Below are 288,358 nucleotides of genomic sequence, written 5' to 3'. Positions count from 1 at the left end.
CCAGACCTCATTACAGCCTTGGTCCAAACATGGACAAAAGAGCTGAATTCCAGAGGTGAGGTGAGAGTGACTGCCCTTGACATCAAGGCAGCATTTGACCGAGTGTGGCACCACGGAGCCCTAGTAAAATTGGAATCGGGGAAAACTCTCCAGTGGCTGGAGTCATACCTAGTACAAAGGAAGATGGTAGTGGTTGTTGGAGGCCAATCATCTCAGCCCCAGAACATTGCTGCAGGAGTTCCTCAAGGCAGTGTCCTAGGCCCAACCATCTTCAACTGCTTCATTAATGACCTTCCCTCCATCATAACGTCAGAAATGGGGATGTTCGCTGATGATTGCACAGTGTTCAGTTCCATTCGCAACCCCTCAGATAATGAAGCAGTCCGAGCCCGCATGCAGCAAGACCTGGACAACATCCAGGCTTGGGCTGATAAGTGGCAAGTAACATTCATGCCAGACAAGTGCCAGGCAATGACCATCTCCAACAAGAGAGAGTCTAACCACCTCCCCTTGACATTCAACGGCATTACCATTGCCGAATCCCCCACCATCAACATCCTGGGGGTCACCATTGACCACAAACTTAACTGGACCAGCCATATAAATACTGTGGCTACAAGAGCAGGTCAGAGGCTGGGTATTCTGCGGCGGGTGACTCACCTCCTGACTCCCCAAAGCCTTTCCACCATCTACAAGGCACAAGTTAGGAGTGTGATGGAATACTCTCCACTTGCCTGGATGAGTGCAGCTCCAACAACACTCAAGAACCTCGACACCATCCAGGACAAAGCAGCCCGCTTGATTGGCACCCCATCCATCACCCTAAACATTCACTCCCTTCACCACCGGCGCACAGTGGCTGCACTGTGTACCATCCACAGGATGCACTGCAGCAACTCACCAAGGCTTCTTCGACAGCACCTCCCAAACCCGCGACCTCTACCACCTAGAAGGACAAGAGCAGCAGGTACATGGGAACAACACCACCTGCACGTTCCCCTCCAAGTCACACACCATCCTGACTTGGAAATATATCGCCGTTGCTCCATCGTCGCTGGGTCAAAATCCTGGAACTCCCTTCCTAACAGCACTGTGGGAGAACCTTCACCACACGGACTGCAGCGGTTCAAGAAGACGGCTCACCACCACTTTCTCTAGGGCAATTAGGGATGGGCAAGAAATGCCGGCCTCGCCAGCGATGCCCACATCCCATTTAGCACGGTGGTAGTGCCACACAACACGTTGGATGGTGTCCTCCGTGCGAAGACGGGACTTCGTCTCGACGAGGACTGTGCGGTGCTCACTCCTACCAATACTGTCATGGTAGTGGTGCTACCAAGCCACTCTTGGTGATGGACATTGAAGTCCCCCACCCAGAGTACATTCTGTGCCCTTGCTACCCTCAGTGCTTCCTCCAAGTGGTGTTCAACATGGAGGAGGACTGATTCATCAGCTGAGGGAGGGCGATAGGGGGTAATCAGCAGGAGGGTTCCTTGCCCATGTTTGACCTGATGCCATGAGATTTCATGGGGTCCAGAGTCAATGTTGAGGACTCCCAGGGCCACTCCCTCCTGACTGTGTATATCACTGTACCGCCACCTCTGATGGGTCTGTCCTGCCGGTGGGACAGGACGTACCCAGGGATGGTGATGGAAGAGTCTGGGACGTTGGCTGAAAGGTATGATTCTGTAAGTATGGCTATGTCAGGCTGTTGCTTGACTAGTCTGTGGGACAGCTTTCCCAATTATGGCACAAGTCCCCAGGTGTTAGCGAGGAGGACTTTGCAGGGTCGACTGGACTTGGTTTGCCTTTGTCGTGTCCGGTGCCTAGTGGTCCGATGCCGGGTGGTCCGTCCGGTTTTATTCTTATAATTTTTTTTAGCGAGATTTTACAACTGAGTGGCTTGCTCGGCCATTTCAGGGGGCAATTAAGAATCAACCACATTGCTGTGGGTCTGGAGTCACATATAGGCCAGATCGGGTAAGGACGGCAGGTTTCCTCCCCTAAAGGACATTAGTGAACCAGATGGGTTTTTATGACAATCTGGTAATTTCATGGCCACCATTACTGATACTAGTATTTTAATTCCAGATTTTATTTAATTAATTGAATTTAAATACGCCAGCTGCTGTGGCGGGATTTGAACTCATGACTCCGGATTATTAGTCCAGGCCTCTGGATTACTGGTCCAGTAACATAACCACTATGGGGCGTTAAATTGGAAAACCCCTGAAAACTGGCGTGGGTATTGCGGTCCGCAATTAACTCGTGCCCATTCATTGTGATGTAGGCAGCACGTTAAATTCATTCTGCTGCTGTTTTAAATGATTGCTGAGTGCACTACCTGCACTGTTCATCGGCTGCACGCATCAGCAGGAGGCCCGATAACGCAAGTGGCAAGCGTTACATAAAGGCAGCCTGCACCTCTTAAAGGGGAGGTGCACTGTGGCTGATGGAATTGGTGTCAGGAAGTGGATTGCTTTGGAAGACATTTTGTGAAGATGTCTCAACCTGTGAGACAGCTACCAAGGTTCTCTGATAATGCACTGGAGGCCTTTTTGCAAGAGGTGGTACGAAGGAGGGACATCCTATATCTGCAGAGGGGCAGGAAGCCCTCCAGACATATGCTCAGGACGCAGTTTAATGAGTGGATTTGAATTTGCATTTGGTGGTGGTCTTTATTTCTGCAGTGACTGAGGAAGGAACCAATATGTAATCATAAAGATGTGATAGTCAGTGAGAGAGGAAAGTTAAGGAGTGTGGGACTGTTGGTGAATGGGGAGGTGTCGTTGAGGTTACTGGTATCGCTCATTAATAATCTGATCATGTAGAGCCCTGACAGAAAGAGCCTGTCTGCGTTGTAGCCTCCCTGTCTCTTCCCTTTCATCCACTTCCTCTTGCATGTCCTCCTCCTCCTCCTTGCTCATGCCCTTCAGGTTCTCACCTGATTGGTGGTGGCAAGGGCTCTCCCCTCATAGTGGCCAGGTTATGCAATATGCAGCAAACTACCACAAATCTCGATACCCGCTCAGCTGAGTACTGCAGGGCTCCACCAGAGCTGTCCAGGCAGCAGAAGCGTTGCTTGAGGATGTCTATGGTGTGCTGCTTGATGTTCCTTGTGGCAGCAAGGCTCTTAATGTAGGCCTGCTGTCATGTGTGCATGGGTTCCTGACCGGAGTCATGAGCCATGTCATGAGAGGATCACCCTTATCGCCCAGTAGCCAGCCTTTGACTTGCCATGCTGGTTCAAATACAGGTGGAACAGGTGATAGGACTGTCACAGAAAGAAAGAAACATGACTGCTGCCAGGATAGTCGGCATTGACCTGCATGATGCGCTGCCTGTGATCACACACCAGCTGCACATTGAGGGAGTGGAATCCCTTTCTGTTGATGAATATGGCTGAGTTCAGATGAGGAGCACGCAAGGCAATGTGCGTGCAGTCAATGCACTAGTCTTCACTGGAGTTGAGCTGAAGACCCTCCACGGATAAGGCCTCTGCTGATTATCCTGCTCCTCCTCCTCCCTCTACTAGCAGCTTGTCCTGTTCTGTGTGACCTCTCTTCATTCTCTCAATCATGTTCAATTTCCAGAGGAAGTTCTACCAGGCCACCCATGTCTGGAAGCATCTTTTTTCAGCGCTGTATTTTAAATGCCACTAATAGTGCTGCAAAACCAGCAAGGCCACCCTCTATAGAATATTGAAACTTTATCTAGGTAGAGGAAACCTCTAAAAATGTGTACAATTGCACCAGTAGTCAGAATAAATAATCCAGTTATTAACCTATGAATAACGCTGGTGGGCGGTCCTTCATGCAGTTTAACGTCATGTTCAGCTGGGTGAGGTTAAGACAGTGCGTTGGGTGGAGTGTGCAGTTGAAAAAATGAAAGTGGTGGCTTCAAATCAGCGTTGTGCACTGATTCGTGTCATATTCTTCCTACTCTGCATGCTGCCACCGGTCATTAGGTGTGCCTGCAAACCCCTTTACCAAGATGGCGTCCTGCGCACTTCCGGTCAGAACGGGCACTACACAACCCAATTTAATCTTCACTGTGTCCCCTCCGATCAGCCCAGCCTTTAATAAGAACAACGTAAGAAATAGGAGCACGAGTAGGCCATACGGCCCCTTGAGCCTGCTCTGCCATTCAATAAGATCGTGGCTGATCTTCAACCTCAACTCCACTTTCCTGCCCGATCCCCATTTCCCTTGATTCCCTTAGTGTTGAAAAATCTATTGATCTCAGTCTTGAATATACTTAACGACTGAGCATCCACAGCCCTCTGGGGTAGAGAAGTCCAAAGATTCACAGCCCTCTGAGTGAAGAAATTTTTCCTCATCTCTGTCCAAAATGGCTGACCCCTTATCTTGAGACTATGACCCCTAGTTCTAGACTCTCCAGCCTGGGGAAAGAGCCTCTCAGCATCTACCCTGTCAAGCCCTCTAAGAATCTTATGTTTCAATGAGATCACCTCTCATTCTTCTAAACTCCAGAGAGGATAGGCCCATTTTACTCATTCTCTCCTCATAGGACAACACTCTCATCCCAGGAATCAATCTAGTGAAAATTCACTGCACCCCCTCTAAGGTAAGTATATCCTTCCTTAGGTAAGGAACTGTAACAAAACTGTACACAGTACTCCAGTGTGCTCTCACCAGAGCCCTATATAATTGCAGCACGACCTCCTTACTCTTGTACTCCAACCCCCTTCCAATAAAGGCTAACATACCATTTGCCTTCCTAATTGCTTACTTTACCTGCATGTTAACTTTCTGTGATTCGTGTACAAGGACACCCAAATCCCTCTGACTACCAACATTTCTTAGGCAGAATATTTTTTAAAAGGTGAGGGACTTTCTATTCTTTCTACCAAAGTGCATAATTTCACATTTCCCCACAATATACTCCATCTGCCACCTTCTCGACCACTCACTTAACCTGTCGATGTCCCTTTGCAGCCTGTTTGCATCCTCCTCACAGCTTACTTTCCCACCTACCTTTTGTATCGTCAGCAAACTTTAGATACATTACCCTTGGTCCCCTCATCCAAGTCATTGATATGGATTGTAAACAGCTGAGGCCCAAGCACTGATCCTTGCGGCACCCCACTAGTTACAACCTGTCAACCCGAAAATGACCCATTTATTCCTACTCTGATTTCTGTCTGTTAACTAATCCTCAATCCATGTTAAATATATTACCCCAATCCCATGAGCCCTAATCTTGTGTAGCAACCTTTAGTGTGGCACCTTATCGAATGCCTTTTGAAAATCCAAATATACTACATCCACTGGTTGCCCTTTATCCACCCTGCTAGTTACACCCTCAAAAAACTCTAATAGATTTGTCAAACATGACTTCCCTTTCATAAAACAGTGTTAATGCATTGCTGCCGGCTCTGCTGTGCAGGTGGACACCAGATTTCCCGCCCCTTCAAGACGGCAAGCTGTCTGTCTTTGCTTGGATTGTGTTTGCAGCTTGTAACTGTAATACAAATGAAACCTGACCATCAAAATGCTTCCGGATTCTCGCTGGCGACATTGGGCCGACGTTCCGATCGCACAGTCCTGTGCCAGCTCAATGTATATTACACATCAAAATCAACCCCTAAAGTTTCCCAAAATCGTAGAAAAACAAAGCTATGTAAGATCCAAAAACATTATTGTGTGAGTTCAGTCAACTGCGAAAGAAGTAGGATATCTAGAAATTCTACAAAAAAAACTCTTTGTTCACTTCATAACTTACTTTAAAAGGCCGTGCACATTAAGGAAAATGTCACTCCTGATCCAGTCGAAAGATTATAAAGCCCATGGGTACAGTAAACATGAACAATGCTAATGAAATGTAATCACAGGTAGAGCATACCAAAACAATGAGCTATAAAATAGAACTGAATCATCCGATATGAAAAGTAATTGATGAATTGAATGGCATAAATCAGACATGGATGCAATTTTACCGAAATATAGAAACCCAGACTGATGATCGTTTTTCTTGCCACATGATAAAGATTTGTCGCAAAAAAACTGAATAATCTGAATTCAATATTCGGTCCTGTCAGCAAAATTGAAGCCCGTGGAATAAAAGGGGCAGTGTGCAGCATAGATACGAAATAGGCTAAGTGATGGGAAACAGTGTATGGTAGCATAGTGGTTATGTTACTGGACTAGTAATCCGGAGCTATGACTTCAAATCCTGCCATAGCAGCTGGGGAATTTAAATTCAGTTAACTAAAAATAAAATCTGGAAAAGAAAAGCTAGTATCAGTAATGGGGACCATGAAACTACTGTGATTGTTGTAAAAACCCATCTTGTTCACTAATGCCCTTTAGGGAAGGAAACCTGCTGTCCTTATCTGGTCTGGCCTATATGTGACTCCAGACTCACAGTAATGTGGTTGATTCTTAACTGCCCTCTGAAATGGCCTAACAAGCCACTCAGCTGTACAATCTCGCTACAAAAAAACACAAGAATAAAACCAGATGGACCACTCGGCACTGGACACGACAAAGGCAAACCAAGTCCAGTCGACCCTGCAAAGTCCTCCTCACTAACATCTGGGGAATTGTGCCAAAATTGGGAGAGCTGTCCCACAGACTCGGCAAGCAACAGCCTGAGAGAGCTATTCTCACAGAATCATATCTTTCAGCCAACGTCCTAGACTCCTCCATCACCATCCCGCCCAGAGATGGCGGCACCGTGGTATAGTCAGCAGGGAGTAGTCCTGGGAGTCCTCAACATTGTCTCCAGACACCATAAAGTCTCATGGCTTCAGGTCAAACATGGGCAAGGAAACCTCCATGCTGATTACCACCCTCCCTCTAGCTGATAAATCAGTACTCCTCCACGTTGAGCACCACTTCGAGGAGGTACAGAGGGTAGCAATAGCACAGAATGTACTCTGGGTGGGGGACTTCAATGTCCATCACCAAGAGTGGCTTGGTATCACAACTGCTGGCCGAGTGCTGAAGGACATAGCTGCCAGACTGGGCCTGCGGCAGGTGATGAGCGAACCAACACGAGGGAGAAACCTACTTGACCTCATCTTCACCAAACTACCTGTCGCAGATGCATCTGTCCATGACAGTATTGGTAGGCGTGACCATCGAACAGTCCTTGTAGAGACGAAGTCCCGTCCTCACACTGAGGACACCATCCAACGTGTTGTGTGGCACTATCACCGTGCTAAATGGGATAGATTCAGAACAGATCTAGCAGCTCAAAGGTGGGCATCCATGAGGTGCTGTGGGCCATCAGCAGCAGCAGAATTGTATTCCAGCACAATCTGTAACCTCATAGCCCGGCATATTCCTCACTCTGCCATTACTATCAAGCCAGGGGATCAACCCTGATTCAATAAGGAGTGTAAAAGAACATGCCAGGAGGAGCACCAGGTATACCTAATAATAAGGTGCCAACCTTGTGAAGCTGCAACACAGGACTACATGCATGCTAAACAGCGGAAGCAACATGCTATAGACAGAGCTAAGCGATCCCACGACCAAAGGTTCAGATAAAAGCTCTGCAGTCCTGCCATATCCAGTTGTGAATGGTGGTAGACAATTAAACAACTAACAGGAGGAGGAGGCTCTGTGAACATCCCCATCCTCAATGATGGCAGAGCCCAGCACATGAGTGCAAAAGACAAGCCTGAAGCGTTTGCATCCATCTTCAGCCAGAAGTGCCGAGTGGATGATCCATCTCGGCCGCCTCCCGATATCCCCACCATCACTGAAGCTAGTCTTCAGCCAATTTGATTCCCTCCATGTGATATCAAGAAACAGCTGAATGCACTCGATACCGCAAAGGCAATGGGCCCCGACACAATCCCAGCTATTGTGTTATAGTGCTCCAGAACTAGCTGTAACTCTAGTCAAGCTGTTCCAGTACAGCTACAACGTTAGCGTCTACCCGACAAAGTGGAAAATTGTCCAAGTATCTCCTGTCTACAAATAGCAGGACAAATCCAATCCGGCCAGTTACCACCCCATCAGACTACTCTCCATCGTCAGCAAAGTGATGGAAGGTCGACAGTGCTATCAAGTGGCACTTACTCACCAATAACCTGAACTCCCTACCTAACAGCACTGTGGGAGAACCTTCACCACACGGACTGCAGCGGTTCAAGAAGGCGGCTCACCACCACCTTCTCCAGGGCAATTAGGGATGGGCAATAAATGCTGGCCTTGCCAGTGACCCCCACATCCCATGAATGAATACAAAAAAAAACCTGTTCACCGATGCTCAGTTTGGGTTCTGCCAGGACCACTCTGCTCCAGACCTCATTACAGCCTTGGTCCAAACATGGACAAAAGAGCTGAATTCCAGAGATGAGGTAACAGTGAGTGACACCAAGGAGCCCTAGTAAAATTAAAGTCAATGGGAATCGGGGGAAAACTCTCCAGTGGCTGGAGTCATACCTAGCACAAAGGAAGATGGTAATGATTGTTGGAGGCCAATCATCTCAGTCCCAGGACATCACTGCAGAAGTTCCTCAGGGCAGTGTCCTAGGCCCAACCATCTTCAGCTGCTTCATCAATGACCTTCCCTCCATCATAAGGTCAGAAGTGGGGATATTCGCTGAAGATTGCACAGTGTTCAGTTCCAATTGCAACCTCGCAGATAATGAAGCAGTCCGTACCTGCATGCAGCAAGACCTGGACAACATCCAGGCTTGAGCTGATAAGTGTCAAATAACATTCACACCAGACAAGTGCCAAACAATGACCATCTCCAACAAGAGAGAGTTTAACCACCTCCCATTGACATTTAATGGCATTACCATCGCCAAATCCCCCACCATTAACATCCTGGGGATCACATTGACTACAAAAGCAGGTCAGAGGCTGGGTATTCTGTGGCGAGTGACTCACCTCCTGACTCCCCAAAGCCTTTCTACCATCTACAAGGCACAAGTCAGGAGTGTGATGGAATACTCTCCCCTTGCCTGGATGAGTGCAGCTCCAACAACAATCAAGAATCTCAACACCACCTAGGACAAAGCAGCCCGCTTGATTGGCACCCCATCCACCACCCTAAACATTTATTTCGATCACAACTAGTGCACTATGGCTGTAGTGTGTACTATCTACAAGATGCACTGCAGCAACTCACCAAGGCTTCTTCGACAGCACCTCCCAAACCTGCGACCTCTACCACCTAGAAGGACAAGGGCAGCAGGCGCAAGGGAACACCACCACCTGCACGTTCCCCTCCAACTCGCACACTTTCCTGACTTGCAAATTTATCACCGTTACTTCATCGTCGCTGGGTCAAAATCCTGGAACTCCCTACCTAACAGCACTGTGGGAGAACCTTCACTACACAGACTGCAGTGGTTCAAGAAGGCGGCTCACCACCACCTTGTCAAGGGCAATTAGGGATGGGCAATAAATGGCCTTGTCAGCGGCACCCACATCCCATGAATGAATTAAAAAAGAGTAGTTGCGAACGGTTGTTTTTCAGACTGGAGGAAGATGTACAGTAGTGTTCCCCAGGGGTCGGTACTAGGACCGCTGCTTTTTTTTAATATATATTAATGACTTGGGCGTACAGGACACAATTTCAAAATTTGCAGATGACACAAAACTTAGAAGTGTAGTAAACAGTGAGGAGGATAGTAATAGGCTTCAAGAAGATATAGACAGGCTGGTGGAATGGGCGGACACATGGCAGATGAAATTTAATGCAGGGAAGTACGAATGATACATTTTGGCAAAAAGAAAAAGAGGAGAGGCAATATAAACTAAATGGTACAATTCTAAAGGGGGTGCAGGAACAGAGACCTGAGGGTATATGTGCACAAATCTTTGAAGGTTGCAGGACAGGTTGAGAAAGCGGTTTTAAAAAAAAGCATATGGGATCCTGGGCTTTATAAATAGAGGCATAGAGTACAAAAGCAAGGAGGTTATGTTGAACCTTTATAAAACACTGGTTCGGCCACAACTGGAGTATTGTGTCCAATTCTGGGCACCAATTCTTAGAAAGGATGTGAACGCCTTAGAGAGGGTGCAGAAAAGATTTACTAGAATGATTCTAGGGATGAGGGACTACAGTTATGTGGATAGACTGCAGAAGCTGGGGTTGTTCACCTTTAGAGCAGAGAAGGTTGAGAGGAGATTTGATTGAAGTGTTCAAAATCATGACTGGTTTAGATAAAGTAAATAAAGAGAAACTGTGCCCATTGGCGGAAGGGTCAAGAACCAGAGGACACAGGTTTAAGGTGATTGGCAAAAGAACCAAAGGCGACGTGAGGAAAAACTTTTTTACGCAGTGAGTAGTTATGATCTGTAATGTGCTGTCTGAAAGGGTGTTGGAGGCACATTCAATCATGGCTTTCAAAAAGGAATTGGATAAATATTTGAAGAGAAAAAATTTGCAGGGCTACAGGGAAAGAGCGGGGGAAGGGGACTAACTGGATTGCTGTTACAAAGAGCTGGCTCAGGCTCGATGGGCCGAATGGCCTCCTTCTGTGCTGTAACGATTCTATGATTCTGATATGTAATCGAAAAGAAATGACATCTAAACAAAACAGGATCAGATATTTAAGTTTGGAGACAGGCTAGCATTTCTTGTCTGTAAAGTTATCAGAAGATGTGAAAGTACCAACTGCAGACTTTTTCTAAATTGGCTGATTCAAATTCAAACATAATGTTGTTTACGGTACCACAAAACTCTAGATGATGCAGCCGGGCCCTCACAAAGGAGCTAATGTCAGCAGCCTTTGCAGCTTTGGTGGAATCTCTTAGCCAAGTAATGGTGTGTGTTTACTTTAGCATTGATTTGGAAAAGCTCAGGTCCAATTTCTATCTCTGTCAGCACAAAAGCAAAACTATCTGTGACTGAGGAACACATGTGCAACAATTGTATTTTCATACTATATACAGTATTCACTATTAATAACATTGCCTGGAATTTCAGCGAGGATTCTCCCGATCTCCCTCTGTAACGTCCGCCGAATGCCCAGGAGAATCAACATACACAGCTAAAAACAGCCATTTACGCCGTTTTCCCCAGGATTTCCACCAATCTTTCACCGAAGTTACTGCGGGAGATTGGGAGAACCCCATGGAAAGTCTCCCCTATTCATCTGATGTAAACAACTGCTGTGTGTTCTGTTGCTTTTTGTGCCTATCTTCACTGTCTGCCTAAGAATGGAAGGATGAAGAGCACCCCCTTCAGGTAAACATCCTGTGCTTTCATTTAGTTGTGTGTTTTATTTCAGGCAGTTCGGTAGCTGTATTGTGCCACATATTGGTCGCAAGCCTGTTTTCCTCTATGTTTCTAGTTTTGTAGACAAATTTTAAATGTGTGTAAAAAAAAAACATGCTTATGGTTTTGCTACAAATGCCAAACAGAGGTAATCTTCCCCCATAATAAGTTGCTGATTTTAGGCAAATGGTCAAAGGTCAGGACCAAGCATAGATTAGGCACATCTCTAAAGGTAGGAAGTTAAAATCAGAAGTTTAGCCAATCAACAACAACTGCATTTATATAGTGCCTTTAACGTAGAAGAGCATCCCAAGGCGCTTCACAGATGCAAATTCAGACATAAATGGACGCTAAGCCTAAGGAGATATTAGGAGAGACCTAAACTTGGTCAAAGAAGTCGGTTTTAAGGAAGGTCTTAAAGGAGGAGATGCGGTGGGTTTAGGGAGGGAATTTTAGGGCCTGGACAGAGACTTGGGAGTATTTACTTGATCATCCGTTTAATCCAGGAATATTGTGTGGTGTGGAGAGACCTTAAGAGGAGGGGCAATAATACAAAGTGGAATAAAAATATATCAGTTAAAACATTTATATCTGACGATGGACTGAAGTCCATTTTTTACTATTTAAACAGATATATTCTTAAATGGCCATATTAAGATTCATCAAGATATGACCTGGTTAAAGGATCAAGGTTGGAGTTGGGTTTTGTTTAAATCCATCCATGGGATTTCCCCTTCCTATTTCTATAACAACCTCCAGTGCTACAACCCTCTCTGTTCCTCTAACTCCAGCCTCTTGTTCTTTTTTTTTACTCGTTCGTGGGATGTGGGCGTCGCTGGTAAGGCCAGCATTTATTGCCCATCCTTAATTGCCCTTGAGAAGGTGGTGGTGAACAGCCTTCTTGAACCACTGCAGTCCGTGTGGTGAAGGTTCTCCCACAGTGCTGTTAGGTAGGGAGTTCCAGGATTTTGACCCAGCGACGATGAAGGAACGGCGATATATTTCCAAGTCGGGATGGTATGTGACTTGAAGGGGAACATGCAGGTGGTGTTGTTCCTATATGCCTGCTGCCCTTGTCCTCCTAGGTGGTCGAGGTTGCGGGTTTGGGAGGTGCTGTCGAAGAAGCCTTGGCGAGTTGCTGCAGTGCATCCTGTGGATGGTACACACTGCAGCCACAGTGCACTGGTGGTGAAGGGAGTGAATGTTTAGGGTGGTGGATGGGGTACCAATCAAGCGGGCTGCTTTGTCCTGGATGGTGTCGAGCTTCTTGAGTGTTGTTGGAGCTGCACTCATCCAGGCAAGTGGAGAGTATTCCATCACACTCCTGACTTGTGCCTTGTAGATGGTGGAAAGGCTTTGGGGAGTCAGGAGGTGAGTCACTCTCCACAGAATACCCACCTCTGACCTGCTCTTGTAGCCACAGTATTTAAGTGGCTGGTCCATGGTGACCCCCCAGGATGTTGATGGTGGGGTATTCAGTGATGGTAATGCTGTCGAATGTCAAGGGAAAGTGGTTAGACTCTTGTTGGAGATGGTCGTTGCCTGGCACTTGTGTGGCACGAATGTTACTTGCCACTTATCAGCCCAAGCCTGGATGTCGTCCAGGTCTTGCTGCATGTGGACTCTTCATTATCTGAGGGGTTGTGAATGGAACTGAACACTGTGCAATCATCAGCAAACATCCCCATTTCTGACCTTATGATGGAGGGAAGGTCATTGATGAAGCAGCTGAAGATGGTTGGGCCTAGGACACTGCCCTGAGGAACTCCTGCAGCAATGTCCTGGGGCTGAGATGATCGGCCTCCAACAACCACTCCCATCTTCCTTTGTGCTAGGTATGACTCCAGCCACTGGAGAGTTTTCCCCCGATTCCCATTGACTTCAATTTTACTAGGGCTCCTTGGTGCCACACTCGGTAAAATGCTGCATTGATGTCAAGGGCAGACACTCACCTCACCTCTGGAATTCAGCTCTTTTGTCCATGTTTGGACCAAGACAGTAATGAGGTCTGGAGCTGAGTGGTCCTGGTGGAACCCAAACTGAGTATTGGTGAGTAAGTGCCTCTTGATAGCACTGTCGACGACACCTTCCATCACTTTGCTGATGATTGAGAGTAGACTGATGGAGCGATAATTGGCCGGATTGGATTTGTCCTGCTTTTTGTGGACAGGACATACCTGGATAATTTTCCACATTGTTGGGTAGATGCCGGTGTTGTAGCTGTACTGGAACAGTTTGGCTAGCACAGGTCTTCAGCACTACAGCCGGGATGTTGTCAGGGCCCATAGCCTTTGCTATATCAGGTCATATCTTGTTCATTCCAGCTCCCTGTGCCCTACCATTGGTGGCTGTTTCTTCAGCCATCTCTGCCTCTCCATCTCCCTCTTGTCCTTTAGGACCTTTCTTGAAACCCATCTCTCTGACCAAGCTTTAGTTCACCCCTCCTAATATCTCCTTCTTTGGCTCAGCGTCCATTTTTTTCAATCTGCCTCTGAAGCACCCTGGGACATTCTTCTATATTAAAATAAATGCAAGTTGTTGTTATTTTATGTCTTTTAATACCTTCATTACAGTTTTTACTTGAGCTTTCAGCTTCTCCCAAACGATTTGGTGTGAACTTGATATTTTTGCCTGGAGCTATGACTCTGTGAGCTGAATTTAGATTGTGTAATCTGAGCATGAGCCAGTACTAATTCGCCTGGATTGATTAATACTGTTCAGTCAGCTGTGCTTATGGAATATTTCTCCTTTTAGCTTCTAGCATTTTCTGAAAAACAAGAGGTCACATTTAAAAAGCTGTATCGAGGTAGACACACACACCTACAACAACAAAAACAAACAACAATACCACCAACAAGCATGTATATAGCACCTTTTAATATAGAAAAATGTTCCAAGGTACTTTCCAGAAGAGTAGTCTGACAATCAGGGCATTACTTAGTATGTAAATGTGCAATAGCGTTTAGAGTTTCAGAAGAGTGTTAAATGTGCACAGCCCAATTCGACCAGCCATGAATGCTTGAATAATATCATGACATACATTTGTTTCTGGTATGCTGTGCCGGTCCAGGTGGTACTTTAGATCCGACATAGTGCAGACTTAGTCCTGAGTTATCTACTTGGGCACCTCAATGGAGGTGGAGCAGTGAAATTGAAGTGCAATTTGACTGCTGCATACTATAGTTTTTTTTCTGAATTTACACTATGGGTACAAATTATCATATAACACAAGTATTAAGTTGTGTTTTGCAATTTTCATGCCGCCAAGTACCAGTGTGGAAAACAATCATTAATGATACAAATCTTGTCATGCCAATGAAAACCTTTTATTAAAAATAATGAATTCCTAATATTGTCATTAATTAGTTTGTCCACTGAAATCTGACAATAAGCATGAAGTGAATCCACTGTGGAAATAATCCTTTCACCACCAAGCACTGAGTATGTCACCAAATCTATTGAATGATCATTCAAAAAATAGCAAGAAAAAGACTCTTGCCCAAGTGTAGACAGGAGGCGTGTGGCATGGACGTATTCTGCAGTTGCAAAGAATTATCAATGGTTTTAAGTATCTGGATTGCAGTGTTTTGATCATGTAAGGTAGAAGCAATGGGAAAGATATCCGGTTTCAACCTGGAGGAATCCGTTTGAATGCAAACCAGTACAGGGTATGACATTTTAAAAATGTTGAAAGTGCACAGCAGGTTAGTCAGCATCTGTAAAGAGAATAGACTAGTTAATGTTTTGGGTGAGAACCTTCATCAGAACTGAAAATTGAAGGATAGGGAAGCCCCATTATTGGGTTGAAAAAGGATTGGGAGGGAAAACACCAAATACTCCAATCAAAAAAGGAAATTAATGGGTTAAATGATCTTCAACCTGCCTAATAAAAAGCAGGAAGCTAATAGATGCTATAAAATATTTCAGAGAGGCAATGAAAAGACAGTATAAGAACAATACATCATACAAATAGCTAAGACAGTGAAAAGGCATGAGGAAACAACAAGATGGCTCATAACATGAGGTCGTAAATACTTTGGCACTGTTTGAATGATGGACTGAGAATCAAGTCAAAAGGTTAGAACATAGTGTACTTTAAAAAATGAGTTAAATCCCTAATCATGGATCATTACCGAGAAATTAGTTACGTGCCAGAAGCTGGCGCGAATTGGGTGTGGCAACTGGAACACACGCCCGAAGACGTCAGCCCAAGGCTCACTGCAAACTTGGCCTCGGGCCTTATCTGGCGAGCTGCGGACACTAATCGAGTGTCCTGATGCAGCTCGACGGTTAAGGCCCTGACCATCCTTGGGGGGCGGGGGGGGTGGGGGCAAATGAGAGGGGGGTAAACACGGGTCGATAGTGGCCCACAGCATTTCTGCTCCTCTTGGCTCCACATTAAGTTAAATAAAAAACATTTTACTTACCCCATTCATCAGCGGCCTCCAGCAGTCCCTTTAAGGATGCTCTGCTCAGTTTCTGCCAAATTTGGGAGCAAAGTCCTAAAACAGGTGTTTAGTCCCGTAAGTTTTTTTTTTATTCGTTCACGGGATGTGGGCGTCGCTGGCAAGGCCGGCATTTATTGCCCATCCCTAATTGCCCTCGAGAAGGTGGTGGTGAGCCGCCTTCTTGAACCGCTGCAGTCCGTGTGGTGACGGTTCTCCCACAGTGCTGTTAGGAAGGGAGTTCCAGGATTTTGACCCAGCGACAATGAAGGAACGGCGATATATTTCCAAGTCGGGATGGTGTGTGACTTGGAGGGGAACGTGCAGGTGGTGTTGTTCCCATGCGCCTGCTGCCCTTGTCCTTCTAGGTGGTAGAGGTCGCGGGTTTGGGAGGTGCTGTCGAAGAAGCCTTGGCGAGTTGCTGCAGTGCATCCTGTGGATGGTGCACACTGCAGCCACAGTGCGCCGGTGGTGAAGGGAGTGAATGTTTAGGGTGGTGGATGGGGTGCCAATCAAGCGGGCTGCTTTATCTTGGATGGTGTCGAGCTTCTTGAGTGTTGTTGGAGCTGCACTCATCCAGGCAAGTGGAGAGTATTCCATCACACTCCTGACTTGTGCCTTGTAGATGGTGGAAAGGCTTTGGGGAGTCAGGAGGTGAGTCACTCCACGCAGAATACCCAGCCTCTGACCTGCTCTCGTAGCCACAGTATTTATATGGCTGGTCCAGTTAAGTTTCTGGTCAATGGTGACCCCCAGGATGTTGATGGTGGGGGATTCGGCGATGGTAATGCCGTTGAATGTCAAGGGGAGGTGGTTAGACTCTCTCTTGTTGGAGATGGTCATTGCCTGGCACTTATCTGGCGCGAATGTTACTTGCCACTTATGAGCCCAAGCCTGGATGTTGTCCAGGTTTCGCTGCATGCAGGCTCGGACTGCTTCATTATCTGAGGGGTTGCGAATGGAACTGAACACTGCAGTCATCAGCGAACATCCCCATTTCTGACCTTATGATGGAGGGAAGGTCATTGATGAAGCAGCTGAAGATGGTTGGGCCTAGGACACTGCCCTGAGGAACTCCTGCAGCAATGCCCTGGTGCTGAGATGATTGGCCTCCAACAACCACTACCATCTTCCTTTGTGCTAGGTATGACTCCAGCCACTGGAGAGTTTTCCCCCTGATTCCCATTGACTTCAATTTTACTAGGGCTCCTTGGTGCCACACTCGGTCAAATGCTGCCTTGATGTCAAGGGCAGTCACTCTCACCTCACCTCTGGAATTCAGCTCTTTTGTCCATGTTTGGACCAAGGCTGTAATGAGGTCTGGAGCCGAGTGGTCATGGCGGAACCCAAACTGAGCATCGGTGAGCAGGTTATTGGTGAGTAAGTGTCGCTTGATAGCACTGTCGACGACACCTTCCATCACTTTGCTGATGATTGAGAGTAGACTGATGGGGCGGTAATTGGCCGGATTGGATTTGTCCTGCTTTTTGTGGACAGGACATACCTGGGCAATTTTCCACATTGTCGGGTGGATGCCAGTGTTGTAGCTGTACTGGAACAGCTTGGCTAAAGGCGCAGCTAGTTCTGGAGCACAAGTCTTCAGCACTACAGCTGGGATGTTGTCGGGGCCCATAGCCTTTGCTGTATCCAGTGCACTCAGCCGTTTCTTGATATCACGTGGAGTGAATCGAATTGGCCGAAGACTGGCTTCCGTGATGGTGGGGATATCGGGAGGAGGCTGAGATGGATTATCCACTCGGCACTTCTGGCTGAAGATGGTTGCAAACGCTTCAGCCTTGTCTTTTGCACTCACGTGCTGGACTCCGCCATCATTGAGAATGGGGATGTTTGCAGAGCCTCCTCCTCCCGTTAGTTGTTTAATTGTCCACCACCATTCACGACTGGATGTGGCAGGACTGCAGAGCTTTGATCTGATCCGTTGGTTGTGGAATCGCTTAGCTCTGTCTATAGCATGTTGCTTCCGCTGTTTAGCATGCATGTAGTCCTGAGTTGTAGCTTCACCAGGTTGGCACCTCATTTTTAGGTACGCCTGGTGCTGCTCCTGGCATGCTCTTCTACACTCCTCATTGAACCAGGGTTGATCCCCTGGCTTGTTGGTAATGGTAGAGTGAGGAATATGCCGGGCCATGAGGTTACAGATTGTGCTGGAATACAATTCTGCTGCTGCTGATGGCCCACAGCGCCTCATGGATGCCCAGTTTTGAGCTGCTAGATCTGTTCTGAATCTATCCCATTTAGCACGGTGGTAGTGCCACACAACACGTTGGATGGTGTCCTCAGTGCGAAGACGGGATTTCATCTCCACGAGGACTGTGCAGTGGTCACTCCTACCAATACTGTCATGGACAGATGCATTTGCGACAGGTAGATTGGTGAGGACGAGGTCAAGTAAGTTTTTCCCTCGTGTTGGTTCGCTCACCACCTGCCGCAGGCCCAGTCTAGCAGCTATGTCCTTCAGGACTCGGCTAGCTCGGTCAGTAGTGGTGCTACCGAGCCACTCTTGGTGATGGACATTGAAGTCCCCCACCCAGAGTACATTTTGTGCCCTTGCTACCCTCAGTGCTTCCTCCAAGTGGTGTTCAACATGGAGGAGGACTGATTCATCAGCTGAGGGAGGACGGTAGGTGGTAATCAGCAGGAGGTTTCCTTGCCCATGTTTGACCTGATGCCATGAGATTTCACGGGGTGCAATGTCAATGTTGAGGACTCCCAGGGCCACTCCCTCCTGACTGTATATCACTGTACTGCCACCTCTGGTGGGTCTGTCCTGCCGGTGGGACAGGACATACCCAGGGATGGTGATGGAAGAGTCTGGGACATTGGCTGAAAGATATGATTCTGTGAGTATGGCTATGTCAGGCTGTTGCTTGACTAGTCTGTGGGACAGCTCTCCCAATTTTGGCACAAGTCCCCAGATGTTAGTAAGGAGGACCTTGCAGGGTCGACTGGGCTTGGTGTTTTGCCGTTGTCGTGTCCGGTGGCTAGTGGTCCGATGCCGGGTGGTCCGTCTGGTTTTATTCTTATTCTGACTTTTCGTAGCGAGATTGTACAACTGAGTGGCTTGCTAGGCCATTTCAGAGGGCAATTAAGAATCAACCACATTGCTGGTATATTCAAGTTGCCAAATGCCTGTTTCAGGTGGGTGCTCTGGATGCTCGGAAGTTGCTGGACTCCAATTTGGCAGGCAGCGCATTTCCGGGGGGATCGGACACAGGATATTGCTGCTTGAAATTTGTCTCCCGAACACTCATTTCGTGCCCTGTAATTATGTGAGTTTTGTGCCAATTTCTCCCGCCATTTGTGAACGTAATTTTCTGTATGCTTATGTTGCAGATAATAAAACAGAACTAGATTACAGCACTGCCACATTCCCTCTTCTGACACCTGCACCTTGATAAGTACAAAAATTTGCTCCAAAAAGCTAAATTTTATAAAAGATTTAGAAAAATGTAGAGAAGTGGAGTGTTTTTTTCTGCGAATACTTGAAAATATTGAATTTCTAATTATATTTCAATTTGATGCAACATATTATTGCAGATGTGAAGACATTTTTTAAAGTGCTCCCTTGAAAGATCCATGAAGGATTCAGATAATGAAGGGTAAATTTTACAAGCCCCATTCCAGCACTGTGATCTCAAATGTAGCCAGTGCGTATTGGAAAATTGTGGGCATTGCACCTGCAATTTTCCAATATGTGCTGGCTCTGTACAAGGGGCTCACAATATCTACGCTTAGAAGTATCTATAAAATCACCTTGACAAGCCTGTATCGCTTTAAAAGTACCAGGTGGGAGTCAAAATTATTTCTATATATAAAAAAAAATTTTTGTAACTCCCTCCATTGCTCACATATGGAAAATTCTCACTTGGTTGAGGTACTGAAGGTATCAGCATCCATGAAACTTTACCCGAGCGTGAAGAGAGAAGAAAAGACAATGAAATATTTTATAACATCTATTCGCTTCCTGCTTTTTATTAGGCAGATTGAAGGTCATTTAATCTATTAATTTGGGAGAGCAGGGGGGGTTTTCTCACTGTTTATTCTAAAGCTGGACAGCTGTTTGCTTTGCTGCTTCATTCATCAGGAAAGTGGCAATTTTTTCACACACGGAGAGACAGTAACAGTGGTGGAGAGGCAAGGATGGAAAATAACATATCTGCCCCAATTTTTGTTAATGCAGGTTCCATTTCCTTCTCATCTTCTTCTCTCTCACTCACTGCCTGTTTCCTTCTCTCTCTCTCGCTCTCTCACTTTCTCATTCTTTCCTACTCGCTATATTTGTGTTCCTCCTTCCATCAGCATTATCCTTGTCTCTATCCCATACTTTTACTCTTTCCACCTCTTTTCGTTTCTCTGCTACTGTGTCTTTCCTACTCTTTTAAAAAAAAATGTGCTGTTTACTGACGTATGAAACAGCTGAGCAAACAGATGTCCAGGTTTAGAATAAACAGTGACGAAAGCCACCTCCATCAGCTGCTAGGTGTTAGTATTAGCATTTTAGTATTTCATCTATTTGTGCTAACGTTATCATTATATCTATATCTGTTTGCAGAGTTTGAGATTTCTAATGCAAATTGATACATTTAGAGTTTGTAAGAAGAAATAAACCTTAATTTAGGGCCATCCTCAAACAATACTCAGCTATAAGACAAATCAGGAAAGTCAGTCATTTGGAGTTGGACTACTTGTGCCTCTTGTGCATGCTGGTTAGATTATCTTTTCAGTTCTTTTCAAAAGTAGCTACTAAAAATTCTTCATATTATATTTCTACAGAAGCCTAATGCCACGTAGTTTTCTAAACGTGTGATCTCTCCCCCTCCCCCCTCCCCCTCCCCCCACCACCAAACTGTCAGATGTTGCATATGTTATGAAGCTGTTTTTCACTTTGTATTACAGTTAACTCTATATGCTCTATATTTCCACACACTTTCATCAAGAAAATATAGAACAGCTCAGCGAATTAGAAGATTTAGGAGACACAAAAATTCCAAGACCTTTTTAGTAAAGAGAAGGGTGAGATTTTCCACAGGGCAGCAGTTACATATAGTTATTTGTAAATAAATGTAGTCTAATATCTGCCAACCTAAAGAACGCTTGTGCTACACTATCATAAAACTACATTTACTGGATTAAATCGATTATTGCATGTAAAGTAATTATTAACCCCTCAGGTCATGCAACTGTGCAAGGGCAGGTTACAAAAAGTATATAGTTTCTCCATCATAGGGACAAGGTCTACTTATAGGGACGCCTGTGAAAATGTTGAGAAAGAAAAATGGTTCTATTTAAAAACCTGAAACCAAATCACCTAATTATACTATGGCCCTGAATTTAACCCAACCCAGGGCAGGTGAGTGGTTAAAATTGTGAAAATCGACATACCTTATCAGGGGAAGGCAGCAGCAGCCAACTTCCTGGCACCAGGGGTAGCTCTGCTGCACAGGCTGGGAGGAAAAAGAGTGGAAGAGCTATAGTGGTAGGGGATTCTATCGTAAGGGGAACAGACAGGCGTTTCTGTGGCCGTAAACATGACTCCAGGATGGTTTGTTGCCTCCCTGGTGCCAGGGTCATGGATGTCACTGAGCGGCTACAGGGCATTCTCAAGGGGGAGGGTGAGCAGGCAGAGGTCGTGGTCCACATTGGGACCAACGACATAGGTAGGAAGGGAGATGAGGTCCTGCATCAAGAATTTAGGGAGCTAGGTAGCAGATTAAAGAGCAGGACCTCAAAGGTTGTAATCTCTGGATTACTCCCAGTGCCACGGGCTAGTGAGTATAGAAATAGGAGGATAGAACAGATGAATGCATGGCTAAAGAGTTGGTGCAGGAGGGAGGGTTTCAGTTTCCTGGATCACTGGGCCTGCTTCTGGGGAAGGTGGGACTTGTACAAGTCGGACGGGTTGCACCTGAACCAGAGCGGGACAAATATCCTTGCGGGGAGGTTTGCTAGCACTGTTGGGGGGGGGGGTTTAAACTAACTTGGCAGGGGGATGGGATACAGAGTGGAGCTACAATAGGGGGTGAGGTGCAGCCAAATATGGAGAAAAAAACAAGTCAGCTTGGAAGACAGGGCAAATATGTAAGGGCAAGGCTAGATGGCATCTATTTTAATGCAAGGAGTCTTGCGAATAAGGTGGATGAACTGAAGGTGTTGATAAACACATGGGAGTATGATATTGTTGCTGTCACAGAGACATGGTTGAGGGAGGGGCAAGACTGGCAGCTCAATATTCCGGGGTACAGAATCTTCAGGCGAGACAGAGGGGGAGGTATAAGAGGAGGGGGGGTCGCAATATTAATTAAAGAATCAATTACTGCCATAAGGAGGGATGATATATTAGCAGGTTCCTCAAATGAGGCCATATGGGTGGAGCTTAAAAACAAAAAGGGGGCAAGCACTTTGATGGGAGTGTACTATAGGCCCCCAAACAGTCAGGGGGAGATAGAGGAACAGATATGTAGGCAAATCTCAGAAAATTGTGCAAATAATAGGGTAATAATAGTGGGGGATTTCAACTTCCCCAATATTAACTGGGATACTCAGAGTGTAAAAGACTTAGAGGGTACAAAATTCTTAACGTGCATCCAGGAGAGCTTTTTGAGCCAGCATGTAGAAAGTCCTACAAGAGAGGGGGCGGTACTGGACCTAATTCTAGGGAATGTGGCCGGCCAAGTGGAAGAAGTGCTAGTAGGTGAGCACTTTGGTGACAGTGACCATAATTCGGTGAGATTTAAGGTGGTCATGGAAAAGGACAGGGAGGGGCCGGAAATAAAGGTTCTAAATTGGGGGAAGGCCGATTTTAATAGGATAAGGCAGGATCTGGCCAAAATGGACTGGGATCAGCTGCTTGTAGGAAAATCCGCATCGGAGCAATGGGAGTCTTTCAGAAGGGAGATTGAGACCATACAATGGCAACATGTTCCCGTAAAGGTCAAGGGTGGTTCCAAGAACTCCAGGGAACCTTGGATGTCAGGGGATATACGAGAATGGATTAGGAAAAAAAGGAGGGCTTTTGGCAGATACAAAAGGCTAAAGACGGAGGAAGCCCTAGAGGAGTACAAAAAGTGCAGGGGGATACTTAAAAAAGAAATTAGGAGATCAAGGAGGGGCCATGAAATAACACTGGCGAGCAAAATAAAGGAAAATCCTAAGATGTTTTATAAGTATATTAAGGGTAAGAAGATGACTAGGGAAAAAATAGGGCCCATTAGGGACAAAAATGGCAATCTGTGTGTGGAGCTGGCAGATGTAGGAGGGGTTCTAAATGAATTTTTTGCAACTGTTTTCACTACGGAGAAGGACGATGTAGACATAGAAATACGGCAGGGAGACTGTGATATACTCGAACATATTAACATCGAGCAGGAGGAGGTATTGGCGGTTTTAGCAGGCCTAAAAATGGATAAATCCCCAGGCCCGGACGAAATGTATCCCAGGCTACTGTGTGAGGCAAAGGAGGAGATTGCGGGGGCTCTAACACATATATTCAGAACCTCTCTGGCCACAGGGGATGTGCCAGAGGACTGGAGAACCGCTAATGTAGTACCATTATTCAAGAAGGGGAGTAGGGAAAAACCGGGGAACTACAGGCCAGTGAGCCTAACATCAGTGGTAGGAAAATTATTGGAAAAAATTCTGAAGGACAAAATTAGTCTCCACTTGGAGAAGCAAGGATTAATCAGTCAACATGGCTTTGTCAAGGGAAGGTCATGTCTGACTAATTTGATTGAATTTTTTGAGGGGGTGACTAGGCGTGTGGATGAGGGTAACGCAGTGGATGTGGTATACATGGATTTCAGTAAGGCCTTCGATAGAGTCCCGCACAGGAGACTGATCAAGAAGGTACGAGCCCATGGAATCCAGGGTGCCTTGGCACTTTGGATACAAAACTGGCTTAGTGGCAGAAGGCAGAGGGTGATGGTCGAAGGTTGTTTTTGTGACTGGAAGCCTGTGGCCAGTGGGGTACCACAGGGATCGGTGCTGGGTCCCTTGCTGTTTGTGGTCTACATTAATGACTTGGATATGAATGTAAAAGGTATGATCAGTAAGTTCGCTGATGATACAAAAATTGGTAGGGTGGTAAATAGCGAGGAGGATAGCCTCAGTCTGCAGGACGATATAGATGGGTTGGTCAGATGGGCGGAACAGTGGCAAATGGAATTTAACCCGGAAAAGTGCGAGGTGATGCACTTTGGAGGGACTAACAAGGCAAGGGAATACACAATGAATGGGAGGACCCTAGGCAAGACAGAGGGTCAGAGGGATCTTGGTGTGCAAGTTCACAGATCCCTGAAGGCGGCGGAACAGGTAGATAAGGTGGTAAAGAAGGCATATGGGATACTTGCCTTTATTAGCCGAGGCATAGAATATAAGAGCAAGGAGGTTATGATGGAGCTGTATAAAACACTGGTTAGGCCAAAGCTGGAGTACTGTGTGCAGTTCTGGTCGCCACACTACAGGAAGGATGTGATCGCTTTGGAGAAGGTGCAGAGGACATTCACCAGGATGTTACCAGGGCTGGAGCGCTTCAGCTATGAAGAGAGACTGGGAAGATTGGGTTTGTTTTCCTTGGAGCAGACGAGGCTGAGGGGGGACATGATTGAGGTGTACAAAATTATGAGGGGCACAGATAGGATGGATAGTAAGGAGCTTTTTCCCTTTGTTGAGGGTTCTATAACAAGGGGACATAGATTCAAGGTAAAAGGCGGGAGGTTTAGAGGGGATTTGAGAAATAACTTTTTCACCCAGAGGGTGGTTGGAGTCTGGAACTCACTGCCTGAAAGGGTTGTGGAGGCAGGAACCCTCACAACATTCAAGAAGCATTTGGATGAGCACTTGAAATGCCATAGCATACAAGGCTATGGACCAAATGCTGGAATATGGGATTAGATTAGACAGGGCTTGATGGCCGGCGCAGACACGATGGGCCGAAGGGCCTCTATCCGTGCTGTATAACTCTATGACTCTATGACCACCCTGTTCCTGCCAGAAACCTGCCGACCGCCATTTTAACTCTGGAGCTGACTTGATTCAAAGAAATGGAAAAGAAAGAAAGACTTGCATTTATATATTGCCTTTTGTGATCTCAGGACATCCCAAGGTGCTTTACAGCCAATTATATACTTTTTGAAGTGTAATCACTGTTGTAGTGGAGGAAATGTGTCAGCCAATTTGCGTACAGCAAGTTCCTGCAAACAGCAATGTGATAATAACCAGATTATCTGTTTTTTCAGTGATGTTGGTTGAGGGATAAATATTGGCCAGGACACTGGGGGAAATCCACTGCTCTTCTTGGAATAGTGTCATGGGATCTTTTACGTCCACCTGAGAGGGCATGGGGGGGCCTCGATTTAATGTCTCATCCGAAAGATGGCACCTCTGATAGTGCAGCACTCCCTCAGTACTGCACCACTGAAGTGTGTCAGCCTAGATTTTGTGTTCAAGTTCCTGGAGTGGGACTTGAAACCACAACCTTCTGACTCGAGAGTGCTACCAACTGAACCACAGATGACACCTTTAGAAATTCAGAAGTGCATCCATCAGAGGCAGGTGGGTGCCTCATGAATATATTCAAATAAAGGTCCAATGACATCATTTGAACCCCAACGCGATTTTAACTGAGTGGCTCAGAGCTGCTTGTACATTACAGTACCTCAGTTTATGATTAAAGAGAGCATTACAGTACTCAATATGTCAATGAGGAGCGTGTTTTGGTATTGATAGCGACTTTCAGAAGTGACATAAAATTACTGAGGTAGGCAGTTAAAAAGCAGCAAATGTAGTGCTGCTAAAACAGCAACAGGTATAATTTGTTGCAAATTAATAAAAAGGCATAAATTGTTGCCAAGGTAATTCCTACTACAAGCAACTAGATGCCAAATAACTGTTAGGCTATTGCCTAGGGAACTCAAATTATAGGCAACAACGTATCCTTTTAAATCCTTTATCTTTGACATTTTACCTTTTTTATCCCTGCCTTTTCCAAATAATTCTGTGACCGGCGGTGTATAACCCGTTTTCGATGCCTTTCTTGAACAATACTCCCCACGGAGAAACCTTTAGGAAATATGTGCAGAAAGAGTACAAGTCCCAGCAGGCACTGTTGCTCATGTAAAACAAAGCTGTCACGCAGGAGGAGTGAGAGACAAGCCAATTTATTTTTGAATGCCCGTGGACAATGTTTTCCTCTGGGGAGTTTTTCTGTAAGCTTTGTTTCCTTCGGGACCACTATCACAACATGGTGACACCTTGCCTTTAGACCCGATAGCGGGATCTGTCATTATTGGCCTTTGTTTTCTACACAAAGGTCAAACTAATTATTCAGTAGATAGCTCTGTGACTTAACTGAGCATTGCAGTAACACTTCCTTACTGAATGAAAAGTATAAAAAATTCTAATATTTATGCTTATTTCCAAGAAGTCTTAAGAATTAGGAAATATTTCTATAAATCAGTTTTATAAAATATAGCATTTTTAATTTATAGATCATTATTTTGAGGCGATTCTATTGAAAAAAGTATTATTTGAAAAGCTGGAGAGGTGTTTCAATACTCAAATTGTCAGTCCAGGCAAGAAGAGAGTTGTGTTCTGACTCATGTCTTATTGCAGTTATTAGTTTCCCCCCAAAAGCAAAAATGCCTTTCAATTTGCAGAGAAACTGGAAAACAGAAACTATTTTCTATTTATACTCATTTTACTTGTGCACGAAGATGTCCTTTCTGGACTAACGGTAGAGTACGAGTCTGCAATTCAGGGGAAAATATGAGTCTTGTGCCTTTCAGAACATTTTCATTAGTTTGTATAACAGTGAACTCATCATTGAAAGTGACACAGAAAGTATTGAAAAATTATTTCAGAGCATTGATACCAAGGCCTGTGTTGGTTGGACTTTGCCCGGTAATGTCAGCCAATTTAGTTGTTCTGATTACCTGGATCAGACTTTGCAAGGTAGGATCATTTTGAAGGATGATTCTGTGATTCGGCTTGCAGGGAGCACAATTCTGGAAATCACGTGCAATTTAATTAAACCAGACAGAGTAGGGTGCACATGATTTTCCAAGATGCACTCTCTGTGGGTGTCCTCTCCCTTAGGAATACCAGATAGCAGAATCTCCCCTTTAGTCTCTTGCTAGAACTTCCTGCAGTGTCATCGCTTTAGGGACTGCATTGAGCATCATGAAATTGTTCTGCGATTTTTGTAGAACTTGTAGTCTTCTGGAAAACTGTATGGTTGAAGACACATTTTCATCTTTCTACACTGGCTGCTTGGTTTGATTTTAGATTGTTAAAAATAAACTATGGTGATTATTTTACACTGAGGTCTTTAGAGATAGGAGCTGATTATTGTCTGGGGCTGGAGGTCATACAGGGAGTGGGAGAGGGGAAACAAACAAACAGCAAGCAGAAGTGCACCAAGTAAAAGGGTTGCAGATTGTTGGATCCAATATCTTGCCACATAAGCACTGTTTCAAAGGATGTCTTACTGCCAGCATTCTAACATAGGTTCCTTTTTTTGATTCTATAAGTGCCCATGAGGAGATATTAGTGGCCAATGTCTGCCCTCTGCCCTGCCCCAAGTACTTCATGGCACCTTATGTGGAGACAGTGGCCACTCCAAACAAGCCCCCCCCAACCGCCCCCCCCCCCCCTGCCTCCCAAGTGATAGAGGTCCTAAGCCCAAAGGTAGTTTCTATAATGAATGCTACAACTGTTTTTTTTTATTTTGACTTTGGCTTCAATATACCCCAGTCTTTCAGTAGGCATGTTTTCTAGCTCTGTCTCAGAGACCTGCTCTGCTAATGGTTGTGCTTGGACCGCTTTTTTTTTTCACCTGCTCTGTTATAATGCCTCTTTGGATGACAAAATTGTGCAATAGGTGACAAATTACAATGATTTTTGAGATCTTGGCAGGGCTACACCGTAACATCTCCCCCTCCCACATCTGTCCAAGAGTCTGAACCTTTGTTTCTTTTGTTCTGTTCAAATAGTATCCTGGTAGGTGCATTTGCCTTATTGTATTGCTCCTCAGCTCTTGTTTGGGGCTATCTCAAGAAGGTTATGAACCAGGACTATAGAGGATAATCTTGTTGCCCAAGGATCCATCTGTCTAGTTTTCCTGTCCCTTCAAATAATGTTGGCATCATATGTTGCCATAAAAAGGATTCATACTGCTACCAGGATAGCAGGCATATTCACAAGCACAACTTTGTGCCTATGGTCACAGACCAACTGCACATCAATGGAGTGAAATCCATTTCTGTTCATGAAGGCTATGAGATTGGGGGTTGGAACCTGTAAGCCACATGCTTGTCATCAACAATACCCTGCACACTGGGAAACCTACCATGTGAAAAAATGCAGTGTTGTCTTGTACTTCAGCCTGCTTTCCATAGGGAAATGGATGAAGGGGTCAGCCCTGGAAACATGGTATCTGTCACCATCTTGATGCATCAGTACATCATTGGTTGCAAAATTTGCCACACATCCCTTGCTATTAATTGAAAGGATGCAGTACCATAGATGTTCAAGATCCTGTCATAAAACTGTCAACCCTGTCGTAAAACTTGTCTGAAGGCCTTTCTCAAGGAGATAGCATAATCTCACGACTGCCTTCCGAATGAAGTATGAGAGGTGAAGTCAGATCTCCTCCCAATGTTTAGGCAGATGCGCCTTGCTCTGTAGACATATGTGGCTGGGTAAGGATTGGTGCTGCCCCACAGCTTCAGGTGTAAATTCACCTCCTCATCATACTTCCTCCTCTTCCTCCTCCAGAACCAGCAAATAGAATAAATATTCCCAGCAGGTAACCCATCTGAGAATTGTGATTGAGGCAACTTAAATTGCTGCTGCTGACAAGCAACAGGTGGAAATAGGGAGTCACAGAGAAATCCCAAAAACACAAAGTAGGCCACAACTAAAACCTGTGACAAATGCAACAGAAACAATACAAAAATTGAATGAACACTACAAAACAAACTTTTGTAGCTAATAATGATACTCCCTATTACAAATGCTATATCCAAAATAGCTGAAGGGTCTTACACCATTCTCATTTTAAATGTGAGCTGAATAAACTCAATGTATTTCCAGTGCTGAACAGTAAAATGATGACAAGTACATTAATAACCATAAATTTAAAATGTTTGATCACATGAAAAGTGCCATCACCCTTTGCTCTTAAATGGTGCTCTGGTTGAAGAATGGTGTGTGCACCTTGGGCAAGAACCAGGCCTAAGGCCTGCTTGCCTGATAATATAACTCCTTGCTTGCCCAATCACATAATTGACTCTACAGATGAAAATGATTGCAGGCCCATTTAAAAAAAATAATTCTTCAGAATGTGGGTGTCGTTGGCAAGGTCGGCATTTATTGCCCATCCCTATTTGTTCTTGGAAAGGTGGTGATGGACCATCTTCTGTGTGGCGAAGGTGCTCCCACAATGCTGAATGGAGTTCCAGGATTTTGACTTAGCGACAGTGAAAGAATGGCGATATACTCCCAAATCAGAATGTTGTGTGACTAGAGGGGAACTTGGAGGTGATGGTGTTCCCAAGCATCTGCTACCCTTGATGTATCTGTTTGCACATTATCAGTAGGTGCATATAGCTAGCTGGTATATGTAGATTCTGCTTTTGTGTACATTGAATTTGGGTATGAAATGCAAAACATGAGCCATGGCAAAAAAACAGCCAACAACACTGAATAAATCTAAACAGAAAAAATATTGAATTGAGCCCTAATGTTTGACTAGACTTCCCCTACCAAATTCACTTTGGCTATTTCAAATTGATGCTGCTTTTTCATTTCCTCTTAGATTTGTGGCCCTCTAGAGCCTTGAAATACAGTTTTTCTTCCTCCCTTTCATTTTGTTTCTGCTCGTTTTTCACTGTCTTTGTTTCTGACCTTGGTATTTTTATATTAAATCTGGCTTTTCTACTAATTTTTCATTCCATTCACTAATTTTCCTTCAGTCCAAGTAAAATCTTCTCTATGGCTTGCCATCAAAGTGTTAGTTATTTTTTTCATACAGCTTTATCTTGCTTTTCATAAATATGTAATTTGCTCATGTATCTAAAACTTATTTGCATCAGGTGAATTATTTGTGTAATTTTCAATGTTTCTCAGCTGATTATTTGATTACTTCTCATATCTCGCCATTTGTTTCAAATCAAATTATAATAATTACAGGTTCTATTTTTTCACACTTGTATTTTGTTCAGTTTCATCAGTTGTACTGTATATTAATTTGTTACACTGTCTTATCTATAATATCTTTCATTAGTCATATTGTATATTAATAATTTCTCATCAAACATCTTGCTTACTGTTTCTTTCATGGGTCATATTGTACAATTGTTTCAGTCACATTTACATCAGTTTTTTTGGTGCAGCAGTTATTTTGTATGTTTTTAATTTGGCCATTTCAGTATGAGATCTTTCAGCATTCATTTTTGCATTTTTGCATCATTTTTATAAGTCATCTTGTTTTGCATTCTAATATTTCTTTCATCAGTTATATTGTATAGTAGTTTTCTTTTTCCATTCATCATCTTTCCTCATCAGCTGTTTCATTACTCTTCATCAATCCTTTCATATGTCATTACTCACTTTGTATTCCGTTAGCCATTTCATGCAGTATTGTATGAATATCATTTCAGTAGCCATTCAATATGGCATATTTGTCATGTATTACATCAGTAATGCGGTGTTTCAAACAATCCCGGCCCTCTTTTTAGTACAGGTAGTTTTGTTTTGATATTCTTGTTGCCAGTTAATTCTCCAGTCACATTAATCCAGTGAAACTTTAGCTGAAAATAGTTGAACCGAAAATTACAGAATAGCAATTTAGCAATGAGGCCTTACAATTACTGGTAACTTCTGTAGTGGAGTGATGTAAGTACACTTTTTTTGTGGGGGAGGAAATAGCTTCCAAGCAAGCAAAGAAGGCACCATATGTGGCAATATATCACTACAGAGTGAACACTGTGTCAACGGATCAAAAGGACCTGGCTAGAGGTCTGGGAAAAGTTAGGCAATTTAAGGAGAACACAATTGTATGACATCAAGGTACTGTAAGGTAAGATATAAATGAAAGTAGTAAAATACATTTAAAAAACATTCTGCTGACACATTGAAATGTTAGCAAGGATGTAGCAAGTAAGACATTAGGTAAAAATTACAATATTATGCAAATTATATTACACATGCCATGATGTTAAATAAATGATACTGCAGGAAGATATTCACTATATGTGAATCCCTGCTGCTATTGTATTTAAAGTCAAAACTAACACATAAGTGGTGTGCATACTGTGGAACAGGTGTTCCATTAATGATGTATTCTGTGATATACATGATCTATTATATCAACATGTCCATACTGATTGTGCAGAAACATATATTAGTGTATGTAATGATAAAGCAGTAATCAAATGGATTAGTATACTAATGTGTTCATTGCATGCTGGGAACTTTCTTGATGGGAGGAACGGGCAAGCAGGCACCAGGTAGGGTGACAAGATAATGGAGGCAATGGGGCAGGAGATCTGAATTTAAAAAAAATTGTTATGGCAGCCTCCCCTTCAGTGCCATTTCAGTTGCATTATGAAGAGGGAGTCTAATGAGCCTAATGCACATACCTCATGCAGAGGGGTACGTTGAGCACTTCGAGCATGTCATAGGTCTCATTGGCTCTTCATAAAGCAAGAGAACGTAGTGGATCATCAGCAACACCCAAAGAGTACCACACATCCAAGCAACAAATGTTACCACCCCCTTCTGAGGTAGGCACCAACACATGCATACATGATGTTGTTGAGGTAGCACAGGGTGAGATACTGAGCACTCATTACTAAAGGGTAGCAGTTTGGGTGGTTGATGAGGGATCAGCTAGTGCGGAGTAGCGGTGCAGTATGGTGAGTACTCCTACTGAGTTTTAAAAAATTAATTCATGGGATGTGGGTGTCGCTGGCAAGGCCAGCAATTATTGCCCGTCCCTAATTGCCTTTGAGAAGGTGGTGGTGAGCCGCCTTCTTGAACCACTGCAGTCCATGTGGTGAACGTTCTCCCACAGTGCCGTTAGGTAGGGAGTTGCAGGATTTTGACCCAGCGATGATGAACGAACGTCGATATATTTCCATGTCAGGATGGTGTGTGACTTGGAGGGGAACGTGTAGGTGGTGTTGTTCCCATGTACCTGCTGCTCTTGTCCTTCTAGTGGAAAAGGATGTGGGTTTGGGAGGTGCTGTTGAAGAAGCCTTGGCAAGTTGCTGCAGTGCATCTTGTGGATGGTACACACTGCAGCCACGGTCCACCAGTGGTGGTGGATGGGGTGCCAATCAAATGGGCTGCTTTGTCCTGGATGGTGTCGAGCTTGTTGAGTGTTGTTGGAGCTGCACTAATCCAGGCAAGTGGAGGGTATTCCATCACACTCCTGACTTGTGCCTTGTAGATGTTGGAAAGGCTTTGGGGTGTCAGGAGGTGAGTCACTCGCTGCAGAATACCCAGCCTCTGACCTGCTCTTGTAGCCACAGTATTTATGTGGCTGGTCCATGGTGACCCCCAGGATGTTGATGGTGGGGGATTCGGTGATGGTAATGCCGTTGAATGTCAAGGGGAGGTGGTTAGACTGTCTTGTTGGAGATGGTCATTGCCTGACACTTGTGTGGCGCGAATGTTACTTGCCACTTATCAGCCCAAGCCTTGATGTTGTCCAGTCTTGCTGCATGCAGGCATGGACTGCTTCATTATCTGAGGGGTTATGAATGGAACTGAACCCTGTGCGATCATCAGCAAACATCCCCACTTCTGACCTTGTGATGGAGGGTAGGTCATTGATGAAGCAGCTGAAGATGGTTGGGCCTAGGACACTGCCCTGAGGAAGTCCTGCAGCAATGTCCTAGGGCTGAGATGATTGGCCTCCAACAACCACTACCATCTTTGTGCTAGGTATGACTCCAGCCATTGAAGAGTTTTCCCCCTGATTCCCATTAGAATCACAGAAGTTTACAACATGGAAACATGTCCATGTCGCCCAGTTTATACCACTAAGCTAGTCCCAATTGCCTGCACTTGGCCCATATCCCTCTATACCCATCTTACCCATGTAACTGTCCAAATGCTTTTTAAAAGACAAAATTGTACCCGCCTCTTCTACTGCCTCTGGCAGCTCGTTCCAGACACTCACCACCCTTTGAGTAAAAAAATTGCCCCTCTGGACCCTTTTGTATCTCTCGTTATAGACTCCCCTACCTTTGGGAAAAGATTTTGACTATCTACCTTATCTATGCCCCTCATTATTTTATAGACTTCTATAAGATCACCCCTAAACCTCCTACTCTCCAGGGAAAAAAGTCTCAGTCTATCCAACCTCTCCCTATAAGTCAAACCATCAAGTCCCGGTAGCATCCGAGTAAATCTTTTCTAGTTTAATAATATCCTTTCTATAATAGGGTGACCAGAACTGTACACAGTATTCCAAGTGTGGCCTAACTAATGTCTTGTACAACTTCAACAAGACATCCCAACTCCTGTATTCAATGTTCTGACCAATGAAACCAAGCATGCCGAATGCCTTCTTCACCACCCTATCCACCTGTGACTCCACTTTCAAGGAGCTATGAACCTGTACTCCTAGATCTCTTTGTTCTATAACTCTCCCCAACGCCCTACCATTAACGGAGTAGGTCCTGGCCCGATTCGATCTACCAAAATGCATCACCTCACATTTATCTAAATTAAACTCCATCTGCCATTCATCGGCCCACTGGCCCAATTTATCAAGATCCCGTTGCAATCCTAGATAACCTTCTTCACTGTCCACAATGCCACCAATCTTGGTGTCATCTGCAAACTTACTGCAAACCTAAATTCTATCCAAATCATTAATATAAATAACAAATAACAGCGGACCCAGCACCGATCCCTGAGGCACACCGCTGGTCACAGGCCTCCAGTTTGAAAAACAACCCTCTACAACCACCTTCTTGTCTTCTGTCGTCAATCCAATTTTGTATCCAATTGGCTACCTCACCTTGGATCCTGTGAGATTTAACCTTGTGTAACAACCCACCATGCGGTACCTTGTCAAAGGCTTTGCTAAAGTCCATGTAGACCATGTCTACTGCACAGCCCTCATCTATCTTCTTGGTTACCCCTTCAAAAAACTCAATCAAATTTGTGAGACATGATTTTCCTCTCACAAAACCATGCTGACTGTTCCTAATCAGTCCCTGCCTCTCCAAATGCCTGTAGATCCTGTCTCTCAGAATGCCCTCTAACAACTTACCCACTACAGATGTCAGGCTCACCGGTCTGTAGTTCCCAGGCTTTTCCCTGCCGCCCTTCTTAAACAAAGGCACAATATTTGCTACCCTCCAATCTTCAGGCACCTCACCTGTAGCGGTGGATGATTCAAATATCTCTGCTAGGGGACCCGCAATTTCCTCCCTAACCTCCCATAACGTCCTGGGATACATTTCATCAGGTCCCGGAGATTTATCTACCTTGATGCGTGTTAAGACTTCCAGCACCTCCCTCTCTGTAATATGTACACTCCTCAAGACATCACTATTTATTTCCCCAAGTTCCCTAACATCCATGCCTTTCTCAACCGTAAATACCGATGTGAAATATTCATTCAGGATCTCACCCATCTCTTGTGGTTCCGCGCATAGATGACCTTGTTGATCCTTCTGTTTTACTAGGATTCCTTGTTGCCACAATCAGTCAAATGTTGCCTTGATGTCAAGGGCAGTCACTCTCACTTCACCTCTGGAATTCAGCTCATTTGTCCATGTTGTGTAGGGATTCAGACCTTAGTGGATTTGTTTTCAAACAGAGGCTGTTGCAGCAGTACCTCCATAATGTGAAGTCATTTGACTAATAGCATGGCATTGAAAGTTGGTATGGGTATTACTGGCAAGTCTAAAATCCAGATATGCACTGCCATCTCGCACATGAGGGATGGCACAACAGTGTCTGCACTGCAGTCTGCCATTAAGCACATGACAACACCAGTGGCATCTGTAGTGGAGACCTCCTAGACAATAAGGTCAAACAGTGGTCATGAGATGGGGACTCCATATGCTAGAAGTTCCTGCTTCCCTGGATCAACAGGACACTGTATCTCACTCAGTGTGCCAGCCTTCAGTAATACAGAGTAATGGCCTCCAGATGGGTGGAGGTGAGCCCCTGGACCCTTTAGAGAAGGGGAGCCTATGGAGTCTTCTGGGGGGATTATCCTCCCCGATGACACATAAGCACCAGGATTTCCAGCTGATGAAACAGGTGGGCACCGGAAATGTATCTATAGTGACATGGGCACACGGAAGCCCTATGTAAGTTAGGTGCCTTCCCACTGTCCCCGCAAAAGCCGTGTGGTAAGTACTGGACGACACCAGTGGGCATGATCTTTGCAGCCACCAGATCTTCAGGGCTGTTGGCTTACTTACCTTACTTGCTGCCCCTTAGCGATATCATCTGCAGATATGGGGTTTGCTTCCATACATATGCTGATGACACCCAGCTCTACCTCTCCACCAGCTCACTCAACTTCTCTACTGCTTCTGTGTTGTCAGACTGTCCGATATCCAGTCGTGGATGAATCACAATTTCCTCCAGTTAAACATTGGGAAGACTAAAGCCATTGTCTTCGGCCCTTGCCACAAACTCTGTACCCTCACCATTGATTCCATGTCCCTCTCCTACAATCGCCTCAGCTGGAATCAGACTGTTTGCAGTCTGTGTCCTTTTCAACTCCTAAGCTTGATCAAGATTGAAGCCCATGGAATAAAGGGGGCAGTAGCAGCATGGATACAAAATTGTCTAAGTAACAGGAAGCAGAGAGCAGTGGTGAACAGTTGTTTTTCGGATTGGAGGGAGGTGTACAGTGGTGTTCCCCAAGGGTCGGTACTAGGACCACAGCTTTTCTTGGGTGTACAGGGCAATTTCCAAAATTGCAGATGACACAAAACTTGGTAGCGTAGTGAACAGTGAGAAGGATAGTAATAGATTTCAAGAGGATATAGACAAGCTGGTGAAATGGGCGGACACCTGGCAGATGAAATTTAACCCAGAAAAATGCAAAGTGATACATTTCGGTAGGAAGAACGAGGAGAGGCAATATAAACGAGAGGGCACAATTCTAAAAAGGGTACAGAAACAGAGAGATACGTGGGTATATATGCACAAATTGTTGAAAGTGGCAGGGCAGGCTGAGAAAGCAGTTAAAAAAGCATATGGGATCCTGGGCTTTATAAATAGAGGTATAGAGTACAAAAGCAAGGAAGTCATGATGAACCTTTATAAAGCACTGGTTCGACCACAACTAGAGTATTGTGTCCAGTTCTGGGCACCACGCTTTAGGAAAGATGTGAAGGCCTTAGAGGGGGAGCAGAAAAGATTTACTAAAATGATTCCAGGAATGAGGGACATTAATTACGTGGATAGACAGGAGAAGCTGAAGTAGCTCTCCTTGTAACAGAGAATTGTAAACAATTTTACAACACCAAGTTATAGTCCAGCAATTTTATTTTAAATTCACAAGCTTTCGGAGGCTTCCCCCTTCGTCAGGTGAACGATGTGAAATGAAATCCTCGAAATGAAATCGCTTCATTTCGAGGATTTCATTTCACATCGTTCACCTGACGAAGGGGGAAGCCTCCGAAAGCTTGTGAATTTAAAATAAAATTGCTGGACTATAACTTGGTGTTGTAAAATTGTTTACAATTGTCAACCCCAGTCCATCACCGGCATCTCCACATCGTAACAGAGAAGGCTGAGAGGAGATTTGATAGAGGTATTTAAAATCATGAAGGGTCTAGACAGAATAGATAGAGAGAAACTGTTCCCATTGGCAGAAGGGTCAAGAACCAGAGGACATAGATTTAAGGTGATTGGCAAAAGAACCAAAGGTGACATGAGGAAAAACTTTTTTACACAGTGAGTGGTTAGGATCTGGAATGCACTGTCTGAGGAGGTGGTGGAGGCAGATTCAATCATGGCTTTCAAAAGGGAACTGGATAAGTACTTGAAAGGAAAAAAATTGCAGGGCTACAGGGATAGGGCGGGGAAGTGGGACCAGCTGGATTGCTCTTGCATAGAGCCAGCGTGGACTCGATGGGCCTAATGACCTCCTTCTGTGCTGTAACCTTTTCTATGATTCCATGATACTTCCTCCTCTGTAATATTGCCTGCCACACTCCGCCTCAGTTCAGCTGTCCCTGAAACCCTCATCCAAACCTTTGTCACCTCCAAATTTGGCTATTCCAATGCTTTCCTGGCCGGTCTTCCATTCTTCACCTTCCGTAAGCTTCAGCTCATGCAAAACTATGTTGCCCGTGTGCTTTTCCGCACCCTGTCCTGCTCACTCATCACTTCTGTGCTCTCCACCTCTGTCCCCTCCTTTATGGCCCTCCTTAAAATCCACCTCTTTGACCAAACTTTTGGTCACCCCTTCTAATATCTGCTTTTGCCTCCGCGTTCATTTGTGTCTGATTGTGCCTCTGTGAAGCACCTTGGGATGTTTTTCTACATCAAAGGTGCTATATAAATACAACTTATTGTTGTTGTTTTGCTAAAATTAATGGAGAGGAATTTGGATTCTAGGCGCTTAAAGAAGCTGAAGTTAATATTCAATAATCAATATCTCATTTCTTATCTATAATTATTTAACACAAAATCATAATTGAGAATGTGTTTTTCTTTCATGTTTGTGTAAAGCCTAACTTATTTAGCAAAAAAAATGGTCTTTGAGCTGATTGATAGCTTGGAGATAAGTGTATAAGTGTAAAAATTCGCTTGTAATTAATTAGTTTACTTCAAATCCAGTCAACAGATGCTCCTCGTAAGAATTCATAATTTTGAGGCTCTATTTTCCTGAAGTAGTCCCAGGTCAGTTCAGATATAGGCTGGTGCATCAAGTCAATGTGCTGAGAAGGCGGTGTAGTGTACCTGTTACATCTTGGACTATTAACATATAATTACATCTTTATTATATCAGCTCTGCCATAGGAACAGATTCAGATTTTTTGAACAAGCCAAGCTGTTATTGATTTGATTTGTCAATTTATCAACATTTGTCTAAATTCTATGCTATAAATCCAACCTAAATAATTTGTACAGTCCTACATCCATTTAAAGGTTTGCACAGCTTGATTTGGTGCATTCTGTTAATGGTATTAACTTGTATTTTTCCTGACTTAATTTTATAACTTGAGAAAGATGAGAATGAGTCAGTTCCAGTTAAATAATGCCATTTACAATTTGAGGGTGGACTATCTAAATTTCTTTGATATCCCTCTGTTGGTGGATCCTGTGCCAAAACAAATGGAGCATATAGTGGGCGTCCACTTGAGTTGTTTGCTGCTGAGGAAATAGGTCTATGTGATCAGTGCTAAGAGCTTATTATATGAAGCTAAAACTGAATTGATGAACCTAGTGCTATTACGCATCTATGGATAGTTCTGAGCCAATCATTACTGTGCTGTGACAAAGATGCCAGAAATTACCTGTGGAAGAATTTTCTTTGACTAACTCAACTTGATGGTGGATTATCAGCTTATTCAGAAGTTTTTCTATCTGCATACTAAAACTAGCCAAAAGCTCTAATCCCAGTTTGAGAACAGAGTTTGGTCTATAAATGGCACATTCAAAGGAGTCTCTTTATTTGGTTTAGGGATTACTGTGATTACAGCCGTGGCCTTCAGTTTTATCCTTGGAAGGCTTAAAATAGTAATTTTCACGTACTATCAGGAATTTTTTGTAGAATTCAAATGGAATATATCCCCAGTGGCTTAGTAGCTAAACCAAGCAGACTAGAAAGCTCTACGTTCAGCCTTAGGTCTTTGCAGAGTTACCTGATCTCAGCCGGAGCGTTAGTTTGGGTGCTGCAAGTCCCCTGTAGGGAAAATCAGTTACAGTTCCAATTCCTGGTTGCTATCCTGTGACTCCTCCTAGAAAGTATTAGTGAACTTTGAGTAGGAGTAGGATCAGCATCAACTTTAATTTCCTTCAAGGTTGAGTACCCTACTAACAAGCTGGGACAGCTGGAAAAATCATAGAATCATAGAAGTTACAACATGGAAACAGGCCCTTCGGCCCAACATGTCCATGTCGCCCAGTTTATACCACTAAGCTAGTCCCAATTGCCTGCACTTGGCCCATATCCCTCTATACCCATCTTACCCATGTAACTGTCCAAATGCTTTTTAAAAGACAAAATTGTACCCGCCTCTACTACTGCCTCTGGCAGCTCGTTCCAGACACTCACCACCCTTTGAGTGAAAAAATTGCCCCTCTGGACCCTTTTGTATCTCTCCCCTCTCACCTTAAATCTATGACCCCTCGATATAGACTCCCCTACCTTTGGGAAAAGATTTTGACTATCTACCTTATCTATGCTCCTCATTATTTTATAGACTTCTATAAGATCACCCCTTAACCTCCTACTCTCCAGGGAAAAAAGTCTCAGTCTATCCGACCTCTCCCTATAAGTCAAACCATCAAGTCCCGGTAGCATCCTAGTAAATCTTTTCTGCACTCTTTCTAGTTTAATAATATCCTTTCTATAATAGGGTGACCAGAACTGTACACAGTATTCCAAGTATGGCCTTACTAATGTCTTGTACAACTTCAACAAGACATCCCAACTCTGTATTCAATGTTCTGACCAATGAAACCAAGCAAGCTGAATGCCTTCTTCACCACCCTATCCACCTGTGACTCCACTTTCAAGGAGCTATGAACCTGTACTCCTAGATCTCTTTGTTCTATAACTCTCCCCAACGCCCTACCATTAACGGAGTAGGTCCTGGCCCGATTCGATCTACCAAAATGCATCACCTCACATTTATCTAAATTAAACTCCATCTGCCATTCATCGGCCCACTGGCCCAATTTATCAAGATCCCGTTGCAATCCTAGATAACCTTCTTCACTGTCCACAATGCCACCAATCTTGGTGTCATCTGCAAACTTACTAACCATGCCTCCTAAATTCTCATCCAAATCATTAATATAATGATAATGCCAGCTCTCCAGTGTAATGCTACTGGGTGGAGGCATTAAATTGGGCGAGGAGCCACTCTGCCAGCTCCCTGCCACCTGCCATCACTTCTGCGATTTCCCATTAGAAATTTAATTGGATGTTCAGTACATCTGCTGAAATATGGACATATGCATTGAAATGGAGTGCAAATCACAGCAATATGCCATACAATGTATGTGCCATAGCAAAGCTGGACACAAGGAACACTGTAAGTTCCTGGTTTACAGCATTGCTATTACGTACTATCTGGCATATATTCACTCTGCTCCAAATGCAAAAAAGAATCATAAATTTTCTCCAGCTGAAGAATAGCCTCTTGGGTGACTGGAAGGTTGCCAGTTCCAATAGAACCAAACCTCACCAAGACTCCTTCATGAGAGGGAGAAAACTAAAAAAAATATCAGTGGCGGTTAGAATAAGTTCTGTTAATCTGCCTGTTTGTAGCATCAGTAATTGTTCTGTTTGTCAGCTCAGCTCAATTTTACCTCTATATCAAAAGACTGTGTATTTAATTCCCACTGTAGACTTAAGTGTGTAATCTAGTCTGACACTTCAGTGCTGTAGTGAGGGAGTGCTGTATTATTAGGACCACTGTCCTTAAATCATAGCTATCCACCTCTTCAGACTAGGGAATCATTTGTCCTTCAAGCAACAACACCTAAAAACAGATTGTCTGATTATTTACTCAGTTGCTTTATGTTGAACGTTGCTGTGTGCACATTGGCTGATGTTTGCTGACATAATGGGCTCGAATTTCGGACCTCCGAGCTGGCGGGTTCGTGGTGGGGGGGCTCCGAAAATAGGGGATTCCCAGGGCGGGTCAGGAGCCCGGCTCCAACCCGCCCACTTCCGGGTTCTCCAGTGACACGCTTAGATGCGCGCGCAGCCCCCGCATGTGGGACTCCCGCCGGCAATTAAAGCTGGCGGGATCCCACTTAAGGCAGTTAATTACATAATTCAGGTCATTAGCAGACCTGATTTGTAGGATATTTTAGGAGGAGTGGGATTTTCATCTCAACACTGGACAAATTTTGGCCTCCACCACCCTCCTCCTAACAATAAAATTCACCAACTTGGAACCTCAAACCCGATGTGCAGACACATTTACCTACCTTGCGGACCCCCTCAAACGTACATCTTCCGGATGGGGGCCGCCATAGCTGCAGTTATGACCTCATCGGAGGACGAACAGCATCACCAGCCTCGCCGGCCACGCCGTCCACCTCTGACACGTGGAGCCCCACAAGAGTGCTGTGACACATCCACCTGCACAGCAGGAGGGAGGGCAACGGCAGAGAGAGATGCGTCGCAGAAGGCACTACCCTCGCCACAGGGTCTACAGACCGAGGCTCAGCTTCCTGGACCTCTCTGAGCAGCAGTGCATATGGAGGCTGAGTCACTCGACATGTAGTCGTGGACATCTGCAGCCTCCTTCATGCCGAGCTGCTCCCGGCTGGCCTGAGCACCTTCTTCTTACCTGTCGCTGTCAATGTCACCACTGCCCTCCAGGGTGCCACTGGGGACATCGCCGACGTCTCTCAGTCGTCTGCACAAAAGAGCCCTGCAAACACACCTACACCCACTCTGCAGTGACACAATGGGTGGCATCAGTTGTGGGTCTTCATTGTGATCCTCAGGAAAGGGCATTATTGCACAAACCAGACAAGATTTGCAAAGACTTGGCAGTAGTGGTGACAATATAATATGTAATGTGAGTTGATCAGAAATCAAATATAAGTAAAAAAACATGACAAACCCTCAAACACCCTTGTGCATCTCCTTCATGCTCACGACACGTTTGCCTTATGCTTCCTACTGCACATATGTGATGCATGCCCTGTGGTGCAGCACAGGTAGTGGCAGGTTGGGTGAGGCTGACCATGAAAGAGATGCATGAGAGGGTGAATATGAGATAGAGCCATGAGATTGTATGAGGATTGGGTTGAGTGGTAGTGGTGGGATGAGTACTGGCGAGGTGAGTAAGTGCAGGTGAGGTGAGTAAGTGCAGGTAAGATGAGGATGAGCTTTGAGTGGGTGTGAGGAGTGATGTGACAGAGTAGTGTTGGCAGTGCAGAAGGAGATGTGGGGCGGGGGCGGTGATGTGGCAGACGGAGTGTAGGGGAATGAGTAAGTGTACTCACTTCGGCTGACCTACTTAGGTCATTGAAGCGCCTCCTGCACTGTATGCAGGTGCGCGATATGTTGGTGATGCAGGTGACCTCCTTTGCCACCTCGAGCCAGGCCTCCATGGCGGCAGAGGCAGGCCACTTCCTCCCGTCCGCTGGGGAGAAGATCTCTGTCCTCCCCCCTCCTCCTCACTCCATCCAGTAAGACCTGGAGTGAGACATCATTAAACCTGGGAGCAGCCTTTCCCCTGGGCTGCTCCATGCTGTAATTTTGCCTATTTTCTACCTCTTTAAATAGGGCTCCTCCAGCTGACAGCCTATGATGCGGCTGCGCAGTCCGCCCGCTGCACAGCTTTCCAGCGCGAAACCCAGAAGCCAAGGTAAGTCCCTTCAATCAGGCTGCGATCGTGTGCGAAGCACCCCGAATTCACTGGGCTCGATACCCACGCGTCCAGTCGACTCCCCCGCTGCCAACCCGCCTCCCTCCTAAAATTGACCCCAATAACAGTGACTGCACTTCAAAAGTAATCCATTGATTGTAAAGTGCTTTGGGATGTCCTGAATATGTAATAAGCCACCATAAATGCAAGGGGAAGAAATTCTGTGCTGCCATTGTGCTGGAAGCATGTCGAAGTGACACCTCCACTGCCACTTTGGCCTCCTAATGATCCCATCCCAGATCTTAGCGACAAGTGTTAAAATACTCTGGGCCTCGTTTCTGGAGCAGCAGGTGAGTTTCTAAATCACATCACTGCCCACCCACTCAAAGCTTGCTTGAAGTTAAAATCAGGGCCAAGTTTTTATAAAATTTGTGGGTCTATTGAGTGTGTATTGTGTGCATCCCACATTGGTGCACAACTATTAGCTGATCAAACATTATTACCTGTAAATTCCTTAGGCTCCTTCTTATCGTATGCTGTGAATTTCAGGTATTGAGTAAGGGAGATGTTTAATCTCCATCTATATTCAGTTATTTTAAGCCTCTTCTATATTATTCTTGTGCATGAAAGGACCACTGGTGGCCACTCCACAAAAGGGCCCCGTTCCTCTTTTTCTTTTATTTTGTGGGACTAGGAGGAGTTGGACTGTCAAAGCCTGTAAATTGCTTGGTTTGACAATCATGCAGATAATTTATCTCTCTCTTCTATTAAATTCCTCGGGAGTTCCGACGGTTTCCTGCCATAACTCTGGTAAGAGACCATTGGAAAGTAGTCTATTCAAGAATATACAACAGGAATAGCAGGAGTTTATTTTTCATGTGGACAAATACTATCTAGAAAGAAATGTTAGACCTACCTCCCCTCTCACCTGTTCAATGAGTTCAAGGATCTGCATTAGGCTGTCTTCATTATTAAAAATATGTACAGCATATTCCTTCACCTGACAGGATTACTAGGACATCCCTCAATGTGGTAAAGTAAATTATTAAATTGAGTTTGATACAGAATTCTATGTTGTATATGTTTGCAGTTTAAATATTACCGGTAGAAATTTGTTGATGAATATTTCAACTAAGATAATTACCTGTCTCTCTAATGGATCTTATATGGATGTAAAGATTGTAAAGGGAAAATTTTAATTTACAAATATCGCTACCCCCTGTCCCCCTCCCCCCCCCCCCCCTCCTTACTTTGATGCTACTAGATCTTTTACCTAATCTCTTTTTAGGTTCTGGGATTCAAACTCATTAAAAGCACTTTCTTTAATAAGCATAATCATTTGACAATCATTTTTTAAAATTATGCCAGGAATATTTTTCTTTTTTTATTAAGTCATTAGTTCCTAACGTGCATCTATTTATAAAAGTCATTCAGTTACATTTGATCAGGTAGTGATCCTCCCACAGACTTCTTTTTTTCTATCTGGTACACGTGGACAGGGCTTAAGCATTGGATTTATGGTGCTGGACTCAGGGCAACAATCTCCTTCTAGGATTCCCTTTTAGGCACCTCCCTCAATTCACAATAATGATGGATGCTAGGACTAGTTGGGGGGAGCCCATCTCCGATACAAATGGGTGCAAATATTCTATGTAATCACCTGGCATTTCAAGCAGTAGGCTGGTGCTGCAACATTTCCTGATTTGGATAGAGAACATCTCAATTGTCTGTTACCTTAACAAGTGGACGTGATGGAGCTCATTCTAGACACCTTGCACTGACCCATCAGCTGTGGTTTTTGGTGATCTCAGAACACGCAGAGCCAATATTCCTCTAACCTGCAAACATGATTTTCTCTTGCAGAAGGGTGTCATATTTTGCATCCAGGGTGGGAACACTTTGGGCTGACGGCTGACTGTTATTGAACGCTGTCAACTTCTGGATCAAGATCTCCCTTTGTTAATGGTTTAGACACAACTCAGTTCCAGGAAAACTTGCACTATCTGGGTTTATTAAGTCATGTGGCAGAAGTTTAAGGAATAGTGTGTGAATATAGAAGTTACAACATGTCCATGTCGCCCAGTTTATACCACTAAGCTAGTCCCAATTGCCTGCACTTGGCCCATATCCCTCTATACCCATCTTACCCATGTAACTGTCCAAATACTTTTTAAAAGACAAAATTGTACCCGCCTCTACTACTGCCTCTGGCAGCTCGTTCCAGACACTCACCACCCTTTGAGTGAAAAAATTGCCCCTCTGGACCCTTTTGTATCTCTCCCCTCTCACCTTAAATCTATGCCCCCTCGTTATAGACTCCTCTACCTTTGGGAGGGGTAGTGGAATCAGAGGAAGCAATGAATAAATTACATATGTTACATTCCCAGAAATCAGTTAATATTTTAGGAGGCCATTACTGGCTTTGTGATTAATTCTAAGGTAAAATCAGCCCCGCAAGACTATTTGTGACATTTGTGTTCCTTTTAAGAGATAGTTCAGAAAGTATGTTTAAAGTTGTGCACCAGGATAGATAGTGCCAGAGGTAGTACAGTGAGAACCTTCCTATCTCTTTAAATAATGGCCCTAAGCTATGTACAATTTACCAGATTCATGCAGAATCTACTTCTGCCCATCATCTTCTTTATACCTTTTCCCCATGCACCCTCAGGTTAGGCGATCCTACTTTCCAAATAAGTGGAGCCACCTGGCTCTTAAAAATTATGCCTCAAACAAAAAATAAATAAATTAGACCACAATAATTTTTGTTTTAATGCCAGAACTCAAGATGGTAATGGAAATCATGGCATTGAATCAATCTACTCCAACTTTGAATATCTGGTTAAATTTAAAACTAAGTTCTGAGAAAGTATTGTTTTCAGTAACTTGGCTAGACACAAGGGAACTACCAGTAGATTGGAAGCAGGTCATTGTAGTGCCCATATTCAAAAAGGGAAGTTAACAGACACAGCCAACCACAGGTTCATTAGTGTCACCTCCATTCAATGTAAACTAATGGAATCAATCATCAGAAGTAAACCTGAGGAGTATCTGTATAATAATAACCTAGTCAACATGGACTCAGAAGGGGAAAATCTTTCCTAACTAACCTGCTCGACTACTTTGAGGAAATATCATTCTAAGTGGACTGTGGTAAGGCATATGACATGGTGCACCTTGACTTTCAAAAGACTACTGCTTAAACTCAAAGGTAAACCCTGGGAATGGATAAGGAACTGGTTCAAGAGTAGAAAGCAATGAGTATATGTTAGAGGAGTTAGGTCTGGATGGTGGTGAGGAGTACTGAGTAGAGTGCTCCAAGGCTTGATGTTGGTACCATTATTGTTTCTCAGAAACTCAATGCAAAGTGGTCAAATTTGCTGATGATACCAAACTGGGAGGGGTAATGGAATCAGAGGAAGCAATGAATAAATTAGAGTGAGTTGGACAAAATAAGAATGTGGCAAGATAAATGGCAGATGAAATTTAATGCAGACAAGTGCAAAGTACTGCAAATAAGGTCGAAAAATAATCGACACACGTTCTTCATGAATGGTGTCAAAATAGCTAAGGATGAAGTGGAAAGAGACCTAGGAGTCTTAGCAGATTCTATGCTAAACATGTTCAACTAATACAGAGCAGCAATCAAAAGAGCTAATTGAATGTGTAACTGTAAAGCAGTTGAATATAAGTCATAGGAAGTTATGATTAAACTATACAGTGCTATGGTCAGACCACACTGAGCTCTGTGACCAGTTTTGATTGCCGAGGCACAAGGGAGAAATTCAAATACTGGAGGCAGTGCAGAGAAGAGCCGTGAGGCTGATTCCTGGTGTTAGCAATATGAGTTATGAGGAAAGATTAGAGAGACTCTGGTTTTCCAGCCAGGAAAGGAGATGTCTGAGAGGTGATCTGATAGAGGTATATAAGATAATAAATAGTATGGAAAAGATAAATCTGGAATATTACTTTAAATTAAATTGTGGGAGTAAGACTAGGGGACATAGGTTCAAACTAGTAAAAGGTAACTTTAGTACTGATATCGCAAAGTTCTTCTTCACACGGAGAGTGGTCAACACTTGGTATAGTCTTCCAGATAGAATGGTAGAATGGAACCCTGGATGCATTTAAGAAGCAATTTGATACTATAATGGGGGAACTATAGGGTGCTTCTGGATGGGTGAACTAATACAGGCTGAATGGTTTTCTTCATCTATAATTATCTTGTGATCTAGGAATTAAAGATTCTACTTAATGACCGCTGCAAGCAATCTGGGAGAAAAGTTATAGGGGCGTTAAAAAAAAAAAAAATTGTTTTTTTCACTTTCTTGAACACTTTTTCGTTTATTAGTTATAAGTATTGGAGATAGGGGAAAAAAAGGCTGTTTGACTGACAGTCAAGAATCATCCAATCAGGTAATGAAGACTCGATTCACTTTCCAATTGGCTTGGGAAGGCAGTGCGCTGCAAGGATGGACGTGTCAGGCGGCCAATGGTGAGAGCGTGGGGGTAGGGTGGTTGGAGGCGGGAGGTCATGTGATGAAATCTTCAGGAATACATCCAACCAGATTTGGCAACCCAAGCACCATGCCACTAGAGGAGGCTCTGAAGAAACAACTCTTTGGTTCTTATACTCCCAATGGAGAAAACAGCTTCTTATATAGAATCTACTCCATATTCATGGCAGGGAGTAAATCCTTCTTTTTAGAAATAGTACATTGACGTGCACTGAATTTTACACAGAGAATGCACAATATTAAAAGATTTTACTGCAAACTGGTGAATTAATTTTTGTTTATACCTTATGAGTATAAATCTCACAAATAATAAATAGTGACTTTTTTTGTATTCGAAAAAGAATTACACATTGTTTTGAAGAAACTATCCATTTTCTTATAGTAAGTTTAGAACAAAAAAATGTTGCCTTCACACAGTCTAATCAAGAGGTGTGATATTCAAACTCAGATTTTTCCCTCATGACAAAATGCAGAGGAAAAATAAATCCCAACTCAATAAAAACCTTACACCTACTGAGATGGTCATTAGTTTGATTGACAGGTTTGAGCTCCAAGATAAATACATCCTTTTCGGTAAAACCGAGCTGTTTTGAAATAAGATTAGAACTGCACAAATGTATATATTAATGTGTTATTTTTCCCTTCATGATTTGAAAAAGTACAGCATTATAATTTCTGAATCAAGAGGTTATGTTCAAATAGACATTTGGTTGAACTATTCCTTAAACAGTGGCAATATTCTAAAGATTGCCCTACACTCTGTTTTCCTGTATTTCATTCTGTGTACCTACAGCGTGAATACACACAAATACATGGAAATAATTACATTGTTGTGATACTTTGCTAAATGGTAACAAAAAGTGTTCAGTGACATGGGTAAAAAGGGGTTATATGTAGTTTAGAGAACAGTAGGAGTTTCACAGTAGAATTTCATGCATTTGTCTTCTCTACTGAAATGCTAAAGTGGGTCCCAAAATCAGATAACACCTGCTGTTTATCATATCCCATCCCTGAGAGAAACCATACATATACTGTGTGGGACTAACTTATGACTTAATTGAAGCCTGGTGTGGCTTCCCTTGGGAAAAGGGAGATAAGAAGGCTGAGAAAGTGAAAAAAAACAGAAGGTGGAAGGTGAGATCATCTTCACCTATGTCAATTAATAGAAGTATTGTAGATTAACCAGTGGTCACCATTCCACAGTTTAAAGATGTAAGTTAAACATGAAGAAACTGTGTAGCCCACCATATACGGATATTTTGATAAGGAACTTGTAGCTCAGAAAGGCATCAAAGGTGGCGAATCGTACAGGTTTGATGAACCTGAATACCGAGCTCATAACTTTAACTTGTGTTAGAGTCCCCAAACTACAGTGCCCGGTGTGTGGTTGTACCATTTTAAGTGTATTCCAAGTATTATCCCATGTACCAGATACTTAATAAATCTTTGAAGACTTTACTTCAACTTTTCCAGAACCTTATTGATTTTGACAAATAAACATTCCTCAAACAAAGGCACCCGGTTAAGTCAAGCATTCCTCATTAACCCACATGTGTTGCTTCCACACTGGGTCCCTTCCATTGATAACTGTTAGTTTGGTGACTTTCCCATGTAGAATCCACATGTCCTAACTACTTTATTTCATGTAATGTCCTCTTTTTAAAATCCCTGAACTCTATTAATAGGTTATTAATAGAACACCAGACAATAGAATTTCCTCTGTGGGCACCCATTGATCACTTGACAGACACAGAGCACCTTAGGTATGCTGCACTTGAGAGGAAGCAGCTACCCCTGCTTTTCCTGCCCCAGGCCATTTGCTTGGTCCAAGAGAACTCGAAGTAGATGCCTGTACCTTGCCAGGGTCATGCTCCTAAAAAATCAGGAAGAAACTGGAGCACAGATTGAAGCTTTTGAGGCCTAAATTCCTTCAATCTTCCTGGTGGAGAGAGGTGTAAAACCTCTTGCATACTTGCCTAGATTGTCCTCAGCCTGCCCTGGATCCCTTGTAGACTCACTGGTCCGTGGTTGTCTTTGGGCAAATCCTAGTTTCAACAGGCACCCCTGAACAATGCTCTTCTTCGAATAGTGCCAAGGGATCTTTTACATCCGACTAAGAGGGAAGATAGGTCCTCCAAAGATGGCACCTCCAACAGTGCAGCACTCCCTCAGTTCTGAGCCAAGGCTGACACTAAGGTAGAGGAACTTGATATAGGAGGCCAGGAATGTCCCCGTCTGCCTTATTGAAATAGAACTCTTGGTCTCAATTTGGGGTTTGTTTATTCCACAGCCACAGGACAGAGAAAAATCTACCCTTGGGATTCAAACTCTCGTTTGTCTGTAGATTACAAGATTTCCTTGACATCCAGTTTCAGCATACAGGCCCTTCATAAAATATAGAAATTGATGTGGGAAGTGTAAAATGGCCTGTTTCTCTGATTTTGAGGCTACAATTGGGATATGTTAATTCTTCTATTTACATGAGTGAAATTCAGCTAAGTAAAAGCTGAGTTTGAATTTCAGAGAGCTCTGCCTTTATGGCAGTTTAAGAATTACAACAAAAGCTTTGCAACATCAAAAGTATATTATGATATAATTAGCTTACTAACATGCCTCACTTGCAGACCGCTACCAAATTATTTTGGTTGCATCAGAAGGTACCTCTGATTTTCATTATGAATGAACACGCCCCAAATTGAGCTAATCCAAGCAGTGGTAATTCACAGTATGAGCTACTGTAAAGGAAATTACTACCCATTCTCTACAAATTGCTTAACTTCGATAGTCTGAGCTATCTATCTTTTCAATGGGAACCTTTCCAACATTTCACATCAAACTGAAATGCAGTTGCAGGTTATATTTTCACCCACTACATAGATTGTAATAAAAGGCTGAGAGTTATGTTACTGCAATAATTTACCACTTTAAAAATCAATTTATAAATACAGACAAGGTCACTGATTTTGTTTTCATGGAAAAATGGATAGAATCATGTAATTTAATCCCCAAAACACTGGTTAAAATTCATGTACCCCTATGTAATAAAAATTGAATTTCACTTATTCAGTTACCGTAAATCAGTCTCTATCATTATAAAAATATGGATTCGTGGAATGAAGCCCCCAAATCAGTGGTAAAAATCCCATGTAAAAAAAATGGAATTTGCCCTGTTCAGTTACTGTAAATCAGTGGTCCTGATTATAGGTCACACATGTGGTATAAATAAGTCAAATCAGTAGCAGTAAGTTGTAAAATAACAATACCAGCAACGATTCTACATCAGCTCCCATAATTCCTGTTTAAATCATCCTTAATTTCACCATGTAGATCTCATACATTCTGCTGCATCTAGTGTGGTACATTACTATGGAAACAGAAAGAGTGCTTTGAACTGTTAAGTGGAAATCAATATAGGGCAACAATATAGCAGATTTCTGAAGGCATGCATGTGTATCAACATATGACTGGCTAGAAAGTTCATCAGAAACTAATTAGGTCAGTGGATGCAGAGCAGTGAGAGGAATTCTAGCCAGCAGCTTGAACAGTCACAGATACAGGGATTGACTAAGATCAGAAATGCGTCTGTGCAACTGTGTGATGATTTATTTTATTGAAAAGCAACCAGAGACCTTATTTGTAAGTAAGTTTTGTTTCTTAATTAAAGTTTTTTTTCAAAAGAATATGCATTGAAATGTTTACGAAAATCAGAACATGACACTTAGGAGGCAGATTGTGCTGAGATTTGGGAGCTGGATCCAGTTTTGCATAAATTTACAAGAAATAGTAATAAAAATTTCTAGATGTTTGAAACCTCTTTGGCCCCAAAAGAAAGAAAATTTAGAGCAGTTAATATCTGTCACTGGATTAGAGATAGTGTTATAGTCTCAATATTGGCTATAGTGATTAATTGCTCTCAGAACACCTCTGTGGGAAGTGTCTCCAACTGAGATTACTTAAGTGCAAGATTGCAGAACTAGGTGCGGAGTTGGAGAAAATGTAACACATGAGGGAGAGAGGTTTCTGGAGCAAGAGTTTCAGAGATTAGACACCCCGCTGAGAAATTAAGAGCTGGGAGTGGTAGAGAAAGAAGTGATGACTATCCATACATCAGGGAAAGTGAGGAGGGACTGTTAGAGTAGGAACATCCAGAGCAAATTACCCTCTCCCACTAGTTTGAAGCACTGGCTTCCTGAGGGCAGGATGAGGACTCTGGGAAGGATCATCAAATGGATTACAGTGGCACCAAAAAACCATGAGATGGCTCAAGACTCAAGACAAGACTATACATCAACAATGGGATACTTTTAAAAAGAGGATTGCAAAATTGCAGAATAAATATATCCCATTTAAAAAAAGTTTGATTCAAGTGTCAGAATGCCATTGATTTTTAAAAAAGAGGTTTGAAACAAACTAAACATAGGAACAGGAATAGGCCAATCAGCCCTCGAGCCTGTCCTGCCATTCAGTCAGATCATGGTTGATCTGTACCTCAACTCCATTTACCCGCCTTTGTTCCATATCCCTTGATACCCCTACCTAACAAAAATCTATTGATCTCAGTCTTGAAACTTTCAATGGACCCAGCACCCACAGCCTTTTGGGGAGGAGAGTTCCAGATTTCCACTACCCTTTGTGTGAAAAAGTGCTTACTGATTTCACTCCTGAATGCCCTAGCTCTAGTTTTAAGATTGTACCTCAAATCTAGCCTCTTTCATTTCCTCATTTTACTCTTTTTCATAATATAGGGATTGAGGGATATCCATTGAAAAATTAATGTTCCTAATCTGTACTTGAAGAGTTGCAAATGTCGTTACAGAACCTTCAAAGTATTAAGTGGATTGATATGCTGGCAAAGTAACACTAACCTTCAGGAGCAGCAAATAAAATGGTCTCCTTAATGCAGGAACAGCCTCAGGGGTACCCTGATGGTCCTCTTACCACCATTTGTATAGTGACAGTAATAATATGGGTTGGGTTTGTGGTGGAAGTTGGGCAAATGGGTCGGAGGGGTTAGCGACGTCAACTTGACTCCGTTTTAATGCGGTGGGGCAGACTCCTGGCAGCTTTAAAGGGAACCGGTGATTTTTGGGCAGGATAATTCTGGTTCAATGTTAGACTGTCAGTAGACATTATTGCTCTATTTAACTCCATTTACCACCAGAAAACGGCCAGTAATTTGGAGGAAAATTCAGCCCTATGAGCATAGCGCATGCAAACATTCTCAAAGAATGTTATAATAATACAAATTTAATTTTTCTCATTCAATATAATACATTTTATTATTTATGAAATAAAGGTATATTAAAATAAAATTTAGAAAAATAATTTGCAGTCCTCAAAAAGTGTAGTTCCATAATGAATTACACAATATAATGATCCTGGGAGTCTGGGATGTGGGAAGGTGGAGTTATAACTCATCCTCTGAGAAAGGAAATGGAGAAGCTGAGCATATAATGCAAGAAGTGGAAGGTTCTGTGAAGGGAGACAGAGATTAGAAAAAGGTGAGTGCCCTTGAGTTCTGACTTGTACCAAAGGTGCTGTTTAATATTAAGCACGTACGGTTGTGCCTGGTGTTTCTTCAGAAGAAGTAGAATATCCTCTTTTCCCCAATGCCGTTGTTAGGACTTCACAACACCTGGTCATGGCCAGGATTATCCTCCTAGTGGTGCTTTTCCAGTGAGGTGGGACATCTGTCTGTCCCTTTGACACCGCCGGAATCCCGACTCATTTTTCTGGTTCCAGGTTCACCAGCCATATATTCTCACCACCTAGAGGGAGCCTGCCATTGCCCAGTTGCAAAAATCCGACAGGGTTGCAGTAGGACTGCCTCCGCAGCACCAGAATAGGTTGTCAGTCAGTTAAAGGGGCAGCAGCACCCCAAAAACTGGAAGATCAACATCTTGGTAGGCCTCAGCAGAGATTGAGGCCTGCACAAGATGGTAAATGTTGGCCAGAAAGAAGGAAGAATAGGCTGCTACAGGACCCTCTCCCTCCATTGAGGAAACCTGGGATCATTACAGCCACTTTCCGGGGCCTACTGCCACCTTCCCCATGGCTGCTACAGGAAGTGATGGTAAATGGGGTGGACAGGAGGGAAATCCGCTGGGGACCTGGATCCCATCGCCCCACTGCCATTTGCATGTAGTGGGCTGAGAAGAAGAGACCAGCAGTGGGAGTGCAGGCAGAGGCAGAGGGAGGGAAATCCCATTCAAGAAGAGGAGGCAGCACTATGCCTCACATCTCTATCATTCTCCAGGATGATCCTGTCCGATTTCGGACCGAAGCATAATCCTGGTTCACCTCTTTTAAATCGATGAATTATTTAGGGAACACTTCAACATGTTTCCAAAGCAGCTCAATCATAGATCTAGATCACCTTCCTTAAAGAACTCTAATACAAATCAGAACGCCTTTCAAAAGCAGCTCAAGTACAGGTCAATGTTGGTCCAGGCTGTGATTTGAACATAGCATCCTCTGGGAATCTAATACTGTAACTCTAGACGAGACCTTAGTCTCTTACCATTTCTAAAGTTTAGCTTGAATGCTGCAAAACATAGCTGAATGCAACTACCTGCCCAATTCCTTCTCAGTTTTGGTATATTAGTAATATAAGAGCATTGTTGTACTCTGAATGCAGTGTTGTGCTCAAGAGATTTTTTTTCCCTCCATGCATATGACTATGTTTTAATAATTGTGCATTTTTAGATGTTAGACCATGTCAACTCTCCCAGGTTAGAATGTAAAACAATTGAGTGTAGATTTATGTAAAGTTGCAATTGCCATTTACTTCTTCAGGGCTTCTCCCCAAATCTCTAGAAGTGTATTTATATTTCTGGTAAACATAGACTATTCTTCCTATTTTTGATGGCTCTTAGCCACTATTGAATAGGTAACCAAGGAATATGGTATGTCATTCCTAGTTCAATAATCTGCAGAAAGAAAAACTGAATGGAATGGTGGCCACTATCACAACTGTCATCTAATGTTATGATTATGCTCTGGCAAAAAGAGCCCTGTTTTCAATGAGTAACTGGATGCACGATTGATTGTTGTATGAGACTTGCCAAGTACAGTATGTGAGTATCAGCAATGACTTTCATGATTAAAGAGTACAAATTTTCCCAGTTCTTCTTCCCTAAATTCTATATAACCCTAGCACTAAGTCAGTGGATTTGCAATGCCTTACCATGTGATACTAGGACAGGGAATACAGTGAGTTGCTAATCTTAGGTATGATCCTCCACACAGAGGATGCAGAAGTTACCAGCACACACTCTTGCTATCTCTTGATTACAAAGTGAACTTTGCATGGGTTTGAGATGGGGTCATCTATTGAACCTCTCCGTGAGCAGCTAGGGAATTTTGCTGAATGTACTGCCCCTGGTGTCTGTGACTTATTTGAACTGTGTACTGGCTGATTTGACTGAGGTTCCTTGTCTGGAAAAATCCTGAGGTATAAAAAGTTTAAGCTGTAGTGAACTTCACAGTTAGACTCAGAATGACTCTGGAGAAGGTATGGCATTCCCCATAGGAATACCGCTCTGTGCCATCCTTATGGAGGAGGAGGAGGAAGAACAGCAGCACGAGGAGGCGAGGAGAATAAGGCAGCATAGACGGAGACACCCGTTCATCAGGAATTACCCTAAATAGTAGGGGGAATTTTAACTCCCTCCAATTGGCGGAATATTGTCCTTTTATCTCAAAGGGGTTGGAATTCAAAAGTGAGAAAGTGATGCTTCCGTTATACAGATCCCATCTGGAGTACTTCGTTTAGTTTTGGGCATCGCACCACAGGAAAGATATATTGGCCTCAAAAGGGGTACATCGTTGATTCACCAAAATGATACCAGGGCTTAAATGGTTTAATTATGAAGACATGATGCAGATACTTGGTTTGTATTTCCTTGAGTTTAAATGGTTGAGGGGTGATCTAATCAAGTGGTTTAAAATGATAGAGATTTGATCGGATAGATCCAGAGAAACTGTTTCCTCTGGTGGGGGAATTCAGAAGATTTTAGCTGGGCCATTTAGGAGTGAAATCAGGAAGTACTTTTCACACAAAGGGCAGTGGGAATTTGGAATTCTCTCCCCCAGAAGGCTGTGGATGCTGGGTCAATTGAAATTTTCAAGACTGAGATCAATAAACTTTTGTTGGGTAATGATATCAAGGGATACGGAATAAAGGCGGGTAAATGGAATTGAGGTACAGATCAGCCATGATCTAACTGAATGGTGGAACAGGCTCGAGGACTGAATGGCCTACTCCTGTTCCTATATTTCTATAATGCTACGTTTTAGATTGAGACTTCATGAGAACTGTTTATTCCTAGCATTCTTTGCTTTTATTTCAGATTTTAAGTATTTGCAATTTTTATTTTTATCTTTGCTAATAGTGTGACTCATTCTTTAAACCTTTAAAATCTGGTACAGAAGTTGCTCCTAATACTTTTTGCATACAGCTTACAAATAAGTTGAATGATTCATCAGATTTGACAGCAATTGGGCAGTAAACGATGGGTTCCTGTCATACGCCTGATCTGAAAGCCATAGATTGTGGTGTGGACTCCATCCATGCATATTAAAAAGCAACAGTTGAGTGTTCTGATAGCTATAACTATTTTCTTTAAGTTTGAAGATAAAGGTCTTTTTGGGATCAGTAATTACAGACCCAGTGGACATTTAATAGCACATGCTGTGCAGTTTAATCACCATTATTTTCATCATTATTTGTTGGTGATTTGGCAGTAAGGTTGCTCCCATGTCGTTCTGAGTCATTCTGGTTCACTGCCAGTACTTCAGTTTCTTCTGGTGAGATACTTATACTAACAAATTTCTTTACACATTTACATCTTTTCACTGGCACACTTATAATATGAAATACACTGCGGGTAATTTTAACTTTTGGTGGTGGCATAAAACGGACGATATTGGATCGGCCTCCCATTATACACTCCGCCGGATTTCACTTTGCATTGTCTATATTCTGTGTTAGGTTAATCCTGACTAACATATTGCTCAAATAAATGGCAAATTTGTTTGGAAATAGAACAGTCACCTTTCCTAAATTTAAAAAGTCCACTGTTCCTATGAATCTATCATTAACTTGCTGCAATTTCTTCGCAGGGCCCTCATTTTCTTTGCAGGGTGGCTTTGGAACAGTAATACTGCTGCTGAGTTGGAGGGAAATACAGTTCTGATGCAAAAGGCTGCAGCTAGTTCAAGGAGAGCATCACTTTTCTGCAAGAAAGGCTGAAGTAGTAGCAGCCTTGGGTGTGGAAGGGCTCCCAGATTCTCGGATGTGTCCATTGAGGTTCTTTTGGGTTAGAAGAGCAAGATTGTCCCTGAGGGCAAAAAACCCCATAAAAGGGTGATGCAGACTGCATGAAGAGAGGCTGTAGAGGCAATCAGTGCAACCTGCACCACCCCAAGAACTGCCACACAGTGCAAGAAGAGGTTCAATTACCTCACTAGGATATCTAAGGTAAGTCTAGGCAAAGATGCCAATACACATCCTCTATCACTCAGACAGCCTTCACCCGCCTCCTTACCTCAATACTCTTTCTTTCTGAGCATCTGTGTGGCAGGTAAAGTGCATCCTCTGCAAACACTCATGCACCTTTACTTACATAGTTGGGGTAAATATTTGGGACTGAAGTTGGGGGAAATGGATCTGAGGGGCTAGCCAACCGCCCCCCAACCCCGGACTCACTTACATGAGGCTGAGCAGGCTCTGGTGGTCCTTAGAGGGGATTGGCACTTTTTTTGGGATGAGAACTAAGGTGCAGATTTTTTTCTTGGATTTGAGGCAATAGCATTTAAGGAGCCATTTTACATCATTTACCACCCAAAACAGGTGAAAATTTGTGGGGTAATCCAGGGTTTTATTTGTCTTAAATATAACATAGACTTTGAGCACCCTAAAATTAGGAAAGGGGCAGAAAGAGTTAAACTTTTGAAAGATTGCTGTTTTTTAAACAATGGAATATTAAAAAATTCACAATATACTGTGAATAACAATAAACATTAAAAAAGTCAGTTTGGACTGTCAAACTTTCCAGAGACCACATACATGCCAACCTAGAAAACTAGCAAAAAAGTTGTTAGCTCAAAATCAGCACTGAATATACACCTTATGACACAAAAAGTCAAAAAGTTAGTCTGAGACTGCAGTAGGAAATGGGTTTGTCATAGCTTACACTGCATGTATATCCAACAGTCCATCATTTTTATTGCAGTAGATGGATAGAAAGAAATTATTTTCTCTAATGGGAGAATCTGGAACAAAAAAGTGTAATCTTAAAAATAGAGCTATACCATTTAGGAGTGAAATCAGGAAATACTTTTTCACACAGAGTGTAGTGGAAATTTGGAACTCACTTTCCCCAAAAGGCTGTGGATGCTGGGTTAATTGGAGCTTTCAAGACTGAGATCAATAGATTTTTGTTGGGTAAGGATGTCAAGGGATGTGGAAAAAAGGAGGATAAATGGAGTTGAAGTTCAGATCAGCCAAGATCTAAATGAATGGCGGAACAGGTTCAAGGACTGAATGGCTTACTCCTGTTCCTGTGTTCCTAGTACACAAAAGCACAGTTAGCAGCAATGGTAATTTAGAATTATGATGGGGGATTAAGGCATGAGATATATTTTCTAAGTGGTATGCTCCTCTTAAAACACTTTGATTTTTGACACCTGATTTAGTACATTTATTGGTATTTTGGAGCCTACTGTAATTCTAAGTGTAAATTTCAGTGCAATCTTTAAACTTAACTAAAATGTGTCATCATTTCAAATCTACTCACTATTTTATTTCTAAACCCTAGCAATTTCACAGGCGTTTTCAAATAAAAATAGCTAATGCATTCACACCAAGTAACATTCACCTTCTCTAAAAACAGCAGCTGCAAAAGAACTTGAAGAAAATAAATCTTCACATAAAATATCAGCTGGGTATGCCCCAGACAGTTCCTTTGAGGAAAAGTTAAAAAGTTTTAAAAGCATTTTAGGAGCTTATTGGTTACATATAACTTATTTGGAGGTAAACACTAAAGTCTATTACTTTTAGGAGGTGAATTTCTTTGGTGCTTCTCTTGATCCGCTGCTCCATATTTTGAATTTTTCACCTTACGCTTGTAAACAGCAAATAATGAGAGAAAGTAAAGTCTGATTGAAGTTGGAGTTCTGCCCTACAACCAATCTGGTTCTGATAGGCTGCAGTCTTACCTTCCAAATGATCTGAGTGATTGATGCCAACAACTTGCAAACCCAGTGAAAGATCTGATGTTTCAGGCGAAATTCTGATAAGCTGACACATGGGTTAAGAAAACTGACTGTTTGTAATACTGATGGTTGGTATGCATGAGACTATGTAAGTAGTCCTTTTGTGCGCTGTTAACTTAAAGCTAATTGGCTCCGAAATTCCACGGAGCATGATCCCAGCAGTTACGCCCTCTGTGTAAGGGGGCCAATCTTTAAAAAAAAAATGTAGCCCTTCAGGAGTCCAGGTTGCTTTCCTGACCTGGACCTCACCGGCGGAGCTAATTTTCTCTCATTTGGAGGCTGGTGTGCCTTAACTCACTTATCCTCCAGAGATACAGATATCTCTTGGACTGCCACACTTTCCAGGATGCTCTGCATTGCCTGACATACTTCCTGCATGGTGTTGCAGAGTTGGTTGATGGACTCTACCAGCTTGTCCACCATGTCTACCACATGTATGGAAAAACTGCCGGCACATAAGGTTGGTACTCGTGTATCGGTTTTCTCTTGAAAACCTGGCCTGTAAAATCAGGGTCCCTAGTCCCCTCAACCAAGGACAGCCGTTTCCCTGGTGTGGCATGGCTGGGTTCCTCTCTTCCCCTCCCAGTTGCCCTTGCTCACTTGTGCAAAGTGCTTCAGCCAGTGATATTCCCTCTGACTCATGAATTATTTCCTCTGAATGGATGTTTCTGGGCTGGAGCTCAAGTAAGTAAGGTGCCAGTAGCGAGACTGAGACATGAGTGGATGTGCCACGCTATACCTGAGACTAATCACCTTCAGGTTGAGCATCACTTATGAGATTAACAAAGGAAATTGTTTTAGGAGGGTGGATTCTCGCACGTAACTTTGGAAAAGCAACAGAGCAATTATAGGAGACCTTAAATTTAAGGTGAATATCTGGAGACTGTACCAACTGATTACTGTGCATGATCCTTTCCATTACCTACCTGTTCCTGGCAGCTCACCTCCACCTTTCCCATTTCCCACCAGCTCCCCAGTGTGTCTGCTGAGGAGATGAAACACTTCCTCCTCGTGTACTAAATAGTCTAATGGTGGGCATTCCTCTCTCTGGGGCACTTCTTTGCTGCTGATTGTAAGCAACCATTTATTTTGCAAGGAGAATACAGATTGAGAAAGCACTGGACCGACACAACATTTAATTTAATTCAGGTGACTGTAACCATTCTATATTTCGAATGCTTTCAGGGGTAGACTATGTAGTAATCTCTTCTCTTTTGAAACTACCACTACCATCCTTGATCTCAGGCACTGGGATAAGGCAAAGTGGAACAATGCATGCGTGGGCTGTGAATTTCCTTGTGAATAAAGTGTCATATTTATCTCTTCATTTACACTGTGAGGACATGCTAGTTATGGATGCCAGTCAGGCTTCTAGCATTTTCTTAAAAAGCACATGGGGACTCAAGATTTCATTACTTTGCCCACCCTCATGAAGTAATTAAACCATTTCCAGCACTGTGTTGCAGTTTGTGGAGTGTTTGAGGTGGCACTTACTACCTGAGCGGTAATTTTTGATTACCTCTCTATGAAGCACCTTGGGATGTTAAAGGTGCTATAGAAATGCAAGTTGCCATTGTTCCACCTCACTCCATGCTGCCTGCACCGCCCTTTTCTGCGGCTTCTGGCCTTGGATGTCGAAAAGCCAGTTTCTCTTAGGCCTTATATCTGGCAACAGAATCTCGATGAAAGTATCTGAAAACCTGGGAATTTTGGCCACAGCAAACACCTCTGATGCTGCTCCTCCTTCAAGACCTCTGTTGGCTCTCTCTCCGTCTTCCTCAACTACAAGTGGCCTCAGTGCCTTGGGTTAAAGTAGGGAAAATAGGCCATAATTCCTGCTTCTGATTGCCATCCAGTAATCCCTGCTGGAAGTGCACACGTGTGGCTATTTGGTGATGACAGGATTGGGCTTGGCTGTGATGCCCCCAGTGTTGAATGACCTGCTGGACATTTGTTGCGTAGGGTTGCAATACACAATGGTTACTTGGGTGAGGTACCAGAGCAGCTAGCCACAAACGGAATCATATCTTTAGCAAATAGTCAACGCCCTTCAAGGAGAGGAGGGAGGGAGAGGAGGAGTGGGAAGGGGACAAGAGGTGAGAAGAGGGGAGAAAATTGGCAAAATGACCCAGATTGACTACCCTTCACGTATCATGACCCTGCCCCCTCACACACACACTAACTCAAGCAGCACAGTGGTTATCAAGCCCTATGGGGAATTTGATCACCTCAGTCATTACGTATCTCTTAATTTTCAATCCCAAGGGAAATGATTTACAATTCAACTCACCAAATATGTCAAACCCATCACCTTTAGAAAATCAGTGAGTGTAATTTAAAAAAAAATTCAAGGCCACTGTCATTGTTGTATATTTTAAGTGCAGCATTTTAACTGTGGCCTAGGCATTTGGCCACGCAGCACCTGTATTTCGGGTGCTAAGCCTCCAGGCTTATGAGCCGGAAGTGCACCGTCTGCCATACTGATAAAGGTCAAAAAATCGTTGTGCAGCCCTCACGCCTGAAACAGGCATTGGGCCCTTTGCATATGCAAATAAGGGGCCTAGCGCCTGTTTGAGGCCCCCACTGCAAGAATGGTTTGCTCTGAGGCAGCTGGTGCCCGCTGTACTCAGGCTCCATGTGGACCTGGTTTTCCTAACAGGTGGTACTTGAAGGGGCCACTGCAGGCAGCAACCATCAATGTAAGATTTTACCTGAATATGGAGCTGGGAGGAGCAGAAGTGTTTCTCCCAACCCCATATTCAAAGAATGCAGGCCACTGCCAGTCACCACGGCCCCTCCCGCACCCGCCCCCCCCCCCCGCCCCCAATCACCACCACTACCTTCCCCTCCGATTGTTGACACTACCTCTTTCCGCACCCCCCCCAAACTGATCGCCACCACTACCTTCCCTCAACTACCACTTCCTTCATGAACTGATTGCTCCCCTTCCCAGTCTCCCCCTTCATCATTTACCTGAAGGCTGCTGCTGGCACCACAAGGGCCTGATCTTCAATCCTGCTTCACTGGCGAGCTGCCTGTTACTGCCCACAGCTCTCCGGCTCGATGGTAATGAGACACTAGGCCCAATATCGGGTGTGCCTCGGGTCTTACCATTCAGGCGAAGAGATCGTCTCCTGTGCATCCAAAGATGGGCATACCTGAATTTCTAGGCCTATGTGTTTACTCTATTCCATTCTACAGCTGCAATGATTCCTCTGGTGGGTGCATATATATATTTCCTAATAAAAACAATGGTGTGTGACACTGTTTTAATAGCACTTTTCAAGCCTGTATTGTTAAGAATGGTACTTAGTCACTGAAAATTGCAGCTCTAGAGGTTTGCTTTGGCACAGCTATTTTTGATCGATGTGTCATTATATTTCAAAGCTACCCTCACACGTGTCCTGTACACATGACATTCACAAACTACACTTACATGAAAAACCAAATAGGATCTTTTGTATTGTAGTCGAAAAGTCGGTAGCATTCAGTGAATTTAATCCTCCAAAGAATATAGTGATACTTGGGGCATGATTTTAGCTTGGAGCCGGGAACAGAGCGGTGGGGTAGATTATCGCGTGGGAAACCTGGAAGTTAAGTGAGCGCACTGGATTCGGCGATCGCAACTCAATTGAAGGCAATTGATTTCACTTCTGGGTTTCCTGCGCAACAGCCAACCAGATTGACAGGCTGTCTGGCAGTCAGGAGGTAAAACTGGAGTATTGTGTCCAATTCTGGGCACTGCACTTTAGGAACGATGTGAAGGCCTTAGAGAGGGTGCAGAAAAGATTTACTAGAATGATTCCAGGGATGAAGGACTTCAGTTACATGGATAGACTGGAGAAGCTGGGGTTGTTCTCCTTAGAGCAGAGAAGTTTAAGAGGAGCTTTGGTAGAAGCGTTCAAAATCATGAAGGGTTTAGATAAAATAAATAAAGAGAAACTATGGCTGAAGGGTCAAGAACCAGAGGACACAGATTTAAGGTGATTGGCAAAAGAATCAAAGGCGACATGAGGAAAAACATTTTTACGCAGCGAGTGGTTTGATTTGCAATCCGCTGCCTGAAAGGGTGGTGGAAGCAGATTCAATTGTGGCTTTCAAAAAGGAATTGGATAAATACTTGAAGGGAAAAAATTTGCAGGGCTATAAGGAAAGAGAGGGGGAATGGGACTAACTGGATTGCTCTTACAAAGAGCCGGCTTGATGGGCCAAATGGCCTCCTTCTATGCCGTAACCATTCTTTTCTTCTAAGCAGCTGGGGATCGGAGAGGAGGGAGGGAAGGAGAGATCGTGGGTCATGGAGGACTTGGTGGAGGAGAGGCGGCCACCCGGGGAGGGGGAGGGGGGGAGTCTCCACCATGTGGAGGGTCTAGACCATGGGGGGGGGGGTCTCAACTATGAGGGTGGTTCTCAACCATGTGGGAGGTCTCGACCATGGTGGGGGGGGGGTCTTGACCATGGTGGGGGGGGGGGGGTCACAACTATGGGGGTGGTTGTCAGCCATGTGGAGGGTCTACACCATAGGGGGTCTTAACCATGGGGGGGGGTGTTTTGATCATGGGAGGTGTCTCTACCATTGGGGGAGAGGGGGTCTTGCTGTCAATGCTGGTTTAATATCATAACCAGCAATTTCTAAGATGGGGTGGTTGGGGGTGAATGAGAGTTTGTGATCCTATGCCAGAATTTCTGCTCAGTGATGAGGAGGAGAAGGTTTGTTGTCCTAACCTGGAATTTCTCCTATGTGTTTGTGGTCCTATGCTGTGGGGATGCATTTGGCCTGATGGTCATTTTTTGGGGGGTTGTTTCCAGATATATTCTCATTGGCTTGGTTCCCAATCTTTGCTTAGCTGGTGGGTTTTGATTTTTATTTTTTTGCTCAGTTGAATGGGGGCAACATTTATTATTCAACTGGGGGATGTAGAAAGCGATGCAATGGTGGTGCTGCGAGGGAGAGATTTGTTTTCATTGGTTGCAGTTTTTGCTACTTGATCTCCCTTGGGCATTGCACATGGGGAGTCAAAACCAAGGCAACTTTTCACATCAACCAAGGGAGATATTTGAACCAAGACAGGGAGGGGAGGGGTAAGAGAAAGGGAGAGGGTGAGAGCAGTGAAGGCAGACTGAGTGAGGGGGAGAGGAAGGGTAAGGGAGAGGCAACGAGGGGGAGGAATGGGGAGGGGAGAGAGGGCGGATAGAGGATGAGGACAGGGGAGGTGTGGGGTGAAGGAGAAATGAGGGGAGAGGAGGATGGTCAGGGAGAGGAGAGAGGGAAAATGAAGGAGGTGGGGAGGAATAGCGAGGGAAAAGGAGGAGGGGAGAGGGAGAGAAGAAGGTGAGGTGGAGAAGGAGAGAAGCGATTTCATGATCAGTGCAATCTAAGTACATTCATTTTTTGAACTTCTTAACAGCACCAGTACTAGCATTAGCATTAAAAGATGAAAACCATAACGGATGTCCCTAGCAGTTATATTCTGCTGCTTATGGGAAGGGAAGAGATGGACCACACAAAGGCAGATAATGGATGAGAATTCAGAGTTCTATCATTTTTATTAGCAGAACAGCCAAGTTCTTATAAAATATTATGATTCTTTCAAGTAACTTGACTGCAGAATCTTCTAATATTTCAGATGTTGTCATCATTTTTAAAAATATAAGTTTGTGCACACGCCTAATATTGATTCTGGATGTTAACAATTGAGATTATTTTCAGTTTATTTAATTTAATTGAGTGATGGCTGGAAGAGTGAATAGAGATCCAACACAAACAACTCTCAGCCAAACATTTGCTTCAGAGAACTGAGAGACCAGCTGCAATCCCTGAGCTTTTCTTGTGACGTGTCAATCACAGGTTTAAAGGGCCAAATCAACTTCTGCATGAATCTCACCTCTGTTTCAATGGTGAGTTCGAGAAGCCATGGAAATAGTTTTTCTCTGTCAGATCTTTGGTTACCCTTTTCTGTTCTGTTGCTAATCTCTCCTCATAACTAAAATCTGTCAACCCTGGTATTATCTTAGTGGACCTCTTCCGCAAACTTTCAATGGCCTTGACATCCTTTCTAAACTTAAGTGCCCAAAACTGGTCCAAATCAGGCTGGGAACTGAAGAACAAAAAGTTAAGTAAAATAAAGGCAACCAGCCAATTTTTGCAGGTGGAGGTTTTTGTGTTTGGACAGCTTGGCTTTTGTTATCTGAATGCATTGCATGGGTCAACCGTAAAGTAGTAACACTTCTCTAGGAGGCATAATTGGGGCAGTTACCTCATATAGGAAACTGTTGGGTAGCTTTACCTTGACCACTTTCTTGAGTTTTGTCTTCCTCGTCCTCATTGCAGGCAGGTCCCTGTCATTTATCTCCTGCCAGGCATTTTGGAAAATTCTGATATCGGGAGAGTGTTCTTGAGTGCCAAACAAGGCAGCCCTCCTTTACCTCACTCCATGTAGTATCACTTCAGTGGTACCCAGTGTCTGGTACCCTTCATTTCACTGCAGTTGTTCAGTTTCAACCCCCTAAGCTTCTTGATCAGCAGACAATGCTACTGCAGCCCTTTAAATAACTGTAGCAAGACTAGGAAATTCATGTCAGTTGCTCAAGGTCTACCACAGAGAGCCTGTTCCCTGCGTGTGGGGGGGAAGGGGGGGCTTCCATGAATAGAAAAATTGCCAAAATTCAGGTGAGAACGATCGTGTGAGAAAAGTCAACAGGATATCTCACATTGCCCTGTTCCAATCTGAACTGCTTCCCGACTCCTGGCTCATCTCTTAACTGATATTTACACTTGGGGACTTTTCTTTGAGACAGGTTGCCAGTCTGAGTTAGGTCACATAGGGTGTACTGGAGGAAATATTGTCTGGGAAAGGCTCCTTCCTACACTATTCAACACTCTATACTCCTCATGAGATAAGCAAGAAGTAGCATTGCTGGTATCCATACAGGTAACTTTGGGTAAAACAGTCCCACATTCCTTACTGTGCATGTGAAGTGCTAAGGTGGGAGAAAAATAAGAGAAATTGCAACATACAATAATAATGAATGGGCCAAAAATCTGAACTGAAGTGATGCAGTTTATTTTCTGGAGGATAACATTCCAAAGCAAGACATCTAGAGATAGATAATATTTGTCAGGGTTAGTACAAGTGAGAAAAAAATAAGAGAAATTACAACATCATTTCACAAGCTCATGTCATGGAATGGCTTGTAGAATTTTTTTGTTTCTTTTTAAACCAGTTACATAGCAGCTCCAGGTTTAAACCATTTCAAATCAATTAAAAATTTGGTCTCATTTAGACATTTAACTCATGAATAATTACCATAAAGAGTCTTCCAAATTGACATTAAAGTGTTAGACCAAAGGCGCGGATGGAGGGCAAAATAAGTGGCACATGAAAAGGTAAAAATATGGAGGAAATAGTAGATCCCAAAACAGGTGGGCTAAAATGGTGGTCAATAATCTTCCAACTGTATATTTCAGTCACACAAAGCACACTGTTAATTAGTGACTTTTATCTTAATCATGAGAATACTTACATAATGAATTGTATAGCTCTTTTCTTCTAAATAGAAGATACACAAAGGAGAATAGTGAGATATCTAGTTCATACAGCAAATGTGGGATGCTGGACTGCTGGCAGTGAGTTACAGGCAGCAATTCAGTTCAGCTGTTCTAATCTGATAAACCATGAGAGTGGAACTTGGATAATTAATGAACTTCCAAGGTACCCTGAAGCAACATACTACATAATATTAATGCAGAAAATATCTCAATGCTGAGTTTTCCTTTCTGGCAGAATACAAGAAAATATACAGCACATAATGCTTACACTATACTGCTGTTACATCAGAAAAAAAATCTATCAGTCACATGATCAAAAACTTACATTTGATGATATCAAAAGGTATCACATGATTAATAATTTACAACAACAACTTGCATTTATATAGTGCCTTTAACATAGTAAAACGTCCCAAGGCGCTTCACAGGAGCATAATCAGACAGAAACTGATATTGGGCCAAAGACATTAAAGAAGGATGGTGAAAGCAGATTGAGTAATAACTTTCAAAAGGCAATTGGATAAATACTTGAAGGGGAAAATTATTCAGAGCCACGGGGAAAGGGCTAGGGAATGGGACTAATTGGATAGCTCTTCCAAAGAGCCGGCACAGGCATGATGGGCCAGATGGCCTCCTTCTGTGCTGTATCATTCTATGATTCTATGATTAAGACAGGTGACCAAAAGCTTGGTCAGAGACATAGGTTTTAAGGAGCATCTTAAAGGTGGAGAGGCAGAGATTTAGGGAGGGAATTCCAAGCACAGCCGCCAATGTTGGGGTGAGGGAACTGGGGGATGCACAAGAGGCCAGAATTGGAGGAATGCAGAGTTCTCGAAGGGTTTTAGGGCTGAAGGGGGTTACAGAGATAAGGAGGACGAGGCATGGTGAGATTTGAACACAAGGATGAGAATTTTAAAATCGAGGCATTGGTGGACTGGGAGCCAATGTAGGTCACCGAGCACAGGACTGATAGGTGAATGGAACTTGGTGCGAGTTAGGAGGTGTGCAGGAGTGTTTTGGATGAGCTTAAGTTTATGGAGGGTGGAAAATGGGAGGCCGGTCGGAAGAGCATTGGAATAATCGAGTCTGGAGGTTACAAAAACATGGATGAGAGTTTTAGCAGCAAATGGGCTGAGGCAGTGGTTGAGATAGGCAATATTACGGAGGTGGAAGCAGACAGTCTTTGTGATGGAGAAGATATGGGGTCGGATGCTCAGCTTAGGGTCAAAAAGAACGCCAAGCAATCTAAAGAATATTAAAACTAGAGTAGCAGTTTTACTAAAAAGGTGCAGATATTTAATAATTAAAAAAGTATTATTAGTATGTCACCAGAAGACAGTTATTAAATTAGTCTGGTTCACCCTGAGACAGTGGCCAGGGAGGGGGGTTAGAATTGGTGGTTAGGGAACGGAGTTTGTGGCGGAGACCAAAGACAATGGCGTCTGTCTTCCCAATGTTTAATTGGAGGAAACTCCAGCTCATCCAGGACTGGATGTCATACAAGCAGTTTACCTTCATTAACGCAAGTTACATTGACTGCAAAACAATTTGAGAAGAGACACTGTCGTGAAATAAGCTATACTATTTTTATGTTCATGAACAAATGAACCTGTATATGCTGTATGATATATAGATAAGGTTTGAATAATTTAAAATGCTTTAACCACATACTTATGGTTTACATTATCTGACTGTTTTATATTTTACATGCAGTCATTGATCATTTTTTACATTAATGATCTCCCAAAGCATTAGTCATGGACCAAAATTTAAAGTCTTTCTCTTCCTGTAACCGTCTAACTGCTCCCACTCTAATTCTTTCTGATTCCCTCTCCCTGTCTTTGGTTTTGTCTTCCACTTTTTCTGACTCCCTCCGTCTCTCTCTCTCTATGGGGGTGATTTTAAACCCCAAGAATAGGTGGGTTGGGGGCAGGTGGGAGTTGAGAATAGTTGTTTTTTGGGTCCCGACTGCAACCCAGCTTTATTTCCGGGTTTAACGCCAGCGTGTAAAAGTACAGGCTTCCCACTGGGAGTCCGAAAACTTTGCGGTTGTGACCCAAAAAAACAACTATTTTCAACTTCCACCCGCCCCTAACCCACCCGTTCTTGGGGTTTAAAATCACCCCCAATGTCTCAGACACATGTTTACCATCTTTGATCTGACTTTCTCACTGTGTCTCCTTTCTTTCTGTTACTCGCTGGTTCCTATTCCCTCTATCTTCAACTTTCTCTTTAAGCTTCTCACATAATTTCAGTTTCTCTCTGTATGTGTGTTTATACATATATATTTTTCTCTTTCTGCATATCTCCCACTTTGTATGCTTCTCTGTATGTCTCTTTTTCTCTCTCTTTCTGTGAATGTCTGAATCTTTCCTTTCTTCTCACCTTTATGCAGAATTAGGGCTCTGTGACAAGACCAAAGCATTTTGGACAAAAATGAGACATTTTTATCTATGATAGATTGTTTATTGTATTCTTTCTTGCTGGTTGCAGCACACACAGGGTTAAAATGGGCTACACTAGATATTTCTGCAAGCTACAGACAATACACATCCCAGTCTCCGATGCATCAATGTACATCTAAAGGCTGTTCTTGTGGAATGAAAGAATGATTTAATAGGGTAATAGGTCTATTGAGTGTAAAGCCATTAGTATCATTCTGTCCAGCAGTATCCCTGCCAGCTGTCTGGACAAGTGTTAATTTCCTGAAATTGCAGGTAGATCAGTGGGAAGAAGTCAAGCCATTCCATTCAATTGTAAACATTCTAAAGCATTGGTTGTTGTACACACCTCTGGACAAGGCCCTGTTATGCATAGGTTGATTTCTGCTACTGTCCTTGGATGGGGATAGTGCTCACAGATCCATCACAGCTTTTGGAACTGATCATAAGAACGTAAGGACATAAGAAATAGGAGCAGGAGTAGGCCATACAGCCCCTCGAGCCTACTCCGCCATTCAATCAGATCACGGCTGATCTTTGACCTCAACTCCACTTTTCCGCCTGATTCCCATATCTCTTGATTCCCCTAGAGTCCAAAAGTCTATTCATTTCAGCCTTGAATATATTCAACATCTCAGCATCCACAGCCCTCTGGGGTAGAGAATTCCAAAGATTCACAACCCTCTGCATGAAGAAATTCCTCCTCATTTATCAATAGATAAGTGTGAGGTGGTACATTTTGGTAGGAAGAATAAGGAGGCCACATACACCTTGGAAAATAAGGGTCTAAATGGAATAGAGGAACAGAGGGATCTGGGGGTACAGATGAACAAATCACTAAAAGTAGCGACACAGGTTAATAAGGCCTTAAAAAAAAAGCAAACCAAGCACGGGTTCATTTCTGGAGGGATAGAATTGAAAAGCAGAGAAGTCATGTTAAACTTATATAGAACCTTGGTTAGACTTGGAGTACTGTGAACAGTTCTGGTCTCCTTATTATAAAAATGATATAGAGGCACTGGAGAAGGTGCAAAAAAGATTTACTAGGATGATACCAGAACTGAGAGGTTACCCCTATTAGGAAAGATTGAACAGGCTGTGGCTCTTTTCTCTAGAAAAGAGAGGACTGAGGGGGACCTGATAGAGATCTTTAAGATTATGAAAGGGTTTGATAGGGTAGACGTAGAGAAGATGGGGGTTAAATTGGACAAGGTCAATAATCGGGCGCGGGTAGCACAATCTGCAACTAACCCGCACTCTGTGCTTCCTGCGAAGGCAGGACGAGACATTCGTCCGGCCTGAGTACTTACCTGATAGCAGTGTTAAAAACCAGGCCTAACATGAAGATTCAAGGAAATGTGTACTTTCCACCAGCAGGGGGAGCCCAAATCTCTTATAGGGAGGATGTCTCTTAAAATCTCTTAAAAGTAGCCTGTTATTTGCTGAAAATAACAGTCTGCTGTCTGCACAGAGTCTGAACGGAGATCAGACATCGCATACGTAAAACACAGATGCATGTCCCGTCTCTATATTTACAAACTGATGAATTACGCTAAAATATTGAATAAAGGTTCCACACCACTAAGTCCGACACCCTCCAATCTGCATGCCAGACCTCACCAATCTGCTGATCTGTGTTTGTACCAGGCCTACAAGAGTGCGTGCACCAAGGTTCTCTGCTGATGCACTAGAGGCCTTGGTGCAAGAGGTGGACAGAAGGAGGGACATCCGACATCCACAGAGGGGGGCAAAAGGCCCTCCAGACATACGCTCAAAAGGCAGTGGGAGGCAGCGGGGGACACAGTCAATGCCAGGCGCATAGCACCACGAACATGGATGCAGTGCAGGAAGAAGTTCAATGCTTTGACACGAGTGGTCAAGGTAAGTGAGGTCAACTGTCAAGTGCCATCTCCTACTAACTGCACCACTAGCTGCATCCACTGCTCCATGCACTACACTCCCATCACCCACATACCAACAAACTCTTTCCACCAGTAATGAATTCTGCCAATCAGATGCTTCCTCTCACCCTTACACATTACCACTGTTGCAAGCTGCCCACCCACAACTCACAGGCCACACACTGGCAGCTCGTTAACCATGACAGGCACATCACCCAGACACACATCCCACTTTCTTGCAGGAGAAGGTGACGCATAACAGGAGGCAGCAAGTGACAGTGGCTTTTAGCCCCTCGGGCCTGTTCCGCCATTCAATGAGATCATGGTTGAACTGTGACCTAACTCCATATACCTGCCGTAGCTCCATATCCCTTAATACCCTTGGTTCACAAAAATCTATCAATCTCAGATTTAAAATTCACAAATGAGCTAGCACCAACTGCTGTTTGCAGAACAGTGTTCCAAACTTCTACCACCATTTGCATGTAGAAGCGTTTCCTAACTTCATTCCTGCACGTCCTAGCTCTAAATGTTAGGCTATCTCCCCTCGTCATAATATTCAAGTCTAGGAGACCTCCAAAAACAGTTACAAGTGCATCAGCAGCCAGAAGCAATACTCCAGCAACTAACCTGTAAATCCTGCATGGTCCCCTTAAATAGCGCTACCAAAATGGCGTCCAGCGCGCATCACGTTAGAAATGTGCGCAGCCAAGACACCACCATGGCACTTCGAGAGGCCGTGTAGCGCCGAAACAATGGGTGCTAGACGGCCCAATTTCTAGCCCAATGTTTCCACTTGCGAGGGAGACCAAAACGAGGAGCCATAAATATAAGATGGTCACTAATAAATTCAATAGGGAATTCAGGAGAAACCTCTTCACCCAGCGAGCGCTACCACAAGGAATAGTTGAGGCGACTATTGTAGATGCATTTAAGGGGAAGCTAGATATACACATGAGGGAGAAAGGAATAGAAGGATATGCTGATAAGGATAAATGAAATAGGGAGGAGGCTCATGTGGAGCATAAACACTCGCATGGACCTTTCGGGCCAAATGGCCTGTTTCTGTGCTGTACGTTATATGCAATTCTATGTAATTCTATGATCAATGGATCAAGCCAATCCATTCAGTGACAAGCATCCTGTGGAGCTGTTTACAGTACATGTTTGTCAGCTGTATTTGGGCAAACACCATTTTGAACCCTGTGGATGGCTGACCACTTAATGTAGTAATGAGAAATACAATTTTTAATTCCTTTTGTTGTGGGCTATCTTCAAAAAAATTTGGAGCTATATCTTGCCAGACAACTATCAGTCTGAGGCCATGAGGGTAGGAAACGAATCAATGGCCTCCATAGTAGTGGATAGCTACATAAGAAGTAAGTTACCCTGTTTCAAGTGCAAGAGGAGTGCCTTTATTATTTTGGCAATGCAAGGATAATAAAGTTTGTAATTACTGTAAATATACAGGGCACAAAAACCTGTCCAACAGTTATGTTGGGATCACACCTGTCAGTGACCTCTGGTGCTGACCCTGCAGGAGTATGGCAAATGCATACACGGCTAGGGGTGCATATTAGGTTTCTGCCAGGCAAAGAGCAAATAGTGCCAAAAGAATCAAAAATTGCCCAACTGGCCCCCTGTGTAAGGGCGGAAAACGTGGCTTGTACCTTTATCAGTTCTTCGGAGGTGCAGGCAGTGATCCAGGCCTGGATGCCCAAAGTGGATCCCACATATGCTACTTGTAGGCACCCCATACCTCTTATTCCTCACTGAAACAGCTGGCACCACTTCACCAGGCCAACCTGAGGACTGAGGAAACTCCCAGGTTGGTAGTCCCTCCTCCCTGCTACACCCCCTCTGACATGGGGGACTGTATTTGGGGTTGACCCAGGTTCAATCCCAAACAAGGCCTCCCCAGTAACTGAGAGTGCAGGTTGGAACCTGGCAGAGTTATGGGAGGAGTGCACAGATATTAAAGTTCAATAAATTTATCCATTGGTTTATAACCTGAGCCATGGTCTGATAAACTGTATACTCTTTCACTTTCCAAAATTGAGGCGATCATTTGGAGGCATACAATATAGTCTAATAATCTAGAGAGCAGTGACGAGGGTTCTCTGTTCAACCTCTTGGTCCCACTATATTTTCCCAGATATTGGACAGGAAAAGGCACACTCTCCATCAGCATCTGATTTCTCCATAAATTTAAAAATTAGCATCTGGTTGATCCTGCAAGAATGCCTTAACAGTCACATGATTAGCAGGGATCAATCAGATCATGAATTGTTTTTAGTCATAAAGATAAAGTACTAATTTCTGGATGCCCTCGGTACTAACTGTAGCTCTATCTGCTTCGGATGAACAACCTGAAACAATGTATTACTATAATGATAATGATGATGACAATTATTGTTATTATTAATGGTGGAATTAAAACAATTATAGGCACATGTGTGATTTGCCAAACTGAAATGAGCAGAAGGACTGAAGGACAAATCTGAAGGTTGAATCTGTCAATCATTCAAACACCCTCAATTTGGAAGGTCATTATTCAGCAAGTTCATTGTTCCTGTTGCATAATAACATATGAGATTATTACTCTTTTCTCAAATAATTTTTCTATATTTGTGAAACTTGTTCACAGCTCCAACCTGATCAAGTGGATATTGTTGAATCTACTGTTATATTACACATGCAGACATTTGAAGTACTTGGTGATATATTTTGCCACAGAAGTACTGTATTTATAAATATCACACCATCCAGAAATAATTCATAACATTTGCAGTATTTATTTAATCCAGTTATTATCCTTAGTGAATATTCACTGGATTAAATTGAAATTACAGATACCAATCAAGTTTCCAGTATTTGCCTAGGAATTTACCTATTATATTTCACATCTCTGTATTTTTACATTATTACAAACACGGTATACAGTATTGAATAAAAATATAGCACAGTCGGAAATAACAGGTCATCAATGCACGAGGAAACATAGATCACTTCATTTAGTTGAAAGTCATTTTACTAATAACTATACTGCTGATGACGTCAATCTCTCCCCCCATCTGAGCGGCAGTGCTTTGTAGTTGCAGGGAGTGTGACATTAGCATATTAATGCATCATGAAGCCTACAATTAGACTCACGCCAAAAGGATGGTAAGGAATGATTTAAACTGTAGCAATACTGTGGTAAACTCTACACTGCATGTTACAATGAGTAGCTTAATTATCTGAAATGATTTTATTTTGCTAGGGAAAAATAATTAAAATGTGCTGAGAGTCAAGTTGTTCCTTTTGCCATCCTTTTAACTGCAAGAAGACTGCAAACCAAATTTTCTGGCAATTTGTACGAATCACTCCATCAGATCATTGATTTTTTTACACTATTAGCATAGTCCTGAATTCTCTGCAGCTTATTTAGGTCAAAATTAAACCAAGTACATAAGCTATACTATTACTCTACTTAATATTAGTCTGAATTTCTTATTAGATTTATAATGGTCAATAACAATAGCAATAAAAATAATGAATCTATATTTTAAAAAATGGTGGTTAATTGTGGAATATCATCTAACACTATAATAGGAATTGTAAAATTCCATTAAAGAGTTTCTTGAATAACAGCTTATTTTCTTCTTAATATAAATATTGTTCCCTACTACAGACACACACATACACTCCATACAAACACACAGCACTCACACACATTAGGATTGCTAACCCTCCTGGAGTCTCCAGGAATTAAAGATTAATCACTGCTGCAAGCAACATGGGAGAAAAATATTGGAGGTGGGGAAAAAGGCTGTTTGACTGACAATAAATAATCATCCAATCAGGTAACAAAGAGTCTATTCGTTTTCCAATTGGGTGGGAAGATGGTGCACTGTGAGGATGGACGTGTCGGGCGACAAATGGTGGGAACGTTGGAGGTGGGAGGTCTTGTGATGAAACCTCCTGGAATGCATCCAACCAGAGTTGGCAACTCTTACAAGCATGTAATTTTTCTTGCCTCTTCTCCTAAAAGTTCTGACATGCTGAGATATTGTACCCTGGCATTGGCTACCATCGATACCTTGCTAAGGTTGCCATTTTTCTTTAAGCCTAGGCAACATTAACATGCATAGGCATCACAGCCAAGGTCAATCGTGCTCTCACCCAATGTCCGCACATGCACACGTTCTAACCTGAGGACATTAGATAGTGATCAAGTATGGGAACCTGATTTTTGCACATGAGCCTAGAAGTGTTGAAATCAATTTTAGCACACCCACCATGATCTTAGGTGAAATAAGCTAACTCACCATAAACTAGGGATCAAACATAGGATGTTCCTTGTTTGTATGGCTATCAGAACAGATGGTGCATTTACCAAGTAACCCGTTTTGGGGAGCCTTTTAATATTTTACATAATATTTTTGTCACATGTAAAGCAAGTTGCTGCTAGATTGCCCAGTGAGAATAGGATGGAACTCTATTATTCTGTATGGTTGGATCAATTTTTATTCACATTTTTTATTATATAGGTGCACCTAAAAAATAATAACTAAAATGGCAAAACTGATTATTGTAAACTATACTCGGTGTGAAATATTTCTTCACTGTGTTTAAATAAATGAAAACACTCAATCCACATTATCATTTCCTGAAATGCTTCCACAAAGTAAATACATTTTTCGGTACAAAGTATGCTCAGCAACTTGAAGAGCACTGGCCCCACCAGAACCTGGATATACCCACCCTGAGCCCACCGCTCCACATGTAGATGAAGGTGGAGGGTTGTGGTTAAGTGATCCTCAATGTTTTGGTGTCTTTGGGTTCCCACCCTCAAAATCAGAAAATAAGCCAAGAACATTGAGAAGTTAACCAGCAGCCTAAAAGGACAAACCAGCAACTAAATCTGTATGGAGTAGATCAGCCCTTTAAATAGCACTTCTGAAGTGTCCATGCTGCCTGTTAACGCCATAATTTGCTGAGCGAGTTTATCACGTGGCGAATCAGGGGCCAGGGCAGACCAATTTCACAAAAGTTTCCTACAACAAAGATAGAACCTTATTTATATATTATAATGAGGCTTTTAAATGATTCTGGTCTGCGCCCATGATGCCTACAGAGGAGCCTGATCCAATATGGCGGGCGGCGCACTTAAGGCACAGCGAGATAGAATTTTTAGGCCCATATATTTCTGTCACATTTTTTATTGATTTCCTATTGGTTTTACTTACCTCTTGAGTCTTGGAATACTAAGTCTCCAAGGTAGGTGATGTTTTTGCCTACTTACTTTTGAGTACTCCCAGTCTTCGGCCTAGGTGGTGCTGTTCTGGCCTTTCAAGCCTTGGAGGTAATTTCTAAAAATTAAATATCATTCAACTTTGACTTTTTAAAAAAAAAATTCCACCTTTACTGGTTCTGTTGCTGCTGCCGTGGTGGCCCATTCCTGCCAGTATGGCCTCCCTCTGGCTTACTCCCACCGCCATCGACCTTCCCTCACCATTTCTCAACTGCCATTAGCTTTCCTTTGGCCATTCTCAACTGCTATAGGCCTCCCTCTCCCTTTCTTGGCTGCTTCCCAGACCCCTGACTTTAGCTGCCCCATATCCTTTGTGTCTCAGACAGCTGACTCTCAGGCAGTCCGAAGGAACTGTTTAAATAGTTACATTTGACACTTTTGCTGGATTCGGCTCTTCAACTGAGGTAAAGTAAGATTTTCATTTTTAATAATCTAGACATTAAATATAATTCATGCATTACATGTTATGTAGTGATTGAAAGTATATAAATGTAGTGTGGATTGGACACGATCCAATTTTGAATAAATTTGATATGAACAGATACATTTATTAATGCCATAGAGGGTAATGTTAACTAAAATATAGTGACATTTGAATGTCTATTGTATCATGTTGTTTTCATATCTAAAAAGCATTTTGAATGATTTCCAAAACCCACTGCATTAATAATTTTTTCTGTGAGGAATTTTTGTGAGTATTCCTTTGTAGCAATTTATCTGTAATCAAAGTTGCTTTCATCTATGAGCCGCTGCAGTGAAATAAATCATTTTTGTCAGCCTGAGTCAAAACTTGAGAACAAAAATATTTGAGGAAATAATAACAATGCAATACAATTTTCCAGAAAGAATGCATAAAATATGATGTTAGTAACTCTGAGTTACTGGTATTAGTGTCTATCAGAGTTTCATATCCATAAATTCTGGATTTCCTTGCATAGTCTTCCTAATGTTCTATCTGGTTGCCACATTATCAAATTATAGAACAGGGTTGAATTTTGCCCGTAGGATTGTTCTGACTTTAAATTTGTTGTATTTACAAGTCAGGCCTGAAACAAAAAGAAATAACAAAATCCTAGTTTACGCAGTTGAAAAAACTTTAATTTCTTAGGTTATTTTTAAATTTGGAGAAAGTCTATTCATTTTAAAATAGGCATGAGCACAAAGCAGGGAACACTTGCTTTTTATTCATCAATTATTTCCACAACATTTGTAAACAAAGGAAAATGTAGCCCTAGAATTTGATTCCTTTTAGTGCATTTAGACCCTATTTAACCCCCTCCCCCAACACACACATGCACCCGCTCCACAGATAAGTACTATGGTCTGGAATTTCCTGCATTTTTGCTCTCAGAGACATGCGTAATTGGGTCGCAAAGCAAATACATGGCCTAAAAGATCGTGGAAAATTGGGCGTAATAGATTTATGCACATAATCATAAAATGCCCAAATCGCCTCGATCTTTTACGATCGTCTACCAATCCCGCTGCTCGAATGCATCTCCGCTCATAACAATGGCCCCGTCCCCAGTTTACAGAGCTTTATATGCAGGTTTCCTGCAATTGCGCTTGTTCAGAGGCACTCTTCAAATTACGAGCACACTTTCAGGCTTACCTTAACTGTAGAAATGAAGGTCACTGCGGCCCTCAACTTTTACGGATCTGGACCCTTCCAAGCATCCATGGGAGATCTTTGCAGGGTTAGTCAAGGGGCTTTGAGCAAGTAATTAACTCTCTATTCCGTAGAGCTGGGGAATTCATCAGATTTGGCACGTCTGCAGTGGAGCAAAGGAGCCTGTTCAGGCCTGAGGCGTTCCTCCTCTGACGTGTCTTCTTCTGCAGGCACTTGCTACTGAGAAGGCCCGGGAGGAAAGAGAAAAGGAACAAGAGTTAGGAATGCATTGACAAGCTGGACATTGGCAGCTGACAGTCTTCAGAATCCTGCTTAATGTTATTGAGCTGGCTGAATGTGCGATTTGCTGAGGTGAATAAAGGGTGACAAGTAATAGGCAGGCACCCAACTCAGATAAGCCACCACCCTCACCTTCCCCAATGCTCCTGGCTTTATCCAAGCCACTAATCTCCAGAGCTTTCTGCTCAGGACGGCTATGATGTCAAGTGTTCCTCCCCCTCTTTGGCTCCTCTCCCTTGCATTGTGTGCTATTTTGTCCTGCGGAAAGAGAGGGTGAGAGTTAGTGAGTGGCTGTTTAAAAGGAAACTGGAGATGTGTTGGGCTTCTGCATATAGTGCATCTGCTGAGAGCTGGAGAAGAAGCAAGATGGAATCAGGATGGGGAGACGATGAATATAAAGCTAAGTGCCTGGAACGTGAAGTGAGAAAGGAGTTCAGAGAAGAGTTGCTGGTTCTGTAAGTTCTAACATGTGAGAAGGGAATGCTGTTAATGCCTGGTGTGAAGACAGCAAAGGAAGAGCTGAGTGTGTTTGGAATAAAAGACTGGCTCACTGTGCCTTTGTGACTGGATGTTGAAGTAATGTAGGGGAGGGAATTGTTGAGAATGCTGGAGGAGGGGGTATAAGGAGTGCTGGCAGGTTTTATTGAGAGAGATGGAGAGATGAAGAACTGTACTCACCCATGCTGCTCTTGTGAGAAGATTCAATCTCTTTTTACTTTGAACACAGGTCCTACAACTGATGCTGCTGGCACTGACCCTCTCAGTCACCTCTGTGTAGGCCTGCTGGATATTTGTCCTGGGGATCTTCCTGTTAGTGCTGGTAAACAGTATTTCCCTCCTTGCCCTGACCTCCTCCACCAGGACTTCAAAGGAGACACCAGAAAACCGAGGAGTATCCCTTCGACTCATTCTGCTAATGATCCTTCTACCAGTAGTGTAACAAGCAAATCTGGCATCAGGGAATACATATTCACTTTAAAAGGTGCATTCCCACTTAGAACAGGCCTTGCTATCGGGTGGGCAAACTATCAATCATATTCAATTAAGACTCTGAGTTAAAATTGCACAGGCTACACGCTGGCAACGTCAGTGGGGTGGGGGGGTGGGTGGGGGTGTCTGCCAGTTGCCCTGTCCCCTACCCACCTGATTCCTGCTCCAGGTGAAATCAAGGCATAAGCGTTACGCAATAGGACATGCATGTATATGCAGGATTTTCATATATTTACTGGTGACCTTGCTGACAGTTAATCAGAGGAAATAGTGTGTCTATTAGCTATGTTGTTCTAAAAGGCTGAGAGAGTTTACAGTGCCAAATGAAAATAATAAGCTCTTACAGTTAGAGCATTACCCATTGATTTCAATGTACTGGGGGTGTTACAGCATTACTAACTCAAGGATTTTAATATTTATATATAATCTTGTGACATTGCTGAAAGTGAGTCAGAGGACATGCTGTATTATAATAGGGCAAAAGAGGTATTATGCCACGTGATGCACAATGTATTACTGATTGATGGTGATTGACTAAGTCAAATTCTGTTTTAATTACATGGAATTCCAGGATTTTTATTGATGTGTTGGAGAATGAATTCTGCAACTGTTCATCTCCGTCCTCTTCTGCTTCTCTTTCTGTTGTTTTCTTCTTTCCTTCAGCTGGATGGTTGGTGTGGCCTGATGTGGCAGGGAAAGGAGGCTGGTTGGGATTGTGGGGAAAAACATGACCTGCAGTCCTCATCACTTTTGTTTTACCCTACCCCTTAGTCCCATCACATTCCTTACCCCTTCACATTCCCACTACCACCTCCCATTCTTACCAACCCCTACTTCCTTTGCTACCGTTACTAAATCCCATCATTACCCCCACCTTTTCCCCTTTGAACTACTCACTCAAGCGCTGTTTCCTTCCCTCCACCTTGTCTCACTGTCATTCACCTGACCCTTAACCCCCCCCCATATGGGTATATGGCTCCAACTACAAGTGAGTATTCCATTGTAGCAGGTAAGAGGCAGTTGGGGACCAGTCGGGGCCTCCACCTCCATGGCACCTTTAATCTTGCCTTCCTGTCCTTGGCTAATTCAATGACTCAGAACCTCCAGGATTTGGTGGCTGCCATCACTCCAGCCATCCAGCTGATAACTGGGGCCGCAGATCCAGGACAAAGTGGAAGGTCACCAGTCCAAGTGCCTGATGATGCCGTCTCTCAGGACAGCAACACATACCAAGAATCTGGCCTTCTCCCTCAGAGCACCATGCCAATGGAATCTGGCAGGCAAGACCAGGCTGCCCAGGTGCACCCTCCAGAGAGCAGCCAACAGTGGCTCCATGCCAGAAGCCAGTTGCCATGAGTCCCATGTCAGCTACCTCAGTCTCATGACCCTTAAGTCCAGCATCAGGAGCCCACCACTTCTCACCTTCCTGGCCCTCAGGGCACTGTTAGGTGCAGCACTAGAATAGATAATAGGAAGGCACGTTTAAGCACCAAGGGCTTGCACGGCGTTAGGAAAGAATAGGGTGACTGATTGTATCTGGCCATTGATCATATCAAGTTTAAAGTGCACTTACTTTGCTCATAGCTATTCACGGAGGCTGTGATATACATTGCCATAACTGTGTCGTGCGCTTATTCTGTTCTGAGTTATTGATGGAGGCGTATTTGTCTTGGTATTTTCTGTATTAAGGTTCAGTGTGAACTTATTCTGTTCTATGGAGGCTGGTTTGTATTTTTCCATTAATGGTTTGAGGTTCAATTTACATTTATTTTGTGCTTTGTTATTCACGGAGGCTTGTTTGTGTTTTGCCATTTTTTGCATTAAAGTTGAGTGTGCACTTATTCTCTGGTTTGTTAATCATGGAGATCACAGTCATACAGTAAAGGGAGCACCTTCAGAGCCACATGGATGCGGTTGAAAAAATATTAGAACTAAAATCTGACAAGTCCCCAGGTCCTGACGGACTTCATTCTAGGGTCTTAAAAGAAGTGGCTACAGAGATAGTAGATGCATTAGTATTAATTTTCCAAAATTCCCTAGATTCTGGAAGGGTCCCATTAGATTGGAAAATAGCGAATGTAACTCCTCTATTCAAGAAAGGAGGGAGACAGAAAGCAGGAAACTACAGGCCAGTTAGCTTAACATCTGTCATAGGGAAAATGCTAGAATCTATTATTAAGGAGGTTATAGCAGGGCACTTAGAAAATCTCAATGCAATCAGGCAGAGTCAACATGGCTTTGTGAAAGGGAAATCGTGTTTGACTAATTTATTAGAGTTCTTTGAGGAAGTAACAAGCAACGTGGATAAAGGGGATCCTGTGGATGTGGTGTACTTGGATTTCCAGAAGACTTTTGACAAGGTGCCACATCAAAGGCTACTACACAAAGTAAGAGCTCATGGTGCAGGGGGTAATATATTAGCATGGATAAAGGATTGGTTAGCTAACAGGAAACAGAGAGTAGGCATAAATGGGTCATTTTGAGGTTGGCAAGATGTAACGAGTGGAGTGCCACAGGGATTAGTGCTTGGGCCTCAACTATTTACAATCTATATCAATGACTTGGATGAAGGGACTGTTAAATTTGCTGATGACACAAAGGTAGGTAGGAAAGTAAGTTGTGAAGAGGACATAAGGAGTCTGCAAAGGGATATAGATAGGTTAAATGAGTGGGCAAAAATTTGGCAGATGGAGTATAATGTGGGAAAATGTGAACTTGTTCACTTTGGCAGGAAGAATAGAAAAGCAGTATATTATTTAAATGGAGGGAGATTGCAGAACTCTGAGGTACAGAGGCATCTAGGTGTTCCAGTACATGAATCACAAAAAGTTAGTATGCAGGTACAGCAAGTGATTAGGAAGGCAAATGGAATGTTGTCATTTATTGCAAGGGAAATGGAATATAAAAGTAGAGATGTTTTGCTACAGTCATACAGGGCATTGGTGAGACCACATCTAGAATACTGTATGCAGTTTCGGTCTCCTTATTTAAGAAAGGACATCATTGCTTTAGAGGCGGTTCAGAGAAGGTTCACTCGACTGATCCCTGGGATGAGGGGGTTATCTTATGAGGAAAAGTTGGACAAGTTGGGCCGGTATACACTGGAGTTTAGAAGAATGAGAAGTGATCTTATTGAAACATATAAGATCCTAGGGGACTTGAAGGGGTAGATGCTGAGAGGGTGTTTCCCCTTGTGGAAGAAACTAGAACTGGGGGCCACAGTTTAAAAATAATGGGTCTCCCATTTAAGTTGGAGATGAGGAGAAATTTTTTCTCTCAGAGGGTCATGATTCTGTGGAACTCCCTTCCCCGAGAGAGCAGTGGAGGCAGGGTCATTGAATATTTTTAAGGCTGGGTTAGATAGATTCCTGATTAACAAGGGAGTCAAAGGTTATAGTAGGTAGATGGGAAAGTAGGGTTGAGGTTACAATCAGATAGCCATGATCTTATCAAATGGCAGAGCAGGCTCGAGGGGCCGAATGTCCTACTCCTGCTCTTAATTCGTATATTTGCATGTACGTACGATAGCCCACTGCATTCTAGGGAAGTCAGCGAGCCTCTAGAATTGAATAGCTCTGTCTCTCTGCTCTGCATGAGTCCTGCCATAGTTGGTGAAGTCCGATGTCCTTGGGAAAAAGGCATCTGTCACCTGGCAATTGCAGGCCTACACAGATCCTTGATATTAAATAGATTATACTGGAAAGGGTGCACCTTCAAAGCCACGTAGCTGACTAGAAGGATCTGGCCCATAAAAATTCAGGACTGTTGTGACCTCCATCTGTACAAATGACGCTGTGTGGGCAGTTGACTGTGGCTTGAGGTCTTTTTCCAAAATGTCACACAGGTGGCCTGTGGCTTCCTTGGAAAAGCACAATTGCCTTGGTATGATCTGTGAAACCTGTACACTCTGCGGGGGTAGTAATAGCGAGTGGGTCGCTGTCTTCTTCCATGATGCCTCACTCTCATAGCCTCTTGCTGTTAGGATGTATTTTTGTAATAGTATAAACAAAGGCTGCAGTCCCATGGCTATGTGCCAAGAATGAGTTTGAGATGCAGTGTCAAACACTTGCATGTTTACTAAGGGTTAAATGAACATATACTCACAGCCAACACCAAGATTACCTCTTTGCTGTAGAAGAACGCATGTTAGTCAGTTAAGCTCAACCTTCTCTCCTCTAATTCTTCCTTCTTCTGTTCCTTCTTCTTCTAACTTATGGCTACAATCTCACCTCATTTGATCTGTTTTTAGTTGGTTTAATCCAAGTGCATTCTGTATTCCATGAAATTTACATACATACTGTGCCAGCTTGTACCAGTCCTTATCAAGATGCTCCAGGCTATCTAAACATTTATCTCTATCTGACGTCCCGTAGGTAAACAGAAAATACTGGTGCTTAGGTTTAGTAAAGCATAGAATGTATTATTATGGTTAGTTACAGATAACTTAGTCTCTAGGCATCCAGAAACAGTGAATAGAGTTAGGCCTAAATATAAATATGTGTATCCTGACCTAGAAAAGCAGGCTGCTTCTGACCTCTGTACAGATATGCACTGTCAGCTACATTTGCAGGCTTTTAGTTTTAACCTTTTAACAATAAAACTTGAATATAAAATTGATTCTTTTAGTGGCCCTCGATCTTGATGTCTAACATTGCCTCTGCTGATCTTCTTCCTCCTCTATTATGATAGAGTACAGAGGTATACCCATTGGGGAACCCATAGCCGCAGCTCATTCAGTCATTCTGAACACGTGAAAGGGAGTGGTCAGGAGTCTGGTAAACCTCTGGTACAATGAGACTGAGAAATGTAGTAATGTATAGTGCAGATCTCACTGAGAAAAAGTAAAAAAAATTGCTGGGAATGTCGCAAGCAAACTGCAGAAATCGATCAAAAAAAGTTGCAGTTGCAGTAGATCGCCAGGTAAGACAGCCAGGGATCAGTCAGGGCCTCCACCTTCATGTTCTTCGGTGCTCAATCTCCTCAGATGCATCAAAATCAGGTGTTGGGGGCTGTGCTCGTCTCTTCTATCCGCGAGTAAATCGATGCCAATGGGCAGCCCAGTGAGGGCGAGTTGAAATGGAGATTGAAATCACAGAGGATTAGAAGTCGCACAGTGCAGAGGCTGAGGGAGGATATCTTGGGAATAGCAACTCAATAGATTAGAAGACATGTCCTGGTCACAAACAAAGGACAGGGAGGTGACCATGAGAGTCCAAAGTTAAAATTTGAGGTCCTGTGGTGGGATGAAGTTGATTTGTAGAAGGGTGGAGCCAGCTTGGAGCATCGACAAACCAATGTCCAGATTCGGAAATAGATGTGGAGAGGGAGTGAATCCAAGGGCTGTTCGAGAGGCAGAGTATTAGGTGGTACAGTGCTGGAGGTTATCCAGTGGAAAACCAGGGGCTGCAGAGGAGTGGCGAATCGACCGTGAGCCAGCAGAGGTTAATCCAGGATTCCAGTGGAGGTCTGAGAGGAGTGAAACCCAGGTTGCTAGGGGACACTGAAAGGTAAATCCATAGGAATAGTGCAGATGAGGTAGCTGGTCTGAGGAACAGCTGTAGGGAGGTGAGGAGCACACAAGATTGGGAGCAACAGTAAGAGCAGTCCAACCTAGTCTAGTACGGGGTGACAGAGTTCTGAAGGATGAGTGGAGTCAGCAGAAATTAGGTTTTATCCAAAACAAATACTGACACAATTAACATATTGGCAAAGCTTTTATTTTCAAATATAAGCAAATAAAACTGATTGAATAAAAAGCACTATAAGTAAAAGACACTGGTTGTGGTTTTGTTTTTAAAAGAATATTATCTTTAAAGAACACAATTCTAATTCTAATTGTGGATAATTTACCATTTATGTGAAAGCTTATTGTTAAGCTGAACAAAGTACTTCTGTTAGAATTTACTATGGTTTTTGGACATGAGATGAAGTTAGGATGAAATCTCTTTCTCCAGATCTTTATCAAATGATTCCCTTGCTTTATTTCCTGCTTGGAGAACATGTAAGCTAATGTACAAGCATTTCAGAATCTATATATCCTTCACCCCCTCCCCCCAACCTAGTACAGTTGCAAACAATGTTTTTGTATATAGAGGAAGTATATGTTGGAAGAAATCTTCTGGGCTGAGCTCTAAGAGGAAGTCAAGATATTTGAAAGCCTGAGTAATTTTTCACTACTGTTGGATGTACGCAGCTATAATGGTAAATCACAGTTATGCATGTGAGATTAAGGACAACTGAAATTGATTCACCTTCTCTCTCTAATGCTGTATTTGAGAACAATAGGAAAGGCATGTTAAGAGATTGAGAGTGTATGTTCGTGTGTGCGCTGGCTGGGTGGGTGTTATAGAAATAGTACTTTTGCGATTTTTGCAAGGAAGAAGTGAGGAACCTTCCCCCACCATCTCAAAACCAGCAGGTTATATTTTATTCATTTGTGAGTACTGTAATTGGTTACTGTATACTGCATTCAAGAGATTAGGGCCAATTTTTTATTAAGATGAAACCATTTTTGGTTGCATAAGAAAAGTGAAAATATCTTTCAATTGACCTTTCATGACATACTAGTCCAGGACCTGTTATAGTTAACTCATGCAAAATCCACTACTACAGTAGTATTGTAATGAGTAGTAATGTAGTACTATATTACTGCATTACTTGATTTTTGCCACTGGATGCTGCTAGTGAGTTATGTAAATACCCCAGTAGACTCAAATGGAGAAATGCAGTACAACAAACATTTTCCACTGGCGCATCAGACTTTATAAATTTTTGCCTGGTCTGGATTTCTTTTCCTCAAAAATGTATATTGTAGACATCCGACTAGTGAATTGAGCAATCTTTGTAATCTGCAAATCTTTAAAACTGCATTCAATTTTATTAATTATTTTTTCCTCTAGGCATGAAGGACTATTTTCCTGCTTACAGTATGACATTAAAATAGTGCCAATGGACTGCAGTACTCTTTTTCTGGTACTTTTTCACTTGTGAAAGAACTTTAGAAAAATTATCTTGGTTGTGATTTATTCCATGGGTGTCCACAGTGGAAATCTAATCCTGACAAGTCATTTTTGTGCTAAAAATTGAACAATCCAATAATAATGAATTAATTATACATAAATTACACAACTGAGTGGTTATTTAGTTCTAAAGAAATTGAGTCATTAGATGATTAACTTAAGCAATTTTGAATTAAGGGGTGTAGACTGACTATCACCCTCCAGATCTGATATTCAACTGAATGGAAAATGAAAACAAAAACAGCTGTCTGCAATTCAGCACTCGGTAACTGTAAGACACCCGTAGAATAAATACAATACTGCATCACTAGCAGTACAATGCAGTGGATCTTTCATGCATGGGAAGAGCAGCATTATAGTTCATTACACTGGTGTGATCTTTTATACATAAGAAGAGTATTTCCTTGCAATCAACCACCGAGAGTTCCTCAGAAACTTGCAGTAATGGCATCAAAAACCCTTTTATGACCATCATACATCATAAGACACAAAAAGCATTACCAGCTATGGAACATGACCCAATGTTGCATAGAAATTAAACTGTTTCGATGATAAAATCAGACAGACAGCAGGGAGTAAGTTTGAAGGCCGGAGTCTTATTCCCAGGATTCAGATTACATTTTTACTCCAGGATCACTCTCAGTTTAGATGTAACCTGAGCCTTCTCAATTACATTGCAGCATCGTAACCACTCTCAAGTATTGTACAAATAAACAATGTAATAAAAATGCACTTCATATGAGATAATATTCTCTATGATACGCCAACTCCTCTGCTGTTACAAAAGCTTTAACCATTTTCAATATTAATTAAATATTTCTGACTTGGCAAATGCACCTTCTGGTTTTCCACTGTGTATATTGTCATCAGCCTGTAAGTGTTTTGTTCAAACCTCAGAGTAGAATTGTACAGGTGGAAACGTTAAAAGTTACTGGGAGAGTTTATAAGACATTCCTTTCACTTTTTATAGGCTGTAACATATTAATCTGACCCCAGAACCAAACTGCAGGTCACCCATTATCTGTCTGATACTCAAAAAGCGGATTACACAGTAATATGCCGAAAGTGGTTATGGGTTATAATGAGTTATGAAAAGACTTAATGTTACATTGGGCCTGATTTAAGTGAAAGCATGAGGGAACACACACAAATGAGGGTGAGGCTGTACATGCCACTTTCTGCAACAGATAGATTAGAATAACTAAAAGAAAAGCAAAATACTGCGGATGCTGGAAATGTTAACTCTGTTTCTCTCTCCACAGATGTTGTTTGACGTGCTGAGTGTTTCCAGCATTTTCTGTTTAGATTAGAATAGTTGTACGGTATTGAAACCTGACCGTGTTAAGACTATTAAAAACAATTAGCTTCGCATTAATCTTCTGCTGCCTAGATACTAACAACAATAAAACTTTACTGAACCATTTCAATATCTCAGTTGTTTTTCTGCAGATGGAGCTTAAGAAGGCAGATCATATACAAAGACCATGTGCGCAGTCTGTATATTTAAGCTTTGTCTCTGATGCTTATCAGGCCTCACTATGGTTTGGCACTTGTCCAGCTCATTTTAAAACTGCACTGCTCTATAATGATTACATTGAAAATATTTTCATTTCAGATAAAAGCTACTCATTTGGTTTAAATTTACACAAAATCCATTTTCATGTGATCAATTCACAACTGATCCTAATCCTCACCTGTCATCTAGACGTATGGACTTTCAGTAGGGACGACTGAATAGGGATCAGAAGCAGGAATCCTAGCTGATTTTCGCTTGCCTAATCTGCAGCTAATTATGCATCCTTTCTGCTATCCCAGCTAAGATCAACTCACTCAGCACAGACTGGAGATTCAACTAGAACATTTCTGTTCTATATGGCTGAGAGATGGGAAATTTTACTGCTGAACCATAGGGGCAATTGAATTGATCAATTTTAAGAAATATTTTAATGAGTACAATCAGCATTTGGTTTAAACTGCAAATATCAGGATGAATGGAAATATTAGTGAAACAGCTAACTGACTGCTCTTCTATGGTGAACTAGCTCACCCAATTCTTTACAAACAACCCTTGCTCTCAATCATGCTTATTCTAAATGCCAAAACAAATTGTTTTTCTTTAAAAAGAATCACACACATATATTTTGTACCAAGAGACAAATATACTGTGCTGGATGGCCTGGTAGTTCAAGTGAATAAACAAATGATTTCTAACCAGCAGGTTCCGAGCTTGAATCTCATGGCTGCCCATCACTTAAAATTTGCCTATTGTCACAAATGGGCAAGTTTTATCAGTGATCATCCATGATGGAGCGCAAGACAAGAGGGAAATGTTTCCAACTGGCAGAAGCCAGTACACTAAACCAGAAAAACATTTCTTATTGGCTGAACAAGAAGTATAATTGCCTCATTTTACTGTCCTAGCTCAAAGGGGTTTCACGAAACTAAGTATCACCTTGAGGAAAGAAACATACAATTAAAACAAGAATACCTGTGAAATACATCATTTTAAAGTTATAGGGCACAGCAGTTTTTTAGCCTCTTAAAAATAATACTTTTGTCTTGAAATACTTCTAAAATCCAGCCTGTAATTTTGTTGAGAAAGGAATGCTGTCTCTTAACACTTTGGCAGATACAATTAAAATTGTGGAAACACTGACTAATAAAATCACAGGAAATATATAAGAAGTTTAAAAATGTTCATGTGTTGTGGCAACAGATCAGTCGTACATATCCTGGAACATTCTTTGTCCCATGTGAATATATGCTTCCTTCTCTTCAGCTGTCATCTGTGCCACTAGCTCTAGACACTGACTGACTTGGCTATATGAATATGGCTGTCCAGCTACTAACACAGTTGGCTCATCCACCTCTTCAAACTCTTCATCCTCTTCTGCTGCTGCCTCTGGGAATGATGCTGCTGCTGCCTGTGGTCGAGGCGATTCATCCTCTGATTCACTAGTATCACTCTCTGAATCACTGGCATTTGAAGTTGGGATTGCAGCAGCTGCAGCCACAGTTGCAGATGTACTTTTCTTTTCATGGATAAGCAATGTTTGCATGACTTCTTCATTTGCTTCCATTGCGTTTCCCTTTCCCTCACGATCGTGGTATGAGTCAGCATCCATAACACCTATAATGTACACAGCAAGGGGAATTTTTTTTTAAAAAGATCGATTTCCAGAATAAAATACTTCCATTTATTCCTACAGCAACAGATTAAGTACAAGTAGAATGATTAAGGTCACTTATAAGCTTTAAAAATCAGCACGAGGCAAACATGTACCACTGATCAGCTGGTTTAGGCAGTTCTGGATTAGCCCCTCCCTAGGTGGTTCAAAGTGCTGCTCTAATAAGTCAATGAGCCTCTCGAAGATGCACACAGGCTAACCCAATACGCTGCTTCATCAGAGCAACGAGATAATGGAGAAGCGATCTGCCATTTCAGACTCCATGTTAAAAATAAAGTTGACAAAAATCAATGAAATAATAGCATTATCTGAAAGATATCTGACAGTGCAGCACTCCCTCAGTACAGCACTGGAGTATCAGCTTAGATTATATACTCAAGTCCTAGAGTGGGACTTGAACTTGCAACCTTCTGACTCAGAGGCAATAGTGCTACCACTGAGCCATGGCTGACATAAGGATACCAAACAGTGTAATTAATGGTGCACATCATTTTCCAGGTCATTATGCTTTCTTAATCTTTTTAATGACTATAATTATAAACAATGCAGCTGGATCCCTGTTTTTCATCCACTCTTTTGCAACACAGCACTGAAAAATCCTAGCTTCAAATAATTTGCATTCCTTTTTGAAAAGCACCTCTTAAAAATCTGCTCAGAAATTTATAAGAATTGAGTAACAGAGACTATACTCTTTACACAGAACAGCTAAAATGAACAAGCAGAATTCCACACTTCAGTAGAGTCGTTACTTACTTTAATGAACTTACAAATAAATCAGAAGAAACAGACAAAAGGAAGCTGGTATCTCACCTTCCTGGACTTCTTCCAAGTCTGAAAAGGCTCCTCGAACAGTGCTCTCCCTCATCCAGATTGGTCTCTCCTTGGTTGGCTTCCCATCAGATACAACTTTGTGCTGAACATCATGTTCCTCCATATTGATGATGACATTTTGAGTGTAGAGATCTTCATATGTAGGCCCTTTGTTTGCCCATGATTCTTTTTGAAGATTCATATTTCCACTGCCAGCACCAAGTGCCCGCTGACTGTCAAAAAAATCAGTACATATCACCATGTCATAAATATAATACAACATAAAGAACAAAGATCATGGATTTTGTTTAGTATCATAAATTGGGGATGAAAAACTGGGATTGCAAAAAAAATGTTATTGCTGTGTTATAGTTTGTGTCCACATTCATTATTGTGTTATATATGACATTGAAGAAATTGAGCTAAAAATAATAGGGCTCCACATTTTCAGTTTTTACTTATTTCTGCTGAAAAATTCATGACATTCCCAAATAGGTTGTTTTCTGATTTTTACCCATGTTTAACCTTCTTGGTGTTCAATCATGAACTAATAAAAACTTTTTTTATTCAATTTATTTTACCTGGATTTGAACTATAATGCTGCTACTGACTTCCTTGCATTCTCATTAACTTAAGGGACCAGTGTGTACTACAGTTACACTTCACACACATATGAGAATTAATACTGATAACATGCACACAACTTTTTCAACCAATATATCAAAAATTTGATGAAACATTGACAAAAAATTATATTGTCCCAATTTTTAATTTTGGCTGGGATGTTGCCATGGAACATCTGGACTACAACTTGGCAAAAACGTTCCTACGGTGCTTTACAGAGGGGTAAAAATTGTCATTCTAGATTAGATGTTGAAATCTTGGAGTGGGATTTGAATTTTCAACCTTATGATTCAGATTTAAGAATGCTACCAACTGAGCCAAGCTGACACTTGAGAGGCATACAGAAGAGAGACGGTGGGGGACGGTGGTAAGTAACTTACAGAAACAGGGAAACAAGTATGAGATACAAAGTTGATAAAGAGAGAAAGTATGTGAGAAGCATATGGAATGAGGGAGAGAAAGGGGAGACAGACTGGAAGACAAGGGGAAAGACAGAGTGAAGGACATAAGAAAGAATTGGTGATTGGGAGTTGTGCAGAGACAGAGTTTGAGCACTCTGGAAATCTAAAACAGCCATTCTGAAAAGATCTTTGGCACAATTTAGAGGTTGTCTATAATTGAGATTAAATTGGGCTTAACTTTATAATGGAAAACCTGACTCTCACAAAAGCCTATTGCGTCCCAAATTCCATGAAATCCACAGTAGGGGGAGAGCAAAGTGTGAGAAGAAAAACACAGCCATGTTTTTCCATTGATAAGAACATAAGAAATAGGACCTTGCTCATAGCCAGAGAAGCGAGAGAGATGGGGAGAGACAGCTCAAAGACAACTGCTGCCACTTAGTAACTGGGCACTTGAACAAATTGCATTTAATATTGAGAAGTACACGGTCATATATAGACCTGTGCTAAAATTAGAAAATATAGTTACACACTGAAGACATATATCATTCACCAGGAAAATATTTGATTATGCTGGTTGACAAAACAAACAGAATTTTACTATGTATAAGCAGATCCACAGAATGCAAGAATATACAGAATTCCCATAAAGTTTTGGTGAGATCACACTTGGAGAACAAGACCCTCTCTCACGGAGAGATGAAGATGCTGGAAAGGATATAAAGAAAGCGAACAAGATTTTTTCAAAGTCTTAAGTCAAAAACCTATAAAGTGAGGCTATGGGAGCCAATGCATTGATTGGGGAAAATAAACCAATAGAAAGATGATCAAATTTTTAAAAACACGAAGGCAATCAGTGGGCTAAATGTAAATAAGTTCTTTGTGTTCGACCAGGAGAAATAAAATGTGACCGTTAGCAAAAGAAATACCAAGCAAAATAGAACTCAAGGATTAAATATTTCATACTCAGCTGTTAACTTATAAAATGGAGTCATGGTTCAAGCTTCTCCAGATACTTTTTCTCATGTCCAACACAAATACCTACTCTAATAGGCGTATCTGCCTGAACTGAAGTAAAATATTATGTGCAAAGTAATCAGGGACTGTGCACTCTGGGTGAATAGTAGACTTGTGCATTCTCCCTGGAATACATGTAGGATTTCCATTACACATCCAAGCCACTTTAGAAGGCAAGTGATATCAGTCATGATGTGCATTTTTGTTAGACTAAACTACCAGACAGATTTATTTGCAAAGTAACTACAGCAGCAACCAACAAGTTGTTGAAGTCAGCCCAAACACCACAACAGTTTGAAAGGGTTAAACATATAAAGCCTTCAATTCTACCAATGGAGCCGCATCTGGTCTCCACATCTGTTGCAGCTAGGCAAAACTGTAATTAACTGGTACATCAAATCTTTTGAAATGGAGTCTTGCCTTTGGGAAGTCAGTCTGTGGGACAGAAATACTTTATCCAAACAGAGGGCCTTAATCTCCTTAACACATATACAAGTGTGCCACTGGCCATGTGGTGTTTGACAAATGCTGTCGATTTCAGAGCTCTCCTAACTAGACTGTGTTGTCGATTAATAGCCCGGCTATACATGTCATTATTTATATTACTTAGGTGAACAGCATTTCATCTCACTTGCTAATAAAACTTAGATTTCTCACTTAATGCCCATATTTCTTCATTTATAATAGATGACATCAGAGAAGAAAAAGAACTCAAAGACACCCTATTTACATAACTATGCGCCACGGAATGTGTATATATAACATGCCAGCCTTTACTCCATCAGAGAAGTAACCAAATTAAAGTGATCAGACACAGGCTCCCATAAAAAAAATGAAAAATATAAAGATTTCATGAAATGAAAGACAATTTCTACCTAGTACAATGAACTTGACTGAAGCATTCAAATAAGAAATGAATACATTACTTATACAAAAGGGATTACCAAAGCAGGAAGATGATGATAATGGTCTGAGTGAGTCTTGTACATGAAACTAGTTGAGCTGCAATGCTTTTTTTCATTTCTACTTTACAGTTTTCATATGCTGTGCTTTGAGTAGGATTCAGGCTTATACTGTAGATTCTGGTTATAGTAAGTTCCCAAATGGAATGATAAGCTGTCAAAGTACATCCTTCACAAGCAGAGCAAAAAACTGCCTAAAGTATACCTTTCACAAGCTTAGAAGACCAATGACATAACCAAGTTTTGTAGGTCTTTTCTGCTTCGTAGGATAAAAACATAAACAAAAAATTAAGATCGCAAGCTAACCTTGGCCGAAGCGATGGAATTTCTGTTGGTTCTGGCTCCAGGATTTCATAGGCCAGATTAACATCTTCAGTTTCTCGCAATAGAGCATAGATTGGTTCAATCTGTTCATTGAATCTTGCCAACAGTGTTCTGGCATCTTTCTTTGGTAACGCAGATTCATCCTCTTCCACCTCTGTGTGACAGAAGGTACACCGGAATGTTCCTGCAAGGACAAAAAGGAATTTTCAGTTAGCATATCCCCCAGTAGGAATGCCATGTTGTCAATGAATTATCATAGATTTTATCCAAGATTTCTGCACCAGCTGTTTTTTCTCTTGTGATAATTAGGCTAAAGTTTACCAATGGAAAACAGTGGATCTCAGTGGCATTGCTCACAGATCAAAATGTAAAACGCAATTGAGAACATAAATAAAAGGGAAGAGGCATGACCCATGGAATGACCAAAGGCGGCAGCCTGGGGAGGAGTTGAGGGGAGCTGTACGAGAGGTTTTTCTTTTGGAAACCGACATGGTATAGATAGCTCTTTTTTTCCAAAAAAAATTCCTGTGATTTCCTTCTCTCTTTTACTGCTTTTCTTTCTTTCTTTCTTTCCCCTTGCTTCATTTCCTGCTTCTGTTGGTCTGCAGTTCCAAGTTTTTATCTTTTTTCCTTTTCTCCTTTCATAATATTCTGAATAATAATTTCAAAATATCAGGATAGATGGTATCGAGAGAAAAACTGAAGCCCACGCACCTGACAAAGTATAGGCCTCTGTGGACAAACTGGGCAGATTTCCAGTAGGATACGAGCAATTTAATTGGAAAATTTAAAGATTTTTTTGTGAATTATTTCACTTTTATGGTGTTTCTAATAAGATTTTTTTTAATGATTCTATAGTTGGCTGACTCAGGAAATAACAAGGCTGCCAAAAAATTTGGAAAAAACTGTTCAAGCAATTTGATTGGCATGTTTTGTGATATTTGGTTTGTCAATAATTGCTTTGAAAATAACAGGCATTTTGTTGCTCCAGGGATATAAAACCCCACAACGAACCCTTCCTCGTGCTGTTAAATGCCAGGCACCTATGTCCACCATCAAGAGATAAAAATTGAATGCATAGGTAAAGGTACATATAATAACATTCAGAGGATACCAATTTACAGTTTTTAAATGGAAAAATAAAGTGTATGATTTTTACTGGAGCCGGGAAGGGAGCGGGGTGGGGGTGGGGGGGTGCGGGTGGAGATAGTCGGACTCGAAACCCAGAAGTAAAGTTGGCAGGTCGCAATCTGCGATCTAATTGAGGGCAAGAAATTTTACTTCCAGGTTTTGTGCCCGGCAGCCAGCGTGACTGACAGGCTGCCTAGCGGGAATCAGAGAGGAGGAAAGGAGAGATCATTGGCCATGGAGGACACTGGTAGGTTGGGGGCGTGGAGAACATCAGTGGGAGTGGGTGGCATGGAGGACATGGTGGGGGGGTGGGGGGGGAGGTGGGCATCGAGCAGATCGCGGGCCGGAGGTGATCGGGGTGCCAGAAAATCAGAGGTCGGGAGGAGTTTGGGGTCGCCAGTTCAGAGGTAGGATGGGGTCCACCATCGGGGGGGGGCAGACATCGGGGGAGGTCACTATTGGGTGGGGGGGTGGTTGTCGGCTGATCGCAGGGGTCCTGTCGCGCCAGGTGAGCATGTTGGGCCTGGATGAAGCACTCCTGCTCCTCCGGGCCCACAAGCAGTGCACTAAAGGCACTCACCTCATGCATCCTGCCCTTCTCTCCTGCTTTCATCTAACGAGAATCAGAAGTGATGGGAAACCCATGAAGGTAAGGTTAAACTTGTTTTACCTTTTTAATACACAAAAAATTAAGTGCCTCAACTATTGTAATAAGATAGATTGCTCCTTTAACAAGCTGCCCTCCGGCATTAAGTGGGGATGGGACTTCTGGGTTTTGGATGTGCATGTGCGGCTAAGCACGACTGGGTTAAACCCAGAAGTGGGCATGTTGGGCCAGGTTGCAGTCCCACTTCAAAAATCTGTCATTTTTAACTCCCACTCGCCCCAACCCACCTGTTCTTTGGGGTTAAAATTACCCCCAAAATATCACTGAATTCAATCCACAAAATATCAGTAAAAAACCACAGAATATTTTGGTAGGAAGAATAAGGAGGCCAAATGCTGCTTAGATAATAAGCGTCTAAATGGGGTAGAGTCTAAATTGGCAGGAAATTGGACATGAATTTAGATTTGAGGTTAGGATCAGATCAGCCATGATCTTATTAAATGGCGGAGCAGGCTCGAAGGGCCGATTGGCCTACTCCTGCTCCTATTTCTTATGTTCTTATGTTAAATGGATACATAAATCATTAAAAGTAGTGATGCAGGTTAATGCTGCCATAAAAAAGGCACTGGAATTCATTTCTAGAGGGATAGAATTGAAAAGCAGTGAAGTTATGCTAAACTTGTATAGAATCTTGGTTAGACCATATTTGAAGTACCATGCACGTTCAGGTCTCCATATCATAAAAAGGATATGAAGGCATTGGAGAAGGTGCAAAAAAGATTCACAAGGATGACACCAGAATTGACAGGATATACTTATCAAGAAAGGCTGAACAGGCTGGGACTCTTTTCTCTAGAAAAGAGAAGGCTGAGGGGTGTCCTGATGGAAGTCTTTAAGATAATGAATGGGGTTTGATAGGGTAGACGTACAGAAAATAAGTCCAAAACTAGAGGTCATAAATACATAGATATCAGGTGATATGAGGAAAAACTTTTTTACACAGCGAGTGGTTAGAATCTGGAATGCACTGCCAGAGTGGGTGGTGGAGGCAGATTCAATCATGGCTTTCAAAAGGAAACTGGATAAGTACTTGAAAGGAAAAAATTTGCAAGCCTTCAGATATAGGGCGGGGAGTGGAACTAGCTGGATTGCTCTTGCATAGAGCCGGCACGGACTCGATGGGCCAAATGGCTTCCTTCCGTGCTGTAACCTTTCTATGATTCTATACTAATAAATCCAATAGGGAATTCAGGAGAAACTTCTTTACCCAGAGTGGTAAGAATGTGGAACACGCTACCAAAAGGAGTAGTTGAAGTAAATAGCATAGATGCATTTAAAGGGGAGCTAGATAAGCACACGAGGAAGAAAGGAATAGAAGGGTATGCTGATGGGATTAGATGAAGTAGGGAGGGAGGAGGCTTGTGTGGAGCATAAACGCCGGCATAGACCAGTTGGGCTGAACGGCCTGTTTCTGTGCTGTAGTCTCCATGAATAAAAATGCAATTTTACTTAGTCACTAAAATCAATTGAACCTGATAATACAATGCATGACATAATCTGTTATTAAGCAGAATATCCTCTGACTCAGGTGAGCAAAGCCACAGGAGATCCACTCATAACCTACTTAACGTATTAAAATGGTATGTTAACATGAAGACACGTAATACTTTGTTACAGATGTGATTCTGCACCTTTAACCTTCAGGCTGAAACTGACAAGCACATACCAATCTGCAAACTTCTTCTGACCAAACAATTAAACTCTGAATGACTTGAAAAACCCTGTGTATTCACTAACAATTAGACCTTGTAGCCTTAAAATTTCACAGATCCATTGTAGTAGAACAGCACATTGTGCATTTATTGTTATAACACTCTTGTCCTTGTAAAACAGTGTATCATCTGACTTATTGTGTGCAACACCATGGGACACCACGTAATGTCTCCTAAGCAGGTGGCTCTGTTGTGCGGTTCTGCACAGTGCAACCCATCTGAGGCCTACTAACATGAGGGCTGTCATCCAATGGTTCCCCCCATTGCATCTCTGCCCCAATTTGTACCCCAAGTCTTCGAGATGGTCTTTTCTCTCCTTACTGTTACATGCTGCTACTCCCCGACCTGACTCCACCAGCCATTGCTTCCCGCCACCCCACACTGTAAAGACCGTACACCTGAACATGACCAGGAACAAGCTTCAAGTTCTTTATCTGCCTTCTGCACTTTTACTATTGTAAATTCACAGAAAGTGCTCAAGCAATCTTAAAGCCAATTCCTGGTTCGGGCTAATGCGGGATTCTCCAGAGTAGAGGTTCCCAAACTGTTTTTTACTGAGCCCCCTCCTTTGGAGATTCATATCCCAGATGTGCCCTCCTCTTTCTACCTGCCACACTCACCTCAAACCAGCAATTTTGGGCTGTTTGGAACACCTTGGGGGGAGAAATTGGTCCCTGTCGTGCCTGTTTTTGGACACAAAATTCACATTGGGGGGACCAATTTCTTGGTGAGAACTCCCCCGCCTGATGTCCGTTGGAAGTGCAACGGCTGCCAAATGGACATCCGGTGACTTCCGAGTGCCTGATGTGCCCACCTAAAATAGGCGTTAGGCTCGTGATTAGCATATTCAAGGGACCTAACCCCTGTTTTAGTACCCCAATGCCAAATTTGGTAAAATCTGGGCAAAGCATGCATATGCTCCCCTCAGTTTTTCTGGGTCCACTGAGGTCTAACCAGTGATCTTAAAAGAGACCTCTGGAGGCTGCAGAAGAACGGATAGGTTTGTGCTTTTTCACTTACCATAAAGTGAAATAATAGAGGTCCACTGTTGAACCGCTCGCCCTCCTACCATTAGTCCACAAAGGAGGGGGCTGAGTAAAAAAAGTTTGGGAACCTCTACTCTGGAGAATCCCGCATGAGCCCGAACCAGGAATTGGCTTTAAGATTGCTTGAGCACTTTCTGTGAATTTACAATAGTAAAAGTGCAGAAGGCAGATAAAGAACTTGAAGCTTGTTCCTGGTCATGTTCAGGTGTACAGTCTTTCCACAGTTATTGAAAAATATTGCATCTAATGAAACAATATTTTGAGTTGTGTAGTTGTTGTATCCATTGCCTTCAGCCAAACAGTATAAGTTTTTGAGTCAAGTTGATCTGATCAGCATTTGAAGTAAACAATTTTGGCACACAATGTGAATTCACTCGCAAATTACTGGAAAACTTAAAAATATATAAAGTAGAAAACAAAATAGTACAAAACACTAGCTTCTTATACAATAACACAAAGAGCAGTGAAATTACAATGCAGGACAAAAACAATACATACATTCTGAAAGCTGAAAATGGCTGAGTTAAGTGGGAAAAATAGAAAACTTTTCTCAATCAATCTTTCAAAGCTTTTAGGATGCATAACACGATACCTACTTAAGATCCACAGTTAACAGGTCACGTTACTCCATCAGGATGTGAATTATACACTTTGCCATCTGTCTATAGTTTATTTTAGGACAGAGCCAGGATTTGTCAAGCGAAGACACTGCACGTACTGGAGCTCCCCTTGATGTTGCTCTCTGCAGGAATGAAAGCATCAGTCCCTCTCATGTGCATAACAAAGTGAGAGGGACAGAAAACAGATGGTACCAACCCCAAGACATGCAACCCAGACTGCCGAGAATCCTGCATCTTTCCCATCTGGATAAAGCTGTGTTAAGCTGTAGCTTTAACTGTATTTCTGTCCACAATAGGACTCTGTGCAAGACAATAGGTATTTCACAATGAAACACTATTACACACTTATGATTTCTCCAATAATATAGTACAATCAATACAACACTAAAACACATCCAATAATTTTGATTTAGGAATGTATAGGACCTGGATGTCACAAAACCCAATGGCATTTTTAGTGTATTTATTTAGCAAGACTCTAAAAGGGCTTCACCACAGTGCCCTATGTCTATCATCTAACATGCACAAATCAAACTTCATAAAGTGCTCTAGTTCTACAAATATTATATATAAAACAAAACTATTTTCAGAGAACACTGACTGAACTCCAATTTTCCATGTTGATTAGTGTAGGGAAAGTGCCCTAAAAATGCACAACTGTGCCCTTAAAATGGAGTTTCTGGTATTCCCAAACTCTGGGAAAACAGAAAGAGTAATGCTAAGAACCATGAGTACTTCAGGATAGTCCTGTCCACTGTGAGAAAAAGGAGCTCATTAGCTGGTTCCAATTATTGACTGGAATTAAAAATATCCAGCCTAGTCAAGGGTGAATGAATTAGAGTGATCATCCTTTATTTTGTCCTGTCTCTCCTGTTTGATTTATGGCCAAAGTGAAAGGAGTTCACGTATTTCATATGAATAGCCTTGAAGACCTAACTATTATCTAGCTTGTCTGACTACAGATATTTATAGTCCAGCAAAATAAACAGTTCTGCAGCTAATAGGCCGATCTGACCTTTTCCCGATTAAGAATCTGATCATTATAAGTGCTTGACATGTGCCAATTCTGAGTATTATCACCAAATAAGGAAATCGCTGTAACAAGTGTATCACAGAGATTGGTTGAAATGGTATCAAGGGAAAAGAACAGAAGACAATACTTGAGCGGAAGGAAAAGATCAGGAAAGAGAAGTCAGAGGCAGAAGAAATAACAAAGAGGGAGGTAGAGGTTACAGAAGTTCAGAGAAGTTTAAGAACTCAATCAGACAAGAGATATGCAGCTATCCAGTGCATCAAGTGACTGCAAGAATCAACAGGAGTTAGGTTAAATGCAGTGAGAACAAACAGACATTGGAGGAAAGAAGACTATTAATGACAAATTGAGATTAATTGCGCCGACATCCCAGATACAAGCCCGACATCCCAGAGGGAGATAAGCCAACCAACACCACTGTGTCGACTCAGAAGGGCAAGGTCGTATAAGCTCCTGAAATCTTTGCTAAAGCTGCAAGCTTATAAGTAATAAGCTGAACAAACTAAACTTTTGATATATTCAATAGACTAATTTTTCAAGGCTGTTAACTTGTTAGCTAAACAAAAGAGTCTAATCTGTACTAACCTTGTTGACTTTACGTCAATCCTGGATATTGAGTATAATATTAACTTGTAATATGTAGAACCAGCTGGTGCTGAGTTACAATGATATACTTGAACTGTTTTTGTAACCTCAGATATTAATTCATTCAGTTACTAATAACTGGAGTACCTTGCGCACTCTTGTTGTTTAACATTAAGAGACTACTAATCATATTATCCTAAGGGTGTAAATAAAATAAATGTTAGTTCATGATTTCATGGTGTGACTTCTTCTTTGATACCTTGATAAAAAGAGCTTGACTCATTCAATCAGTAGCTTATATATATTACAATAAGGGATTGATTGTGTAACCTGCTAAAATACTAACCTAACCTGAACCAGTTGATGGACAACGACGACACCAACAACACGCATTTACATAGTGTCTCTAACGTAGAAAAATGTTCCAAAGCGCTTCACAGACATGTAAGCAGACAAAAATGGACGTCGAGACAAAGAAAGAGAAATCAAATCCTGAGGCATAGAGGTGTTTCCACTTGTGGGGTGGGGGGGCAAAACTGGGGGCCATGAATATAATTTATTATGGTCACTAATAAATCCACTAAGGAATTCAGGAGAAACTTCTTTACTCAGAGTGGTGAGAATGTGGAATTCGCTACCACATGCAGTGGTTGAACAGCACTGATGCATTTAAGGAGAAGCTAGATAAGTACATGAGGGAGAAAGGAATAGAAAGATATGTTGATAGGGTGAGACAAAGTAAATAGTGTGTGGGAGGAGGCTTGTGTAGAGCATAAATACCGGCATAGATTGGTTGAGCCAAATGGCTTGTTTCTGTGCTATAAATGCTATGTAATTTTATGTAATGTTTCAATGGAGCCCTACAGGATGCTTTCTGTTAACAGAGGAGGTCCATCTCAAGGCTCATCACCCTCTAAAAAGCTGACCCTCAACCCTCCGTCATTTCTCACCACCCCTTCCTCTCCAAGGTCCATGACATATTGTCTCACCCAGCTCCATGCTCACATAGATCGCCCATCTCTTCCTGTCTGAATCCTTTCAGTCTAGTTTCCATCCTGCTCACAGGACTCATCGGCCCTGGGCATCCTTTGCAATTGCAACCATGGCACATTATCCCTTATTATCTCCCTCAACCTCCCTGCGGCCATCAATACTACTAACAACTCTATCCTGCTCTACCACCTTTCCTCCATGGTCCATCATGGCAGTGTCCTTTCATAGTTCCACTACTACCTGTCCCAACATAGCCAGAACATCTCTGGCAATGGTTTCTCCTTCTGTGCCCACATGGCCTGCCCCAAAATGTCATCCTAAGCATACTCATCTAAATGCTGCCCCTCAGCATCATTATCCAGAAGCATAGGGACACCATGCTGATGACACTAAATTTTCCCTTTCCACCACCATTACTGTGTTTTCCAACTGCTTCTCTGACATCAAATCGTGAATGAGCTAGAGCCTTTTTCAGATTAACAATGGCAAGACCATAACTATCCTGCTTGATTCCCACCAGAAACTCTACACTGTCTGTCGACTCTATCCCTTTCCTCAGCTGTTAGCGGCTGAGCCCAATGGTGTCTAACCATGATTTTCTATTTGGTCAAAATTTGAACTTAAAATTTCACATATTATCCACCATCAAAACTTTTATTTCCACCTCCATCCCAACTTTACCTTCATAGATGCTGAAATCTTATACACCTATTACAATTTGCTCCACGGAATCAATCTGCTCTTTCTCTGAAACCACCTCCAGCCCAAAAACTCTTCTCTTCCAACAATGGCTTACTGTGCACTCATACTCCCCCTGCTCTACAACAGGAGGCTTCAGCTATCACACCCCTGAACTCTAGAATTTTCTTCCTAATCTCCTTCACCTTGCTGCATCTCTTCCAAACTTCAAGAACCTCCTCGAAACCAATCTCTACAACCATGCATTCGGTCAGCCCCCAACTCCTGTTTCGTCCCAATTCTTCTCCTGTGAACAGACTTGGAATATTTTGCTACATTATAGGTCCTATATAAGTGGAAGTTATTGTCTGCAGGAAAATTAACCTTTTAAAATTTTTTGCTGATTGTATCATTTTCTTTTATAAAAGGGAACAATAATTTAACTTTCTTTTCTCTTTAAGGAATAGCAAAATTAAAGCTTTTTCTTTTAACCTTCATTTTCCCTCCTCACTGCTCTCCCCAATTAATATAACATGTACATGATCCTCCTCTAATGGAATGGTGAGGCTGTCCAGCTTGTGAACATTGCCAGCCGCTCCCTGGTGCATTCACCAGGAGGTATACTGTCCTGCCTTTCTTCTGCGGTCCAGACTAGCAAGCTAAGTTCGTATGGAATTGTGAATGTCAGCCGCTGAACTCAAACTCAGATGTCTTGCACATCTTGTTTAAAGTATACTGCTAGTCTATTTGATGGAAATTCTCAATTCTAAATTACATTGCCGACACAAAGAAATTGACAGCACCAGAAGTTTAATATTTTTGTATTATTATCATCAGCACCCTAAGATTAAAGTCATATGACCATAAGGGTTATAACTTTTTAATTTTATTTATGCACGAAAGAAAATATGAAAACTCTACAAGGCACTGAAAAGTTGACCATATTCTATTTCCATAAGTGGCACTGACTAAGACTTGTACAATTAGTTGTGGTTGAGTTTGGGTCAGACTTACAATCAGAAATAAACCACAGGGCTTAAGTATACTCATTCAGGACTCTGTTCCTATAATGTTGCTGTATGGGTTTTCTTTTAAAAAGATTTTTTAATGACAATTTCAAGTAAGATTAAAAACATTCATAGCTGTTATTTTGCTCATTGCTAAATGAATCATTCTATATGCATGGCCTAGACAGGTGTGTGTGTCATTAGGGGAACGTTTCTGGTGCCTACTTTTGGCAGGATGCCACAAAATGCGGTGATGGCTGATGAGTCCAGAGGGGGTTGCTTCCCTGGCCTGGACACTCCCAAGATGGTTCCCATATCCACCAGTGAAGTGGCCTGTATACCTGATTTCACTGGGCATAATGGCAGCCAAAGATTTGCTGGGCCTCTGAGAGCCCTGGACATGCAAATTCCTGGCATTGGGAGTCCCTGCCCCTGACCACTGCTACACCAATTACCTTGTTTGGGGTGGGCAGAAGCTCTGCCCCAGCCAATCTGGGTCCTAACCTAATTTCTGGCTCTTCCAGTGGACTCTGGCCAGAGTTATGGCAAGAGTGTGCCAGAAGCACTTAGGATATTTGTCCCCTTCATTTTGTTCGTTTCTAGTGGGAAAATGTTAATACTTTAATGGATATCTAAATGATATTTATTTATATTATGATAGTTTATTGTATCTGTGATTAGAATGAATAAGAAAAAACACAGCTAGTATTAATGTCTTGTTAATTTTATGACCTCATTAATTTATACATTTACATACACACAAACGGTCGTGGAAGTCTGAAACTCACTCCCTCAAAAAGCTGTGGATGCTGAGTCAATTGAAATTTTTTAAATTCCAGATTAGTCTGGATTATCAATCACATCTGTGTAAATTGCTCTCTTTATTTATTATAGCAAAAATTGGAAAAACTGCAAGTTGTTTTAACCTGGTTTTCCTTGAAGTCTAATTAATTAAAAATTCATTACCCTACAATTTGCTGTTGCAATCAACAATATTCAAGAAAGTGAATGGTTCAAGTAAAAATTTCAAATTGTGATTGAAATCGATTTTGTTTGAGAGATGAAATAACCAGTTTGTTGAATTTAATTTAAAGCAAGTGCCTTTCACTTCTCTGCTGCTTACATTCCAACCTTTCACTCGTGAGGTCACAGCACTGCACGTCTACAAAGAATCAGAGCCAATGGAATATAGGTAACACATTTCAGATTTCTCCTGGGATCTCAACCAGGACTAAATGGTTATGTGGGGAAAACTGTTTGTAGATACAGCTTTTTAAATCATTTTGCAACTACCTTTTGAGGTATTTTAGCTGATCTCAAGGCAGTACTCATGGTAAGAGGAAAAGCTGTCTCATAAAGAAACAGCATTGTATCCATAAACACAAAATGCATCATAATGAGGACAGTATTTATGTCTTCATCATCTTTCCTAATAGGTATAAAAGAACTCATTTGAGGAAGGTTTTCTGCTGATAAAGTGGAGCTGTGTTTAATGTGGCCTATCCCTTTAAAGCCATGAATATTATATCTGTTTAACTATTTAAGTGCGCTAAATAAGCACATCCTGAGCAATTGCTCAGGGAGGTTTGACTCTAGCTTGACAGCTGCTTCTAAATCCCAATCTGTTTCTTTAAAGGAAAGGGTAAAGGCGAGAAAGAAATCAGCATGTAATGATTGGCTTTTTCTGTCTCTTTCTTTTAAAAAGATAGTTCAGCTGTAATTTGTTGAACCAGTGGGGAAGGCCATGTTGGCTGAGGGATGAATAATGGCCAGGACACCAGGAGAAACCCCTGCTCCTATTCGAGTAGTGCATGGGATCTTTTTCATCCACCTTAATAACTTTAATATCTCATTTGAAAGATGACACCTCTGACAATTCCCTTAGGACTACACTGAAGTGTCAGCCTAGATTTTGTGCTCAAGTACTGGAGTGAGGTATAATTTTTTATTTGGGTCAATTAATATTTTACATGTATATATACTTTTTCCAGAGTATACTGTATATAGATATATAATTCAAACATTTACAGAATTTTATATTTGTGAGATTGTTTGTGTTGGTTAGCAGTGTGTATGAGGATAAATAAGAGCATAGTATTTAAGTGGATGATTTGTTTTCAAAGAGAATGGGGTTAATATACTGGTGTGAAGCTGGATGTATGATGGGCAGAGAGGGGTTGTGGCGTTTGGATTGAGTGGTGGGGTGATATAAACCCCCCTCCCCCATCAATAGATATATACTGCACGCTCAAAAAACAATAAACCTAAAAATGTCAGTACAGTCCAGCAAACACCCATTTTATATTGGCGTTATGAAGGCAGGTCACATTCTCAACGTGAAATGTGGGATATGTGTGCCTTCACTATAATGAATTTCAATTTAATCACATTTAAACAAAGCTCCTGCCCATTTTAAGCAGGAGAATCCTGTCACTCAAGCCCCACCCAATGGTATTATTGATGTGAACATTGTGGGCGGAGTTCTGCAGGTGTGATCTGCTCCAACTTCTAATTGTGTTATGTTCATGCAACCTGATAGACTCACAAATTCATATGAAGTGTAACCATCAATTCTTTAGAGTAATGCTATGGATTTTCTTAAAAATCCCCAATGTTTTATTTACCTTTGAACTTACTATCATATACTGTTGACACAATTTGGTCCATTATACTTCACTTTTTTTTCTGACTCGCTTTACTTAACGATACAACTATTTTGTAACCATATTTACTATTTAGTACTGAGACCTTTATTAAATGCCACATGATTCATCATTTTGCTTGCTGTGAAAGAATCTCTCACTATTGTCCTTTACTCTGAATATCATACAATTCGATACAACATGTATTATCGGCGAACAAGACATTTCTGCTGTTAACGCCTTCATCCAGATCATTTATAAATAATAACAACTGAACTTCCCTGAACCTAGTAGGTAAAGGTAATTCCCAGTGTCGCTATATGACTAAGCTTTATAGACGAGAGGTTTCAGGTTTGACATCTAATCTGTGCTGAGTTATCTGACCTCAGTCGAGACAGCTGTTGAAATGCTACAAATAGCCTCAGAACACTTGAGCTGAGGAGGAGAAAAATTAGCCAGGATTCTTGCTTGAAAATGTGCAAACAGGGATTGCTGCCATCTATTGTGGAATAGCCCAATACTCTATAAACTTACAGATGAAAAGTGGCCATTCAAACGAGAGCTGCTCGTGTCCATGGATCCCTACCCCAACAACTGAACAATATAATCTGATAATATTGTGAACAGCAAATATCCCAGAAATATCCCTCGGGTACTCCACTGGACACAGTTATCAACAACAACTTGCGATTATATAGCGCCTTTAACATAGTAAAACATCCCAAGTCACTTCACAGGAGCATTATTAGACAAAATTTGACACCGAGCCACTTAAGGAGATATTAGGGCAGATGACCAAAAGCTTGGTCAAAGAGGTAAGTTTTAAGGAGCATCTCAAAGGAGGGCGAAGTAGAGAGGCAGAGCGGTTTAGAGGAGGAATTCCAGTGCTTGGGCCAGGGATAGCTGAAAGCATGGCCGCCAATGGTGGGGCAAAGGAAATCTGGGATGCACAAGAGGTCTGAATTGGAGGAACGCAGAGTTCTCGGTGGCTTGTGTGGTTGGAGGAGGTTACAAAGATAGGGAGGGGCGAGGCTATGGTGGAATTTGAATACAAGGATAAGAATTTTAAATTTGAAGTTTTGCTGGACCGGGGTGATGGGAGAACGGGACTTGGTGTGGGTTAGGATATGGGCTGCAGAGTTTTGGATGAGCTCAAGTCTACGGAGGGTGGAAGATGGGAGCCGGTAAGGAAAGCATTGGAATAGTCGAATCTGGTGGTAAGAAAGGCATGGATGAGGGTTTCAGCAGCAGATGGGCTGAGGCAGGGGTGGAGGCAGGCGATATTATGGAGGTGGATGTTGCCTGTCTTGGTGATGGAGAGGATATAGGTTCGGAAGCTCAGCTCAGGGTCAAATAGGATGCCGAGGTTACGAACAGTCTGATTCAATCAGAAATACTACCACTGATCTCTACCCTTTGTTTTCGATTATGTAGCTGACATATTACTGAATTTACAACACTCTCCATTATCCTTAATGGCTTAATAACTTTCAAGAGCAAATAGTAGAGCTCCACATAGGTAAACCCAATATAGCATCAATATCTAATATGGTCTCTATAATACTTTTAACATTAGATGACGCTCAAGGCAATTGAAACTCTCTAGCGGAATGCGTCTCCTTTGGACAGTTTCCTAGAGTGATCTAAAAAGTGTGCCCATACTTCCTGGAACTTGTTACTATCCAACTGGAGAGAATATATAATCCAGTCCACATGGATATGTTCTACAAGATCCAGTTTCAAGCTACTTTGTTTTTCTAAGTTTTTATTTTAGCAGTAGAAGGTAATGAAGCTACACCTGATGTATAAGGGTTAGGGTTTGTTTGAGCACCACCATGTGAAAAATCAATTAGGTGGGTACTGATATGCCACAAGGATCAGTGCTGGGACCACTGTTGTTCACCATTTACATAAATGGTTTGGAATCGGGAATTGGAAGTACAATTTCAAAATTTGTGGACAACACCAAATTGCGGGGGGGGGTGTACAGTTAACACTGAGGAGGACTGCGACAAAATACAGGGAGACATTAATAATCTTGCAGAATGTAGTGCGTGTAATTGGCAAATGAATTTCAATATAGATAAGTGTGAGGTGGTACATTTTGGTAGGAAGAATAAGGAAGCCACATACACCTTGGAAAATAAGAGTCTAAATGGCATAGAGGAACAGAGAGATCTGGGAGTACAGATACACAAATCACTAAAAGTAGTGACACAGATCAATAAGGTCATTTCCAGAGGGATAGAATTGAAAAGCAGGGAAGTTTTGTTAAACTTGTACAGAACCTTGGTTAGATCACACTTGAAGTACTGTGAACAGTTCTGGTCTCCATATTATAAAAAGGATATAGAGGCACTGGAGAAGGTGCAAAAAAGGATTTACTAGAATGATACCAAAACTGAGAAGTTATATCTATCAGGAAAGATTGAACAGGCTGGAGCTCTTTTCTCTAGAATAGAGAAGACTGAGGGGTGGCAATATGAAAGGGTTTGATAGGGTAGAAGTAGAGAAAATGTTTCCACTTGGGGGGAGGGACCAGAACTAGGGGCCATAAAATAGAAGATAGTCATTAATAAATCCAATAGGGAATTAAGGAGAAACTTCTTTACTCAGAGAGTGGTTAGAATGTGGAAATCGCTACCACAAGAAGTAATTGAGGCGACTAGCATAGATGTGTTTACGCGAAAGCTAGATAAATACATGAGGGAGAAAGGAATAGAAAGATATATTGATGGGGTTAGATGAAGAAGGGTGGGAGGAGGCTCGTGTGGAGCATAAATACCAGCATGGATCTGTTGGGCCGAATGGCCTATTTCGGGAGGATGAATGGCCTGTGGAGGATGAATTCCTGGAGTGTGTATGAGATGGTTTTTTAGACCAGTACATTGAGGAGCCAACGAGGGAACAGGATATCCTAGATTGGGTATTGTGCAATGATAAGGGGTTAATTAATAATCTTGTTGTGCGGGGTCCTTTAGGGAAGAGTGAGCATAATATGATAGAATTCTTCATTAAGATGGAAAGTGAAGTAGTCTAATCCGAAACTAGGGTCCTAGATCTAAACAAAGGAAACTACGAAGGTATAAAGAGTGAGTTGGCTATGATAGATTCAGAAGCTTCATTAAAAGGCATGACGGTGAATAGGCAATGACTAACATTTAAGGAACGAATGCATGAATTGCAATAATTATACATTCCTTTCTGGCGCAAAAACACAAAAGGAAAAGCGGCCCAACCATGGCTAACAAAAGAAATTAAGGATAGTATTAGATCCAAAGAGGAGTCATATAAAGTTGCTAGAAAATGTAGCAAGCCTGAGGATTGGGAGCAGTTTAGAATTCAGCAAAAAAGGACCAAGAGATTGATTAAGAGGGGAAAAATAGAGTATGAGAGTAAACATGCAAGGAACATAAAAGTGGACTGTAAAAGCTTCTACAAGTATGTAAAAAGAAAAAGATTAGTGAAGACAAATGTGAGTCCCTTACAGTCAGAAACGGGAGAATTTATAATGGGGAACAAGGAAATGGCAGAGCAATTAAACAAATACTGTGGTTCTGTCTTCACAAAAGAGGACACAAATAACTTCCCAGAAATGCGAGGGAACCAAGGGACTAGTGAGAAGGAGGAATTAAATGAAATTAGTATTAGTAAAAAATTAGTGCTGGAGAAATTAATGGGACTGAAAGCCGATAAATCCCCAGGGCCTGATAATCTGCATCCCAGACTACGAAAAGAGGTAGCCATGGAAATAGTGGATGCATTAGTTGTCATCTTCCAAAATTCTATAGATTATGGAACAATTCCTGCAGATTGGAGGGTGGCAAATGTAACCCCGCTATTTAAAAAAGGAGAGAGAAAACAGGGAACTACAGACCAGTTAGCCTAACATCACTAGTAGGGAAAATGCTAGAGTCTATTATAAAGGATGTGATAACAGAACACTTAGAAAATATCAGCGGGATTAGACAAAGTCAATATGGATTTATGAAAGGGAAATCATGTTTGACAATCCTACTGGAGTTTTGTGAGGATGTAACTGGCAGGATAAGGGAGAACCAGTGGATGTGGTTTATTTGGATTTTCAGAAGGCCTTTGATAAAGTCCCACATAAGAGGTTAGTGTGCAAAATTAAAGCACATGGGATTAGGGGTAATATACTGGCATGGACTGAAAATTAGTGAACAGGCAGGAAACAGAGAGTAGGAATAAATGGGTCTTTTTCCGGGTGGCAGGCGGCGACTAGTGAGGTACCGCAGGGATCAGTGCTTGGGCCCCAGCTATTCACAATATATATCAATGATTTGGATGAGGGAACCAAATGTAATATTTCCAAGTTTGCTGACGACATAAAACTAGGTGGGATTGTGAGATGTGAGGAGGATGCAAAGAGGCTTCAAGGCAAGTTAGACAAGTTGAGTGAGTGGGCAAATACATGGCAGATGCAGTATAATGTGGATAAATGTGAAGTTATCCACTTTGAAAGGAAAAACAGAAAGGCAGAGTATTATTTAAATGGTGATAGATTGGGAAATGTTGATGTACAAAGGGACCTGGTGTCCTTGTACATCAGTCACCGAAAGCAAACATGCAGGTGCAGCAAGCAGTTAGGAAGGCAATTGGTATGTTGGCCTTCATTGCAAGAGGATTTGAGTACAGGAGCAAGGATGTCTTACTACAGTTATACAGGGCCTTGGTGAGACCACACCTGGAGTATTGTGTGCGGTTTTGGTCTCCTTACCTAAGAAAGGATATACTTACCATAGAGGGAGTGCAGTGAAGGTTCACCAGACTGATTCCTGGGATGGCAGGACTGTTGTATGAGGAGAGATTGGGTCGACTCGGCCTGTATTCACTCGAATTTAGAAGAATGAGAGGGGATCTCATTGAAACATATAAAATTCTGACAGGGCTAGACAGACTGGATGCAGGGAGGATGTTTCCCCTGGCTCGGGGGTCCAGAACGAGGGGTCACAGTCGCAGGATATGGGGTAGGATATTTAAGACTGAGATGAGGAGAAATTTCTTCACTCAGAGGGTGGTGAACCTGTGGAATTCTCTACCACAGAAGGCTGTGGAGGCCAAGTCACTGAATATATTTAAGAAGGAGCTAGATAGATTTCTAGACACAAAGGGCATCAAGGGGTGTGTGGAGAGAGCGGAAATATGGTATTGAGATAGAGGATCAGCCATGATCATATTGAATGTCGGAGCAGGCTCGAAGGGCCTATTCCTGCTCCTAGTTTCTATGTTTCTATACTGTACATTTTATGTAATTTTATGTAAATCAAAAAGCCAGCAAACTAAGCCTGCAATTCCTTGGAGCTGCCAACAGTGTAACAAGTTAAACGTCTTATTTAATGATCCTAGATTCTCTTTTGGATTATTTAAAACAATTTCTCATCAGGAATTTGGCGCTACTAAAATTAAAGCAGGAATCCTATAGATGGCGGAGATTTGCTATTGTCAGGATTGCTTTTGAATGGAATAGTCTATATTCCTCAATTAATAATTCACTTCCTTGTGAGCAATTTGAATGAAACATAAGGCTCAAAAAGATCTATTTAAAAACACACAGTTCTAAAGATTTAAATCCCTACTTTCTTGCTTGAGGTGCACTGCAGCACAGTAAGCTGTAGCTTGATATAGTGCAGCACATGAACCAATTTAGTGATAATTGTGTAAATGATTACAGTGTAAATGTTACAGAAATTGAATTTAGACTAGTTCTATGTAACCTGAATTGAGTTCCATTGTGAGTATAAGGTATAGATAACTGTCATCTTTCTGTGTGGAACATGCACTCGTCGTCTGACAAAGGAGGGAAGAAACAAAACAAAATATTCTGTGCTAGTATGTTATGTTTTAGAAGGACTGCCTTGTTTATTATTAAATAGAGATTTTTAGCATGAGAAATTTGAGGACTGCTCCACAACATTTAATGCATCATAATGGAAAATTTTATTTAATGTAATTAAATAAAACGGTTCAAAAATACTATACGACAAAGGAAAATAACACAATTCCTTCAATAAATTCTAGATCTCAAGCCTATTCACACAGGGGTCTCCATCCTTAAGCATTTCAGCTTAGCTCTGCTGCATTTCCAAAGACTTGTGAATGGCAAGAGACTTTTACTGCAATCAATGACATCAGCTCATGTAGAGAATTAGATTTTACTGGTCTGTTGTTACTGCGGAGCAAGAGCAGACAAATAAGCAATTTTTATATGCAGTATGTCTGTCACATAAGCAACAGGGGAATAATGTTTTATCACTTGCTGAATTTATTTACCTTATAGAGCACACAGAGCAAGTAACAAATTATCTAATATTGGCCTATCATATGTCCCAGAATAGAAAGAGAAATGTGAATTCTTCCAGTGCAGCTTTTAAAAATTTGATTATTTGGCATCCACAGTAAAGCACCTGCCTACCAATTAGATGCAAGGGTTCAAGTCTGAGGGCTGTCATTTGTTTCCATCTGCCACTATAGGGAAAGGTATTTGTCTATTTTCAGCAAGACTAATGGAATAAATTCCATGGTCATTTTACAGTGGCAGGAGTGGGAGAGGAGGCAAACAATTAACTCATTTCTGCACTAAGCACGCCTTTTAGCATATTCCAACTTTTATTTTTTTGGGAGGAGGAGAAGGTCAAGGGGGAAACTGAAAGCTTTAAATGCATCCCCTGACCGCAGCATAGATGGATTGTGATAGGCCTCTTGGCAGAATAAGTTTTTGAGTGGTGACCAGCTTTTACAGAGAGGTTTTGAGAAAGAAAGATATAAACCTACCAGGATTTTTGTCATATTTAACAGTAGGAGAATGAATTCTCTTTTCAAATTTACTGTACACTTTTGCTGCTGCCACCATTAAGTTTCCTTCTCTAGTTCAGAGATCTGGACTACAGACTTCTCATAGTTGAATCCAAGCCAGGGTCAGATGTCAAACAGCAAACTCAAATAGAACAAGACAATATCAACTTTTCCTCTCCAAGTCTTTAGCCCCAATTCTAAAAAACTAATGGTGAATCCAGGTACAGTACACCCTAACAATGCATTTTACCCCCTCAGAGCACCTTTTATCATTGCACCAGGGTGTTTTTTTTCCATTTTCCAAGTCAGCTACCTTAAAGTCCTCCTCTTGAGTCAGACAGGCAATTTGTTTTAATTATGGACTGTTTGGTGTTGTGGGTATACACCCAATGGGAACTGGGTTCAAACTGTGCAATCTCATTTCACATAGGAGTCTTAGCACCATAGAAACTAGTCTTGAGGCAACCCAGATCTCCAAGTCGAAAGAACACTATTCTAATGTACAGCGACACTCCTAAGTTAACAGAAACAACAGTCACAATGTTGGCCAGCATTCAAGTGGCATCCACAATCACAAGTTTAGTTATTTATCAAATGACCATCTAGGTAGACATAACTCCAGGTATTAGACTGCAACCAACACTAGAACATGTGAATAATATAATAAAACCTTGATGGTAATTCTAGAAATTAAATTTGTGACAAATCCACAGGAAAATGGTTTTAATGTACTGTGAAGACAGATTAACTGCCTTATGGGGTTGTCTTCATATTTTTCAAATTACAGCCACCTTTAATACAATGCAGGAACTTCACCTAAGTTGACTTGTTAAATATGCCCAGAAAAGTTTGCATCACGAGATTATATTTGGGGTCAAAACTTGTGACTTTGTACTCCCACTTTGAATAAAGCACTTGTGCATAGGTTTAACAGGACTGTAAAATAACGTTAATGTTTTAGTACCAACAATTAAGACAATACTGGGGACTAAATCCAATTCATTTTAGCCAGGCAGTAGTTCCTGAATCATAAAATGGCTATCTACCTGGATGTTTTAGTCCCGATCAGGCAAGACTTTATTTTAATACCCTTCAGTATGGTGAGAATTGATTTTTAGGATCATGCACAATTGCAGTGACCAAAACAACTCATCCTGCTGTACTGTAGGAGACATCATGGGGTGAATTTTAACTGCGAGCTGGGAAGGGAGCGGGGCTAAGTTTTCCAGGTGCAAAACCTGAAAGGTAAGTGGGTGGTCGCGATCTGCAAACAGTGACCTTAATGAGGCCCATTGACGGCACTTCCGAGTTTTGCACCTGGCTGGCTGTCGGCCAGGAAGGCTTGCTGCAGCAGACTGCAGCCAGAGATCAGAGGGAGGAAGAGAGGAATCATAGGCCAGGGAGAAGATCTTCCTGGGGGGGTGGCGGCATGCCATGGAGAAGATCGGGTGGCTGAAGAAGAGATCAGAGGTCGTCGGAGGTTGGGTGAAGAGCTGGAGGTAGGTGGGGTCCACCATTGGAGGGGTGGGGGGTGGGGGTTGGCCGATCGTGAGGGTCCTGTCGGCCAAGTGAGTTTGTTGGGCCTAGATGAAGCACTCCTGCTCCTTCAGGCCCATAAGCAGTGCAATAAATGTACTCACCTCTTGGATCTGGCCCTTTCCGCCTGCTTTCACCTGACATGAATGGGAAGCGTGGGGAAACCCGAACAGGTACGGTTAAATTAATTTCATTATTCCAATACACAAAATATTAAGTACCTCAAGTATCTCAATGAGATACATTGCTTTTGTAAGTATCGGCCTGCCGGATTTAAGTGGGGGCAAAACTTCCTGGTATCTGTTCTCTACACACAGATAAGCCTGCCTGGGTTAAATCCAGAAGCAGGCGTGTTGGAGCCGGGATGTTGTTCCACTCTGAAAACGGAGTATTTTTACTCCCCACCTGCCCCCAACCCATCCGTTCTTGGGGGTTAAAATTTACCCCCATGTATCAATTTGGAGGATTAGTAAATAAGTATTCATGGGGTTCTAAATATTTTTTTGCATTACAATAGTGTATTACTCAGTACACATTTGTGCAAGATAGATGTGCCAGTACAAAACTGTGTTTTTGCAACTGGCATTAGGCAGGGCACCCTCCACATGGATGATGTAATGTCAGGATCTCCAGGACAAGAATAACAAATTGGACTGAACATCCCAGAAACAGTTACTGTTCCATACAGTGGGGCAAGTAGCCACCAGGCTGAAAGGTTTCCTTCTACACAATCTGGATTTGAAAGACTTGCCTGGAGTAGGCATAGACACAGGCAGAAATGAGAAGAATGAATGCTTGTAGAAAAGTAATACATATGTAACAGTAGTTAATTCCCTTAGAATGAGGTAGATATAGATATAGATATCTACATAATTAGATTTACTTCAATCCAACTTTGCCATAAGTAATTACTGTGCAAAAATATTGTAAAAGATAAACAGTGCTACTCAAACATTAATATCACTGTGTAGAACAGATCAACTTAATGAAAACGTTAACTATGACTTCCTTTATTCTTTTCAGATTTACAAAAGACTGGTTTCTGGGCTTTGGGAGGACCTTCCATCAAAGGGATTGTCACAAGGAAGGGAGGGGAAGAAAAGATTTACAGTCACAGGTGAAGCAGATATTGGCCCCATTCATCTCAGGCTACTGTGAAGGAAGAGCCCAAAGATGTCCTGCCCAACTGCATAATGCTGTGCATGGTCATGTGCGTATGATTACTGTCAAATTGCACGCTACAATAGGTATAATCAATAGTGGCCTGCTTCAGCAGGTGCATAATCTTTTCTGGGAAACTGGAAAGTTGGGCCTGGATGAGATACATGTTTCTAATGGCTGATATATCCAGTTGTCTGTCTTGCAAAATCCCCAGAAAGTTTGAGGCAGACACAATGGAGAATCTGGCAACAGATGGATCCTCCCACTGCTTGGCAGCAGAGTATGCACTCCCCTCCTTTGGTGGACAACTTTTCCATGGCTGTAAATGAGAGCTCCTCCTTGCAAATGGAATTTAGCTCCCAGTGTCCTCCAGTGCCCTCAGAAACAATAATAGTTTTTGTAACAGATAGAGTGCAGGTGGAAGATGACAAAATTGAGTAGGCTAAAAAAGAACACAGTTCTATACAAATGCACTATGGAACTGAAGACAGACAGCTGAAGAGGCATTTTGAAAAAGATTTACAAATGCAAGTGTACTGTAATTATGGATTATTATACACAGACCTATCCGTATATTACATACAAAAATCTTTAAATATAGGTTTTGGCATTCTGCATGTTTTAAATTTATAAACAGTGCTTTTCAATCTACATTTATTGTATAGTGTACTCCTGTTAATTCAAAGTGTTTTTTTATGCTAATAAATTCAAATTATCCGGAATTAAGCAATTAAAATAACAGGACAGGAGACTTCTCTCACTCTTAAAAAAAAATTCAAATTCAAATAATTTTGACTTAAGAGAAACAGACTGGAGGGATTGTAATACGAATTTACCAGACATCTGGGATTGGGAGATATTTCGACCTTGGGTATGGTGTTGAAGATTTTTCTAAGCAATTCTGCAAGTGAAGTTAAACATGTCAATATCCTTTTGTTCTTTCAGCACTGAACTCTAAAAAGTCGTGTTAGGTTACTGCGAGTTCATCAAAGCTTGGACACTAACTTTTTAGGCAACGTAATTCGTTCTCCGTAAACTCCTAAGAGCACACTTTTGCAGAGCTAACAAACATCCACCCCAGCCAATTTTTCTTCATTCTGAAATAATCAAGACTGACACAACTGGGCCATTAATCTGAATGTAATTGTTAGTTGAGATGATGATTAAAATTGAGCCTCAAGTTAATATTTCATTTTCTAGGGCTATAGCTACCAGGCTATTTTGGTCAAAATGTATATTTTTACATATTATATATTTAGTAGTGGATCTCCAGCATACTGCATACAAAGGGTCAAGGCCAAGTGCAGCCTTCAGCAGGGTTTGAGGCTAGAGGATAATTGGACTAAGAACAGGGTGAAGTGGGAAGACTGGCCGAGGGGGGGGTGGGCGAAAGAGGAAGAGGAAGAAAAAGGGGGGAAAGTGGAGGAAAGGAGGAAGATGAGGAGGAAAGGGGATGAGGAAGAGGAAATGTGGAAAGAGAAGGAAAAGGAGAGAGGAAAAGCAGAAGGAGAAGGAGGAAAAGGAGGATGAGGAGGAAAGGGTGGGGAGGGAAAAAGAAAGGGGCTAAAAGGAGATAGCTAATCTCACTTAGGGCACCAGTGGGGAACCTACAGTTGGCCTCAGCACCCTAGAATAAGGAGTGAAAAGAATACAAATCTACCAAGATTCGTGCTTCTGACCTCTGTTGTAAGTGCAAATAAATTGACATTAGGTGAGAGGCCAACAGAGTCACTTTTGATGGGCCTGCAGTCAAATTACCTGGCAACATTCACCATTAAGGCTGATACATGAATAATGGCGATGTCGGTAAGGTACCCTAGGAGTGAATGTTTTCAAGGTAGGGAGAGAAAAAAAAATTGGCAGAGAAAATTTTTGAAAAGGAAGGAAAATTATTGCTTAGCTCTTGAAATCTGAATAAACCAAAGGTCAAGTTGCCAACAAGGTACACATGTTTGAATGGAACCAATCAGACTTAATCCTACTGCTCCTGTCTATGTGCCACCCCATATGGTTTTTCCCAAATCCTGTGGCAGTTGGTACCAGATGGATATGACTTTTAAATTTACCATGCAGGAGTGTAAGCTTGCAGTGTTTTAAGTAAATTCCTGTTTAGTTAAAATGTGCTAAGTGGCAGCTAATTCTATCAAAATGTTAAGATTACCCACTGTGCTTTCATCTTCTTTATTCTTTTAAAATGTAGTTCAACCCAAGATACAAATGATCATCATCCAAATAAGGGGGAAAACTATTAGGCCAATCATTTTAAGAGTTCGGCAGCATACAGGATCTTCTCATCGCTACAATCCCAATCTTGTGCACAAGTCCAGTTCTGGAATTGTCTATCAATTTTCGAAGAAAATCACAGCAGAGGACTAAGTGAAACACAGTAAAAAAAACTTACATTTGTATCTCTCAGAAATGTCTTAAAGCGCTTTACATATAAAAAAAGAGAATTTCTGTAACAGTGCCACTGTCAGCCTGTAATAGACCAGTGCCAAAGTTTCTGCCATCTTTTGCTTTCAGATAAAAATAGAAATACTTTGTCAAAGCATGTATTTGCAAATGCTATTAAGAGAAACCCATGGCACTTTTACCCATGATATAGTCCTGTCACAATTAGAATGAGACCTAGCCTAACAGAGTCAAATACATTGTACAGCCCATTCATCTTGACACTATTTAATAATGATTTCCCAAGATTTTATTACTAAATAAAACTACCTGGCTAGGTAAATGCCAAATGTCCTTCGTTTTAGCTTTGTACAATACAATGGCTCTGTAAAATTAGACTTCCTCTCAAAACAAAAACACATGTCATGGCAGATGAAATTTTGGCATCATATAATTTCTCAACATAAATGAAATGACCATGAAGCTGTCAGATTGTCATTAAAACCCAACTGGTTCACTAATGTCCTTTAGGGAGGGAAACCTGCCATCCTTACCTGATCTTGCCTAAATGTGACTCCAGTCCCACACCAACGTGGTTGGCTCTTAACTGCCATCTAAAGTGGTCTAGCAAGCCATTCAGTTGTATCAAACCACCACAGTGTTTCAAGAAGGCAGCCCACCTCCATCTTCTCAGGGAAATTAGGGATGGGCAATAAAAGAGACAGTTTGGCAACAGTGGGATGTTTTATAATTGGGATGTAATCACATGTTCAAGGGCATGATAGCAATGTGGGAAGGGTGGGGGGAGAGGAATTGCAGGCGCCAGGAGCATTGGAGATAGTAATGGCATTTATTGGCACTGGAGACGTTGAGTCCCATGATGTCATAGCACGGAGGAGGATGCTAGAGTCTGCAGCGCTAGAGAGTCCGAAGCACTAAAGTGGATGTAGGGCTCGTCAGAATTTAGAGATGGGGAGATCATGAGATCCGGTAGGATTGTGGAGATATTAATGGGGTGTAGTCATACTGGCAGGAGCGATGTGGGGTTCTGGCTGCACTCAGGAGGGGCCATCTCATGATCTAGCACCAGTGGGGTATGGGATTGAGAGAAGGGATGTTTCAAGATTTGGAAGCACTGGGAAATGGGATCTCTGGTTTTAGGAGCATTAGGGAGAGGTACTAGGTACATAGTTAGAAATGAAAACATTCTATTCAAAGTTTATTTAACTATCAATAATACATAGGTAATTAAGTGAGAGGTTTTATTTGCTTTCATAATTAAGCTCATTTTTAAAAAAGCAAAACTAGGAAGAGGAAAAATGCTCTCTCAATTAATATATTTTCTGAAGTTTATGGTGTACTTATAATTCCAATACCAACTAAAGCTGCACAGATAAATATTCAGTACAGTCTATCATTTTTTTCTTTTGCTCTTTTCCACACACAGCCTCTGGGTTTTGAAAAAATACTCAATATAGATTTAACCTAATTAAAGCTTTTGAAATTTGTCCTCTAGCTTTTTCTCCTAAATAATGTCAAAAAACAACCAAATAAATTTAAAAATTAACATTTTCTGGCTACCTTAAATGCTACTGAAGCATCCTGAGAAATTGAGCACACCGCAACGCTCAGATGACAGAACCTGCCTTCAGTTAACAGTCACCCTGATGGGCAAAAACACCAAGTCCAAGCCCAAGCTTTTGGGAGAGACTGAATCCGAAGACTTCAAATTTAAAAAGTTTAATGAAGTTATTAAAATATTTTTAAAACATTTCAATTGATTAAATTTAATCAGGTTATTGTGAAATATATATTTTTTTTAAATTATTTTGTTCAAAAACTTATTTTGGACATTAGAAATTTCAGTCAGCAAAAATGGGATTTTTTTTTTAAACAAGTGATTCAATTGGCTCATCAACCAACTTTGTACAAACGATTGTACAATTTGATCCACACAGAGTTTATGCAACCCTGATCCAAAAAAATTATGGAAATTGCTGCTAAGCCTGTTCTTTGTACATGAAGTAATGGCCCATTACAAATGAAAACTGCTTCCAAGTAAAAATCACCCTATCTTGTTCCCTAACTCACTCTTCACAGCTTCTACCTGATGCTGCTGAAATGTGAAAGTCCTGCTCCATGAACTGGGCTACGGATGGAGAGGGAGAAGAGCAGCTGCGTGATTTTCTAGTGTGCATTGAAAAGAGGAGGGGAAAAAGAAGAGTGCCAAGATGAAGTGGGGGAGTAAAAGTGCCAAAGTGAACTGGAGGAGAGGATTGGAAAGAGTGACAACATGGATTGGGAGGAAGGAAAAAAGTGCCAGAGTGAATTGGGGAAGAGAAGGGTGTCAGCATGAACAGAGAGTAAGGAGAAGTGTAGCTCCATGAACTGAGAAAGGAAGGGGATTAAGAAACAACTTAACAATTTAGCAACAGAGAGTAGAAGGATATGCTGATAGGGCGAGAACATAAGAAATAGGAACAGGAGTAGGCCATACAGCCCCTCGAGCCTGCTCCTCCATTCAATAAGATCATGACTGATCTTAGACCTCAACTCCACTTTCCCGCCTGATCCTCATATGAAGTAGATGAAGTAGGGAGGGAGGAGCATAAACACCGGCATGAACCTGTTGGGCTGAATGGCCTGTTTCTGCGCTGTATATTCTATGTACTTCTATTTAATACCAATATATAGCCATAATAGCCCAGTTCCTCCACTAGAAACGAAGAAACATTCCTGTAATTTTAGTCACAATCTTCTATAATTTTTCAGTGGCCCGGTAATTGCATAAGTGTTCTGTGATATACATTTGTGTTTGTCTTATTTATTATATAGAAAATAAACAGGAACTGAACACTGGTGATTACCGCATTACATCATATCATAGGTGATCATGGTCATATGTGTGTATCCTGGAATTACTTTGTCTACCAATGAGCTTAAGCGGAAAATATCGAAATATAAATATTCTGTACAACAACTTGCATTAATATAACATGTTGACAAATGCAAAGCATTTTAGTTTACGATGTATTGCATGATATTGGCTTCTTTATGCCAACACAGCCAGACCCCATGCCCTCTTTTCAGTGCTGCCCCCATGCTGATAAACGAGTGTCCCTGATAATATTACTTGGCTTAACTCCCTGTCCTTATAAAACCTTTGACTCACTGTGAACACCCCCACAGGAGGTCTCTTAGTTCATAGAACCATACAGCATGGAAGGAGGCCATTCCGCCCATCATGTCTGTGCCAGCTCTTTGAAAGAGCTATCCTATTAGTCCCAATCCCCAGCTCTTTGCCCATAACCCTGTAAATGTCTTCTTTTCAAGTATATATTAGTTAAAATACAAAAAGAGATGAGTGATTGAATGAGTTAATGTTGTTTATTTAGCTGAGTAGCTGCATAATACAACGCAGCAGTGCCATCATATTAATGCAAACTCAGACAGTGGATTTCAGATTTCTTTGTAACCAGTGGTGGTGTGTTGCCCTCTATTGACTAATCAATGCAACAATATTTTTGGACTGGTAAAGGACTTCTGTTGAAACAGGAAAGTACTTGGGGGAATGGGAGGAATAGAAGAAAAATTACTCAATGTATAGCAAAAAAAAAGCGTCACACGGGATGACAATAGTGGGCAATATGGTGGTGTTGATATCTGTGAGAGTCAAAGAATGGTGGAAGTTATTCTACACTTGCAACACTCATATTGAGTTCCATTTCTCAGCTGTATCACAGTAGGAAGTTTCCTGTGCAGACCAGAAAAAAACAAAGTGAAAGCCATCGTGATGCCATTCTAATGCACCTCCAAACAGTTAGCTCAGAGCAACATGGCCCAGGAAGACCAGGAAAAGAGGGAAAGACAACTCAAAAGAAAATTAAGCCTTATAAGAAAAATGCACCTACACTGGAGAGTGGCTAAAATTTCTACAAGTTTCAGTCTGTCTTCATTCTCCATTTCATGTTTCCTTTTAAGTTTATTTCTGTCTTATTCTCCGTTCTCATTCTGACCTCCATTTAGTTTCATTTTTCTTTTTGAAGTTTTTTAAAATCAATTTTTTCTCCTTTTTTGCCACTTATTCGCAATCTATTTCCTTCATAAGTGATAACTAGTGACAAGAGTCACAGTAATTGCCTATTTGAGGCAGCTTAGAAGTATGCTGGAATGAGTACAGATTTATGGTTATTGTCCAAAGGATACAAAATATTATGCATCAGTATACATCACTCAATGTAAACTGCAACATTTCAACTATAGTTTGCAGCAAAGATTAGTAGATGACTTGAGAAGTCAATAAATAGGCTTGTGCAATATTGTGGAGTCTCTGCCAGAATTTTAGCTGACTCTGGACCAAGTGCAATGCTTCTGGGCCAACTGTATTTTTGTAAGCTGCCTAACCCAGTAGCAACAGAATTTTGCACATTGTTTTTTATCCCAGTGATGAAATGATATATATAAAATGTAACATTAACAAGTCTATAGGAGGGAACCATACACCGGAATGGTTTTTTTTTGTATTCCTGGATATGGTACAGTTCTTGATATTCTATGTTCTATTTCTTTGACAGCACCTCCCAAACCCGCGACCTCTACCACCTAGAAGGACAAGGGAAGCAGGCACATGGGAACAACACCACCTGCATGTTCCCCTCCAAGTCACACACCATCCTGACTTGGAAATATATCGCCGTTCCTTCATCGTCGCTGGGTCAAAATCCTGGAACTCCCTACCTAACAGCACTGTGGGAGAACCTTCACCACACAGACTGCAGCAGTTCAAGAAGGCGGCTCACCACCACCTTCTCAAGGGCAATTAGGGATGGGCAATAAATGCCGGCCTCGCCAGCGACGTCCGCATCCCATGAACGAATTTTAAAAATTCTATACGTATAACCTCAATGAAAAAGGCTGGAGTTCACTCATACAGCTATTTCTAATATACTGCGTAGAAAAACAATTTTTTAAAGCTTTGTTTCAAAGAACTCTAAGCATTTAAAGAATGGTCACTAATAGCAACTATACTACTCCAATTGCAAAAATCCATGCATAATTAAGAGAAGAGTTTAATTGTACCAATGCACAATATTTGTGATACATCTGATAGTAATTCTCAGCTATCTCCTACAGGTATTAAATGCAAATCATAAGCAATGGTATCCATAATCACAGTATGCACATATTGCATGGATAAAATGTCATTAGTCAGTCTAACTGGTTTAGGAAGATACAAAACCATTGCGATATAAACAAGGCACAAGTCAGGAGTGTGATGGAATACTCTCCACTTGCCTGGATGAGTGCAGCTCCAACAACACTCAAGAAGCTCGACACCATCCAGGACAAAGCAGCCCGCTTGATTGGCACCCCATCCACCACCCTAATCATTCACTCCCTTCACCACCGGCGCACCGTGGCTGCAGTATGTACCATCCACAGGATGCACTGTGGCAACTCACCAAGGCTTCTTCAACAGTACCTCCCAAACCCGCGACCTCTACCACCTAGAAGGACAAGGGCAGCAGGCACATGGGAAAAACACCACCTGCACGTTTCCCTCCAAGTCTCACACCATCCTGACTTGGAAATATATCGCCATTCCTTCATCATCGCTGGGTCAAAATCCTGGAACTCCCTTCCTAACAGAACTGTGGGAGAACCTTCACCACACGGACTGCAGCAGTTCAAGAAGGCGGCTCACCACCACTTTCTCAAGGGCAATTAGGGATGGGCAATAAATGCTGGCCTTGCCAGCGATGCCCACATCCCATCAACGAATAAAAATAAACTAGGTATTGAATAAATACATTGTTACATATTCAGTGCAGTACTGAGGGGGTGCTGCATTGTTGAACATGTTAGACAAAGGAATTAATAAAGTGAGGGAGATTCTAAAAAAGGTATCAAACACCTCTCAACAATAAAAGGAGGATAAATAATTTAACAAAAAATGGGATTTAATGTGAAACATTTTAAGGTGTATCCTTTTGTGTGCATGAGACAGGGCTAGGATACACTATTTTTCATTTTAAGGATTACGCTACACAGGTTTACAGAAACATGAAGGGCAATGGTAGTTATAATGTAGTAATGTAGTTAATCAACTACATTTGCTTGTTCAGGTGGATGTAAAAGATCCCATTGCACCTAACTGAAGAGCAGGGTAGTTTTCGTAGTGTCCTTGCATTATCTGTCCCTCAAACAACACCACCAAAAGCAGATTAACTGGTTAATTATCTCATTGTTTGTGGGACCTTGCTATGCACAAATTGGCTGTCATATTTGCCTACAAAACAGTGGCTACACTTCAAATTAATTCAGTGGCTGTGAAGTGCTTTAGGACATCCTGAGGACATTAAAGATGCTACATAAATGCAAGTTTGTTCTTTCTTTATATTCTGTTTCGCCCAAAGAGACTTCAAATCACTCTCAGTTACGTGGTGTTGTGCAGTGGATATTAATCCTTGGTTACAAGTTGGTAAAATCATTCAATATTGATTACCGAATAACATTGTTATTTCTGTAAAAAGATTTGTGTTTTGCAATGATCCAAAATCAAAATATTTGATCCTAGAAATCAGGATAATGGAACTTTGTTGCACTTTCCATACACCAGAAAGTGTTCATTAACTCTAATGTTTGTAAGTTGAATCAGGCCTGAAATGTGGTGAAATTACAAACTCCATTCACAATTTCAATGCAGAAGTCAGCTGATTTCTCCAACTGGGCTGGAAACCGTTTGCAATAGTAAACATATTTCATTGGAATGTAACCAAAATGAGTGATGGGAAATAGAAAAAAATAATTGAGGCAAAACTGGGGAACTCTTTTAGCATGAAGATACTGTCGGGAAGGGGATGAGGTGAAATATTGAGGCCCGATATTTACGGGGAGGCAGGGAGGTAGCGGAAGGAGTGGAGGAGCAGGCTTGAAGGGCTCAATAGCCTACTCTTGTTCCTAAATGGGCTTATTAAAAGAAAATAGATTCAAGATTGGCAACTGAAAGAATAGAAATATTCATTTGAAATCTGAGTGCAGTATCTAGTTTAATAACTAACTAACTTTTCAAAATTGAAGTCATCAACAGAGTCAATACCCAATATATTTTACTACGATAGACCTCTTTCCTTCCTCCTTTTCCCACCCATTTTCCCCCTTCCCCCTCTTCCAAAGGTTTGGCAGAATTCCATGGGCCCCTTCTAGTATCTTCCGCGTGAACCTGTGATGACATACACTTTGGTTTTAAGGAGTTTCACAGCCAAACCTAATCCTGTCCAAAGATGTACATTTCCTCCAGAGGTTCCTGGAATCCTAGCAGATTTTCCCCTCTCCAACCCAGGGCATTCAGCTAATTCAGTATAAACTGGAAATTAATTTTGGAACCTTCCTTGTCCAAGTGGGTCAGATATTTACCATCTTCAATAGCATAAGAAATAGGAGCAGGAGTAGGCCAATCAGCCCCTCGAGCCTGCTCCGCCATTCAATAAGATCATGGCTGATCTGATCCTAACCTCAAATCTAAATTCATGTCCAATTTCCTGCCCGCTCCCCGTAACCCCTAATTCCCTTTACTTCTAGGAAACTGTCGATTTCTGTTTTAAATTTATTTAATGATGCTTCCTGGGGCAGCAAATTCCACAGACCTACTACCCTCTGAGTGAAGAAGTTTCTCCTCATCTCAGTTTTGAAAGAGCAGCCCCTTATTCTAAGATTATGCCCCCTAGTTCTAGTTTCACCCATCCTTGGGAACATCCTTACCGCATCCACCCGATCAAGCCCCTTCACAATCTTATATGTTTCAATAAGATCGCCTCTCATTCTTCTGAACTCCAATGAGTAGAGTCCCAATCTACTCAACCTCTCCTCATATGTCCACCCCCTCATCCCCGGGATTAACCGAGTGAACCTTCTTTGTACTGCCTCGAGAGCAAGTATGTCTTTTCTTAAGTATGGAGACCAAAACTGTATGCAGTATTCCAGGTGCGGTCTCACCAATACCTTATATAACTGCAGCAATACCTCCCTGTTTTCATATTCTATCCCCCTAGCAATAAAAGCCAACATTCCGTTGGCCTTCTTGATCACCTGCTGCACCTGCAAACTAACTTTTTGATTTTCTTGCACTAGGACCCCCAGATCCCTTTGTACTGCAGTACTTTCCAGTTTCTCGCCATTAAGATAACTTGCTCTCCGATTTTTCCTGCCAAAGTGCATAACCTCACATTTTCCAATATTGTATTGCATCTGCCAAATCTCCGCCCACTCACCCAGCCTGTCTATATCCCCTTGTATGTTTTTTATGTCCTCCTCACTCTCCACTTTCCCTCCCATCTTTGTATCATCTGCAAACTTTGATACGTTACACTCGGTCCCCTCCTCCAAATCGTTAATATAGATTGTAAAGAGTTGGGGACCCAGCACCGACCCCTGCGGAACACCACTGGCTACAGGTTGCCAGTCCGAGAATGTACCATTTATCCCAACTCTCTGCTTCCTGTTAGATAACCAATCCTCCACCCATGCCAGAGATTCTTTATCTTGAGCAATAATCTTTTATGTGGCACCTTGTCGAATGCCTTCTGGAAGTCCAAATACACTACGTCCACTGGTTCCCCTTTATCCACCCTGTACGTTATATCCTCAAAGAACTCAAGCAAATTTGTCAGACATGACTTCCCCTTCGTAAAGCCATGCTGACTTTGTCCTATTAAATTATGTTTATCCAAATGTTCCGCTACTGTCTCCTTAATAATAGACTCCAAAATTTTACCCACCACAGATGTTAGGCTAACTGGTCTATAATTTCCAGCCTTCTGCCTACTACCCTTTTTAAATAAGGGTGTTACATTAGCAGTTTTCCAATCTGCCGGGTCCAGAGAATTTTGGAAAATTATTACCAAAGCATCCACAATCCCTACTGCCACTTCCCTCAAGACCCTAGGATGTAAGCCATCAGGTCCAGGGGATTTATCCGCCTTGAGTCCCATTAATTTACTGAGTACCAATTCCTTAGTGATTTTAATCGTATTTAGCTCCTCCCCCCCAGAGCCCCCTGTTTGTCCAGTGTTGGGATATTCTTAGTGTCCTCTACCGTAAAGCTGAAACAAAATATTTGTTCAGCATTTTTGCCATCTCCATGTTTCCCACCATTAATTAACTATCAGAGAAGTCTGGATCATTTAAACTACTTGGTTAAAATAATAATGATGGAACCCTGACCAATTAAGAACAAAACTCTTTCTGTACCTGTCATTGGGTCAAACAGTTGGTTTGCTTCAAGGTCTGTGAATGTGTTGGAACAGGTGGGACATTTAAAAGAGGCTCTGTTGGTGGAATCTCGTTCATCTGTCTCAATCCTTCGCCTCATGTGGTCAAGTTTGTACTTCACAACATTCACAAGAAGACGGTAGTTTATGAAGTAATAATTGTGTCTTGTAGTTTTACCATCTGGAGCAGTTTCAACTCGCATTCTACTTTTAATAAATTTGTCACTTTTCAGTGTATTCAAGACTGCTCGCAGTTGTTTGCGGTCGAATTTCAGCAACTCCAACATGTCCTCCTCTTTGACACAAGGGTTTCTAATGAGAATATCCAAGGTCAGTGCATGCTCCAGCCCATAAAATCCTCTCACAACATATTTGGCAAGACGTTTCAAAGCCGCAGGCACCTCAGTCACAACATCTGGATCAGTCATCTTTGACCTTTGGGTTTACAAAAAGAAAATTCATTCAAGATTAGGAACTCATACATGGGGAATTACATGTACAAACATAGATCCTGTTATTCTGTCGTAGCCTTGTACAGGGACATTTAAGTCTGACCCAGCTATAATGTCAGTTCATTAACTGCATTGTTAAAGCAATAGAATCGCTCGGTTTGCATTCCTGCTGTCAGAAGTAGTCATCCGCAATGATAATCCAATTTTTAAAAATTCCATTTGGTTTTGTAGACATTAAGCACATTCATAGCTACAAGACTGGGAGTGGTCCCCGTGGTGAAGAGCGGCCCCTTTATTAGCAGAAACAAATAACTATGGAAATGGAAATCCTGTACAAAACTTTGGATGTTACTGTTCGTTTTGAACATTGGCTTGGTCTCTAACTGATGATAGAAATCTTAGAGACATGTCTTGTGAGGACTCAAACATGTTTCAGTTGAGACCATCACAACTGGTAGAAAGAAGGCTTTCATGCCATCATTCAATCCAAATCCCAGAATTGAAGGGTAATGTGTTAACCAATACTCGAGGTTGACAACTTTTCTTCCTCCCTCCCAAACTAGGTTTTTATTTCTCCTCTCCCAAAAGATGGTGGCTTACGCTGGGTACTGTTCAAAGAGTGTCAGCAGCCCTTCTGTGCCTCTCCCAAGTGACCACTGTCATGGAATGTTGAACGGGGTTTGAGCTTTATTTTTTTACTGAGGCCAAGACAAAAGGAGTCATCTAATTTTGAGTAATGGAAAAAAAATCAAAGAATAACAGATAAGGATTACTTCCTGTTCCAATCCATGAAGCACATAGTTTGCTGATTTTGTTTCAGAGATTCTCAAACAGCAGTCTTTATAATCTACATTTACAATTAGTGATTACAACAGGGGAATAAAAAGCACACAGTACAATTACTGTGAATGTTACAAAGTGGAGTAGTTCATACATATAGTATACACATTTTTAATGTGACTGTAATTTTAACCATACAGTAAATTGCTAGCTTCTTTTTAAAAATATGCCATGGGCAGACATGAAATGCATCACATCTGTGCTAGCTAGACTGACGAGATAGGTCACGAGTACCATGGTTCACCAAGTAGTGTTAATAATTTGTTATGTAACATCAGTGCTTTCTTTTTATAGTAGTTCTGGTAATGAATTTAAGTACGGTCCCCACCACTTACACTGTCCATACCTAACATGGGCAGCCACCTATATTGGGCAAAGACGCTAACCATTTGCTATTTCCACTGATGTCAATTACAGAGGCATTGCCTATAACACATTAAGCGTGCCGACTATTTTGGGGAATTCAACAAGCTTTTCGCACCTCGTTGATATATTTGTATTTAAATCGCTCCATGGATCATTCTGTGCTATGTCTGTTTTTCCTCGGGTCTCAGCTGATTTTATTAAGTTAGATTTGGTGATTGTCAGGGTTGTAAATTTCACTCATCAGCCAGTAGAAGCAGGAGGGAGCATTTCCCCCCAACGTTAGTAATGAACAGAAGTGATCAGTTCTCGAGGGACGTAGTCAAACACAGGGCAGTGTGCGCTCACTTTGGAGAGAATCTCAGCTTCTGTGAAGCAAAGCACCTCCTGTGGCGAAACAAACCTGTGAAACATATTCTCCTCATTGGGGTATTGAGGGCATAGCTGAAATATTGCGGCACAGACTATAGTGGGCGGGTGTGGTGCTTGGCTGCAAGAGGGAGTCTTAGTCCTCCATGGATGGCTAACAATCACCTTATTTACCCGAAACATGATAGCAAAGATGGCTGCGCCTATAATGACGGTTGTTTCAATTCCTGTCTCAGACATTTCCTGTTCCTCCTTTGTGTCTCCAAAAGACGATACACCATCCAACGCTTATAGCGGATTAATTGTGTTAATACCAACTATAAGTGATGGGGGTCTGTATTTTTGTAACCAAAAGAAAGTCAGTTGCTTTGTGATGTTATACCAAATTACAGTCTCTTCCTGATAATTCAAAAGTTATTTTTGCACTAATTATCCAATAATTCAACTTAATGTAACAAACACAGCAACATGGTAATTTAGTACTCAAAAAATTGAATTATCAGGCAATTCAAATTAAGCAACTTCAAATTTAGAATAGACTGTATATTGACTCACGTTTCCCTAGACCAGACTAATAAACTCCACGACCCATTGTTTCATGAAGCCCTATATGCTGCATACAGAAGTGTCAGTTGTGGAGTTAAATTCGGGGCAGGCCATAGAAACCTCTATAGTTGTGCGAGTCTTGTGGTTCTGTTAGCTGAAGTAAATCTAGTTAACAGTATTATACAGATAAGAGGGCAACATCCAGTTATCGGTTGGAACGGCATTTTTAAACTTCAGATTAAGTTTTGTTAACAGTCTCTGCTATGTTCAGATACATTTGCCACTGTCTCTGCTATACCTGACCTGGTGCCAAAGCTGGGGCCCTGAAATGGAAAGAGTTCTATTCCCCAACAATGGTGAAGCCACACCATTGATATTTCCAAGGAGGGTTGGACTATCCAAAATTAAAGAAGAAACTTTTATATTTAAAAAAAAATGAAAACAAACTAAATCAGGATGCTGAAATCATCAGAAATAGAAACAGAAATTTCATATAGTGCCCAGCAGGCCAAAAAGCATCGAACAAATTTGCAGACAATCGCCTGTTCATATTCAAGAGCACTCTGCTACTTTGAGCCCAAAAATTATAAAAGATAAAAACCTTACTTCTCAGTAAACCTCTTCAGTTGTGCCCATCATATAGCATAGTTATCAAAAGCATTATTTTCAGGAAAGCGATGTGGTAAATGCTAGTCCAGGAATTAAGGCTAGGGCACTTTCATATTACATGTAAGAATAACAGAGCTGTAAATATTTTATACAGACCTAATCAAGTCACATTGCCTAGATTCCAAATTTTAAAATGGCATACCCTACCAGTACTCAGAACTAGGGTTTCTTACAGCAGAATTAAGCAATTCCCATTTTTAAACATATGGCAGAATTAATATGTTTGTATACCATACAGGTGGATTAGGAGGCATCATGCAGCAAAAGAGTATCTTCTACATGTCTATGGTGCTTATATCTTCTATAAGCAACAAAGTTTCATTACATTATAATAGTATATTTATTTAAATGGACATATTGGAAACACATAAAAATTACAACATTTAAGGAAAACTTTCTATACATTACTGGCAGCACAGTCCACATGGAGATGAACAGCAATATACTGAAGAGCTGGTATATGTTCCATGTGTTTGGTTACTGCAGACACTATTGGCTTGTATAGTGCATCCCAGAGAAAGTTCTGTGACTGTTTCAGCAACAGATGGAGGGTCTTCTCATTATTCAACATCAGTGTATAGAACTTGGGGGTGGGAGACGATTTCCTCTGATTCCTATTTGTAGCAAACAGATGTGTGTATATAATGAATGCTACAAATAACAAAGACACACCTCAAACACACCCCAAGTTTCTAAGTGGTGTCTCTTCACAGGCAGGTTTAAATCTTTAGGCATAGGGTTGAATGCACATCAGAGTTGGATCCAGCAGACCAGCAGGATGATAACTCACCTGTGGAGCTAAGGAAAATATTGATTTTTTAAATACTTCAAAAAAACAAAGCATTAGAAATGCTGAAATAATGACAGAGGCACAAAATACATCGTTGAAGAGTTGCAGATGACTTTGGACACAACACCCCCATAAATTGATTTTATGACTTTACAACCCCATATTATGTAGTATATTAAAGAAGATGTTAAGAGCAATTCTTTAAAAACTACTGTACAGGCAATTTAAAAAAATACATTGAGTAATACTTACCAGACTGATCAGATTCTGAGAAGGTACCATCTCCCTTTGTCAAGTAGAAGACGATGTTTGTAAGTCTTACACTAAAACCAGCTTTATTATTGTGAGGTTTTTTTTTGTCACGTTTTTGTTCAGTTTTCATCTTTGACAGGGGGTCAATAATGTCATTACAGTAGTTCGATGCAAGTTATGGAATTCTGAAGTGCTATCGTGGTTCAACTATCCTTGCAAACTTCTGAGGTTGGCAGAGCAGATGTGTGTGTTAAAACTGCATTATATTTAATTGATTTTGAGAAACTTGCATAGCCACATTAATTTGCATCGATCAAGTAACATTTTTTTTAAAAAAGGGTCATGACCCACTTCTGTGAAGCAAGAACACTGTGACCTCCTTCCCTTTCCTGTAATCATATGTTTAAAAAATACAAAAATATCCTCTTCCTTCAGAGACACTCTTTTACCCTTCCCAATCTTTACAACAGGGCTCCTTCCCACTTTCACAATTGCTTTTTCCCCCATCTTTTATAAAGGGGTACTACCGCTCTTTTTAAATGCTCAGTTCTCCTGCTCTTTTTAAGTTGTCCCTTTCAACTGTTTTTAAAACTTAGTTACGCAATTGGCATATAGTCGTCTCCTCTTCGTTCAGTCACTTTTAAATGATTGGATAATTCAATATTTAAGCACATTGAACTTTCAGGAGCAGATTGCAGCGTGCACAATTTTGGGCACTCCATTATTGGAAAGATACAAAAACAGTTGAAAAATTGCAGCATAGATTCAATAGGATGTTAGATGGGATGAGGGATTATAATGGAGAGACTTGAGTGGAGAAGATTAAGGGGTAGCCAGTGAGAGGTCTTCAAAATTAAATTGTTATGATAAGGTAAGTACTGATTGATTATTGGAACTGGTCAGCAAGTCAATAACAAATATAGAGAAAATTCCAATAAAAGGGGATTAGATAATTGCTTGAAAAAGGTGGAATATTAAAGGCTACAGGGTGCAAGCAGAAAAATCTAATTAGACAAGTAGGCTGGTTTGGGGGGGAAAGAGAAGTCCAAACTTGATGGGCCAAATAATTTACTTTCATACTGTAACATTCTATGATTTTAACTGAACCCTGCAATGCATTACATCCTTAAAACTACATTCAAACCAGTTGACAATTAAAGCTTAGGGAAATTTTATTATTTTGGGACTTTTTTGTCGAGCTACAGGTACCAAGACTGACACTAGAAAATGGTAAGCTTCTACAATCTGAAGTGAATCATGTGATTTGGACAAAAGAGGCATAAAAAAAGTTGAGTATTAAGGGATCAAGAGCAAGTGAGAAATCCACTTTGTATTAATCCCCATGTCTAAAAGCCTGCAGAACACTGCTGACAGTGGCAGTCTTCACAGCGGTCACAAACAGCCTGATTGAGGTGAAACAATTACATTTAATTCTGAACTTTCTCACAAATTCACATATGCTTAGAGACTAACTAATCTGTAGCGTAGTATTTAAAAAAAATAATTCTTGGGATGTGGACGTCGCTGGCAAGGCCAGCATTTATTGCTCATCCCTAGTTGCCCTTGAGAAGATGGTGGTGGGTCTTCTTCTTGAACCGCTGCATTCTGTGTGGTGATGATGCTCCTCCTACAATGCTGTTAGGTAGGTGAGAATCCCTACGTGGTCAGTTTTCGGTAAAATATTAAGATGCCTATGTGGCAAAGAAGCAGAATGCAAAATGGTTAGAAAGGGTTAATTAGTTAGTAACTGAGATTGGTACAGGTGGCCTGCCCTCCTGCTGGGCCATATGTTTGTGTAGTCAGCAGGTTTGCATGGTCTTAGCAATGTAGAGTCTTTGATGTGATTCAAGGACTGGTCTGAATGTCTCCATGTTTATGGCAGATCAATATAGGTAACGAGCTTAGCCAAAGTTGAAAGACATTCCAGGTTGGGAGATAAGGAACAGAAGGAACAGGGAAGAACATTCCAAGTTGGAAGGTGAGGAAGTATCCCCTTTGATGTCTAACAGCAGCATGATCAGCACATGGACGATTTATGATTGGCCGGAAATAATGTAACCTCGCATGGCAACCTGTGCCCGGCTTATGATTGGTGTTGACCCTCGTTAAGTATGTTCCAACCCTATTGATTTGTATAAAAACGTGTGGATTTCTGTATGTTTTTGTTCTTGCTCTGCCAGCATAGAAGGACTCTATCAGGAGTCCAAATCAATGCTGCAGACTAAGAACCCTGCTATTAAAGTTGTGCTGAACTTTAAAATGTATTCGACTTCAGTTTTTACTGAACCATACTGAGGGGAAAGAATCCGGATCGTCATTGGGAATTACAGGATTTTCACCCAGCGACAATGTACATTCTATGCTTTGCTTAACATTTCCACATTCACCTGAGGAAGGAGGAAGCCTCCGATTGCTTAACATAAACACCAGCAGCTTCTGTTAGCCTCTAGGACCACAGATGATAGATGCTTAAATAGCCTGGAACTTCTTGATAAAGATTGGTGCAAGCTGATGGTGTGTATAAAGGTCATGGAATGTATGTGAAATAATATAGTTAAAAAGTTATAAAAGGGGTGAGATTGTAACACAAAGTTAGAAGTTGAAACAGAAGGAAGAGATCTAGAATTAACTCGATTACCAACGTGTGATCTTCTGCAGCAAAGCATCACCATATTTTCCGGAGTATAAAATGTTTGACTTATGCATTTCATTTCTGATTCATAGACAAGGACTGCAGCCTGTCTATCCTTAGAAGAGGAAAAAAGGAAGGGTTTACAATTTCTAAAGCACTACACATGTCAGATCACAGTTTCACTTCATTGAGCAAGTTCCGAATAAAATAAAGGCAAATAAGGGTAGTAACACTACCACATTTATGCAAAGTAATTTTTGTCAATTAGTAACAGTACCAATTTAACTCCCAAGCACACTTAAGCCAAGTTGTGCAAGATCATCTCACACCACTAATGAGGCCATATGGGTGGAGCTTAAAAACAAAAAGGGGGCAAGCACTTTGATGGGAGTGTACTATAGGCCCCCAAACAGTCAGGGGGAGATCGAGGAACAGATATGTAGGCAAATCTCAGAAAATTGTGCAAATAATAGGGTAATAATAGTGGGGGATTTCAACTTCCCCAATATTAACTGGGATACTCAGAGTGTAAAAGACTTAGAGGGTACAAAATTCTTAACGTGCATCCAGGAGAGCTTTTTGAGCCAGCATGTAGAAAGTCCTACAAGAGAGGGGGCGGTACTGGACCTAATTCTAGGGAATGTGGCCGGCCAAGTGGAAGAAGTGCTAGTAGGTGAGCACTTTGGTGACAGTGACCATAATTCGGTGAGATTTAAGGTGGTCATGGAAAAGGACAGGGAGGGGCCAGAAATAAAGGTTCTAAATTGGGGGAAGGCCGATTTTAATAGGATAAGGCAGGATCTGGCCAAAATGGACTGGGATCAGCTGCTTGTAGGAAAATCCGCATCGGAGCAATGGGAGTCTTTCAGAAGGGAGATTGAGACCATACAATGGCAACATGTTCCCGTAAAAGTCAAGGGTGGTTCCAAGAACTCCAGGGAACCTTGGATGTCAGGGGATATACGAGAATGGATTAGGAAAAAAAGGAGGGCTTTTGGCAGATACAAAAGGCTAAAGACGGAGGAAGCCCTAGAGAAGTACAAAAAGTGCAGGGGGATACTTAAAAAAGAAATTAGGAGATCAAGGAGGGGCCATGAAATAACACTGGCGAGCAAAATAAAGGAAAATCCTAAGATGTTTTATAAGTATATTAAGGGTAAGAGGATGACTAGGGAAAAAATAGGGCCCATTAGGGACAAAAATGGCAATCTGTGTGTGGAGCCGGCAGATGTAGGAGGGGTTCTAAATGAATTTTTTGCATCTGTTTTCACTATGGAGAAGGACGATGTAGACATAGAAATACGGACGGGGGACTGTGATATACTCGAACATATTAACATCGAGCGGGAGGAGGTATTGGCGGTTTTAGCAGGCCTAAAAATGGATAAATCCCCAGGCCCGGACGAAATGTATCCCAGGCTACTGCGTGAGGCAAAGGAGGAGATTGCGGGGGCTCTAACACATATATTCAGAACCTCTCTGGCCACAGGGGATGTGCCAGAGGACTGGAGAACCGCTAATGTAATACCATTATTTAAGAAGGGGAGTAGGGAAAAACCGGGGAACTACAGGCCAGTGAGCCTAACATCAGTGGTAGGAAAATTATTGGAAAAAATTCTGAAGGACAAAATTAGTCTCCACTTGGAGAAGCAAGGATTAATCAGGGATAGTCAACATGGCTTTGTCAAGGGAAGATCATGTCTGACTAATTTGATTGAATTTTTTGAGGGGGTGACTAGGCGTGTGGATGAGGGTAACGCAGTGGATGTGGTATACATGGATTTCAGTAAGGCCTTCGATAAAGTCCCCCACAGGAGACTGGTCAAGAAGGTACGGGCCCATGGAATCCAGGGTGCCTTGGCACTTTGGATACAAAACTGGCTTAGTGGAAGTCTCCGAAAGCTTGTGAATTTAAAATAAAATTGCTGGACTATAACTTGGTGTTGTAAAATTGTTTACTAGTGGCAGAAGGCAGAGGGTGATGGTCGAAGGTTGTTTTTGTGACTGGAAGCCTGTGGCCAGTGGGGTACCACAGGGATCGGTGCTGGGTCCCTTGCTGTTTGTGGTCTACATTAATGACTTGGATATGAATGTAAAAGGTATGATCAGTAAGTTCGCTGATGATACAAAGATTGGTAGGGTGGTAAATAGTGAGGAGGATAGCCTCAGTCTGCAGGACGATATAGATGGGTTGGTCAGATGGGCGGAACAGTGGCAAATGGAATTTAACCCGGAAAAGTGCGAGGTGATGCACTTTGGAGGGACTAACAAGGCAAGGGAATACACAATGAATGGGAGGACCCTAGGCAAGACAGAGGGTCAGAGGGATCTTGGTGTGCAAGTTCACAGATCCCTGAAGGCGGCGGAACAGGTAGATAAGGTGGTAAAGAAGGCATATGGGATACTTGCCTTTATTAGCCGAGGCATAGAATATGCCTCGGCTAATAAGGAGGTTATGATGGAGCTGTATAAAACACTGGTTAGGCCACAGCTGGAGTACTGTGTGCAGTTCTGGTCGCCACACTACAGGAAGGATGTGATCGCTTTGGAGAGGGTGCAGAGGAGATTCACCAGGATGTTACCAGGGCTGGAGCGCTTCAGCTATGAAGAGAGATTGGGAAGATTGGGTTTGTTTTCCTTGGAGCAGAGGAGGCTGAGGGGGGACATGATTGAGGTGTACAAAATTATGAGGGGCACAGATAGGATGGATAGTAAGGAGCTTTTTCCCTTCGTTGAGGGTTCTATAACAAGGGGACATAGATTCAAGGTAAAAGGCGGGAGGTTTAGAGGGGATTTGAGAAAGAACTTTTCCACCCAGAGGGTGGTTGGAGTCTGGAACTCACTGCCTGAAAGGGTTGTGGAGGCAGGAACCCTCACAACATTCAAGAAGCATTTGGATGAGCACTTGAAATGCCATAGCATACAAGGCTACGGACCAAATGCTGGAATATGGGATTCGAGTAGACAGGGCTGATGGCCGGCGCGAACACGATGGGCCGAAGGGCCTCTATCCGTGCTGTATGACTCTATGACCAGATTCAATACAACTCCAGCTCAGCACAAAGCCACACTTCTAAAAACTTTTTTTCATCGTTAATAGAAAGAAAACACCCCCACCAGTTCTCATCCAACCTTAAAAGTTTATCACATTCAGAACAGATCTCTGCATGTATGTGGAGGCCCACAAATACTGGTTACTCCAGTACACCTGCAGCCTTATTTGTCCACTTTATAATAAATAGGGGCATTAGATTTCAGGTTACAGGGGAATAGCATTCAAGGTGCCTTCAAATGCTATGTAATCCACTCAGGATTTGCTCTGGTTGTTTAGATCATCCAAACCCCCTGAGTGTTTTATCCTTCAAATAGTTTACTCCCCATATAATTATACCAACTGCCTCTCATACAACAAGCGTACAAATTAGACCTCAATTGAAAGTACTCAACGTAAATACCTAAACTTAAGTACTATTTCACTTCTTTGAATTACAGAATCAAGCCAAAGAAAACAGGATACCCTCACGTGAAGTCTATATAAATGCAAAATTACTCAATAAATCCTGAATAAGCAAAACTGCAGGTCCATACTCATTCACATGAACAATACTAATTAATACCATAAGAACCATCCAATCTCGCAAGTGAAGCCGGGCAGTTTTAAACAGTCGCTCACATTAAAATGGTCAATTAGTGTAACTAATAGAATTGTTTCAACGTTTAAATACTCACCACCAGTTACAAAACACAGACTCGCGAGTAATGTCGCGCGCATCAACACCACGTTACCCGGCCTCCACTGCGCGGCACGGCGCCCTACGTCACGTCACGTCACTGCGCGGTGCGGATGGTGGCGGTCTACGTCACCGTGATTGAAAAGGGCCGAGCCTGGGAGGTGACGGACGAGCTATCAGTCACTCATGAAATAAAGTTCATATCTCTCTGGCTGTTGAAAGAGCCAACGTGGTGGGCGTTTGTTAAAATCACACAGGCAACCTGACGTTGGGTTGAGGGAAAGCGAACGTCTTAATAACATGGCGTCGTTGGACCGAGTGAAGGTCTTGGTGTTGGGGGATTCAGGTGAATGATGGTTAACATTTTATTTGTTGACAAGAGTTTAGAATAGTGGAGCGGGCCTGCGCATATTTACGTAAAGCATATGGTATTTGCTTGGAAAGAGTAAATATGTGAAGTTCCGAATTATTAAATTAATCACTCAGTGATGTTATCAAAATATTGAAAAGAAAGCTTTATGTAATTCTTAAAACTGTAGTCCAATGCTGGTGTGTTGATATTGTGAGCGAAATTTGCTAACCTATTTTACAGACCTTTCAAATTTGCCTGACTAACTTGATTGAATTTTTTTTTGAGGTGGCAACAAGGAGGGTAGACGAGGGTAACGTGTTTGATGTAGTCTAGGTGGATTTTAGCAAGGCTTTTGACAAGGTACCGCATGGCAGACTGGTCAGAAAAGTAAAAGCCCATGGGATCCAAGGGAAAGTTGAAAGATCCAAAATTGGCTCAGTGGCGAGAAGCATAGGGTAATGGTTGATGGGTGTTTTTGTGACTGGAAGGCTGTTTCTAGTTGGGTTCTGCAGAGCTCAGTACTAGGTACCTTGCTTTTTGTGATCTGTATTAATTAATAGGCCTTGAATGTAGGGGGCATAATCAAGAAGTTTGCAGATAATACAAAAATTGGCTGCATGGTTGATAGTGAGGACGAAAGCTGTAGACTGCAGGAATATATCAATGGACTGGTCAGGTGGGCAGAAAAGTGGCAAATGGAATTCAATCCAGAGAAGTGTGAGGTAATGCATTTGGGGAGGGCAAACAAGGCAAGGGAGTACACAATAAATGGGAGGATACTGAGAGGTGTAGAGGAACAGAGGGACCTTGGAGTGCATATCCACAGATCCCTGAAGGTAGCAGGACAAGTAGATAAGGTGGTTAAGAAGGCATAAAGGATACTTTATTAGCTATGGTATATAATATAAGAGCAGGGAGGTTATACTAGAACTGTATCAAACACTAGTTAGGCCACAGCTTGAGTTCTGCGTGCAGTTCTGGTCACCACATTACAGGAAAGATGTGATTGCACTAGAGAGGATACAGAGGAGATTTGAGGATGTTGCCAGGGCTGGAGAATTTTAGCTATGAGAAAAGATTGGATAGGCTGGGGTTGTTTTCTTTGGGACAAAGGAGGCTGAAGGGAGATTTAATTGAGGTGTATAAAATTGAGGGCCCTAGATAGGTCCTCTCTATCCACTCTATTTCCCTTAGCAGAGGGGTTAGTGACCAGAGGGTATAGATTTAAAGTAATTGGTCAAAGGATTAGAGGGGAGCTGAGTTTTTTTTCACCCAGATGGTGGTGGGGGGTCTGGAACTCACTGCCTGACAGGGTGGTAGAGGCAGAAACCCTCAACTCATTTTAAAAAGTACACTGATGTGCACCTTGAAGTACTGTAACCTACAGGGTTATGGACCAAGTGCTGGAAAGTGGGATTAAGCTGGATAGCTCTTTTCAACTGGCATAGACACAATAGGCCGAATGGCCCCCTTCTGTGCTGTGACTCACTACGATTCTATTAAAAACCACGCTCACCCATTTTGTGTTTTAAAAATGTAACCGATTCTGCCCAATAATAAACACAACTTTGTATATTTAAGTGGATTTCTGATCTGACTAGCTCTTTGTGATTCTTAAACTGATTTGCAATATTTTCATGATGTTGGCAGCCTTCAACATTAGATTCATCAGTAAATGAGGCTCTTTTTTGACACTGACTCTGTAAGCTGACATTTGTTGAGCAGTCCCGTCTAGGATATGGAAATGTGATTCCAGTGTTATGTACTCATACTACACTGTCAGTTGTAAACTATTGATGGAACAATCCAAGTTTGTTAAATGTGGTTTAGTGCAATGGAAACTCACCTTTACTGAGTTAATTTCATCAGAACCAAAAAATTGAGAACATTCTTGAGCACCACAGATATGAATAAGTTATGAGGTCTTCCTAATGAGCAATATAAATCTAGTCATGTATCTCTAACGTTGTAATGTTCTGTGGACTTAAATTCTCTCTTTAACAAAAGCAAAATGAGTGAACCTGGTGTCAGCCTTGGCCTAATTGTAGCACACTCACCTGTGAGTCAGAGGGTTGTGGATTCAATTCCAATTCCACACAGACTTGAGTGCAAAATCTAAGCTGACACTACTGAGGGAGTGCTGCATTGGTGGAGGTGCAGTCTTTCCTATGAGTTGTTAAATCCCATCTGCCCATACAAGTGAATGTATAAGATCTCATGGGTATATTCAAAGAAGCACAGGGGACTTCTCTTGGTGTCCTGGCCAAAATTTGCCCCTTAACCAACACTGAAAACAGATTATCTGATCATTATCTCATTGCTGCTTGAGGGACATTGCTGTGTGCAAACTGACTGCTACTTTTCCCTCGATTACAATAGTGACTACACTTCAAAAGTGCTTGAATTGGCTGTGAAGCTCTTTTGGATGTCCTGAGATTGTGACAAGTGCTATGTAAATGCAAGTTCTTCAATTTTTATGAAGGGGGGGGGGGGGGAGAAAAAGGTGTTTGAATTTCCCCTATAAAAGACCTGTATTCATAGTAATTTTTGATGTAAACAAAGTGTGTGTTCTCCAACTGGTTGCTAGCTAATCCTCTAATATCACTAGAACGCTGTATATTGTAAATGATGTTTTTACATGTATGTAATATTTTTATTTATTGGTATTGAGAACATTAACATCCATAGATTAAATCATTTTATTCCACTTCTGTGTTCGGTCTTAACTCTTGTTTATTTTCCAGGAGTTGGGAAATCATCTCTTGTCCACTTGTTGTGCCACAACCAAGTGTTGGGAAATCCATCGTGGACAGTTGGATGCTCAGTTGATGTGAGGGTAAGGGCAAGAGGAGTCAGAGTTTGAGCTATTGATTGGTTCACTGGGTATCGTGTCTTGCTTTAAGAGGAAAAACTGTTGTGATTCACCTGTCCTGGGTGTAATCGTGCATCCTTATTGACTGATTCCAGTGACTCGGTGACAGTCATGGAGATGTCTGTGGCTTGGGCTAGCTTGCCATCATGGAATTAAGGAGTGAATGAATGCTGGAAATTTTCCCTTACACTATACTCCTCAATTTGCATTCAGAAATTTGTTTAGATTTAGAAGTCATTGAATGAAAAGTGGTAGCAGGAAGGGAACTCTTTTCCTTCAAGACCCAACAATCTGTTTCTGAATTGTTTTTCTTGCCCAACTAAAACTGCTTGCATTTAATTTTTCAAGAGACAATGAGTGCGATGCTAAATTTCAGATACAAGACTTTTTTAATAAAAAATAAAGCAGTACACACAAAAAAAGTCTATGATTAAAGCAACAAAATGTGTCAATTGCAATATGTATGCATACCTGAGCAGTGCACAGGTTGAATACACTTGTACTAATTGTTATCAAGTCTATACCCTCAAGCAGCAGATTGTTGAACTTGAGTAGCACCTTGATGCATCATTGGCTGGGGAGACGGTTTAAGGCTAGATATTATGTAGCATGGTTGAGCCTGAATGGGAAGGTGAGGAAGGAAATGGCTGGGAGAACATGACTGGAAGAAGAGGGTGAGATAGAGGATGCAGGCAATAGGGGGTCGGAGCCCTCTAGAACTAAAACAAGATCAACTTCTTATCTAGCCTGGAATGAAAGGAGTTAATTGAGAATGAGTCTATGGAGGCAGTTTCTGAAGGAAGCAAAACTGTTGCTATGCTGGAGGAGATGGGTGTTAGTAGCAGGAGGCTCAATGATCAGGTGAACAGAGCTATATCTGTGGGTATGACTTGAAGTCCAGAAGGGTGTATTGTCTCCTTAAAGGAATGTGTAAACATTTTTGGCAGAGTTGGGTGATCAGCCATTTATAGTCTGTGTAATCTAATAACATTGGTAGGATTGAGGAAAGGGTATTATGTAAGGGATATGAGGAACTAGGAAGGAAGCTAATATTATCATGAATACTACCTGTGCCAGCTGCTAATCCAGGCAAGTAGAAAATGATTAGATAGCTGAACCTGTGGTTTGAAGGAGAGTTCAAGTTTGTGGGGCCTTACAACCAGTTTTGGAATATGCTGGATTAACGTCACCTGAACTGAACTGGCACCAAGAATTATTAGAGCTGAGAGTTTAAATGAATAAGATCAGAGGATGGAATGGTGAGACTTGCCATAGGGCATGTAGGGGAGGGGTTAAGAATAAGTATGATTTAAGGAGTATAAAATCGAAGGCTCAATGAGGGGTATGGCGAGAGTACCTTCGAGTGGATAGGAGATGGATAGTGAAGGAAAGTGTAAGAGAAAAAGGGATATAGAAGTAAGAATGGGTCATGGTTGCAGCGTTTATAGCAGTTGTGTAAATCTTTAGAAATGAAGTCTGAGAACGCGAGGCACTAATTAGATAGATTAGAGGGACGTGATGTAGCCTTGATTGAAACCAGGTTTCAGTCGGTGAGACTGGGAACTAAATATTTTCAAATTAAAATTTTCTCAGATAAAGAAGGGAAACAGAGGCTGGTGAGTTTATCAATTATAAATAAATTGTGGCTGTAGAGAGGGAAGTTTTTATTAACGATGCTCAGAATTGTCTCTGGCAAGTTAAGAAGTAATAAAGGATCTGCTATCATCTTGGAAGTACACTCTCGATGTCATTCCCTATTCAGTAATCTATAAATGAGATTTGCAGTAAAGAGTTGTAATAATTGTAATGTTAACTATCCTAAGACGGATAAGACAAAAGTTTGTGGTCAACAAGGAGGGGTTCTTAGAATTAATTCATGACTGTTTGCCTAATCAGTGTGTTGCATGTTCAACAAGGAATGCGACAGACTAGTGAAATGGGCAGACACATGGCAGATGCAATGTTACGCAGATAAGTGTAAAGTGATGCACTTTAGGAGAAACAGCATGAGGAGGTAGGATAATCTAAATGGTACTATTTTGAGAGGGGGGAGAAACCGGAGGGTGCAAATTCACACATCTTTGAAGCTGGCAGGGCAAGTTGATAAAGTGGTTAAGGAGCATATGGCTTTGTGAATAGGGGCATTGAATACAAAAATAAAGTCATGATAAATCTTTGAGTCACTGATTTAGGCCTCGGCTGAAGTATTGTATACAATTCTGGGCACCACACATTTTTTAGGAAGGACGTTAAGGCCTTAGAGGGTACAGAGGAGGTTTACCAGGGATTAGGGACTTCAGTTATGTGGGGATTGGAGAAGCTGGGATTGCTTTCCTTAGAGTAGAGAAGGCTAAGGGGAGATCTAAAAGAGATATTCAAAATTGAGGGGTTTTGATAAAGCAAGTAGGGAGAAACTGTTTTCTCTGGCAAGTGGGTCGGTAACCAGGGGGCATAGATTTAAAATAATTGGCAAAAGAACTAGAGGGGAAATGAGGATAAATTTTTTGAGTGCGTTCCAGATCTTAGCAATCATCTGAAAGGGTGGTGGAATCAGATTCCATAGGAACTTTCAAAAGGTAATTGAACATATACTTGAAGAGGACTAACTTGCAGGGATGTGGGGGAAAAAGCTGGGGTGTGGGTCTAAATTGGACTGCTCTTTAAAAGAGCAGGCACGATGGGCCGAATGGCCTCCTTTTGATGCTGTAAGATTCTGTTCTATTCTAGTGCTAGGTCTGGTTCTGGCTAATGAGGCTAGACAAGTAAGCATCCTGAAGGTAGAACATGTGCAAAATTAAATTCATGATAAAAGAAAAAGTGGAGTCAAAGATAAATGTGTTGGACTGGAAGTTAGGTAATTTCAGTGGTGGGAAAGAGGACCTGGCACAGATTAATTGCTTGGAAAATATGGCAGGTGAAACTGGATCAGCAGTAAGAAATATTTAAATAAATGAGATGGATAAAGTAAAGTAGGTGTGTCAGGCGTTGAGTTGCATGGATAAATAGAGAAGTTGGAGCATAAATGAGAATAAAGAGGATAATGCGGAACAAATATAAGAAAGGAGACTGTGTGAAAGATAATCAGTGGTCAACATAAAGGAAAATGGCAAGGGCTCTTATGTGCACACAAGGAGTAAAAGGATAGTTAAAGAAGGGATGGTAACATTTGGCGATGATGGGGCTCACTTGTACTAAGATGGAATGGCAGAGTTGCTTAATAAACATTTGCCTCTTTTTACAGAAAAAGGTCAAAGTAGGACTTCAGGAGTACTTGAAGTAGATGTGGGAGAGATGCTACTGGAGATAAATACTTAAAGAAACTTTATTTAAATATAAACGAATCAGACTAAAAGTAGAAAAATCATTAGCCTAGATACTTGGAGGCTGAAAAGTTTTGAGAAGTTAATAGCAAAATATTGTTTATGTTGGTTGGTAAATCAGTAAGAAGGGGGTATAGATTTGAGATGATCACTAGAAGAATGAAGTGGGAAGTTAAAAGAATATTTTTCACACAGATTGTTATAAGTACTTGGAAATGCTTCACCATAATTGGTATTGAAGCAGAAGCTATAACCTTTTAAAATGAAATTGACAAAGTATATGAAAAAATATTTTTTTTCAAAAATATGGGGTTAGCATAAATAGGTGAGAAGTGTTGGCATGGGTGCAGTGTGCAGAAAGACTTTCTTCTATTATATAATTTCTGAGATTCTATGAATAAGATTTCATAGACAAGATTCAACCTTGTAACCAATAAATATGGGGAGCGGGAACTTGCTCCGTCTAAAATGTTAAAATGCTTCATTTGAGATTTAAACTGGTCCCAAAGCCTTGATTTTTGAATCTATTTAATAGTAAATATGTATTGCTCTACAATCTCTAAGACTAGTAAACAAGGTAATAAATGTTAGTGTGCCTTAAGATGGACCCATAGTACCATATGAGCTCACAAAGTACTGCATTCTAACCTAAATACACTTTTTATTCGTTCATAGGATATGGGTGTCGCTGGCAAGGCCAGCATTTCTTGCCCATTCCCTAATTGCCCTTGAAGGTGGTGGTGAGCCGCCGCCTTGAACTGCTGCAGTCTGTGTGGTGAAGGTTCTCTGTGCTGTTACGTAGGGAGTTCCAGGATTTTGACCCAGCGGTGATGAAGGAACGGTGATATATTTCCAAGTCAGGATGGTGTGTGGCTTGGAGGGAAACGTGCAGGTGGTGGTGTTCCCATGTGCCTGCAGCCCTTGTTCTTCTAGGTGGTAGAGGTCGCTGGTTTGGGAGGTGCTGTCGAAGAAACCTTGGCAACACTGAAATAGGCTCTTTCTGTTTCGAATCTATTCTATCATATGAGGGGCCTCCAAAAAGTGGGACAATAACACTCGTGTTAGTCACAGAAGAGGTCACTTAGCTTTGTTTCAAAAACGTCAGTCTCTGCCACTTTATATTGGAATGAAAAATGGTATAGGATGAAAAGCAAAATACTGCAGATGCTGGAAATCTGAAATTAAAAACAGAAAATGCTGGAAATACTCAGCAAGTCAGGCAGCATCTGTGGAGAAAGAAACCGTTAACGTTTCAGGTTGATGATCTTTCGTCAGAACTGGAAGAAGTGAAAGAGTAAACAGTTTTTAAGCTAGTATAGGGGAGGAAAGAATAAAAAGGAAGATCTGTGATAGGGTGGAGGGCAGGAGTTATTAAATTACAAAAGGGATGATGGTGCAAGGCAAGGAGGGTGGTAATGGAACAAGTAAAGAAACAAAAGATGGGTCTAGAGGAGCTGTAAATGGCAACAGCAGAACCATAAGCAGCACCTGCTGTCTGAGAAAATGGGAGCAATGGTTATGATCTGAAGTTATTGAAATCAGTGTGCCCGGAAGGTTGTAAAGTGCCTAATCGAAAGATGAGGTGCTGTTCCTCAAGCTTCCGTCGAGCTGCTTTGGAACAGTGTAGGAGGCAGAGGATGGACAATAGTATAGGGTACTGTGATGAGGATTGTAGAATGAGGATAACTGTTATAATGCTTTTTTAATAGGGAGGAAAAAAGAAGAAAGCATAGAAAAGAAAGGAAAGACTCAGATTTCTACTATGTGGCATTGTGAGTAAGTTGTCTGTGCTTTGGGTTGGATAATGATCTGTTGAATTTTTGTGGCATCCTGATATTTTGCTAGACAATTAAGAATGTGGGAGAAGTTAAAGTCCAACATTTCTTTTCATCCCTACATATGACTGTAATTGGTTGATGCAAAAGATTTCCAAATAAATGGTGCTATTGTAGCAATTTATATTTTTAGTGATTATAATTTAGTAAGATACAGTTTACATTTCTGTAATGCTATTAGTACGAAGAGCCATCCACATGATTTACAGGGCAGTGGATAGCGAGTGGGGAAGAGAAAAGGATTAGGAAGGGGCAAAGGGACTTGAGGCTTTTGAAAGTAAGGGAGAGATAACAAGGCAGAGGTACTAAGGAAGGGAGTTCCAAAGAATGGGAACAAGGTGGCTAAAGGAACAGCTGCTAGTAATGGAGCGGATGAGTGGGGAATAAACAAGCCGGTGTTGGAGGATTGGCGAGCGCATGAAGGAATATAGAGCTCGAGGTGATGAGGTAATTCTATGGAGGAATTTGAAGGTGAGAATAAGAATCCTGGCAAGGACAAGTGATTCGTTTAGGGCCTTAGTGCAGGTGAGGATACTGGCTGCAGCATTATGGATGACTTGTAATTTATTGATGGTGAAAAAAGGAGTAAGTTTTTTTTTTTGAGGAGGGGATTGATGACACCAGTTTTTAAAAATGTGCTGACAAAGCTGGAAGATAGTCAGCTTTACTGATGTCAGTAAGAAGGGGCAGTTGATTGGTCAGGAGCTGGGGCAGAAGGGAGTCAAAGGGGCTTCATTGATTAGATATGTCTAGTGATGGCAGGGGGAGATGGAGTGACTGTGAACTAAAGGGTTTGGGTGACTGAAGCGGGGGGGGGGGGGAGAAGGAGGAAAGAGAATGTGAGGAGGCAGAAAAGTGAATGCCCTAAAATTTGGACGTAAAGGGACAGAAATTGCTTGCAAAATAACGGTGATCTCAACAGTGCTCGCTGTTGGTGGCGAAATGGAGGAGCAAGTTCTGGCGTTTGCGCATGTGCAGTGAAACGCAGAAATCCAGAACTTGCTTCTACTGGTTTGCCAGCAATATGGCAGCTTTAAATTAAAAGTATATCGCTAGCTGCAATCAGAGAAATCATTGAACTGGGCCAACTTGCTCATCTGCCCAGCTGGAAAGTAACTAATTACGCCACAAAACGGGTATGCTTAAAAATACCAGGTCTAAACTAAGTTTTAATAGCGTGGTAAGTCTTAATGACTGCCAAACAACTTTTTAAAAAATATATATTTTTTACCCTTCCCTTCTGTCTCAATTCGATTATTTCTTGCCCTCTTTTCGCTATCTAACTGTTTTTACAATGATTTTAATGTACATTTCACTTCCTGGTTTTCATGTTCCAAGCCTGCAGGGACAGTTTACGCAGCTTGTCAAAAATGCTGCGATCTGATTGGTTGAAGGGAGAGCGATCCGCTCGCTTCTAGCTTTGCTTAAACTAACGCTGGGCTCTTCTCCACTTCCTATTAGAGGCAGTGTCCAAAGTAAAGTCCGCCATAAGTTGGTTAGTATAAATCTATGGAGCGGCGAGCAATGTTGGTTTGTCGCTCTGACCAATTTCTGCCCCAGTAAGTTCATAATTTGATATCCGAAATAAGATCAGAGCATGCAATGGAAGGAGATGGCTTCTTGTGGAGAAGGAATTTGGAATTGTTCTACTCGCCAGGATGATCTCAGTAGTAACACAATCGATGCTGGAACAAATTCCAACTCTTCCAAATTAAATTTTCACTCAACAAAAACTGTACCAGAGCTTAAACTGAAGGAAATTTGATCCCAAAGAAATTTAGACTTTTTTTGATAGATGCGCGAAGGTGGCAAAAGCTGCAGTTGCTTCAAAGGATAACGGGTAACAAGAATAGAAAATCCAGAGGTGTTCCCTGCAATTGTTTATTTTTACCTCACTTCACTGGTGTTGGGATGTGTCTGATCCCAGGCAAGTTGGTCCATAGAAATATCTGGGCCCTTGGATAAAAATGAACCTAGTTCATGAAACAGTAAACCTTTTCTGAAAAATCTGAAAAGCAGAGAAGCAAATTGTGTATGTGACCTGTCAGGAGAACATTGCAACAAAACTAATACTTTAGCCACTATTACCACTAGTTGGTAGGTGGATCATCAGTGGTTGTGTCACTGTGGTCTCCTGGCACTTTCTTGATTGCCTTCAGGGGTCAGGAAGAAATTTCACAGATATTCGTAAATTCAACTGAAGACTTTTCTTTGTGTTGCCTTTTCCACAGATTGCTTGGCTGCATGGGGGAGGGGGAAAGGGGGTGATTGTGAACATAAGTTACAACATGCCAGTATAGGACAGGCTTGATGTACCAATTGACCTTTACCTGTCCTAGGTCATATGTTTTGCATGCCTTGTTGGATTGGTGAACCAGTAAAATGGGGCTTGAAGACAAGATTGGAACTTTTTTTGTTAATTAGTTTACCCAAAACTGTTCAACCTCTGCACTTTGTACAGGTTTACTATAAATACAACTAGGTATAATTCCCTATTTCATGCATGTTCCAAAGTTGAATACAAATCAGAGGAAGTTGTGATCAAACTGTACAATATTCTGGTTAGACTGCATCCAGTTCTGATTGTCAGGAAACAAGGGAGACATTAACGCGCTAGAGGCATGAGGCTGATCCGTGCCTGGGGTCTGACTTATGAGGAAAGATTGAAGAGACTTGGGGCAACACCCCTGCATGCTTTTGAGGACCGCATGACCTTATAAATGTATTGTGTGCTACAATTAACCATGATATGCTCTGGTGGTATAACTTTAAATATTCAAGGATGCAAAATGAAACTATTTCAGTAAAATACTTCAATTAAAAACAATTGATCAACATAAGAAATAGAAGTAGTAGAAGACCATACAGCCCCTCGAGCCTGCTCTGCCATTCAATCAGATCACGGCTGAACTTCAACCTCAACTCCACTTTCCCGCCCAATCCCCATATCCCTTGATTCCCCTAGACTCCCAAAAATCTATCGATCTCAGCCTTGAATATATTCAATGACTCAGCATCCATGGCCCTCTGGGGTTGAGAATTCCAAAGATTCACAAGCCTCTGCGTGAAGAAATTCCTCCATCTTAATCTTGAATGGCTGACCCCTTATCCTGCACCTATCCCCTCCCTAGTTCTAGACTCTCTAGCCGGGGAAACAATCTCTCAGCGTATACCTTGTCAAGCCCCCTCATAATCTTATGTTTCGATGAGATCACCTCTCATTCTTCTAAACTCGAGTGTCTAGGCCCATTCTACTCAACCTCTCTTCATAGGACAACCCTCTCATCCCATGAATTAATCTAGTGAACCTTAATTGTACCACCTCCAAGGCAAGTATATCCTTCTTTAGATAAGGAGACCAAAACTGTATGCAGTACTCCAGGTGAGGTCTCACTAAATCCCTGTACAACTGTAGTAAGACTTCCTTACTCTTGGAGTACAACCCCCTTGCCATTTGCTTTCCTAATTGCCTGCTGTACCTGCAAACTAACTTTTTGTGTTTCTTGATAGGAGGACACCCAAGTCTTTCTGAACACCAACATTTAATAGTTTCTCAGCATTTTAAAAATTTTCTGTTTTTCTATTCCTACCAAAGTGGATAACCTCACATTTCCCCACATTATACTCCATCTGCCACCTTCTTGCCCACTCACTTAACCTGTCTATATCCCTTTGCAGATTCTTTGTCCTTCTCACAGCTTACTTTCCCACCTAGCCTTGTATCATCAGCAAATGTGGATACATTACACTCGATCCCTTCATCTAAGTCATTAATATAGATTGTAAATAGCTGAGGCCCAAGCACCGATCCTTGCGGCACCCCACTAGTTACAGCCTGCCAACATGAGTGACCCGTTTATCCCTACATCTCTTTTCTGTCCTTTAAGCAATCCTCTACCCATCCATGAGCCCTTGCCTTTTAACAACCTCTTATGTGGCACCTTATCGAATGCCTTTTCAAAATCTAAATATACTACATCTACTAGTTCCTCTTTATCTACCCTGCTAGTTATATCCTTTTTAAAAAAAAAAACTAATAAATTTGTCAAACACAATTTCCCTTTCATAAAACCATGCCGACTCAGCCTAATCATGTTATGATTTTCTAAGTGCTCTGTTACCAATTCCTTAATAAAGGATTCCAGCATTTTCCTGACCACTGATGTCCAGCTAACTGGCCTGTAGTTCCCTGTTTTCTCTCCCTCCTTTCTTGAATGGCAGGGTAACATTTGCTACCTTCCAGTCCACTGGGACCGTTCTAGAATCTAGGGAATTTTGGAAGATTATAACCAATGCATCCACTATCTCTGCAGCCACCTCTTTTAGCACCCTAGGATGTAGGCCAGCAGATTTATTGGCTTTTAGTCCTATTAGTTTGTGCAGTACTTTTTTCTCTAGTGATATTAATTGTTCTAAGCTCCTTGCTGTCATTTGGTTCCACACTATTTTTGGTATGCTTTTTATGTCTTCTACTGTGAAGATAGATACAAAATATTTGTTTAATGCATCTGCCATTTCCTGATTTCCCCATTATAATTTCTCCTGTCTCAGCCTCTAGGGGACTAATGTTTACTTTTGCTGCTACTCTTCCTTTTTACATACTAGTAGAAGCTCTTACAATCAATTTTTATATTTCTTGCTAGTTTATTTTCATATTCTATTTTCTCCCTTTATCAATTTTTTGGTTGTCCTTTGGTTTCTAAAACTCTCCCAATCCTCAGGTTTATTACTCTTCTTGGCAACATTATAGGCCTCTTCTTTCAATCTAATACTTTCCTTAACTTCTTTAGTTAGCCATGGGTGGGTCACTTTTCCTGTGGCATTTTTTATTTCTGAATGGAATATATACTTGTTGAGAATATTGAAATATTTCTTTAAATGTTTGCCATTGCTTTTCAACTGTCAAACCCTTTAATTTAATTTCCCAATCTACCTTTGACAACTTACCCACATACCTGTAATTGGCTTCATTTAAGTTTAAGACTCTAGTTTCTGACTTAAGCATGTTACTTTCAAACTGAATGTGAAGTTCATCATATTATGATCACTCTTCCCCAGCGGTTCTTTTACTGTGAGATTACTAATTAACCCTATCTCATTGCATAATACAAGATCTAAAATAGCCTGTTCCCTGGTTGGTTCTATGTCGTATTGATCAAGGAAACTGTCTTGAATACATTCCATGAACTCGTCTTCCAAACTACATTTACCAATTTGATTTGCCTGACCTGTATGCAGATTAAAGTCCCCCATGATTAATGCATTTCCTTTGTTACAAGCTTCCATTATGTCAGGATTAATACTCTGTCCAGTGGTATTACTACTATTAAGGGGCCTATAAACTACTCCCACCATTGTTTTCTGCCCCTTGTCAATTCTAATTTCCACCCATATTGATTCTACTTCCTATCTTTCCGAGCAAAGATCCTTTCTCGTCACTGTCCTTATGCCATCCTTTATTATTGGGGCTACACCCCCTCCTTTTCCATTCTGCCTGTCTTTTCAAAATGTTGCATAATTTTTTTTATTGTACTTAACATTTCTGTAGCAAACAATTTAATAGTTATCCAATGTTTGTTTACATGCTACTAAAAGTTACTATACCTGCTTTTCATGGAATTTTTATTTTAGAAATTATTTTGTGATTATGATGCTGATCATACTGGCTTAGTGGAGTGTTGTCTGTATCTACAGGAACTGGCAGCTTTTGTGGAGTTTATATACATTTTGTTTCTTTTACTTTAATTCAGGTTCATGACTATAAAGAAGGCACACCAGCTGAGAAAACTTACTACATTGAACTGTGGGATGTTGGTGGATCTGTGGGCAATGCCAGCAGTATTAAAAGCACTAGAGCTGTATTTTACAACTCTGTGAATGGTATGGAAGTTACTTTTGCTATTCAATATTTTGTTCATAATTATGTGTAAAATTAGTCTTCCTTGACCAGTTCTGAGTCTTAAAATTATAGAACATTACAGCTCAAACAGATCTTTCAGTCCATTAAGTCTGTGCTAGTGTTTTTCTAAACTGAGTCTTTTGTGCTCCATACCCTTACATGTTCCTTCATGAGCAACTATCTACATCTGTTGTAAGAATTTATGGACTGTGCTTCACCAACCTGTAACTTGTACAGGTGTCAGCTGGACCAAAAAATTGCCTTTGAGACCACACAGAAAATACCATTGTTATATTTCAGTCCTATTTTTGAAATCATGTAGGTGATGCAGCTATTTCATATTATCTTAAAACTGATTATGAATGGTCCTTTTACTATGTATTTTGGACTTTAATCTCTTTAGATGTTAATTCAAGTCAGAATTGTTTTCTTTTGTCCTAAAATGTATCATGGTCCATCCACAAATAAATGTTTCTAGATGCTTCCAACACTCAAATCTCACACTTTGTTAGGCATGAAAATTTCTGAAACCTGTTCTTTCTAATTTTTTGTGCAAAAAAAATGAAAGCAATTTCCTGCTGGTTTCTTCTGAACTTTAATTAAAGGATTTTGCTAAATAAAAGAATTTACAGTTGTTTAGCACATTGGTTCATCCAGAGGATGTGATAAAGTGCTTACTTTTGAAATGTAGTCACTAATTAGCCTCCAATTTACCTTGTGACAGCATTGCAATTAAACCATGTGGTGTTAAAAGGACACACCGGGTTACAAATGCCGCACTTAAATACATTGGGCGGGGGTGTGAATATTTGGATAGGGCCTGTTTTGGGCAGGTGTAGCACGATCCGCTATTACCCGACGCCCAATGGTCCCTGCGCAGGCAGGACAAGATTTTTGTCAGGCCTGAGAACTTGCCTGCAATCTGCGTTGGAAATCAGCCTTGAATGAGGATTGCATGCAATTTGCACTTTCTGACAGCAGGGGGAAGCTCCAATCTCTTAAAGGCAGGCTGTCTGTTAGGTAGCTGCTATCTTTAAGAGATTTCTGTTATTTGCTGAATATAACAGCCTGCTGTCTGCATGGACTCTGAACTGAGATTAGACGTTGCACTCAAAGCACAGATGCAGGTCCCAGCCCTATTTTTACATACTGATGCATTATGTTAAAACATTGAATAAAAGTTGCGCACCACTAAATCCCACATCCTCCAATCTGCATGCCAGACCTCACCACGCTGCTGATCTGAGACTCAGCACCAAGGTTCTCTGATGCACCAGAGGCCTTGGTGCAAGAGGTGGACAAAAGAAGGGACATCCTAATTCCATGGGGGGAGGGGGAGCAAGAGGCCCTCGAGACATACACCCAAAAGGTAGTGGGAGGCAGTAGGGGATGAAGTCAATGCCAGGCGCACAGCATCATGAACATGGATGCAGAACAGGAAGAAGTTCAGTGCTTTGACATGAGTGGTCAAGATGAGTGAGGTCGACTGTCAAGTGGAGTCTCCTACCAACTACACCACCAGCCGCATCCATTGCTCCATGCATTACACCCGCTCCCCTCCTCTCCTCTTCCCCCCCCCCCCCCCCCCCCCCCCCCCCCCCCCCAAACTCGTTCCATCAGTACTCAACCCTCTCTCCCTTGCACGTTACCATCATTGCAAGCCACCCACCCACAACTCACAGGCCACACATACTGGCAGCTATTCAACCATGATAGACACATCACCCTGATACACGTTCCACTTTCTTGCAGGAGAAGCTGGCACATATCAGGAGGCAGCCAAGTGGCGGTGGCATTTTGGCCCTTGAGCCTGTTCCGCCATTTGATCAGATCAGGGTGGACCTGTGACCTAACTCCATAATCCCTTAATATCCTTGGTTCACAGAAATCTATCCATCTCAGATTTAGAATTCTCAATTGAGCTAGCATTAACTGCCATTTGCAGAAGACCGTTCCAAACTTCTCCCACCCTTTGTGTGTAGAAGCATTTCCTAACTTCACTCCTGCATGTCCTGGCTCTAAATGTTAGGCTATGTCCCTGCGTCCTAGTATTCAAGTGTAGCAGACCTCCAAAAACAGTTACAAATGTCTCGGCAGCCAGAAGCAATAATCCAGCCACTAACCTGTAATGGTCCCTTTTTAAATAGCGCGGGGGGGGTCCTCCAGGCACCCTAAGACACGTTCATATGGTCGGGGTTAAGACATTGAGTTGAGCGTTAAGTCCCAAAATGGTGTCTGTCACTTTAAATCAGCGTTGTACACTGAAGCCATCTTCTCCCTATTTTACATGATTCCAGTGTTCATTATCTGAGGCTGTGCTAACTCTTATACCAAAATGGCATCTAGCACTGAAACAATGGGCACTACACGGCCCAATTTTGTGCCCATTGTGTATTACCTGGTATGATACCTTTGTGAAACAATATATCTTCCAACTTACTGTGATCAATGCCACAGGAATTCTACAAGTTTTAAGTTGTTATTTTCTACAATGTTGTCTTTATTCAGATTTTGTTTTTTTTTAATGCAGATCTTCACTCAAATCCCTACTAGTTGATGTTCTTTCACAAAAAATAGTTTGATTGGATTTGTGTGAAAACATTCCCTTGTAGACCATATGTCATGAACAAATTTTTAAAAAATTGTCATTTACCCAACATAGGTTTGAGTGCTACATGTACAAAAGTACGTATGAAGTTTATTGTAAAACAATATATATTTGAGATGTCTTCAAAAAAAAAAAATTCACACTGCAGGTATGCATCTGGGAGTGGGTGGTTCCCTGACATTTGACTTTAAAAGCAATGGTAGTTTGGCTCCATTAGTAACACTCTCACTTCTAAGTCAGCAGGTTGAGTGTTCAAGCCCCACTCCAGGACCTGAGCATGTAATCCAGGCTGACACTCCAGTGCAGTGCTGAGGGAGTGTATTATTCTCAGATGCAGTATTTTAAATGAGATATTAAACCTGTGCTGATCCTTTATTTTAAAAAAATGCAAAGATGTAGCCGACAAGACCAGACTGGTGACAGCTTAAAATCATTACTTTTTGTAGCAATATTGCATGATTAGATCTGCATAGTTCCTATGGTAGAGTCCCATCCATCTGCATGTTTAGTTCAACAGCATTATAACTCTGTATGGTGGTACTAGTCAAAGGTTTTATTTCTGTAATTTAGATGGTATTTTTAAATATGGAATTGATGTTTTCTGTTTTCTGTTTGCTTGTTCTTAAAGGTATAATATTAGTGCATGATTGTACTAACAAAAAATCATCCCAGAATCTGTATCGGTGGTCATTAGAAGCTTTAAATAAGGACTCCTCTCCTACTGGAGTCATAGTGACGAATGGGTAAGTTGTGCCTCCATTATGATATCTTTTTCATTCTGCGAGCAGTAGCAGTCTACCTACTAGAGCATTCTTTTTGAAAACTCGGGAGAGCTTTACAGGGATTGTATATAAACCCTACTGCATTCAACTAAAATTTGATACACAACACACAGGTAATAACCTATTAATAACTAGTTAATCTCCTGTGGTGTTGCACACGGGTAGTCATGACTAATTTGAATTTTTCAGGTAAAGTTCGGGGGCGGTGGGGGTATTGGAACCTGGTTGAGGTAAGCAGTTAGGAGTGGGAAGGGGGTGGAGTTGGGGGAGAAGTGGGGAAAGGAGGGAGGAGCAGAAGAAAGGGTGGGGGAGAGGAGTGAAGAAATGAGGCAGGAAGGAGTGGAGAGGGAGACACTGTAAAGGGTGATGATCAGTGGATTGCGTCCCTGCTGAGGAAATCCTCTCCATGTAACGGGTGAGGATTGCTAATGACCAGAAAATTCAGCCAGCATTTCAGGCACCTCCTTTCCAGAATGGTAATGAAGGTGAATTCAGATCAGCAGGGGTACAAAGAACATAGGAACAGGGGTAGGCCATTCAGCCCCTTGAGTCTGTTCAGCCATTCAGTTAGATCATGGCTGATTTGTATTTTAACTCCATCCACCAGCCTTGTTTCTGTAATCCTTCGTACCCTTGCCTAACAAAAATCTTATCAATCTCTGTTTTGAAATTTTCAATTGACCTAGCTTAACAACTTTTTGGGAGAGTTCTAGATTTCCACTACCCTTTGAGGTGCTTTCTGACATCACCCCGAATCTATTTTATTTGTTCATTGGATGTGGGCATCACTGGCAAAGCCAGCATTTATTGTAGATCCCTAATTGCCCTTGAGAAGGGGGTGGTGAGCCGCCGCCTTGAACCGCTGCAGTCCGTGTGGTGAAGGTTCTCCTACAGTGCTGTTAGGAAGTGATTTCCAGGATTTTGACCCAGCGACAATGAAGGAACGGCAATATATTTCCAAGTCGGGATGGTGTGTGACTTGGAGGGGAATGTGCAGGTGGTGGTGTTCCCATGTGCCTGCTGCCCTTGTCCTTCTAGATGGTAGAGGTTGTGGGTTTGGGGGGTGCTGTCAAAGAAGCCTTGGAGAGTTGCTGCAGTGCATCCTATAGATAGTATACACTGCAGCCACAGTGTGCCAGTGGTGAAGGGAGTGAATGTTAAGGTGGTGGATGGGGTGCCAATCAAGCGGACTGTTTTGTCCTGGATGGTGTCGAGCTTCTTGTGTTGTTGGAGCTGCACTCATCCAGGCAAGTGGAGAGTCTTCCACCACACTCCTGACTTGTGCCTTGTAGATGGTGGAAAGGCTTTGGGGAGTCAGGAGGTGAGTCACGCGCTGCAGAATACCCAGCCTCTGACCTGCTCTTGTAGCCACAGTATTTATATGGCTGGTCCAGTTAAGTTTCTGGTCAATGTTGGGAGATTCGGTGATGGTAATGCAGTTGAATGTCAAGGGGAGGTGGTTAGATTCTCTTATTGGAGATGGTCATTGCCTGGCACTTGTCCAGGGCAAATGTTACTTGCCACTTATCAGCCCAAATCTGGATGTTGTCCAGGTCTTGCTACATGCGGGCATGGACTGCTTCATTATCTGAGGGGTTGTGAATGGAACTGAACACTGTGTAACCATCAGCGAACATCCCCATTTCTGACCTTTAAAATTAGAGCTAGGCTATTCATCATAAGGTCATGCCCCCCTTCTCCTGGACTCTCCCACCAGAGGAAATAGTTTCTCTCTATCTACCCTTTCAAATCCTTTAATTAATTATCTTAAGCCCCTTAGATCACCCCTTAATCTTCTATATTCAAGGGAAAACAAACCATCTATGTAACCTGACCTCATAATTTAACTCTTAGCTGGTGAATCTGTGCTGCAGCCCCTCCAAGTCCAATATATCCTTCAATTTGGAGGAGAATACCAGCCAGTAGAGGGGGGGGGGGGGGGGGGGGGGGGATGGTTACTGTTGAAAAGGGAAATTAAGTGGGGTAGGGATAGCCTCTGAGGGGGAACTGCAATCAATATTTTTTGGGGGGGCGGGGTTCAGTGGAGGATTGGTAGCTAGTGGGTGGGTTGAAATGGGAAATGTAGTAAACTGTTAGGGGAGATACACCCAGTGGTAAATGAATGCAAATTTGAGCCAGTGCGGGAAGGGTTGAGTGAATCCACGACTTGCTTCTCATTAGAGGGTTCACAATTCTTACTCTGCATCAAATTAGCATTTGATTTTGTAATTGCAAGTGTACATGGGTCATACATAAGTCAAACTTTTTTTTAAAGGGACTATGATCGTGAGCAGTTTGCAGATAACCAGATACCGTTGTTAGTCATTGGTACTAAGTTGGATCAAATTCATGAAACCAAAAGGAATGAGGTGTTGACGAGAACTGCATTCTTGGCGGAGGATTTCAATGCTGAGGAAATTAATCTGGTTTGTGCTTTTTTACCTCTGATTCGAATTTATAAAAGCAAAGCTTACTTTTACTGGATCAGGACCTTGTGTAGGGGTAAAGATAGATGTGGAAAATTATTCTAGTATACCAAGTTTACATTTGTTTAATAAAATCTGTAATTATTATACATTAATATCCAAGAGCAGTTGGATAGACTGGGCCAGTTTAGATCTCTAACATTGGGCCAGATCTTGCTCGAAAAATAACGGCAAGTTTACCACGCATGGAATTATTAATGCGCAAATCAGCCAGCAGGTTCAGGGGATTAAGATATGCTGAGAGTTGCAAATCTCCAGAATTTACTGGCCAATTTACGCCGCTCCACCGTTTGTTTCGCACAAATGACATCTCGCCCTTAGCCTCCCTGTTAATTTGCAAATCCAATAAGTTCTTCAAAATAATTGCCCATTAAACACACCACAGAAAGTTAGGGTTGGAACTTAACAGCAGAAGTACCTTTTTAACGACATGCTAATACAATGCCAATCAATCTCTCTGGCCCAGAAAAGGAACAATTTAAACTGTTCAATTTCATTTCTGCATGTTGTTAGATTTTTAAATGTCAAATTTGATTTTTTTTTTTCTCTCAATCCAATCTATCCCTCTCTTTATTTCTTTTCTGTACCTGATTTGATTCTAATTCACCCTCCTTCGTCGTTCCTGTTTCTTTCTCAATCCTTAAATCTCATTGGTTAAGTAGAAATGCTGTTGTTCCAGCCATTCACTAAGGTCCCAGATGACCTGTTTCCCTCACCACACCGTTATCAGCTCGCACTTCCAGCAAGTTATGGCAAAAAATTTGAGCTGAAGGATGTGGAAAAAGTCTTAATGGCATGTGCCTTGAGGTGCCCTGCTCCAGCATGTGTCGCAAATGGTAAAGAAGAATAACTACTCCTCTAAGTGATCCAAAAAAAATCAGTGTTATCAGTGTGAGAATTTGGGAGTATGATGTAAACCAATTGTTTACATAATGTTAAATAATTACTGTGTGATTGCTCTCTAATACATTTTTGTACTGCACGTCCTAGGATTGTACCAATCCACGTTATCTGGCTGCAGGATCATCCAATGCTGTAAAACTGAGCCGTTTTTTTGATAAAGTAAGGTTTTACAAGTTCTTGCTGTAACTAATCGCATAACACCCCTGTACCAGCTAAATGACAAATGAATTGGAATTCTAAATGAGCAGTTACCATTTGCCAGATGTCCCATACAATCGTACATACCTCTTGGAGGTCTCCGTCTTGAGAATCTCATTTATCGAAATAACATGATGGGCACTTCATATTTTTAGTAATGTTTTAAAATGTTGTATGAACTATATTACAAATGCATAGATTCTTGTACACTGCTTGTAGAAACTAGGTTCCAGTGGCTTAGTATTAGCATTATAACCTGAATCTCTTGATCTACTCTGCTGGTAATGTTTTTTATTAAAAATGGAATATTGAAAAAAAACTCTACACATGGAATTATAGTGGCTGATAAGCATCTTGTTTTCATTAACAAGTACCATCTAGTGGTATCTCTTGCTGCTTCCATTTTTTTTAACAGCACTTGGAAGATTTTAGTAAGAAATATTTTGAGATTTGTAGGAGACAAGTCTACAGAAGTTAAAGAATTTCAAAATCTTAGTGGAATTGGCAAGGTTGCCACTTAACCATCACTGGAAGCCCTTTTTTGAACTTGATTTGCTGCTTCAATTTTTTGCGGGGGTGGTAGGTGACAATTTAACTCATTGATAGCTAGTCTTGATGTATCTGTACTTGTTAACATTGAAATATAAAACTGCAACGTGCGTCCTGATATTTAGATTGGGTCAGGTTCTGATTGGATCTGCAGCAAGGAATTCATGTCCATGTTGATGTTAGAGAATCTATTATTAAGAGTTCTTACAAAGAGTGTAAATTAAATGTGATCTTTTTATTTTAAGCTTTATGTATTTTTGGAATGTTGTAGTCCATTCACTCTGTATAATGCAACTTGCTCTTATTTGAAAAGCTACTGTACTTCAGTTCCTAATTTTTATCTTTTATTTTCCCTCCCCTCTTAACAACTGCTCGAGTAGGGCCTCATATGCAGCAGAGGGCTTTAAGAGTCTTGCCTAAGTGTTGCTAGATCAAACACAGCTGAATCCACTCAATGTCTGCACATGCATAATTTTCCAGCAGGAGTCTAATAGGATAGCACTCAGGAGTGGGATCTTGACTGATTTTTTTTCTCTCCTGAGCTCAGGTCAATTGTAGCACACCTACTGTCCTCCTAGCAGAAATTCTCTAATTTTAGAAAGAGAAGGAATTGAACTTGGGACCTTCTGATCTATGTGGCTTGGTTGCATGCTGCCATTACCAACTGAGCTCCTTGGGATCTTGATTCCTGCCCTGTCATGTGCTCCATTTTATACTATATTCTGGGTATTGATCATTAAAGCAAGTGATTTGTTATTGCACATGTCTGCTCAGAAGCTGCAACTTTCTATGTTGCAGTACTGGAGCAGCAAATCTCAGTAAGTGTAAAAATGTGTGGGATTTGTTGCAGCATGTTACACTGCATCAAACCACTTGCTGTGTTCAACATACCATGCCTCTTGCTGTAATGCGAAATATTTTTCCTCTAGAGAGCACGATGAGGGAGAGTGTTTGTTCAGGTAGTGAATAACTTAATTACACACTACAAATAATCTTCTAAAGCTCACTCATCTGTCACATGATGCTGCATCCTTTTTTCTCAATAGTACTTGCAGCATGTTATCTGGTGCTTTCAGTATTTCTATCTCACTCAAGTGTGAGTGTATTAATAATTGTTCTGTTTTGAATTTTTAGGTAATAGAAAGGAGGTATTTTTCACGTGATGGTAATCAGGTTTGTACATTTTTTAAATTTTGTATTTTTCTCCCAAACCAGTCTCTACATTCATTGTTTCTCCACAATCTGGTGGTTCAGATAAGTGAATAATTCAAGCAATTGAAATACATGCATTTGAAAAGCAATGAGCACCATTCTTGGGATAAATCAACCTCTGGTCAGGCACAGTATGGTTTGTTTGAGCACAGCTCCAGCAATGTACCTCAGCTTCAGAATAGCATCCCCTGCTGGATCACTTGGTAGCACATTTGCCTGTGTGCTAGAAGGTTGTTGGCTAAAGGCACACCAAGACTTGAGCACATAATCTAGGCTAATACTTCAGTGTAGTACTAGGTGTTGTATTGTTGGAAGTACATTCTTTCAGATGAGAGATGAATCCAAGTCTGCCTGTTCAGGTGAATGTAAAAGATCCTGTGGTACTCTTCAAAGAAAAGCAGTTTTCCCAAAACTCTGGCCATCCTTATGTTTTTCAGCCAACATCACCAAAAATACATTAATTGGTCATTTTTCTCATTTACTGTTTGTGGAATCTTGTGTGCAGATTGGCAGCTGTGTTTGCCAACATGATACTTCAAAAGTATTTCTTTAGATGTGAAGCACTTTGGGATACCCTGAGGAAGGTGATGTGCTATGCAAATGCAAGTTCCATCCATCTGTCCTCCCAGTGAGATTTTTCCATTTTCTTCACCAGCTATTTTGTAACATTATTGATTTGAGATGACCAATAGTTTTGTCCATGTTCACTGGAAACCTGATTGATATTACCCAAATTTATTTAATTTGGGGTCCTTGCAAACACAGGAGATTTTTAGTCTGGTTGGATTTGAACCCAAGTCCCAAGGGTAAAGAACCAGTATGCAGTGCACTGCACCAATAAATTTTGCATGAAAAAAAAATTAGAACCATTTTGCTTCTCTGAAGTCTACCATAGAGCATCATTGTTTCATTCTGTCTCTATCACTCCTTTTTCTAGCTATTGTAAAGCTGCTTTGCAGGTCAACAATTTCTGAAAAATATAATCCAAATTGTGTTGTTCATCAAAGTGCAAGATGGCAATGCTAGGGAATTGCATACAATGCCAGCATCAGGTGCACTCGGGTCAGAGGCAACATAGACCAGATATACAGTAAGTTCCTTGTACTGTGCCCCAACAATATGCCTAACCCTTAATCAGAAGAATATCCCTACTTATGCCAGTTAGGCATACTGTGGAAAGTTTTTCACTTTCTACAGTAGGCATCTTAATTGTAGTGAAACTTGTAACTAGGCTATAAGCAATTTAGAGATGTTTATATTGAAAGTTAACTTGCTGAGACCAGTAATCCCTCCATATAAAATTAAGCAATACCACAGGAGATCCACTAGTGCTAATTAAAAGTGGAATAGTGCTCCTGCTACCTCACCAAAATATTTAAGTAGATTTTTGGAGATGTTGATGCTTTAAAAATTACCAACTTTTAAGATGCTGATAATTTTTCTTATTTCTAGGGCTAGCTAGCTATCTGTAGTTTGGCATTTTTCATTTAGGAAGGAAGAGTGCCTGCTTGTTTTTATTGCAATTTTTGCTGGTATCCTACTTGGAGCGACAGATAATGACGTAGGGCATTCTCTCCCTGGGTAATCATGGGCAGATGCTTGAAGGCGCCCAGCGCGCCCCATTGCAGGCGGCCAGAGTTGAGGGTAGTGGGAGCTCCAGCAAGGTTCATTAGGCCTCGAGAAAATATTTAAATTGAGGGCCTCCTCATAATGTGATTGGAACACCTTGATATTTTCCTTGGGTTCAGTGACATTGACCGCTCCCATGAACTGACCTCGATTCCCTATGAATCAGAATGTGCCTTCAACTGCCCAATATCTAGTTAAATGTACTGAGATCTAGGGGTTGAACAGAAAACTCTTGCCACTTTGTTTTGTCTTACTGGCTGCAGAAGAATTAAACTCAGACTGCAGTTTGAGTTTTAACCTACAAGACTGGTTTATTGAACATTAAATGAGTGAAAGAACAATACTCAATACAGTTTATTTACAGTAATTTCTGTATTTCCTTATGTGACTGAAACACCTGAGCCCAAGGGAAAAATGCCTAGTTCCTTCTCCAGTGATGGTCTTCCTCCCCACCCCCCCCAAACCCTGCTGCTCTCCATCTTCCTGCCCCTTCCCTAGGAGGCAGAACTGACAATGCTCCACTGTCCTGGCTGCTGTGCCTGACATTTCAATGCCCACCCTGCTGGTGCTTCTGGTTCATCATGAGAAATGCGCCTAAACTTATCTGGCCATTTCAGCTCATTCTCGCACAGATGTGCAAAGTGCCTGCACTGGCTGAATTATTGGCCCCAAAGTTACTAACAGAGAAAAATCTTTCTTTGCCAAAATGTGATTGAATGAAGCAGGAGCTTCTGCATCGCTGAATGTTTCCATTTACAACCCCAGCACATCTTGGTGATCATGTCAAAGTAAGCGCAGTTTTGACAGATACAGGGAGATTGCTGCAACTGTAAATTTTTTTAATTCTATTTTTGCAGATTCCTGGTTTCTCTGACCGAAAACGATTTGGAGCAGCAGGCACATTGAAGATTCTTCATTATGATTAAGCAGAATTGCTAGTGGCATATGCAGTGTAGAGGCAAAAGGCTTCTGCTCAACTCATCACCACCCATTGATTGCACAGTTAAATATTTTGAGGAGAGAATTTCTTTGAAGGAACGGTTTACTACTTTTGCTTTTTTTTTAAAAAATGTAAAAATTGAGTAGTACAAGGATATTAAAACTTTAAGGCGATAATGCAAGGTAGTTCATTTATCAGGATTCTTGGTTTCCCTCCTCGAAAGATACATCTTTCAAATATCTTCTCTCCAATCTGTAAATTATACTTGTTCATGTGATATGTTTCCATATGGTGAGAATCTTTTAGCAACCAAATGAACAGCAATATGAAATGATATGCAGTATAGAACTTTGACTCAAATTTGGAGTCAAATAAGATGTAGCTGTGGGAGCTTTTAGGCAGTTATACCCATCTGAAGGTGCACACAACTTCTAACTTTTTCAGTAAATGTTCTAACCCCTTTCATATGTAACTGCCTTACATTTACTTAATTTGCAAACATTTATTAACATGTGTCTGAAGTATCTGCCAGAGCCTGTTGCTGTATTTATCCAGAATCACCCAGAGACCTCTTCAGTCATTATTCCCAAGGACCAGTGACACTCAAAATATATGTTCCTCAGGTGTTTGTGGGCTGAGAAAGGGGATAAACATTTATTAGAGATCTCTGATAAGCACCCAAAGCTTTTTAGAATGCTGGATTCATTACTATTTGAAGCATGCTGTATGTAAACATGTGCACAAATATAGTTTTAAATCTTGCCTTGGGCAATAGACAGTCAGCTAACTGCCTTAGTTGGCACATTGTGTCTTGGGAAGGCTTCCATCATAATACCAGAGCACCACATCATCTGGAGTAATTGCTATTCCCAAGGAGCAGAGAGGCTCCAAAATTGTTTGCCAAGGGCCAGTGTTTTAAACTGCTAGTAAATTGGCATCTGTTTCCATTATTTTGAAGTTTCAGATGTAAAAAGGCAAAACCAGATATCTCATTAATTTTTCTTTTACCTCGAGTTTCTTTTATTTGCGACTCTTTTACCCAACTGCCATACTTCCACTCCTGCCTGATGGTGATATTGTTTGGACTATGGGCACCACCACAATCATCATTGGAGCTGTATTGTGGGCATGATACTTTTGAAGGCAAGACTGATCCTATTAGTTTTTCTTTTCCACACCACCTCCAACTGCTGTAAAGCACTGTCTATCCCTGTGATTTAAAACTGGTGAATAGGTAGATTGACCATTAGTTTTATTTTTACTTTTTGTTTGTTTTGTTAGACATTGGATAATTATAAGCCACATAATAGCTGGTAATGGTTCCTTGAATACAGAAGTAAGTACTATTTAGGCATCCATGTTTTGAAGCCATATACCAGTATTTCAAATTGTAGGTTTAATGGGTAGTCTCCATGTTTGCTGTAGTTACATAAACTGAATTGTGCTGTTTTAAATGTTGACTTCATACAATTTCTAAAGTTCCTCCTAATAGGTTTTTGTTGTAATACCAGGCATAAATGTTTATGAATATGTTTATAATACCTCAATTACTTTGAATGCACAGTGAAGAATTGAGATGTATTCCATTTCTGAAGCTGAAGTATGATATGCATTCATGATTTACAAAAAATTAATACAAGGATGTTCAAAAAAATCAACATTTTCATGTTTTGTGACAGTTGTAAGAATTATTTATTAAATATTGTTTGGTAATACACATTCTGTAGTGCTATATTTAAACATATTGAAAATCCTAAATGCTGACTTGAAATTGTTTATTTTGAAAGTTACAAAAGATATTCAGTTGAAACAAGAAATTAAATTTATTGGCAGAATTAATAGCTAAGTGCTGTAGTGCCCTGGAAGGTTCTGTATATGTATACATGCTGGCAAATGGAATATTTTCCATTTCAGATATCCAATATTAGTATCTAACATTCCTAGGTCAGGTACAGGACATGTAGATGTTGAGTAAAGCTCCCTATCTCAGCCCTAGCCTCCAAAGAGCACCCTCTACTGCACCAGCATCAGCATGATTTTTTTTCCACTTCCCACACCAGCTATTCTTAGACCTGTCTAAGTGACATTACTGCCTAATGTCAAATTAGGGATAGTTTTGTGCTCACAAGGAATTGGATTGAGACTAACCAAACTCATTTAACACGCTATCTTTACAACCAACAGTGTCAGATTATCTACAGCCTATCTGTAAAAGAAAGGAAGGGAGACCTTTTTATACAATGTGGAGCTTTTTTTTAAAAAAATTGTGTACTGTTACTTTAAATACTTTTTATGCATCCCCACAGAAGAACATTAAATGAATCTGATCCACCCCTTGTTTCTCGTGCCACCCCCCCCCCCCCTTCCCCAAGCCTTATTTATGACCACCTGGGATGATTTTTTAATCATGTTCACATTAACGGTCGGGAGAGCATTGTTAACAGAAGCATGAAATGACTGCTTTGATCAGACAGCATCCTATTTATTTTTGTTGAACTGTATTCTCCAGAGGAATGAGAACAAAGCAGCTGCAAAACACAGGTTCCTTTGTTTATCTCAAACATAATAAAAGTCAAATTTATTAAACCATACCATTAACTAGATAAATGACAAAGTAAAATGTATTTTAACTCTTATGCACTGTAGATGCAGACCAATATTGAGAGCCACTTTTCTGAAACCAGTTTCTACAAATTAGTGGAAAACCACTAATGACTAATTTGAGCTATGTCAAATAGTCTGAACTAGTTCTTGCACCAAAAATATTGGGGCTAGAAGTAAAATAGACATGTGTGGTCATATTAACCTAGCCTGCATTGCAATGACAACTGATGCTGGCCTCAGGATAAGGGCATGTTAATAGGGTGATTAGCCTGGACAATGGAAAAGCAGGAATTATCAGACAGGTCAGCCCCATTCCACATTGTGTGTGGAAGGCAGCCCATGTTCTTAGATGTGTTAATATCAGAAATTAGCTGGAACAATGGAGGGACAGAAACTGATGGATAGACTAGCCCTGAGATCACCCATCTGGGATATGTTTATGACATCTTGTGCTCCTTTGAAATGCCAGGCAGAAAACGGGTTAAATTGATCAGCAGTTAAGCAAACAGGATGGCCATTATCTGATGGAGCGAGCTACCACAGTTTCAATGCTATAGGGTTGGGTGACAAAAACGCAGAATAAAGTAACATCTAGTTGTAGAGGTCAAGATGCCACAATGGAAGGGGCCAGCTGGACTACGTGCTCTACCCAGAGGAGGCACGGGGTGATATCATTTTAGTTCTCTAAATTTTTGCTTAAATACTAAAATGTATTAATACTCGCTTGTGCTTAAAATAAAGAACCGTTGTACCAATTTTAGTGTCCCTTCTGAATTCCTACATTAGGAAATTAGATTGTTAGAAATAGGTAGATCTGTGATTTATAAACCACAGTATAAGTAGGTCATAGGTACATCTGGAAAGAGAGGCCAAGAATGTATGAGGCAACTTTGGAATCACCTAAAGGATGATTATTGTGAGTTCTCATTTGGGATCCATCACATGCCCCTATCCAAGTAAGAGTGCTATTTCCAACTCTGGAGGAAAATTAAGTAAGTAAATAAATAAAGCTATCTAAGTCAGTAATGCAAAATAATGTCTGGGAAAGGCCTTGGAACAAACCTTACAAAATGAACATATACTGTCTCCATAAACCCCTCTCCCCTGCTGCCTCCAACCTCACCAACAACTTGCAGGGAGACCATCTGTTCAGCTGCCTCGGCATTTCTCCTTTCCCTACCCTCCATGCCAAGGTTCCACCCCCCCGGGCCATACCCATAAACTTGCATTTTTCTTTAGTTTCTCTCTCTCAGCTCATCTTGTCCATGAGATGCACCTCCTGCTCTCTTGACCCTATTACCACTAAACTGCTGACCAACTTCCCTTCCTGGCCCTGATAGTAGCTTATATTATAAATGGTTCTCTCTCTGTCCCCCTCCCTTTAAAATCTACCATCATCACCCACTCCCCCCAAAAAAACACCATTGACCTTTCTGTCCTACCATCCTAACTCCAACTGCTCCTCTCCAAAGTCCATGTCCCCTCCCAAATCTGTGCTTGAACCTCTCCAATCAGGTTTCTACCAGAGCACTGAAATAGCCCTAATCAAAGTCACAAATGACATCCACTGTGACCATGGTGCACTATTCCTCCTCTTCCTTCTTGACTTGTCTGCAGCCTTTGGCATAGTTGACCACACCATCCTCCTTCAACTCCTCTCCTTTATCCAGCTGCTTGAGGCTGCTCTCGCCTGGTTCTACTTTTACCTATCCAGTTGTAGCCAAAGAATCTCTTGCAATGGGTTCTTTATCCTGCCCCCACACCATTTGGAGGAGGCGTCCAAAGATAGATCCTTTAGGACTCTGGAGGTAATAGTGTGAGGGGAGGGGAGGGAAGAGAAGCTGTGGCTAGGAACCGATAGAATGGATGACAGCATTCCCACTGAGCTGGACAAAGGAGAAGAGGTGTTGGAGGAGTGGCTAACCATGTCAATGGCTGTAGTGAGGTCGAAGAGGACAAGGATGGACAATGCACCATGGTCAGAGTTACAGAGATGGTCATTTGTGACTTTGGTTAGGGCCATTTTAGTGCTGTGTGGGGGGGAAACCTGATTGAAGGGATTCCAACATGGAGTTGCAGGAAAGATGGCTACGGATTTGGGAGACAACAACACATTCAAGGACTTTGGAGAGGAAATGGAGATTGGAGATGGGATGTTGTTTTGCAAGGACCGAGGGGTCAAGGGTGATTTTTATGAGGAGGAGGTGATGGCAGCTTTGAAAGGGAAGAGGATAGTACCTGAGTAGAGGGAATCATTTACCGTGTCAACTAGCATAGGGACCAAAAAGGGATGTTGAGTGGCCAGCTGTTTAAGTGAAATGGGGTCAAGGGAGTAGAAGGTGAGTTTTATTGATGAGAGGGTATGAGAGAAGCTAAAGAGGCACGCTGTCCTGGGCTAGGGTGTGAGGATCCTACGAGCAGGTTTGGATTGGTGGGCAAGGGGAAGGAGTAGAGGCATCTGAACAAATTGTCTTAATCTTGGTGACAATGAAGTCCATGAGCTCCTCACATTTGTTGGAGGTGAGAGTGGAGGGGGCAGGGGAGAGAGGTTAAGGAGATGGTGTGGAGGAAAGAAGTCAGGAGTTATCTTTGCTCTCCAAGATGATCCTGGCGTACTGAACGGTTTTGGCAGAGGGAGAGTGAAGCCCAATAGTGCTTGATGTGGTTTTAGGATAGTCTCTGAAGCTGAGGCTGATACACAAGCTGGAAAGGTTCATTGAAGAATGACTATTTAATAATTAAACTCTTTCTCGCTCTCAAGCGTAGTACCTTTTTCTTTCTGCACTCCTTTTCTTTTCCATTTTAAATTCTTTTTTCACTTACTTAATTTTTCTTAATTGTTTTGTGTTTTTTACTTTTCTAATTTTTTCAGCCTCTTTTTTTTTCTATCCACTTCTCATTCTGTGGCTTCTCTTAGTCTCCTCATATCTTTATCAGATGTGTTGCATCAGTTTTGGAGCATGCCTAATGCAATCCCTGTTACATAAAGTCCCCCCCACCCCCCGCCCCCACCACCACGGTGCTACAAGGTTCTCTCTTCTCTGGGAACTACCTTTATTTCAATCACTTCTGTCCAGTTGCAATTTGGACCTTCCGTGCATTATTTAAACAAAAGAAAAGCTGAATAAAAATGGCATCTCTCAAGGTAAAAACTTTATCCTTTATTGTTTTTCTTTCACTAATGTTGATATGACCCACTAATATTTATTGATATAATCCTTGGTTTCCAATTCCGCAGTGGGAAAAAACCTTAATTCAAAATATATTCTATTTTCTATTCTCTCCCAATTGCTTTTATGTTCATTTATAACCTTTCTTGGGCAATTTATTTTGTTGTAAAAGTACCATCTTTCCCACCACTGTTAGCATACTATGGAGTGTATTTAGTGTACTTATACTTCTTATGATCACTTTTTAGTTTTATTGTTGAAATTCTACATCACTGCATTTTTATTGTTTCCTCTCAAATGCACAATTTTCTGCGATTTCTCTGTCACAGAACTTACTGCGTTCAGTAGCTGAAAGTTGGTAATGTTTGAAAAAAAATATAAAGTGCGTTTTGGTTAAAGACTGGTAAAAAAAAATCAGTCCGTGACTGTGCTCTGCAGACTTCAGACTTTTGGACTTTGATCACAAACTTGTATTTTGAAACATGGGCATTGCATAAGCAACAGCCAATGAGCAGGAGGCTGTAAGTATCTGCCTACCGACAGGAGGTCACAATCATAGTTGGGACATCATCCTGTGCCTCCTCATTATTTTGGGGTATATTGTAAACATATTAAACAATATTACTGCCTCTTTAAAATGGCAGCATGGTGTGAGCACAGCCATACTACCTTCATAAATAACTGGGAATCCTTCCAGAAAAAAATTACTGGAACAGGAGAGATGGGCTGCACCAAAATCATGAAGGAACAAAAGACTTGCAAGGAACATCAAGGCAGCAATAGCAAATCATTTAAACTAGACATGTGAGGGGAGGAGGTGGTGTGAAAGGGCAGGGAGGAAACAGATCCTAGATTAAACTGATCATAGGGCAGAAGGAGTCACCAGGTTGATATTGACTCAGAAACTCAGAGAGGCTCACATGAACAGGAGACCAGGAATAAGCAGGCGCTGGGGGATGTGGGAGGAGAGAGAACCATAAGAGATATATAATGTACATGCATGCTAGAAGCATTAGAAATAAAATGCTGGTACTGGAGGCTGTTGTAGAAGTAGGGAAACTATGTGATGGAAATATCAGATAGAAATGAATATAACATTCAGGAGTATAAAGGGGATGATTTTAACCCCCAAGAACGGGTGGTTTGGGGGCGGGTGGGAGTTGAAAATAGTTTTTTTGGGTCGCAACCACAAAATTTATGGACTTTGCATTCCCAGTGGGAAACCTGTACTTTTACGCGCCCAAGTTACACCCGGAAATAAAGCCGGGTTGTGGTCGCGACCCAAAAAACAACTATTTTCAACTCCCACTCGCCCCAACTCACCCGTTCTTGGGGTTTAAAATTACCCCCAAAGTGTTTAGAAAAGACAGAGTGGATAAAAAAGGTGGCATAGTCCATATGTCAGGGACACCTGGGAGGTAAAAGAAGTTGATCCTGTGGGAGGTAGAAAGCTACAAAATGAACTACTCTGGTTAGACATATCTTCAGTACAGTAGTGTAGTGGTTATGTTACTGGACTGATAATCCTGTGGCCGTGGACTAATAATCCGAAGAATATGAGTTCAAATCCCACCATGGCAGTTTTAGAATTTGAATTCAGTTAAAAAAAATCTGGAAATAAAAAAACTGGTATCAGTAAAAGTGACCATGAAGCTGTCGGTTTGTCGTAAAAACCCAACTGGTTCACTAATGTCCTTTAAGGAAGGATACCTGTTGACCTTACCTGATCTGAACTCCAGTCCCACACCAATGTGATTGACTCTTAACTGCCCTCTGAAGTGGGCCAGCAAGCCACTCAGTTGTATCAAACCACAACAAGGAAACAATGCAGCAATTCAAGAAGAAGGCCTACCACTACCTTTTCAGGACAGCTAGGGATGGGTAATAAATGCCGGCCTTGCCAATGATGCCCGCACCCCAAGAATGAATAAGACAAAATGGCAAATGATCCAAGCTAAAACTAGGGATAAGCTATAGACCACAAGGTCAGTGTAAGAAGGAAAAAATTTGCTCTATGAAGAGATAGAAAGATTATATGAGAACAGGAAAGTTATTTTAATGGGGTACTTCAGTCAACCTTAAATAAACTGGGAAAATCAATCGGTGTACAGGCAGATATAATGCATAACTGCTTCTTGACCTAGTGCACCAAGGAAGCCACAAGATCTGGTATTTGTTAATGACCCAGAAAATGTAAAAGAAATGAAGCTCATAGCACCTTGGGAGAACAGTGAATGGTCATATTAAAACACGATGTGGGAGTTGAATACATAACTTTAAAATCATTGAAATCAGGGAACAACTAAAACAAATAAATTGGGGAACGGTTTAACAACACTTCAGTAGAAGATAAATGGAACACCATTAAAGGTGCAATGCCAAGAATGCAAGATAAATACATACCCAAAACCAACAAGCTCAGACTAAGCAAGCATGAGCCTAAATGGATTAACAAAGAAAAGTAAGAGAAGGAAAAATGGCTTGTATAAATCCTGCAGGGAGAAAGAAGAAGGGGCTCACTGGGAAGAATATAAGAAAGTGCAGAAACACTTCAAAAGGATGATAAGAGGGGCTAAGAAAGACCTGGAAAAAGGCATAGCAGCTGAGGCTAAGCATAACATTAAAAATTATTTCAGTATAACAACAGTAAGAGGTGAAAACCGTGAAAGATGCAAATAGGCTTGAAATTGAGAATGAGCTCAAAATAGTAAATAATCTGAAAGATGACTTACTTCAAGTATTCACAGGAAGACACGAGCAACATGTCCTCTCCAAACAATCAATGACTTCACTATAAATCAGAAGGAAGTGCTACACAGGCTGAATGGCCTCAAAACAAATGGATCCCCAGAGGTGGATGGTATTTATCCCAGAGCACTGAAAGACACAAGGAAAGAAGATTTGTAAGACACTAACAATCATGATGAGGGAGACAATGGACATGGCAGAGGTACCAGTAGATTGGAATCAGGCTAATTTAGAACCCATATTCAAAAAGGGTGAAAAGACAGACAAAGACAACTATAGACCCATTGGTCTTACTTCCATTCCATGTAAAATAATGGAATTAATTATCAGGAGTAAGCTTGAGGATCATCTGTACAACAGTAGCATAGTTAATTGCAGAAGGGGTAGATCCTCCCTGACCAACCTCCTCAACTCCTCAACCTCCTCAACCCTGACCAAGCTTCCCCTGGTACCACGGTTGCAACCACAGGGAAGTCTATCGTCAATTTATCCGACCACACCCTTCAACCAGACGAAATCGAAGTTCTCAGCCGAGGGCTCAATTTCTGCCCCACTACTAAAATGGACTCCGTTAGTCTCGCGGCGGACACAGAGGAATTCATCAGGAGAATGAGGCTCCGGGAATTCTACCACAAACCCCAAGATTTCAACAGCGAACCCAATGAGACAATCAACAATCCGGAAAAGCAGACAGAGGGATCCGCGGTACAGCAACCGAAAAGGAAAGAGTCAAACTGGACTCCCCCGGAAGGTCGCTGCCCTCAGCTTGACATGTATGCCCAAGCTGTCAGGAAATGCGTCAATGCCAGATTCATCAGGCGCACTCAGAAGACAGGCCAGAATGTCACCCGAGCACAACGCAACGCCATCAACGCTATCAAGACCAACCGCAACATCGTCATCAAACCAGCGGACAAAGGAGGAGCCATCGTCATACAGAACAGAACGGACTATTGCAAAGAAGCATACCGACAACTGCACAACCAGGAATACTACAGACGGTTACCCGCAGATCCGACCAAAGAACACACCCACCAGCTCAACAAACTGATCAAGACCTTCGATCCAGACCTTCAAAACATCCTACGCACTCTCATCCCACGTACTCCCCGCGTGGGAGACTTCTACTGCCTCCCAAAGATACACAAAGCCAACACACCCGGACGTCCTATCGTATCAGGCAACGGAACCCTGTGTGAGAACCTCTCTGGATACATCGAGGGCATCCTGAAACCCATCGTACAGGGAACCCCCAGCTTCTGTCGCGACACTACAGACTTCCTACATAAACTCAGTACTCACGGACCAGTTGAACCAGGAACACTTCTCACCACGATGGACGTCTCGGCACTCTACACCAGTATCCCCCACGATGACGGCATCGCTGCGACAGCATCAATACTCAACACCAACAACAGCCAACCTCCAAACGCCATCCTACAACTCATCCGCTTCATCCTGGATCACAATGTCTTCACCTTCGATAACCAGTTCTTTACCCAAACACACGGAACAGCCATGGGGACCAAATTTGCACCCCAATACGCCAACATTTTCATGCACAAGTTCGAGCGGGACTTCTTCACTGCACAGGACCTCCAACCAACACTATACACCAGATACATCAACGACATTTTCTTTCTATGGACCCACGGCGAAGAATCACTAAAGAGACTACACGATAACATCAACAAGTTCCATCCCACCATCAAGCTCACCATGGACTACTCCTCAGAATCAATTTCTTTCTTGGACACACGAATCTCCATCAAAGACGGGCACCTCAGCACCTCACTCTACCGCAAGCCCACGGACAACCTCACGATGCTCCACTTTTCCAGCTTCCACCCTAACCACGTCAAAGAGGCCATCCCCTATGGACAGGCCCTGCGAATACACAGGGTCTGCTCAGATGAGGAGGAACGGGATGGACACCTACAGACTCTGAAAGACGCCCTGGTAAGAACGGGATATGACGCTCGACTCATCGATCGACAGTTCCGACGGGCCACAGCGAAAAATAGCATAGACCGCCTCAGAAGACTAACACGGGACGCAACCAACAGAGGTCCTGTGCAGTGAAGAAGTCCCGCTCGAACTTGTGCATGAAAATGTTGGCGTATTGGGGTGCAAATTTGGTCCCCATGGCTGTTCCGTGTGTTTGGGTAAAGAACTGGTTATCGAAGGTGAAGACATTGTGATCCAGGATGAAGCGGATGAGTTGTAGGATGGCGTTTGGAGATTGGCTGTCCAGTACTTCCCCGGAGCGGAGAAACTACGCCATGTTCTCCGCAGCCTTCAACATGTCATCAATGACGACGAACACCTCGCTATGGCCATCCCCACACCTCCACTACTCGCCTTTAAACAGCCACCCAACCTCAAACAGACTATCGTTCGCAGCAAATTACCCAGCTTTCAGGAGAACAGCGTCCACGACACCACACAACCCTGCCACGGTAACCTCTGCAAGACATGCCAGATCATCGACACAGATACCACCATCACACGAGAGGACACCACCCACTAGGTGCATGGATCATACTCCTGTGACTCGGCCAAGGTTGTCTACCTCATACGCTGCAGGAAAGGATGCCCCAGAGCATGGTACATTGGCGAGACCATGCAGACACTGCGACAACGGATGAACGGACACCGCGCAACAATCGCCAGACAGGAGGGTTCCCTCCCAGTCGGGGAACACTTCAGCAGTCAGGGACATTCAGCTACCGATCTTCGGGTAAGCGTTCTCCAAGGCGGCCTTCGAGACACACGACAACGCAAAATCGTCGAGCAGAAATTGATAGCCAAGTTCCGCACCCATGAGGACGGCCTCAACCGGGATCTTGGGTTCATGTCACGCTACACGTTACCCCACTAGCGAACAAAAGCTATCTGTTTTTAATATAATGGGTCATTTGCTGGCTTTCTCTGCCTTCCGGATGTTTCTGCCTCTCTCTCTCTCTGTTTTTTTCCTGTTTGTTTTTTTGTTGAATGTGTATTCGGGGGTTCTGTAGGTGACACCTCTCTGTCTGAACATGGTGATTGCCTTGGCAACGGGCAGTTGCAGGGGCAGTCTGTAAACACCATGTATTGTTCTGTGATGTATAAATGCGTAGGCTTCAAGGAGCTCCTGAACATTTACCTGAGGAAGGAGGAAACCTCCGAAAGCTTGTAGATTTCAAATAAAAATCGTTGGACTATAACTTGGTGTTGTAAAATTATTTACAATTGTCAACCCCAGGCCATCACCGGCATCTCCACATCACAACTTTTTTGAGGAAGTGACATTCCAAGTAGATTGTGATAAGCCTTATGACAGAGTGTACCTTGACTTCCAAAAGGCTTTTGATAAAATTCCATGAGACACTATTAATTAAATTCAAAGTTGTGCAAATTCAGGGTAAATGCTGGGAATGGATAAGAAACCGGTTGAAGGGTAGGAAACCACAAGTACTCAGTACAGCAAGCCATCAAAATTACAGAAGACTCCTATCTTATCTAGACCTGTGTGCGGCCTCTTTGTTAGCAAAGACCTGAGAAGCGAGGGAGTAAGTGAGAAACTTGGCATGTCTAGGTGCTAGTGCTTTATTGATAGGAGGTCATCGAGGTACCAACAGGGCTGTGTGAATTGATTGATACCAGTAGGGCTGAACTCTTCTAACATATGTTTTCGCTGAGATTGGTCAATAGAATTGAAGAGGTTTCTTTGGAAATTAAGGATGTACAAGATAGTGTTTTTGACGCTAAAAGTCAGTCTTTAGTTCTCAGTTTCAGTCCTTAGATCTTTGTTTAGTTTAGTTCTACTTCTTTTACTCATTCTAGTAATAGTCTTTGTAGTAGAAGGAGTCGGAGTACTTTGTCTAGTACTCTCGTACCATTTCTAGTTATTCACGAGAATGTGAAAACACTTTCAAAGTGCCCAACTCCGATACTTCTGTTCTGTTGCAGTATTATTTGGTACGACTCTGCCATCTTCATCAGTTGCTTTATGAGAATACCAAAATGGCACATTACTGACCATTCACTGTCTGTTCTTTTCCAGTACATGTCAGGATTTGGCAATGAATTTTCTTCAGAAGATCCATACTGTCCTGGGTCCTTACCAAAGGGTCAGGTACTGTACAATTCCCAAGATGTTTTTCACCTGCAGTAAGCTTAATTAACTAACACTTTTCACGGGGTTCTGATGATTACCTGCTGAAATCTGCACAACCAGTTTGACGATTCAAGCCCTATCTGTGGGCTTGATCTTGTTGAAAATGAAAGCTTCAGTACATCGAGGGCACTGTTGAGGCACCAATCTTTATGTGGGATGTCAGTGGTAGAAATTATCTCCACTGAGCTACAAGTATACACACCTGAAACACCATAACCTGTTCTTTCTCTTTAAGATGCCCACTGACCTGTTGTGTATTTCAAACGTTTTCTGCTTTTATTTCAGATGTCTAACATTTGCAGATTTTTCTTTTTATTTATGTTACAATACTTGTCAATATGAAAGCAAGAGAGTACTGACACCGCAGTGCTGCTGGTTAACCATTTTGCTTTGTAAGAATGCAATGTCCTCATTCTCCTTTGTCTTCCTACAATTGTGTGTCACTAGTCTGTATAGAATCATAGAATCATAGAAAGGATAGGGTCCGCGCCGGCTCTATGCAAGAGCAATCCAGCTAATCCCTCTACCCCGCCCTTTCCCCGTCGCCCTGCAAATTTTTTTCCTTTCAAGTACTTATCCAGTTCCCTTTTGAAGGCCGTAATTGAATCTGCCTCCACCACTCCCTCAGACAGTGCATTCCAGATCCTAACCACTCGCTGTGTAAAAAAGTTTTTCCTCAAGTCACCTTTGGTTCTTTTACCAATCACCTGAAACCTATGTCCTCTGGTTCTTGACCCTTCCGCCAATGGGAACAGTTTCTCTCTATCTACTCTGACTAGACCCTTCATGATTTTGACCATTAACTGTATTAACCACAGAAGTTTATAATGATGACTGCAATTGCTTCCCTGTATTGAAGAATAATTTCTCAACACTCTTTCCCATTCAGTAGATCTACAAATGCTAGGCAGCAAACAGGCAGACAAAGCGCAATAGGGGCAAATTTTATCAGTCTGTATCTCTGGCAGGAATCCTTGCTGCCTTGCAATACATATTGGAAACTGGAGTGCATGTTGCTCATGTTTTTCCAATGAAATTAATGGTCAGAAAATAGTGGGCAGCACATGCCTGAATTTTTGATGTGCACTGCCAGTGGGCAAGGCTCCCCACCGGCAGCAGCATAGACTAATTAATATCCCTTATATATAAATGTAAAGTGGATATGAAGGGTTAGATTTTAACTTGGGCCACCCAGCGTAAATGGGGCCGTAGCGACCCAAAAATGGCTTATCGCCCTGCTTCCACCAGCGGTCCAACTGCGCCACCTTCCAAGGGGCCTTCCGCTGGGCGACCAAAGCACCCAACTGCTTCAGGCGGTAGGCACCTTTAATATGCAAATCTGGGTCCTATAAAGTACATAATAGGATCCCGATTGCTATTCTAGGACAGAACTGGACAGAGCATGTGCTGTCCACCCAGTTTCAACCTACAGTCCAGCCGGAAGGGAGCCCATAATTAAGTTGTCGTTAATTTTTGTGGGGCCAGGATGAGCAGGAGTGCTCCTCCAGGTTGCATAAAAATAAGTTAGGCCGCTGCCACACAGGGCTCCCCCCTCTCGAATGGGTCCAATCCTCTGACCTACCTTTTTCCGAGCCATTTCCTGGCTGCCCAATGTTGTGTGCCAGCGTGCTGCCCTAGGGTGCCCATTTTCCACCCACAGCCTGCTGGGGGTGTGGTAATGTAGCCCGGCCCAATAGTCAAAATCTCACCCAAAGTTTGTAAGTGGGTTTGTGTAACTCCCAGCACTGGTTAATTATTATTTCTTGTACAGTAAAAATAAGTTTCAGAGTAAACATTTTCCACTTACTGAGGCAACAATAAATTGCTTTGAAGGTCCAGAATTTTTGTTTACCACCAGGTCCTATGTCATATCACCAGTTTCTGCTGAAATTATTTGTAAATCCAATTCTCTATTTTTTTAACTTTTCTTCTTTTGAGTTCAGGGTGCCCATTAACACACACAGGACTTATCTCCTGTTCACTCCACTAGTAAAAATTGATTTTACGGAAGGTCCTAATAAAAAAGATCATTAACGTCATTGACATTTTTGAGTTTAGCTATGTACTCTAGCCAACAACAGCAAGAAGTGTGACATCATCACCAAGCGACAAAAGGTGATTAATCTGACAACAATAGAGATTGGCTGCTTTCAGTGAATGGAAAACATTTAATTTGAAATGCACTTTTACTGTGCAGGTGGAAAGATAAAAATTAGTTAATGCTGGGTTGTTTTTTATTCGTTCACGGGATGTGGGCGTCGCTGGCGAGGCCGGCATTTATTGCCCATCCCTAATTGCCCTCGAGAAGGTGGTGGTGAGCCACCTTCTTGAACCGCTGCAGTCCGTGTGGTGACGGTTCTCCCACAGTGCTGTTAGGAAGGGAGTTCCAGGATTTTGACCCAGCGACAATGAAGGAACGGCGATATAGTTCCAAGTCGGGATGGTGTGTGACTTGGAGGGGAACGTGCAGGTGGTGTTGTTCCCATGTGCCTGCTGCTCTTGTCCTTCTAGATGGTAGAGGTCGCGGGTTTGGGAGGTGCTGTCGAAGAAGCCTTGGCGAGTTGCTGCAGTGCATCCTGTGGATGGTACACACTGCAGCCACGGTGCGCCGGTGGTGAAGGGAGTGAATGTTTAGTGTGGTGGATGGGGTGCCAATCAAGCGGGCTACTTTATCTTGGATGGTGTCGAGCTTCTTGAGTGTTGGAGCTGCACTCATCCAAGCAAGTGGAGAGTATTCCATCACACTCCTGACTTGTGCCTTGTAGATGGTGGAAAGGCTTTGGGGAGTCAGGAGGTGAGTCACTCGCCACAGAATACCCAGCCTCTGACCTGCTCTCGTAGCCACCGTATTTATATGGCTGGTCCAGTTAAGTTTCTGGTCAATGGTGACCCCCAGGATGTTGATGGTGGGGGATTCGGTGATGGTAATGCCGTTGAATGTCAGGGGGAGGGGGTTAGACTCTCTCTTGTTGGAGATGGTCATTGCCTGGCACTTATCTGGCGCGAATGTTACTTGCCACTTATGAGCCCAAGCCTGGATGTTGTCCAGGTCTTGCTGCATGCAGGCTCGGACTGCTTCATTATTTGAGGGGTTGCGAATGGAACTGAACACTGTGCAGTCATCAGCGAACATCCCCATTTCTGACCTTATGATGGAGGGAAGGTCATTGATGAAGCAGCTGAAGATGGTTGGGCCTAGGACACTGCCCTGAGGAACTCCTGCAGCAATGTCCTGGGGCTGAGATGATTGGTCTCCAACAACCACTACCATCTTCCTTTGTGCTAGGTATGACTCCAGCCACTGGAGAGTTTTCCCCCTGATTCCCATTGACTTCAATTTTACTAGGGCTCCTTGGTGCCACACTCGGTCAAATGCTGCCTTGATGTCAAGGGCAGTCACTCTCACCTCACCTCTGGAATTCAGCTCTTTTGTCCATGTTTGGACCAAGGCTGTAATGAGGCCTGGAGCCGAGTGGTCCTGGCGGAACCCAAACTGAGCATCGGTGAGCAGGTTATTGGTGAGTAAGTGCCGCTTGATAGCACTGTCGACAACACCTTCCATCACTTTGCTGATGATTGAGAGTAGACTGATGGGGCGGTAATTGGTCGGATTGGATTTGTCCTGCTTTTTGTGGACAGGACATACCTGGGCAATTTTCCACATTGTCGGGTAGATGCCAGTGCTTTAGCTGTACTGGAACAGCTTGGCTAGAGGCGCAGCTAGTTCTGGAGCACAAGTCTTCAGCACTACAGCTGGGATGTTGTAGGGGCCCATAGCCTTTGCTGTATCCAGTGCACTCAGCCGTTTCTTGATATCACATGGAGTGAATCAAATTGGCCGAAGACTGGCTTCTGTGATGGTGGGGATATCAGGAGGAGGCTGAGATGGATCATCCACTCGGCACTTCTGGCTGAAGATGGTTGCAAATGCTTCAGCCTTGTCTTTTGCACTCACGTGCTGGACTCCGCCATCATTGAGGATGGGGATGTTTGCAGAGCCTCCTCCTCCCGTTAGTTGTTTAATTGTCCACCACCATTCACGAATGGATGTGGCAGGACTGCAGAGCTTTAATCTGATCCGTTGGTTGTGGAATCGCTTAGCTCTGTCTATAGCATGTTGCTTCCGCTGTTTAGCATGCATGTAGTCCTGTGTTGTAGCTTCACCAGGTTGACACCTCATTTTTAGGTGCGCCTGGTGCTGCTCCTGGCATGCTCTTCTACACTCCTCATAGAACCAGGGTTGATCCCCTGGCTTGTTGGTAATGGTAGAGTGAGGAATATGCCGGGCCATGAGGTTACAGATTGTGCTGGAATACAATTCTGCTGCTGATGGCCCACAGTGCCTCATGGATGCCCAGTTTTGAGCTGCTAGATCTATCCCATTTAGCACGGTGGTAGTGCCACACAACACGTTGGATGGTGTCCTCAGTGCAAAGACGGGACTTCATCTCCACGAGGACTGTGCGGTGGTCACTCCTACCAATACTGTCATGGACAGATTCATCTGCGACAGGTAGATTGGTGAGGATGAGGTCAAGTAAGTTTTTCCCTCGTGTTGGTTCGCTCACCACCTGCCGCAGGCCCAGTCTAGCAGCTATGTCCTTCAGGACTCGGCCAGCTCGGTCAGTAGTGGTGCTACCGAGCCACTCTTGGTGATGGACATTGAAGTCCCCCACCCAGAGTACATTTTGTGCCCTTGCTACCCTCAGTGCTTCCTCCAAGTGGTGCTCAACATGGAGGAGGACTGATTCATCAGCTGAGGGAGGATGGTAGGTGGTAATCAGCAGGAGGTTTCCTTTCCCATGTTTGACCTGATGCCATGAGATTTCATGGGGTCCAGAGTCAATGTTGAGGACTCCCAGGGCTACTCCCTCCTGACTGTATATCACTGTACCGCCACCTCTGGTGGGTCTGTCCTGCCGGTGGGACAGGACATACCCAGGGATGGTGATGGAAGAGTCTGGGACGTTGGCTGAAAGGTATGATTCTGTGAGTATGGCTATGTCAGGCTGTTGCTTGACTAGTCTGTGGGACAGCTCTCCCAATTTTGGCACAAGTCCCCAGATGTTGGTAAGGTGGACCTTGCAGGGTCGACTGGGCTTGGTGTTTTGCCGTTGTCGTGTCCGGTGCCTAGTGGTCCGTCCGGTTTTATTCTTCTTATGACTTTTCGTAGCGAGATTTTACAACTGAGTGGCTTGCTCGGCCATTTCAGAGGGCAATTAAGAATCAACCACATTGCTGTGGGTCTGGAATCACATATCGGCCAGACCGGGTAAGGATGGCAGGTTTCCTTCCCTAAAGGACATTAGTGAACCAGATGGGTTTTTACGACAATCCGGTAGTTTCATGGCCATCATTCCTGATACTAGTATTTTAATTCCAGATTTTATTGAATTAATTGAATTTAATTTAAATTCACCAGCTGCCGCAGCGGGATTTGAACTCATGACTCTGGATTTTTTAGTCCAGGCCTCTGGATTATTAGTTCCGCAACATAACCACTATGCTACCGTACTCCAGATATTGGAGAAGTGTTTTAACAGAAATTACCTGGAATCTGAAATTTCCCTTTAAATAGTTCACCTTTGGCCCGTGGTAAATTTCCATGTTTTTTGTTATTTTTATTTCTACCCTTTAGGAAAGTAAGAAAAATTGCAAACCAAGTGACTAAACTGGAATAAATTATGCATACCTTTCTGCTGCATGGCATAGCCTTTCCAATCACTTGTAAGCCCAACCAGAAATGAGGCAGTATGGGAATAGTACCCTCCCAACACATATGGTGTACTGACTTCATGCATATTTCCATGGTCAGCCTCATTTTAATATTGTGTATGATCTCCAGCCATGTTAACTGCTTGTGATTTCAAGCTCACCCTTTGGCAGTCAAGAAGTCGGATTTATAGTCCTGCTGCAACTTAAAGGATAATTCCTTGCACATCAAAGTGATGCCATCAGGACACCATTTGAATATTCAAATGAAGTTCCTGCCTGTTTCATGCAAGAGCTTCCTGCACCCAATACTCGTTCCACTGGATATGTGTGTGATGTGCAAAATGAGTGGAGATAGAACTGTGCCCATTTTCTGGTCAGTAATGCCCACTATATCCTTATCTTTCAAAGGACAGCTTTAGATGCTGGCCTCTAAATACCAGCAAGATTTTTACTTGTTTAACATTTACTAAAACACAACTAAAATGTTACATCAAACTAGAATTCTCCATCATTTAACAGAAATAAACACAATTAATGATATATTCTGAAAACTTTCTGAATATTCTGGAGTGTGCTGGGGGGAGTTACTGGTCCATATCCGTTGGTTGACAATGAGTTTGTCATTTCTAACTGTTAATAACAGCAACAGAGGGAACAATCCTGTCAAGTAAACAATGAAATAATAATGTTTCTGCATTTTTCTACATTTCAGAATAATCCACAGGTTTGTCCATATGGGTTGTACGCCGAACAGCTCTCTGGCTCAGCCTTCACCTGCCCAAGATACAACAATAAGAGGAGGTAATATTAATTTTAGAGTAAAATTAAGAATATTATTTATTCCATGTATTGTGACATGTAAACAAATAGGATCATTTCTCCATCTGCTCATTTTCCTATGTGATCATCATAAACCATGGTAATCATAGAAACCTCTTAATGGGTAAACTCCAATGTCCCTTTTATTCAACGGTAAAAACATCATTGGTAGTGAAATAATACTGGCACTTCAATTTAGCAAGGTCTTCAAAGCAAAGAGGGCTTTAAGAACTGAGTGACATTATTAAGAATTAATAATTTTGAGCCACAGTGATTACAAAATCCTGATATTGTGCTTTGCTAAGTTCAGGACACTTCGGTTCCATCCTCATGGCTGACCTGATGGATGGGAATTTAGTAATAGTAGGTTCAGGACACTGAATCAAACTAGTGTGGAAAAATGTTTTAAAACCTTTTTTTTGCTAACTTAATATTTCATTTATCAAAACCTGTTGATGAATTTTATCCAGAGGAAATAAATCTTATAAAGAAATAAAATACAGTTTGGACAAAGGGCTGGTGGTTGGGGTGGAGTAAAGCTCTTAAATGTGTTAATACTTTTGTTAAAATAGCAGATTTTCTACATTTGCTACATGTTTGAAAGGAGAAGAAACACTGGGGAGATGGCTCTTAGGAGACCAGGACTAACCTCTGCATCAATGGCCAATGATCCCACTGATAAACCTCATATTAGCAGAGAAGAGCCTCAGGCTTATGCCTGGACAGCTATTGTTGTCCCTTGTCCGTCACCTCCACTGGGCGGAAAGTATGCTATCCAGCTTGGGCACAATGAAAGAGCGTGTTGAAAAGGGTAATGGTCATATACAATACTTGCAAAGGTACCTCCCAAAAGGTGAGGGAGCTTTCAACTTAGGTTTGTGGCAAGCTTGATGAGTTTGACAAGAAATGTGTGTAAAGGTGAGGAGCACCTTTACCTTGCCCCCTTCCGGATACCAGCAAACTTCTGACTCATTTGAAGCTAGGTTTAAGGGGCCCTAGTGACTGCATTCATTTAATCAATGACCTTCCTCTCTTCAGCTTGCACTTGTGCTTTTACCTGAGGCTAACTTCCAGCCCCAAATAGGGCTACATGCCTTTGGTATACCTCCTGTAGTAGGACCTCCAATTCTTCAGCATGAAATGGAGCACTGTTGTCCGCATGTTGTGATTAATTGGTCCTCTTCTCTTCCACCAGCGCAACTTGCTCTTTAATGGAACGCGCAGCCTTTAAAGATTGCTGCCTCATTGGATTTTACACTCTCCAGCATAGTGTGCTATAGGGCAACCTTTCTGGGCATGCTTTCATGTACCAGTCACCTATTCAAATTAGAGGGAGAGAGTCCCATTGCAAAATTTGTCATGGCCCAACTCTTAAGCTGCCAGAACAGGTGAGCCTCATTTTTGCCATTCTTGCAATATGGGGGCTCATAAGTCTACACCCTTTTACTTCAATTTAATTCGTTTCTTCCTTCCCTTTTCCTTCCAGTTGGCTCTATCGTATTTTACCTTCAGTTCGTCACAAGCCCTTCACTTCCATACCCCAGGGAAACCTGTTCTACAATTGGGATGAAACCAGCCCTGACCCCAACCAGGTAACAAAATGTCTTCACAGAGATGCAGTTATCTACTCATGAAAATATTTGGGCTACATTTCAAAAGAAATTGTACCATTTCAACATAACATACCATCTATCTATAAAGCTAAAAGTCTTGCATGTTGTACATTGTGCCAATTTTTTGTCAATGATGTATGTTCAGTCTTTTTGAAACAGTTCCTTTGGGATTAAAACCAGGTTTGTTTAAATAAATCACCCAGTTTAGGAGCTGTGCTTTTCATTTTGCCAATATATCAATTCCCAGAGACAAATTGGCTAGGGTGAGACTAATTGGTTTTCATTTGTTAACAATAGATAATTGCAAAGCCATTTGGATTGATGCCACCAGAATCATTTCCTGTTGCTGCTTGCTTTGTTCTTCGAATGGCTCATTAAGACAATAGGAGGTGACATATAGATTTGTGTCTGACATCTGTTAGATGGAAGTGCTGACACTCCAGGGGCACTTCCTGAACTGTAGATGTTTCTTGTGTCCTTAATTAGATGTAGAATTGGAAGATTTATTTGATTTTGAAATTCACATTTATGATTCTTTTGACCTTGGGGGAACGTCAAAGGGACCTAGGTGTTAATTGTATCCATATGATTTATATCAATTAACACTATGTCTCGAGGAGCATGCTCCCAGTTCACCATGTTCTGCTAAGGCCATCAAGAGAAAGGTTGGAGACTCCATAGAGAACAGACAAAGAACCTCATGTAAAACTATTGTTAAAGGACCTGTCTCAGGTCTTGTATTACTAGGAGAATTAGTGAAGGGTCATATAGGTTTATTATTTTGTGCATTCGAGGAGGGATAAATATATCCTGTAAATTATTATAATCTGTTGCATTGTATATTGCTACAATTTATCTGTTATCTTTTAATAAACCTCTTCCATAGTTAATAGTCTAAGCGACAGTCTTGTTAAATGTTTATTCTACCACTTTCCAAAATCTAGGACGTCACAAGAGGATGTATGGCATATTCAGTAAGCTAAATACACTATAAAGGTTTCTGGTTAACCCTGGACTTGCTACATTTTTGGATTTTGGGCTTATAAAGACACATTTTGTTTCATAGGGAGCAAGGGCTGGCTTACATGAGTGGTGGTTGGTGTTCAGCCTGCTCCATAAGACCATAAGACCATAAGAGATAGGAGCAGGAGTAGGCCATTCGGCTCCTCAAGCCTGCTCCGCCATTTAGTGAGATCATGGCTGATCTGATTTTTACCTCAACTCCACTTTTCCACCCTTTCCCCGTATCCTTTGACTCCCTTGCTGATCAAAAATTTGTCTAACTCAGCCTTGAACGTATTCAATGACTCAGCCTCCACAGCTTTTTGGGGTAAAGAATTCCAAAGATTCACGACCCTCTGGGAGAAGAAATTCCTCCTCATTTCCATCTTAAATGGGCGACCTCTTATTCTGAGACTATGCCCCCTAGTTTTAGATTCCCCCATGAGGGGTAACATCCTCTCAGCATCTACCCTATCGAGTCCCCTCAGAATCTTGTATGTTTCACTAAGATCTCCTCTCATTCTTCTAAACTCCAATGAGTATAGACCCAACCTATTCAATCTTTCCTCATAAGATAACCCTTCCATACCCGGAATCTACGTAGTGAACCTTCTCTGAACTGCCTCCAATGCAAGTATGTCCTTCCTTAAATAAGGGCACTAGAACTGTACGCAGTACTCCAGGTGTGGTCTCACCAGCACCCTGTACAGTTGTAGCATGACTTCCCTGCTTTTATACGCCATCCCCCTAGAAATAAAGGCCAATATTCCATTTGCCTTCCGGATTACCTGCTGAACCTGTATGTTGACTTTTTGTGTTTCATGTACGAGGACACCCAGATCCCTCTGTACCGCAGCATTTTGCAGTATGTCTCCATTCAAATAATATTTTGCTTTTTTATTTTTCCTCCCAAACTGGATGACTTCACATTTTCCCAAATTATATTCCATCTGCCAAATTTTTGCTCATTCGCTTAACCTGTCAATATCCCTTTGCTGATACTTTGTGTCCTCATCGCAACTTGCTTTTCCACCTATCTTTGTATCATCAGCAAATTTGGCCACAAGACACTCTGCTCATTCATCCAAGTCACTGATATATATTGTAAATAGTTGAGGCCCCAGCACCGAGCCCTGCGGCACCCCACTAGTTACAAATTGCCATTTTGAAAATGACCCTTTTATCCCGACTCTTTGTTTTCTGTTAGTTAGCCAATCCTCTATCCATGCCAGTATATCACCCCCAGCACTATGAGCTCTTACCTTGTGCAGTAATTTTTTATGTGGCACCATATCGGATGCCTTTTGGAAATCTAAATATGCTCGTTGTAGAATTTGCCCAATTTTCATTTTGTTACTGGAATGAAAGTTCAGCAGGTTCGACAATGGGAGGCGATCCACTCCACCAGATTATCACCTAGGCGGTGAAGGTGAAAATCACCCTTGGCGTCAAGACCAATGCACTCTTGAGGTGAAGCAGGGTTAGAGGGCAGGGATAATTGGACCAGACATAATTCAAACCCCATTTTTAATGTCATGTAGTCTGTTGACAAGAAGTGCTCTCAGATATAAGATTTTTAATATATTATGTAAATAGGTTACTGCAAAATATTGTACATAAGTCGCATATTCATGTAGGTCTTTATAACTTTTAAACATAGAGTTTCAATTCATTGCCCAAAAAACTGTGGAAGTCTTGTTTGATATCACTTGTAGTGCACATTACTTACCTTGAAACTAAACTTGTCTCAGACAAATTCTTTTGTTTTGCTTCTAGCTCAGATGGCTGCCATTTAAAATTGACAAAACATCGGAGAAGATAGTTGACTTTGTAACAGTAAGAATGGGTTTATTTTACTTTTGTCTGCCTCTCCATTTGTCAATTTACTTATGTCATACCTACAAAGTTCAGGATAGAGGGAAATAGAATTAATAGGGGTAGAAATTGGATAGTGCCAGTCTAACAAAGCGAACTGGGCACAGGGAACAATCCCTGCACTGGAACAGGTAGGCCCGAGTCCCGATTGGAATTGGACCTCGGGCCTGATTTAAGTTAGACCGATGAGCTGCAGATGTCTGCTGTGTGACCCCAGGCGGCTTGCCGGTGAAGCGGACATAATTTTTGGGCCGCTGCGACACCAACAGCGGCCCTGGGGGCGGGGGAAAGCGATTGAGAGGGGGCCAAACTGATATACGAGTTTTAATATATTCTGTAGGTAGATTACTGCAAAATATTGTACATAAGTTGCACATTCATGCCCTCCTCTCTCACTTTATTAAAAATAATACGTTATTTACAGGAATTATGTGATAATAGTTCTTGTTTTTATTTTTTGAAGTAGAATAAACTACAGATGTAATTAGTCATGAGCTTATTTCAGCATGAATAAGACCTCCATAATATACTTATCATTTTGTCACTTACGGTCTTTCATTACCTTTTGGAACAAACTGCCTATCCCAGCACAGCAATTGAATGGCACTCTTTTTCAACAGGGTTTACATACATTATGTGGAGCTGGAGACATCAGGTCCCGCAGTGGTTTGGCTATTCATATCTATACCTGCAACATCTCAATGGAGAATAAGTATGTGACTACCTTTTAAGAAAATTTTCTGTTGTAAACTGTTTTGCATTTTTCTGTGATATGAAGATAGAAATGTCCTTGTTTTTGTTATTTTTCTCTAATTTTTTTTGCTCCTCGTGTTTTCTTTGTTGCATTGAAGACTGAGGGCCTGAAAATGTGTGGGCAGACACATCCTGACATAAGTATTGGGACGTGCCTGCACACAGCTGCCACAGCTGACTTTATCGAAGTTCGCAGGATCAGAGGTCGGAGCCATAAAAAATATGCATTGGGCACATTCTCCCGCCTGAGGTTTCAGTTGCGCTTAAAACAGATGAAGGAACTTGTGTCTTACATCTGCAAAGAGTTTTAAATTAAATTAGTCTTAGCAATCTCTACCATGTTTTCAGTGGATTTGAGTCAACAGCGCAAATATGCCCCATAGGCAACATTGATTGGTATTAGAAAAATGGAACAATTCTGCAATTATTGTAAAGTGTAATTGACATCTGCATTAGTCTCAAGTTACCCGGCACTAGTTTGTGTTGACCCAGGGTTCACTACCAGAATGCCAGTCTAAACAACATTGTTTCATTGGTCCAACAGCCAATACAATTCTTTTGTCCGAACCTCATTTTAAATTATCACAAATCAGCAACTCTATATAACTTCCGACACACAATAATAAAATCCTAGGGTACTAAAATACTTATGTTTTGTATCTCAGGAGTTTTTATAATTCAGATGGCGATTTCCTTCTAGGTAAGTAAAACCTTTTGAAAAGTCAGTTCACGTACTCTACCATATTATTATAACTTGAATGAAATGAGTTTCCCATGTAATCCTGCAATTAAGTTATGCAATATCTCCCTAGAAGCTTAATATGAAAGCAACTGCACAAAAACAGTGCCAGTCCTGCATTCCATGAATTTGAACCTTCTACTGGTGGAACCATTTGAACAACATTGAAGCTGGAAGGCAGTGTTGCTCATGAATGCGGAAAATGACTTGGAGTTTTCTAGTTCATGTACAGCAGAACATGAATCTAAGAAATAAGCCACACAAGGAGTGCATTTTGTTGAGAACTGTGTAACTAATTTCAGATTCCAACTTCAATCCTAGATTCACTCTGGAAGCAAACTTCAGAGGGAATTCCTTGGCAATGCCCTTTCACGATTAGGGCTGGCATTCATGGTTAGCCAACAAGGGAAAAACAATTTATTGATAATGATAAAAGGGTCTGCAATATTTCAGAACATTGTTCCTTTAACTTTGAACTCTGGCCTTAAATCTAATGTGTTAGATGGATTAAAATTCCTGCTCTGCCAGAAATTAAGATTGAGAATATTTTACCAAACAAATTGGAGTAGTGAAAAGTATATAAAAACAGAAAGTGCTGGAAATACTCAGCAAGTCAGGCAGCATCTGTGGAGAAAGAAACAGAGTTAATGTTTCAGGATGATTACCCTTCGCCAGAAGTGAAAAGTATAAATGGATAATAAGTTGATCTCTGCTCATCCTTTTGAACCACATCGCATGAATAGAGCACTACAAACATAACTAAGAGTATTGAACCTCAAGATGTAATTATTGTCATTGCATTATTTTGGTTTAGATAATGGTATGACACAAACATCAATTACAGGGAAATATGCAAACCAGACTATTCCACCTTGCTGACATATGAAAAAGTGCAGTGGCGACTAACCTGCAAGAGAAAAAAAAATGGGAAAAGATGGGGAGAAAGTAAAATAATAGTTCTCTCAAACTGACAATAAGAAACACCATACACATTTTTTTTTAGGATTTTGGATTTTCATTGTATACCTGTTTGTTTGCAGTGCCCCAAAAAGGGAACCTGTTGATTACAACAGAATTTGGCAAGATGCTGGTTGAACCCAATGAGATTTGTGTCATTCAGGTAAGCTGGAGGGAAGGACTGTTTTTGAAATATCAAGATTTCTCAAATATAGGCATCCAAATTAATTAATTATTAATTCGGCTTTGTTATTCATCCGATTTGATATTAATGGCTACATTTTCCTCCTTCATTTTGCTTAGAAGTTTGTCAGTTTAACAACAAATGTCTTAGATTATTTTACAAGGCAGAGAAGAGTCGGAAAGATTATTGGGGAGGGCACCAAAAACATGTTTGATAAAGTTATATTTTTCAGAAAGTTTTGACGAAAGGGAGAGAAGTCACAAGGCAAAGTGGTTTAGGAAGAGTACCAAAGATTAGGGATGATGTGATTGAAGGATGTAATAGTTGAGGTTCCATTTCAAATGATAGATCAGAAGGAGTAGAGAAGAAGCAGAAAACTATAGTCTGAGGAGTTGAGTTGGATCCAACAGGGCTCGACTATCCCAAAGAAGATCCATCATATAAAGTGGGCCAAAACCATGGAAGGATTTGAAAATGAGGGTAATGATCTTGAAATCAATGCAATAAGGAGCAGGGAACCAGTGGCGCTTGACAAGGACAGGAATAATGGGAGAATAGCCTAATGTTTGAGTCAATAGGCCTAGCCAGTTTATTGATATTAAAGTTAGACAGAAATGTGAAATATATCTTTTTTCTTTTAAACATTTCTACTGGAGTATACTAGATTCTCAAGCAAGTCCAGGAGCAACATATTATCTGTGGGAAAAAAAGCACTACAATTCATTCAGAAATACCTGGAACACATACTTCAAGTCCCCAACGACCCCCACCCCCCACCCCACCCACTTTTTTACGATGCTGTCTAACACATTGCTGGCCAAAACATGGACTAGGATGAGTGACAATGGACAACCAGGCCTCACTCGCAAGAGAGATAAACCCAATGAGTCTCCCATCATCCCTTACACAGATCTTGGACGTGGAGTACACATTCCAGATAAAATTCAGGATTGAGCTAAGTTCTCCCAGTGCCTTCAGCATCTTCATGAGGGCCAAATAGGCAATAGGTCAAAAACCTTAGGAAAATTAATTAAAGTAAAGTATGTGGGTTTCTCCTCAGTCTGCAATCTCCTGTAAAGCCACAGTCTTCCCTTCAGGTTCCTCAAAATCTAGCCCTGTTCCTTTTTGAATACACTGCAAGCCACTGCCACCAACTTATCTGTACTATGTGACTTTTAATTTCATTTTCTATGTATTAAAATAATTTATTTTTAATGAATTGACAGCACATTACTGCACTTAAATCCAATTTAATTTAGATAATCCACCAAGGAGCAGTTTCACAGTGTGTATCGTAATTCAAAAGGTTTAGCAGTAAAATTGGTATCTGTCATGCATTAGTACTATTATCTCTAAAGTCATGAGGGGAAGCATTATTGAACTGCTCACATTACATATGGCAATGATACTAATAATGTATAAAAGGAGAAAGGTATATTTCACACACAGTTCTAATTTTAATACCATTAACCTGGCTGTACCCAATTGACTCAAGAAACATATGACACTCTCCTTTGTAGCCGTTTCTGTTTTCGCAAGGATTACCTATGAATTTTAAGAAAATTAGAACTGGTTGTTTTTCTGCATGAAATTCATATCTATTGCTTGAATGAAAAATAACCAATGGAAACCTAGAACATATAATAATATAATTATGATTTTTCTTCCAGCAAGGGATGCATTTCAGTGTGCAGGTTTTCGAAGAAACCAGAGGTTACATCCTGGAGGTCTTTGAAGGCCATTTTGAGTTGCCTGATCTTGGGCCAATTGGTAAAGATTTTACATTGCAAAATATTTAGTCCTAGGCTTTTACAAAACCTGTTTTCAGCGACATTGGGGCGCATATATATAGGGTAGGAAAGGACAACTTTTAACACACTAGCACAGCAGAGCTTTAGAGGGAACTCATTTATTCCATTGACTGATTTTAGAATCCTTTAAAAGTGATTTTTGCAGATTTCCACTGCTATATTCCTGGATTTTTCTAGGTTGGTGCATTGGTAAAAAAACAATTTCTGATCTTTTTTTATCTTCAAAAGCCAGAATTTTCCCTGCCCTCGGTGAATCCCGAGATGACCACATGACATCATCACCATCACAACAAAACCAACATTTCCCAATTTGATCTACTAAAAGTGCATCCTCCACCAATTATCATGGGTGGTCACAGAGAGCTTGCTCCCTTCGTTTGTTTAGCTGAACTAAACAAAACTTGAAATAAACATTTGAGGAAATAGAATTTTTTTTAAAGGGAAGAAATCCAGCTCTCCTTTTCAAATAACTATTCCCAAAAATCCATGATGTTTAACCCTAGGTTTTTCTTTGCATTATTTCACTAGGAGCCAATGGCCTTGCCAATCCCAGGGATTTCAAGGTTCCAGTTGCATCGTATGAAAACCGACAAGTTCCAGCTGGGTTCACTGTCATCAACAAGTACCAGGGCAAGCTATTTGCTGCTCAGCAGGTAAATCAGTATCTTATTCTCAGTGTCAAATACTGAATGTGTCATGAGGGTGCAAAGACACAGATCAATCTAAACTTTTAGTGCCTAGGTCCATTAATAAATTACTAGGTAAAAGCTCTGTCTAGGGTAGTGCTGAACCATATGGACCAGGAAAGGCCTATGTTTAATCCCTGGTCTGTGCTGAGTTAAATAACATCTGCTGGGACAGTACCCCTGAACTAGGGAGGGGAAACTTTATCCAGAGTTCCTGCTTCTGATCATTAGCCAGTGATTCGTGCTGAAGAACTAGTCTTGGTGTAATGTTCCATCCTACCCTTTGACTGGTCTGCAGACATTCATCGTCAAGGGTCATATATGAAGAATGGTCCCTTGGGAAAGGTACTGGAGGGCTGCAGGTGTCTATGGAACCACAGTCCAGCAGGAGTCAACACATTCAGGGTGGAGGGGAGAAAACTGGGAACAGTGAGTTTCTGCCCATCTTCAACACAACGTTTCCCTCAGTTTGTACTAATAATGTGAAGAGATTTCATTATTCCCCTAATATCAGTCATTCTTAATTAAATAGGTCCCAATGACACATTCATGGCCTCCGCCCTGCAATGACTGTGAAATTACCATTCACTCCATAACAGACTGCAGAGTTCTGAAACCTTCATGCATGCCTGCACAAATGACAGAGCTGCACTTCTGCAGAGTTTCTGACTTAATCTGGAGAGCTCTGAAGATTCTTAAAGATTGTATGAGGCGCTTTTGGCAGTCCCCCTCTGTTTAAGTTTCCCTCTGTACACAGCCCCTGTGAGGTACGGATCTATGGATCTTGTAGCAGAGGAACATCTAGCTCTAGTCCTACCTTTACCTTGTGGCTGTTTTTCTGCTGCCCCCCTCACGTGCTCTCCCTCTAGTATTGGGCATTTTATCAGGAGCTTCTTCCTGCCTTTCTCGATTTGATCTCCCTTAGGTGAATGTTTTTGTGTTGGTACTTGTGCACTGAGGAGTGCTTTGTGTGATGGTGCAGCTTCCTGGATGTCCCTGATGCAAGCTGCATCATCTTGCAATGCACCTACACAAAAAAAAAGGAACATGGGGGAAAAAGGCATGGGGCATGTGGCAAATCGATGTGCACACAATAGAAAGGCCAATAGTGTGTCATACTGCTGATGGGTAGATGTACCTGCTGAGCGGGTTTAAGGATTGTATGAGGCGCTTTTGGCAGGAAAAAGAAGTTGAAGAGAACACTTGCCTTGTTGGGCTGACACTATTGCCAAGCTGTCCCTCATCTACACTCTCTATGGGTTGAAGCTCCATGATATGCAGAGCTGCCTTTTCATGGCAGGTTGGCAGGCCACCACCAGATGGCAGTGGGCAGCTTTCTGCTTTAAAAACAGACAAAACGTACACCTTTAGCATTGGGATATAACATGAATTGCATCCCAGTTGAGTGCGAAGGGTTGTGCCAATGCTTTCCATGCGAATTCCACACATGTTGACAACATAATGCTTGTTGCGTGCATATTATGGCATATATTTAAATTCAATTAGCAAACAACAGGCAATCTTACCTGGCACTCTTACTTAGCCCAGAGAATTTACTTCTCATATTCTCCCATGACCTATGGACGTGGGAGACTGCATTCACCTTCTGTGCTACCTCCTGCCATGAATGCTGATTTCGGGGGAGGGTTTCCTTCTTTTAAATTCATTTTTGGGATGTGGGCGTTAGTGGTGCTAATAACCACTACACTCCCATACCCTGCCACAAATATGGATACCCTCTTCTGTCTCACCTCTCCTATCAAAACATCCAGTGCCTTCTCATTAAAGACGGCGTTTTTACTGCTCTCCCTATTCCCAATTAGATCATGGGTGATCTGCACCTCAACTCCATTTACTCGCCTTTGTTCGATATGCCTTGTTACCCTTACCTGACAAAAATCTATTGATCTGTCATGAAAGCTCTAATTGACCCAAAATCCAGAGCCTTTTTGGGAGGATGGAGTACCAGATTTCCACTACCCCTTGTGTGAAAAAGTGCTTCCTGACTCCTAAGTGTCTTAGTTCTATTTTTAAGATTGTGCCCCCTTGTTCTGAAATTCCCCCACCAGAGGAAATAATTTCTCTGTATCTCCTTAAGACGCTCCTTAAAATCTACCTCTTTGACCAAGCCTGATCTAAAATCTCCTTATGTGGCTGGGTGTCAAATTTATTTGATAACGCTTCTGTGAAGCACCTTGGGACTTTTTATTACGTTAAAGGCACTATATAAATGCAAGTTGTTGTTGTTGTAGTAGTAGTAGTAGTAGTAGTAGTAGTATCATCTACCCTATCGAATCCCTTTATCATTTTAAACTCAATTAGATCACCCCTCAACCTTTTATACTCAAGGGGATACGAGCCAAGTTTATGCAACCTGTCCTCAGAATTTAACCCTTTAAGACCTGGTATCATTCTGATGAATCTGTGCTGCACCCTCTCCAAGGCCAATATCTTTCCTGAAGTTCAGTGCTGCAAGCTGATTGTGGTACTCCAGACGGAATCTAATCAAAGCTCTGTACAACTGAAGCATCGCTTCCTCACTTTTGTATTCTAACCCCCTCAAGAGAAAGGCCAACATCCCGTTACACTTTTTGATTACTTTAGACTCACAAGTGCAATGACCCTGGTGCCATTTTGTCCAGAATCGTGGAGCCGGGCTTTTGATCTCAAATATAATCTTGTCTCTAACATTCAATCAAATTAAACAATTCAATCTTATTCTTTTCAGGAACTCTCTCCATTTAATGTTGTGGCCTGGCATGGAAACTATACACCCTACAAGTACAATCTATGTAACTTCATGGTTATTAATTCCGTTGCATTTGATCATGCAGTAAGTAATTTTCTTCATATGTCTTTCCTTTTTTTTGGTACATCAAGCACAGGCACTAATTGGGAAGTCAAATATTTTACAATGACAAGGTGCTCCCCACAGCAAAGCTGGTTGTTTTTCTGTTTTATTCCAATGTGTGTTGAACTTCAGGCACTTTGATTTCTAACCAAGCCAAAATCAGTTTCAAAAGTGGGGGCTTCCACTGGTTAGCATGTTTTGCCATCTGATGTTTTTCTCTGGGAGACAGCCAGGGAGGAACGTCTGACGGAGGTTCTGTTCCACACCACAACGCGCGCCCTCAATTGATAGCATCTATAGAGATGTCCACAGCTGATTTATACAGACCAGGTGAAGGATAAGACGACTATAAAAGAGGAGAAAATATTCAAAAGAACACAGAAAATATTACAACATTACAGATTCACATGAGCTTGACCTTTATGAAACTCATCCATGCAGGAGCCGTTTGTGGAACTGTTTGAAGCATTTTCGCATTCTGCTTGGGGAAGCAAGAATTTTTTTTTAAATGACTCCTTCTCAGGGGGCAGGCATTTTATTTTGTATTTTGGTTTAATTTTAAATATGTAAATACAGACAAAACAGTAGGTACTATATGAACAGAAAAATATAAAGGAATTAAGAGATGAATTTTAAAAATCCTGCTTTTTCACCCTCTGTTTTCTTTAAATATCCAAACAGCCCAAATAAACTTTAAAGCTTACATACAATAGATTCCTGTGCAAGGAGAAAATAGGGCTCAGGAAACCATATACAGACAACACAGATTTGCATGGTGCTGCCACATTTGAGAGATAAGCCTAACAATAACCAAATGTGTTTTCAGGATCCTTCGATTTTCACAGTGCTGACTGCTAAGTCGACCCGTCCAGGTGTGGCTATCGCAGACTTTGTGATCTTTCCACCACGCTGGGGAATAGCTGACCACACATTCAGACCCCCTTACTACCATCGTAAGACATAGCAAATCCCAATTGTGAATTTATTGCATTTTTTTATTAAGTGCAGTGAATCCTGTCTAGTCTTTGGAACTGATTTTAAAAGGTCTTCGATGGTCTAAGTTAGGTTCAATACTTAATCTGTAATTAACCTCCAGCTGAAAGCTGGGAGATTTACTGTAACGTTACATGATTATTTTTAAGTTTTTAAGTTTCATCTTATTTCTGTAGTGCGGTACTTAAGAACTTAGGAGTATTTAGGTCATGCAATTCCATGCGTGAACATGAACAACCGTATTATAGCTATTTGTGGTAAAGCATTTCATGCTCTAATAATCCTCTGTGTGAAAATAAATTCTTCTAACTTCCCCCTTTGTTCTTCTAGTGATAATCCTCAGTCTATGTCCCTTGTTACCAATTTGACAACCAGTAGAAACAATCATTCTTTACCCTCTTAAAACCTTTCATAATTTTGAAAATCTCTATTAGGTCTCCCTTAACCCGCTCAGTGAGAAAAGACCCCATTTTTCAAGCCTTTCTTTATAACTGTAACTTCTAACTCCCAGCATCATACTAATGAATCTCTGCTGTACCCTATCCAGGGCTCTAACACCCAATCTAATATCGTATTTCAGTGCTCAGTCTCACCAACAGATACCTCCTCCTGCCGGCTATTAATTGCTTTCATACAGCATAAAACTGTTTTACATGTTTATCAATGGAACTGACTTTAAGTAATCTGTGTGCAGGTAGAGGCCAAAACGTTGTGGCCTTTTTGGTGCACTCTCACCATAAGTCTGGTGGGAGTGTGGTGCACCCAGAATTCCCATGGATATCTGAAGACCCTCCACCCTCCCCTAAACCCTCCCCAAACAAGGATACCTGTGTCAGAGAGTGTATAGGTAGGGAAAGGGATTCCTGGACTCGGAGATTCCTGACCCTAGCCTGACTTAACAGCAGCAGCCGGTACACAATGAGAAGAGGTGTACCAGCCTGCCTGCTGGCATATATTAATCCCACTTGTGGGTCTAGGCCTGGATCATAGCCTAGACCCCTGAAGATTGAAAGATTTTTCCCAATAGTTTTCAGCCCCAATGGGGCACTGAAGACATCTTTTGGGAAGGGGGTGCCCGGATTATGTAAATAGGGTGACTTCCCCAGACCCTGCATGCTTTGACAGGGTCAGCGCTGGAGGGCACCAGCATTTATGCTGGGCTGGCTGGCGTGGGGATTTTTGGGCACGTTATCATTCATGAGCATTTCCCAAGTCCTCAACAGTTCAGTTTTGAATTTTACCAAAAATGAAGGTGAATAATAAACTGTTGGGAAAAGAGACTTCATAGTATCATAGTAGGTACAGCACAGGAGGAGGCCATTCGGCCCATCATGCCTGTGCCGGCTCTTTGAAAGAGCTCTCCAATTAATCCCACTCCCCTGCTCTTTCCCTATAGCCCTGTAATTTTTTTTCCTTCAAGTATTTATCTAATTCTCTTTTGAAAGTTACTATTGAATCTGCTTCCACCACCCTTTCAGGCAGTGCATTCCAGATCATTACAACTCGCTGCATAAAAAATGTTTCCTCATGTTGCCTCTGGCTCTTTTGCCGATCACCTTAAATCTGTGCCCTCTGGTTACCGATCCTTTTGCCACTGGAAACAGTTTCTCCTTGTTTACTCTATCCAAACCATTCATGATTTTGAACGCTATCAAATCTCCCTTATTCTTCTCTGTTCTAAGGAGAACAACTCCAGCTTCTCCAATCTCTCCTCATAACTGAAATCCCTCATCCCTGGTACCATTCTAGTAAATCTCTTCCGCACCCTCTCTAAGGCCTTGACATCCTTCCTAAAGTGTGGTGCCCAGAATTGAACACAATACTCCAGCTGAGGCCTAACCAGTGTTTTATAACGGTTTAGCATAACTTCCTTGCTTTTGTACTCCATGCCTCTATATTTTAATAGCCTTCTCAACTTGTCCTGCCACCTTCAAAGATTTATGTATGTGCACCCCCAGGTCTCTCCGTTCATGCATCCTCTTTAAAAATTGTACCATTTAGTTTATATTGCCTGTCCTCATTATTCCTACTTCACACTTCTCTGCATTAAATTTCATCTGCCATGTGGTTGCCTAAGTCTGTTTATGTCCTTCTGAAGTATGTTACTATCCTTCACATTGTTTACCACATTTCTGATTTTCGTGTCATCTGCAAGCTTTGAAATTATACCCTCTATACCCTAGTCCAGGTCATTAATATATATCAAAAAGAGCAGTGATCCTAATACTGACCCCTGGGCAACACCACTGTAAACCTCCCTCCAGTCTGAAAAACAACCGTTCACCACTACTCTGCTTTCTGTTCCTTAGCCAATTTCATATCCACGCTGCCACTGTCCCTTTAATCCCATGGGCTTTAATTTTGTGAACAAGTCTTTTATGTGGTACTTTATCAAATGCCTTTTGAAAGTCCACATACACATCAACTGCACTACCCTCACCAACCCTCTCCGTTACTTCATCAAAGAACTCAATCATGTTAGGCAAACACGAATTTCCTTTAACAAATCCGTGCTGACTTTAAATTACCAGCCCATACTCTTCCAAACGCCAATTCATTTTGTCCAGGATTATTGCCTCGAAAAGGTTCCCCACCACCGACATTAGGCTGACTGGTCTGTAATTGCCGGGTTAAACTTCGTTATACTTCTTTAAGAACTGAGCATTATTGTTTATAAATCCTAGCACAATTCTGCTCAACAAGTTAAATTACAAACAGAAAATTGAAAACGTGCAGAAAGTAGGATTAGTAATTTGTAAATGAAAGGGTTTTAATGCTTTGTTTCTTTCCCGGCCAGGCAACTGTATGAGCGAATTTATGGGACTGATTAAAGGTCATTATGAGGCAAAAGAGGAGGGCTTTCTGCCTGGCGGAGGTAGTCTGCATAGTATTATGACTCCACATGGGCCAGATGCAGATTGCTTTGAGAAAGCAAGCAAGGCAGAACTCAAACCAGAACGAGTAGCTGACAGAACTATGGTAAGTGATAGAGGAGCTCAAAGAAAGTGGGTTGTACTTTCTATACAATGGAACAAGTTTTCTCGATCATCAGCTGTCCATCTTAAGCAAACCCTTTATTCTCAAAGACTGTTTCCAACTGGAACCAGAACTATTTGTTAATAAGGTGACGGATAAGTAAAAAACAGGATAGTAATGAGAAAGTAGAATCTGGGTTACGCAGGCATTCAGAACCGCAGTCTTGATCACACCTCATTTGTGTTGCAACTTTTTTAACTGTCTCCCTCCTAGGGTGAAACTGCCTCATTTATACTGTTGGAAGGGAGAAAAACATGCCCACTGGCAGACCCTTCCTGTGCTAGAAACAGTTTGATGGCTAATTCTGGCAAATAAGAAGCTTTAAAAAATGCTACTGCACTTTTTGTGTTAATATTTTGTCCTGCTCCTTTTTTAAACTACATCACAAAGTATAGTGGAACATGGTCCAGTAAATTATATTAGGAGCAGCTGGAAAAGCAGCCAGTAGGTGGAATACAGGTGTGTTAATTGAAAGAACTTGAAGAAAGAAAGAACTTGCATTTATATTATGCCTTACACGATCTCAGAACGTCCTAAGGCTTTACAGACTCTGAAGTATTTTTGAAATGTAGTCACTGTAGTAATGTAGGAAACACGGCAGCCAATTTGTGCACAGCAAAGTCCCACAAACAGCAATGAGAGAATGACCAGAGAATCTGTTTTTTAGTGATGTTGGTTGAGGGATAAATATTGGCCAGGCCACCGGCAGAGCTCCTCTGCTCTGAATAGTGCCCTGGGATCTTCTACGTCCACCTGAGAAGACAGACGGGGCCTCAGTTTAACGTCTCATCCAAAAGACGACACCTCTGATAATACAGCACTCCCTCAATATTGCATTGAAGTGTCAGCATAGTCTATGTGCTCAGGTCTGGAGTGAGGCTTGAACCCACAACTTTTTGACTCAGAGGCAAGTGTGCTACCACTGAGCCAAGGTTGACACACAATTCACCATCATGACCAACTCTCTTAAAATTCAGCATAAATAACATCTACCAAGAAGTTGTATAAGTCACACCTTGTAAAGCATTTAATCCCTGGCATGGTTGGGGTAGCAACTTATACATCTGACATCATCATTTCCTTTGACAAGTTCAGCAAAATCAGTTTAATTCATTTGAATTCAGCGGCTGTGCTTGTCTGAATTGAACGGATCTTTCACAAAATGTTATAAAGTTAAGTTGCATGAAGAAACAAAAAAACCCGAAAATATTACAGAGCAGCACTAGACTAACAAAAATAGCACTTTTGATTAAAAGGGTTACCAAGTGGAAAGGACAAGTAAACCTGAGGCCCTGCTTAAAGTAAAAAAAAACAAGCAGTGTTCTCAAGGCAACTATAAGTGCCTTGCTGGACCACAACTAAAGAGAATCCTGCTGATGCACAGGAAGAATGAACCTTAAGCCAAATCTGAACAAGCCCTATACATTCACATTGAGCTGAGATTAATAATCACATAAAGTAGATAAGTGTTGTGACTAACAATAAATGAAAGTACTAAATTACAGAGGACATTAAGGGACCAATCATGTAATGGCCAGCATCTGCCATGTATTATTGGGAATGGAGGCCTGAGGACTACCATGCAACTGATGTGCTCATCGAATCCCAGTGCAGCTGTTCGGTGTGTACTGAGAGGCTCATTAAGGCCTCACATTTTATTTAAATTAGGGTGCCTATCAATAATATAAGTGGAGTATCTGAGTGGCACTCCAGACACTAAGCATTCATTTGGGCAGGTGCTCCAAAGGTAGCCCATAAGAGGATTAAATGCTACTATTGGGTGGCCCTCTCCCTAATATAGGGCCACCTTTCTTTTTTTAAAATTCGTTCACGGGATGTGGGCGTCGCTGGCAAGGCCAGCATTTATTGCCCATCCCTAATTGCCCTTGAGAAGGTGGTGGTGAGCCACCTTCTTGAACCGCTGCAGTCCGTGTGGTGACGGTTCTCCCACAGTGCTGTTAGGAAGGGAGTTCCAGGATTTTGACCCAGCGACAATGAAGGAACGGCGATATATTTCCAAGTCGGGATGGTGTGTGACTTGGAGGGGAACGTGCAGGTTGTGTTGTTCCCATGTGCCTGTTGCTCTTGTCCTTCTAGGTGGTAGAGGTCGCGGGTTTGGGAGGTGCTGTCGAAGAAGCCTTGGCGAGTTGCTGCAGTGCATCCTGTGGATAGTGCACACTGCAGCCACGGTGCGCTGGTGGTGAAGGGAGTGAATGTTGAGGGTGGTGGATGGGGTGCCAATCAAGCGGGCTGCTTTATCTTGGATGGTGTTGAGCTTCTTGAGTGTTGTTGGAGCTGCACTCATCCAGGCAAGTGGGGAGTATTCCATCACACTCCTGACTTGTGCCTTGTAGATGGTGGAAAGGCTTTGGGGAGTCAGGAGGTGAGTCACTCGCCACAGAATACCCAGCCTCTGACCTGCTCTTGTAGCCACAGTATTTATATGGCTGGTCCAGTTAAGTTTCTGGTCAATGGTGACCCCCAGGATGTTGATGGTGGGGGATTCGGCGATGGTAATGCTGTTGAATGTCAAGGGGAGGTGGTTAGACTCTCTCTTGTTGGAGATGGTCATTGACTGGCACTTATCTGGCACGAATGTTACTTGCCACTTATGAGCCCAAGCCTGGATGTTGTCCAGGTCTTGCTGCATGCGGGCTCGGACTGCTTCATTATTTGAAGGGTTGCGAATGGAACTGAACACTGTGCAGTCATCAGCGAACATCCCCATTTCTGACCTTATGATGGAGGGAAGGTCATTGATGAAGCAGCTGAAGATGGTTGGGCCTGGGACACTGCCCTGAGGAACTCCTGCAGCAATGTCCTGGGGCTGAGATGATTGGCCTCCAACAACCACTACCATCTTCCTTTGTGCTAGGTATGACTCCAGCCACTGGAGAGTTTTCCCCCTGATTCCCATTGACTTCAATTTTACTAGGGCTCCTTGGTGCCACACTCGGTCAAACACTGCCTTGATGTCAAGGGCAGTCACTCTCACCTCACCTCTGGAATTCAGCTCTTTTGTCCATGTTTGGACCAAGGCTGTAATGAGGCCTGGAGCCGAGTGGTCCTGGCGGAACCCAAACTGAGCATCGGTGAGCAGGTTATTGGTGAGTAAGTGCCGCTTGATAGCACTGTCGACGACACCTTCCATCACTTTGCTGATGATTGAGAGTAGACTGATGGGGCGGTAATTGGCCGGATTGGATTTGTCCTGCTTTTTGTGGACAGGACATACCTGGGCAATTTTCCACATTGTCAGGTAGATGCCAGTGTTGTAGCTGTACTGGAACAGCTTGGCTAGAGGCGCAGCTAGTTCTGGAGCACAAGTCTTCAGCACTACAGCTGGGATGTTGTCGGGGCCCATAGCCTTTGCTGTATCCAGTGCACTCAGCCGTTTCTTGATATCACATGGAGTGAATCGAATTGGCCGAAGACTGGCTTCCGTGATGGTGGGGATATCGGGAGGAGGCTGAGATGGATCATCCACTCGGCACTTCTGGCTGAAGATGGTTGCAAACGCTTCAGCCTTGTCTTTTGCACTCACGTGCTGGACTCCGCCATCATTGAGGATGGGGATGTTTGCAGAGCCTCCTCCTCCCGTTAGTTGTTTAATTGTCCACCACCATTCACGACTGGATGTGGCAGGACTGCAGAGCTTTGATCTGATCCGTTGGTTGTGGAATCGCTTAGCTCTGTCTATAGCATGTTGCTTCCGCTGTTTAGCATGCATGTAGTCCTGAGTTGTAGCTTCACCAGGTTGGCACCTCATTTTTAGGTACGCCTGGTGCTGCTCCTGGCATGCTCTTTTACACTCCTCATTGAACCAGGGTTGATCCCCTGGCTTGTTGATAATGGTAGAGTGAGGAATATACCAGGCCAAGAGGTTACAGATTGTGCTGGAATACAATTCTGCTGCTGCTGATGGCCCACAGCGCCTCATGGATGCCCAGTTTTGAGCTGCTAGATCCATTCTGAATCTATCCCATTTAGCACGGTGGTAGTGCCACACAACACGTTGGATGGTGTCCTCAGTGTGAAGACGGGACTTCATCTCCACGAGGACTGTGCGGTGGTCACTCCGACCAATACTGTCATGGACAGATGCATTTGCGACAGGTAGATTGGTGAGGATGAGGTCAAGTAAGTTTTTCCCTCGTGTTGGTTCGCTCACCACCTGCCGCAGGCCCAGTCTAGCAGCTATGTCCTTCAGGACTCGGCCAGTAGTGGTGCTACCAAGCCACTCTTGGACATTGAAGTCCCCCACCCAGAGTACATTTTGTGCCCTTGCTACCCTCAGTGCTTCCTCCAAGTGGTGCTCAACATGGAGGAGGACTGATTCATCAGCTGAGGGAGGACAATAGGTGGTAATCAGCAGGAGGTTTCCTTGCCCATGTTTAACCTGATGCCATGAGATTTCATGGGGTCCAGAGTCAATGTTGAGGACTCCCAGGGCCACTGCCTCCTGACTGTATATCACTGTACCGCCACCTCTGGTGGGTCTGTCCTGTCGGTGGGACAGGACATACCCAGGGATGGTGATGGAAGAGTCTGGGACGTTGGCTGAAAGATATGATTCTGTAAGTATGGCTATGTCAGGTTGTTGCTTGACTAGTCTGTGGGACAGCTCTCCCAATTTTGGCACAAGTCCCCAGATGTTAGTAAGGAGGACCTTGCAGGGTCGACTGGGCTTGGTGTTTTGCCGTCTTCGTGTCCGGTGTCTAGTGGTCCGTCCGGTTTTATTCTTATTGTGATTTTTCGTAGCGAGATTTTACAACTGAGTGGCTTGCTCGGCCATTTCAGAGGGCAATTAAGAATCAACCACATTGCTGTGGGTCTGGAGTCACATATAGGCCAGACCGGGTAAGGACGGCAGGTTTCCTTCCCTGAAGGGCATTAGTGAACCAGATGGGTTTTTACAACAATCCGGTAGTTTCATGGCCATCATTACTGATACTAGTATTTTAATTCCAGGTTTTTATTTAATTAATTGAATTTTAATTAATTAATTGAATTTAAATTCGCCAGCTGCCGTGGCAGGATTTGAACTTATGACTGGATTTTAGTCCAGGCCTCTGGATTACTAGTCCAGTAACATAACCACTATGCTACCGTTGTTGTTTTCAACCTTCAACAGCCAAATTGCACATGAGGATAAGTTCCCAGCAGTAGACCAACAGAAAACAAAATGGCAGCACTCTATGGGTAGTCTTTAGTCCTTCACTGGCTCCTAGCTCACCACGTTCTTGCTCCCAACTCCTGTGGTGCTCCCAATGTGCCATGTGCCAAAATCACCACTAAAATATTTAAATGAGTTGACTTTGCATTATGGAATGAGGTCCGCTCATTCGGGCACAGGCACGGCCAGTACCTCAGAAGTAGAGATGATGGCAAAGCACAGTTGGGCTCACATTAACATCCCCTTAACATCCCCTTATTTTCTTGCCTATTGTGACTATTGTGCACAAAATTTTCTAAAGATTCCAGACATCCCAATGACTTGTTAAATTAACTCAAATAGCTTTTCACATCATAAATGTTTGCACAAAAAGTTACAAATCCTTGATAGGTATTTATTGTACTGGTGATCAGAGGAGTGTGTATGCAAGAGATGATGATTCAAAGTCTTATGTGAGATCAGTGCATTAATATCAGAGACATTTCCTGTTTCTGGAAGGTCTTCAAAATCTTTTCCATAACCTTATTCGGTAGAACCATATTAATTCTTACTCAATCAGGATCACTCGAAATCAAACATTTACCACCATCTCCCAAACATAACCTTCCTCAACCACCAATAACTGGGCTAAATTAAAATGGATAAAAATAATTACTTTTCAAACTTGATCATGTAAACTAGGCATTGCGATAAAGGTATTTCACAGCAATACTTCAAATTTGTTACTTATATGTGAGCAGTCTGTCACAAACAGGAACTTTAAAACAAGTGCATCTGTGCAGTTGAAGTTCAATGTAAAGAGTGTAGGTCCTACAGCATCAAGACCTGCAGTCAACACTGCAAACTGCTTCCTAATTCAATCGAGTATCATTGCCAAATTTGTACAGACTGGGAAATGTGCTGTTCCTAGAAGAACACATACTCATTTTATGTTAATTACCCCAGTTTGATTCGAAGTTCATTGGTCCCTGTCCAATACTGTATAATACTCCATTCATTGTTAAATTAATCCACATATTAAATGGTTTAATTTTCTATTTTATTTGACAGGCGTTTATGTTCGAGTCCTCATTCAACATGACCGTCACCAAATGGGGCCTTGAGACTTGCAACCGCTTGGACAAAAACTACTCAAACTGTTGGCAGCCACTGAAAAGTCATTTCAATCCCAACTGGAAGCCAAGTGACAAGTGAACCTGGTATTCAGGGTGAGATGGTCCACTAAACCCACTCATGCAGAATCAATTGAGGTGTTAAAAGAGAAATAGATACCTGGAAAGTAAGGGTATTAAGGGATATAGAGAGAAGGCAGTAAATTGGAATTAAAGACATAACAGCTGCCACTGTTAACAAAATGACAAAAGCAGCTTAAAGGGCCTCCTCCTGTTCCTTTGATTGACCTTCTTCTGTATGCTATACAATTTGTGACTTCACCCTGAATTTCTTCTGATGCTCCACTACACGTCTAAGTGAACCAAACAGCACAGAAACACTTACACCGGGGGGTGGGGGGGGTGGAATTAAGACATGCTAGGGTCTGAACAATGTTAACATTACAATATCCTTAGCACTTTCCCCCTCAACCTCTAGAGATGTAGGTTTCTATAATGGGAGGCCCCTGGAGCAGTTTAATAAGGTGAATATCAGAGCTGAAACATTTCATTTAGGATTCACACTGGCATGAAATTGGTACTGTAAACAAAGAACATGCTCAGACTCATTAACTGGGCAAAGTTATCAACAGGGCCTCCATGAACTAATGTGGAACATTAAAGATCATCAATTGATAGTTCTTTAGACCAGTGAATTGTGAGTTCAAGCACCACTTAAAACTGGAGTTCATAGCCAATATTCAACGTGCCAGTGGAATGTTAAGACACTTTTACACAATAGGAGTGCAGCTTGCAACAGACATAGTTTACGTTTCATCAGTGCATTCCTAAATGTAAACAAGCTGAGGTTTTGGGAACTGATGACATTGTAGTCCCACACCAGACACCCTCCACTCCATTGAGCAGCCATTGAACAGTGGAATTCCTAGCCTTTTCAGTTTGGAGGGTGCCAAGATGTGCCCAAGTGCAGCAGGTACCTGCCCGTGGCATGGAAAGGGAGATTTTTCCCAGAAGGATCAGTGGCAGAAATCCTAGGCAGACATGATCTGGGCATAATTGCCAGCATTATGCCTCAAACCAATCTTAAAAGACCACCCTACTGTGGAAGTTGCGACATTTTCACTTCCCATACCAGCAATCCTTGTGACATCTAAATGGATTGCAAATTCTGAATTATGATTAGTTTTGTGCTGTGCACTCATGGCCATTACCACTAGTCAACTTTATTTTATGTTGCGCATGAAGCAACCAGGAGGAGAAACTTTCGCCATCAGTTGAAGCCAGATTGAAGTGCAGTTCTCAGCGGTAAAAAGTCAGTAAGCCTGATTTTGTTAGGCCAAGCAGCAGTGCTGGGCCTTGCAGTCAGGGGGTGTAGGTCAAAAAATTCACATTATGAAGCTCTGCTCCTGTCACATGGCTACTGTATTCACAAACTCAATTATTTTTCCTTACTTGTTTGAGTAACATTTGGATTTATATTTCTAATTGATGTGCTCTTAGTCGACTTATATTCATTTTTGTAATTTCAGATCAGACTGCAACCACTGGAAAGAAGTCATACCAGTATTTCCATTTTATTTTACATATAGACCAGAGAGACAGATCATTAGGTCACCACTGAAATGTAATTTTTAATTCTGAAGATTGCTGAGAGTAATAAAAAGTGTGTAATATTTCCATTTACCTAAATGATTTACTTGACTAAGCTCATGGTTAAATGTAGAGAGTTAATTGACTAATGTTTAGACTAATTGATTATTGTACTGTTTATCTGAAACAATGAAGAACATGATGGTTCACAAAGTGGTCATCAAAATTATATGTATACACCCTTGTACATTCTGTCCCATGTGGAAAGCTAAGACAAGATTTGTGAAACTAATTTTATTCCTACAATTCTTTGTAATACAGTATATCCATCATTCAAGAGACTTGAGCATTTTGGTTTACTGGACACCATTTTGTCAGTCTCTGAAAGGAAAGTGTATCCAAGAAACCAACACTGCGGAAGTAAATGCAAGCACAAGAATAAATTACCTTAACCTATGTAGACCCTACAGTTTCAATCTAAAAGATTCATATAGAAGTTCTAAAATATTACAATGTGATGTATGTGATCATCATGGCTGACTTCAATCATGCAACATAAGCTAGGAACGCCCAAATATTTATGGGGAATCAGAATCAAATGTAGTATACAATTGCTTTTTGACCCAATGCATGAAGAAACTGACCAAAGGTAACTTGCACGTGGTTCTAGGAAACAATTATTACAAGTGTTTTAATGTAGAAGTATTGGAACTGCTACAGAAGTTTGTCTAACTTCAGGAAAAATGGAACACAATTTAAATCAATGTTGAACATACAGGATAAGCATATGCCTTACATGTAAGCCCAAACAAGCAATGTCCAAAATGGTGAATAGAGCAATTAAAATGGAAATAATAAGAAAAAAACAGTATATGCAAAGCTGTTAAGGAGGGTGGAAATTCAGGAAGCGTACAGATGGAGATGTACAAAACAGTTTAAATGAGTTATTAGAAATGTAAAAAGATAACTAGAAATGAGATCAGAAGCTAAGTATAACAAAAAAGTATTGAGTGGAAGTTGGAACACAAAGATAAAAATGGAGGCAAACTTGAGAAATTCCAATTATTATTTTCTATAGAAATTCATCAAAGTGAATAGCATAAAAATGTTGTACAATCATTATAATACATCAAATATTCTAGGGGATTTTGAGGCTAGTGTGGCAGAGCTACTGAACAAGTTAAAGGAACTGAAGGCAAATAAATCCCTTAGCCCTAATGGCATTTATTCAGGGGTATTGAAGGAAACCAGGGAAGAGATTTGCAGAGCACCAGATAACATCAAGAGAATCACTAGATACTGGTAAGGTACCACAGACTGGAAGGTGAATGTAATATCTATATACAAGGAGACAAATTCAAACGTGGTAATACAAGGCTTATAAGCCTAATCTTTATACCAGGAAAAGTAATGGAAATCATTCTAAGGGGGAAAGTTGTATAGAAATTTTCTTACAAGAATCAACAAGTTTAGAAGAAATCCCTCAACCAATGCCTAAAAAGATGATCTGGTCATTTATCTCATTGCTGCCTATGGGAGCTTGCTGTGCACAAATTGGCTGCTGCATTTCCTACATTATAGGAACACAGGAACAGGAGTAGGCCATTCAGCCCCTCGTGCCTGCTCCGCCATTTGATATGATCATGGCTGATCTGTGATCTAACTCCATATACCCGCCTTTGGCCCATATCCCTTAATACCTTTTGCTTGCCAAAAAGCTATCGATCTCAGATTTAAATTTAGCAATTGAGCTAGTATCAATTGCCGTTTGCGGAAGAGAGTTCCAGTGACTACACTTCAAAAGTAACTCATTGGTTGTGAAGCATTTTGGTTGTGAGGTCGTGAAAGGCGCTGTATAAATGCAATTCTTTTTTCCTATGCCAGATAAACCTCCTTGACTTCTTTGAGAGCATTACAGATAAAGCAGTCAATAAAATGTCCTATGATATTGTTTACTTGGACATTCAGAGACTTCTGGAAAGGTTCTGCATAAAAGACTTTTAATTAAGCAGAAAAACATGGAGATCCAAGGGATATTACAGAGCGAAATACAGAGTTAGCCAAAGGATAAAAAACATGATGGTATTGAGGTGTTTTGATAGGTTGAGGAGTATACTCCCCATGGATTATAACTTGGACCTCTGCTGTTTCTTATTTATGGCAATGTTTGAATCTCTCCAAACAGATTTCCATCCCTCCCACAGCACTGAAATGATCAAAGTCACAACATTCTCTACATGACCATGGTGCATATTCCTCCTTGTCTTTTCTGCAGACTTTGACCTGGTTAATCACACCATCCTCCTCCACCATCTCTGCTCCGTTTTCAGCTTGTTGGCACTATGCTCGCTTGGTTCCACTCTTGAATCTATCCAATCATAGCCACAGCATCTCCAACAATGGCCTCTTTATTAGTTCTCACACTGTTACCTCCATAGGCTCCCTCCTCTTCATCGACATTCTGTCCCTTGGCGACCATCTGCTGACACCTGCATGCTGACGACACCCAGTTCTACCTCTGCACCACCTCTCATTACCTCTGTGTTGTCAGACTGCTTGCCTGACATTCAGTTTTGGATGAGCCGCTATTTCCTCCAATTAAACATAGGAAGGAAAAATGGGCAACATCTGTACTCTGATGGTGCTGAAATAGCTACAGATGAATCTGAAAGAGACTTAGGAATCTTAGTAGACTCAATGCTAAACATGTCCAAGCAATATAGAGCAACGATCAATAAAGTCAATAGAATGCTGAACTACATATTCAAAGCAGTAGAATATAAATCAGAGGACATGATTAAACTTTACAGTGCTCTGGACAGATAACCCCCAATTAGTGTCCAGCCTGGTCATCAAGACACAAAGGATACATTTACATACTGGAGGTAGTGCAGAAAAGAGCCAAGAAGCTGATCTCTAATGTCAACAGTCTAAGTTAAGAGGAAAGACTGAAGAAATTTAGCCTTTTCAGCCTGGAAAGGAGATGATCTTAGAGGTGAAAATCCTGGGATCATTTAACAATTTAGTTGTTGCATTAGGGAGCACTGTAGGGTCTCTCCAGATGGATGAACTAAGATGTGTTTAATGGTCATCTTCATTTATAATTATCCTGTGATCTTGTTAAGTACATAAAGTATGAAATGGCTCAGACAAGGCAAAGCTTGATTATTAAAAATAATTAGACATCAAACATAAACTACTGAAAAATAAATTTGGAACATCTACAAGAAACTTCATCACACAGAGGATAATAAATGTCTGAAATACACTGACATTAGGGGTGTTCAAAATAGAGTAGGATGTCAGGCTGTGGGACTTAGAATATTAAAAGGATGAGTTTTGATGGGCTGAACGACCTTTCCTCATCATTTACTTTTATTTTCTTATGCATCAAATACACAAACAGAAAAATATACAAGTCTGATGGATGCTTGGTCAACTCACAGTTCAACCTACTGTCGCTACTTCCATCAATTATACTCTCATGATCAGAACCGGAAGCATGTAGACCCAACACTCTTGTCTTGGGAGAGAAGTTAACAGCATCATACTTATTTTCGAAGATGCCTGCACAAACAGCAATGCAGGCTTTTAAATCCCAAAGTAAACCCATTCCCAGTCTTTGTTTCATTGAGATATTCAGCATCCTGCTTCTGCAAAATATTTGACGAAAGAATAAAACCAAAAGTAAACTCCATGAATTGTTATAGGATTGGGAGTGACTGAGAAACAAATTGAGGAAAAATAGTTGGACTACCCACGTCCCATCTTTTTTTAACATAATGAAATTTTGCAAAGACAGACCAAGGAAACTGGAATAAGCTGATCAACATTTATTAAAGCATACACACTATATAAGTTCTGCACAATATACTGTACAATTACTAGTCATGTCTGCTGTCTCAGCTTCAAGTACTCAGGATGATAGACTAAATGGTCGCTCCATCCCCTCCCTGATAAGCTTTTCTTTATGATCCTTGAAAGAAAATAGAAACCACAACTTAGATGTCAAATACACATGATGAACTACAATCAACTGTATCTCAAAATGATTACTTACAGTTTGCTAAATGTTCTGGGTCGCGTTCACTACAATTAGTTAAACTAATAGTCCTTCCCCCCAAAAAGACAAAACACACTATTTAATTAAGTTATTTAATTTCAAACCAGCCCTGCATCTTACATGGAATAAGTAAAATGTGATAATACTAATATGAAGACCTCATTAAGTTAAGTACAGAATTTCAAATTACTTCATATTCATTCGCATTACGTAAAACTTTTGATCCCAACTGAAAATGTTCACCAATTGATCAGCAGTCTGAGGCCTGGATTTCCCCTATTTAGCTGCCCGTTTTGGGCGCACCTGGGACTGGCAATGGAGGAAAATCAGACGACAAGGCCCAATTGCAGATCTCTGTACCAGAAACACACCCGAAAGATTTTTCTCCACCCCCCTCAATCACTAGCGGCAGTGTTTAATACCTGGCATTGTGGCCTACTTGTAGAGGGTCAGAGGTGCTCCATTGTTAATGGCCACATGGCACCCAGAAAAAACCTGCAGGTAAGTCTTCAACTATTTTTGTTTTTTTAAAAAAAGTGAGTTTAATTTTTGAGCAATTTTTATCAACTCCCCAAGTTTGATAGCATTTTTTCAAAAGTTTCTTTAAGTATATTTAAAGTATTTTATATATTCTTTTAAGTATTTTTCAAAGTTTACTCTTGCAGACTGGGCTTGGGGAACCTATGGGGGTCTCCCTTAAGCCTCCTCCATACCTCTGTTTTGAAGAGCAGAAAGACTACTGCAGAGATAGAAAGCCGGACAGGTACTGTAGGCAGCCTATGGCCCATATCAGTTGGTACCCATACCTTGCCATCTGCAGATCCAGGCTTGGCTACTTCACCGTGTCCCCTCAGATATGCTTTAGAAGGCTGCGGTCCCTTCACAAAGCAATAACTTACAGATAACTGTGGGCACAGCTCATTAGGGAAACCTTCAGCTGACTAAGATTCAAGCCCACTGCCAAACGAATCATGCCATCACAGTTCCCCTTTAGCAAAAAACTCAACTCCGTTACCTCCTGACATGTAGCTCTCCTCCACAACTACCAAGACTCTCATTTGGAGATGATTTTGCTACCCTTTCACAAATGCATTCCCTCATCTTGTACCAAATCATTCCACACATATCCAATTAGTGACAGAAACATCTCACTGAAAACAAATTTGAAGTCACTGTGCTGTCTCCCCTTGGTGTCTGGTGTACTTTTCAGTCATAGCCACCTACTTCTCCTACAGCGGCTGGCTGATATTCAGCAAGATCCTTGGGGATTGAGGTGATACTTCCGTGTCTTTAGCTGTGGGCCATTTCCCCTTTAAGAAAGTATGGAATTTTAGGTTTCAAAAGGTATTCCTTAATGAGGGTGAGGTGCCACCTCCTTCCATAGGCCTAGATCATGCCCTTCGTGACCCTCCTTCCCTGGGTCCTCCTTTACCATTTAAAGGAACTCAACAGAAGAATCTTTAAATTTGTGGGCTCTGACCCCTGAAGAAGCACCAGCCTCAAATACTTCACCGAGCCACATTGTTACACACAGAAAATTGCCGCCTTGACCCTATCAGCATTGGAATTTGTTTGCCTGCTCCCTCCCCCCACCGTGGCGAGCTACCTATTGGACGTGCCAACACTGCCTGGAGCCCGCCAAGAATATATAATGAAGGTACACAGAGGAATACTGGGCCGGTTCTCAGCTGTATAACACTGGCGGGTGGAAGTGCAGTTTTAGTGCACTACCGGTGATAAATTTGTCAATTAGGGAAATCCAGCCCTGAATAGTTCCACATTCCCCACTTTTTCATCAAATTCCATCTAATTATTGTCCAACTCTGCTTCATTCATTTATTCTCATTATTCTTACCCGATCGGTTTTGAAGACGTAGTACCAGAAAAATAGAGGCACTACGCCACAGACAAATCCCAGCAGTGACGTCTTAGGACTCGGACGAAAGTTGGGATAGATGTGGTTCAGAGTACGTGCATATGACCAGCGAGTGAGGGCTGGGTCTTCCTGTAGAATGTAAGGAAATTGCAGCAAATTATTTGTTGGAAATGACAAAATTAAAAAGCATTAAAAATGACAGCAAGTCAAAATATGAAATAGTGGATGGTGATTTTTGAGCAACCAATTTGCACAGAATGTACACAAATTTCAGATGTTTTCCTATTAAACAGTGAAGAGCTTTCATCAAATTAAGCATAACTACCATTCAAGTTTCCACTGTTGCTGTGAAGAAGCATGGCCAGATACAGTTTCACTGCCTCTCCCATGTTCCAATTCTCTAATGCACCAGTGTAACATTTCCATTTCTCTCAACAACTGGGCTTGAGATTACCACTTGAAGCAAATCACAAGCAGTTTTGTAACATGCACACATTAGGAATTAGACTGAGCTGCCAAAACTCATTTCGTGTAGAATGAGGAAACACTTAAGCAACTGTTTGGCTTCTAACTTTTACAAGCTCGTGTTAAGGAGTTCAGCTCATAATTTCAGGGAAATTTTGTTTTTTATTACTGGTTCTGAGGATGTGTGCAATATTAGCAAGGCTAGATTGACTACCCATCCTTAGTTGCCCTGAGATGATGGCGTTGGGCTTTTGCTCAGTCTCGCTGGTGATGATGCTCCTTCAATGGTGTATGGTAGGGAATTCCGGAATATTAACCTAGCAACAGTGAAGGAATGGCAATATATATCCAAGTTAGTATGGTGTGTTACTTGGAGGGAACTGTGTTCCCGTGACATTGCTGCTCTTGTCCTTTTCCATGATAGAGGTCACAAAAAGGTAACGGCCACAAGGTGAGAGGTGCTGTCGCAGTAACTTCAGTGAGTTGCAACAGCTTATCCTGTAGATTTTACATACTGCAGCCACAGTGCACTGGTGATGGAATGAGTGGATAGAGAGCAGTTGCAGGGGCACTGATCAGGCAAAATGCTCTGTACTGGATGGTGTCGAGCTTCTTGTTGCGGTTGCACCCATTCAGGCAACTGGTGATATTTCATCACACTCCTGATCTGAGCCTTGTAGATGATGGAGACTTTCAGGGGTCAGGAGGTGAGCCACTTATTGCAGAGTACCCAGTCTCTGTCCTGCTCTTGTAGCCATGGTGTTGATATGGTTGGTCCAGTTCAGCGTCTGGTCAATGGTCCAGAATTAGAAATACAAACACATATACTCAGTTAGTTCCAAGATCTGTTCTGCCACTGTGATCGACATTAAGTGCTTGGTGTCTAGACAAATATAAGTAATTTCCTGTATTGACATCTAAATGACATGACCTCGACCAGACTAAAAACAGTGGACTGTGCCACTCTAAGTGCAGGATACAATTGTTACTGTACTTTCACTGAGTTAATAATGTAAAGCAAAATTCCTGTAATCTGTGTTGTGTGAGACTTTCATTTGAATCCATGAAGTGTCATTCTGAGTGGCAATCAATGAATTTGGTTTAGAAGTGTAACCTATCTTGTTCTGTGTCAACAATAACAAATTGCATTTAGGGCATTGGGGAGAGTTATAGAACAAAGAGATCTAGGAGTACAGGTTCATAGCTCCTTGAAAGTGGAGTCACAGGTGGATAGGGTGGTGAAGAAGGCATTCAGCTTGCTTGGTTTCATTGGTCAGAACATTGAATACAGGAGTTGGGATGTCTTGTTGAAGTTGTACAAGACATTAATAAGGCCACACTTGGAATACTGTGTACAGTTCTGGTCACCCTAATATAGAAAGGATATTATTAAACTAGAAAGAGTGCAGAAAAGATTTACTAGGATGCTACCGGGACTTGATGGTTTGACTTATAGGGAGAGGTTGGATAGACTGAGACTTTTTTCCCTGGAGAGTAGGAGGTTTAGGGGTGATCTTATAGAAGTCTATAAAATAATGAGGGGCATAGTCAAAATCTTTTCCCAAAGGTAGGGGAGTCTATAACGAGGGGGCATAGATTTAAGGAGAGAGGGGAGAGATACAAAAGGGTCCAGAGGGGCAATTTTTTCACTCAAAGGGTGGTGAGTGTCTGGAATGAGGTGCCAGAGGCCGTAGTAGAGGCGGGTATAATTTTGTCTTTTAAAAAGCATTTGGACAGTTACATGGGTAAGATGGGTATAGAGGGATATGGGCCAAGTGCAGGCAATTGGGACTAGCTTAGTGGTATAAACTGGGCGACATGGACATGTTGGGCCGAAGGGCCTGTTTCCATGTTGTAAACTTCTATGATTCTATGATTCTATATGGCTCCATTAATGTAGAAGAACATCCCAAGGTGCTTCACAGAGGCGTAATCGAAAAAAAAGTGTCTGTCAAGCCTAAGAATGAGTTATTAGAAGGGGACGCAGAGGGAATTCCGGAGCATGGGACAGAGCACGGGCATCAATGGTGGGACAAAAAAAGGGAGATGAACAAGAGGAACAAAGAGTTGGGGAAGGAGAAGGCGATGGGATTTAAACACAAGGTTGAGAATTTACATTGGAGGCGACTGAGAACTTAAACAGGTTTAAATGGGTCTGGTTCCGTCCTGAAGGGTCTAGACCCCGTACTTTGCTGCCGTGCTCTTATTACAGGTCGGCGGTTGTTCTTTATATCGCAGACTCAGTGAGGCCCCGCCCCGCCCATCCTCAGTGAGGCCCTGCCCTACCCCGCCCATCCTCAGTGAGGCGCCCGCTGCCCTGCCCATCCTCAGTGAGGCCCGCCCCGCCCTGCCCTGCCCATCCTCAGTGAGGCCCTGCCCTGCCCTGCCCATCCTCAGTGAGGCCCGCCCCGCCCCGCCCTGCCCATCCTCAGTGAGGCCCTGCCCTGCCCATCCTCAGTGAGGCCCCGCCCTGCCCATCCTCAGTGAGGCCCCGCCCTGCCCATCCTCAGTGAGGCCCCGCCCTGCCCATCCTCAGTGAGGCCCCGCCCTGCCCATCCTCAGTGAGGCCCCGCCCCGCCCATCCTCAGTGAGGCCCCGCCCCGCCCATCCTCAGTGAGGCCCCGCCCCGCCCATCCTCAGTGAGGCCCCGCCCTGCCCATCCTCAGTGAGGCCCCGCCCTGCCCATCCTCAGTGAGGCCCCGCCCTGCCCATCCTCAGTGAGGCCCCGCCCTGCCCATCCTCAGTGAGGCCCCGCCCTGCCCATCCTCAGTGAGGCCCCGCCCTGCCCATCCTCAGTGAGGCCCCGCCCTGCCCATCCTCAGTGAGGCCCCGCCCTGCCCATCCTCAGTGAGGCCCCGCCCCGCCCCGCCCATCCTCAGTGAGGCCCCGCCCTGCCCATCCTCAGTGAGGCCCCGCCCCGCCCTGCCCATCCTCAGTGAGGCCCCGCCCCGCCCATCCTCAGTGAGGCCCCGCCCCGCCCATCCTCAGTGAGGCCCCGCCCTGCCCATCCTCAGTGAGGCCCCGCCCCGCCCTGCCCATCCTCAGTGAGGCCCGCCCCACCCCGCCCTGCCCATCCTCAGTGAGGCCCTGCCCTGCCCATCCTCAGTGAGGCCCTGCCCTGCCCATCCTCAGTGAGGCCCTGCCCTGCCCATCCTCAGTGAGGCCCCGCCCCGCCCATCCTCAGTGAGGCCCCGCCCTGCCCATCCTCAGTGAGGCCCGCCCCGCCCCGCCCTGCCCATCCTCAGTGAGGCCCTGCCCTGCCCATCCTCAGTGAGGCCCCGCCCCGCCCATCCTCAGTGAGGCCCCGCCCCGCCCATCCTCAGTGAGGCCCCGCCCCGCCCATCCTCAGTGAGGCCCCGCCCCGCCCATCCTCAGTGAGGCCCCGCCCCGCCCATCCTCAGTGAGGCCCCGCCCCGCCCATCCTCAGTGAGGCGCCCGCTGCCCTTCACCGCTAAAGGACCAGGAGCCCGGCCACCCCTCACTCACTATCAGCTCGGTCCGCCTCGGGTTGTTGAGTTGGCTGAGATACTGCAGCTTGAGGCGGGATCGGATAGCTAGTCTCTCCTGTTGGGCCTTGCGCTGCTCCGGATTCAGTTCCAGGTACTCGTTGGGATCGAGGGTCTGGGGCCGGGTGGCGAGCGGCGCCTCACGGTACTGCGCCATTGCTTCAACAAAAACTTTATTCACAGCGGCCAAAGGGACAGCGTCCTTCAAACCCAACTTTATCAACACGATAGTGTTCGAATGCCGTCCCTGCCGAGCATGCGCACTCGCTACACTGGGAGACAGTTCCCACTTCTGGGTTTTTGTGGCCTCGTTTCCCACAGCGCCCTCAGGTGGCAGGATGTGAAACAACAACAATAACAACTTGCATTTATATCGAATCATAGAATGGTTACAGCACCGAAGGAGGCCATTCAGCCCATCGAGCCCAATCCAGCTCTTTGTAAGAGCAATCCAGTCAGTCCCATTCCCCTGCTCTTTCCCTGCAAAATTTTCCCTTCAAGTATTTATCCAATTCCTTTTTAAAAGCCACGATTGAATCTGCTTCCACCACACTTTCAGGCAGCATATTCCAGATCATAGCTACTCGCTGCGTAAAAAAGTTTTTCCTCATGTCGCCTTTGGATCTTTTGCCAATCACCTTAAATCTGTGTCCTCTGGTTCTCTTGTGCCAAAGGAACAGTTAATTTATTTACTTTATCTAAACCCTTCATGATTTTGAACAGCTCTATCAAATCTCCTCTTAACCTTCTCTGTTCTAAGGAAGACAACCCCAGCTTCTCCAGTCTATCCACATAAATGAAGTCCCTCATCCCTGGAACCATTCCAGTGAATCTTTTCTGCACCAGCTCTAAGATTTGTGCACATACAGCACCTTTAATGTAGGAAAACGTCTCAAGGCACTTCACAGGAGTGATTATCAAAAAAAATTTGACCAAGCCACATAAGGAGATATTAGGACAGGTGACCAAAAGCTTGGTCAAAGAGGTAGGTTTTAAGTGGCGTCTTATAAGAGGAGAGGTGGAGTGGTTAAGGGAGGAAATTCCAGAGTTTGGGGCCTAGGCAGCTGAAGGCACGGCCGCCAATGGTGCAGCGATTGAAATCGGGGATGCGTAAGAGGCAAGAATTGGAGGAGCGCAGAGATCTTGGAGGGTTGTAGGGCTGGAGAAAGTTACTGGAGGCTGGAGGTGGGGAGGGGTGAGGCCATAGAGAGATTTGAAAACAAGGATGAGAATTTTAAAATCGAGGCATTCCCTGACCGGGAGCTAATGTAGGTCAGCGAGCACAGGGGTGATGGGAGAACAGCACTTGGTGCAAGGTAGGTTACGGGCAGCAGAGTTTTGGATGAGCTCAAGTTTATGGAGGGTGGAAGATGGGAGGCCAGCCAGGAGAGCATTGGAATAGTCGAGTCTAGGGTGACAAAGGCATGGATGGAGGTTTCAGCAGCAGACGAGCTGAGGTAGTGAAGGTGATGGGTGATGTTACGGAGGTGGAAGTAGGCAGTCTTGGTGAAGAAGCGGGTATGTGGTCGGAAGCTCATCTCAGGGTCAAATAGGTCGCCAAGGTTGTGAATGGTCTTGTTCAGCCTCAGACAGTGGCCTGCGAGAGGGATGGAGTTGGTGGCTAGGGAATGGAGTTTGCGGTGGGGACTAAAGACAATGGCTTCGGTCTTACTGATATTTCGTTGGAGGAAATTTTTGCTCATCCAGTCAGACAAGCAGTGTGATAAATGAGGGGGGTGATGAAGCAGTGTGGAGGGTTCGAGAGAGGTGGTGGTGAGGTGGAGCTGGTTGTCGCCAGTGTATATGCGGAACCTGATGTGTTTTCGGATGATGTCGCGAGGGGCAACATGTAGATGAAAAATAGGAGGGGGCCAAGGATAGATCCTTGGGGGACTCCAGAGGTAACGGTGCGGGATTAGGAAGAGAGGTCATTGCAGGTGATTCTCTGGCTACGACTGGAAAGATAAGAATGGAACCAGGCAAGCTTAGTCCAACCCAGCTGCATGATGGAGGAGAGGCGTTGGAGAAGGATGGTGTGACCAGTGTCAGAGGCTGCAGACAGGTTGAGAAGGATGAGGAGGGATAGTTTACCACGGTCACAGTCACATAAAATGTCATTTGCGGCTTTCATAAGGGCAGTTTCAGTACTGTGACAGGAGTGGAAACCTGATTGGAGGGATTCAACATGGAGTTGCGGGAAAGATGGGCATGGATTTGGGAGACGACAACACGTTCAAGGACTTTGGAGAGGAAAGAGAGGTTGGAGATGGGGCGGTAGTTTGCAAGGACAGAGGGGTCAAGAGTCTTTTTTTTGAGGAGGGGGGTGATGAAGACAGATTTGAAGGGGAGGGGGACAGTACCTGAGGAGAGGGAACTATTAGCAATGAATCCAACAATAAACATAGCAACAGAAATACAACAGAAACACACTCAGAAAACAAACAAAAATGTCTGAAATCGACAGAAATAAAATCCTTCATTAACTAACATAAGAAAATCTAGAGCCAGAAAAGGCTATTTATCTCATCAAGCCCGTGTAAAATTACTGGATCCCACGCTACCTGTACTCTTAGAGAACAATAAATTGAAAAGCCCCAATAAAGTTAAGTAAAAAAAATCTCCTGGAAAAATTAATAAAAACACTGAACCATAAGACCACAAGACCAGACCATAAGACATAGGAGCAGGAGTAGGCCATTCGGCCCCTCGAGTCTGCTCCGCCATTTAATGAGATCATGGCTGATCTGATTTTATGAATGATTATAATAAAATTCCTAGGGGAAAACCATAATATATAAAAAACAGAATGTCCCAGAAAACCAGTACCGTAACAGAAAACTTCCATTTGCCTTTCCTCGTTGAAACAAAATCAATGCACAGTGGGAATCAAGCCTACTGCATAAAGGAAAATGCTTGTCTGTATGCACTAATATTGTAAAAATGTATTTTCTGTATGTGTAAATTGAGTAACAATACAAAACATCATTATTGAAAATGTAGATTTCATCAACCTAAGATCAGGAGGCAGGTATATAATTTTAAATGGACTAAATTGAATGAAATGAGGGAACAACTAATGCAAAAAACTAGGGGAGGTTGTTCAACAACACTTCAGTCGAAGGGAAGTGAAACATCTTTAAAGGTCTAATGCTGAGCATGCAGGATAAATACAAACCCCAAATCAAATCTCAGACTAAACAAACATGACCCTAAATGGATCAGCAAACAAATTAAAAGTGGAAATTAAAAGAGGAAAATAGCAATGTCAAAAATCAAAACCGTCTGGGGAGGACATGCCCCTCGATCCTCCAGAAAATAAATCTCACACCTTCAACAATCACATTCTCCTTCAGTAATTTCTATATTCATCATTGCTGCAAACTCTGCTTTTATATACTTAAGGATTTTTCCACCACAAGAAATGCTGGGTATACCTTCAGTATAAGTTATGGAAGGGAATTCTAACTCTCCCCGCTGGGTAGGAATGGAAGGGCCAGTAGTTAAAATGGAGCGGCTCCACGTTGCAGGCCGTTTGTTTGATAATCGCTCCTGTGAAGCGCCTTGGGATGTTTTACTACGTTAAAGGCGCTATGTCAATGCAAGTTGTTGTTGTTAAAGGCACAGAGCTTCCTTTCTCAATGTGTTGAGATGTTAGACACCAGTGTAGGAAGAAGCAGGGCTCTTGCTTTGACAAACAGAGAATTAAAATCTTGCTGCATTAAGTGCAGCTTAGGAGGGGCCTCATATTTCCCTGAGATGACTATTAGGTCAGTAATAGTGTAGGGTGACAGGCATGGCAATGTCTGCTCACCCACAGATCAGCATGATTAATGACATGGAGCCCAGGACTAGGGTTAGGTATGGATTGGCAATGGGTAATGTTGCTGTCTCTCCTGATGATAACACATCTGTACCAGTCCATCACCCCCACCTCTCCCCTTTCCCCTCCAGTGGCCACAAATAACAGAAAGCGGGCAGGGCCAGGCTACTGCTGTCCCTACCGAACTACAGCAGCCTGAAGCAGGCCCATTCTCACAGGGGTTGAGAGCCAAATTGATCCCAGGAGCCTCTCCCAGGTGAACAATTGCCAACTGTCTCAAAGGCTCCTGCCACAGGGATTTTATTAATAAGAACTGGACTAGGTAGTTAAGAAGAACACACACCCCCTGATAGGAAGGATTGTGGTACTCTGGTAGCAGGCCCTAATTTCAGTGAAACTTCACATTTGGATAATAAATGATGGTGGCACTGTATTTGAAGAGTTTCATTTGTGAGGCTGGGATAACGAATGTGCAGTAAAGAGATGTGGCTGAGCAGGCTGATAAATAGGGTATGCATGCAAAATTTGGGGAATTTTATTGCAGGGGACAGAAAAGGTACAGAGATGACTGGTAATGGAAAGGTTTTGTGAGAACTTTAGTAGAAAGTGTCCTGTATTAAGTTACGTCAAATGACTCTTGCAGCTTCTAAAGGTGGTTGGGTTGTCCTGGTTGCTCAGGATTCTGCCGTTTTTCATAGGTTTCTTGTTGCTGTTGCTCCATACGGATGCCTTTGTATTGGAATGTTATGAAGAATACAGAAGACAATAATGATGTGAGAAACTTTGGCTGGGTTATACTGATGGATGTCCCCAACTTGTCAGAGTAACAGAACAACTGCTTCAACATGCCTATGTTGTGCTCAATTATGGATCTGGTAGAGGCGTGCACCTCCTTGTATCTGCACTCAGCTGGTGTACGGAGATGCCACCAAGTCAGCAGTGGTCTTCCAGAATCCAATCTTTGACTTGCTGGGTATCTGCAAATAATGGTAGCATGTTGGACTGTTATAAAAATGAATGCATCATGACTGCTCCCTGGGAATCAGGCATTGGATGGTGCAGATGGTCACACAGAAGTTGCATATTGATGGAATAAAAGCCCCTGTGTCCCATGTACAGGGCACTCTTCTCTGCAGGAGCATATTGGGTTGTATCAGTGCCATCAATGACACCCTGAACTTTAGGGAATCCTGCTATTATTTAAAAACTTATAATTTTCTCCTATTGCTCTGTGATGTTCATGTGGAAAGTAATGTTACTGCTTGGTCTAGCAAACAAATTAACGTGCAAGCCTCAGTGACATCACTTGCAGATCATTTTAAGTTATTTTGAATTGAAACACGTTTCAGGCACACTGGCTCGGTCCCCACTCAACCCACGGCCAGAAATCCTGAGAAGTGCAAATGGGACAGAGACCAGGTACAATGGGTCTGCACGCCTTTTCCCTCAGCATTGTGCCCTGGAAATAAGCACACAATAGAGGAAAATCAGCCCACTTGGGTCTATTATACAGGGTAAAATTAGCCTATGCCTTTCTAATTGTTCACTAATCAAGGACAGTCAGCATGGACTTGTAAAGGGCAGATTGTGCTTGAGTTTTTTCATTGATTTTTTGAAGAAATCACAAGGAATACACTGAATGTTGAATATATGGATTTTGAGAAGGAATTTTATAAGGTCCACATAAAAGACTTGTTCTGAAATTTAAGGCACATGGTACTAAAGGGAATATAGGCACATGGATAGAGGGATGGTTAGGGGCAGAAAGTAAAGAGGACTACATCAAAAATTTTCATGATTGGTGTGATGTAGGCAGTGCCCCAGAGATCTCTTCTATTTCCATTTATGTGAACGATTTGAATATAGACACAAGAAGAATGACAATGTTTGCTGATGATACCAAATTAGGAGCATGGACAAACGGTGAAGTTGTAGCTTCCAGCCCCACTACAGGACTTGGGCACATAATTTATGCTAACACTTCAGTGAAGTACAGAAGGAGTCTTGCATTGTCTGGAATTAAAATACTAGTATCAGTAATGGTGACCATGAAACTACCGGTCTGGCCCATATGTGACTCCAGATCCACATCAATGCCTAGCAAGCCACTCAGTTGTAAAATCTCGCTACAAAAAGTCACAATAAGAATAAAACCAGACGGACCCCCTGGCATCGGACCACTAGGCACCGGACACGACAAAGGCAAACCAAGCCCAGTCGACCCTGCAAAGTCCTCCTCACTAACATCTGGGGACTTGTGCCAAAATTGGGAGAGCTGTCCCACAGGCTAGTCAAGCAACAGCCTGACATAGCCATACTCACAGAATCATACCTTTGAGCCAATGTCCCAGACTCTTCCATCACCATCCCTTGGTATGTCCTGTCCCACCGGCAGGACAGACCCACCAGAGGTGGCGGAACAGTGATATACAGTCAGGAGGGAGTGGCCCTGGGAGTCCTCAAGATTGACTCCGGACCCCATGAAATCTCATGGCATCAGGTCAAACATGGGCAAGGAAACCTCCTGCTGATTACCACCTACCGTCCTCCCTCAGCTGATGAATCAGTCCTCCTCCATGTTGAATGCTACTTGGAGGAAACACTGAGGGTAGCAAGGGCACAGAATGTACTCTGAGTGGGGGACTTCAATGTCCATCACCAAGAGTGGCTCGGTAGCACCACTACTGACCGAGCTGGCCGAGTCATGACGGACATAGCTGCCAGACGGGCCTGCGGCAGATGGTGAGCGAACCAACATGAGGGAAAAACTTACTTGACCTCATCCTCACCAATCTACCTGTCGCAGATGCATCTGTCCATGACAGTATTGGTAGGAGTGACCACCGCACAGTCCTCGTGGAGATGAAGTCCCGTCTTGGCACTGAGGACACCATCGAACGTGTTGTGTGGAACTATCACCGTGCTAAATGGGATAGATTCAGAACAGATCTAGCAGCTCAAAACTGGGCATCGATGAGGCGCTGTGGGCCATCAGCAGCAGAATTGTACTCCAGCACAATCTGTAACCTCATGGCCTGGCATATTCTTCACTCTATCATTACCAACAAGCCAGGGGATCAACCATGGTTCAATGAGGAGTATGGAAGAGCATGCCAGGAGCAGCACCAGGCGTACCTAAAAATGAGGTGCCAACCTGGTGAAGCTACAACTCAGGACTACATGCATGCTAAACAGCGGAAGCAACATGCTGTAGACATAGCTAAGCGATTCCACAACCAACGGATCAGATCAAAGCTCTGCAGTCCTGCCACATCCAGTCGTGAATGGTGGTGGACAATTAAACAACTAACGGGAGGAGGAGGCTCTGCAAACATCCCCATCCTCAACCATGGCAGAATCCAGCACGTGAGTGCAAAAGACAAGGCTGAAGCGTTTGCAACCATCTTCAGCCAGAAGTGTCGAGTAGATGATCCATCTCGACTGCCTCCCGATATCCCCACCATCACAGAAGCCAGTCTTCAGCCAATTCGATTCACTCCACGTGATATCAAGAAACATCTGAGTGCACTGGATACAGCAAAGGCTATGGGCCCCGACAACATCCCGGCTGTAGTGCTGAAGACTTGTGCTCCAGAACTAGCCGCGCCTCTAGCCAAGCTGTTCCAGTACAGCTACAATACTGGCATCTACCTGACAATGTGGAAAATTGCCCAGGTATGCCCTGTCTACAAAGAGCAGGACAAATCCAATCCAGCCAATTACCGCCCATCAGTCTACTCTCAATCATCAGCAAAGTAATGGACGGTGTCGTCGACGGTGCTATCAAGCGGCACTTCCTCACTAATAACCTGCTGACCGATGCTCAGTTTGGGTTCCGCCAGGACCACTCGGCTCCAGACCTCATTACAGCCTTGGTCCAAACATGGACAAAAGAGCTGAATTCCAGAGGTGAGGTGAGAGTGACTGCCCTTGATATCAAGGCAGCATTTGACCGAGTGTGGCACCAAGGAGCCCTAGTAAAATTGAAGTCAATGGGAATCAGGGGGAAAACTTTCCAGTGGCTGGAGTCATACTTAGCACAAAGGAAGATGGTAGTGGTTGCTGGTGGCCAATCATCTCAGCCCCAGGACATTGCTGCAGGAGTTCCTCAAGGCAGTGTCCTAGGCCCAACCATCTTCAGCTGCTTCATCAATGACCTTCCCTCCATCATAAGGTCAGAAATGGGGATGTTCACTGATGATTGCACAGTGTTCAGTTCCATTCGCAACCCCTCAGATATTGAAGCAGTCCGAGCCCGCATGCAGCAAGACCTTGGCAAGTAACATTCGTGCCAGCCAAGTGCCAGGCAATGACCATCTCCAACAAGAGAGAGTCTAACCACCTCCCCTGGACATTCAACGGCATTACCATCGCCGAATCCCCCACCATCAACATCCTGGGGGTCACCATTGACCAGAAACTTAACTGGACCAGCCATATAAATACTGTGGCTACAAGAGCAGGTCAGAGGCTGGGTATTCTGCGACGAGTGACTCACCTCCTGACTCCCCAAAGCCTTTCCACCATCTACAAGGCACAAGTCAGGAGTGTGATGGAATACTCTCCCACTTGCCTGGATGAGTTCACCTCCAACAACACTCAAGAAGCTCGACACTGAGAATCCCTACGTGGTCAGTTTTCGGTAAAATATTAAAATGCCTACGTGGCAAAGAAGCAGAATGCAAAATGGTTAGAAAGGGTTAATTAGTTAGTAACTGAGATTGGTACAGGTGGCCTGGCCTCCTGCTGGGCCATATGTTTGCGTAGTCAGCAGGTTTGCATGGTCTTATCAATGTAGAGTCTTTGATGTGATTCAAGGACTGGTCTGAATGTCTCCATGTTTATGGCAGATCAATATAGGTAACGAGCTTAGCCAAAGTTGAAAGACATTCCAGGTTGGGAGATAAGGAACAGAAGGGACAGGGAAGAACATTCCAAGTTGGAAAGTGAGGAAGTATCCCCTTTGATGTCTAACAGCAACATGGTCAGCACATGATTATTTATGATTGGCCGGAAATAATGTAACCTCGCATGGCAACCTATGCCCGGCTTATGATTGGTGTTGACCCTCGTTAAGTATGTTCCAACCCTATTGATTTGTATAAAAATGTGTGGATTTCTGTATGTTTTTGTTCTTGCTCTGCCAGCATAGAGGGACTCTATCAGGAGTCCAAATCAATGCTGCAGACTAAGAACCCTGCTATTAAAGATGTGTTGAATTTTAAAATGTATTCGACTTCAGTTTTTACTGAACCAGACTGAGGGGAAAGAATCCGGATCGTCAACACCATCCAGGACAAAGCAGCCCGCTTGATTGGCACCCCATCCACCACCCTAAACATTCACTCCCTTCACCACCAGCGCACAGTGGCTGCAGTGTGTACCATCCACAGGATGCACTGCAGCAACTCGCCAAGGCTTCTTCGACAGCACCTCCCAAACCCACGACCTCTACCACCTAGAAGGACAAGAGCAGCAGGTACATGGGAACAACACCACCTGCACGTTCCCCTCCAAGTCACACACCATCCCGACTTGGAAATATATCGCCGTTCCTTCATCGTCGCTGGGTCAAAACCCTGAAACTCCCTTCCTAACAGCACTGTGGGAGAACCTTCACCACACGGACTGCAGTGGTTCAAGAAGGCGGCTCACCACTACCTTCTCAAGGGCAATTAGGGATGGGTAATAAATGCTGGCCTTGCTAGCGACGCCCACATCCCATGAACGAATAAAAAAAAATGCTGTTTTTCAGATAGCATGTTAAACAGAGACCCTCTTTTATCCCATGGGATTGTTTTTAAAGAAGGGCAAGGAGTTTGCCTGGTGTTCAGGCCAACATTCATCCTGCCCCCTGACCCCACCAACACAGATTAACTAGTCATTCACCTCACTACTGTCTGTCGGACCCTGCTGTTCGAAATTTGGCTGCCACGTTTGCCTACTAAACAGTGACTTCACTTCAAAAAGAATGCATTAGCTGTGACACTCTTTAGGACATTCTAAGGTCATGAATCATATTGGGGGTAAAATTCAACTTCAATGGAGGTTCCAAGGAAAGTCGAGCGAAGTGTATAACAGGCAGTTGATCTGCTACTGCCAAATTTGCGGCTCCACCAAAGTTGAATTTTACCCTCACTATATAAATGCAAGTTCACTCTTTATCAGAAAGAGTGAGACGCTTAAGAGATTTGAGGAAGAGAGAGATCCGGGGGTGCAAATGCAATGGTCTTTAAAAATGAGAGTACAAGTAGAAGAGGCGATAAAATGATTTTATACATAGGGTACATCAAAATATGTCCATCAAGGAAATGATGTATTTGTATCAGACATGAGTTAAATCACAGTTGATATACTGAATATGGATAAATCCAAATATCACTTCTTTTAGCTTAAAAATGATCAATTGTGAAGTAAAATAAATGTTTACTATGAACCAGAATGCACCATTTTTAATGTACAAATTCAAAATCACCTGGAGAATCGTGTACAGATTCACCTAGAAAGACACTACCTGTGGTCCATGATTGGGCGGGGGGTGCGCCACAGGGCAGTAGTGTGTACAATTCTAAATTTCCTACCCACAGCTTATGGGAGTGGAATATTTAAATAATGGACAATTTAAAGCTAAAGGTGCTTAGTAAAAATTGATAAGTGCTTACTATAATTTTGTATATGCTTTTCCTCAATAGAGGAACAAATCTCCAGCTCAAAGAACAAAGATCATAGAATTGTTACAGCACAGCAGGCCATTCTGCCCATCGAGCCTGTGCCAGCTCTTTGTAAGAGCAATCCAGTTAGTCCCACTCCCCCACTCTTTCCCCATAGCCCTGCAAATTTTTTCTCTTTAGATATTTATCCAATTCCTTTTTGAAAGTCATGGTTGAATCTGCCTCCACTACCCTTTCAGGCAGTACATTCCAGATCATAACTACTCGCTGCGTAAAAAAGTCTTTTCTCATGTCGCCTTTGGTTTTTTTGCCAATCACCTTAAATCTGTGTCTTCTGGTTCTCGACTCTTCCATCAATGGGAACAGTTTCCCTTTATTACTTTATCTAAACCCTTCATGATTTTGAACACTTCTATCAAATCTCCTCTCAACCTTCTCTATTCTAAGGAGAACAACCCCAGATTCTCCAGTCTATCCATGTAACTGAAGTCCCTCATCCGTGGAACCATTCAAGTAAATCTTTTCTGCACCCTCTCTAAGGCCTTCACATCCATCCTAAAGAGCGGTGCCCAGAATTGGACACAATACTCCAGTTGTGGCCAAACCAGTGGTTTATAAAAGTTCAACATAACTTCCCTGCTTTTGAACTCTATGCTTCTCTTTATAAAGCCCAGGATCCCATATGCTTTTTTAACCACTTTCTCAACCTGTCCTGCCACCTTCAAAGATTTGTGCACATATACCCCAGGTCTCTCTATTCCTGCACCCCCTTTAGAATTGTACCATTTAGTTTATATTGCCTCTCCTTGTTCTTCCTGCCAAAATGTATTACTTCGCACTTCTCTGCATTAAATTTCATCTGCCATGTGTCTGTCCATTCCACCAGCCTGTCTATGTCTTATTGAAGTCTATTACTATCCTCCTCACTGTTCACCACACTTCTAAGTTTTGTGTCATCTGCAAATTTTGAAATTGTGCCCTGTACACGCAAGTCCAAGTCATTAATATATATCAAATGAAGCAGTGGTCCTAGTACTGACCTCTGGGGAACACCACTGTATACCTTCTCCAGTCCGAAAAACAACCGTTCACCACTACTCTCTGTTTCCTGTCGCTTAGCCAATTTTGTATCCATGTTGCCACTGTCCGTTTTATTCCATGGGCTTCAATTTTGCTGACAAGCCTATTATGTGGGACTTTATCAAATGCCTTTTGGAAGTTCATATACACATCAACCTTCATTGCCATCATCAACCCTCTGTTACCTCATCAAAAAACTCAATCAAGTTAGTGAAACACTATTTGCCTTTAACAAATCTGTGCTGGCTTTCCTTTATTAATCCACACTCGTCTAAGTGACTATTAATTTTGTCCTGGATTATTGTTTCGCAAAGCTTCCTCATCAGCGAGGTTAAACTGACTGGCCTGTAGTTGCTGGGTTTATCCTTACATCTTTTTTGAACAAGGGTGTAACACTTGCAATTCTCCAGCCCAACGTATCTAAGGAGGATTAGAAGATTATGGCCAGTACCTCTGCAATTTCCACCCTTACTTCCCTCAGCAACTTAAATGCATCCCGTTCAGACCAGGTGACTTAGCTACTTTAAGCATAGCCAGCCCTTTTTGTACCTCCACTTTATCAATTTTCATCTCATCCAGTATCTCAACCACCTCCTCTTTTACTGTGACTTTGGCAGCATCTTCTTCCTTGGTAAGATCAGCTTTGTAATTTTGGTAGATATTAGTATGGTACCAGTATATTGCTACATTAATTTAATGAAACCCTGTCATGATCTTTGTGGTTAAATTGTATGATTTTATTTTTCTTTTCAAATCGAATCCTAATCTTATAATGTTAAAAGGAAACATGTTAAAACATCAGTCTTTTATAAACTATTTTGCCAAGGTAACTGACAAAAGCCTTCACCAATTCTGATTGTGAATAGGCTTTTAGGAACATAAGAAACAGGAGCAGCAGTAGGCCATACGGCCCCTCGAGCTTGCTCTGCATTTCAATCAGATCATGGCTGATCTTCTACCTCAACTGCACTTTCCTGCCCTATCCCCATATTCCTTGATTCCCTTAGTGTCCAAAAATCTATCAATCGCAATCTTGAATATACTCATCGACTGAGCATCCACGGCCCTCTGGGGTAGAGAATTCCAAAGATTCACAACCCTCTGAGTGAAGAAAATTTTCCTCATCTCAGTCCTAAATGGAAGACTTCTTATTTTGAGACTATGGGCTTGATGTTAGCAGGGCTGCGGGTTCACGGTGGGGGGGCTATTGGGAGCGTGGGTAACGCGCCCGGTGAAATTAGTCTGCCCCCCGCGCGATCGCAGCCTAATTGGATCCACTTACCTTGTCTTCCGGGTTCCCCACTGCTGATCTGAGCGTCGGGCGGGCTGCGCATGCACAGTAAGCTCTGTCAGCTGGAGGAGCTCTATTTAAAAGGACAGTCCTCCACTGACAGATGCTGCAACAAATAGCAAAAATTACAGCATAGAGCAGACCAGGGGAAAGGCTGCTCCCAGTTTAATGATGCCTCACTTCAGGTATCATTAGATGGGGTGAGGAGGAGGGGGAGGACAGAGATCTTCCCCACCCCGGCGGGCGGGAGGAAGCGGCCTGCCTCTGCCACCAGGAAGGCCTGGCTCGAGGTGGCAGAGGAGGTCACCTGCTCCACCAACATATCGCGCACCTGCATACAGTGCAGGAAGCGCTTCAATCACCTAAGTAGGTCAGCCAAAGTGAGTACACTTACTCATTCCCCTACACTCAGTCTGCCACATCACTGCCCCCACGCCACATCTCCTTCTGCACTGCCAACACTACTCTGTCACATCACCCCTCATACTCACTCAAACCTCATCCTCATCTTACCTGCACTTACTCACCTCGCCAGTACTCATCCCGCCACTACCACTCAACCCAATCCTCATACAATCTCATAGCTCTATCTCATACTCACCCTCTCATGCATCTCTTTCACAGTCAGCCTCACTCAACCTGCCACTACCTGTGCTGCAGCCACAGGGCCTGCATCACATATGTGCAGTAAGCAGCGTAAGGCAAACGTGTCGTGAGCATGAAGGGGATGCACAAGGGTGTTTGAGAGTTTGTCATGGTTTTTACTTATATTGAATTTCTGACCAACACACATTACATATTATATTGGCACCACTACTGCCATGTCTTTGCGAATCTTGTCTGGTTTGTGCAATAATACCCTTTCCTGAGGATCACTATGGGGACCCACAACTGATGCCACCCATTGTGTCACTGCAGAGTGGGTGTAGGTGTATTTGCAGGGCTCTTTTGTGCAGACGACTGAGAGACGTCGGCGATGTCCCCGGTGGCACCCTGGAAGGATGCGGAGGAGAAGTTGTTGAGGGCAGTGGTGACTTTGACAGCGACAGGTAAGAAGATGGTGCTCGGGACAACCGGGAGCAGCTCGGCATGAAGGAGGCTGATGTCCACGACTACATGTCGAGTGACTCTGAGCCTCCGTGTGCACTGCTGCTCAGAGAGGTCCAGGAAGCTGAGCCTCGGTGTGTAGACCCTGTGGCGAGGGTAGTGCCCTCTGCGACGCATCTCTCTCCGCGGTTGCCCTCCCTCCTGCTGTACAGGTGGATGTGTCATAGCACTCTGTTGTGGAGCTCCACGTGTCAGAGGTGGACGGCGTGGCCGGCGAGGCTGGTGATGCTGTTCGTCCTCCGAGGAGGTCATGACTGCAGCTACGGCGGCCCCCATCCGGAAGATGTACATCTGAGGGGGTCCGCAAGGTAGGTACATGTCTCTGGACCCTGGCGTAAGTGTGCAAGTTGGTGAATGTTCTTGTCAGGAGGAGGGTGGTGGAGGCCAAACTTTGTCCCAAGTGAGGGTCTCCCCCCCCCACCTGTCAAATGGACCTTTGCAGCTGCCACAGGCTGATAGCTGCAACGGATCCATTTAAACTGGGAGTGTTTCCCACAGTACGGGAAACAGTCCCAGTTGTCAATAAAATCCCACCCCTCCTCACATATTCACTTAATCAGGTCTGTTAATGACCTGAAATACCAAGGTAAGTACTGTTAAGTGGCATCCCGCTGGCTTTAATTGCCTGCGGGAGTCCCACATGCGGGGGCTGTGCGCGCACGTCGGCGCATCTGTGGGGAACCCGGAAGTGGGCGGGTTGGAGCCGGGCTCCGAACCCGCTCCGGGATTCCCCGATTTTCAGAGCCCCCCCGCCAGGAATGCACCCGATAGCGGGTGCTAAAATGAAGCCCTATGACCCCTAGTTCTAGACTCTCCAGCCAGGGGAAACGGCATCTACTCTATCAAGCCCTCTAAGAATTTGATATGTTTCAACGAGATCACCTCTCATTCTTCTAAACTCCAGAGAGTATAGGCCCATTCTACTCAATGTCTCCTCATAGGACAACCCTCTCATCCCAGGAATCAATCTAATGAACCTTTGTTGCATCCCCTCTAAAAGGCAAGTATATCCTTCCTTAGTAAAGGAGACCAAAACTGCACAGTACTCCACCTGTGGTCTCACCAGAGCCCTATATAATTGCAGCAAGACCTCTTTACTTATACTCCAACCTCCTTGCAATAAAGGCTAACATACCATTTGCCTTCCTAATTGCTTGCGATACCTGCATGTTAACTTGCTGTGATTCGTGTACAAGCACACCCAAATCCCTCTGACTATCAACATTTCTTAATCTCTCACCTTCTATAAAATATTCTGTTTTTCTATTCTTCCTACCAAAGTGGATAATTTCACATTTCCCCACATTATACTCCATATGCCACCTTCTCGCCCACTCACTTAACCTGTCCATATCACTTTGCAAGAACACAGGAACAGGAGTAGGCCATTCAGCCCCTCAAACCTATTCCGCCATTCAATGAGATTATGCCTGATCTGTGACCTAATTCCGTATACCCACTTTAGTCCCATTTTTATTAAAATCAAAATATTTCAAAGTTACAGATGCTGAATATATACCCAAATAGCTGATGGGCTCCATTACACTCATCTGAGTTGCTCCATTGGATGGTTTACTAAGTTGAACAGATTCATGCAAGCAGCACAGCTAATAGATTGGTCAGTCATGCTACAATAGCACAACAGCAATAGTTAAAAACTCAAAACAACAAGAGTTACAAGCGTAATACAGAGGGATTTTTATTTAATCAAATATGTAATTAATTTGTTCAGTAACATTCACTGTAACTTTCAATTTCAGTAGATGTATAAAACAGGCGATATCGGATCGGCCGCCCGTTACACACCCCCGCCCGTTACACACCCCCGCCCGAATTTCCTTTCGATTGAAGTAAATGAAAAGGAAAAGCTGGGCAGGTCGTATAACGGGTGGCCGATCCAATATCGCCGGTTTTACACTCCCGCCGAAGTTGAAAGTTCTGCCCATCGTCTCAGTCTATGTTGACAATGTTCCTCAGATCATCTTTCAGCTGAGCAATTCAAAAGAAAGAATGAGAGGTGTAAAACATAAAATACAGTGCAATTTAAGGAAGGCATGTACAGTGTCTATTCAAAATGTTTTATCAATTATGTTGAAATTGTGATTCATAGCGTCTCAGAAAGCTTTGAAATTGAGGCAGAATTTATTTAAAGTTGTAGTATCTATAATGCTTATTCAACTCACTATAAGCTTAAAAACTCCAGACAGTATTTCTAGCCACAAAAAATTATGAGAGACTCCCAGATTTAATGACTAAGCTGCTCAATGACTAGCATCAAAAATGGCATTAACAGGGACAAAAATATACAATGTTGAATTTCAATTAAGTAGATCCAGAGAGGAGTTTTAATAAGTGCCTTCTCACTTAGAACTAGCTTCCTCCCTGAAATCATTTGTTTGATTTTGTTTATTTAAAACGCTGCACATGCTGCCAGCGCCTGTAACACTCCATGATTTGCACGAGATTATTTATTGTATGTACGTAAATAACGATCTAAATCTTACAATGAATATCCAACATCTTGCTCAACAGCAGCCTATAGGTAATCTGTATAGAGAAAGAGAAAAATAGATCAGCTGTGTCTGCAACATTCAATTTGGTCCCCCAGCAGGAGGGCTCACAAGGAGGTACAACAAAGAGAATGTACAAGGATGGATAAACAGGAGACACAACTGGGGATAACTTAATAAAATCTTTGAAAAGAGGCAGCTTCAAATTTCAGGTTATTATACAGAAGAGTTGAATGCTTCTTCCAAGTACATGAGCATTAATAATATTGGCTCCAGTTTTTAAAGACGCAATAAATCACTTAGCGAGGTCCTGAATGCTTCATTACAGAAGATCATAATAAATCTGAGGTTTCTTCGTTTCGGCACGGAACTGTTCCACCTTCAATCCAACCCGGAAAAGAATGGCTTCATCCCACCATTTACTCATAATCTGGGAGGAAAAAAAAAATCAGAATTATTAATGTAACTGCACGTTATTTCTTTAAAAAAATACAAGGGCAGACAATGTGATCCCAGTTCAATGGTATAACACAAGATCAGCTGACTTAAATAACACTTGTGCTCCCAGAACTTAGTGCACGACATGCTGGGAGCACAACGATACAGGGCTGGGCAATCTAGTGCGATCAGGCACTCTTAACTGCTACTGGTAAAAATTAAAGGGGTGCAACCACATGGGGGAAAAAAAAATCTTACAGTAGAAATGTCCCAATTTACTGTAAGCAGCTTAAAATGAAAAGGCAGAGCATTTGAAAAAGAATCATGATTACTCCCAAAGATTATAATTTTGCTTTTTGTTCTAATAGGACCTGGGACCTTCCTGGCCAGTATGGCACAGCTACTACCTGGTTTAGCTAGCTAAGCTATGAGGGGAGCCCCAAGATTACGTTTAATTCAGGGTGGTTCAGACTTTGCAGCTGGCTTTCTACGGCAGTTCATTCCACATTCGCATTACCTTTTGCGTGGCATTTTTCCTGGATTTCATTTTACCCGGCTTAGCCTGAATACTAAAATTATGTTCCGGATTCCCCTACTAGAGGAATTTGATAATCTTATGAAACTTACATCATTTGTTGTAATTCTGGCAATCCACCAGAAATTTCATTAGTGAATATTACTGCAACAATGACCAAAAGCAGATCTTTTCCTTGGGCAGACACTGTTGATGTTTTGAGAGTGCACTTACTCTCATAGAACCATAGTTCCAAAAAAATCTGTACCCATTTTAATTATGAAAATGTAATTGGATGGGAAGAAATAGGTGTCTATCTCCTGCACCCCCTACCCCCTATCTTTAAAGCTGATCGGAATTCTTACAATCATTTTTACATTTGTAGTGTCCTCTTTTGTTAATTTTCTTCCCTTCCCTCATCTTTCCTGAAGGCACTGACTACTTGATAAGAGTATGGTTCTATTGGCAATGGGCATGCTCCAGTACCTTGCCCAAATGACCTTTCCTCATGTCAGCTCAGAGTATAGGCTGGCTGTTCAACCTCATAAGAACATAACATAAGGAGCTGTTGTAGGCCATTCAGCCCCTTGAGCCTGCTCCGCCATTCAATAGGATCATGGTTGATCTTCTACTTCAACTCCACTTTCCCCCCCCCATCCCCATATCCCTTGATTCCCTTAGTGTCCAAAAAATCTATCGATCTCAGTCTTGAATATACTCAACGATTGAGCATCCAAAGCCTTCATGGATCATCGCAGGCAATCCGAATTCTGTCCTTACCTGAGGAGGTAGACACCTATTTCTTCCCATCCAATTAAATTTTCATAATTAAAATGGGTACAGATTTTTTTGGAACTATGGTTCTATGAGAGTAAGTGCACTCACAAAACATTGACAGTGTGCATTTCCAACGTAGATAACCGAGCAGCAATCAGAGGCAGGAGCCTGTTTATTTTTCACTCCCTCACCTAAGGGCACTTATAGCAATTGTAGAGCCCCTACAATCACATTAGCTGAGGACAAACTGGGCATCGAACCTTCTGCTACTCATTGGCTTAATCAGCTCAAAAGAAGAATTTTTTCTTTGTTCGCTTATGACGACTTTTGTGGGGCATTTTGCATTGAGTATTGAGTAAATGCAGCATTACCTGAAGGTTTATGGGTAGATTGGAGGAGCTGTACCCGACAGGAACCACAAGAGCTGGAATTCCTGTCAAATTCGCAAGCTGCATATATCTGAAACAAAAAAATATATTAGTCAGCCAGAGTAAGAATTTCCATAGCTAAGTAATACTAATATGATTTTGGATTTTCTTTGTATATCTGTTCATGGTGTGTACTGTGCACTCTTACTTATTTTTCTTCTTATTGGTTCAATAACAACTTGAAGGCCTGGTATAAGTGAAATGCAATCTATAGATCACCATACACCATCATAATAATGGGCATTTCCTACTGCAGTGTACAAGTCTGATTTGCACTTGTGACATTCTGACACTGCAAGCTGGTAAGGGATAAGTAAAAGAAGATAAACATTTATACTAAATCATCCACAGGGTACTTGGACTGGATGAGATACACCCTTTAATTTTCAAATAAGTGAAGAAATAGGCGAGACTCTGATTAATATTTGGGTGTACCCAAGGAATGCTTTTTTCCATTTATCATCCCCTTTAATGTTATCCCGACAACTAGTGTGGGAGACAATGAAGGTTCTGCTGGGAACAAGGGCATCAAAGGTGGAGGTGAGGGAATTGTTGAACATATCAACAGATGCAGAGGTACCATGTTGAATGGAACTCCAAAGGCTAGGCAGTAGGAGCTTGAAAGTGCAGTGGTAAGTGACTTGAGGGAAGAGGTTTCTCCCCAGGACCAGTTGCAGAAGGAAGTGGGGTTGAAAGAAGATAGAGGAATGTGGGTAACGAGGGATACAAGGAAGTCAGAGATGGTCTGGTCAGTGATCAAGACCACAGGAGTAGAGAGGCCACAAGAGTCAAGGGGTTTGCCATTGGAGTTTATATGGAGGGAGAGGTTTAGGGAGGGCAATAAATTCAGAGGACGGAGTGCAAGGGGAGCTGAGTTGGAGATTGAAATCACGGTGGACAAGGAGTCCCTCAGTGCTTTCATTTAAGTACAGCCAGCACTCTACATAATTACAGAATCTGTAGAATTATTGGCAGATCAGTTCATGTTCCTATCTACATTCCTGTTGTGCGTTTTGGTATCTTTTATCCAAAATACATCCATTAATCCCTTATTCTTACCTCATTGTGCAAAACAAGGCATGAAAATCACTGCAACCTGTTTTGAAGTCGGAGGATTCAGAAGGTAGAGCAGTACAGGGTATAGCTGGGAATAGACACAAGAACAATATAAATATAAGACATAATTAACAAAACTACCTATAGGTTAACCGGATGAAGCCTTTATGCCATAAATCAGTGGCAAAATTACTAATACCATTTACTAAGTATCCATTTTTAACAAATCCCCATCTATAACAAATAGATTGAAATGTCCCAAATTGCATGCAATGTTATTCTATGGTTATATCACTCACATAAACAGATTAACTATTTATCTGTGAGTGGCATTACCGAGCAATTCAGTACATCAAAATGAAATCCCGTACCTTAGATGTAATGCTGAAGCTCAGCTGCCATTTTACTCCTCAAACAACCCCCACTGTAAACATTAAATACTATAGTTGCAATTGATGCCTGTGCTGTCTTTCTAATCGGACACAGCACCCCATTGTACCCTCTAATATGAGCATAATGTCAACAGATCAGTCTTGAGTTCCAGCATTCGCGCACACTTTGAGGTTGCAGCAATCCTAGCCTTTACTCTACTGAACAGAATGACAGTTCCTGAAATATTAAAGTTTATTATGTAATACAAGAAAACTACTTTATGAAATACAGGGGTGATTTTGCGATTGGCAGATTGCTTTGCACTGACAGAATTTGGGTGAGTGGGGAAGAAGAAATTAGGTGGCCAGCACTTCTGTTCTTTTTTTGGGTCCTTTTATTCCTTCTTACTCATTATGTCAGCTCTCATCTTAGATCTGTTTCATGGGCAAGTCCCAGCGCTCCATTACTTTGAAAATGTCTATACCAAACATAAGATTTGGTAAAATTGCAGAAATATGTCCAAAATAATGAACAGCCAAATCCTGCCTGGTAATTATTTTTAAGTTACTGGAATTTATTTATGTCTCCATAGTATCTCACTCCAGTCTTTGAAAGTGGCAAAACATCACATCAGACCTCATTTTACATTTAAATATTACATGAATTTATTAAACAATGAACAAAAAGTTATATAACAGGCATATATTCATAGTAGAATTCCTAGCACATAACTTTCAGAGGCAACTCCAAGTAGTAAGCCTTGTAAATAATTTTTAAGTACACAGCGTCTTTTTTCTTATATTTCTTACTACTGTGAAAGTCTGCCCAAACAAAGTCATCTCTTGGAAGCTTCAAACCAATTTTCCTCTCAGGAGTTTCAAATTAAATGGTTCCTTTTCTCAAGTTGTCTCTTGGAGCCAGTAATGTAACATTTTCCTCATTTATTGTAGATGGAACACCTGCCTTACAGACTTTTTCAAATTGACTCTTGGATTCAAGCAGAATAGCTTCTTAAATATCCCAATCAAGATTACCATAGAAAAATTTAGACCTAATATGCTTAAATTCTGCCTATTGAGATTATCTGAATTCACTGAAGAACATTGTAAAGGCTGTAAAAATCATCCCAAAGATTTTGGTCTTGTTTCAGTCCCTTCTTTATCAGGATAGAAATCCTCGATTATGCTCTTTACATCTAACTCGATGGACAATGTGCATTAGCACTTATAAATTACCAAGAATGGCTAAATATTTTTCAGGAAAGTTAATCCATAGTATGTCAGACCCTAGCCTAAGAGAAAGATATGGTAAAATCTTTACCAATTTGATACAATATTGGATATTACAGGATCTATTCAATTAATAACTTGTGAGCATAGCTTATAATATAATTTATAATATGTTGTTTTTTTAATTATATCTAGTGGGAAGGACTACTCTTCATGCTGTTAGATCATTAGTGGATAAATCCCATGTCAGAACACTAAGATCTGTTAGTATCCACACATTAACATATACATCAATTAACAGGAACATTGATTTCAATTTTACATGTGGTCCCTGTGGGGTTTCAATGTTATGTACCTAAGTGCCCCATGAAGACAAAAAGCTTGACTTTCTTGAATTAGAGAATCTATATTAAAATGATCTGTGCCTAGCTTATTTAATCTATTATTTAGTATGACACTGCATTGTTCAGAAGTATAACCTAACCTGGTGTGACGATGCAATGCACATCATTGAAGATTTCCTTCAGGAACTGCATAGTCCGTGATCGCTGGCGATTAGCCTGCAAAGAAGTGCAAGATGCAAGAAGAAAATGGCAGTTTAAGAGTCTGTCGTTCACTGAAGGGAAAGATGTACATTTGGGCTCGTCAGAAAGCTGCAGAGCAGGACAAATGGAACAGGTCTGGGGAGATGTAAACAGAGAACTCTCTGTTATCCTTGCACCAAATCTCAAATCCAACTTGAAAAGCAGTACATACTTCCATTTATATTATTCTCAGGTGTTATAGCTGCTCTGAGTGAGATTCTCAAATCGGTCAGGTTGTGAGCATTTTTAATATGAAGTTACATCTCCCAGGAACTGGACAGAGATTAAGCTTTTCACTGAATAGCCAGAAAGAGAAAACTGGAGTGTCTTTGTTGCAAATGTAGCTCCTGTCAGCCAATCAAGGACCAGCATCTCACAACTAAGAGAAACTGATTGGCTGCGAGCAGCTCCTAAAAGAAATATGGGGGTGGAGATGAAGAAAGAAGCAGAATTAAGGGTTTAAAGACAAAGTACTCTATTTGCAGGCAGGTTTTATATTTATGAACGTTTACATACCTGTATGAAATCAGTGACTGTGAATTTAGAAGCAAGAGCTAAAGTTGCACGAGTATCTAGATTCTGTAAGAAAAAAAAGTTGATGGTATAGTTGAAGATAAAACATGCTTTGCAGAGAGCTCCAAACAAAAAGGTAATAAGGGTACTGTAACTTTGACTGTCACATGCAGGTAAGAAACTAATAAGGAGCTGTAATGTCTACCAAGTGTTAACAACAAAGAGCCAGGTGGGTCCAGTGATGCCACACTATGTTGGCGTTCCAATATGTAGCAGCAAGATCCAAATTTGTACATGCAACTTCCCATGTGGCAGGCACCAAAGCTATCAGGAGGATATACCCTCCAAAAAACACTCTCAGGCAGAGAATAAAGATTTTTTTTTAAATAAAGTTTTCATTTGTCTTTTTGCAGGTCAGCTATCCTACTGTGCACGGTTTTATTCTATTTAGTTCTGTAACCGATAGAAACATTATTAAAGTCAACCAGATGACCGTAGCCTCATGTTAACAACAGACTCCGAATTATCCGCCTTGCTTTACTACTGGAAAGTGTTAAGCAATTAACTCTATGATACAAAACGGAGTATCAAGAGGTACTATAAAAATAATCAAACTATCTACCTTGCGAATATTTAAGTAGCCACATTTGTTCATTTTTTAAAGGAAAATATTAAAGATAAAATAGAATGTCATGGCTTACAATTTATGCCTGTAACACATTTCAGTGACAATTGAGATACAGGATCCTTTCTTGTCTACTTTTCTTAGAAACCCAATGCAAATTGATCAAATTTGGAGATGATACAAAACCAAGAGGGGCAGTGGAATCAGAGGAAGAAGAAATTACAGAATGAGTTGGACAAAATATGTATACGAGCAGAACAATGCCAGATGAATTATAATACAGATAAGTGTAAATCACTGCACGTAGGAAGGAAACAGGGCAACTCACATGTCCCATGAATAATGCTGAATTCGCTAAGATGAAGTTGAAAAGCACAAAAGGAGTCTTGGTTGACTCAACATGTCCAACCATTGCAGAGCAGCAATCAGCAAAGCCAATGGAATGTTGAACCACATAACCAAAACAGTAGAATAAAGTTAGAGGAAGTCATAATCAAACTGCACAGTGCTCTGATCAGATCAAAACCTTGAGCACGGTGTCCAATTCTGTTCACCGAGATTCATTCAAGCATTGGAGGCAGCTCAAAGAAGGGTCACAAAACTGTTCTAGGTTTACAGCTCTAATCTACGAGGAAAGACTGGAGAAACTTGGGCTTTTCATCCTTGATAGCAGGTGCAACTGAGCTGATCAAATAGAGGTATAAGATTGTAAGTAGTATGGAAAAAGCAAATCCAGAAAATTACTTTAAATTGTGAGAGTGAGATAAGGGGCCACAAGTTCAAACTAGTAAGTGACAGATTTGAACTGATATTAGTACATTTTTCTACATGCAAAAAACAAACAAATGGAATGAACTGGATAGAGCAGTGGAGGCAAGAACACTGGTGCATTTAAAAAAACAATTTGATGCTGTAATGAGGGACTTTAAGGTCATTCTGGATGTATGATGGCTCAAATGGCCTTCATCATCCGTAATAATTTTGCGATCTTCAGATGCCAATTTACTAAGCTACATACCCTCTTATAATATCGCGTTTTAATTGCAAGCATCATTCCATTTTTGCAAAGCAATTAATGGATGATACTGGATAAGTGAAAAGTATCCACTTTTACCTTGTAGACAAAATGATTTAAAATATTAATCAGCAGTTCAATTACTCCTAGTTCCGAGGGACAATTAATTTTGATAAAATGTTTACCATCTTACTTCATTAAGTAACCACTGCAAGGCAATATTTAAAAAAAAAATCCTGAAAGGTCAAGATTACAATCCTACAGATACAACAAAACTAAAGGGTTAAAAACTGGCAGTAGTAATCAATGATGAATTATTGAGAAAAGAGAATAGTAGATTCCAAACCAAAATAAATACTGTTCTATTTTAAAAGCTTTTATAAAAAACGCACAAAAAATGTGTCTTGGCAAAGTTCCAGATGGACATCAAAACACAGGAAGTCCCCTTTTGGTTAAAATCATCAACAATAAACAACTTGCATGTTTAAAAATTCCTTGTTACAGGATTACAGCCAGCAGCAACAAGCACCTTCATACAATACCTGCTGACAAAATGTAGCAACCTATCTCCCCATTAAAGGGATTAAAGCAGTCTAGGGAGCATAAGAAATATTTACTTTGAAGTGTACGTTTTACTATGTAGGTGAATTAATCAGTAGCAGGAAGTAACGAAGGGTATTCTTTCCATTAAACATAAGCTTTCAAGTTGGTGTTCAACTGAACCCAATTATTTCCTTACCATCTTGTTGTATTGATTATTAAAATCCATGTGTAAGGACTGTCTTATCTCACTCAGAATACAGACAATATGAGAAACTCGTGCCTCCTTCAACTCTGGGATGTGCAGGTCTACCAGTGTTGCGCCACAACTTGTTGTTAGGTACTGCACCGCTACACAAGAAGTGACAGAATTAACAATATTGATTGTGAAAGCACCAAAATAATTCATTTGCATTTTCTACTTTGATACCCTTTTTAAACACCAATTTTAGTTTCTGTGCAAGACTATGGGGTATTGCATGCTGTGAGGACTCTTGTACGACCACCAAAGGGGGTGCGTTAAAGTGATGCAAGGAAGGCAATGCTAGTGTCTACATCCCCTCCTCCCTCCACTCTTACATTGCTGGAAGGCACCCAAATAGCAGTCCAGCTGACATGTCAAAAATCACAATTTAGGTTGGTGGATCTGGCTGAGTTACTGATCTTTTATTTTTTTAAAAACTAAGATATTATTATTTGGTGTAATAAATACTTTATTCAAACAAGCAATTTTCACCACTCTCTTAATTTAACCGCTTCAATTTATTTTATTTTCTCTCAAGTCTCCCAAGACCCTGCATCAATCTCTGCAGAGGGCAGGTGACTTGCTTTTAGCCTCTCTGCCAATAGCATTTGATTGATCCATTAAGAGGCGTGTTGGAGAAATGCTGTTCCTTTCCTTACTCTCACAAGGTCGTCAATGGCGGAGATTGAGAATTTACCATGTAGGAAATCATTGGTGCAAGAAAGTGTATTATTAACACACCAATATTGGACTGATGTTTAAAATTCCAGTTATCAAATTCAATTGGGGATATCCTACTCCTGCCCAGAATCAAGACTCTGATGTGGCTCCAATATTAGTGGATAAATTCTCCACTGTTGTGCTCCTCACACAAAACCTTGCTTGCCAGGAGCACATATCTGTATATCTGAAATATACAGATCACTGAATGGCAGAACAGGCTCGAGGGGCTGAATGGCCTACTCCTGTTCCCATATCATGAAATCACACAGGTGCAGGTTATGATTTTCATTCTATTACATTAAATGAATGGAAAACTGTGGGCGGTGCCTATTATTCCGATATCCACTCCCAGAGGTGAGGCTCTGCGCTGGCAGCACAAACGGAAAGTTTATCCTTAGATCTAGCTTTTCTCCTGCTGAATTTCAGATCCTCACTTTACTCTTGCCCAGTTTGGAGTTAAATCGAGGCTCAATTACTTAAATCTACCCCCTTACCAGCTCTTCTTGCTACTTGTCCTTTCCCTACATATTTCCACATTTTACTTCAGGTTAAAAAATACACATTGTCCTAGATCTCAAAAAGGCATCGATCCGAAAATCCGTGCAGAGCACATCTCACTCCAAGTGTTAGGATGCGTTGCCTATGGCTGACCCCACTGAAGTTCGCACGGTTGCATGGAAGGATAACAAGAAGTGAGCATTTGGTGGATTGGGTGCATTACTGCAGTGCCCCCCACACCAAAGAGGCCAGAAGTGCCAGCAGAAGCTTGCCAGCAAATGGGAGGGGGTGAGGAAGGGTTCAGTGCGAGCTTCCCTTCTCCCCTCCCACCCCCCCACCAAATAAGGGCTTCTAACATAAAATAAAATTCTTCCAATCTATGGGGGCATCCAAGAGGGCCTGATAGATGCAGGTAGATGCTCCGTTGTGGATTTTTAGCCCCATTTTATAGAACAATAACTTTAGAAAAGGAAATTTTCAGTTATTCATGTATCCGTACCTTTCTGGCAAATATCCAAAATTTCAGTATCACAATCCTGTTAAAATTCAAAACAAAGAGGAAATTCAGAACAGAATAGAATTTCAAGATGCAAAACCACAAATAATAGAAATCATAGGAAAACAGGAATCAGGACAGAGATGCTGCAAACATTTAGGCCCAAAACTTCTAGGGACTAGAGAGGGAGCAATTGCAGCTTGATCTCAGTCGGAGAGGCAGAGCTGCAAATTTTGGCAGAATCCGGATCCGCTGGTTTTGTATCTTCCCTTTGATATTGATTTGTGAGAGAGAATGTAGACACTTCTTGGGCCCACCCCCGTTATGTCGATGTGTCACTCAGGAGGTATTGTCTTAGACGTTCCTAGGAATTCCACCCAGATTACCATCCCAGAGGTCCGGCAGTACCCAAGCCTGCTGAAAGTAGGCATAGCTTCCATTCTGAGCCTTCAAGACCCAAAAATGCAGGAATGAAAGCTAATTGATCCCAGAGGAATTGAACACCTTTAAATGACTGCCTCCTTTGAGAACTGTAAATATGTCAAGGTCTTTTTTTCTTCAGGTACTTCGAGAAATGCTCTGGCCTCTACTTCTATCCGGTTGAGTGCCTTTGTGGCACTTCCTCATGCATGGGAAACCTGCCCAAATAATTAAATGGCCCCATCCCCAAAATTTGTGAGAGGATCACCAGCAGGGTAAAGAGGTTGGTGGAAGTTCTGCCCTGCCACACTACCACTGCACACATTCTTGTACCTAAATAAACATTTCCATGTTATTCCACCACAGCAAAATAGGCTAGACTTTACCATGAAGAACTTCCAGTCTATCCCAATTTTTATATTCTTCAGATCAGGATTCCCAATATTGTCAAAGTTCAACGAAGGCTGATGCAGACCTGAAAGAAGAACAGCAACATGACACCAACCTAAATTAGATCTACCCTAGAGGGTTTGGCCACAAAGTGGATTTGATAGTTGCATTTACATTCCAGGCCAGGCAGGTGAAACAAAGGATTATCAGGACACTCGATAAGACTGGACCTTATTTTTAAAGTTTCTCAGTTAATTTCTCAGACAGCAGGTGCTGATAATGGTTCTGCTGTAACTACTTACACACTCTCTGGACTCAGCTTGTTTTTTTTACTTGTCCCATTACCACCCCCTTTTACCTTGCACCATCATCCCTTTTGTCATTTAATCACTCCTGCCCTCCACCTGATCACAGACCTTCCCCATTGTTCTCTTCTCTCCTCCCACCCTTTTCCCTGGCTCTATACTTGCTTATAAACTATTAAATCTTATCTCTAAAATGGTTGCTGTACTGCAAATAGAATTAGGCGACTTTTATTAATGCTTCTAGTTCTAAGTGTGTCATTTTTTGGGAACCTCGACAATTTCACTCTCGTTTTTACTTGTGGGAAGTCATTTACAAGACTTTTCCCACAAATCTGAGCATTCTTTTGCACTGCCAGAGAAACATCAAACTTCCACATCTTGTAAACTAGTAAAATTATTTATACAGTTTTTAAAACTAAACTGCAATAAAATGCAATAACATCTCAAAACAAACATTCAGTTAAATTAACAGGGAAAATACACTGAGGCACAAAGGTGACTCCACTCAAGAGTGTTGAGTGAGGCTGGGAAGGGGAGGAGGCAGACATTGATTTCTTGTATTTTTTTACATTCATAATTTTCTTGAGAGTACAAATTCCTTTATGTTGTTCACAGTCATCCTAGACCTTGCAGCACCTGCAGCCAAGGAAACAAACGGTTAAGCTGTTCCCAGACCATTGCCAATGCTGCTAGACCTCTGAATTTCCCACTCTGTGGCAGAACAACACATTATTATTATGGGGGGGGGGGGGTGGGGGGGGGGGAAATGACCCTTCACGAGCTTCTCTAGCTCCCAAACATACTTGCAAAATGTCTTCATTTCTTCCTACCAGAAAGATGGCAATGAGAGAGTAATAAACATGACCTACAAATTATTATTCAGAATTTAAATAGCACTTAGATGCATTGTAAAGAGAGTTTTAATACTCTATCAGCCACCAAAATCGGAGTGGAGGTGTCAGAGCAGGTTAGAACACTACTCAAATGACCTCCGGCATATAGGCTCAATCCAGGCCGATAAAATGATTATCTCTTCTGTTTCAGGCTGTATTTCTGCACAATACAGAATCTCACAATTCAGAGGAAAACAATTCCCTCTTTTAAAATAGTGGGTGTTTTCCCTTTTATTAGGGCTGTACCAGCGACATTTTCCTCTTAGATGTAAACTGCTCATTTTTTGTTGATCTAATCACAATTATTGATGCTCACAATAATTCCACACCCAAATATACATACATGTTTCCAGTAAATTACAAAACTTACTATATGGGTAATTGGGGTCTGGGCCTGCCAGAATTGCATAGGCTATAGCAGCATCTTTCACAGTGGTACAAATTGGACCTGTAAATACAAACAAATTATTCAGAATTTTCAGCCTTGTCCAACACAGCAGATAATCAAACAGCTCTTTTCTTACCATTTTGGAGACAAAGGAATAATTTAGATTAAGGAGAGTGTAGAAAGGAGGATATTGTATCTTTGATAGAGGATATAGCTAGACTTTGTAACTTCCTTTCCACATCATTACAACGTACCCAGGAGCAGAAAAGATCATCACATTCCTTTTGGAAACAAAGTTAAATAAACTGAAAAACAATTCAATTAAATACGGTAGTTCTACACACAGCAGTTGCTTCTGATCCTCAGGAGTATTGTATTAGAATATGTTGTAGACAAGATACAGATGTGACAATCACTTTTGTATTGTGTTGCAATGGGAATTTTTAATTAATTCATCCATTATAAACGTGTGAAGAGGCACAATGTCATTCAGTTTTCTTTAAAATATTATTTAGAATTTAAATAGCACTTGAGTATTAAAACTCTTCACAAGCTGTAATTCAGCATTTGTAAAATGTAATGAAATATTTTTAATAAATTCAGCCTTTTATACAGATCATGCCTATTCCTTGGAGATTCACAAGAATGGACAGAGAATTGTATATGTAACTTAATGGAGTGCAGCAAAGTCTTGTCTTACCTAAACTGATAGTAGAGTAGGTAATAGCATGGGACCCAAAGGTACTGATTCGACCAAAAGTACCTAAAAGAAAACCACAAAAATAAAAATATGTTAACAGATTTCTTGTGTAACAATAATTGGACTGACAAATATTCCAATTACATATGTTAACAGAGGCTCTGGAGACCAAGATAAAAGTCCAAATAATATAGGATGTCACAAAAAGTGTAAATTTAATTAAATAAACAGAAAACCTTGGAAGTGAACAATGCCATGCTCTAGTGTTCTCAAAAAGAGAAATGTGCCAGACGTTATCAGTTCTCAGCAGATTCTTTTTCAGATAAAGGCCCAGAGTCGGACATGCATTGACTTCTAAAATAAAGTTTTGTAATGATCAGATAACTGGTTGCATAGGCTTTTAGAAATGGTTACTCTACACCTACAGTCTGCTCACTAGTATGCTTCATTCTCCAGCTGAAATTCTGTAGAATTTTCTGCAATTACCTTCAATACCATTTTGTGAACTGTATATTTCCAGCAGCATTCTTTAGACATTGCTTTTTTCCCCCCAAGCTGTGTTTTTATCTTACTGCCGCACTCTGTTGTTACAGCTCGCTGGGTACAGAGATACCAGTTCGTTTACACTAAAATACATTTCTGTTGGTACTCTAGCCTATGGCATGGCCAAGAACTCATGAAAGTCATCTAATTGAGATAATTGGCATTTTAAAAGGGGTAATTTCCAGATTTCACCCTCCTAGAGGAGAGATTGGGTCGACTCAAGTTTAGAAGAATGAGAGGGGATCTCATTGAAATATATAAAATTCTGACAGGGCTAGACAGACTGGATGCAGGGAGGATGTTTCCCCTGGCTGGGGGTCCAGAACGAGGGGTCACAGTCTTAGGATATGGGTTAGGACATTTAGGACTGAGATGAGGAGAAATTTCTTCACTCAGAGGGTGGTGAACCTATGGAATTCTCTACCACAGAAGGCTGTGGAGGCCAAGTCACTGAATATATTTAAGAAGGAGATAGATAGATTTCTAGACACAAAAGGCATCAAGGGGTATGGGGAGAGAGCGGGAATGGCGCAACAGGCTCGAAGGGCCGAATGGCCTACTCCTGCTCCCATTTTCTATGTTTTTCTATGTCTATGTTTTAGCTGGAAGCCTCACTCACAGCAGTGGATATGGGAAATACAGCTGCACGTGATTTTCTGACCATTAATACATGCAGCACACACCCAAATTTATGATATGCAAGGGTCCTCACTGGGAGTCAGAAAATTATCTCTTTAGAGTCCGTTATACAGCTGTAGAGTCAGTGTTAAGTGGTATCACCTGACCTGATTCTAGGGCATAGTTTTCCTAAGCATCGATGCTAAATTTGTAGGGTAACTGCAGCCTTGCCAACATATAGCTATTGGGCCCTAGCTTAATTTTGTGTTTGGAAGTCAATTACCCAATGCTGAGTCACCTCAGTTAAGGATTTCTGATTTAAAGTAGCAAGTGAATGGACAAAGACCTACAAACAGGCAGATATTAGGCTGGACACAAAGTTTCCAAATATTAAAGAGCTCCTCTTTGCAAGTGCATCTTACGTACGGACAATGACGGACAGGAAAAGACCGTCTGGTCCATTCAACCTGACCCACACAATTGTGATACCTTGTGTGTCACAATATATACACTCCCCACCCCACCCAAAACCATATGATCTCCTGGGAGAGGTGAAAAACCAGATAAAAACCCAGGCCAATTTGGGGGGAAAAAAATCTGGGAAATTCCTCTCCAACGCCTTTGGCAATTGAAACTAGTCCAGGAGATCACACTGGCCCTGATAATTCTATGCATTACATCACCTACCTATTGTACGAGGTGATCTCCGCCCCAGCCAGAAACAGGTCCAGCTCTCACTTAAAGGAATTCAGCAAGTCGGGGTTCACCGCACGAGCCGGCAGCCTGTTCCACAGGGCCACTATTCTCTGGGAAAAGAACCACCTCCTGACATCTAACCTAAATCTTACTTTGTACAATTTAAAATTGTGACCCCCGGTCCTCCCTAATGTATTTAATTGGAACAAACTATCAACTGGAACACAATCTATTCCTTTCATCATCTTATAAACCTTGATCAGATCACTCCTAAGTCAACGCTTCTCTAAAGTGTAGAGTCCCAGCTCTTTTAGCCTATCTTGATAGCGAAGATGCTTTAAACTGGGAATTAGTCTAGTGGCCCTCCTCTGCACCCTTTCCAAAGCCTCAATATCACCCACCATGTGAGGAGACCAAAACTGGACACAGTATTCCAAATGAGGCCTGACCAAGGTCTTGTACAAGAAAATAACAGTATTCTTTGTCTTATAGTCAATTGTCCTATAAATGCACTCCTCTAGCCATCACTTCACGTAATTGTTCCTGAACCTTTAGAGATCTATGCATTAGAACACCCAGATCTCTTTCTTTTCACATCGTTCACCTGAGGAAGGGGGAAGCCTCCGAAAGCTTGTGAATTTAAAATAAAATTGCTGGACTATAACTTGGTGTTGTAAAATTGTTTACAATTGTCAACCCCAGTCCATCACCGGCATCTCCACATCTTTCTTTCTCCACCTGCTTTAATGCTATTTCCTGAAGGGTGTATGTATGTCGAGCATTTGCTCTACCCACATGCATCACACTGTACTTTTCTAAATTAAACATTTGCCAGTCCCCCAACCCATCAAGATTCGCCTGAAGCAGTCGAGCATCATCTACAGTCCTGACACTCACGCAAATCTTGGTATCGTCTGCAAATTTGCAGATTGTGCACCCAATACCTACATCTAGATCTTCGATTTTGTAGAGAAGCCTCTTGTGCGGTACCTTGTCAAAAGCTTTTTGCAAGTCTAAGTAGACAATGTCTATTGGGCTTCCTTTATCCACCATTTTGGTGACTGCTTCAAAAAATATAATCAAGTTTGTAAGACATGGCCTCCTTTTTTTGAAGCCATGTTGGGTGTCCCTAATATGTCCTTCTCTAACCAAGTAATCATACATTACGTCCCTAGTGATTCCGTCAAGCATCTTTCCTATTACTGCTGATGTCAGACTAATGGGCCTATAGTTATCCGGGTCCATCTTGTCTCCTCTTTTAAGGATGGGGACTACATTAGCCTCCTTTCAGTCTATGGGAACCATCCCAGAGTGCAGTGAGCGATCTTACAATCATACCAAAACAGAAATACCTTTCAGGCCTACCACGCCACAGAACGATGCTGGAATTCTTATCGAACCTCCTCCATCACTCCCAATAGCCAATGGGCAAAGGCCTTTAAGAAAAGAAAACTGTTAATACAGGTTAAATATACAGTGAGAGACTGCAACTTCTAGGCTTAGGTCTGTGAACATGATTCTACACCTTAATGTAACCAAATCAACGGAACGAAGCAGGCCATGTGAATATCAATTAAACAATTGTCAGATGCCAACTAAAGTTACTCAAAGATTCGGAAAGTGACAGTGCAATATCACAGATGAAATAGGGAAATTTCAAACTCTAAATTAAGGGAACTGTGGCTAAGTTCTTTATAAGCCAAAGTAAACACAAATATAAACAAACATTCAATTCAAGGAAAGTAAAAGTGCAAACTTTGTACATGTTTTTTTTTTGCAATTTGTTACTAATGCAGTTCTGTTATAACTAAGTGTTTTTTTTTAAAAATGCAGATTTAACACATTTTCTTCCTTGTAATATATTTTTAATTAAGGATATATTGTTAGGTTACTCTGATGGCTCAGCAAATTTACATGGTTTGTAGCTGAACCATACAGACCAGAAAAGTCCCAGGTTCGTCCCTAGTCTGTGATAAATTAGCTGATCCTCACTGGATAATAATGGAACACTACAATTAATCTTAGCACCTGTGGATTAGGAGGGTGAAGATTCAGCCTAGGTTCCTGCTCCTAATCACTGTCAAGCTACACATGCTGGAAGTGTATTAGGGACATCAGGTGAGTGCGGGATTGGGCTTGGCTGTGCCACCTACACATTGTGTCAAGGCCCAAGCATGAATAGTGGCCACTTGGCAAGGTACTGGAGAGCAACCAGCACCCGGGGGACCATGTCCTAGTAGGAATCAAAGACGTCAGGAAAAGACAGGCGAGGAGACAATGAAACTGGCAAGAAACAAAAAAAAAATGTTGCTTTCTAGTAATCAGAAAATCAGTCCTCTGCAAGCCAAACTGAACTGGAGTGATGAGAGTGCCTACTTTGCATCAGTATTTATTCTCTTGGTTTCTAGAAATACTGATCTTTCAGAAACACAGTGAAATACAGAGCGCTCTTATTATGACTCATTCTGATCTGCACTAGCCCAGGTTACTTAAGCAATCTACAAAAGTTCCAGGAGCTACACATTTGTTGTAGGTGATCATATTGTATCCCATCAGTTCAGTTCAGATGCAGATTTATCAGTCTAAATAAAAGCCCCTTCTACATATTTTTAGATATGTGAGCCCGGTCTTCAATATGCACAACAGATGACGCTACCAGAAAAACTGAATACATTATTTCTACATTCTTCACTAAAACAGATGACTTAAAAGACCCATTTTAAAAATTGGTGCCAGAACACTGCCGTGTTCTTCGAGCATTTAAAATCTTACCTGCTGCTACAGCTGCCCCGGAGCCGCTGGAGCTTCCGCCAGTGAAATGGCCAGGGCTGTATGGGTTCCTGGGAACACCATGATACCTAAAGTGACAGGACAGTTTGTAAAATATTCTTCACAGCAGGGGAAATTTTTTAAATGTACATTTCCGTGCATGCATACTCTTGTTCTTTGTTAGGTCTTTTGCTGTGGTCTTCCACTACACCACCTGTTCTCTACCATTCAATCAGATGCAGATTTAGAGGAGTACTGGGGTGGGGGGGGGGGGAAGGCAGGGGAAGGGGTGGAACCAGTTGTACTAGTCACATACACCCAAGGCCTGCCAAAGCGCAGACTTGCTACGTCATACTCCAGGAATGATGACAGCTCATTTCAGTTTATACACATGATCAATATGATGTACCTCACTTTTAAAAACAAAACACAGTTCTATAGCTCTTCATGGCTGTAGGAGAAGCCATGCCAGTTGTTGTTGTCAGTAAATCAGCCTGCAGCAGATAGCATACCTCTGTTGTGAAGCGTGGGTGTCCTTTGACATACCCAGGTAGCAGTGGTGCACTCTGTAAATATTGGACCTTGTGTACCCGCAGAAGCGAGCATACTGCCTGAAGTATCACTGGATCTGGAGATGTTGTGTATTCATGAATTGCTCCCCTCATACAATTCACAGCACTATGGAAACACCTAAAGGGTCTTCCATCCTCACCACTTTGTTGGCTGCAAGTTGCAACTGCAGCAGCTATCATCTAGACTGCAGGGAAATGTCCTTTGCCAAATGTAACCTTCCAGCAACACTGTAGAAGGGGAAAAAGATCTGTGCAGAATTCAATCCACAAGCTCAGACATGATCATAGTTGAGAAACTAGACTTCAAAACTCTCCAAATAGCAGCAACTTGAGACATGAGCTAATTAAGGACAGCCAGGCGATTTGTATCTGATAAATTTAATAGAATTTTTGGAGGAAATAGAGGAGTGCATTGAGAAAGGAACTGCAATTAATGTTGTGCACATGGATTTTCAAAAGGCATTTGATAAGATGCCACATAGAAGGTTTGTTGTTAAAATGAAGGCACTGCATATTGAAAGGCCTGTGGCAGCATGGATAGGAAGTTGGGTAAAGGACAGAAAATAAAGAGTAGTGTTTGAAGAGGCTTTTTGGGCTGGAGGAATCAACACAGTAGTTTTACCAGGGGCCAGGTTAGGACCATTTAGTTGGGTCCAGAACCTTGTCTATCCAATTTGTAGTGCACTGAATTTTGCAAGGGGTGATTTTGAGATTAGCAAAAATGCTGTGCTGTGCTCGAGCCTCACTTAAATCTAAAACCAAAAGAATGAAGGGAAAGAGCAAGAGATTTTTTTTTTCATGCAGAGGGTTGTTAGGACACAAACTGAGGTGGAAATAGAATTCACAATAGCTTTTCAATGGGAAGTGGATAAATATATTGAAAAGAAAAATTCAAAAGGATATGGGGACAAAAGAGGAGAATGCAACTAAATCAGTCGCTCGTTAAGAGAGCCAGCACAGATGCAATGGGTCAATTGACCTCCTTCTGTTCTGTTAATATATTAAGAGATTCTATTTCCTCCAGGAAGACAGACTCATCGGTTCCCTAAAGCAATGGGTTAAGTGTCAATTTTTAAAAATGAACCAAAATGCTTAGATAAAATAAGTAACTCCAAACAGACAGGATTGCAAGAGAAGCAGAAAGATCATTTGATGGGCAAGTGCACAGGAGTTGAGGCATCAGCACAACATTAATCTACAGTAGAACAAGGAACAAGATAGTGGTAGTGGTTGTTGGGGGCCAATCATCTCAGCCCCAGGACATTGCTGCAGGGGTTCCTCAGGCCAGTGTCCTAGGCCCAACCATCTTCAGCTGCATCATCAATGACCTTCCCTCCATCATAAGGTCAGAAATGGGGATGTTCGCTGACAATTGCACAGTGTTCAGTTCCATTCGCAATCCCTCAGATAATGAAGCAGTCTGTGCCTGCATGCAGCAAGACCTGGACAACATCCAGGCTTGGGATGATAAGTGGTAAGTAACATTCGCGCCAGACAAGTGCCAGGCAATGACCATCTCCAACAAGAGAGGGTCTAACCACCTCCCCTTGACATTCAACGGCATTACCATCGCTGAATCCCCCACCATCAACATCCTGGGGGACAACATTGACCAGAAACTTAACTGGACCAGCCATATAAATACTGTGGCTACAAGAGCAGGTCAGAGGCTGGGTATTCTGCGGCGAGTGACTCACCTCCTGACTCTCCAAAGCCTTTCCACCATCTACAAGGCACAAGTCAGGAGTGTGATGGAATACTCTCCACTTGCCTGGATGAGTGCAGCTCCAACAACACTCAAGAAGCTCTATACCATCCAGGACAAAGCAGCCTGCTTGATTGGTACCCCATCCACCACCCTAAACATTCACTCCCTTCACTACCGGCGCACGTGGCTGCAGTGTGTACCATCCACAGGATGCACTGCAGCAACTCGCCAAGGCTTCTTCGACAGCACCTCCCAAACCCGCGGTCTCTACTACCTAGAAGGACAAGGGCAGCAGGCACATGGGAACACCACCACCTGCACGTTCCCCTCCAAGTCACACATCATCCTGATTTGGAAATATATCGCCGTTCCTTCATTGTCACTGGGTCAAAATCCTGGAACTCCCTACCTAACAGCACTGTGGGAGAACCTTCACCACACGGACTGCAGCGGTTCAAGGCGGCGGCTCACCACCACCTTCTCAAGGGCAATTAGGGATGGGCAATAAATGCTGGTCTTGCCAGTGATGCCCACATCCCATGAATGAATAAAAAAGACACTTGGAGAACCTCACAACAACGTTGAAAAAGGTGGCGTTCGCACGTATGAAAATGCTACAAACTACTGAAACACTACAGATATTATACATTATATAAAGGACTCTCATTCATAGATCATGTACTAACGTAATCCAAATAATCCACATAGTTTACAGCTCTGTGATTTTCTAGCAAGAATGTAGGAATCCAGCAGCCACCATTTTAGAACACTGGCACACACATCCTCCTTTTACTGTAGTCAGTACACAACATTGTTATGATTGCCTCAATAATGCAGAAACCAGAAAAATTATTATACTTTTTGGCTATATATACACTATAGAATAAAACATAAGCGAATGTAATACGATCCTATGGATATTAGAATACTTGCTTCATGGGAAATGAAATTGTAAAATAATCTGTCTTTTGGTTAGAGTTAAACTACAAAAGCCAAAGTTGCAAGTTAAGGATAATCACAGCTTCACCTGTTGACGTTGCAGCCAGTTATACCCAACCCAAGCTCATGCATGTTGGATACACCAATGATAATTGCTCCAGCGTCTCGTAATTTCCTTGTAATTGTGGCATCCTCAGTTTCTCGCTCCTCACCAAGATAAATAGTCCCCACCCGATGATAGTATGGAACCTATATAAATGTAAATAATGTTAGCAAAGAAATCTCTTTTAAGCAGTAACTGCAACATTAGTTATCCCACTGTGACAGATATACTAATGCAATGATTGTTTTGGGACTTTTGAGTACGACAGTCAACAGGTAGGGATGAGCATCTGAAATTTCACTTGAAATTTAGAAGCAAAATTATGATCTTAACTTCAGTAATTCTCAACTGGTTACATTTTTCGAATAAGTGAAACATTTGAATTTGATCATTTGAACTGAATCTATAATCAAGTCCTGAAGCTCCCCCCTACATCAGGTATGGTTTACTCATAAACCCTAGATTGTACAACAACTGAGCTGATTTCTAAGCAAAAACATCCTTTGCACAATCAGGTTTTGTTAAATCACTACAGTCATTAAACCTCTCAGCCTCTTATCATGTATGACATTTTGCTCATTCAATAGTTATGGGCCCTAATAGGTCAGTCAGCCCACAGGCAATAAGACTTGAGGGCAGTGTTTTAGCCTGCCGACTGATTTATAATAACTTAAATAACCTTGGATTGTTACTGAATGTGTAGAGTCCGAATAATAACAACTTGCATTTATATAGCACCTTTAATATAGGAAAACGTTCCAAGGCACTTCACCGAAGCAAAATCAGACAAAAATTGACAGAGCCAAAGAAGGAGCTATTAGGAGTGGTGACTAAAAGCTTGGTCAAAGAGGTAGGTTTTAAGGAGGGTCTTAAAGAGAGAGATGGAAAGGTGGAGAAGTTTAGGGAGGGAATGTCAAAGCTCAGGGCCTAGACGGCTGAAGCATGGCTACCAATGGTGCGGCAGAGAGTGTGGAGGGATGATCAAGATGCCAGAGTTGTAGGAACGCAGAGTTCTCGGATGGTTGTAGGGCTGGAGGAGGTTATAGAGATAGGGAGGAGCGAGAGATTAGAACACGGTGATGAGAATTTTAAATTTGAGGCTTTGGTGGGTTAGGAGCCAATTGAGGTCAGCGAGCACAGGTATGATGGGTGAGCGGGACTTGGTGCAGGTTAGGACACGGACAGCAGAGTTTTCGATGATGAAGGGTGAAGAATGAGAGGCTGGCTAGAGGGTATTAGGATAGTCGAGTCTGGTAGTGACAAAAGCATGGATGACGGTTTCAGCAGCAGATGGGCTTAATTATTAAGTTTGCATTACAATATACTTTTGCAGTCCTTTTTGGCAACTTAACAGTTTAACATTCCTGTAACGAGCAATTTTATTAGCAGAGGAAAGGTGAGGGTCACCATCCTTACAGATTGTACACAACATGTGTGTTTTTCCAGGCAAGTATCCTCTTCAAATCTGATATAAAGGGGTAAATTTTAGCCCCATGAACGGAGGGTTGGGGACGGGTGGGAAGGTAAAAATTGTAAAAAAAAAACTAAAACCTGACCCCAACTAGACAACAAGATCGGGGGGGTGGGCGACCAATCCGCTCTCAAGAGGCGGGTCGGTCACTAAAATCTTTTAAGGAGGCTGCGGGCTTCCATTTTGACAGCTTTTTTATTTTTAACTCCTGGGGGGGGTGCTGGGATTCCCGGGCCTTCTGCTTCACGCTATGCAAGAGGCGAGAATGCCCAACTCAGCAGGTAAGTGCCTTTGTTTCATTGCTTGTGGGCACGGAGGAGCAGGAGTGCTTCCCCCAAGCCCAACAAGGCTATCTGCCGCATTCCCACATATGTGATTGTCCAACCTCCCTTCCCCCACTATGATCTCCGACCCCACCCCTCCACGATCTCCGCCCCTCCCCCACCCCCCGTTCCCCCAATGACCCCCGACGTTTCCCTCAGGCCCAACAAACTTACCTGCCATGATCCCGCACATGCGATCGTCTGACCCACCCCCCCGTACATGTCCCCCACCCCCCAAGGACCGATTTCCCAATCCTGACCCCCCCCACCCCAATTTAAGACCTACCCCCTGGCTCTTCACCCATTCGACTGACAACCAGCCTGTCAATCCGGCTAGCCTGTCGGACGGGAAACCTACCAAAAAAAATTAAAAGATGTCCTTACGTCAAAATCGTAATGGCGCCTGGGAAACCTGTACTCCGGGTTTCCTCCACCAATCCTCTTCCCGGCTCCCAGTTAAAATTTACCCCATAGCCTCCAATCTTCGCATTCTCCTCCAATCAAAATCTTGCTAAAATTGTGAATGAAGAAAAATCCAAAAAATTTTCGACGCATCAAAGATGGTGATGATCTCTAATGTTACTAAACAGGTTCACTTTTGTATCTGGGGACCTCTGGTTCCAAAAGCTATTGATGGCAATATCACTTAGAAGGGAATATAGTCACATGAGACAGTTTACATTCCTGTTTCTCTTATCTTTAAAAATAGTAATAACCAGAGAAGACTTGCAAATGCAAACACTAACAGAAGAGTAATTATTGATTTGAAGTTTTGCAATAACACATGGAGTTCCTGCTGCTTTCATTATTCCTCAAGGCCGACTTCAGAGACCTCAACATTTCTGCATTAAAGCTCTCATCTAATTTACTTTTAGTCTCAAGAAATAAAATAGGCTTTGAAAAACACTGCTGCCTGCAGTAGTTTCTTCCCACCCTTGAATAGCAGGATGTAGGCTCACTAAGTCTCACTCAAAATGAGTGAGATGTTAACATTTCCATTAAACATAAATTGATTTCTAGATGCCCCATTCTTTGAAACCGCACCCCCCCCATATCAACTGAAAATGTTATAACTGTGTTTTCCTCCCCCTTGTCCACCTGGACGCACGCCATTTTTTTATGTTTAGCGGTTGTAAAGGCACGAGAGGACAGGAAGATTGAGTCGTGGAATTCCCTATCTAACCATGGAAGCAGTATTAGCACAAGGACTGTTGTAGTTTAAAGAGAAGGCCTGCCACCATCATATTAGAGCAACTAGGGATGGGCAATTAATGTAGTAATGATAGCATCCTCCACATCCCGAGAGCAAATAATAAAAACAAAATCTTCATCTCTTAAATAGGCAGAAGAAACAGCACATTGCCAAAATACATAACTCAGGCTAAAAGTAAAAAAATCAAATTTATTGTACAATTTAAATTTATCCACATGCAAAGAAAAATAATTAGCAGATAAATTAGCAATACGAATACTTAATTTTCTCTGATACTTTAAACTGTTTGAGACAAAAATAATAAACTGTCTTGAAATTCTTTTGAACCCCCTTTAAGCGCCCTTATTACTGTGTCTTAGAATCAGTGGGCTTCCTGCTTCTGCCCCACCCCTCTTCTGCCCATACTTCAGCTGGGAGGCAGGGAAGTTGCACAATTTTCCTAGCCCAGATATCACTTATAGCATGGCAGTGAAGGGTCAGGCAGTAGGGTTGTCAACTCTGGTTGTAGGTATTCATCACCTGACGTCTGCAAATGTTATGTTCACCCACTCTTCAACTGGCTGCTCCTCTCGATGCCGCTCCCACTCACCATGTTCACGATACTGCTGCTCCCAACTCTGCAGGAAATTCTGCGACCCGCGCCCACTGCATTCCCCCAGTCACCCCATCTTCCTCTCTCACCAGGCTCCCCCCCTCCTCCCAGATGCCCACCCCCCATTCCCCCAGTCTCCGCCTCTCCCCTCCCACCCCCACCATGTCACTCAAGACCTAAGCACGTGGGTCAGTTGTTAGTATTTATCATAAACAGCACCTTATTCCCATATATTCTCATTCTAGTCAATCCGTTTTCAAACAGCATTATACTTACAACTTTTACTTCTTCCTTCACGCAGACAGGAATTCCATCCAGTGGGGAAAGGGGTGTATTGGCCTTATAGCGAGCGGTGGAGGCTTCTGCCATCTATACATCAGAACAGAATCTCAGTGTTGAAAAGTAGCAAAATAATAATGCTGATACATAATTTTAGCTCATCCTGTTTTGAATATTTTGCTGGTGCTGCCAGACATTTCAATGATGCATCAGTACAAAGATAGCTGAAAAACATCATTGCAGACATTAGTAATTTATATTTCACTGAGGCACATAAATAAAACAGTAACATGAAGGAGAGTGGAAATTAACTGGGATAGGACCCACTGATGGAGACGGATGGTGTTGCACAAAGATGGATGAGCCTGTACATTTTGCTTTTAACTAGTATCTCACAGATGTTCATTGCTTTCAATACTGCCAGTTACAAGTACAGCAGATATTCATTCTCAGGAATGTGAAATAAAACAGTGTGTAATTTACCACCAGTATTTACCCTTGCAGGGAAGTTTTTACAGTATTGGAGAAGAGTCTTGCTTTGATTAGGAGTTATCTCTCTCCTGAGCCTTGACTGGAACACCCTAATTCCACAATGGCTTTTGGCTGGTTTACAAATGCAACGTTGGAAGAAGGGTCAATAGTATAAGCAAATACCTGCCAATTTGCTAATAAATTAGAATTGTTGCCAAATTGTTACTATTCTTGATCCTTTCATAGACAGTAAACAGCACAATATTGGTAGATGAAAAATATTTTGTCTGTCTGACCTACTACTGATCACAGGGTTCCAAAGTAACTGTTAGCAAAGGTCACATTATATGAACATTTTAAAAGCTCGATTCTCCGCTCCCCCCAACCCCCTCCCTTTACTGCAAAGGAGCTTGTTCTGTTAAGTATACAACAAAGTACATTTTAGCTTTGCAGTCCACAAAAAGAATACAGATCTAAAGTGCAGATCTGGTCTTTCCCCAACTCTTCCCAAATAGAAAACGTTAATCTGTAAGAAATGGCGATTCCACGACTCAGCAGAGTGACATCTGCAGCAAGTACATATCGCAAATTCTTGGGCACGCAGTCCATGATTATCCAGCCAATGGGTCGAATATCAAAGACTGTGCACCTGCGATTTCCAGAGCTGCAGTCCCTGTTTGGAGCACCAAAATCACAGAATTATCCCCCACAAAACTCTTTTGCCTTTCATATGAACATAAGAAATAGGAGCAGGAGTAGGCCATACAGCCCCTCAAGGCTGCTCCGCCATTCAATCAGATCATGGCTGATTTTCGGCCTCAACTCCACTTTCCCGCTCGATCTCCATATCCCTTGATTCCCCTAGAGTCCAAAAATCTATCTATCTCAGCCTTGAATATATTCAACGACTCAGCATCCATAGCCCGCTGGGGTAGAGAATTCCAAAGATTCACAACCCTCAGTGAAGAAATTTCTCCTCATCTCGGTCTTAAATGGCTGACCCCTTATCCTGCAACCATGCCCTCAAGTTCTAGACTCTCTAGCCAGGGGAAACAACCTCTCAGCGTCTACCCTGTCAAGCCCCCTCACAATTTTATATGTTTTAATGAGATCACCTCTCATTCTTCTAATTCCAGAGAGTATAGGCCTATTCTACTCAACCCTCTCATCCCAGGAATTAATCTAGTGAACCTTCATTGCACTGCCTCGAAGGCAAATATATCCTTCCTTAGATAAGGAAACCAAAACTGTACACAGTACTCCAGTTGAGGTCTCACCAAAGCCTTACACAACTGTAATAAGACTTCCTTACTCTTGTACTCCAACCCCCTTGCAATAAAGGCCAACATGCCATTTGCTTTCCTAATTGCCTGCTGTACCTGCATACTAACTTTTTGTGTTTCTTGTACGAGGACACCCATTTCTCACCATTTAAAAAATATTCTCTTTTTCTATTCTTCCTACCAAAGTGAATAACCTCACATTTCCCCACATTATACTCCATCTGCAACCTTCTTGCCTACTCATTTAACCTGTCTATATTCCTTTGCAGACTCTGTGCCCTCCTCACAGCTTACTTTGCCACCTATCTTTGTATCGTCAGCAAACTTGGATACATTACACTCGATCCCTTCATCTTTGTCATTAATATAAATTATAAATAGATGAGGCCCAAGCACCGATCCTTGCGGCACCCCACTAGTTACAGCCTGCCAACCTGAAAAGGACCCGATTTTCCTTACTCTCTGTTTTCTGTCCGTTAACCAATCCTCTATCCAAGCTAATGTGTTACCCCCAACCCCATGAGCCCTTATCTTGTTTAACAAACTTTTACGTAGCACCTTATCGAATGCCTTTTGAAAATTCAAATATATTACATTCTCTGATTCCCCTTTATTTACCCTGCTAGTTACATCCTCAAAAAACTCTAATAAATTTGTCAAACATGATTTCCCTTTCATAAAACCATGTTGACTCTGCCTAATCATATTATGATTTTCTAAGTGCCCTGTTACCACTTCCTTAATAAATGGATTCCAGCATTTTCCCCGACGGCTGATGTCAGGCTAACTTGCCCGTAGTTCCCTGTTCTCTCTCTCTCTCTCTACCACTTCTAAAAGCATATTAGGAAAATATAATCAGGATATTTAACAAAGTGTATTGTAAAACAATAAAGCAGCAGGAAAGTGTGTGTATTTGAGGGGTGAATATAATCAGTATGCAGCTCCTCGAAAGGCTCAGCTAATAAAAGCAGAGTCTAACTAAGCCATATATACCGGAAGACCCAGGTTCAATCCCTAATCTCTGCTATGTTAATAGATCTCTGTAAGGAATCTTACAACACCAGGTTATAGTCCAACAGTTTTATTTGAAAATCACAAGCTTTCTCCTTAGTCAGGTGAGTGTGGGATGGAAAGCCTCCGAAAGCTTGTGATTTTCAAATAAAACTATTGGACTATAACCTGGTGTTGTAAGATTCCTTACATTTGTCCACCCCAGTCCATCACCGGCATCTCCACATCATTAATAGATCTCAGCCAGGGTACCTGTAGGGGTGCTACAATCAGCACTCCTATGTCAAGAGAGAGGAAAATCACCCAGGATTCCTGTTCCAGATTGCTATAATGCTGGAAAGTGCAGATGTGTAGATATAGCCTGTTATCCCACCACAGTCAAATACCCTGCCAACAACCACTGTCTGGGCTCATACGTGAATATATCCACTTAAAATAAGGTCTTGGAAGGTGCCAGCACCTAAGAAAACTTTCCCAGCAGGAATCAAGTGAGAGAAGGGGTGAAAACCTTAGAAGACACATTAGGGCTTTCAAATGAAAAGAAAGAAAGAACTTGCATTTATATAGTGCCTTTCATGATCTCAGGACATCCCCAAAGATTTTACAGCCAATGAAGTGCTTTTGAAGTGTAGTCACTGTTGTAATATAGGAAATTGAGGATAGTAAATATCCTGAATGACAACTTCCTGTAAGTGTTTACATGAGACATGAGCAACATGCCCTCTCCAGACAAAAATATGCCAAGCATAATTAACGACTTCACTATAAATGAGAAGTCCTAGATAGGCTGATTTGGGCTTAAAATGAATACTCAGGAATTAATGGCATTTATCCCAGAGTGCTGACAGAGGCTTGGGAAGAGAGTCAAAGGCACTGACAGTCATTTTGAGGGAATCAATGGACCTAGAAAGGTACCAGTAGGTTCAAAATATGCTTATAGGGCACCCATATTCTAAAAAGGACAACAAACCAACAAAGGCAATTATATCAGAGTGGGGGGGGGGGGGGGGGGGGGGGGGGAGAGAGGGGAAAGAGGAGGGGTACTGAGTGGGTGACTCAGGACTTGGTGCGAGAACCACAATTGTTTCTAATGACTTGGCGGGGGGGATTTCAACTCCCCATGACGGGCGGAAGAGTTGCGATCTACCGATCCCACCCCCGCAATCTCTTCCCCTATCTCCCCCCACTGCGATCTCATCCCCCCCCCCCTCCTCTCCCTGGCTGTAGCCTTCTCACCAGCCAGCCTCTCAATCTGGCTGGCTGCCAGCCGGGAAAAGGAGAAAAAAAATTCAAATGAGGTCCAGCCGTTAAATTCGACAGGACCTCCGTGTTACCTGCATTCCTGGACGCTACAATCCCCTCCTGCTCCCTGCCCATAAATATCGTTCGCAGCAAGTTACCCAGTTTTCAGGAGAACAGCGTCCACGACACCACACAACCCTGCCACGGCAACCTCTGCAAGACATGCCAGATCATCGACACGGATACCACCATCACACGAGAGGACACCACCCACCAGGTACATGGTTCATACTCCTGTGACTCGGCCAACGTTGTCTACCTCATACGTTGTAGGAAAGGATGCCCCGGAGCATGGTACATTGGCGAGACCATGCAGACACTGTGACAACGGATGAACGGACACCGCGCAACAATCGCCAGACAGGAGGGTTCCCTCCCAGTCGGGGAACACTTTAGCAGTCAAGGACATTCAGCCACCGATCTTCGGGTAAGCGTTCTCCAAGGCGGCCTTCGAGACACACGACAATGCAAAATCGTCGAGCAGAAGTTGATAGCCAAGTTCCGCACCCATGAGGACGGCCTCAACCGGGATCTTGGGTTCATGTCACGCTACACGTAACCCCACCAGCAAAAAGGGGGAAAAAAATTATGTTTTTAATATTCCCTCTCTCTCTCTGCCATTTGGGTTTCTTTCTGTCTGTCTGTGTAATTGACACAATGTATATCCAGTGTACTGGGACGTGCTGTTCTCCGTGACTGGCCTGTTTGAATAACAACGACACCTTTTGATTGGTGTGATGCTGTCCCAGCCTAGTATAAGATATGTGATTTGAGAACCTTTTCACTCATTCACCTGACGAAGGGGATAATCTCCGAAAGCTTGTGATTTTAAAATAAATTTGTTGGACTATAACCTGGTGTTGTAAGATTCCTTACATTTGTCCACCCCAGTCCATCACCGGCATTTCCACATCATAAATATCGGAGCCCTGGATTCAGAAACTCAATACAAAGTGGGCAAATTTGCAGGTGATACCAAACTAGGAGGGTTTGCCGAATCAGAGGAGGCAACTTTGAAATAGAACGAGCTGGACAAAATATGTACATAGGCAGCACAGTGGCAGATGAAAATTTTACAGACATGTAGAAAGGAAAAATGTATGACGTGTACTTCACGAACGGTCTCGCGAGCACAAGGAAGTTTATCTACAGAGAGAGGGGGCAGTTTAAACACATGGGGGAGAGAGGAGGATGTTTAGAGATGTGGGGAGAGAAGTTTAGGACACAGGGAAAGATTGGCACAGAGAGTGAACAACAAAGAGAAATCCAGTTATACAGTGATAGAGAGAAAGTGAGAAGACCACAGATACACAAGTGGCGAGTGAGCCACCCACGAAGGCATGCTTAGAAAACATGAAAATATAATCGGTTTGCTCCAGATCTTCAACAACGTTAGTTGTGTGCACCCTGTGTTACAATCATTGAATGTAATGTTAAGCCATTATACTGTCTTGTCATCCCACTGGATTAATAAAAATAACATCACACTAAACTGCAAATACGAGGGGCAACTCTCTTTTAGCCATCAAAATCTCCTATGGAACACCTCAGGCTCCACTGTCCAAGTAAGGATGATTGCTACTGTCTTTGATAAATCAAAAATATTACCAACCTTCATTATCAGGTCACCCTCATACTGCACAATAGCACGCAGTGGAGCAACTGCTTGATCAGCATCTTCTAGAGCTCTGATCACATTCTTAGCAACCTGGGTCGGAGTAATCTTGCCTGACCTGTATGGGTTAGAATGATTTTTTTAAATATATTGGTAATGATTAGATCAACTGATGAGCCAGGAACGACATATTAATATTCGTGCCACTTTTTTTCCATTGATATAGTGTGGGATTCAAAACCCCTTTAACAAAAGACATTTGAAAGAAAGGTTAACTGTGCCCCTTTTAAACAAAGACATTTTAAAAATGCAAACACAGTAATGTAGAAACTGTGTTCTCGCAAATCCTGTTATCCCTCAGTGACACTGATGGCATTGGAGAAGTATGAGTTTCGGGATTGAAGACATTGTACTGCGGACAGGTATCTAGATTATTAAATAAATAAGCTAGATAGATAATATTGAGCTTAAAGGGATGTCAGGCTCTTAAAACACATAGGGGAAAAATTTTGATAGGCCCTATTATTGGACACAGGTAGTGTGGTCTGCTATTAACCCACGCCCAATGGCCCCTGCGCAGGCAGGACGAGAGCTTTGTCCGGCCTCAGTACTCACCTGCAAGCTGCGTTCAAATCCAGGCCTAGAACATCAATTCAATGCAATTTGAACTTTCCACCAGCAGGGGAAGCCACAAACTCTTAAAGGCAGGCTAATCTCTTAAAGGTAGCCGGTACCTGTTATTTGCTAAAAATAACAGTCTGCTGTCTGCACGGAGTCGGAACGGAGATCAGACATTGCACACAGATGCAGGTCCCATCCCTATGTTTACACCCTGATGAGTTATGTTAAAACATTGAATAAAAGTTGCGCTCTACTAAATCCCATATCCTCCAATCTGCATGCCGGACCTCACCAATCTGAGTTTGTACCAGGCCTGCGAGAGTATGTGCACGAAGGTTCTCTGATGATGCACTAGATTCCTTGGTGCAAGAGGAGGACAGAAGGAGGGGCATCCAATATCCACAAGGTGGGGGGCGGGGGTGGGGGGCAAGAGACATATGCCCAAAAGACAGTGGGAGACAGCAGGGGACAAAGTCAATGCCAGGCGCACAGCATCATGAACATCGGTGCAGTGCAGGAAGAAGTTCAATGCTTTGACACGAGTGGTCAAGGTCATCTCCTACCAACTGCCATCTCCTACCAACTGCACCACTAGCCGCATCCGCTGTTCCACACACACCTCCATACCAACAAACTCTTTCCATCAGTACTCAACTCTTCCAATCAGATGTTTCCTCACCCTCACACATTACCACTGTTTCAAGCTGCCCACCCACAACTCACAGGCCACACACACTGGCAACTATTCAACTATGACAGGCACATCACCCAGACACACGCCCACTTTCTTGCAGGAGAAGGTGGCGCATATCAGGAGGCAGCAAGTGGCAGTGGCATTTAGCCCCTCGAGCCTGTTCCGTCATTCAATGAGATCACGGTGGACCTGTGGCCTAATTCCATATACCCGCCTTAGCCCCATATTCCTTAATACCCTCGGTTCACAGCAATCTGTCAATCTCAGAATTAGAATTCACAATTGAGCTAGCATCAACTGCCGTTTGCAGAAGAGCGTTCCAAACTTCTACCACCCTTTGCATGTAGCAGTGTTTCCTAACTTCTCTCCTGCACGTTCTGGCTTTAAATGTTAGGCTATGTCCTCGTGTCCTAGTATTCAAGTATAGGAGACCTCCAAAAATAGTTACAAATGCAACAGCAGCCAAAAGCAATAATCCAGCCACTAACCTGTAAATCCTGCATGGTCCCTTTAAATAGCGCTGGTAGGGGCCCCCAGGCATTCTAAGACACGTTCAGATGGTCGTGGTTAAAACTGTGCATTGAGTTGAGCGTTAAGTGCCAAATGGTGTCTATCACTTTAAATCAGCATTGCACACTGATTGTATCCATTTTCTCCTTACTTTACATGCAGCCAGCGTTCTGTATTTGCGCATCACTCTTCAATGTGGACGGTAAATGAAAAGTCTCACTTATCCTCCGTCGGTGCTCATTTGAACCAAAAATTTTGGGTCTGAGCATTCAAACTGTGCCAACTACTTGTTCATGAAACTGTTCCATTCACTCCATGAGCAGTTTAATAAATATGGAGGCAAAATACCCATGACTCCCTCCCTGCCGTGTATTTTCCCAGCATCCACCTGGGCCCTATTTTGCTTCTATTGACATAAAATTAAATTTTAAATAAAAAAAGTGACTTTTATTTTTAAAAGTTGCACAAGCACCATCATACAACAGGCATCATGCAACATGCATCTATGCACTACATGGCTCATGTCATGGTAAGACAGTTGTCATAGGATGAAAGGTGCTTAATTGGCAGTAATTGTGGTAACTTTTTAAGCAATGAAGTCTGCACAGTTTTAATGTCAGAAAGCCACATTTATTATATTTGCTTATTTTTGGTACTCTGGTCTTTTACAGTTTCACTTAATTTGTGTTATCTATATTTGCAAATGTAAGCCAAAAAGTGTACTTCTGTTCCTCAGATTTTGTTCCTGAGGTAGTGGACAAGCTCCTCTCATCACTGCAGTTGCCAAACTCTTTCTGAAGTAAGGCGTTTGTGTTTAGACTCCTGTCTACGATGTGTTAGCATCTACAGCTTCTAGTAATTATCATAAATACCAATACTTTATGATAACATAATTCTCCATCTTTTCTTTCAACACTTTGAACAAGATTTTAATTCCATATGTATAGAACCTTTTTGGGGCAGGGCGACGGCATAAATGGCACTAGTATAGCAATCTAAGCTATCACTGATCTTTACTACTGCGAGACATTTTTTAAAAAGTCATCTTTTTTTGGGGGTGGGGGCAAAGAAATAATGGAATCACATCTTACATTTATATACTTACTTGTATCCTTCAAGGAAATCAGAGATGCTTTTGAAGTTAAATCCTGGCCTCTCTTCAGTAACACTGCAAATTATATATAAAATTATGTCACTCTTAGCAAATTAGAACCATTTATACTAAAAAAAAATGGCTCTAAGGTTAGACCAAGCAACAGGAAACAGAGAGTAGGCATAAATGGGTCATCTTCAGGTTGGCAAGATGTAACGAGTGGAGTGCCACAGGTATCAGTGCTTGGGTCTCAACTATTTACAATCTCTATCAATGACTTGGATAAATGTACAGTTGCTAAATTGCTGATGACACAAAGGTAGGTAGGAAAGTAAGTTGTGAAGAGGACATAAGGGGCCCGATATTACCAGGGCGGCGGGTTCGCGGTGGGGGAGGCAATTGGGCGCGTGGGTAACGCGCCCGGTGAAATCAGTCTGCCCCGTGCGCAATCGCAGGCTAATTGGATCCACTTACCTCTTGTTCCGGGTTCCCCACTGCTGAGCTGCGCGGCGGGCGGACTGCGCATGTGCAGTAAGGTCTGTCAGCTGGAGGAGCTCTATTTAAAGGGGCAGTCCTCCACTGACTGATGCTGCAAGAAATAAGAAAAATTACAGCATGGAGCAGCCCAGGGGGATGGCTGCTCCCAGGTTTAATGATGCCTCACTCCAGGTATCATTGGATGGGGTGAGGAGGAGGGGGAGGACAGAGATCTTCCCCCCGGCGGGCGGGAGGAAGCGGCCTGCCTCTGCCACTAAGAAGGCCTGGCTCGAGGTGGCAGAGGAGGTTACCTGAACCACCAACATATCGCGCACCTGCACACAGTGCAGGAGGCGCTCCAATGACCTAAGTAGGTCAGCCAAAGTGAGTACACTTACTCATTCCCCTACACTCAGTCTGCCACATCACCACCCCCACCCCACATCTCCTTCTGCACTGCCAACACTACTCTGTCACATCACCCTTCACACCCACTCAAACCTCATCCTCATCTTACCTGCACTTACTCACCTCGCCAGTACTCATCCCGCCACTACCACTCAACCCAATCCTCATACAATCTCATGGCTCTATCTCATACTCACCCTCTCATGCATCTCTTTCACGGTCAGCCTCACTCAACCTGCCACTACCTGTGCTGCAGCCACAGGGTATGCATCACATATGTGCAGTAGGAAGCGAAAGGCAAACGTGTCGTGAGCATGAAGGGGATGCACAAGGGTGTTTGAGGGTTTGTCATGGTTTTTACTTATATTGAATTTCTGATCAACTCACATTACATATTATATTGGCACCACTACTGCCACGTCTTTGCGAATCTTGTCTGGTTTGTGCAATAATTCCCTTTCCAGAGGATCACAATGAAGACCCACACCTGATGCCACCCATTGTGTCACTGCAGAGTGGGTGTAGGTGTATTTGCAGGGCTCTTTTGTGCAGACGACTGAGGGACGTCAGCAATGTCCCCGGTGGCACCCTAGAAGGATGCGGAAGAGAAGTTGTTGAGGGAAGTGGTGACTTTGACAGCGACAGGCAAGATGATGGTGCTCGGGCCAGCCGGGAGCAGCCCGGCATGAAGGAGGCTGCAGATGTCCACGACTACATGTCGAGTGACTCTGAGCCTCTGTGTGCACTGCTGCTCAGAGAGGTCCAGGAAGCTGAGCCTCGGTCTGTAGACCCTGTGCCAAGGGTAGTGCCTTCTGCGACGTGTCTCTCTCTGCCGTTGCCCCCCCTCCTGCTGTGCAGGTGGATGTATTACAGCACTGTGTTGTGGAGCTCCACGTGTCAGAGGTGGATGGCGTGGCCGGTGATACTGTTCGCCCTCCGAGGAGGTCATGACTGCAGCTACGGCGGCCCCCATCCGGAAGATGTACATCTGAGGGGGTCCGCAAGGTAGGTACATCTGTCTGGACCCCGGGGTAAGTGTGCAAGTTGGTGAATTTTGTTGTTAGGAGGAGGGTGGTGGAGGCCAAACTTTGTCCAAAGTGACAGAGTGGCCTCCTGCAATGAGGGAGGGTCTCCCCCCACCCCCCCATCCATCTGTCAAATGGACCTTTGCAGCTGCCACAGGCTGATGGCTGCAACACATCCATTTCAACTGGGAGTGTTTCCCCCAGTACGGGAAACAGTCCCAGTTGTTTGTAAAATCCCATCCCTCCTAAAATATCTCGTTAATCAGGTCTGTAAACAACCTGAAATACCTGTTTAAGTACTTTAAGTGGCACCCTGCTGGTTTTAATTGCCGGCGGGAGTCCCACATGCGGGGGCTGCGTGCGCATGTCAGCGCGTCTGTGGGAAACCCTGAAGTGGGCGGGTTGGAGCCAGGCTCCCGACCCGCCCCAGGAATCCCCGATTTTCGGAGCCCCCCCGCCAGGAACGCACCCGATCGCGGGTGCTAATATCGGGCCCAAGGAGTCTGCAAAGGGATATGGATAGGTTAAGTGAGTGGGCAAAAATTTGGCAGATGGAGTATAACATGGGAAAATGTGAACTTGTCCACTTTGGCAGGAGGAATAGAAAAGCAGCATATTATTTAAATGGAGCGAGATTGCAGAACTCTGAGGTACAGAGAGATCTGGGTGTCCTAGTACATGAATCACAAAAAGTTAGTATGCAGATACAGCAAGTGATTAAGAAGGCAAATGGAATGTTGTCATTTATTGCAAGGGGAATGAAATATAGAAGTAGAAATGTTTTGCTACAGTTGTACAGGGCATTGGTGAGACCATATCTAGAATACTGTGTGCAGTTTTGGTCTCCTTATTTAAGAAAGGACATAATTGCTTTGGAGGCGGTTCAGAGAAGGTTCACTCGACTGATTCCTGGGATGAGGGGGTTATTTTATGAGGAAAGGTTGGACAAGTTGGGCCTGTATGCACCAGAGTTTAGAAGAATGAGAGGTGATCTTATTGAAACATATAAGATCCTGAGGGCACTAGAAGGGGTAGATGACAGGATGTTTCCCTTTGTGGGAGAGACTAGAACCAAGGGCCACAGTTTAAAAATAAGGGGTCTCCCATTTGAGATGGAGATGAGGAGAATTTTTTTCTCTGAGGGTCGTGAGTCTGTGGAACTCCCTTCCCCCAGAGAGCGGTGGAGGCAGGGTCATTGAATATTTTTAAGGCTGAGTTAGATAGATTCCTGATTAACAAGGGAGTCAAAGGTTATAGTAGGTAGACAGGAAAGTAGGGTTGAGGTCACAATCAGATCAGCCATGATCTTATCAAATGGCACAGCAGGCTCGAGGGGCTGAATGGCCCACTCCTGCTCTTAATTCGTATGTCAATATGTCATTCGTTACACGGAAGATTGAACACCATAAATAAAGATTCATCTTTATAGTTTTTCCCAACTGTCATACCGCCAATCATTTTCTTCTAAAGGTGTTCCTTTAGTGAGTGTAGAGTCCATAAACAGTACAGAAGGTCACAAGATAATTATTGATAGGGAAGGCCATTCATCCCATCTAAATTTGTCCATCCATAAAAATCCTTCAGTTTCCCCACTGCAGCATTCACCTGTTTCTTAAATGCTCCCAGGGTTTTCACCTCTATTACTCTATCTGGAGGTTTATTCCATTTATTGAAGAATTTCAATATCAATATCAGTTCTAAATTTATCTTTTACTAGTGCGTCCTTGGTCTATTCTTACCATTTTATTCGAAGTAATACTCTAGATTTACCTTTTTCATTCCCTTAACTGTGTTTTTCCATTCCTTTAACTATGTTATATACCGCTATAAGGTTACCTCACAAACATCTCCTTTGCAGGCTGAAAAGCCCAAGTCTCCAGTATTGATCATGATATCTAGCGATCAACCTTGTGGCTCTTCTCTGCACTGCCTCCAGTGCTTGAATGTCACCTTTGTGCCTCAGCAATTAGAAATGATTATAGCATCAAAGGCGTGGCTTTTTAAAAAAAAAATCACTCTCAGGATGTGGCATCACTGGCAACACCAGTATTTATTGCCCATCACTAGTTGCCCCGAGGTGGTGGGTCTGACCAGAGTAATGTGCAGTTTTATCACAGCTTCCTCCGACTTATATTCTACTGTTCTGGCTATGTCGTTCAACAGTCTGTTGATTGCTGGTCTTCATTGGCTGGACATGTTTACGGGCAACATAGTTTTAGAAGGAAAGCCATGCCTCAGAAGCCTACAGGAACTCTTGGAGCAGCTAACTAAATTGACAGATGACAGTAATCCAATGAATATGGTTTGCTTGGATTTTCATAAGGATCAGACAGAGTTTAATACACACGAGTCTTAGAGAAGATGAATGTTCATGGAATTAAGAAAATTAGCTACCTTGTTTAAGAACTGCTTGGCAATGAAAAGCAGGTGGTGAGAAATGAAAAAGGCTTTGTCTGGATGAGGAAGGAATCTGTTCTGGGCTTCGTGCTATTTACACTAGGCATAAATGTTACAGATGCTGATATCTGCAACGACTTGATTTGTGCAAGGGAAATCAACAGCATTCAAAAGAATCTGGACAAAATAAGCCGATGAGCAAATGTTAAGGCAATGTACATGGGAACATAAAACATGGGTACATAATAAATGGGTCCTATTTTGACTAAAAAAGGTAAGGAATAGGAGATCAGTCCCCTTAGACATACATTCAGTCTGTTCTGGGTACAGCTCTGATCAGTGTCAAACAGTAAAGGACTGTCCCAAGGTGGATACCACAACAGTATGGCAAGTAGTCTCCTGCTTTCTTGTCATATCCTAAGAAGCTGAATGTACCCTACCAGGATTTGAATCAAGGATCTTTGGCCAACTGGCTATGCTACCCAACATTAGTTTTGTGATAAGGTAGTTTGTGAGTTTTCCCATATGGAGTGGATAACCTTAGTAATAACTTGTACTTCATCCGGTGGGAGGATAAGGCAGAGGAATTTGCAAAAGAACTAGAGAGGCTTGGGTGTTCTTAAAGTTTGATTTACAAAGTCCTCATTTTACCAGGTTTGTGAACCAAGCATTAAAAGGATTACCTTCTCTGCAATATATTGTATGATTATATTATTTCTTTATTCTATCAAATTAACTTACTATGAAACAAGTTACATTTAGAAGAAATTCCAAATAAAAGTATGCCGAAAGGAAGCTTAATTTGCAATTTTGTGGATTATTCACTTCATTAGAATTGACTGGTTTGGCAACTATCTCAGAATCAAAGAAAGAAGTAGAAATAGATGATTCATCCATTGGTTTTATGTTTGTACATACATTCATAACTTCTGGAAACAAAAGCACCTTTCAAAAACATCTCTGATAAAAACTTACCCAACATTTATTACTCACCTCAGCTGTAGGACTTCATTCAGAATGTTTTCACTGGTACTATCACTTGGTGGCTCAATGCTGCTCTCAGGAATAACAACAGGAATGAATACAGGGTCGTTTGGAATATCTAGGTATCGCAGCAAGGTAAGGTTGGTCATCCTAGAAACAGAAGTACATTTTATTAAAATTGAAGATCATAGAGTCATAGAGTCATAGAAGTTTACAACATGTCCATGTCGCCCAGTTTATACCACTAAGCTAGTCCCAATTGCCTGCACTTGGTCCATATCCCTCTATACCCATCTTACCCATGTAACTGTCCAAATGCTTTTTAAAAGACAAAATTGTACCCGCCTCTATTACTGCCTCTGGCAGCTCGTTCCAGACACTCACCACCCTTTGAGTGAAAAAATTGCCCCTCTGGACCCTTTTGTATCTCTCCCCTCTCACCTTAAATCTATGTCCCCTCGTTATAGACTCCCCTACCTTTGGGAAAAGATTTTGACTATCTACCTTATCTATGCCCCTCATTATTTTATAGACTTCTATAAGATCACCCCTTAACCTCCCACTCTCCAGGGAAAAAAGTCCCAATCTATCTAACCTCTCCCTATAAGTCAAACCATCAAGTCCCGGTAGCATCCTAGTAAATCTTTTCTGCACTCTTTCTAGTTTAATATCCTTTCTATAATAGGGTGACCAGAACTGTACACAGTATTCCAAGTGTGGCCATACTAATGTCTTGTACAACTTCAACAAAACATCCCAACTCCTGTATTCAATGTTCTGACCAATGAAACCAAGCATGCCGAATGCCTTCTTCACCACCCTATCCACCTGAGACTCCACTTTCAAGGAGCTATGAACCTGTACTCCTAGATCTCTTTGTTCTATAACTCTCCCCAACACCTGGCCCGATTCGATCTACCAAAATGCATCACCTCACATTTATCTAAATTAAACTCCATCTGCCATTCATCGGCCCACTGGCCCAATTTATCAAGATCCCATTGCAATCCTAGATAACCTTCTTCACTGTCCACAATGCCACCAATCTTGGTGTCATCTGCAAACTTACTAACCATGCCTCCTAAATTCTCATCCAAATCATTAATATAAATAACAAATAACAGCGGACTCAGCACCGATCCCTGAGGCACACCGCTGGTCACAGGCCTCCAGTTTGAAAAACAACCCTCTACAACCACCCTCTGTCTTCTGTCGTCAAGCCAATTTTGTATCCAATTGGCTACCTCACCTTGGATCCCATGAGATTTAACCTTATGTAACAACCTACCATGCGGTACCTTGTCAAAGGCCTTGTTGTTCAATTATTTTTTATTTTTCCCTCTTCTCTCCTTCTGCGACAAAGACCATTCCTAACCATGATGTAGAGCATGTGATTTGCTCCCAAAACACTACCACTCATATTTTGTCTAACTCATTATCATTATTGAGTTTGTGTCTCAGATGTAGTTGCTCCTCCCAGTTTCGCATTATCTAAAAATGTAACCAACTTGCATTAAGTTTCTGAATCCAGATTGTTAATGTAAATTAGGATGCTTTCACACTCCACAAGTTTAATGTTGGTGCAAAGTGTAAATTGTGTACCAAGGCCTGAACTGACTCCCAACTCCAGAGTGTTTCACGACAACTTTTTTTAATGTCAGGTCAAGCCCAGGTGCTGAAATCAGGCTGCATCTACTTTATGACTGCGGCGTCAACGTGAAACCCAAACCACTTCGCACCAACACTACAGTTGTGAGTGTGAATGCACCCTTAAAAACAGTAGGGGATCCGAATACTGAAACCTAGGACACCCCACTCAGGACAGCTGAACAGATAGTCTCAATCTTAATGACAAAGTAATCCATGAGGTCCTCACACTTGTTGTTGGAGGAGAGGGTGGGGGAGCCAATGGGTGCAGTACTTACCAAGCTAGTATAAGTGAAATTAATTAACATCTGACTTGTGCTGGCCAGGTCACACTAACCATGCTGTTACAAGTTTTGGAAGAAACTAGATGGTCACTATACACAAGTCATGTAAACATAGTATTACCCTCAGTGGCAGAGGAAAAGGGAGTACCCACTATGTATGATGAGTAGAATATAGCTATGCAAGTTATATTTATTTACCAGGGATAGACCATTGGCCCAAAAGCAATTTTGATGCATACAATGGCATTATGGCACACATTAGATTCTGGAGCACTGTGTTGCTCTACCAGTTGCCGTTGATTATTACCACACTTGTACCACCTGGGTTTCACTTTGAATGGATCGCTTTGGAGGTTGGCAAACAAATTAAACCTCCCCATTATGATTTTCATGGCACATTTAAACGAGAATATGCTTGAAAGACAGTGACCTCATATTAACTGAACATTTTTTGCATCTAACCAGGTCTTCCTTTACAGGAAAAACAGAATAGAACATAAGAACATAAGAAATTGGAGCAGGAGTAGGCCAATCGGCCCCTCGAGCCTGCTCCGCCATTCAATAAGATCATGGCTGATCTGATCCCAACCACAAATCTAAAGAACACAAGAAGTCGGAGCAGGACCCGGCCACATAGCCCCTGGGCCCTCTCCGCCACCCACAGGGCATTGACCGATCCGAACTCAGCTTCATGTCCAATTTCCTGCCCGCTCCCCATAACCCCTAATTCCCTTTACTTCTAGGAAACTGTCTATTTCTGTTTTAAATTTATCTAATGATGTAGCTTCCACAGCTTCCTGGGGCAGCAAATTCCACAGACCTACCACCCTCTGAGTGAAGAAGTTTCTCCTCATCTCAGTTTTGAAAGAGCAGCCCCTTATTCTAAGATTATGCCCCCTAGTTCTAGTTTCACCCATCTTTGGGAACATCCTTACTGCATCCACCCGATCAAGACCCTTCACAATCTTATATGTTTCAATAAGATCGCCTCTCATTCTTCTGAACTCCAATGAGTAGAGTCCCAATCTACTCAACCTCTCCTCATATGTCCGCCCCCTCATCCCCGGGATTAACCGAGTGAACCTTCTTTGTACTGCCTCGAGAGCAAGTATGTCTTTTCTTAAGTATGGAGACCAAAACTGTATGCAGTATTCCAGGTGCGGTCTCACCAATACCTTATATAACTGCAGCAATACCTCCTTGTTTTTATATTCTATCCCCCTAGCAATAAAAGCCAACATTCCGTTGGCTTTCTTGATCACCTGCTGCACCTGCATACCAACTTTTTGATTTTCTTGCACTAGGACCCCCAGATCCCTTTGTACTGCAGTACTTTCCAGTTTCTCGCCATTAAGAAAATAACTTGCTCTCTGATTTTTCCTGCCAAAGTGCATAACCTCACATTTTCCAATATTATATTGCATCTGCCAAATCTCCGCCCACTCACCCAGCCTGTCTATATCCCCTTGCAGGTTTTTTATGTCCTCCTCACTCTCTACTTTCCCTCCCATCTTTGTATCATCTGCAAATTTTGATATGTTGCACTCGGTCCCCTCCTCCAAATCGTTAATATAGATTGTAAAGAGTTGGGGACCCAGCACCGACCCCTGTGGAACACCACTGGTTACTGGTTGCCAGTCCGAAAATGAACCATTTATCCCAACTCTCTGCTTCCTGTTCGATAACCAATCCTCCACCCATGCCAGAATATTACCCCCAATCCCGTGATTTTTTATCTTAAGTAATAATCTTTTATGTGGCACCTTGTCGAATGCCTTCTGGAAGTCTAAATACACTATGTCCACTGGTTCCCCTTTATCCACCCTATACGTTATATCCTCGAAGAACTCAAGCAAATTTGTCAGACATGACTTCCCCTTCATAAAGCCATGCTGACTTTGTCCTATTAAATTATGCTTATCTAAATGTTCCGTTACTGTCTCCTTAATAATAGACTCCAAAATTTTACCCACCACAGATGTTAAGCTAACTGGCCTATAATTTCCAGCCTTCTGCCTACTACCCTTTTTAAATAACGGTGTTACATTAGCAGTTTTCCAATCTGCCGGGACCTCTCCTGAGTCCAGGGAATTTTGGAAAACTATCACCAAAGCATCCACAATCCCTACTGCCACTTCCCTCAAGACCCTAGGATGGAAGCCATCAGGTCCAGGGGATTTATCCGCCTTGAGTCCCATTATTTTACTGAGTACCATCTCCTGAGTGATTTTAATCGTATTTAGCTCCTCCCCCCCGAGAGTCCCCTGTTTGTCCAGTGTTGTGATATTCTTAGTGTCCTCTACTGTAAAGACTGAAACAAAATATTTGTTCAGCATTTTTGCCATCTCCATGTTTCCCACCATTAATTTCCCGGTCTCATCCTCTAAGGGACCTATGTTTGCCTTAGCCACCCTTTTTCTTTTTATATAACTATAGAAACTCTTGCTATCTGTTTTTATATTTTTTGCTAATTTCTTTTCATAATCTAACTTCCCTTTCTTAATCAATCCTTTAGTTACTTTTTGCTGTCTTTTGAAGAATTCCCAATCTTCTATCCTCCCACTAAGTTTGGCTACCTTATATGTCCTTGTTTTTAGTCGGATACTATCCTTGATTTCTTTACTTAGCCACGGATGGCTGTCATTTCTTTTACACCCTTTTTTCCTCAGTGGAATATATTTATTTTGAAAGTTGTAAAATAACTCCCTAAATGAACACCACTGCTCATGTACCGTCTTACCCTTTAATCTATTTTCCCAGTCCACTTTAATCAATTCCGCTCTCATACCATCATAGTCTCCTTTATTCAAGCTCAGTACGCTTGTTTGAGAATCAACCTTCTCACCCTCTAATTGGATATGGAATTCAACCATGTTGTGGTCGCTCGTTCCAAGGGGATCCTTAACTAGGACATTATTAATTAATCCTGACTCATTACACAGGACCAGGTCCAAGGTTGCCTGCCCCCTTGTAGGATCAGTTACATACTGCTCAAGAAATCCATCCCTGATGCACTCAATGAACTCGTCCTCAAGGCTGCTCTGCCCAATTTGATTTGTCCAGTTAATATGATAATTAAAATCCCCCATAATTATGGCTGTTCCCTTATTACATGCCCCGACTATCTCCTGATTAATACTTCTTCCAGCAGAGTTGCAACTATTAGGAGGCCTATATACTACGCCCACTAATGTTTTTTTTCCCTTATTATTCCTTATCTCCACCCAAACTGTTTCATTATCTTGATGCTTTGTCCCAATATCATTTCTCTGTATTACAGTGATTCCTTCCTTTATTAACATAGCCACCCCACCTCCCCTTCCTTCCTGCCTGTCCTTCCTGATTGTTAAATACCCTGGCATATTTAATTCCCAGTCGTTGTCACCCTGCAGCCATGTTTCTGTAATGGCCACAAGATCATACCCATACGTAGTTATTTGTGCCGTTAACTCGTCCATTTTATTACGAATGCTACGTGCATTCAGATAAAGAACTTTCAAATCTGTTTTGTGACGCTTAGTTCCTGCTTTTTCCTTTTTTAACACTTTACCTATTACTCCATACCTTCTGTCCCTTCCTGTTACGCTTTCCTCTCTCTCCCTGCTCAGGTTCCCAACCCGCTGCCACTTTAGTTTAAACCCTCCCCAACAGCACTAGCAAACACTCCTCCTAGGACAGCAGTCCCGGCCCTGCCCAGGTGCAGACCATCCGGTTTGTACTGGTCCCACCTCCCCCAGAACCGTTTCCAGTGTCCCAGGAATTTGAATCCCTCCCCCTTGCACCATTCCTCTAGCCACGTATTCATTTGAAATATCCTCCTATTTCTACTCTGACTAGCACGTGGCACTGGCAGCAATCCTGATATTACTACCTTTGAGGTCCTATTTTTTAATTTACCTCCTAACTCCCTATATTCTGCTTTTAGGACCTCATCCCCTTTTTTACCTATATCGTTGGTGCCTATGTGCACCACGACAGCTGGCTGTTCGCCCTCCCCCTCCAAAATGTTCTGTAGCCGCTCCGAGACATCCTTGATCCTTGCACCAGGGAGGCAACACACCATCCTGGAGTCTCGGTTGCGGCCGCAGAAACGCCTGTCTATTCCCCTTACAATTGAGTCCCCTATCACTATAGCTCTGCCACTCTTTTTCCTCCCAGCCTGTGCAGCAGAGCTACCCGTGGTGCCAGGATAACTATACTGATGCACTGATCACAGTTAAAGGTGATCTGAACACAAGTATAGAAATAGGAAAAGAAGTCTGAATTAGAGTTACTGGGCCCAATATTGGATGGTCATCTAGAACAATTGGTCAAGAACCCTAAATTTGCAGACACTAAACTGGGGAAGGGAGGGGGGGAATTCAAACAATAGGGAATAAGCAAAGCAAGTAATCTAGGTGGGCTGGTGAATGGTAAAATGGCATTTAATGTGAACAATTGCAGACAGCATGAAAAACGTGAGAGAATTGGATAAATATTTAGGAACTGGGTGATTGAGATATATTAATTTTTGGCACCAGCCAAATGAACTGCATTGTTTTTTCTGGTAATCTGTTCTCCTATGTTCGTATCGTAATTTGAGAGAGAAATTGGGAAAAAAAATGAATTACCAACTCATGTTTGCTTTCATCCTCTTTAGAAATCGCCTCCCTTACAATTTGTTTTAAATGATAGACTGCTCAATGGCCTGCAGGTGTGCTTCAGCAGAGGGTGGGATTAGGGGAAATCGGTTTCTCTGCAGCAGAATAATTATTTGGCTCAGGGTTACGGATATAGAAGTCATTCTAAGAACAAAAAAACACAACCATTTCCTGATTTAGGTTACAATTGCTTGTAGATATAGGAATATTGTAATAATAGCTTAGAAAGAAGCAAATAGTGAAGGTTGTGATAAATCAAAGTAGACAGGTTCACCTAGGCAGTGATTTACAAAGTTTATACATCATCAAAAACATAATTATCTATAATACATAAAGCAGACAACAGAATGAAGCAGTACTGTAAGCAAGTAAGCTTACTGGCTCCATTAACTAATCAAGTAAATTGAAATATCTCATTCCTGCCTCAGAATAAACAGCTCATAGCTGAGAGATCCTACAGCATCATTATGCTTTCTTCTAAACTCTGCTATATTGTAGCACTATTGGTGCAGTTACAGTGATATAATTTTCCTTTACCTTGTATGGCAAGTTTTCTAAATAAAAACGTTTAGAGGCATTCCAATGAAGCCCCTTTGTGGTGGAGTTGATGGGACATTTTATTTTTTTTAAATCCACTGACACATATTGTCATAGTGACCTCAAATGGCCACATAGTCCAAATAATTGACATGTGATGTCATCCATACCGAAGGATTAATAATTATGAGATTATCAACAGTCGAATACTCAGAAATAACACAGGTATACACTCTGATCACAACATGTGCAAATACTGTACCTCATGATCAGTGGAACCAAAACCATCTGCCCAAAGATCTGAAAAATAACCACACACAATGACATTAAATTATAGAACTGATGAAGAAAAACATTAAAATAAGACTGGAGATTTCTAAGAAACATAACATTTTTATTCTCTGATAAAATGAGTGCTCTTGGGTGAGGCACCCCATAGGTTAGATGCAATTCAGAGCTCTCTCTCTGGGTTTGCTCTATAATCCAGCCTGACAGCTACTGCATACAGTTTGTGGGAGTACTATTACAGTAATAGTGCTGCTTAAATGAAGCTTTAAAAAATTGTGGTTCTATTTTAAGTAACAGTAGCAAATTGAATCCTCAGCTGCTGGCTATTCACATTCCAACAAATCTTCACCCGAAAGTCATTTAACATTTGGCAAATGTGGAAAAAAATATTTATTACCCTGTAGTGGCCCTAAGGCTATGCTAATACTTTGGGAAAAAGTTGCCTGATGCAAACAGGACATGGTTACGGGTAAAATTATTACCAGATATCTACTAACAATAGTTACAGGCTTTATTTTTAAAATGTCGTACAAACATCTTAAAATTTTCTTGAATAGAAAATGAGAAAGTCATTCTGCAGATTTCCTACTTTGCTTTTACTGTTGTTAGTGAGAAAGACTGTAACTGGTATGTTGCTATTGTTAGTGCAGTCCTCAATGGATTTGCCCTAAAATAGACTGGAAAGAACAAGCTGGGGCGGTCTGGGGATAGTTACAGCAGGATCATACAAACCTATCTACTGATCCATGTTTAACAAACCTATTTGAGAAACCTAAGAGCTCAAGATATACTACAGAAAGCACAGTCAAAACCAAACTAGTCATTTGAGAAAGCCAGACGATCCACCAAGATATGTGTGTGTCTGGCATCATTTCTACCATATGCAAGATAGGGCAGAACTCAAATTGTGGCATTTAATTGCTTTCTAGCTGTCAGAACAGGACCAGCTAACAAGGATCTAGGATGTGCTTCCTTGTCCTGAGACCTTTCAGATGGGATGACAAATACAAAAATGTTACATTCATATTAAGCAGCAATTGTGTCTGGGTTTGGAACAGCTGCTTAATCCAGGTGCTGGTTCTATTTAATTAAACTGGAAATTGCTCTTTTGAGAAAGACCGGCTGTTTATCCCAAGTCATAAAAGTAAAAAAAGTCAATGGGTAGCACAATATTTTTGAGCACAGTCCTTTCATCGCTGGATCGGGCTTCAAACATACACCACTCAGGAGAGATGAAGGTCATTTCATTTTGGTGGAGATCACACATTAAAGTGTTCACAATCCAAAATCTGTCCTTAAACAGGACACTGATTCAATGATTATGCACTATGCAACCTATAAGGATTAAAATAAGGACAGTTATGTAGGACTCAAAATTATACCATAAGCTCTCCATTGCATTAGGGACACATGATTCTCTTACTGGATACAAGGTGGGAAGCATTCCCTCATCTAGTCCACACATCCCACTTCAAACAACGAGACAGGAGTAATTTTATGACTTCACATTCCAGCAGGGAGTCTCAGCCAAGAGCACATATCAGAAATTCAGGCACATACTACGCATTATTTTCCGACCACTAATTTAAACAAATTTCCAACATGAACTTTCAGTGGATGTGGCACCCTGCCAGGAGTCTGGTCAGAATGGAAAGTTACAGTTCACAACTTCATCTGCTCAGCAGATTTAGCTTTTTTAGATTTGCAAGATACTGTCCACATTTATGGGTTTGTCAAGATACTGTATTATTTTACTGACAGGCAATGTCAAAAAGTTTCTCACCTGTTCACCCTGTGCCACATGTAGGTGTATGAAAAAAAATTATAATCCTTACAGTAGTAAACTATACGGCAGGGAAATCTAGATTACAACTGTGAAACACTAATGAAAAATATTACAATACTGAATAGGAAGGTTTTAAATTTATATAGTACCTTTCACATTACAAAATGTTGCAAAGTGCTTTACAGAGAGCTTTAAACTGTAAGCAGTAGGTAGAGTAAAAACTGGGATGGTGAACAAAATCATGGTCAAAAAGGAGACTTCTGAAGGTGGACAGCGAGTTATTAAGGCCAATAGATTCCACTTTCTGCCGTAAAGTGGGAGTTTTGTTACAGCCATTTCGTTAGCATTTTTTGCCACTACAGCTGGGTAGGTTTTGAAGCAGACACTGATAAATTTTCATATTCACCAGGATGAGGAATGTTAATGCTAATGAAGGAGAACAATTTTCTACTTCTGGCACTCAGTGTCACCATCAAGCATTCCAGCTCAGGTACAGTCCAGCCAGATGCAGAATAAAGCTGCCTCTATTACAACCTAACAATGTGCCTTACCGCATCCTCAGAGCGCCACCTCCTATTATTTTTTTCCTTTTCCCACACAAGCTCCTTGTGACCTCTCTAATTGGGATTGCCATTTTGTAAGCAGTTTTTGCTGTGAGCATGCCCCTTTAAGAAATGGGATAAGACTGCCCAAACTCATTATACAGAAGACAAGAAGAGACTTTAACTCACCACTTTGGGTTGGTATCAAACCTACCTTTACAAATGATAGGGGTAATGGACTAGTCACAAACCAAGATAAACTTTAACATTTCAAACCCTTAAATGCCCCACAGCCCAAGCCACACTTGGCAAATAGTAATGGCCCAGAATTTGCTGGAGCAGGGCAATGAACGGTGTCCGCTGTTGGTTGGACTTGCCTTTGTCCATTTAATCTCGATGACATTTTGTGCCGCAAGTTGCTGGAAGTGCGAGAGGGAAACGGCACGGCGCCCTCTACAGGGCATCTGGGATCTGAGTGAACAGGGCAAGTAACTGTGTATCTCCTTAACTAAGCAGATTGAAGGATTGTGAAATTAACAGCGCATGGACTGAGAAGGAAGTGTAAGTTAGAATGGGTGAATTCAATGTCAAAATCACGTACGGAAAGAGAAATAAAGGAAAGAAAGATTGGATTGAGAGAAAAAAAGAAAGGAAAAGTAAAAATTTTTTTTAAATTAAGAAAAGAAATCGCCCACAATTAAAACCTAAAGGAATGAGACTCCACACTTGTAATAGTTAATTTTCAGCGTCAGAGGTCAGTAATTAACACTTATCACATTGTTAAAAGCGTACTTAGACTTGAAATGACAACATTCTATGGTGAGTTTAGTTCATATCTACCGTGCAAATACAGGAACTTCATGCCGTTCAATGCATTTGAACGGTGAGTCAGGCAGCGAGATGCCGTTTTCGCGAGGCTAACAGCGGAGCAGCGCATCTTGGACAGCAACTTTTGGATTTTCACATTTAACCTCGCATCTGCCGTTGCTTGAAGTTGCTGTAGCATTTGCACATAAATAACGGTGAGCGCCACTAGCCTCACCGTTATTTTGATAGCAAATTCTGGGCCATTGTACTTTGAGTCGTTATAATCTCTACAATGGGCATACTGAATGTGTTTGGTACTCTATAAAAAAAAGGAAACCTGATACAATAGGGCAATTTAGAGTTGCAGTGTTACTATTATTTTTCAGTGTTTTAACTTTGAAAGAAAAATTTAGAACCTTATTTTTACACCATCTCTGCAGTATCATTTGTGGAACACAGCCACAAATTTGTGCAAAATATTTGCAAAAATTCCTAATGATTCATTCACACACCATCCCAACTTGGAAATATATCGCCGTTCCTTCATCGTCACTGGGTCAAAATCCTGGAACTCCCTTCCTAACAGCACTGTGGGAGAACCTTCACCACACGGACTGCAGCGGTTCAAGAAGGCGGCTCACCACCACCTTCTCAAGGGCATTAGGGATGGGCAATAAATGCTGGCCTCGCCAGCGACGCCCACATCCCATGAACGAATAAAAAAAACAAGACACTTGTATCATTTGTTAAACTCCAAGAGGAAGGAGGCTTAAACAAATGTTTTCAACATGATGTTTTTATTTAAACAACAGCTTATAAGGCATTTAATTTTTAAACTCAATGTGTATCTAGAACTATTATAGCCTCACACCCCAGCTCCTTGTTTACAGTTCCCCACAACTGAAAACTTGTCTGCTGCTGTATTGAAGACATTATTCTTGTGGATTTCCACAGCAATCGTTATGTACTATGAAAAGTTAAGGAAACACAAAAGTTTTTATTTCTCCCACACAAATGAAAGGATAAACATTAAATCAATAATTCTTTCAGCTGAAAATATTGTTTGTTTCATTATGAGCACATTGCCAGAAAAACAAAGCTACAGAATCCATCTTGAATAATCGCTTTCTTCAGGCCAATTTCAATATATTCACTTACTGTGTTTGATAGATGTGCGGTTATTTTCAGTGCAAGACCAGACAGACGCACAGCTGGCTGAAACAAGGAGTACAAAAAAAATGAGCATTTAAGAGTCTCTCAAGTTTATTATTTTCTCCCATTTAATTCTCAAGATATGATCAAATAGTCCAGATAGTAATAGTCAATGAGTGACAGTTGGACCACAACCAGCAATATTTAATAAAAAGCAAAATTATTTGATCAACTTTATCCATGTGAAAAGTGATTTTCTGGATCTCTTTATATCTGGGATTATGAGTTAGTTCTTTGGATTTGTATTAGAGTGAACATCACCACTAACTGTTTGATCACTCATTTTGTTGTTTTCTTCTTTCTGGCACATTTCCATTTGGCAGTCAGGGCAAGTTAGTTTCTATCTTACAACTAATCACACAGCTTGTCATCTTGCAAGTAACTTGTTTCTTGCCTCATCTCCTGTCTGCTACTGTTTCTTTCTCTATCTTTCCTGTTGCATCTAATTCTATGTAATAAAAACACAGAAAGGAAATATACCTTAAAAATAGTAAGATTTTCAATAAAGTAAAGGAGCAGCAGGACCTTTTTGTGCAGATGGATGTCATTAAATTTGGCAGCATATGTAGCTAAGGCCATAATAAAGGCAAACAGATTCCTTGGTTTGGTATTCAGGGGTGCTTGAATACAGAAGTAGGAGATAATAATATGAACTTGTACATGACGTTAACTTGCAGTTGGAGTACAGTTTTGGGCACCCCATTATAGGAAAGATATAAAAGCAATAGAAAAGGTGCAGCATAGATTCACTAGGATGTTACCAGCGATGAGGGGTTAGTTATGAAGAGATGTGATAAGTTAGGACTTTTCCACTGGAGCAGAGAAAGTTAATGGGTGATCTGATAGAGGTCTTCAAGACTCTGAACATATGAACACATACGCAGACAACACCCAGCTCCACCTCACCAACACCTCTCTCGACCCCATCACTGCCTTTGATTTGTCACGCTGCTTGTCCAATTCCAGTACTGGATGAGCAGAAATTTCCTCCAAATATAGATGGGGAAGACCGAAGCTATTGTTTTCAGTCCCCGCCACAAACTCCATCCCTTAGCCACCGACTCTATCCCTCTCCCTGGCCACTGTCTGAGGCTGAATTAAATCATTCGCAACCTTGGCGTCCTATTTAACCCCAAAATAAGCTTCTGACCCCATATCTGCTCCATCACCAAGATGGTCTACTTCCACCTCTGTAACATCACCCATCTCCACCCCTGCCTCAGCTCATCTGCTGCAGAAACCCTCATCCATGCCTTTGTTACCTCTAGACCTGATTATTCCAATGCTCTCCTGGCTGGCCTCCCATCTTCCACCCTCCATAAACTTGAGCTCATCTAACACTCTGCTGCCCTTATCCTAATTTGCATCAAGTCCTGTTCACCCATCGGCCCAGTGCTCACTGACCTACAATGGCTCTCAGTCTGGCAAAATCTCGATTTTAAAATTCTCTTCCTTTTTTTCAAATTGCTCCATGGCTTCGCCCCCTCCCTATCTCTGTAACCTTCTGTAGCCCTACAGCCTTCCAAGATCTCTGCACCCCTCCAATTCTGGCCTCTTGCACATCCCCGATTTTCATCGCTCCACTATTGGCGGTCATGCCTTCAGCTGCCTAGGTCCCAAGCTCTGGAATTCCCTCCCTAAACCTCTCCGCCTCTCTACCTCTCCTCCTATAAGATGCTCCTTAAAACCTACCTCTTTGACTAAGCTTTTGGTCACCTGTCCTAATATCTCATGTGGTTCAGTGTCAAATTTTGCTTGATAACCTTTCTGTGAACATTTTACTACATTAAAAAGGTGCTATATAAATGTAAGTTGTTGTTGTAATGAAAGGCTATAATAAGTGCAGACCTTTTTTAGTTTTCCATTGATAAATTCCTGGATTGGTAAAATCTGATTTCTACTAGATTCTGACCTACAGTAAGAATTTTCCCTGCTGTTAGTGGATCCAACGGACACTAATGACATCATTACATATGTTGTGTGATGACATTTGCATGAAATACACATAAAAATATCACTGGTGTGATGTGTGTCCATTACAGGGACAGACTTCCAGAACCAAATTTGGGAAGGGAAGCAACTTGAGCTAAGTTCACTAATACAGAGGACTCCAGGAATGGGTCTGAAACCTTAACTGCCAACCCAAAAAGTGAGTTAAATTGAGCCAATTAATAGGGTACTGTAGTTTAGTGGCTATGGTACTGGACTAGCAACCCAGAGGTCCTAGTTCAAATTGCACCATGGCAAGTTGTGAAAATATACTCAATAAATCTCATAATTTATGGGCTAGCACCAGGAAAGGAAAATCTTATCTCCTGCTTTTATATTCTTTCCCTTTTTATGGCTTGATCTACTTGCGCTGGGGTGGGGGGAAAAGAAATGTTGACATTTTAGAAAGTCCATTAAAGTAAAGGTATCAGGAAAAAAGACATTTAGAGGTGGGGTTGAATAGAAGGGGGACAAAATAATTAAAATAAATGAAAAAGAGAAGTAGAAAAATCTAAACGGAGAAAATGCAAACATACAAAAAGTTAAAAGGAGCTGGAAGCGGAGCTATTGCCCAGCCGCATTTGGTGTGACTCTTTCCTGGGCCTGGGTCACTTACCATGTCCTTCAAATCATCGCGGTGCGACCCGTCCGCTTTCTCCTTCTCTCGGATCACCGGCCTTGTCCAACCCCCCGTAAAGCGATAGAAGAAGCCGAAATAAAAGACGACCACCATGACCGCCAAACAAATCAACTCCATGATTGCAGAAGGGAGACAAAAGAAAACAGGTCGCGAATGCAGTCTGTGCAGTGCCAGAAAATTCAAGTTCTGAAAGATCCTCAATCCAAAACTGATCCGCCCCGGGTTTTCTGCTTTTGCAAATTTCCAGGCACCTGCAATTACTGGTGCGATTAAAGGGGCAGGTCCCACATACACATTTAGCCGACTAAAAAGTCAATACACGCAAGGCATGGGCGGGAACGAGAAATACATACATATAATGCACAACAAGAAAACGGGCCGTTCGGCCCAACCAGACGGTGTTGGCATTTACCTTCTAGGAGAGCAAATAGTCCGGATCACATTTACCCACCCTGTTCCCACAGCTCTTCATCCCCTTTTCGCTTCATCCATTTATCCAATCTAATCTTGACATAGGGCATGATTTTGACCTGGATCCGGGAAGAGAGTGGGTGGGTAGGTTTCCACGTGGGAAACTCGGAAGTGAAGCGAGTGCGATCGCAACTGAATTGAAGGCAATTATTTTTGCTTCCAGGTTTCCTGTGTGACAGCCAGCCAGATTAATAGGCTGGTAGGCTGTCGGGCGGGAAGGCCAGGGATTGGAGAGGAGGGAGGGTAAGATCGTGGGCCGTGGAGGTCATCAGGGTGGGGAGGGGGCCGTGGAGCATATCATGGGGGTGGCCTGGAGGACATCGGGGGTGGAGGTTATCAGGGGAGTGGGGTGGTGGAGGACCTCGGGGGGGGGGGGGGGGGGCGGTGGTGGTGGGGTTATGGTGGAGGACATCGGGGGATGTAGGCATTGGTTAATAATGAAAGAATGGTTCATTTCTAAATCGGAGCTATCCTCATTCATTCATTCATGTTCACATCTGTGTTAAAATTAGTGCAGAGAATGAAACATGCACCATTATTGTAGCCTGTGGCAAAATGTTTATGTGTGAACATAGACCGCAAAGGTTTTTGGGCAAAATTCTATTATTTCATTTGTAAGTACAAATTACAAATGTCCATGTTCTTATAGCATGACTCAATTCCTACTCCTTGTTTTGTGCATTAATAGTGTGCGCTGGGCTCCTTTTTATTGTCTTATGCAGCAGGAAGACACTGTAGGGTTGATATTGAGACAGCAGACACCCCTTATTATTGGGCACAGAGGCTCGAGGCCTTTGATCTGTCTGAGGTGCTCAGCACACCCGATGCAGCCAGTCAACATATAGTGCATTCACAGCCGGCGGACCAAGTGTGTGCAAGGCTCAAAAAGACCCATTGCTTTCTGCATTTCATATACACTGCGCCTGTGGGGCCGTGGAGGACATCCGGGGGAGGGGAGGCGTGGAGAAGATCCCGAGCCGGGAGGTGATCGGGTCAACAGAAGAGTAGGAGGTCAGGAGTGGTCAGAGATCGGATGTCAGCAGAAGGGTTGGAAGTCAGGAGGACTCAGAGATCAGAGGTAAGCGGAAGTGTCGGAAGTCGGAAGGAGTCAGAGATTGGAGGTCAGCAGAAGAGTCAGAGGTCAGGAGAAGAGTCTGAAGTCAGGAGGATTCAGAGATCAGAGGTAAACAGAAGAGTCGGAGGTCGGGAGGAGTCAGAGATTGGAGGTCAGCAGAAGAGTCGGAGGTCAGCAGAAGAGTCAGAGGTCAGGAGAAGAGTCAGAAGTCAGGAGGATTCGGAGATCAGAGGTAAGCAGAAGAGTCGGAGGTCGTGTGGAGTCAGAGATAGGAGGTCAGCAGAAGAGTCAGAGGTCAGGAGAAGAGTCGGAAGTCAGGAGAATTCGGAGATCAAAGATAAGCAGAAGAGTCGGAGGTCGGGATAAGAGTTGGAAGTCAGTAGAAGAGTCGGAATTCAGTAGAAGAATCGGAAGTCAGGAGGATTCCGAGATCAGAGGTCAGCAGAAGAGTCGGAGATCGGAGGTCAGCAGAAGAGTCAGAGATCGGAGGTCAGAAGAAGAGTCGGAGATTGGAGGTCAGCAAAAGAGTCAGAGGTCAGGAGAAGAGTCAGAGGTCGGGAGGGGGGGTCGGACATCTGGGGGTGTGGGGGTCGGCCGATCGTGGGGGTCTGATGGCGGCAGGTAAGCACTCCTGCTCCTCCTGGCCCACAAGCACTGCAATAAAGACACTTACCTCGTGGATCTGGCCCTTCCCGCCTCCTTTTCACTGGGGAGGTTCACGAGCCTCGACAAACCCGCGCTGGGGGCGTTAAATTTAAAGTTAAGTAAAATTTAATTTAAAATCACCTGCTTAATGTCTCACAAGGACATTAATTGATGCCGTAATTACCCGCCCGACTGAACTAATTAAGGTCCCAAATGCGGCGAGTAGGTTACGCGCACACATTCAAATGCTTTGGGTTAAACCGGAAGTGGGCGTGTCAGAGCCAGGTTGTGGTCGCGCTTCAAAAATCAAATATTTTAACTATCCACCTGCCCCCAACCCACCCATTCTTAGGGGTTAAAACTCCCCCCATAGTTTCTGCCTAAACCACTAACCTTGGAAGTGAATTCACCTCACAACTCTGTGCAAAGAATGTTTTCTTGCTTGCTGGTCTAAAGCTCTTACATTTAATCTATGGTCCCTCGTTCTAGACCCATCAACTACTGGAAACAATCTGCTTCTACTTACCCTGTCCCATCCTTTCACCATTTTAAACACTGAGGGGGAATTTACCTTCAGGGCCCAACCTTCACACAGCACTAGAGTGAGCCGGCATCTAAACTGACGCTAGGGTTTTTAGTATAATTTACCTTTCGAAGAAAGACCAAGACTGCTAGAAGTAGATAATCTCATGTCAATGGAATTGTTGAGTAGATTTTTATAGAAAGATAGAACTTGCATTGATATAGCACCTTTCACAACCTCAGGACTTCCCAAAGTGCTTCTTGGCCCATGAAGTACTTTTGAACTGTAGTTACTGCTATATTGTAGGGAAACGAGGCGGCCAGTTAGTGCACAGCATGGTCCCACATACAACAATGAGATAAACGACCAGATAATCTCTTTTAGTGGTATCAGTTAAGAAATCATGGCCTATAAATTTGACTGTGCAGTGCCCGTTTTTCGGGCACTAACCAGCCTAC

The 288,358-nt window shown here is 42.2% G+C and overlaps 5 protein-coding genes across 8 annotated transcripts; 2 read left to right on the top strand and 3 right to left on the bottom strand.

The window, feature by feature from the left end:
- Window positions 1-85,701: 85,701 nt before the first annotated feature.
- gtf2e1 (general transcription factor IIE, polypeptide 1, alpha) lies at window positions 85,702-136,455 on the bottom strand. 4 transcript variants are annotated; one of them, XM_067993003.1, is made up of 6 exons: window positions 136,381-136,443; window positions 129,381-129,775; window positions 125,719-126,173; window positions 92,434-92,635; window positions 89,124-89,356; window positions 85,702-88,255 (listed from the first exon to the last, which is right to left on the bottom strand). In XM_067993003.1, the coding sequence occupies exons 2-6, from the start codon at window positions 129,401-129,403 to the stop codon at window positions 87,843-87,845; spliced, it is 1,326 nt and encodes a 441-aa protein (XP_067849104.1). In that variant the 5' UTR covers window positions 129,404-129,775; window positions 136,381-136,443; the 3' UTR covers window positions 85,702-87,842. The 4 variants fall into 4 exon arrangements, with proteins under 4 accessions (XP_067849104.1, XP_067849106.1, XP_067849105.1 ...); XM_067993005.1 differs by having other exon boundaries at window positions 129,650-129,775; XM_067993004.1 differs by lacking the exon at window positions 136,381-136,443 and adding an exon at window positions 130,020-131,708.
- rabl3 (RAB, member of RAS oncogene family-like 3) lies at window positions 136,423-163,725 on the top strand. The gene is made up of 8 exons (XM_067993007.1): window positions 136,423-136,728; window positions 139,479-139,570; window positions 150,512-150,641; window positions 153,897-154,011; window positions 156,326-156,476; window positions 157,527-157,598; window positions 159,321-159,359; window positions 161,885-163,725. The coding sequence occupies exons 1-8, from the start codon at window positions 136,683-136,685 to the stop codon at window positions 161,951-161,953; spliced, it is 714 nt and encodes a 237-aa protein (XP_067849108.1). The 5' UTR covers window positions 136,423-136,682; the 3' UTR covers window positions 161,954-163,725.
- Window positions 163,726-167,565: 3,840 nt separating this feature from the next.
- Window positions 167,566-206,016, top strand: hgd (homogentisate 1,2-dioxygenase). The gene is made up of 15 exons (XM_067993001.1): window positions 167,566-167,716; window positions 174,535-174,606; window positions 181,076-181,164; window positions 182,669-182,774; window positions 185,574-185,633; window positions 186,293-186,384; window positions 187,091-187,125; window positions 188,205-188,284; window positions 189,976-190,075; window positions 190,645-190,769; window positions 193,531-193,635; window positions 194,480-194,606; window positions 197,444-197,625; window positions 203,909-204,066; window positions 205,500-206,016. Exons 1-14 carry the CDS (start codon window positions 167,702-167,704, stop codon window positions 204,050-204,052), a joined length of 1,332 nt encoding a protein of 443 aa, XP_067849102.1. The 5' UTR covers window positions 167,566-167,701; the 3' UTR covers window positions 204,053-204,066; window positions 205,500-206,016.
- A 3,362-nt stretch (window positions 206,017-209,378) lies between these two features.
- ndufb4 (NADH:ubiquinone oxidoreductase subunit B4) lies at window positions 209,379-215,726 on the bottom strand. The gene is made up of 3 exons (XM_067993002.1): window positions 215,451-215,726; window positions 211,479-211,628; window positions 209,379-209,536 (listed from the first exon to the last, which is right to left on the bottom strand). The coding sequence occupies exons 1-3, from the start codon at window positions 215,625-215,627 to the stop codon at window positions 209,477-209,479; spliced, it is 387 nt and encodes a 128-aa protein (XP_067849103.1). The 5' UTR covers window positions 215,628-215,726; the 3' UTR covers window positions 209,379-209,476.
- A 15,387-nt stretch (window positions 215,727-231,113) lies between these two features.
- LOC137327316 (uncharacterized) lies at window positions 231,114-285,407 on the bottom strand. Its single transcript, XM_067992999.1, has 20 exons — window positions 285,163-285,407; window positions 282,504-282,560; window positions 278,185-278,222; window positions 270,824-270,964; window positions 265,536-265,598; window positions 262,603-262,723; window positions 256,921-257,013; window positions 253,031-253,191; window positions 249,727-249,812; window positions 248,307-248,390; window positions 245,098-245,160; window positions 244,380-244,457; window positions 242,808-242,896; window positions 242,005-242,041; window positions 240,240-240,391; window positions 237,864-237,926; window positions 237,248-237,323; window positions 235,166-235,250; window positions 234,050-234,137; window positions 231,114-232,379 (listed from the first exon to the last, which is right to left on the bottom strand). The coding sequence occupies exons 1-20, from the start codon at window positions 285,301-285,303 to the stop codon at window positions 232,272-232,274; spliced, it is 1,824 nt and encodes a 607-aa protein (XP_067849100.1). The 5' UTR covers window positions 285,304-285,407; the 3' UTR covers window positions 231,114-232,271.
- Window positions 285,408-288,358: the final 2,951 nt, after the last annotated feature.

Source organism: Heptranchias perlo, chromosome 11 (assembly GCF_035084215.1).
Source record: "Heptranchias perlo isolate sHepPer1 chromosome 11, sHepPer1.hap1, whole genome shotgun sequence".
NCBI classification, from domain to species: Eukaryota; Metazoa; Chordata; class Chondrichthyes; order Hexanchiformes; family Hexanchidae; genus Heptranchias; species Heptranchias perlo.
Note: the sequence above shows the minus strand (reverse complement) of the source record. Positions and strands in the feature narration are given on the sequence as shown.

Coding starts and splice junctions, on each gene's coding strand:
- gtf2e1 (XM_067993003.1), bottom strand. CDS start 129,403: ATGTGGACTGTGCTGCCAGTAAT. Junction 126,174..129,380: donor TGGACTGTGCTGCCAGTAAT/GTATAGAAAGTT, acceptor GTAAACCCAAAG/GTCAAAGATGACTGATCCAG. Junction 88,256..89,123: donor CTTGGAAGAAGTCCAGGAAG/GTGAGATACCAG, acceptor TGTACATTATAG/GTGTTATGGATGCTGACTCA.
- rabl3 (XM_067993007.1), top strand. CDS start 136,683: ATGGCGTCGTTGGACCGAGTGAAGGTCTTGGTGTTGGGGGATTCAG. Junction 139,571..150,511: donor GATGCTCAGTTGATGTGAGG/GTAAGGGCAAGA, acceptor ACTTTAATTCAG/GTTCATGACTATAAAGAAGG. Junction 156,477..157,526: donor ATGCTGAGGAAATTAATCTG/GTTTGTGCTTTT, acceptor TGCACGTCCTAG/GATTGTACCAATCCACGTTA.
- hgd (XM_067993001.1), top strand. Junction 181,165..182,668: donor AGATACAACAATAAGAGGAG/GTAATATTAATT, acceptor TTTTCCTTCCAG/TTGGCTCTATCGTATTTTAC. Junction 186,385..187,090: donor AACATCTCAATGGAGAATAA/GTATGTGACTAC, acceptor TTTGTATCTCAG/GAGTTTTTATAATTCAGATG.
- ndufb4 (XM_067993002.1), bottom strand. CDS start 215,627: ATGGCGCAGTACCGTGAGGCGCCGCTCGCCACCCGGCCCCAGACCCTC. Junction 211,629..215,450: donor CGAGGCGGACCGAGCTGATA/GTGAGTGAGGGG, acceptor TACATTCTACAG/GAAGACCCAGCCCTCACTCG. Junction 209,537..211,478: donor ACGTCTTCAAAACCGATCGG/GTAAGAATAATG, acceptor TTTTCTTTCAAG/GATCATAAAGAAAAGCTTAT.
- LOC137327316 (XM_067992999.1), bottom strand. CDS start 285,303: ATGGAGTTGATTTGTTTGGCGGTCATGGTGGTCGTCTTTTATTTCGGC. Junction 257,014..262,602: donor AGGGTGACCTGATAATGAAG/GTTGGTAATATT, acceptor TCTGATGTATAG/ATGGCAGAAGCCTCCACCGC. Junction 253,192..256,920: donor TGAAGGAAGAAGTAAAAGTT/GTAAGTATAATG, acceptor ACATTTATATAG/GTTCCATACTATCATCGGGT.